The sequence below is a fragment of the Raphanus sativus genome, chromosome 5 (genome assembly GCF_000801105.2).
Source record: "Raphanus sativus cultivar WK10039 chromosome 5, ASM80110v3, whole genome shotgun sequence".
Lineage (NCBI taxonomy): Eukaryota > Viridiplantae > Streptophyta > Magnoliopsida > Brassicales > Brassicaceae > Raphanus > Raphanus sativus.
Genome location: NC_079515.1, coordinates 25,831,172 through 26,047,813, shown reverse-complemented (window position 1 = coordinate 26,047,813; position 216,642 = coordinate 25,831,172). Strand labels below are relative to the sequence as shown.

Below are 216,642 nucleotides of genomic sequence, written 5' to 3'. Positions count from 1 at the left end.
TTGTTAATTTTATTAAGGATTTTTTTTTAGTTTTCTATTTACTTTAGTTAATTTTTGTTTGATGTTTATAATTTGTTAAAGTTTTTGTTTCAGTTTTACATTATATTTAGTTTACATAGTTTATTTTGTAGAGGTATTATTAACGATGTTTTTTTAATTTTCTATTTATTATAGTTAACTTTGATTTGATTGTGCTTTTATAAATGTTTTGTGTTTCTAAAAGTTTTTTTCGGTTTTATATTGAATTTAGTCAAGATAATTTATTTTTTTTATAATCGTCAACACGATGATTTTATGACCATGCGTTTGTGTTTTAAAACCGAACCGAATTCAATACGAACTGAGTTCAAACTGAACCGAAACCGATCCAAACCGAACTAACTATGGTTTACTTTGGTTGGATAAATCATTGAATCGAATTAATCAAACCGAACCGAATCCGAACCGAACCGATAAAATAACCGAAGTGCCCACCCCTAATCAGTACCATGATGTTGTATAAGAAACATGTATTCATGGGGTTCATGCGTTACCTAATGCTAATAAAATGAGGATTTTCGATGCAAGATAAGAAGATTTTTAGAAAATGCCAAATAATATAATGGCGTTCAAAGTATGGTTTACAGCTATATAAATTAATAATACCATTTTAGATCAGCAATATAATAGTCTTTTGTAGTGACAAAAGATTCTCATCATTTTCCTTCAAAAAATATATCACAAACTATGTATATCCGTGTTTGGAATGTTAAAGATGATGTTTACTCGTTTGCAATTTCTGCGTCGTTTGATCGAAAAGAGAGTAAGCTAATCGATTCTTAGGTTAATCTCCTTTTTTAATCTAAGTAGTACCATTAGCTCGTATTCATACGCATCTGAGTCTAAACTTATAGTTTCATAAGTATTTTGTCTGGTGTCTTGTATAAAGAAATTCAACACAATTTTTTTTTGTAAACTAAAGCATGCTAGGAGGAAACCGTAAAGCAAGACTACAAAATGACATATATAATTTTCCTTTCAGATCGTTGATTGATATGTAACAAAGTAGAACTAATTTCAATAGGTTTTCAAAGTTACTAGTTTGCATTTAGTATACACGGTGATGCAGCCAAAATATTTAAGAACAAAACTTAGCTTCACCCCCTAAAATAAATCTCTACATTCATTCACCAATAGAAATTAGTTAATTGAGATTTGATATCTCTTAAAAAAAAAACCAAATAATAATAATTTAATGAAATAAAATTATGTTTTTAGATAAATAAAAAATAGTAACAATTATAAAAAAATATAACTTTTTAATATTGATAAATCCGTCAGAAAATACTAAACCCTAAACCCTAAATTCTAAACCATAAACTTTAAATTCTAAATACTAAACCCTAAACCCTTGGAAAAAATCTGAACCTTTGGGCAAATCTTATACCCTAAACCCTCAAATTTAAACCAAACCTTAAATCATAAACTAAATCCTAATCCCTAAATCCTAAATCATAACCCCTAATACTAAACCTTAAATCCTAAATTCTAAAATGGTTTATGGTTTAGGATTAAGGGTTTATGATTTAATATTTGTCAAAGAGTTTAGGGTTTAGGGTTTCGTGTTTAGAATTTAGGGTTTAATATTATGGTTTATGATTAAGGGTTTAAGGTTTAGGGTTTAAGATTAACAATTTAGGGTATAGGATTTGTCCAAGGGTTTAGGGTTTAGTATTTAGAATTTAGGGTTTAGGGTTTAGTATTTTCTGACGGGTTTATCAATATTTAAAAAATATTTTTTTTTATAATTACTACTAGTTTTTATTTATCTAAAAATATAATTGTATTTCATTAAATTTTTATTACTTGGTTTCCTTTTTTAAGAGATATCAAATATCAATTAACTATTTTTTATTGGTGGGTGAATGTAGAGGTTCATCTTAAGGGGTGAAGCTAAGTTTTGTTCAATATTTAAATAGTGAACCAAAATGGAAAAAAATTAGCAAATTGATTTCAAATACTCCTTTTTAGACATTAAAAGCGATATAGTTACATGGATCTCTATAAACGACACGCCTATGAAACTTGTTTGTTTTAAAGCATTCACCACATTAATCGCAGAAAAAACAGACCAACCACGATCACTACTGGAAACCATATGCATGCGTGTGAAATTGTTTTTTTTGTCACGAAACATGCGTGTGAAATTGTTAATATGAAAAAACGGTAAGTTGGACAGGACGGTGATAGATAAGAACATTGGCCTAATTCGTTAAGGCAAGACCACTAAAAGTCTCGACTGTACTTAGTAAAAATGTGATTTGATGGTTTGGCGTTTGACCACTCTCTATCCTACGTTAAAAGAAAATAAAACAAGTATCCTTTTCTACGTGATTCATAATAAGTTATCAACGATGGAGAAAACGTAAGTGATAAGGTTCTGTTTTGGAAGTACTTGGATTTAAAATAAATGATTCAAATTTTGATTCATTAGACTACAACTGTTTGTAACCAAAACAAAAATAAACAAAAACCTTCATTGATTATAATGTTCAATCAAAATCAAGGACAGAAAAAATAATCTAAATATGATCATTAATCAAATAATTTCATAGGTTGGAGTTTCAGAACACTGATTTATTATGCCAAGCTACAAGATTAGTGTCAAATACCAAAATTTTTTTTTTTTTTTTTTTTTTTTTTTGAAAAGGCTTTCATTATATTTAAAATGCATGAGAAACAAAATACATAACCCGTGGGCTAGTTAACAGGCAAGGCCCAGTAGAAAATGTGAAACCCAGTGAATAAACCCAACAGTAATTGTAACCCATAACAAAGAAACCCAAAAGTAATTGAAACCCAAGTGAAATAGAGAAAAGGAAAGGACGCGAGAAGCAGTCGATGAAACCAAAGCCAGGAAGATCAAGCGATACGATCACGAGCACCAAACCAGGCTTGAAGCAGAGATGAGGATAGCGTAGGATTTCTTTCTCGATAGCTACTGATCTTGTCTTTAACTTGCCGGTCAATCAATGTCATCAGCAGCGCAGCAGGGCGAGAGCAGTTACGGTGAAGTCGAGAGTTCCGCTCTGCCCATATCCAGTAGATGACTGCTTGCCAAGCAAGAAGCAGTAGACGTTTCCTGATTTTGTCCCCACCAAGGACTTGCATCTGCAGCAAGCCATCATTCCAGTTCCTCTGCGGCAGTAGTCTAAATCGGGATGCCATTGAAGTCCAAATTTCCCAAGAGTAGATACATTCAAAGTAGATATGGTTTCTGCTCTCATCACAATCTCCACATAGCATGCATTTCGGATCAGTCTGAAGACCCCAAGAAAGTAACCTGTCTCGCGTTGGGCAGCGGTTTAAGGTCACGAGCCAAACAAAGAACGAGTGTTTTGGCACTCCCCCAGTGATCCAGACTGCCTTAGTCCACGGTAAAGTGTCGGAGTCTCCCTTAAGTTTCTTGTAGACCATACCAGTTGAGTATTTGGTTGATGATTTTCCATCAATGACCCATTCATAAGTATCTTCTTCGTCTGTGAAATTGATACTCATCAGGAACGCCAGTACAAGAACTTGATTTTCAGAGCGAGCTTGCGGGAGAAACCATTGGCCATCCGTACACAAACTGGCAAGAGTTGCATCCTTCCGGATACCAAGACGTGTATTCCTCCCCTGCAGCATGAAATCAGTGACACGTCCATGCGGAAACCAGTTATCAGTCCAGAATCTACAGCTCCTTCCATCCCCAATCTTTTGCTTGATCCAGGTGAACATTGTATCCCTCATCTTGAGAATCTTGTTAGTCAGCCACGAGAACTTAGAGCTCGGTTTGACAGTCCAAAAATTGCTTAGGTTATCGGCTAGGACAGTAGATTTAAACCATGCCACCCAAACTGAACCTGCCTGAAAAAACAGAAGCCAAATAAGTCTCAAAATGCATGCTTTGTTCCAAACAAATAGATCTTTTATTCCCAGTCCACCATGCTTCTTTTCCTTCACAACAACATCCCATGCCACTCTAGCAGAATGGTGACTCTCTATGTCTCCTTTCCATAAGAAAACTCCACATAGAGAGTTTATTCTTTTGATGACAGCCTTAGGCAGAATAAATGTAGAGCACCAAAAAGTGTTTATCCCCGCTATCACAGTTTTGATCAACAGCAGTCTGCCTGCAAAAGAGAGCGCTTTCGCACTCCAGGAAGACAGTCTTGTTTTTATTTGCTGGATCATGCCTTCACAGTTCGAGAGCGAAGGCTTTGATGAGTTGAGAGGGACTCCAAGATATCGCACAGGAAGAGTGGCAAGAGGCATACCCATCGACGCTTGGATAGTATCAATTTCAGCCTGCGATAATCCTGAAGCAAAAAAAGATGATTTCTGCATACTCACCGCCAGACCTGAGCGTGTTTCAAACTCCTTTAGTATTTGCAAGACAGCTTGAAGCGAAGAGAGAGAGCCATCTATGAAAATCAGTAGATCATCTGCGAAGCTAAGGTGGGTGAGTTTGGCCTTGTTGCATTGGTGGTGGTAGTTAATCTTGAAATCTGTAGCCGCCTTGTTTAGTAGATGGGAGAGAGTGTTCATGGCTATCACAAAGAGATAGGGAGACAAGGGGTCACCTTGCCTGAGTCCTCTCCTACCCTTGAAGTAGCCATGCACAGTACCATTATAGCCTAGAGTGAAGTTGGGGGTACAAACACAAGATTTCAACCAGCGAATTAACCGGGGAGGAAGGTTAATGCCCTGCAGACAGTTAAACAAGAAATCCCAAGACAAAGTGTCGAAAGCTTTCGCAATGTCCACTTTTATAGTGATGCGCCTGGGCCCCTGAGCTTTATGATACCCATTCACAAGCTCTCCCGCCAAGACTGTGTTTTCAAGAAGTAGTCTATTCTGAACAAAAGCAGTCTGAGATGGTAGGATAAGCTTAGGAAGGATAGGCTTTAATTTTTTCACCAAGAGTCTCGATATCACCTTGTAGATAGTGTTTAGGCATGCAATAGGGCGAAAGTCAGAGATGAGAGAGGCACCTATTCTTTTCGGGACCAGAGACAGGATCGTTGCGTTAACAGAGGAGGGGAGGAAGGATGTGAGGAAGAAACCCCTGATAGCAGTAACAACTTCCGTTCCAACTACGCTCCAGGCTGCCTTGTAGAAACCCGATGTCAACCCGTCCGGCCCAGGTGCCTTGTTCGGATTTAAGCGAAACAGCAGGCGAGTGATTTCTTCTTCCGATGGGATAGAGCACATAGGTTGATGAAGTTCAAGTGGGACAGTGTAACCAGTTAAAGCGCAGAACCAGACAGGGGGAGATGGCAAGAGCGGAAACTGCAGGTTGTCAGGCCCCAGAATGTTCTTGAAGTGATTCAATGCAATTAAACTCATGGCAAGCGGGTCCGTGATCAGCACTCCATTTTGAAGTTGAAAACACCTGATTGAGTTGAAGCTTATCCGCGTCTGGAATACCCTGAAGAAATATGCCGTGTTGAGATCACCCTCTCCCAACCAGTTAACTCGTGATTTTTGTTTGAAATAGCTTTCCTCTATGAGTCTCAGGAAAGTCCACTTCTCACACATCTCTTTCTCTTTCTCAAAGTTTGCAGTAGTGGGTGATTCAAGAGCTAGTACCTGCGCAGCCAGAAACAAACGATTAGCCTCACAAACTCTCATTTGTATTTGTGAAAAGTTCTCTCGATTTAGTTGGATCAAGTCCTTTTTTATGCATTTTTGCTTCCAATAGAGATCTTTTAGGCATAGCACCGCGCTTCCGGCTTGGTTCCAGGCTTCCGACACGACAAGGAAAAAAGCAGGGTGTTTAGTGAGATAGTTGAAGAATTTGAAGGGCTTGGTTCCGGTGATAGGTAGGGGATGGGCAAGGTCCAAGAGACAAGGGCTGTGATCTGAAAAGAGAGGGGGAAGGAAGGTAGCTGAGCTGTTAGGGAACAAGTTTAGGGCGTGGTTGTTTAGAAGAAGGCGATCAAGTTTCTTTGCAAAGGGAGACTGCGGAGTTTTATTTAACCAGGTGAAGAGTGGCCCATGATACCTCAGGTCAGAGACTTCGAGTTGAATGAGACAGTCTTGAAGTTCAATCATAGCGGCATCTAGAGAGCATACATGGGAGAGAGAATGCTCAGAGTGATGCACAATTTGATTGAAATCACCTCCAATATACCAAGGCAGATTGTAGAGTGACAGACTTTGCTGAAGATCAATCAGCTCAACCCATAGGTCAACACGTTCCTCCCTCAAATTAGATGCATAGATTGCAGTGTAGTAGAAAGGACAGGCGTTTGGGAGCACAACTTCACAAGTCATTGACTGCTTTGATTTATGGAGAACTCGCACAGTTGCCGGGTTCTTCCAAATTATGATGATCCGTCCATCCTCATCCTCAGAGTGATTAGAAACGAATTTCCAGTTGGAGCAGAGAATGGCCATCAGTCGTTGAAGGTTTGGTTCTTTGATGTGGGTTTCAAGTAGTGCACCAAAAACGGGTTTTTTACTACTAAGCCATTGACAAAAAGGTCTATGTTTAACCGGGTCGTTAATGCCACGGACATTCCAAAAAAATAGTTTACTACACATCAGGAAGAAAAAGGAGACTCCCCTAAAGAGAGGGAGCCATCAGAAGCCAAAAGAGAGAAAGAGTTTGAGGTAGAGAGATTAATGTTGGCTGAAGAAAAAGTGCCAACATCAACAGAAGAAGAAGGGAGAGGAACATCAACAGAGGAAGAATGGACAGGAACATCAACAGGTAGAGATTTTGGTGGGGAGTACAAAAGGAGAGGGTGAGAACGGGATCGCTTAAGGGATGGTTTTGGATGAGGAGCAGGAAGGGCGACTATGAAGGGGAAGGGGGAGGGACAAAAGGCGGGGAGTTCTCAAGAGAGTCAATAAGGGGGAGGAGGGGGTGAGGAGGGGAGGAGGGTGGAAGGGGGGAATAGGAGGATCAGAAGGAGGGTCAACAGACATGGGATCAAAGGCGGGTGAAGGAGATGATGCAACAGGAGGTTCTGGGACAACAGGAGGTTCGGGGGTGACAGTAGGAGGAGGATCAGAGATGATAGTAGGTGGAGGGTCAGAGGAAGAGACAGAAGGTTTTGAATTTAAGTTATCTTTCTTGGCAGTTTGGGGATGGAGGGTTTTAGAGGAAGAGGCCTTTGGAGCAGGAGTTTGAGGAGGTAACTGCAGACAGTTTTTGGAGATGTGACCAAGCTCCTTGCAATGCGCACAGGTAGGAGGAAGCCAAGGATAAGTAACCATAACTTCGACTACTTCACCACTCTGCCTTGTGAATTCCACCACATCAGGAACAGGTTTCGTGAGGTCGACAGCCACTTTTACGTGAGAGATAGTGAGGCTAACAAGATTCTTTGTAAAGTCGTCAGTCTCCTTAGGTTCCCCCACAAGACCTGCAACTAAACTCAAACCCTCATTGTGGCGAAGATCCAAAGGCACACCAATCAGATGAGCCCATATCTGGATACAGTCTAGAGGAGGCGTTGCCGAAGAGTGGGCAGACGTCCATTGAGCTGTATGGAACATAGAGTCGCCAATGTACCATATACCTTTCTCCAAAATTTTTTTCTTCAAGTAGTCACTAGGGATACGGACAAGGAAAGATCGGGTGCGAGGATTGTTGTGGATCTCCACTCGATTGCCTTTACCCCACATATGATTCAAAACATTTTGAATCTGTTTGATAGGCGGGGGTCTGCCATTGAAGTAACAAGCAATGAAATCCTTGTGTAGTTCTGCACCCTTTTCAAAAACTGCATCAGGGATTAGAACCGTTGGTCTTCCTGAATCAGATATATTAATAGGAGCCAGTCTTTTTAGAGTTTTATCTTCTGACTTTCTGATTCTTTCCACCAATTTTTGAGCAGGGGGAATAGTAGGTTGACGTTGCAGGAAAGGCGGCATAGGACCATCCTGAACAGAGACAGGGATGTTTGAGCCTTCCTGAGCAGGAGCAAGGGCAGCAGGTTCAGCATCAGTTACAACAGGACTAGGAAAAGGATTAGTAGAGGCGGCAGGATCAGCTAAGGGTTCTTGGGGAGGAGGAGGGGGGACGGGGGGGAGAGGTCTGGAAGAGGTAAGAGAGCTTGAAGCTTTGTTAGTTCGGGTTGGGGAAGTATTTTTTGGTGATAAAATTCGGTACTGTTCATGAACAGTAGAAGTAGATCTAGGGTTTCTGGGATTGGGATTTGAAACACCAGAGAAAGAAGGAGAGGACTGTTGCAAAGCAGAGCCAGTTTGAGTGTTTGAAGCTTTAGAAGCAGGGCACAGATGAGATTGGCCCAGTTTAGATTGTTTCTGAGATTTGGGGGGAGAGGTGGAAAGTGGGGGAAAGAGGGCAAGGGGGAAGGATGAGGCAGGATTAGGAGGGTCTGGGGGGTCAGGGGGGTCAGGGATGGGCTTGATTCCAGTCGGAGGAGGCACCGGGAGCAAGGCGGAAGCGCGAGCTGCAGAGAGCCAGGGATTCTCCATCAGAGCGTTTTTTTGTCTTTGACTAATTTGCAAGATCTACTACCAAATCTTAAAAAGATGAAATATTATTATTCACTATGATATTTTATTTTTTTGCAAAAGGATTCACTGTGTTATTCCAATTCATACAGTTCTTTTGTTTATTTTCATTCCATAAAGTTATTGATTAGAGCCAATATAAAACAGAAAAATATAAATAAATGTCTGCTTAGAATTCGAATAGTAATCAATCGTTCCACACCGTACTGCTGTCAACAGTTACAAAATTTTATATATATATATATATATATATATATATATATATTTATTTATACATTTTTGTTACTATTTGAACCGCATTGCACTTGTTCGGAAGTTATCTCGTGCTTTACTATTCTGAGAAATAAATAGCGTGGTAAAATATCAATTAGTCAGTTTATTTTGTAGGAGAAATAATAATAATAATGCAAATGAAAACACAAAAGTAACACTAACAATAAATTAACAAATTTGGTGGTGGAGACTTGAAGTGCATGGAGTTGCGTGTCGGCCGGGTGGAACGAGTACTTCTGTCGGACCACTACAATATATTTGCTCTATTTCACAAAAATATTATTTTGACATTTTTGTTATAAAAATTATATCATTTTCGTATTATAATATACTCCATCTGTTTTTAAATAATACATGTTTTGAGATTTTCACACTTTTTAATAAAACATATTAAAATTTACTAATTAGTGCATAGTTTTTTGTTATTTTATATTTCCTATATTTCTAAACCAATAAAATTTCAAGAAATGCAACTAATGTTTTTGAGATTCACAATTATTCATAATTAGTTGACAAAAATTACATTGAAAATATGAAAAATACGTCTTTTTGAAACAAAAAAAATTCCTAAAACACATCTTTAAAAACAGAGGGAGTATAAATTATCTTTATTTTTAGTTTGGATATATTAGTATCAAACTCCACTTATAATTGTTTCTAAAAACTATTATTGGTAAAATAAATGTAAATAATAAAATATAAATATATTTCAATGAAGAGTATATATATTTATTTAGGATGCAAAACATTATCCAATATTATAAAAAATCTTTTTATGAACCATATCTATACTATTAAAGCAGATGACTGTTTATGAATATGCCCTGAAATTTTTAAGTAATTACAAAAATTGTATGTACTTTTTTCTCAGCATTATTTGCAACCAATCAAAATCATTATTTTGAAATTACATTAAAGAGTATTTAATATAATTCAGTTCTTAGCCTTTTAAAAAAAATTATTTCCTAAATATTTACACCATATTTTTCCAAAAAATCTTTCACATTATTAATTATTTGAAAGCATTTATTAAATGAAAACTGAAAATAAAATCAAGTTGAAATAAAAAATGATTAAATCAACAAAATCATAATACATGTCTGAATTATCTCAACTTTTTAAAAGTATTTTCATTTAAATAAAAACTAAATCACATATACTAAATTTAATAAAATTATATAAAATATTTTGAAACGCACAAATAAATTTTTCAATACAAGAGTGTTGAAGATATAAAATATTCTATTTAAATTAAAAATAATCAGTGTAAAATAAGTTTAACTTCGGTTGAAATAAATAAAATCATATTACGGGTTAGAATTATTTAGAGTCTTCTAAAATTTAGTCATATTGAAAATAAAATAAAATATATAATTTATCAAAAATATATAAGTGAATTTAAGATAAATTTCATAAAAAGTTAAAATATATAAGTGAATTTAAAATAAATTTCATAAAAAGCCCTTTTTAAGGGCGGGTCAAAATATAGTATACTATTAAAATAGAATCACTAAAATATCTACTTATAAAATATCAGAACTAGAATATTATATTTACAAGATTTTCTATTATTTTGGTTTACACATTTATAATTTGCTAAGTAATTAACTAAAAGTATTTATGAAATCCAATTTTAGATTAAATTTTGTGAATCAGAATTACTGATGAAAATATTATAATTTATAATTTGTTGCTTTCGTTCTTAAATATATGCAATATATGTTTTTATAAACCAAACCAATAATAAAGTCTTAGATTGATTAAAATATTTAAAATTACAATAGGGTTGGTGTTTGATTTTAATCCACAGGCTTCCCATTTAATACTTTTCTCGCATACAACGTTTACTATTTGTAAGCAAATATAAAAAATAGCAACAAAAGTTCATTTATTAAAAAAAAAATGTTTTGGAAGATATAAAATTTACTAGTCATATGTATGTGTTTTTAAATTTTTACAATTTATTTTATATACTATACAATAAAATTAACATACAGTTAAAAGGTAGAAGGCTATATATATTCTACTTTTATGCTACTTTTATGCTACTTTTATACTAGAGTTCTTTTAAACGATCAACCAAAAGGAAATATAATCCCATAGAGAGGGCTTAGGCAAGGGGATCCTTTATCCCTTATTTGTTCATCATGTGCACAGAGGTTCTCGTAGCAAATATTGTCAAAGCGGAAAGGGAGAAGTTATTGACAGGAATAAAGGTTGCACGGGCATGCCCACCAATTTCTCATTTGCTCTTTGCAGACGATAGTTTTTTTTCTGTAGAGCATAAAAGGAGGAGTGTCAGACAATTTTAAGAATTCTAAAGGAATATGAAGTGGTGTCAGGGCAGCAGATTAATTTTGATAAATCGTCAATTCAGTTTGGGCATAAGATTGACGAGACTATTCGTCAGGAACTTCGGGATTGTTTGGGAATACAAAATCTGGGAGGAATGAGATCATATTTGGGAATTCCGGAGAATTGGGAGGTCCCAAAACACAGGTGTTTGGTTTTGTCCAAGAGCGTATCAATAACAGAATAAATGGGTGGACTTTTAAATTTTTTACTAAGGGAAGAAAAGAGGTGATCATAAAATCAGTGGTAACGGCCTTACCGAATCACGTAATGTCCTGCTTTCGTATTCCGAAAACGATTATCAAGAAGCTAACAAGTGCAGTTGCTCAATTTTAGTGGAGTCCATCGGGCAATACGAGGGGAATGCACTGGCAATCATGGGACAAAGTGTGTAAACCCAAAGAGGATGGAGGATTGGGATTCAAGGATTTCTCGGACTTTAATACGGCTATGTTGGGGAAACAACTATGGCGTTTAATCGAGAAACCAACTTCTTTGTTTTCTCGAGTTTTCAAGGGGAGGTATTTTAGGAATGCATCGCCTTTGGAACCAATTAGATCATACTCGGCGTCCTATGGATGGCGTAGTATTATCTCTACTAGATTTCTGGTTAGCAAAGGACTAATCAAAATGGTGGGAACAGGATCATCTATCTCTGTATGGAACGACCATTGGCTCCCATCCACCCGCCCGAGACCAGCAAATAAAAACAATCATACTCTTTATCCAGATCTCACGGTGGATGCTCTTATTGATGCAACATCTAGAACCTGGAATCTGCAGGCTATAAGGACACTGGTGGACCCACTGGATGCAAAACTTATCGAAAGTTTGCCACTGAGCCAATCTGGGCAAAATGATCAGGATGGTTGGCATTTTACATTGAATGGGAAGTACACAGTTAAATCAGGATATCAAGTAGAGCGGGTTTATCCGGACAGAGGTCAAATCATTCAGGAGTATGGCCCTTCGGTGAATTCTTTGAAGGCTCACTGCTGGAAGATAAGGTGCCCACCAAAAATGAAACATTTCTTATGGCAATTAGTCTCGGGATGTATATCGGTCAAGAAGAATCTAATGGGAAGAGGTTTGATAGGGGATACCGTTTGTGACAGATGTGGGGAACCGGAGGAATCAATAAACCATGTGTTTTTTGAGTGTCCACCGGCAGTTCAGATTTGGGCTTTGTCAAAAATCCCTTCAAATCTGAATATTTTCCCGACACAGTCGCTGTTTACAAACATAGATTATTTATTTTGGAGGATCCCACCAGGATGGAATGACCATCATTTTGCGTGGATCTTATGGTACATATGGAAAGCACGAAATAATAAAGTGTTTAGTAATTTGGATATTGATCCTTTAGAGACCCTTAAACTGGCAGAGAAGGAGGCATTATTATGGGACGAGGCACAAGCGAGTGTGACTCAGGAGTTAGACCGTACTAGCCTGTCAGATCCGGTGATACCCAATATACCCGGACGATGGTGCTTTACGGATGGCTCATGGAAAGAACATGACAGATTTTCAGCCCAAGGATGGTATAGCACACTGGAAGATTTTGATGGACTTATGGGAGCAAGGAATACAAGAGCGGCTAGTTCGGCCCTACACTCAGAAATAGAATCCCTTATTTGGGCAATGGAATGTATGCGGAATCTAAGGCAGTTTTCAGTTACGTTTGCAACGGATTGTTCTCAGTTGGTGAAGATGGTTTCGGAACCAGAAGAGTGGCCAGCCTTTGCAAGTTACCTAGATGATATCTTTAGGGTTCGTCATGAAGAGAAGTTTTAACAGTTTAGAGCTCGTTCATATACCACGAACACAAAATAACAAGGCGGACAGTCTAGCACGCAGTGTAAGGAAACAACCGTCTTTTGTCGTTCATATGGATGCAGAGCTACCAGTTTGGATAACAGAGTCTATATGAGTCTGTTTGTTGCTGTCAAAAAAAATGCTACTTTTATACTTCTTTTAAGTTTAAAATGATTTTATATTTTAACTATCCAAAATAGACTGACAAATACCTTTAATCATATTTATAATGTTTTCATATATTGTAAATTAAATTAATTAGAAAACACACAAAGACTCATATACACACTTAAATATTGTATATTATTATTATATTATTTAGGTAAATATACTACTAATTTGTGGAACTAATATAGTAATTAATTCATAAATTGAAAACTATAATATAAATAATTCAAAATTTAAAAGTTTATAATATAATTAAATTTCTTAAAGTTATTGAAAATGAGATATTTATGGTAACTATAATTATTTTTTATTTATATAATATTTAAAATAATTGATATAGTTGATATTGTACAAGTGCATTTTTGAAATGTTTTTAGCAAACATGAAAAATATTATCAAGTATAAGATGAATTAAACAATGTAAAATGTGCTAATAAACGAATACTTATTTTTAAATATATTAAATATTAAAAATAGATTAATATATATATATATATATATATAAATAAAAGAATTGAAATTATATAGATCATGTATAAAATTATAATTTTAATTCAATAAAATTTTGCCAGCAAAATAATTATTATGCATTTTCAAATCGGGACTTTTCTAATAAATTTTAATAATTTTCCTAGAAAACATCTATAGGAAACGTCAAATCGTAATCTTCGTTTAATTATACGTGGATGTCTCATCACTTAAGTTTCTTGTTGTCTCTTCTTGTTGAAACTCAATTACATTAATGTTACGATGATTTTATCATAGCAAGGACCTTTAATAGAGTTCTTCTCGAATGAAAATATTCTATGAGATCAGTCAGGAACACACGTGCGGGCGACATGATATATATTTGTTCTGACAGTAAAAGTAAAGAAAAAAATAAACTGTTTATTTTTCATTGCGTTATGGTTGAGAAAAAGTGGAAAATATTAGTGAAAAAATGGTGACAACACAAGAAGGCACTGGCAGTCGTATGATGAGATAGAGATCCGATTTGACGTTTGTCTTGTCTTTTCAGACTGTCTCTCTCTCTCTTAAAAAAAATATAGCTAGCAAATTTTCTTATTTTGTTTATTTCTTCGACTCACCGTTGGGATCCATGTTACAAATACGACAGGAATATTCACACTCAAATATATAATATAGTCAAGCTTTCTTTTATTATGATAGGGATTTTACTTTCGGTAGGTCCTCCCATAACCGGATCCTAGGGTTTTGCTTTCTTTGCGGTTTGTATGTTTCTTTTCCCTCTATGATGCATAACTTTCTGAGTTTTGTGTCGAGTTATCTCGAAGTACTGTCATTCGTAACGGGTTAGGTGTATGGTCTTCAGATATAAGTGAAGTGACCTTTGAAATAAATATTGACACTTTAGATGATTTTTTTCTTTCAGTTCGATCAATCAATACTGAAAACTATAGATAAAATACAGATATACATTAAATCAATGATAGATCTTACATTAAAAAAAATCAATAGAACATTCTAATTAAACACTGACTGCCAGATATTAGATTATGAGTTACGGACATGATACTTTTATTGCTATTCAAAATGTTTTTATTGCTATTCAAAATGTTAACCGAAGTTATTTGAAAACTTATGCTTGTTACTACAATTTTAACCGAATGGTCTATGAAACATCACACAAAATTATTGAACTTTTTATTAGCTTGGTCATACAGACTAATATATTCTTCTTTTAAATAATTCTGTAATAAATGAAAAATGTCGCACTATTCAGTTAGCCAATGTAGTTAATAAGACTACGCGTTGTGTAAACCTTACTGTTCTTAAACAGTTAAGAACTAACGAATGAATATGAGCAAATAAAGAATATGAACATATCCTTCTTTGAATTTATTACTTCATAGACACAGGCCTAACATGGTCAAATTTATCCATAATTTTTTATATGGAGAGCCGTATAGGTCAAAGACCGCAAAATAATAATGAAAACGTAGTTTAACGTATAAATGTAAATTATCTAATAGAGGTCTGACAAATTACACGTTGGAAGCATGTCAGTACACGTACATTCTTCAAAAGATTGGCCTCGCCATAAAAAAGGTATACAGGTATACGAATCCAAAACTTTAGAATCATTCAAAATAAAAGAATCTCATAAATCATTTTTTTTTAAATCGCATTGCTTTCTTAGAAACGACTTGAATACCGTAGCTTATACTACCAACTTATTGCTTGCCAACTATATCTCATAAGTAATGTTAAATTATTACCCCAACATCTTCGTAGACATGTAGCTAACGTCAGTACATATTTTCTTCCACTTGGATGACAGCTTTGAAAGAAGAAAATTACGTGAATTCAAACCAAGATAAGTTCCACTGGTCAAACTCAAAGGTATCTTCAAGTGAAACTCCTGAAACTGAATTAATATAGCATAGTATATAACCAAAACGCAAATTAGTGTATTAAGTGTGTATTCGTGTGCAATATATGTCTGGCTAGCTTGATTGACCAATATATATATATATATATATATATATATATTTTTTTTTTTTTTTTCCTAGCTTGATCTTCAGTGCATTGGCCAAAGTTGTCTGATAATTTAACCCAGCTTGTCTAGAATAAAGTCCGAACACTGCGTGTGAAATCAGCTTAACAAACAAAAGAAGTTATAAGCTTTTAACTTTGAAACAATTTGTCATCTGCGGTATTTAATGCTATTATAGGACAAATCCCTTATACTCCCTCCGTTTCATATTATTTGTCGTTCTAAGTATTTCCAAACAGATTAAGAAAACATTTAATTTTACATATTTCCGAAATAAAAATACTATTACCAATACACATCGACCAATATAAAAATAGAATAGAGAATATTTTCAATAAATTTTGCATTGAAAACCGAAAACGACACTTATTTTGAAACAAAAATTTTGTTCTAGAACGACATATAATTTGAAACGAAGGGAGTATACTATTTTAGGAGCATTAGAAATAAATAACCTTTAACTCATGTGTGATTTATATTAGTGTCATTTCCTATGTGTCATTACCACATGTTCTCTCAAAATTTATATTTAAAAACCCTTAGTTTACTAGATTAATTACACTAACTGTCATTGGTCATTACATTATAACTTTATTCCTTATTAACTAACCAAAAATACAATGTCTATAATTAATGGTTTGTCTTTATTATTTTTCATATATTATTACACGGATTATTAATCATGATGCATTTGATTTACTCACATATGGTTTCATACGTATTTAAAATACAAGACATGAATGATATGTTGACATGTTTTAATGTAAAATCATTATCAAAGCTAATGGCTCGATATCATCAAATGATCCAGCATCATTATTTTTCATGTAATATTTTCATGTATTATTTATAATATAGCATTCGATATATTACATGAAGCATGTACGTAATGTGGTGATGACTACCTAATACACATACATGAGCTATTTTTCATGTAATATTTTTTCATATAATTTATATTTTTCCATGTAATATTTTTCATATATTTTTTTCATATACGTTAAGAACTTAATGTGATAGGGTCACAGAAGAATATTATGGGTTTTCATTATTATAAGAAGCTGATTCAAATTATAATGAAAAAATATCTTTGTACGTTAAGTTGACATTTATTCGCTTGATGTATGTTCATAGAGATCAAAAACGAAATCTCAATCACGATTTATTTGCGTGTCAAAACCACATGATTTTCGTAATCTGTCAACGTTAATTATGCCATTTATAAGCTTGATAATTATGCCTTTAATTCGTTTATTTTAAATAAAAGATCTTCAATCCTCCGTCAATCATGCATTACTGGTAGTTTTTAATTGTATTTCCTCAATTTATCACAAATTAGGAATATAAATACGCTTTTTATAGTATTAGAGATTCAAAGTAAAAGTTGACTCATACAAAAATATAGAAACTTAACGATTATATCAAGTCAAATTTAGAAAGTACGGGTGATCATCACTGATTGCTTTTTAAAATTAATTTGCGAATACGTGTTCCTCGGTTTGTTTCCTTTAATATTACAAACAAATCGTGTAAACGTAGGAACAAGGAAATTAATCTGTATATGAAGATTCTGATTTCGAATAAAAAAATATTATTGTGGCTATTAATTGCGTCGAGTTTAGTTTTAAACCTAGGTGTTTTTCTCATATAAATACACGCCCTTAGAGATACATCTCCTCACCATTGTCTTCTTCTAAAAAACTACTTTATCACTACATCTGAGCAATCACAACACTCATGGCATTGTTTAACTCATTTGCCGATTTAAATCGTATATATATATAGTCATATTTGCCATATATATTAATATTCTATCAGTATGAATCGTATATATAGTCATATTTGCCATATTTTTTGAAATATTATAACAAAGGAAACTGTGATGAACCCAATTGTGTTCCAGAAATGATGATGCATATGGTGACTAACATTTATGGTTTTCCAAATTTATTTTGAACCCAATAATTTTTCAAAAATCAATGCTTTCAGAAAAAGATATATCATTCATTTAGTGATTTGGTAAATAAGTATGTTTAGTTTGGAAAATCGATTCTTGGCTATTTCTTTTTATAATATTGTAAATTAGGAGTTCTAAAAACATTTTTTCACATCATTTGTGGTTTTATCAGTTTTTTGTTTCCATATAATTTGTTTCTTTCGTGTTCTTTATTACCTATTTTTCTTTTAATATTATAATCATAATTTTTATTATGAAAGCAATAATTATATTGTTTATGTTTTATTTTATCTTAAATTAATAATAAATTTGTACCAGTCTTTGCATACTCTTATATATTTTTTTCCTTTGATCAAAAAACAAAAATATATATATAAATATATTTCATTTACATTTAACAAATTACACAAATTTTTTAAAAAGAAACAAATAAGCTTACAATATATATACCTGCACAATTTTGTCAGCTATATATATTATTATATATTATATTTGTGACTATAACTTTTAACTTTTTAATATCTATAGATTAAAAGTAAATCTGATGTTTAAATTGCTCACTCCGCGTAGGGCGCGGGTATCACCTAGTGAAGGTTATTTGTTTTCTTTTTGTTATTTGGTCAGCGATTTGGGCCACATAATTAAATAGCTGAAAATAAATGTAAAACTAGCTAGCAGTAATTATATGAAATATACACAAACTATACTCACATTTACAGAAGTCTATGGTGAAGTAAAGAAAGAGACAAGAAAAGCTGGAACTTCCAGTTCTGCTGCTAATTGTGGCAAAAAACAGAAGAAGTGGTTGATAAGGATTGCAATTTGCAAATGAAAGAAATAATAAGAAGACAGGTGGTGAAACAATAAATCTGCTGTTTTTTTGCTTGGATAAATAAGATTTCATTTTTTTTTGTTTTACTTTGTGGGTATTTAGATCGATAGAAAATTTCAAAACTAAACTCTAAAGAGATAAGTACGGTCCAGGGATGAATTCTCACCTCAGGTATTCAAATGGACTACAAGATAATCTCACATCCGGGTGACCACAGGATAAAAATGTAGTGTAATGTCTTTGATCCAAAATTCACGTGTCACTAGATCAGCACTTTGTAATCAAAGAAGATTTATTTCAACAGCTAAAAGCTTAACTAGATTAGTCCAATTAACTAATTGGCTTCTTGGTGTACTTTGGATTCCAAGTTTCATCACCTGTAATCGTTGTTTCATTATTGGTTATATAAGCAAAAAAACAGTTAGAAAAAAGTTAAACAAGATCTTTTGGCGTGGTCATATATAATAATAATGTTCTTGTTTCCAAAGGCTGTTATCTGCGGCTACTCGACCAAAGCTTCTCAGCCTTAAAAAAAGCTTCTCAGCTTTCTAATCAATTGCATGCAAAGAATTTTTTTTTGTTAACATAAATTACTGAATATATATTATAACAAGTGTTAAAAAAATAATAGTTAAAAAAACGGTTTAGAATATCTGCATCTAAACCGTTTTATTGTTTGTTCATAACCTACAAACAATAATACATTCTGAAGGTATAAAATAAGAGATTTTTTTTTGTTAAAAAAAATTAGAAATAGTTGTAGTTAATCAGTTTTTAGAATTAAGGTCATAAGTTGTGGCTGTAGAAAAAAAAATATTACTAGTAATTTGGATTTAAGTTTAAAAAACTTAGAAAATAGTTATCAATAAACCATACAAAATAAAGTTTCTAAAACATGCCCTATATGTAAATTTGAATAAAATGATGCCCTAGGCTAATGCTTCAAATTTTCTTTACTAGTCATGGCTCTGTTTATATGATGTACTAGGGTCGGCCCGCCCTACGGGCGGGATATACTTTACTCGTGATTTAGATTATTATTTTTTGTATGACTTTGTGGTTTGTGTTTTAGGTTTGCATTTGTAAGTGATGTAAATGATAATGATTTTTGTCTTTTGAATTTTTTTGGTGAGAAGTGATCATATGTGGTAAGATATATTTTGCTTATTTACCGTAGTTGTTTCTATATGAAAGAGTTATAGTATTGATATGCTGTAAGGGTTTCAAATAGTCTCTTTGTTGTTTCCTTTTACAAAAATCTGATTCTATATTCACTGCATTATTTGTTGTTTGTAATATTATGGGTTCAGAAAGATTGGACTGTGGGTATTTTTGTGTATGCTATAAGAGTAATTGCTGTAAATATTGAAATCATAGTCTTTCGACAGCAATTGGAGTGGAAGCGGTGAATATTTGAAATTGCATTTCTTATTAAGTAGAATATTATTTTGAATGCAAAGAAGATAGTGGCAAATATTATGTTGATCTTGGTGGCATTATAAAGATCATATCAGTTCCAAACACCTCTTTTTCAATATAAAGATGTCATGTACGGTACATTTGATCTATCTCTAGCATTTTCCAGCTCTACACATATCGGTTTGCCTTTTGTGAAGATCCATAAATTTCATGCATTCTTCATGTTTTCATGTGCATATCAAAATTAGTAATTTCATACAGAGATGTTTTAGTCCTTGTTGCTGCGACCTTGTTTCAATGTCAAAATTGTTTTTTTCCCTAATATTAATTTTGAATAGATTTAAGTAAAAAAATTTTTACTCAATCTCATACACTTACTTTCACGGTTAGTATACCTAAATATTAGTGAAATTAAGCAAAAAAGATTAGTATAGTTAAATGTAAAATTTATTCTAGGAATTTTCATTTGTTTGGTTCATATGATAAGTTTGTTAACTATTTAGTTATTGATTCATGTTTTGTTAAGATTAGTGGAGAATGATAATTGTTATGAGATAATTATGTGGGTTGAGACTTGAGATTTCTATTTTAGTTGCTTTTATGATTTTTTTTTGTTTGTTGAATGAGAATGAAAGATGTTTATGTGAAATAAATTTATATATTTAATTTTGTTTCAATAAAATTTTAAATAATCACTAATCTCAATGTTAATACATATTTTAGTATTATTAAAAATATACATATTTTAGTATTATTAAAAATATATATATTTTTAGAGAAAATTATATATTTTATCATTAAAAATACACAAAAATATATTTGTCCACTTTCTAGGAGATGTGGCTGGACTTTCTTTTCAAATGTGATTCCAATTTATGACCCACCTTAAATTTGTTAAGCTTTCTTTCCTTAAGTTCAGCTACATGGTTTACAATTTTAAAATTCTTTTATGAAGTGTTTTCTGCCTAGTGAAATTCAAATGTTAGAATTTTAGTTTGTTGTGTGTTTTATTATTTCAAGTTTTATTTTAAATTATGAAATGATAGTTTGAGTTAGAAATTAATTATACGTATACAATCTTGTGGAGAGCCCCTGTATAAACCAATTTTCTACTTGGTTTATTTCAAATTAAATATATTGGTCTAGCTAAATTTATATAGCATGCAATCTTGGGTTGATATAAATATTAATCTTTTTATCAGTTTGACCCATAAAAATTTCCTAGCTAGATTATTACGTAGAAAAATTGTTAACATGATTTTAGTTAAACCTATAATTAAAAATTATAAACTCGACACTCGTGACGAATCTCTTGACTCTTTCTATTTTCACTTTTGGCTTCCCTTCATCTGCCGGACTCCATCTTATCTTTTTCTCACACTGAACCTGTTTTATCAGTACCCAAAAATTTTAATTTGCATTTAAAAGAAATATATATGCCATGACCAGAGAATGTATGTATTTACCATATTTTTTTGATCAAGTATGTATATATCATATTAGATACAATAGTTAAGGATCAATACCACAAGAGACAGAAACAGCAAATTCGTAAGTGGCTATTTTGTTTTCCTAAAGTAATATTATCGAAGTTTCGTTTAACTGTACCTATTATGCAATATGGAATGAAACCATAAGCAACGTCTGGTTATACATTCTGTGATTGGTGTGTGATATCCTTAAAAATACTGAAAATGCCAAAAGAAACTTAGAAACGGTAAGGATACGGTGGTGGAAGGAGGAGTTTCACATTAACTGTATTAAAAAAGCCAGAGCGGATGCAAGATTAAAGCAACAAAACCGAATATGCAAAATATTTGAAATATTCTAACTTCATTGTCTTTGAGAAATATATTTAAAACCTAATGCAACAGACCTGTAATCATATCCCTTAAATTAACGTCCCCTTGTTCTTTTTTATTAGTCAGACCGTGCCCTTTTTAAAAGGACACAACTTCCTTCTGTGGTGCAACCTCGCTTTTGTTCTTTTTATCATCAGAGCTGTTACTTGGTTCAATGGCCTCACCTCTTGCACCTTCCACAACACTATTAGCATCACACATACCAAGGTTGATGACACTGCTCTTAGGGCCATCATTGTCGCTTCGTTTTGACTGCTCCAGCACCGTGCATAGCATATATCCCCAAGGTTGTTATTCCCACACTGTCAATGTGTCAGTTATCACTAAATATGAAAGCCAGTTCGAAAAAAAGTTATCACTAAACATCAACGAATTCAAGTTGCAAAGAACTTAAATTTTCTTTAAGCAAAAAAAAAAAAAAAGAACTTAAATTTTCACGGCACTCACCTGAAGCCCAAAATGAAGCTGTGGTGAGCGTTGGTTGCTGAAAAAAATGTAGGAAACGGTGAAGGTCTAATGTTATGCAGAGAGTTGAGCTCAAATAGCTTCAGTTGAAAGGTTAAAGTGGTCCCAACAATCTCCTGTAAGCATTTAGGCATTGTGAGAGTTATTCTAACCGTTGGAGTCTTGTGCAACACCAGCCTTGATACGCAAAAGAATGTCATAAATTTTAGTGGGATTTTCTAACCTAATAGAATCGTAAGAGTCATGTAATAGCATGTTGGCAATCACTAAAGCCGAAGCTGGGGTTGCTTCTAGTCACATCGAAAACGCTGAGATCATAAACATCCCTTCACTCAATAAGTGATTGAATGTGTTTAGCCGGTGGAAATTAATCGATGCTTGAATCAATGTTGCCTGAGAAGAAGGGAACAATCAAATCGAAAGGAAAAACAATCACAACAAAAATATAAAGGGTGTTGAACTATTATCAAAACAGAGATCAAGGTCTGGTAGTTGATCTTACCCGAAGGTGGAGAGTTGCGCAGAGAAAGAATGAGACTGTTTGAGTGGAACCAGCGCAAGCTTGTACATCTTGAGTCTTGCCTATCGTCATATCCGCCACAGTTTTGCACGTAAGGTCAAGGAACTCTGATGATGTTCAGATAGTTAGCAGCCTGCAAAACAAATCATCAAAAAAACTCAATCATTACTCAAAATCAATCATATCCTAAACCGTATTCCACTAACACCCAAAATTTGATACCATCAAAAGACTCTATTTTTACTCAAATTAACTTTGACGGACTCGGCGTCCTAATTCTTGAGCTCAGTGACCTTGGTGTTGCCATAGATATCCTTTTCACTGGCGTTAGCTTTGCCCCACTTTCCATTAGTGATCTCTTCTCTCTATCCTCATCACCATCAACAATGGCTTTTTGCTTTATTCTTCACCGCTTTCATCCTCATCCTTTCCTCCGTAGGCACTTTCCTCCTCCTACTGTGCGCACTCCGGACGATTGTCTTTCCTCCGGGACGTCTTAGGCTTCCTCTCAAAGGTGAGAGCTCATAGTGAGAGGAGTTTGCCATTGTAGTCTGCAAAATGTTTTACAGTTAATATGATTGTGAGGAATAAAAAGATGAGATTTTCAGAACCATGACTCACCTATTTATATTTGTAGCTTCACTGACTAAAAGCAAGGTGGGAGCATTGAGTGAAGAATCGTGGAAACCGGAAGGAGTGGGGGTGGGGAGATGGAGTTAAGAAAAACTTTAATGACACTGATTGAATCTGGTTGAGTTTCCGTAACGTTTTTGATTTCCATTGCAGGAGAGAAGAAATCATGTATGTTGATCATGGTGACGATTGAAAGACGCAATCGAAACTCATCGAGTCGATTCCTTACGTCGACTGCAACATCTCAATCTTTTGAACAGCGGAGAACAAAGAACGGGATGAAACATGTTCAGAGGCTTAGGTGTCAGGTTATCGGGCTGATCTCCATGAGAAAGACATAAAGCCCACACGTATAACACAGCCCACTTCGGTTGATTGAATTGTGAAACGCATCGTATAATTTTAAAGGGACAGCTGTCGCGCTCTCCTTCCTCTATTTGTTGTGCTGGCAAGAGGAGAAGAGAGTCCCCTTTTCTTTATAATAATAGATCTCAATATATATTGGCTGTTTACTATCATTGCACGATTTAGACCACCGATCATATCTGTATTCACTTTCATATGTTTAATCTGACATGAATGAAGTAGTTAATATTTTGGTTTAAAAAAAAGTAGTTAATATTTTGTTCCATCGTTCCTTTACCACCTTCCTCTTCACATCAGATAACGCTATACGTCCCTTTCGCCCTTTCTCTCCAGTACTGGTTACTCATCAATGCATCAACTAGAGTATTGGCCCCAAATCCGCGCGCCAAAAGGTTGCCGTTTCTTTAGACCACCGATCAAGTACTCGTTCTCCCGTTGTCCGACCAAAAGAATTAAATTCGTATTTACATATGAGTTGGAAAAAAGAGTTATTTGCTCCCTCCCTTTCAAAAAAATCCATATTCTAAAAAAAAACATTGTTTCAAAAAATACATTTTTTTACTTTTTAATGTATTATTTAATAAAAGTTGTAATTTTTTAAAAAGAAATAATAATATTTATTGGATTTATATTGGATATATAAAGATTATATAAATTTTTATTCACAAAAAAAACAATACATTTATGATCAGATTTTAATGTGTTTTATTAATATATATATATATATATATATAAAGTTTAAAATATGTATCTTTTTGAAATGGAAAAAATACTATTTTTTAGTTAAGAAGATTATTTGCTTAATCTGCACCAAGACATGTCATCTACGTAGAAAACGTTAGGTAAAAAATATTATCTATGAAATACCTCTAAAGTTCATAGCTTTAACATTTACACCAAAAAGTAAAAGTTTTTTTTTGAGAATAATTTTTGAGTTAAGAGAGTTATTTACTATTTTAAAAAAATTAAGAAGGCTATTTGCTTAATCTACACCCAAAAATGTCATCCACGTTAGAAAGGACCTTGGGCAAAAAAAGCTCTAAAGTTTATAGCTTTATAAAGGGAGAATTTGTGAGATGTACATAAGGGAGAAAAAACTCAAGAATATAGCCATTCTACAGTTACAAACGGTGGATGAGACAATTACAACACAATCTTGACCAAAATCTCCTTTTAGGCGCGTGCGTTTGATGTTGACGCACTAAAACTGAATTTGTGATACTATACTATATAACATATAGTATAGTCTAAAGATTGTGACAATTAAGAATATAGCAATACATGGAAAAGTGTTTGTCTGTGTATTATCAAACGCTCGAAATATATACTATTCTATATATAACATAGATGTAGAATAGATTATTCCGAACATAAACCCTAAACCCTAAACCGAAATCCTAAATATTAAACCCAAACCTAAACCCTAAACCCAAACCATATAATCTAAACCTTAAACCCAAATCCTAAACCCTAAACCCAAACCTAAACCCTAAACCCAAACCATATACCCTAAACCCAAACATTAAACTATAAACCCTAAACCCAAATTATGAATCCTAAACCCAAACCAAAACCCTAAACCCAAACCATATACCCAGACCATATACACTAAACTCAAACCCTAAACCCAAACCCTAATCCTAAACCCTAAACCCTAAACTTAAACCATTATTCATTACATGACTATGTTATACATATTATGGTATGGAAAACTCGACATACCCACAAACTTTGTATATATGAAATTCTCTAAAATTTCTTTAGAGAGAGAGCTGACGAGTGGCGACGGTGTTGGAAAACAAAACAATATAACTGATCAAGTAGTGAGTAAGAAAAATCAGAAGGCAGAGAAGGAGATACAAAGTGCAAAAGAAGAGAAAAAGAAACGTATCATACTATACTGTAATTTAAAATACAGTATAGTATGATAAATTGAGAGAGAGAGAGAGAGAGAGAAACCCTAAACCCTAAACTGAAACCATATAGTTTAGGCAAAGACAAATAAACAAACACAAATTCATATACCCTAAACCCAAATCTAAAAATTCTAAACCCAAATCATATACCCTAAACCTAAACCCTAAACTATAAACCCTAAACCCAAACCCAAACCATATACCCTAAACCTAAACCGTATACCCTAAACCCAAACCCTAATCCTAAACCCTAAACCCTAAACCTAAACTTTTATTCAATACGTGACTAGGCTATACATATTGAGGTATGGAATACTCGACACACCCACAAAATTTGTATATATGAAATTCTTTAAAATTTCTTTAGAGAGAGATGATGAGTGGCAACAATGTTAGAAAACAATACAGTGTAACTGATCAAGTAGTGAGTAAGAAGCATTAAGAGACAGAGAAGAAGATATAAATTACAAAAGAAGAGAAAAATAAATTTATCACACTATACTGTAATTTAAAATAGTATAGAACATATGACGTATGATATGGGGATAGGGATTATGAAGAAAATTAGAGCAATTTAACCGATTGGGAGGATCAAAGTTAATATGATAGGTTGAATATGGAATACTCGACACAACCACATTATCTAACCAATTGGGAGGGTCAAAGTTAACATAACAGCTTGAGAATGTCAACATAAATGTAACACAAAGGAAAGCTTCTGTGAGAGTTGCGTGCACGTGGAGGAGGAGTAGTGGAGATGATGTAAGAGGAAGAGGAAAAAGAGGAGGAGGAAGATGATGAGGAGGAGGAGGAGGAGGAGTGGAGATGATGTAATAGTACATTGTGTTGTACTATTCTATATTTATCAAATGGAATAGTACAACACAACATTTACTGTTTATCTTCTCCATTAATTCTTACGCATCCTCTGTTTTTAATCCACATATATCGAAGTATCAAAATTGTAAACCCAAACAAATATATGAAGAAACGTGATCAAACATAGTTGTTGGATCAGATAATTACACAACATGCGAATTATCACTTTCCAAAAAAATTGTAAAACTTATAAATGATCATGAGACAAAAGAAAGAGAATAAAGATCAAACATAAATTCTGGAAAAAAAAACAATTTCAAAAGAGTGAAAATGAAATAGTAGAATAAAGGGTATTTTTTGTCTTTATACATATTATACAAAGAATATCATAGCCAAAAGTTCTTATGGGTATAGAGTTTTTTTGTTGTTTTGCTATGGTCATGGCCTGCAATTTCCCTTAACTTTTACACTCAATTTTTTTTCTAAAGCTAATAGTAGCAAAGGACCACGTATGTGCATGTCTATGTTTTTGTATTAGTGTATGTATATGTATGGGAGTAAGATTTTGTCTGGATGCAAATGATTTGACTAGACAAGACATTGTTATGCCTTGTGTAAACTGATGTGATGTTTTGACTTGACCCCTCATTCTCTCTCCTCCTTTTACATTCAACAATTATTTTCTATCCAATAAGGTTATATAATCTGCTTAATTGCTAGTTACCATCTGACCGTTAATCCAATATCCTTTAAGGCTCTTTTACATGCTGTTTAAATGTTGAATCAGTGGATGCGTATCAGCGTATGGTCTTTTAGAATACATATTGTCACATGTGAATATTTTTGTTCGTAAGAAACATAATCTATACGTTATATAACGTTTATGGTCTTATGAGAAATTTTTGCCTGTATGTCATTGTTTGCAGGAGACCAACAAGAAGCTAAAGATTTAGGCAAATGAACATAACATGCGAGAGCCAGTAAAAGTATAATCCTACCTTGTGGAATGCAATGTTGGATTTACTAATTTTGGCCTAATCCTTCAGTGAGAGAAACGTAAATGCAATGTTGGAGTACAATAAATATGTGCTGCTTATTTATTTTGTTCTTCGTTAGACTTTGTTTTTTTTTTACAGATAAAGCCTCGTATTGAGTCGAGCAGCTAAACAATGAAAAAACTATTGGGCTATGGAGTAAGCTAAGCCCTATATTAAGATCTATACAAAAGCCCATATATCGTGAAAGCAACCTCAAATGTTTCATATAGTAGAACTGAAGAAGAAAAGCTTCACGATTATTAACATACAAAAGTATCCGAACATAACTAACTGCATAGGAAAACTCGATTCTGAAAATTATGTAGTTTAGATACGAGATAACACATTTTACACTTGAATTAGACCACTGGTCAAACATTTCTTAATTCAACCTAGCATTAATGTAAAGATTGGTCCCTCATATGTATTGACTTAAAACCACATCCACACGACTCAAAAACAGATTTCATTACTAGCTTTTACTACTTCCCCTTTACTTGTCTCAACTTCATCATTTTGACTTTCGAATACTATTGCAAATCCTTAAACACCAAAGACATTAAACTCTGACCTAACTGAAGCATCGAAACAACGTTTGAAAACAGATATGAATTAAATTAAGTTCTTAGCATTCCTCATATCATATAGTTTTCATGTCCCACATGACCAAATCAAATCTTCAATTGTCTGAAACTATGAATGTACAAATTACGAAAGAAAACGATAAATAAATAAAATAAAATAAAGAATTGAGATTTCATTTCATTTCCTCATCTGGGAGCGTAGGAGACGGTTATATCCGTTGGCCGTTTCATGTTCGTCGCCCACTTCTCCGATTCTAAATACAGCTGCGATATCTTCCCGGCGACTCTTCCCATCTCCGGCCGATTCACCGGATCCTCCACCACGCATTCCAACGCCAGCCGCGTCAGCTTCTCCACCACCGTCACCGGAAACGAATCCCCTAGTCTCCGATCAATCCATCTCCTCAACCTCCCCTCCGTATCTCCTCCGTCGATCACCACCGCTTTCGCGGTTTCGATCACCGAAGTCCGCTCAAAATCTCCGGTGGCTTTATCGTACCGATACTTCAGCGGCTCCTCCCCGGAGAGAAGCTCGAGCATCACGACACCGAACGCGAACACGTCGGATTCCCGAGTGGCGACCCCGGTGGCCTGAAACTCCGGCGACATGTATCCTCTCACTCCTTCGAACCTCATCGATCCGACTCTCTCCGTCGTCGTCTCCGTTTCGTTCGTCTCCCCGCACAGCTGCGCGGTCCCGAAGTGGCAGATCCTTGCGTTGTAGTCCGGCTCCGTAACGATCATCGCCGAGCTCTTGATGTGGTTATGAACGAGATTCTCCATCTTTAATCCCGTCTTGTTGTGGATGTAGTCAAGCCCGTGGGCCAGATCAGTCGCGATTTGGATCCTCGAGGCCCAACTCGACAGCACGGTGAAATTAGGGTTTTTTTGGTTTCTCAAACAATCAGCGAGGGAGGCTCCGTTGACGTACTCGTAGACTAGGTAGATGTGATCGCTTCCTCCGGAGACGGAAGCGCCGAGCAGGTTGACGATGCTCCCGTGGTGGCTCCGGCAGATATCGGAGAGGCGATCTCTGAGCTCGTCTTTGGCGATTCTCCGCCTGAACTTTCTCTGGAAGACGACCACCTCTTTCCCGCGCAAATTGCATCGCCACGAGGCTTTGGAGGAAGAGGAGGAGGAGGAGGAGGATAAGCGGTTTGCGAGGAAGTTGTTGGTGGCGGCGCGAATCTCGGAGACGTCGTAGATGTGGGGGTTCTCCGGTAAGGATTCGCGGAGACTAGCGAGGGATGTTCGACTCGCGGCTGAGGAGGAGGAGGAAGCGGCGGTTTTGTTAGAGTTAGAGCTCGAGCTAGTTCCTGTTGTGCTTGTTGTTGACGGAGATCTTCTTGACGAGTGGTGGTGACTTCCCTGAGATTGGCTTGGGCGTGATCGTGATCGGGTTGGCTCGGAAGCATTGACGCCCATTTTGGATTTGCACATAGAGACGAGGTCTTGTTTAAACGTGTGAAGGAGACGTACAAAATCGGACATTAGATTTAGACGGCGAAGCGATCGCCAAGACAGAGATAGGCGCAATATAGTAGGTATGGACACAGAGACATGCGCAGTATAGTAAGTGTGGAAACGGCGACAGGCGCACTATAGCGACGAAAAGAAGGAAAGTCTTCGCTCTTTCTGTCGTTTTTCCCCTCTCTTTTTCATCTCTGTGTGTTAGCAATTTATAGAGAGTAGGTCCCTTCTTCCTCGTAATTGAAGTTTAATTCAGACTTAAAACAATTGTAAAAGTTGCCAGGTCGAATCTATTCAAAAAAAGGCGTTTACTAACTACTAGATACATAAAATTGTAATAAATAATCTTAACTTATTATAAATATATCTGTGTGTGGCCGTTGAACAAAAAAAAAAAAAAAAAAAAAAATCTGTGTGTGGCCAATGTATGTACTTAATGTGTGTTTAAATTAATAATTAACCTTTCTTTTACAAAAAAAAAGCTGTCCTTGTCGAAGTTAGGCGACTTTTTGAGCTGGCCTAGGGTAGGTTGAGAGGTAAAGAACTTGATTGGTTGGTAAATAAAGATCTCCACATTGTTTATAAAGTAATGTCTAGGAATATCATTATTAGTTTGTTATGAAGGTCAGCAAGTGAGATCCTAAATTTATTCACTACTAGTTACTTATTTTAAGAGATCAATTTCACACATTTCACCAAGCTTTTCCATTAGTCTATATGTCCAAAACCACCAACAATCACCCATCAAAATAATTTTATATTTTCATCTAATTAATCTACCTTTACTCATGGACCAATTAGTTTGGAGTTACAACATTTTTTCACTTCAGTATATAATGTTTAAACCATTATAACTAAATTTAGTACCAATAAACTAACTTTTGTTGTAAAACTAAGTGGGGAAACTTGTTTTTATTATTAATCTCGACCAGGGTCTTACTTATATATATACATCAGGTCGTGTTTATCCTAAGTGGATAAGTACAACAGTCGATAAGCATTATCTCCTGCGGTCGGTACGGTCCTGGTCGGTCCGGTTATGTCGATCATAATCTGGTACATAACACTCCCCTTTGATCGACACATCCGGTACTGGTTCGTTGCATGCTTAATGTTGCCTCATTAAAACCTCTCCTGGAAAACCCCAAAACCAATGTGGCAAAATGGGAAACCATGGACAGGAAAAAGAGTACAACACATGAACTCCCCCTGATGAATGCATCACTGTAGTAGAGGCATTCCATCTGGTATCCGAGTCTTCCTGAACGTTGAAGCTGCATGTGACTTGGTGAAGATGATCAACTGGATTCTCCTTGAATGAACTAGTGAATGTTGGACGTCTTGATGTCTTTGGAACTCCATAAAGATGTGGTCAGGATGTACATCTTTGCTGCTGATCACTCCATGTCATGGTCGGACTGATGGCACTTCGAACGATGCTCGAATGGACTTTATAGTCTGCAATAAAACTTTACTTGCAGGTCCTTTTCATGTCCAACGGATATACTTTGGTTATATGGCTTTATCAAAACGTGGACATTCAATATATATTGAGTCTTCTGACCCAAACACATACGAACCACTTCTCTTTATATCTTTTGCCCATTTGGACTTATTTCTCTTCGTATGTGCCAATTGTTTTATCCATTGTAGCCAGTCTTTCTTTATTTCCTTTTGTCGATCAATGTTATGTTATAGACTTTGTCTATACACGTCCATTACCATGAGTGTCTAAGGTAAAACCATAAATAATTATTTGCTGCAATGGAACTCATCAAACTATGAATTCGCAGTCAAATGCACTCATGTCTTTTATACATAGCTATCGATCTTTTCTTGCCTTTAGCAATACTATACTTATTAAGCCACGACCAGGTATGCTTCTGGTCACTATCTTAGATTATGGTTCTCACTTTAGGCGTGCTGACTTAATCATTCACACACTCACACGACTATGATTTTTCTGCAGTTTTACCATATGTAAGACATAGCCTGTTTAATCAATTGATAACTTGTATCATTGAAATCATTGAACCTCTCTTTAGGTTGGTTTGTTATAAACATAACACAAGGAATTATAATATCCTCTATAGGGATATATGGACTGGTTGTACTAATTATTTTCTTAGTCTATCATTCGCAGCTGCCTTGTTTCAGTCCATGAATAGCTTAGGAACAAAACTATTCTATGAGAATTTCTTCTCATCTTTTTGATACTTTTATCATTTCTTTATCCAGTGATCAATATGCTACTTACTACATTTCTTTCTACTTATATCCAGACCTTTTCGAATTTGTAGTAGCATCCACCACATAGGAGTATATCTCCTTATAATCTGTTCTTTTGGTCTCTGTGAGTATCCTTGTGTAATCAAGCCATTCCTTGAATACTTTAAATAGGAATATGAACACCTTAGTCCATGTCTCACGATTTCTTTTCCTTTCCCACACAAGACCTATTTTTCACTGGTTTTATCTTATCAGATGGTGTTTCTATATATGGCCAATACACCCATCTCTTTTATAGATTCTTTGAATCTTTCTTTGAACCCCCACGGTTTCCTTTAGTCTATGAATGCATTCTTGTATTCTCGTGGGTTCTGATCCTCGCTTATATCTTTTAAACTCAAGTGCTATTTCCTTATGCATCTTTATCTTTTATGTGTCGACACTTCTTTTATAGTGTTCCATTGTGTTCCAGACATGAACTAATCGATTAGAGATTTCACTCTTACTAAGAACCTTCATTTACCTTGCAGTTTGGCGTCCCAAACTACATGGTCTGGTATCTTAGATGTTTAGCTGCGCAGCCTTATCTCAATGTCTGGTCTGGTTTCTCTTATGACCTCAGATATGTCATTTCTATGCACCTTTCTTTTCATTTCTGAGGTTCCTTATCTTATGGAACATATTGGTCTATCTTTAGACTCTATAGCAACTTGATTATGTCTCTTCTAGGACATTAATTTCGTGGTGCTTAAGCTGGTATGACTTAGTCATTCTTTTTCTTTTCTTTTCGGGTCTAATCTGTCTGGCATTCTTTTAGCTAGCTTTGTATGATCTTTCTTTGGACGTCTTAAATCATATTCTCTGGTCCGAGGATCTTGCCAAGACAAGGATGGTTAATATCATTCCATTTCTTTATACTTGTACCAGCTTATTTCTTTCTCCCCCTGATGTTGGATAGTCGGATTTAATTCATACAATCCGTGAACCTTGCCTTAATCTGATCACCCATATTTGGCTCAAGGTTTCTTATAAAATCGTGGGAGAAAGCTTTCTCATATCCAACATATATTCCCAATCTTATCTCATCTTCTTATGAGGTTCCATCCTAGACGGCACATATTATTGTGGTGGTCTAAACATAATCTCTTAGGATGGTCTATGTCTGGATCATGACCCTTTATCATCTTTAGATGGGAATATCTATGCTCACTTTATATGGCCTGATGCATATTATCATTACATGTAAATCTATGTGTTCCCAAGCATTAGCTAGTGATCTTTGTATCACAAAGAATTCGGCCAAGTTCTATCATGGTCATAGACCATGTCACTCGGATTTTTAGTGTTGTTCATGGACCACGGGAGTGTCATTTCTCCCCCTCATGAACATGCTATAAATCTTTTAGATGCTTGGAACATTATAGCCTATTGAGTTTCCCTTGTGTACATGTTACACAACGTGAGATTCTATGGGATAACTCTTTTGTGCCTTTTCTCGATATCAATCTTTGCATCAATTTTAAAGACCTGGATGGCTAGTCCAGTCATGCCATAAAGTGTATAAAATTTCGTGGTCAATCTATCTGGTTACCTAGGCCTTTTGCCTTTATCATACAGATATTTTAGCATAGTTTAGATCAGTTGGGAGTACAGTCTCGACCATTTTTATGCCTTGGGCAATTTTTACTTTCTTTATAATCTTAAGGAACTTATATTTCCTTTACCCATTGGTTCAATGTGGAAACCATTCACTTTTCAAAATTTTATAACTCAAATGGGACTTTTATTTGGGTGAATAATTCATGTCCCTTTTAGGCAATGCCTTTGGTCGGATGATTTTTAATTACTATACTCATTTTCTAAATTTTCATTTGTCATTTATCAATCAAGGAATTATCAAGCCAATCAAGCAAGATAATATAAGACCAGAATCAACTTTTATTATTGCTATAAATTTTATAAATGACAAGCAAATCAAATCAAAACATAAAATATGAAATCAGAATGTCTGAATCTTTGATTCTTTAATCAATGTGTAAGCCAACCTCACAATTTATATTTTCCATACGGCTTCCTCAGATTTTTCTTATATATCATTTTCATCCTCAATGTTTTCAGGAGGTTTCATATCATTGTCTTGTTTCTCAATGTATGTTTACTAAATTTTATCAATCAGTTGATGGTATCTCGAATTTTCTGCTTTCTTTGCTCGGCTGCCAATAGGCATGATAATAAGTCTTTATAGGTCGTGAAACCTTTTAGACTTATGTGATAACAACATATCCTTTGAATGAAATGTGGAATAGTTCATATAAAATAAGTCCTCTTCTGTTACCACTTCAGCACATAGTTTAAAAACTATAGGTGATTCTCATTTGAGCAGAATGATATTTGTCCACGGATTCAAAATCCTAGAACCTGAGAATCTTTCATTCATCTATGGCCTTTTGCCATAATACCATTGAGAATCTGAAATTTTGTTTTGACCAGAGGTCATAAGGATCCCTAGTATTTTCATACTGCTCTCTCAGATCCTTAGTGAGATGATAGCACATAATTGTTATGGCTTTATTTTTTATTTTTTTTTCACTTTCAGTTACATAATTACCTTGATTAATACACTGTCCGAGTCCTCTTGACATCAGGACTACTGAAGTGTTCATTTGCCATTTTCAATCAATTATCTCCATAAAGATTTTAGGGTAGTATAATCTGAAGTTTCGAAATTCGACATCTGAAATAACATTATCCAAAACAGGTCTTAATTTATGTTAAGTATCTTTTTAGAAAATTTTATTATTCATATCAATACTTCTTATCACACGCACCAAAGAAAGAAAACTTTTTTTTTTTTAATAAGTATTGATGCAAGCAAAATAATCGAAGTTATGATGCAATCTTAGAAAACATTTCTAGATGATCAATGAATCAGAGAAGTTTCCCATAAAATTCTATAAAAGAAAATTTCAGAAAAAGAAATTTCTATAAAAGAAAACTTTCTAAAAATGGAAACTTTATATTTTTGAAACTTTCTATAAATGGAAACTTTCTATTTTCGAAACTTTCTATAAATGGAAATTTTATATTTTCGAAATTTTCTATCAAACAATCAAGTAGACAATCGAATTTCAAGTTAATCAAAAAATATGGTTTTTTTTTTTTTTTTTTGATGACATCGATCAGATTTAGATTTTAAAGGGGATTGATCGATTTCTAGGTTTTATCGATTTGATCATTAAGATCAAAGAGGTTTTGAGATTCAGAAACCATTGTGGTTTTGATTTTAATTGTAAAACAATCTCATATCGAACTTTTGGTTTAAGAGTTTCGATTTACTCATGGAAGGGTTTGGACCTATTAATCTTTGCTAGGGTTTGATTTGGGGTTTTGCAAAATTTTAATGGTCATTCATTTATCAATCAACCATGTTCGATTATGAGTTCTTTTAGGTTTCAAAGTTTACCTTTAGAACTTTGAAGTGTAGATTTGGACCACCGAGAGCTGGAACAAGTCGGATCGCGAACTGCATGACCGGAACGGATCAGGAGCTGGTCGCGTGTCTTAGGTTGAGCAAAAACCTCTTGTATCTTTAGAAACCTTAATCAAAAATGAATCAAAATAAGTTAGTATAGATAGATGAAGTAAATCGCAGAAAATAACAAAGTATAAAGAGAGGCTGCGGTTTAGGCTTTTGATTAGGGTTTTAGGGTAGTTGACGGCGCGGGTTGGAACGGAGCTTGAGGGCGCGTTTGATATCGGATTGATACGAGGTTTGCGGCGATGGATTCTTCACGTCAAGAGCTTCAATTTGATATATTACACGTCGTCTGGATCCTTACGGTTTGAGAGAACGAACGGTTTGAAGTCGTCGAATGAGTTTTAGAATTTCAGGGTTTTAGGTCACTTGACGGCGCGTCTTAAAATAGAGCGTGAGGGCGTGTCCGGAGTCAGATAGAGGCGAGGCCGACGGCGTTAGATTCGCCTCGTCAAGAGCTTTAATTTGATATATTACTCGTCGTCTGGTTCCTCATGGTTGAAGAGATCGATCGATTTGAAATTGTGCCGAAATTAGGGTTTTTAGGGTTACTGGCGGCGCGTATTGAAACAGAGAGTGAGGGAGCGTCTTAGATCAGATTGACACGAGGTTTACGGCGTTGGTTTGGTTTCGTCGAGAGCTTCGATTTGATATGTGGCTCGTCGTCTGGATCCTTACGGTTGGAGAGATAGAGCGATTTTAAGATGCGCCGTTTTTAGGGGTTTTAGGTAGCTCGGGTTTTAGAGAACGTATCGTGCTGATAACGTGTTGTAAAACTAAGTGGGGAAACTTGTTTTTATTATTAATCTCGACCAGGGTCTTACTTATATATATACATCAGGTCGTGTTTATCCTAAGTGGATAAGTACAACAGTCGATAAGCATTATCTCCTGCGGTCGGTACGGTCCTGGTCGGTCCGGTTATGTCGATCACAATCTGGTACATAACAACTTTGACATAACATCACAACAGGTCCATGGTTAATCACAATTCCAACTCATCAACGGCTTCCTAATCTTACCAGCATATTTTCCGAAGTTAATGCTACTTTGTGGTAAGCTAGACAGAGTTGATTTGAATTAAGGCTGGATTCAAGTTTTGATAGAAACTGCATAGTGTTATACAGGCCTCATTAAAAGAATATGTACATAATCATCAATTTTTTCTCACGGGACGGGAGAATAGTTGGAACTCGGTCCACACATCCTACTATCATTAAAGAAAAAAACGGCGACAAACAATAACGAGATCAAATTATCAAATCCATTAGCACTAGCTCTCAGAGACAAAAACTACGAATAATCCATTAGCTCACGAAGATACCATTAACACAGGTCCCAGGATACACTTCCACGCAAACTGATTGGATAACATAGGAAAATTTTTCAACATGTTTCTACAGTAATTAAGTGACGTGAGTGAGTACATCATTCTATGACGATTTTACCTTTTATGCAACAAATACATTCTCGGATTCTCCGTTCAAGCGATCACGGTGATTGTGATGGTCTAACTGGATTATTTTGACTTTTTTTTTTCTTTTTTGGGTCTAGCTTTTTTTTTTATTTCTATCATTGAAGTGATCACGGTAATTGTGATGTCTAATAAATGAAATCTTTTGACTTTTTCTCCTTAAACATTCACAGCTGCGACCAGTGTAGTAGTAAACTAGTAATATTTCTCTACTGTAACCTTACAATTTCAGAAACATACAAATATACAATTGTGATTCGAATTGTGTAACTATAATTAATGTGGAGACATTACGGACCAGATGTGTGTGTATATGCAAGTATGCTGTACATGAAACGACAAAGTCTGATCAACCATAATTGAAAACTACTATAATCAAGTACGCCCATTCGTGATAGGTGTTCGTGTTACCTTAGTTTCAATAAACAAAATAGAAAACTTAAATTTTGCAAGTATGTTCTATGTATCATTTTTCTAATCACTCGATCATTCCTCTAGTTATTTATTTCAGGTACATGCGGTGTTTTGGGATGTGTAGTTGGACTAAAGATCTACGTTACGTTATATGAACATTTTGGCCAGTCAAAATAACAACTTCATTTCTCCATTTACCATCCATCACTGCCCTTCTTTTTATTGAACCGTTTTTCTTTTTAAATTGCAAAAGTATCACTGCCCTTGTTAAATTCAACAAATTGAGAAGAACTACGCACGAAGATCATAAAACTTCTCTCTAGAATTCGAGCTCCGTCTTCTCTCTAGAATACAAAGCGGTGATTTGTGTTTACGGCCGACGGCGGGGCTTCCTTAGCCACCGTCGGTCCGGCTTCCTCTTTTCTTTCTTGACTGTTTGGTCTTTTTCTCTTTTGTTTTTATGTTTGTGTTGTTCTCGGCTTCCGGCGTCGCATCTTCTCTTGGTGGTCGGCCGGCCTTGACTCCGGCGTTGTGCCTTGTCTACTCAGGTGAACGGTCGGCTTCTGACTCTGTGTCATACGGTCCATGCGTGATGACGGCGGCTCTGTTTTGGGACTCTCAATGTTTTCGATTGGTTTTGGTGAGTGTGGTGGCTTCGCTTACGGATGAGATCTCGGTCTCCGTGGGATGCTCTCTGGTGAAGGAAGCTCCAGCGATGAAGATGGGACTGAAGTGGCTTGGACGAGATTTCGAGACTGTCTCGGTGAATCTCTCCGTTTCAATTGAGCCATGGTAAAGTCAATGGGTGCGGCGGCAGTGGATCCCGGAGTGGCCTGGCGAAACCAACGGTGGTTCTTCGTTTTCTCCGGTGATGCATGTCGGCTGGGTCACAATGAAGTGACAAGGTGACGCGTGTCCTTGTGAGTCTCAACGTGGGCGTCGTTTCGTGTGATCGTGACGCGTGGCGAGAGGAGAGGTTTAGTGACTTAATGGTTGGGTTTCTGTCCCACCGATTTTCCTGTTAGACTGGTCTTTTAGTAGTTGGGCCTTGCTTTGTATATGGTTTTAATGGGCTTTGTTCCCTTAATAAAATTTATAAGACGGCAAAAAAAAAAAAAAAAATTCAACAGTGTGTCAGAGTAATATGAATCACATGCATGCCTCTATCAGTTGTATTTGTGATCAATTAGTCTCACCTAGTATGATTTTCGAATCTGAACAACGAGTGACTTCAGAACCGGTGTTGGATATAGGTAAATGAAACATAAAATCCTTAGGCTTTAATAGCTTACTTATCAACATGGATGAAACAGCGTAGATTTTCATGGGTGAAGCAAATCACCTATTAGATTACTAAACTGTTAACTTAACCTTTTACTAAATTATCTATAATCTCTAAAATTTCAAACCCAATTCTAATGATCTTAAATAAACATATCATTGTTACCACAATATAAGTACTATATAAATACATAAACATATAATGCTCACCTCTGGCGGTTTAGTACGATGGCTGAAAGAAAACAAAACACACACATGTGTTCATATTCATGGAACAAGCGGAGAAAAACGCGTTTCCATTAAAATACAAGCGACACAAACAACTCATAAAGACGCCAAACGCTATATAGAGACAAACATAAGCTTGATGAATATATATTATATATATTGAATCTACAAACGAATGTCTTATAATCTATAAAACTTGTCTATGTTCAGCCAACAAACAAGGTCATATATATATGAAGTCAACCCCAAATAGTTGTGCTTCATTACAAAGACTTTATTCTATCGTTAGTCTAGACCATGTTGATACTATTTTTAGATAACCACATTAGCAAGAAGATATTTTAGTAAAAAGTCAACCGAGAGAATCTAGTGAGTGTGAAATGCAATTCATAAAACAAGTTTATGTACTTTTCCTCACAATTTTTATTATACTTTCATTAAATTTGTCTCGTTTAGACAATTAATAATCTTAACATCTTTCATTATCTATAAAAATTTAGGATATTTTAAAATAAATTTTGAGGCATATGCCTATATATTTTTTCCAAAAAAAATTAAAGGTCCTATGCAAATGTTTCATCCAGCTTTGCTTTGTATATAAATCACATGTTTTCAACAAGAATATTGTGATTGGTTAATTCGATCAATTTTGTTTCACTGATTCAGACCACGGTTAGCTTTGAAACTAGATTACCAGATGAAGGATATAATGATTTTGCAAAGCTGACTGGTCAGTTTTGCCCAATATAAGACCGTGTCGAGTATGAGGTTTCGGTATTATTTCAAAGCTTAGTCAGTTTCGGTCATGATAAAGCTGAGGTAGATCAACATGTAGGTTTCTAACCGACCACAACAGCTATTTGATGTTTCTTTTTATTATAAGTAGACGCCATAATATACTTTATGATTATGTTATACAATACAGAAGAATTTTTTTTTCTTTTCAAAAAGCTTGAACTGTATAAGGTAAGAAAAGCACGAATGTTTGGTGTCTCTGTATAAATTATAATGACCATCCAGTAAACACGGACGGTCATATGAGGTCAACGCCAAGCATGTGTCTGACAAGTACTAGTTTCCAACTTTCTAGTCTACGCCATGTTATCTATTTCTCCAATTGGGTCGGTCAATATGCAGACAAGCACTGGTCTCTGAGATCTAGCTAGCAAGAAAATAAAGTACAAACTCGACATAGACGATCCAGCGAATGCAATACACAAATAATACTAAAAACAATGATGTTCTATTCTGACCATTATAACTTTCGATCATTTATTATTATTTAGACAAATGTTGCGAAAGAGCCTAAACAAACTCAGCAACTTTGTGAAATAACAATGTCTCCAAGTTGTTCATGGGGTTCATTGTTCAAGTGTTGTCGTTAGTGCTAGATGCTTTATTTGTAGGTTTAAATCCATCCACGGTCGTCTTTTCGAACGGACAATCTATGGTTCACTATCCTCCTAGGGTTCGCCATCTTTCAACTCTCAGCTTTGTGTAGTGGTTAATTTTATAAAACAATTATTTATGGATTAATTGAACTTAATTATGATATTAAAGTTATAACTGTTAATTTGGTGGGTTGAGCCAGCCCTTGCAATAGTGCAAAGCATGAGAGACTCATGAAAGCCCAGATAGCAAGCTATCTTGATGGGCTTTTTCCCTTAAAAAATACAATTAATATCGAGCGGACCGATGGCGCACATATCAGATATTAAACTGATAAGAACAGATACTACACTTGATCTTAGCAAAAAGGCCGAGAAAGGTATGATTTGTAGAACGGGCTTCGCTTCTCTTTTATACTGCTATGGTTCTACTAACGTTTCTATATCTTACCGATGTGGGACTTTTAGAAGGAATTCAAGAACCGCCTACGTGAGCGATAGTCAATACGACGTCGGGTTTCAATACTGTCTTCATCCGTTGGTTTGTTCGATACTTTGTGTTGGGGTGGGGTCCATAAGATGTTTGTGAGCTTGCGATACTTCAAGTCCAAGCTAATTGATCAGTTATATTCATAAAAGATAAGTGGGAGAGAATCAATGATTATATTAAACGTATCCATCTGCAACTATGCAACCAAACACATACAAGGCTACACAGACAAGACTCTAGCACTGTATGCTGGTGATCTTTGAGTAGATCGGAGGGTTTGATGATCCCATGTGTTCGTATCAGGCATAAAAGGAGACGGCTTGTCAAATTTTGCTGGTCACTACTCACTGTCCATTCTTGAGCCAGGTTTCTGTTGTGTTTCGCCTTCCAAGGTCTTGAGCTAAAACCTGAGCCAAGAGTGTTTTTTTCATTCACTGGAATAATCAAAAGAGCTTAAAGATGAATGTTTTGTCTAACTAACTTACTTGAACGAGTCTAGGAAAGTCCAAGGGCGAGTTCGATCTTGAGCTAAAATCCTGAGGATTTTACTACTGGGTGGATAAATCTTTGGTCGGGAATGCGACTGTGAATACTTTATCCACTGTCTTGTAAATACCATACTTATAACTTTAAGATTAGGGATAATAAACTCAACTATGGCCAAAAAATGTCAATAATATTATTAGACTATTCATATGAAAATGATACATATTCAGAAGCTCATAGCTTCTTTTTGGGGTGTTACTATTTTTAATATTAGTGTGATGAAGTTGAGTCAAACATGGAGGCATCTAGCGTTGCTGGGTTTCTTGAAGCGAGAAACGCAGCAATGAGAAGGTACTTTGCTGAAGTAGACATATAGAAGTTCAACATCTCAAGCTCTTCACCGTTCTCAGAACTGTAGCTGGCTTTCTGTCTCCTCTCCCCATCATGAGAATGACTAGACACCCTGAATATATACCTCATTTAAACAGGAAGCAATATGCGGTTTAAGATGCCTACACAGCCTTCTCTTCAGATCTTCATTAGGTGAAACCCCTAAATCATCAAGCGGTTCACAATACTTTCTGAACGGTAATGAGAAGGTAGTGGAAAGTTCTTCAACTCTCCTGGTAACCCTGCAGAATGGTCTCAGTACAAGACTGTTTGACACACGGAAAAAGTGGATTAGTGAAACCATATGAGTGATGGTTAGAGAAAGCATCACACTATAACTATTAGCCTTACTCGAGAAATGCAGAGTATAATTTCTTGTTAACTTCAGAATACTCAGGGAAGTAAACCAAAACGGTAGAGGATCAGTGTATCCCATGTTAGCGTAATACACATCCGGTGGCAATCCACTGATAAAGTATCAAACCAAGTTGACTATCTTCAAAACAGAACACAAACTGAAAAGAAAACTGCAGAATCATTGCACCTTCGATAAGATCCAAATGATCAAACTATCAAGTACACCATCTCCCCCCCATGTGTTTAACTGATCTTGCCACCACATCAGTAAGGGCTTGTCGAAGTTAAGTTTGAAAAAATCAGATGGCTTGTCACACCGCTTTGCACTAGCATACTCGTTGGATGAACACTTGCTATGCAGCAGAAGCTGATTCAGAATGGACTCAGACAAGATACGAGGGGTTGCAACATGTGCGGCAGCTTGAATAAACGAAAGGGCGGTTGAGATGCTTGAACACCTGAAGAACAACGCTTGTTTTGCAGTAGAGGCGTCTCCGTAGACCATTATTGGAAGAGTAAGGGGAATCCAAGGGGCCATTGAGACGGATCAGGTCGAGAATCTGAGAGCGTCTGCCAGGGAAATTTGAGAGAAGAGCATCCAGAGTGATTGATTCTTTCCCAAATGTGAGATTATGAATGGTTGGTGGTGGGTGGGATTCATTGCGTTCTGGGTTGGTAACACTGTCACCGTAACAGTTACAGAAGATGATGAAGATCTAGTGCTTCTTCTAGTGACTCTCTACTTTCGTTGTCATGTGTGTTTTGCAACTGTGTCCAAACGTCAGAATGAAACATGTCATTATTTTAAAGTTTATAGTTTACAAGAGCAATTGGTGAGAATGTTTGCTAATTGTGGTAAAAAGTGCCAATATATGAAAGCAGGGAAAGATTCAGATGATAAGTTTAAAAAAGAAAGAAAAAAGAGGAATTAGCCCGCTCGGGTAAAGATGAAAAATCCAACTCAAACCTTTTTTTTAATGCATCACAAAACTTGGTTATTCAAAATGTCAAGCAGGCAGAGGGAAACAAAGTTTTCTCAAAGAGAAACTAAAAGAGAGCATCTTGCTGCTATTGTATGCACAAACAAGCTTAACAAGTTAAAAGGATCATCGTGTTCATTTCTTGCGAGCCAGCGCCGCTACAATACCACCGGCTATGAGACCTACGGCTCCTACTGCTGAAGCAGTGATGCCTATCCCAATAACTCCATCTGCCATTAGAAACTTGTTACTAACATTTCTGTAGTCACTAGAACTTTCGTTACTTGAGAGAGAGAGAGAGAGAGAGTGGCTTACCCTTAGTGATTTTGTCTTCGATGCACTTCTTTAGTACCAAAGCTTGCCTCCAATCGGGTTGCATCTACCAAACAATACAACAAAGAACATATATATATACAATCATACATTTGATAATAGAGCGGATTGATTCTGTGTGTGTATTAAATAAAGAAGTGGATGAAACCTGGATGCAGCGGTCGACAAGCTGCCTGCTCTTGGAGCAATCCCCACTCCTGTAGTAACCAACAGCAAGAAGATAGAGCTTCTCTCTGTCATCCAAAGGAGGAGCACTGTTCGCAAGAGATGCTGCAACAACAACAAGTACAACAAACAAACAAACAAACAAAACAAGTTTTTATCATTTATCTCATGATGCATAACAAAAAAAAAAAAAAAGAAAGGTTTATCTTTTGGTGTTGCTAAGCTAGCTACCTTCAAGCATGTCTATTCCACGTTGAACATCATCCTGTTGATGGGAATGAACAAGAGCCCACGAGAGTCGCATAAGACACTCTTTCTTCAGTTCTTCAGATCCAGAGTTTGTGGCCTCTCGAACCTCTCTTTCACATCCCTGCCATCATATCAAAATCAACAACAACACCGTATATACCTTCAAGTTCAACCTCCTCAAGATAGAACAAATCCACACAATTTTTAAAAAAGTGATGAAGATGTGACGTTTTAGTAAAATCTCTGCAGTTAAAAAGGATTCTCACTGCATCAAGCAATCAGCAATCACCCTCACTTAAACATGACTTTTTTCACAACTCGTGAACTTCTAGGGTATGCGAACTCGATTTCACATAAATATCATCAGAAATTGCCAAAAACAGCACGAGAACAGTTCTAGTTTCCGTAAAATCAAAGCTCGAGATTAGTTATCTGAAACTTACAGCGATGACATCTCCCTCGGACCAAGGGATCTTATCGCCGCCGCTGAAGAAAGAACCGACGGAGTCAAAGAATTTTCCGATCTTAGCATCCATTATTAGCCTTTTTGACTTCTCGCTATCTGCTGCTCCTTTTGTTGTTCGTGAGAGAGAGTGGACTTGCTCCCCAAGGTCAGGCCGAAGGAAGATATTTATCCCCTTGACGGTTTTGCAACAAAACCCTCCATCTTTTACATCTTCCCACATTTATCTCACAAGTTCAATAAAGTTACTGTAATCCCCCCCCCCCCTCTATTTTCTAAATCTACCTACATTTATCCACTATCTTCTATTTAGTCAATTATTATACACCCCTATTGAATAAAAAGGTCAAACATGGAGAGTTTTTCTTCACTCAATGACATATATAGATACATTCTGAAAAATATTGGGGTTAATACTAATTTTGTAAAACAATTAAGCTACACAAAAGATGATGCTCCAAACGAATTCAGCATAATTGTATGTAAAAACAATCACACTTTTGTCTTCACGCAACTTTTTTTACATAACACACTAACACACACAAGATGTTTCCAGCTTTGACATTTATCTCTCTTACAAGGCAGGTGGATATGCAATGTTATTAAAGGCTGTTTCACTCCTCTGCACTGCCCTCTGAACCGCTCTTCTCAAGCTCCACTCGTAGCAGAACTCCAATGTCAGCCTTAGTGCTGTTCCTAGCCCTAGCACCACTATCACTCCTGCAACCCCACACCCACCACCATGTATAAGTGTTTTCAAATGATTATAACTTTAGCTTACACTGATAAAAACAAAACGTACCAATGATTATGTTAACCGGGAGTGCAGACACACCAAGTGTGATTGATATTAACACATCCAGCATTAGACCGCCTATCAGAATCGAGAATGCTACCCATAGAGGATTGAAACATCCCTGTGATGATGACACAAGCAAGCACACTTACTTAACTGAAATGCAAATGGCTACTCTCTATATATGTGAAGACAACTTACTCTCTCACGCTGCTCTTGTCTATAGCTGGGATCAATCCTCCAAACCCAGTAATTTGTCTGTTCAAAAGGGTAAAAAAGCACTGTCATGTCATGACCCACTTATTTTCTTTGTTAAAAATAAAGAGAGATGTACTCACAGTTGGATGGGTCTCTGGAGGTGGCACGTTGACAGCCACTGCCCTGCAGAAACAAAGAAAAAATGGAAGAACCAAATTAAGCTTAGTGTCCTCCTCCTCCCATTTGAATCAAGTAAAAGCGTTGGAATGAATGTCTACTCACTGGCAGATCTCGCACTGATTAGAGCCTTTTGTGCGAAACCAAGCATCTATGCATGACCTATGGGATTTAGCAAGGCCACCACGACATAGGCACCCCAGTTCTATCAACGCCTCTTCTTTCTCTTGCTGACAAACCCTACTTACCATTAAAAAGACAGATGAGCCAGATTCATTTACTTGATTGTAACACATCAATTTAAATTCATGGAACCGTCTTAATAAGAAAAAGGGACAGGAGCTGACCTACACTGCTCGTGAGAGCTGGAGTTTCTGGACAAACAAACCTTTTTGGGGGACTCTTCCCTCTCAGCTGCTGGCCCATAGATCTGAGCCAATTCTACGGTTTCACGTGCCCCACTTGAATCTCCATTGCAGACAACAATGGTGAGGTGGTTCACTTCCTTGGCAGATTCATTTACTAACTCGCTCTGCTTCTCCGGAGTCTTGTCCTGCTGCTGCTTCTCAAGGTCACCAGCGGGGTTGGAGCTAATACTATGCATCTGATCCTTGCCTTCCACAACAAAAAGTTCCTTCTTCTCCTAGGTACCCATACAGACTACCAAGTTGAAAAAGGAAGAAGCACACACGCATAAGCAAGTGAATGAATCCAAAGTTCATAAAATTGCGTACTTGACGAGTTGAAGAAACTAAGGAAAGTAAACGCTGACTCAATCAGAGTAGCCAAAAAAAAAAAGATCTCTGAATCAGAGCAAATAACAACAATAGCCACAACACGAGAAAGTTCCAAAGCTGTTCCACCAAGTGGCATAAAAGATGTTAAATTGTTACTGCAAAAAGAAAAGTATTTTTATAATTGTACCCTTCAACAACAAAGTCGTTTCCTTTAACTCTCTCTCTCTCTCTCCCTTCCAGTTAACTGAAGCTAGAACAAAACTAAAGCTTTGAACATAGAAGCGCTTCCGTTTCAGATTCTAGGGAGAAGAAAAACAAAAAGTGATGTGATCTCAGTCCTGATTTGAAAACAAGTTTTGGGCTTTCGACTTTATTCAACAAGATTTGGGGATGAGAGAATTACCAATACGTATGAAATCGGAGGAGGAGGAGTAGAGCAGAGCACACAGATGTTGTGAATCGAAAAAAACAAAAAACAAAAGGTGTTTTTTTTTGTTCAGCCTCTCTGTCGCTAAGGTTGTAGGCAGTCAAAAAGTCTCTCTGCTTTTGCTGCTTTGCCGAGTTTAATGGCAAGAGACCACAACCCTTGGATTAATACCAGAACTAATCTCAACCGTTGGATTAGATTTCTTTTCTTTTCGTTTCTTACCAAAGAAAAAAAAAACAAGTGCTCGTTTCGGCATCCACTAGAAGCAAAACAGGTACATGTTATGTTGTAGTTTTGTACTGTCATTAGAAAGATAACTAACTAATATACTCAGAATAATCAGACATTATTTTGCTCAAAGAGTACCTTATTCACACCTAATCCTCTTGGGACTTGCTGGCATGCATGTGTCATCTAGGTAGAGTAATTACAATGCAAGACCACTAAAAAACCTCATGTCGACACATATGGTCCTTCTTTGCATCAAAAGCATTCTCAAACGTCTTTTTTTTTCTATTTTTGATTTTATTTAAAAATATATAAACTTATGGAATATTTCGAACTAATTATAAGGAGAGGTACAAAGCATGGCTCAATATCTGTATGGCTATATAAATTTAGTAAAGTGGAATTGCTTCAAATTTAGATTACTTATCTTTTCAAATATGTATGATATTACATTTAATCATTTATGTGATTCGTTCAAATTGTGACATGAAGAGTTTAGTTGCTATGTAAAGTATGTGTTTACATCTCTTTTCTTTTTACAAACGAAAAACAAATGCTAAACTTCAGCATCCCCTAAACACAAGTATGTCTCTGTAGTTAATACCGTCGTTAGTAAAAAAAGATAAACTAGCACAAATAAACTCAAAACAATCGGACAGATTTGCTGAAAGTTTGCCACTTTTTAATGTTCCTTGCATCTAAATCGTACGCTTCCTGTTTCTTTCCTCTGCTGATTCTTCTGCCACAGTATCTAATCGGTTTCATCAGGTTCTTTAACATCTTATTCAAACGTAACCCTCTCCGGACTTTGCGGCAGTCCTGATTATTCTCCACATGTACTGGTGCGGGATCATCATCGAGGACAGCATTGTACATGGAAGAGAAACCTGACTCGGATAAGCTCCGACCAAGCAGAGCATTGTTGAGGTGAGCCTCGAAAGATAACCGCTCGAACCGGTCCATCAAGGAGCTTTGATTGTCCCCGGAACTTCGAATAAATGGTGGAGTCTCCATGTCTTTGTGTTTCGACCAAAACGGGTAGAAACTGTTCTTTTTAAGGGAAGCACATAATGGGAAATGTTTTCAAGAACAAGCAAAGGATCTTTAATACATTTTTTACTTGAAAAAAGAAAAAACTGAAGTCTTATGTTTAAAGCAAAGGATCTTGTCCAAAGCATCTTCAGAAGTTTTTTTATGCCGAAAATAAGTACACAGAATTATTTTTCTTTTTATTGGTTGCATTTCACCACACACATCTGTAGGCAACATAGGACTCAGTGAGTTCTCCTCTGTAATTCACTTTCAGAACTTGTCCTTTCTCTAATCCATAGTACCGCACAACCGCATCCTTCTTTGAGATCCGAGGAAGCTACCAAATTTATATTCGAAAGAAGAGTTATAAAGTTGAGTTTTAAAAGATCCAAGAAATGAATAAATGTACCTGTTTTTCCTCGATATTGTACTGCTTGAGAAGTGCTTTCTTCTCTCCATCATTCAGAACACGATGACGCAGGCTCAGTACATGCTCGGTTAGGTTGACTAGCAAGTCGGTTATCTTAACGAGACAGCAAGAAGGAAAAGATATAGGTGTTACAGCTTTGAAGTTGTCCCAACAAAAAAAAAGAAAAGAAAATAAATATATGTATGCATGTACCTGGAATATCTCGACCTTGAAAGTGAAAAGCTCAATGGCTTTCAAGGCTCTATCGGTTACTTGGTTTTGCAGAACCAGTATCAGCCCGGTTATGGTCTCTTGGCTAAGTATCTCTGCTGCAACACTGCGGATTGTGTTGACTTTAACCTTACCAGTACCAAAAAAGACAACCTTCACCTGCAAAACCAACATCACAAAACTTGTTGAACCAGACCCTTTAAACTTCAGATCATAAGTGTTATGACATAAAGACTTGAAATGATGTAAGAAGCATCACAAGTTGAGAATAGTATATACATTTTCATAGGTAACTAAGAATTTGTAAGACTATATATATGCAGTCTGGTGTTACTAAAGAAACCAAAAGACGTAAGCAAACCACCTGCCAATATTGTTTCATAAAAGAATGACAGTTCGTTCCTACTAACAGCAAAACATATCAACTTTATCCGTTCTTTTTGCAGTATTATATCACACTAACAATCAAAAACGTAAACTTCTAGCTCTCAGAAGTCAGAACTAACGCATTAAGAACATGCTCTAATTAAAGAGAGGATAGATCATTCAAGTCACCATATGTAGTCTAGAGATCTAATAATCATTGCCACTTCTGAAGTCTTTACCAGAAAAAAAAAACATCACAATACAAAGTTTTCAAAAGGAGAAACAAATGAGTCTAGCTGATAAGGCACATATAGTAATAGTTTTATCAACCAGAGACAATGACATGCATTACCGTTACTATCATCACTTCCAAAAACCTAAGATTTGGTCATTCGAATCCACAAAAGTAGCACATATATAGCTTCAATTCGAAGACAAGTTCACATCTTTTGCAAACCCTTTCAACATGCAAAAAGAGAAACAAAACCGCTAGAAATGGAAAAATAAAATAAAAGGGGAAATGATTTTATAATTTTACCTTATTGGAAGAATCGGAGCGATGGTGAGCGGAGATACGGAGACGGTCAACGTCGGGACGCTCGCCGTAAACAGTTCGAAAATCCTTGAGGGAGAGATTGATGTCTTCGAGGGAGACTTCGTAGCCTCTGTCTCTGAGCATCTCCAAGGCGTTCCGCCGCGCTAGATAGTATCTGTGAGACTCTTCGCTTGATGGATCCACGTATTTGCTTAGACAAGGACCCGGGCCTGAACTCGAACTCGAACTCTTGTCGTTCCCTATCCCCTCCATCTTATTATTGCTATACTAACCACTGTCTGAGTCAACTAGAGAAGTACGGTGGTGGAACTTTGTAAGCGAATTAAAACGATGTCGTATTCGGTTGTGAAGAGACGGAAACCGTGACGTCTTTACAGTACACCAAACTAAACTCTTTTTTTGTCAACTCCAAACTAAACTTTTTTTTTTTTTAACAACTCCAAACCAAACTAAACTTTGGCCCTTTTTTTTTTTTTTGTGAATAGAGATTTCTATTTATTTTATATTTATATTGGGGAAGTTCCCAAGAAATGAAACTTTGGGCTTTTCTCTTTGACCAAAGATCCCTCCTGATTGAATTTGAATTTTTTTGTAAACATTCAACTATTCTTCTGATGGACAATTTGATATAAAGGACTAATGAGCTATGGTAAGCAAGTAAGTGTTTCAAAAAAGAGCTATGGTAAGTATTTTTTTTAATGTTACAAACAAATAAAAAATGTTATTTAAAATAAAGAAATTCGTGCTATTTTTTCAGAGTTCAATATATATATATTATTTTTTCACTGTGTATATGTTTGTATTGATATGTAGTGAATCAAATGGTGAGATTATTATCGGTATTTGTGTATACTTACTTGATGTGGATAGAATGACAATTTCTTAAATCAAATTTATTAGTGAGTAAAAAACTCTTCATTGCAATAATAATTAAGTATTCCCTCCGTTTCATTTTATTTGTCGTTCTAGGTTTATGCACACATATTAATAAAACATATGATTTTGTATATTTCCAAAATAAAAACACAATTACCTATACTACTAACCGTATTTCAACCAATAGAAAAATAAATTGAAGAATATTGTTAATAAATTTTGCATTGAAATCTTAAAACGACACTTATTTTGAAACGAAAATTTTGTTCCAGAACGACAATTAAATCAAAACGGAGGGAGTATCTGAATAGCATTCACACTTTTGTTTGTATCAACCATTGTTGTCATTATGGTAAGCATTTCTCTATGTATTGCAAACAAATCCTAAAAGTAAAACATGTTGTTTTCAGTGTGACTTCCACGTGATTTTGTTTGGATCCAATTCCTGATATCTATAGTGAATACAAGTAAATGAGAGACATAAACAAATAAAATTATTGGTTGAATAACTTTTCATAAAAAAAAAATCTAGTTTGTAATAAAAATATAAATTTGTATTAGAAGTGTATATATTAAGTTAAATGGTGAAAAATTATCAAACACATTTTCTTATTTGGTCAGGGAAGAATGACAATTTCATATGTTAAATTTATGAATGAACAAAAGTCTCCTTTGCGCATAAACTTTTCACTAATAGAACTCTGCAAAAAAACGTCTCACTGATTTATGCCATCATGCCAATTACCAGTCAGCGTCTAATAGGGGTGGGCAAAAACCCAAACCGAACCGAACTGAACCAACCAAACCGAAGTTAAACCGAACCAAACCAAACCGTGCTCTTTATGTAACCCAATTGGTTCATGTTTTACTCAACCCGAACAATTTGATTTGGTCAGGGTAAAACTGAACCAAACCGATAGTCCAATTTATATATAGTAAAAATATATATGATATATATATATATTAACATATTGTAAATTTTAATTAAAGTTTCGTTTTTAATTTTCTCATAACTTCCATATCTTTAAAAAAAATTACAAATATGATTCTATTATATATAAAATCATGTAGCATAATTTTTTATATTTTCATTCTATCGTTTATGAGTTGATTATTTTTTAATAAAAGTATAAAACTGATGCCTTCATATTTTATAACCAACCCGAACTACACCAAACTAAACTAAACCATAATAATGTAAACCAAACTAAATCTAAACCAAACCGAACCGAACCGAATTAAACCCAAATCTAACCCAAACCAAAGATACTTTGGTTTTAATTGGTTTAAGTCTTATAAAACTCAAATTACACAAACCAAACCGAACCCGAAACTAAACCGAAATGCCCACCCTAGCGTCTAACAAGTTATTATGTACTTAAAAATAAAGTAGTAATAATCATTTAGCTTGAAATGTTAAAAAAGTGTCTAGGCCAAAAAACAAATATGATACAAACAAAAAAACACCACCACAAGAGAGTAACAGTAGTTAGTCTTGAGCCTCTTATTCAAATATACCATACTAACCCAATACCTTACGTAAAAATCATCATCTCTCTCTTAATCTTCTTCACTTTTACAATTCAATTCACACATTCAACCTAAGCGCCTTTGAACCACACAAACTCCTGATCCAACAAACCCACTTAGACGCAACACTGACGACAACGCACCAGTCCATTCTCATTGCATTTTGAACATCTCTTGAACCGTTCTTCTTCCTCTTCAAACACCTTAGTGCTACCATCACAGTTAGTACAAGGCACAAACCTTGCATCACCACAGCTCCGGCATGTCCCCAAGCATTCACTAGGAGGGAAATCTTTCAACATCTCAGCTAACTCACCGCTATCATTTAGCTTCATAATCTCCTCGACGCCACCAATGTGGCTTCCTCTGATAAACACCTGAGGCAAACAAACCGGTTTTGGTTTCTCCGCAGCACCGAGCAAGCTTTGAAGCTCTTTCCTGTATTTAGAATCCATCGAGATATCACGCTCGTCTACCGCAACTTGAAGGCCTCTCAATATCATCCTTACGCAACAGCAATCCTCGTATGTCTTCCTAATTCCTCGGAGAGTTGTGAAGTATAACACAATCTTGTCTTCTGCTCCTCCTTGTAATCTCGGTTTGGTTTGTGAACTCAGTGGAGTAGAGCAAACAGATTTTGGCTCGCTGGTTATGAAAGAGAGGGACTTTGTGGTTGTGAGAGGGTTTTTGTTCTCGACATTGGTTAACTGTTTAGAGGACAAGGCTTTCTTGTAAGAAGAGACAATGCTGGGATCTAAACCAGACAAGAAAGATTCTTCAGACAGATGCTTCCAAAGAGGTTGCTTTGGTTTATAAGACAACGGGACCCAATCTTCTTCGTCACGTTCGATCTTCACCAATTCGTAGGATCCGTCCAGTTTCAAAGCAGACCCATTACGACCTACATTCCGATTCGGGTCGGGTTTAGGGCAAACATCCGGATCTTGACCGGAGCTAGGTTTACCGGTTTCGGGGGTTTCGAATTCGAATTCGTCGTCCAAGCCGTCCATGAGCTCCCACGTGTTGATAACCGAGTCGGGAGAGAGCGAGTCGCGTGAGACCGGATCTGTTGCGTTCTTGTCGGAGATTGAGATACGAGGAGGCGTGTGCTGGTCGGAGGAGGAGCTTTTGAGGAGGAGAGAGCCGTACGAGGTGGAAGTGAGGGAAACGAGGTGGTGAGTGTCGCCCTTTCTAGCGGGAGGATGGTGAACCAACGGCGTCGGAAAAGAGAAAGCTTTGTGGATCGCCGGAGAAGGAGAGTCGGAGGCGAGCTTCGTCGTCGCCGCCGGGGAAGAAGAGACGGAAGTAGAAGAAGCTGAAGATGAGGCTTTTGAAGTAGAAGAGCCCATTTTTAACAAACACTTAACTTTGAAAGATTTGGTTTTTAGTTTTGTTTCTCTTTCTGGTGTTCTTCTGAGATTCTCTCTGGGGGGGTTTGATAGAGGAAACAGAAGAGGAAAGCTAGAGAGGGTGGAGAATAGCTGTCTTGGACAGTTGGAGGTGGAAGAAAAGATGGTGAACAAATTTAATGGCAGGAGGAACGATGGTGATGTTTATTTTTCCCGACACCCAACTAGTCGATTTGATTTTGATTTTGTAACGAATGCTATAAATCGGGATAGCATGTAATTAAATTAAAGACGACAACAACAGCAAAAAGAAAAATTAAATAAAAAAATGTCGTTATCTGCATTCTGCATAACTTCGATCTTTATTTTTCGTACTAAAACTAGATATATAGGAGGGAAAAAAAGAAAATTTATTAAATATTGACATGTCATTTTCAATTCACAATATAACTTTTTGACAAAAAATCACAATATAATCAAAATGTATCTAATATATTATAATTAATAATTTAGCATTTAATTTTAGCAATATAGTATTTTCTAAACTATTTTATATTAAATCATAGGAAAATACATTTAACTTTTTTATGGGCAAATCTCTAAAATATCACTTTTTAAGTTTTTGTCACAAAAATAGCACTCAAAAAATAAAATGACCAAAATAGCACTTTTTTGTTTTGAAAATTTTAATTTTAATTTTTTATTTTTAAAAATTTGAATACATTCCTAAAACCCCACCCCTTAACTCTAAGCCCTAAATCTTAAATTAATTAATCCAAGGATTATAAATGCATATTTACCTTTTAAAAAACCTTATTTTGGTCATTTTCCTCCTTGTGATGCTATTTTGCGATAAAAACTTGGTTTGTTGCTATTTTTGTATTTTTCTCTTTTTCTTTTCTTTGATCAGATATGAAACAAAATTAAATATATTTACATATATATATATATATATTAAATTTGATGTAAAAACTAAAAATATTAAATGTTTTATAAAATGGTTTTAATATATTTGAAAATAGTACTACTATATACAATGAATGACTCAGATAATAAATTTCGAGATACGACTTGGGCAGAGCATTCATGTGAATGATTTATTATTAATGAATGACTTTATGCAAAGTTTCTAGTCCATATCTGATCTGTTATCGAGACCTTGTTTAGTTGATTTTGAGTGAAACTACATTTAATTTTTCATTTTTTTTGTCTGACATAACTTCTAGTTACTTGAGCTGGTGTGTTTGATGACTGGTGTGCAATTAATTGACATAGCTGTAGATTCAAACTCCCACGAGAAAGTATTGTGCTTTGCTGGTGTTACCTTTATTTTTCTTGTTTGGGGTCAAATGCTTTGCTGTTACATGTTACACTATGATTGATAACATATATGGAATATGATACTTCAGAATGGTTTGGTTGATGAATCAAACAAAACCGTGTTGGAAAAAAATGGTAAAACTATGGAATCTATTCTCGGTAGCCATGCTTTGCTCTGCTCTTGGCTGAGGAGATTTGACATCAAATCAAGATGACATAACTTCTTTTGTTCTCTGCAGATTGGTTGCAGTTATATACCCTCCCTGAAAATCAGAAAGGCCTGAGTGCAAAACGTGTTTGCCAACTAGCAAGCAAGCTAGGGAGGAAAAAAAACAGAAGATAATGTTGAGATAAATAAATACATAATCTCAAAGAAAGCTTTGTTACAGAACTTAAAAAGAGTTCATCACTTATGTCTTGAAACTCATCCAATAACTGTTGAAGCTTATGGTGATCATATCACCAGAGAATCATAGAAATTATCTGAATATAAAATGATCACGGTCCTGAACATACTTCTATAAACACAAGAACACAAAAAAGCATCATCAAGTCTCGTATAGGAAGCAAACTACTGGTCACACCTAGACACAGATAGCGGCTGAGACATATAACACATCCACAAACTTGATCTAAATCTTAACCATCTATTAACATTAACTATTATCAAATTATCAGTCTCAAAAGAGACTCTGATCGAAAACAACAACGGATCAAACAAAAAAGGAAACTTAAAATTGAGAAAGTAAGAACATATACGCATCTAACAGAAGGAGAGTTAAAGATATGGATTCATCCGACATGGAAAGGACCAATATCTCCGTTTCTAAGAGAACCAGCGATCTCGTCGGCGATAGACAAACAAGTGAACACCCAACCGCTCAGAGAAAACCAAACCATTCTCATCAGATACGTCGCCATGCCCAGCGGCATCGCCATCTCCCAAGTTTCTTCTTCTTCTTCGCTCTCAAATGATTGATTGGTCGGAGAAGCCCTGTTAAAAAAAGAGAACCAAAGCTTCGAAAAGTAGTAATCAAGGATCTTCCGACCACTCAGATCTCGCCACGTGTTTTATTTTCATTGAACTGATTCACCAGCTACTCCCTATCTGGGCCCGCCACGCCGCCGTGAAACGCATCGTCATCAATGCCTTCAATAATTTAATATCTCTACACTTTAGTCTTTAGTAGTCATTTTTAATAGTAATAAAAAAATCAGAGATCCGACCCTGATTCAGATTCCGAACCCGACCCGGTAATGTGGTCCATCTCTTCACTTATTTCCGCTCCTTTGCCATTTTGAATTTCGTTTTGAAATTGCATCTCCCTCTCTCTCTCTCTCCCCCTCAACTTCTCTCTCTAAGAAAATGGCTCCTCCCTTTGTTTTCCCCCAAATCCTACGAGCCCTAGAAGAAGATCCAGAAGACAATCACCGACTCTTCGCTCAGAATCCCGTCGACGTCACCTCTCTTCGCCCTTCCGATCTCGAAGAGTTCGTCAAAGGTAAAAAAACACTCTTCACTCTATTAATCTTCCGTCTAATTGTCCAGAAAAACTCGAATTAGATCGCAGAAATCGAAACTAGGGTTTGTGTGTATAAGTTTAGAGCGCGAAGAGATTAGTCACTAAAGTGAAGCTGTGAACGATGTGATACTTATGATGAATTGAAATTTGAATTGACAGGTGTATCATTCGACCTATCTGATAGAGAACTCTTCTGTATCGAATACCAAGACGTTTTCGACCGTGTCTACTCTCTAGTCAGGAGCTTTTATAGCCTTCCTCCGCCTTGCAAGTGTAATCTCGTTGAAAGCCTTCGCTCTAACCTAAGCGTTCTTCTTCCCAACGTCGATTCCATCTCACGGTCTGCACAACAAGGTCAGGAGGAGGAGGATGAAGTTCCGATCATCGATAGGATCACGTCTCATCGCAATGCCTTGAAGATCTACACTTTCTTTCTAATGACTATTGTTGTGACTGAAGAGTCGCATGTTAGCTCTGTTGACAGCACAAAGGTGAGTTCTTTTCTTTTCTTTTCTTTTTTCAAGATTTCAGAGTAGAGTTTATCTGATGTTGTGGATGAACAGGTGGTGGGACGAGGGAGGAAGAAGCAGATTATTCAGTCATGGAACTGGGAGCCTCAGAGGGGTAGGATGCTTAATTTGATTGCAAACTCTCTTGAGATCAACTTATCCTTGCTCTTTGGATCTTCAGAGCTAGATGAAAACTACCTCTCTTTCGTTGTCAAGTAAGTTCTGTAACCTTACTCATACTCCATTTTAAGTGTACATTCTCATGGCTCTTTTTTTTCCTTGTAGAAACTCGTTCTCTCTCTTTGAGAATGCGGCGATCTTAAAAGACCCTGAGGCAAAAGATGCCCTGTGCCGCATCATAGGAGCATCTGCTACAAAGTACCGTTACATAGTGCAGTCATGTGCCTCGGTCATGCATTTGATACACAAGTATGATTTTTCTGTTGTACACGTTGCTGATGCAGTTGCTAGAGCTGAAACTAAGTATTCAGATGGTACCTTGGCGGTGACAATCATTAGAGATATTGGGAGGACTGATCCGAAAGCCTATGTTAAAGATACGGTTGGGGCTGATAATGTGGGGCGTTTTCTGGTCGAGCTTGCTGATCGTTTGCCAAAAGTAATGTCTACAAATGTTGGAGTTTTGGTTCCTCATTTTGGTGGTGAATCATATAAGATCAGAAACGCACTAGTTGGTGTTCTCGGGAAATTAGTTGCAAAAGCATTTAATGATGTTGAGGGAGATGTGAGTTCCAAGTCCCTTCGTCTGCGAACTAAGCAAGCTATGTTGGAAATTTTGCTCGAACGTTGTAGAGATGTTTCTGCCTACACAAGGAGCCGAGTTCTTCAGGTTTGGGCTGAGTTATGTGAAGGGCATTCTGTTTCGATTGGCCTATGGAACGAGGTTGCATCAATAACTGCTGGAAGACTGGAAGACAAGAGTGCAATTGTAAGAAAATCCGCTTTAAGTTTACTGATCACGATGTTGCAGCATAACCCCTTTGGGCCACAGCTTCGGATAGCTTCATTTGAAGCAACCCTGGAGCAGTACAAAAGGAAACTGAACGAGCTTGAACCAAACCGCCCTACTGAGGACTCATCAAAAGAGCCAACTTCAGATGTTGAGTCCTGTAATGGAGATGGTGAAATCGATGACTTGCAACCTGAAGTTACAAGTAATACGCATCTAGATAGTCTACCTGATAGCTGTCAGCCAGAGAATGGAGAAGAAATCCGTGAGAAGGATGTTTCTGTTCCAGATATTGGTAACCTCGAGCAGACCAAGGCCTTGATTGCTTCCCTTGAGTCTGGATTGAGCTTCTCAAAGTGCATGTCAGCTAGTATGCCGATCCTCGTTCAACTGATGGCTTCATCTTCTGCCAGTGATGTCGAGAATGCAATTCTCTTGTTGATGAGGTGTAAGCAGTTCCAAATTGATGGTGCAGAAGCTTGTCTCCGTAAAATTCTGCCTCTGGTATGGTCTCTTATCACGTATTGTAACTCCTAAAAATCCTCTCATCTGCTGTTTTATGAGTTAACAACATCCCCTACATACATGGTGCTAAATACATGTTGTTTTCTCTGCAGGCCTTTTCTCAGGATAAGTCCATATATGAGGCAGTGGAGAATGCCTTCATTTCAATCTACATTAGGAAAAATCCAGTTGAAACGGCCAAACAGCTTCTGAACCTTGCCGTAGATTCGAATATAGGAGATCAAGCAGCGCTAGAGTTTATTGTTAATGCTTTAGTGTCCAAAGGTGAAATATCTAGCAGCACGGTAGGTTCCTTCTATGACTCCAGCAATACATATAGTATGCATGGTCAAGAATAACGAAAACCAATAAGCTTGTTATTTATTATCGGTTCATCATTTCTCGAGTTAAAGAATTCCACCTCAAGAGGTTAACTAGTGCTTTTATTGTTTCTGTCTTTGTAGACTTCGGCTCTGTGGGACTTCTTTTGCTTTAACATCAATGGGACAACTGCTGAGCAAAGTCGTGGGGCTCTATCTATCCTTTGCATGGCTGCAAAGTCGTCCTCTAGGATTCTTGGATCGCACATACAGGATATCATTGATATTGGGTTTGGCCGTTGGGCAAAAGTAGAACCTCTACTTGCGAGAACGGCATGCACTGCTATTCAGCGGCTTTCAGAGGAAGATAAGAAGAAGTTATTGCTCAGCAGTGGCAGCCGATTGTTTAGTATTCTTGAAAGCTTGATCACTGGTAACTGGCTTCCAGAAAACATATATTATGCTACTGCTGATAAAGCCATAAGTGCCATATACATGATCCACCCAACTCCAGAAGCGTTAGCTTCTACAATTATTAAAAAGTCCCTGAGCACTGTGTTTGACGTAGTTGGACAAGATCAAGCACAGAATGATACCGACGACAATGTCGTTGATTTTCTGACCACAGTTCAAGTAGCAAAACTCAGTAGATTCTTGTTTGTTGTCAGTCACATTGCCATGAACCAGTTGGTCTATATAGAATCCTGCATCCAGAAGATCCGTAGACAGAAGACTAAAAAGGACAAAGCGGCTGCTGAAAATCAGAATACAGAAGAAAACCCTGGGGCGATGCAAGAGGTACAAATCAATACCCTAAACTGCAACTGATGGCACAAACGTTGCAAACCCATTGGGTTACTTTTGCGTGCTAATGCTATCTCATCCGATGTTTTATTTGTATTACAGAACCATAGCATAAATGCTGAGCTAGGACTTGCTGCCTCTGATGACGCACTGCTGGACACACTCGCTGAAAGAGCAGAGAGAGAGATTGTTTCTGGTGGTTCTGGCGAGAAGAATCTGATTGGGGACTGTGCAATTTTTCTCTCAAAGCTTTGCAGAAATTTTTCTGCGCTGCAAAAGGTAGTTAGTTTTTCATTCCTTTTACTGCTCCATGGTGTGTGATGATGTTGTAGGCTTGTGTTTTTAGCTTTCTCTTCTTTCCCTTTCGCATTTACTTTCTGATATACAAAAATTTGAATTCCTTTTCACAGCATCCAGAACTACAAGCTTCCGCAATGCTTGCATTATGCAGGTGTATGATTATTGATGCAAGTTTCTGGTAAGTTCAAATCTTTATTTCAGATTCTATTTATCCTTTACAAAACTGAACTTATAGTTAAAATTAATGAGTAAACCTCAATGTATGCCAGCGAATCCAACCTCCAGCTTCTCTTCACAGTTGTTGAAAATGCACCTTCTGAAGTTGTCCGGTCAAACTGCACCCTTTCCCTCGGAGACTTGGCAGTTCGTTTTCCAAATCTTTTGGAACCTTGGACAGAAAACATGTATGCCAGGTTACGGGATGCTTCAGTTTCGGTCAGGAAAAATGCTGTCCTGGTCCTTTCACATCTGATATTGAACGACATGATGAAGGTATGGTTCCTTGCCACTCTCATTCCTCAATTTAAACATCTGCAACAATAGTTTGAGGTTTCATTTTGTGGATCCTGTTTTCAGGTGAAAGGGCATATTAATGAAATGGCTATATGTATTGAAGACGATGTGGAAAGGATCTCTAGTCTCGCAAAACTATTTTTCCATGAACTGTCTAAGAAAGGTCAGGGTTATGCAATATCTACTGTACATGAACATAGCATGTTCAACTTTTGAATGAAATTTAAAGCTTGAACATGAATTCTGCCGAACAAATCCAGGATCGAATCCCATATACAATCTACTTCCTGATATACTTGGGCAATTATCCAACCGGAATTTGAAGAGAGAGTCATTCTGTAATGTCATGCAATTCTTGATCGGCTCCATCAAAAAGGTATTATAGCTTTTCGACATTGAAGTTAGAATGACTTTGTATTCCCTCTTATCTAATCACTCATCTTTATCCTTAACTATCTTCAGGACAAACAGATGGAGGCTCTGGTTGAGAAGCTTTGCAATAGGTTTAGTGGAGTCACAGGTATGCTTGGAGTGATGATACATTCTTACACCAGTTATGTGTTTAATAGAAAGTATTCCGTTGTAAATTTATGCCGACACTTGCAGATACAAAACAGTGGGAATACATTTCGTATTCTCTTTCGTTGCTGACGTTCACAGAAAAGGGAATCAAAAAGCTTATCGAGTCATTCAAGTCCTACGAGCATGCTTTAGCAGAGGACCTAGTGACGGAAAACTTTAGAAGCATAATCAATAAGGTACGTTTCTGTAGTTTTACTGTACCCATGCTATTCTCTTCATTCTTCTCGTGCTGTTTGTGAGTTTGGCATCTGGTTGTGAATCTGAGCAGGGAAAGAAGTTTGCGAAACCAGAACTTAAAGCGTGCATTGAAGAGTTTGAGGAGAAGGTCAATAAGTTCCACATGGAAAAGAAAGAACAAGAAGAAACCGCAAGAAACGCTCAGGTTCATATAGAGAAAACCAAGAACATGGAATCTCTTGTTGTCCCCAGCAAAGTGAAAGACGAACCTGTAGAAGAATATGATGAAGATGAAGGTTAGTGCTTTTCTCAGACCCTGAGCTAAAACAAAGTTCACTGTAGCAGATTTTAGATAACCAGATGCCATTTAACGAAACCTTTCTAAAACATTGGATACTCTCTCTCTCTCTCTCTCTCTCTCTCTCTCTCTCTCTTTAGATAAACCATTTGTGTGTTTCCTCAGATGTTTCAGACAGTGAAATCGTGGATCCATCAATGGAAGAACAAGGGGATAGTTTGAAAGCGTCTGACACCGAGGAAGAACTATCTAACACCGAGGAAGGGCCATCAATGGAAGAACAAGGGGATAGTTTGAAAGCATCTGACACCGAGGAAGAACTATCTAACACCGAGGAAGGGCCATCAATGGAAGAACAAGGGGATAGTTTGAAAGCATCTGACACCGAGGAAGAACTATCTAACACCGAGGAAGAGCCATCTGACTCCGAGGAAGTACCAGATTCTGAGCAAAACACCAGTGGTGGTATGTAAAAACTTCCATAAGTATCTATTAAACAATCTCACACATGTTTAGTTGCATGAATATATTTTAGAAACAGTCAAGTAAAGTTGTTCGGTTTACAGGAGAAGAAGAAGAAGAAGGCGAATCAGAAAGCAGGAACGTCAAGAAGGTAAACCGTAGAGAGTCATCGAGCAGCATCAGGAGAAACCTGAGGTCAGGAAGTAGAAAGTAAAGAAACCGTGTAGAGGCAGAGAGTGTCGTCAATTTGCTCAACATCTCGAGAGCTAACTTATAACTATGTCTGTTTTGCTCACTGCATTGTTTTTTTAATCTATGATGCTTAGATATTGAAGAATCGACTACCATACCTATTCGTCTATGGAATCACATAACTTTGTATTTCTTAAATCTTTATATTGTGAAACTTATATGTTCCAAAAGGACCACAATGCAACACTGCACTAACGAGTAAGTGAATTGATCGAGTAAAGGACAACAGCGTTCATTTTGGTTTTTAACCGAGTGAATTGATCAAACCGAAACGGACCAGGGGATTGACAGAAGATCTTGTCACATGCAAGCATTCCTGCAGAAGTACTTGAGGCCAGGGGATTGGCGGAAGATATTGTCCAAATCTCCGCAGGCATTGAAGATGCTGATGATTTGATCTCTGATCTTAATATTGCTTTTAAAACCGGTCCGATCTAGCTTCAGTTTGAAGAATCTCTGTTTTTTCTAGTCTTTTATAGGTTCTTGAAGTAAGAATCTACGTAAGTAAAACCATAAAACATATTTGGTTCTGTTATGTTTGCTAATGTGGAGTTAAATCTGTGTTCAAGCTTGTAATAGACTTCAAAGCCAACATAAGCAGTAAAAACATTATTATCAAAGTGTGTCTTTCATGAAAGTAAAACACAAGTCTCTCAACAAGGTTCTTGATCTGTGGAGAGAGGATAGAGAGGACCCAGTGCGCAACTTGTCCTTAAAAGTCTATTTCAGGTTAGGTAAGAACAAGAACATGGAACAAACCGTGTCACATCTGCACCAGAATATACCAGCTCTGTACCTTTTTTGTTCAGTAGGACAGGTTCTTGATAGTGAATTGAATTGAAAACTATAGTTTCCAGATAAAGTGACAGATCTACTGATCCTTTATATACCATTTTCAGATAATTGAGTTTAAGCAAAAACTTAAAAAAAAGGAGTGAAACAAAATTGGGAAATGGGTTATTTACCATGTATGATTTACTGATGTATTTATAAACATTATCCCCATACATCATTATCATTCAGCCACATTATCATCCATCTATATTTACTTACTGCATTCCCTGGTGAAAACATGTGTTTTACCATCAGCAGAAGCATTCCTACAACAATCTACAGAACTCCAAAATCAGACAGCGGTTGCGATGCCCTCTAACCTAGGACGTGGTCTATCTGTTGACAGCCCTTCTTCCATCGACTTCCTCTTGTTGTTACTCGGTGTTTGCTCCTCTTGTTGTACCACGTGCAGAAGCACTTGTTTTGGTTCTGGTTCTGACTGTATAGGCAAGATTTTGATTCCCATTTCTACCGAGTCTTTAATCTCTGGTTCACCTGCTGCCGCGGTTCCATTTTCGTCATTTGAAGGGTTTTCAATCGCTTCAAACTTCTGGTTCTTCAACTTTGTTTTCATCATATGAGGTTTCAGCTTGTTGAGATCAGCCAATCTTACTGGTTTCAGGAAAAACTCTTCAGCTCCTTCTTCCAAACATCTGTTTTCATGATTAATAAACATAAAGAGTCTTCCTTCCATATGATTAAACACAACCTAAAAGGGCACAACACAAGCTCATCAAACTTCAAAGATTCAATCTTTCATTGTTCTTTTACCTGCTGATCCTCGCAGGAACGTTCTCAGAGGACATGATCACTACTGGTATGTTCTTAAAAGCTGATGATTCCTGCAAAAGATGTTATACACATCAAAATAGCATACAAGAGAGAAGATAAATGACAAAAAGAGAAATTTATTCCAAAGATATATCTCACTTTCTTGATTATATTTGAGAAAAAAACACACAAACAAGTACCTTGACTCTCTTGAGCAAATCATAACCAGTCATGCCTGGCATACAATAATCTGTAATGATAAGATTCACTTCCACTTCCTGTCCAAAGCCAAAAAAAACCAGTCGATAAAACTTAGCATTGAAGTAGTGACTTCTTTCAAAAAAAGGAGCAAACAATCTTTCGAACCTGAGGAGATGGAGAAAGAGCAGTTGGGTCGTTACTCTCGATACCTTGTCTTAAACCCAGAAACTCTAAAGCCTTATAGCCTGACTCCACAGTTGTTACTACAAACACCAATAAAAAAAGACATAAAAAGGCTTAGATCTTATTTTCGTTTATTTCTTACAACCTACAAAAGACTTGTTCATGTCGTTGACACTAGTTTTTTGATACCTTGACAAGAAGACTTTTGAAGTAATCTCTCTATGAGTTTCCGATCGAATAAACTATCATCAACGGCTAATACATGAAACTGTGATTCCGCTGCTGCCATACCCATTGCAGAAAGAAAAAAGAAACTGAAGATTTAATCTTTAAACGATGAACCCAGATATAAAGTCTCTGACTTTCTCTGGTTCTTCACTAGAAAAATTCAATCTTTGCTGCTATTTTAAGCTCAGTAGATGATGCAAGGAAGTGAGATAAAAGGGTTTGTGCTAAAAACAAGATCTGATTTATATGTTTTATTTTTCTTCTTTCACCAAATCTTTGCAAAAGGAGAGAGAGGGAAAATGAATAAAAGTAATTAGCTTTGAATTGTGGAGAAAGCAAGTTCTGATAGAAAAGTTAATATTTTGTTTTTAAGAAGACAACGCAGAGGGAGAAAGAACACAAAAGTTGTAGATTAATACTCCCTCCGTTTCATAATACTTGATGTTTTAGAAAGATAATTTTGTTTCAAATTAGTTGAAGTTTTGAGATTTTAAGGTTACTTTAACTTTATTGGAAACTATTCAACAAATTAGATTTCACAGTCTTTTTTATTATTGGTCAATTGATTTTAAAATTATATCTTTAAAATATTTTTTATTAAAAAATACAATTTTCTTAATTTTTGTGCACTATGGTAAAACATCAAGTATTATGAAAGGAGAGAGTAAAATAATTAGAACAAATCTTTTATGAGGATTTCTAAGGATTAGAAAAAGAGGAGAGATTTTGAACAAAAAGGAAAAAAAAGAGAAGAGCTTTGCTATTATATACTACTACAACGCTGCCTGAATATTTTGGATTTTGGATATCAGTTAAGGTAGGTTTGAATTGGATATTTGGAGTATTGAATAGTTCAGATAAAATGATAAATTACCAATATAGGAACTCACGAATTTTCAGTTCAGATGGGTTCAAAGAGATTTTTGATTCGAGTCAGCTTAAATAGTTAAACTAAAAACAATAAATACTTGTAAATTTTTGATTTCCGTTTGGTTTTAGTTCGATTATTTCTGGTAATTCAGCTAACTCGGATAAAATATTCATATGTTAGGTAAAACATAGAATAGCTAAGATACTTTTGATAATTCTTTTGCATAGTTCATATTATTTTGATATTTCAGATAAAAATAGTATGATACTTTTTGATATTTTTGGTGGTAGTTAATATCTTTTTGATAATTTGATATTTTCAAATACTTTCAAATTGTTTTAATAAAAATTTAAATTATATTTATTCATTTAGTTATATTATATATAAATAAAAATTATATATCCAGGTATGGCTATTGGTTCGATTCCAATTCAGTTTTGTTATTTTAGATACGTAAATATAAAATAGTTAGGATATTTGAAAGTTTCTATCTGATTATAGTCTCAATTATTTCAGTTCGATTCTGATTCCAGTTTTTCTTTTCATACCTAATTTAAACCACAACCTTTTTACTCTTACACCAAATCTTAAAAACAAACGTTAATGAAACCATAAGTTAAGAAGATATTGGGATTTCAATGATAATCTATTTCTAATACAACAGAAGTTAATTGGTTGATCAGTTGATAGACATTTATTTGTTTTTATAAATTTATAGAATAATATTTCAAGTGACTGTTACATAATTACATCTGTATTTTTTTAAAAAAATTAATAATTCTATTGCTGGTTTTTGTTGGTGTTTTTTTGAGAAAAAGGTTTAAATCCGGATTAATGATAACACAGACCTAACCTCCGGATTGAGGTACAACCCATGGATAGACATTTTTTTGAACATTTTTGCTGGCATTTTTTGCATGTGATTTTTTTATAGTGATACTTTTTATTGTTTTACTGGCTGTTATTTTAGAATTTACATAGCTTGTTTTAGGAACAGTCAGGTAAAAAACTATATTTTCATAATCAGACAAAATATTTGTCTTTGACCTCCAAATTAAAATATATATGGATAATCCGACTTTCGAACTATTCAAAACAACACATATATACATATAGATCATCCAACTTTTATATCATAAACATTAGTTTTATTAATTAATCCAAAGCCGAGATTGATAACTTGTTTTTTTTTTGCTTAAAATAACTTGTTGTTTTATCCATCATAATCGCCTTCTTACCTCTTAATTATCGCGAATTTTAGTGGGTATCTTTTTTTTCCCCCAAATTGTTATTTATTTCATTGCAAATACTAGTAATCATATAAAGCTGGCGGCCAAACAGAATTGACCCAGAACCAAGAGCCTATAGGAAAGGCAACTAGAGCTCACACAAGAGCGACTTAAAAAACAAACAAAAAGGTCCATAAGAAGCGACCACTTAAACCCATATAGGACAACTATAACCCACATCGGGGTCGCTTAAAACAAACCATAAACACACCAAAGAAACATCAACAAAATTACCAGAAACGAATAATATATGCGCAAGAGCCACATTATAAAACTAGCAGTCTTTGGAGAGGAGAAAACATCATTGATTGAGAGATACCGCTGCTGCCTATAGCCCGACACCCGGAATCTTCCACTTCTGCACCGAAACCACCCTTATCGTTGCTGCCTCGCCCGCTAAACGATAAGTCCAAGAACCAGAGACTTCAAACCTCAAGTAGGGGAACACACAACTCGGTCCACACGCTACAATCTAAGAGAGAATCTCACCCAAAAGAAGCCTTGCCACATGACAAGCAACCAAATGACAAAATACCCTAATCAAGAGACTGCTAAGCCACAACCATCAACACACTTACTACCATGGCTCAAACCGAACCAGACCCACGAATCCAAAGAAACAAGATCTAAAACAGCACGCAAAATACAGTTATCGGAGATAAAAAAAATGAATCCTGTGCTCAACCAAGCTTACACCAACTCGTCGGAACACCAGAATGTTCAAACAATCGGCAAGGAAACACACACCGACGAAGAAAATTCCAGAGCTCCAAAACATATCGAAGATGGATCTTGATAGAACAAGAGAACAAAGATAAAACTAATTTTGGGGAAAAAAACTAGCTTCCGACGCTGGAGAGACCAACGCCGGAGTAAACGCTCAAGAACACCAAGGAAAAACCAAGAACAGAAGAGAGAAGAAGGAGAGAGGAAAAAGAGGAGAGAGGAAGATAGCTTAGTTTTGGGCATTTTAGTGGGTATCTTATTTTGATAACTTGTGAAAAATATATTTCTCCACTTGAAGAAACAATATTTAATTTTCTCCACTTGTTTTTCGTCTTACGTCCAGTGTTTTTCTCCTAGTTTTATTTTAAAGTGTCGTCAATATAAACGGGACCCGGCAAAATCTTCAGAGATATATATAGGTGACGTCGGAGGGCCCTTTGTGTTTATCATCATTAACTATTACTTGTGTTTTTCCTCCAATTAACGCAATGCATAATAACAGATATCATAAGAAAAATTTTATATATTAAGGAAGCACAACGTACAAAAATGGTGGCGTTTACCGAGAAGTTGGGGGTTTGTGATAGTGTTGGATTGGTGGCAACGATATGGCGAAAATTAAAAAAGTTTGGTGTGGATTCTCTTCCAAAGATTTGTTTCCCATGGTCATGCCTTGTGCCCCATTATCATCATCATGATTGCCATTATCATCGGCCATGTGTCGAAGTCTCGGGGCCACGTGATAAAGGCCCTCCAGTGAAAGGTAACCTCTCTTTCGTCCAGTGGGTTCTTGTTTGTCACTCGCTCTTTCGACATTTCTTTTCATTTTTTGTTAAATAAATTAAGTTTTTCCATCTGAAAATAACGAAATTTAAGAAACATTTTAGTACAAAATTGAATAACAAATAATAAATCTTTTAAATTTTTATGCCATTTAAAAAAAAAAATCAAATTTATCCTTTTTTTTTCATAAACGAATGTTTGTGAAACAGCATCTTAGCTTCTTGCACGTTCTATAAAATTCAGTTTATATTTCAATACTCAAATCATCACAATCCCATGATCCCATTGTTTTTCACAAGTTCGATACTTCTAGGGCTTTTGCGTCGCTGGTCAGTCATATCCAAGTCAAACTGATGAGTTTCATGTAGGCAGTGACAATCACAATATGAAATTCCGTTGATAAAATATTTTACTTTGTTTTGATTTTACCACACGCTCATATATAGATAAATTTAACACAAATGGACCAAATAGTAGACATGAAAGAGTAAGGCACTCAAGTAATTAAATTCAAAGGTGTAGAAGTTTCTACTCTTACATGAGACATCCTATCTTTTTTTGTTCTCTATTAATCCACACACACTTGACACTTCATCATCACAATAGTTTGACACTAAAACATTGTATATATAATGTATTAGTTGAATTAAGGATATGGCCAACTCAGTCTGTGCTCTTCCCTTGCGGTTGCGACATCGATGCTCAGGAAAAAGTTTGGTTAGTAGATGTTATCGGCTTCTCTGTTGGCTCGTTTCTGTATCGTTGGCAGTTGGTTTTCTTGTTGATTAACTTTGCCAGTGGTAGAGAACACTTCGTTTCTTCTCCTTGTTTGTAAATTTTCCTTCTATTCAAATTAATGAAAACCCTTTCTACAAAAAAAAGAAGAAAAAAGAATTAAGGATATGGATCAACATTTACTGAAAAATCCCAAAGAAGAACCAAAGTTATAGTATTTCTATCTGTAAAACCGTGTTTTGGTTTTGTTTGTGTGTGCGTTTGAATATACTATTCAAATGTTATGTTTATATATAATATAATACAAAATTGAAATAATTTTTTAATAAAATTAAAAATGAAATTTTAATATTTTCTTTGAAATGTTACCAAAACTGCATAAACAAAATATTAACACATGTTAACGTAAGCAGGATAATTAACCACAAAGAGATGATACTCTGAATTTACATAAATGAGTTTTATGTACAGATTGAGAATGTTGTGTAGTGGACGCGTGTCAAAGTGACGACATGTGAATTGGACACGCTGCACATGTCATGGAGTCGATAAGTTTTCGTGTTGAAGTTAGGACCACCATTCACAGTTACAAGTATCTCTAACTTTGACAGTGTCTGAGAGCTAAAGGTTCATGGGTCCGTTTTAATCTTTAGCTCCCAATCAGACAGTGTCATAGCTGATAATTTACATATTTTAAAATTGGCTGGAAGCATGTCTATTGGGTTTGTACTCAGGATCGCTACTGGTTAGCGACTTACGGTATATGAAGTACACCAAGGGGTGAGCACTCAGGGCTGGAGTGATAGGGACGAGCAGTGCAACCGTCTCGGGACCTATGATAATAAGGGTCTACTTTTTTTGTAAAAAAAAATTTGTACAGAAAAATTACTCTTTTGAAAACAAAAAATAAATAAATATTTATGTATTTTAAATAATATTTTAATATACTCTATTTTCAAAAATCATGCAAAAATAATTTTCTTTTAGTAATTAAAAGGCCTAAAAAACAATTTCGTCCAAGGGCCTCGGAAAACCATGAGCCGGCCCTGTGAGCACTGAGTGGTCGTACAAAACTAGTCTTGTAAATGACAAAAAAAAAAATAGTTTCAATGTAGAGACGTTCGAATTATATAGTCGTTGGTGTATTATATACCGAAGGTCACACACACGGTTACATTAAGTCAGCATTACTTTTTTGTTGAGGTCAGTATTACTATTAATGATAAACTCACACCTAAGCTAAATGAGCGTTATAGTCTTAATACAGTGAAGCAAACCTCATGCATTATTGTAAAAGATACGATACCCGCCAGACCACCATTGTTTGTTTTCGTATGGTTTTTGAGCTATTTAATTATTTTTGTACTTATGAAAAATGAATTGAATTAATGAATGAAAAGGAAGATACAGGAGTGGTTAAAAGGCTATGATTCTTAAAAGAAAAAGAAATTATCGAGTTCGATCCTTATCTTATACTTTTGAATTTCCATTATTCGTTTTATAAAATAAAAATCATTATCGATGGAGTTTTTAAAAGGCTATGCTTCTAGCTGTAGCCTTTTCCTCATAATATCAGGCAATAGGTTCCCTATATGATTATTCTTTTTCATTCTTCCTGTTTTTCCTGTCGCGATGACCATTCCTGACTTATTAGACGAATAATAAGTAATTAACATAGATTGGTAAATATTTAGATACTATAATCCATTAAATGTAAATGTGTGATAAAAATATATTTCCATAATTTACAAATGATAGTAATATGTAATTCTATTTCTTGTACTATACGTAACGTATAGTCGTATATACATTTTGTAATTACGATATTGCATATCTTTATCAACGTTACAAGTTTAAAGTTTCAGAAACCAGATAACGTTCTTAGGTGTACAATTATTGGAAGAAACTATTGCATATCTTAGTGTATGTGGACTGAAGACAAAATCTTGCACAATACTACCTACTTCGCTAGCTTGAAAATGCAACGATGCGTTCACTTTTCTGCTAAGAGACTTTGCTAATAATATCGAGATTTATTAAATCAGTATAATATAATAATAATGTAAACTCAAAACTTAAAATGCCCTTACAATAGCTGCTCGGGCACATTCAATACAAGGGGTGTGTCCCTCCGATGGAACACAGAGCCAGAGCCACATTGTTGTACACCAAATCCCTTTTGCCTTAAAAAGAAATCTCTTTTGCCTTATTTTTTGTTCTTTGCATATTTGCCAGCAAATTCTTATATTATTTTATCGATCGCGTGTGTTTTATTGCAAATCACCTATCGTTTAATATGCAAAGTTTGTATGATTGTGTTCATATAATAAGCTCGTTTAATAACTAAGGCAAAAAAGCTCGTTTAATAATATTAAAGCTCTGGAACTCATTTTAGTGATATTTATCTCGCTCTTCCGAAACATCAATTATGATATACTATTGATATATGAAAAATGCATTTGTTCAACTGTTCTCCCACTTTCTAAAAACAATTTGTTAAGACCTCACACAATGACACAAGTAATTTTACGTTAAAACTATTGGACTGATTCCTTTTTGCTAAAAGTACTTAATAAAACTAACGACATTGAATATTTTTAGTAACTCTTGCTATATTCATTAGTGCCACACGGCACACCATGCATCAAGTAATAAAAAAAAAATTATTCTCAACTCAAGTTGATAATTTTGTATTTTAGTATTGTTTTTTTTGTCTTTCCGGTACTATTCTTGAATCTTGTTGAGCCACTTTTTGAATTTATCATAAATGGGCTGGTTATTACAATTCTGTTATAAAATGGGCCGAGTAATGGGCTTACTCAAAATCCATTAACATGTAGTCCCGTACTCATCAACTAAACCGAGGCTAAATCCGAATGAAATCAAAACTACAATTACGAGATTCTCTTAACCGTTCCGACAAATAAAACTTCTTCAAATAACAGTGATTGTAGTGATATCTATCTCTCACACTCATCACCCGTCATGACGATGCTCACCGTATTCTTCTCAGCAGCGATTGTAACGACCATCGCAGTCCTTGCCTCCTTAAGCAGCCAAAAAGGTTCGGGAATCTTCGCACCGCCTAAAATCGCCGGCTCGCGTGATGTTTTCCCGTCGGCGAAGGTTGTTAACCTCACCGGAGCCTCCGGTCCGGAGAGCGTAGCTTTCGATCCGTCGGGCGAAGGTCCGTACGTTGGCATCTCCGACGGTCGTGTCTTGAAATGGCGCGGGGAATCGTCTGGATGGGCAGATTTCGCCTACACATCGGCTAATAGGTAATCAAAACGTTGTCGTTTTGTTACGAGTTGCGGGGAGTTTCGTTATGTTTGGTTTCTAAGCAAATTAGATAATTCAGTATGTGACATGGATACAATGTTTAAGCATCTCATTCCGTTAGCAATGTGGTTTTTATCATGTCTTATAAATAGGTTCAGAGGTTGTTTGTGTTAGTCATGTTTGAATTTAAACAATCATAAAGACTCTTTTTTTTTTGGAAAAAAAAACTCTCAAACAGTTTTAGTATCTTGTGAAATTGAGTATATTAACATGGATAAGCATTTCATTCCTCTTCTCTTTTACTCATCTTTTGTGAATATATGTATGTTGGTTTTAGGCAGATGTGTGTACGCCCGTTTGCACCAGAGTTGGAGCATGTGTGTGGAAGGCCATTGGGATTGCGTTTCGATCAGAAAACCGGTGACCTTTACATCGCGGATGCATACTTCGGCCTAATGATTGTTGGTCCTTCTGGTGGTTTAGCCAAACCCTTGGCTATTGAAGCTGAAGGGAAACCGTTTCGTTTCACCAATGATCTGGACATCGATGAGCATGAAGATGTGATTTACTTCACAGACACCAGCACCACATTCCAGAGAAGGTAAGTGCAGAGAAAAAAAAACATCTTGAAAAAAGTCTCTTCTTTGATGCATGAAGCGTTGTCGTGTTTCAGGCAATTCTTGGCTGCTGTTTTGAACGTGGATAAGACAGGGAGGCTGATGAAGTACGACAGATCGAGCAAGAAAGTGACGGTTTTAGTACAAGGCATTGCGTTTGCGAACGGCGTTGCGCTGAGCAAAGACCGGTCTTTTGTACTGGTAGCCGAGACAACCACTTGCAAGATCCTAAGGCTTTGGCTCTCTGGTCCAAACGCGGGAACACAAGACGTCTTTGCTGAGCTTCCAGGTTTCCCTGACAACATCAGAAGAAACTCAAATGGAGAGTTCTGGGTCGCTCTTCACTCGAAGAAAGGTCTTTTCGCTAGGCTCTCGCTCTCTCAGGCCTGGTTCAGAGACTTGTTGCTGAGACTTCCGATAAGTGGGCCGCGTCTGCACTCGCTGTTCACTGGAGGAAGACCTCATGCGACGGCCTTGAAGCTGAGTGAATCAGGAGAAGTTTTGGAGGTGCTTGAGGATAAAGAAGGGAAGAGGTTGAGGTTTATAAGCGAAGTGGAGGAGAAAGATGGGAAGCTTTGGATTGGTTCTGTTCTTATGCCTTTTCTTGGTGTTTATGATTTGTAGTTTTCTACACTGTAAACCGACACGTTGTTAAGTATGTCTATGTGACTTAGCTGTGATAATAATATTTGAGTTGATAAAGAGTTGGCTTTTAGTTCTAGAGCTTAAACAATATGTTTTGTTTGTAAATTCTGACAAAAAATTAACTTGAAACTCGATAGTAGATTGAAAAATGTTCATAACACACAAACTTAAAGTGGTTCCACCATTAGACCAGTATAAGAGAATAACAAGAGGACCTTCTTGTTGGGTGGTTCTTTTTGAGACGATGTAGTGCTTTAGATGAATGTTCGGAGAAGGTGGTCATTCACAATGGCTTATTTGCTCCAGATACAATGGAACCGTTATTCATCTTATCGTGGAGGATTGCTGTCATATAAATTTATTTGAAGTAACCAAGAATGCTAATGTTAACGTCTATGTATTTGGTATGGACAGATGCTTTAGGTCGTATGTACCTATGCATTTGGGTAACCTGTTCATGCTGTGCTATCATTGGTCCTTCCAAGTGGTTTATTTGGTGATAGTGCCGTGTTGTGTTCTTGTATTTTGACCTTTAAGTCTCCACTTCTGCTTTGTGGTAGGGCTGTTCTATTTTGTCTATTAGAACATAGTCATCCGTCCGTGTTTCAACAGTAATTTTTCTTCTATATGCTATTCTTCCCTATCACAATACATATTATTCTCATTCGGAGGAGCACATGAGTGAGGTAGGGGGTTGAGCCAATTATCAACAAATGGGACAAACCATTGGCATTGGGAGCAGTGGATCCACATGATTCACTCTCACATCCCGCAGGCGTTGCTGATGCACAGGCTGAATCAGCTGCTTGTGTAGACCCTGACCAGTTCATTAACTTTTTGGTACACTTCGTTTTTGTTAGCCTCATTTGACTTCAATAACTGGTGAATGCTATTCACGAAACAATCTAATCATTTGCGTACCTGTGGTATCAATGCCTATGTGAAGATCCCAAACAGGTTTAGTGGCGAGGAGATTGGCTCGACCAAAGAAAAATCCATTTCCACTGCCAGATGCTTTATATGGCAGCTCAGCAGAGAAACCTATGTTATTATGCTCTTTTCTATAATAAGAAACGAATCACTTGTGCGCATCTTCTTTTAACTCTCCTACTTTTGGTTTTCATCAGCTTAAGAACCTGGAAGAAACAAGACGATCGCTAAGAGAAACGCCTCTTGAAGAAAACCGGAAAAAGGAGCTGTCAACTGCACTTCATGTGTATTTTCAAAAACTGGCTTGGCTCTATGGTAAGAACTTTCGAAATCAATCCCCACCTAAAAAGTGTATGTGCATTATACATCATTAGGTTTTGACTTGTCTAATAAATTATTGTTGATCAGCAAGCGGAAATATAAGGCAACTCTACTGCCTACAAGGTGACTAATAAATTAATAATGAACAAATAAACCAAGTGGAAGATGTCCAGTTTCTGTAGAGAGCTCTCTCGATCATTTTGGTATATTTTGCTGGTAATGAAGAAACCCAAGACCCCGTCCAGCCTGATTTGTAGTTTGGAATCTATACGCACCACCACGTTAACTTATCTGCACAGAACATTCCACTAAAGCTTTTCCTTTAGATTATTATTTTCTTTATTTCTGCTTTGGTCATGTTCAATCTTTGTTCCTTTCGACTTTTCAATCCCTCGTTTTTGTCCTCTTTTCGCTTTTAAAACCTCATCTTCGGGATGTTTTGCTTGAACTAATGAACTGTTTGCAGTTGTATAAGCAGATAGGTGATGAATTACTCACTAAAGAGTTTTTAAGGACTTGCTAATTGCCATTTTATTCATAAGTTGATAGATAGCATATATTAATGATGATGGTGTTGATGTTAATGTTTTAACCTCAAACTCTTGATGATGATGATGTTTTAGTCTGATTCTCAAACTAAGTAAACATGAGTTGTTTGCTGGATGTGAACAAAACAAAGAGCTTTCCACTAACACGGAAAGCAATTAAGACATATCCCAAGTTAGCATGTTTACATTTATCTAGTTGGGTATTTAAATTCTCCGGTTTAGTTTTGAATCTTTTGATTAATAGCTGACCAACGAGTCAATATTTGACCATGAGGAAGGACTAGAAGATACAACTAAGTAGTTACCAAAAATCGTAAAAGAATTTTTGTTTTATTGATGGGATGAAATAAACAAAAATGTCATAAATTAATTTTCTCTCTGGTTTAGTTTTGATTAATAGCTGACTAACGAGTCAATATGACTGTGGGAAGGACTAAAAGTTACAACAACTAGGTAGCTAGCAACAACCATGGAAGAATAAACATATAACAAAATTAGAAAAGGTAAAAGACTTGCAGCTATATATATTGAGAATCTACAAGACTCAGTTCCAATTATTATAAGATCAGAGCAACAAAGCCAGAGAGAGAAAAACAAAGCCATACAATTTTTTTTCTTTGAGGTAATGTGTATTTGGCTATTTGCATGTATGTTTATATTTGCCAATATTTGGTCTGGTTAATGTCTCGTAGTTATATATTTTTCTTTCTTCTATTCATGTCCTCAATCTCTATGGCTACTTCATGTTCTTATTTGCTTCAGGTTTCTTCTAAATCATGTTTCGTTTCTATATTCTCTCTCATTTTTAATGTATTTTATTTATGGATATTTTGTTGGTTAAAGCAAAAGCAGAACCTTGAGAAGATGTCTTCATCGCATAACAACAAAAAATCATCATCCTCCTCCACTCAGTCTTCCCTCCCCGACGGTGCCACCACGGAAGCAAACAACGTTAAGCCTGAAGAGAAGGCGATTACGTCGACCCAAAAACCCAACTCCGTTGTTGATAGGACGTTCATATCAGAGACGGACAGATACATATGTGAAATGTGCTGCAAAATATTTGAAAGATATGATGATCTACAAGGTCACAAGAGAGATGGCTGTCCACATAGGCTAGGCTGGCCATATAGGGGACGAAACTGAGGAGTAATGGTATAAGCGTTACCAGATGTTCAATCTGTCTGCAAAAGCTATCTATAATAAGACTTGTGATAGAGACCATCTTTTCTTTATAAAACTAATGTACCGTCTTTCTTGGTTTCTATAATATATGTTTCCGTTTGATAATTTCTGTTTTCAATGATGTTAATATTACCGATCATATCAAATGAGAATACATTATATAAAACTATAGTGTGAAAAGTAATTTCAAGTCCAGAAAAAATAACTTTGCTAACTACCATATTACTCATGTTGATTGATGGGTATTAATGATGATGATGTTGATGTTTAGTCTCAAACTAAGCAACCGTGTGTTTCTGTTGGATGTGTGAATAAGAGCTTTTATCACTAAAGACAAACGTTAAAAATCAAGAGCCAAAACCATTAAAGTACTACCCAAGTCAAAGGCCATGAACTGGCATCAGTGTCTGGTTTTAAGTAGCATTGAACATATAATTTGATAAGATCTTTAGACTATCAAGTTCTCGGTAAATTCTGACAAAAAGTTTTCTAAAAATCCGATAATAGATAGAACAATGTGCATAAACACAAACTTAAAGTGGTTCCATCATTAGAACAGTAGGGAGTAAAACAAAAGGGACCTTCTTGCTAATACATGTTTATATAATATTCCAATTTGTCGATAAAGCCTCGCAGATTCTTGAGATACAGTAGGCTGCGCTAAGAGGATACCCTGAAACTGAAGAAACCAAGAAACCTCTTTCAGATCATATGCTATCTTTAAATTTCTTTCTACAAAGGATGATGAGTTAAGGAAGGACAACTTACTGGCCACAAAATCATCGATATAATCGCACTCTATTTTCCCGTGTGACATCGCACCGAGCTGAAATCAGAAGGCAAAAGAAGACACATGATTGAATATGATTTGGTTTATACGTAAGCTGGAAGCTAAAGCCTACCACTAACTAAGCAAATGAATTTAGACTCTGTTCTGAAGTACTAACCACAAAAACAGTGTCGGTCTCATTACAGACAGTAGATAGGTGCTTCTGCATGTTGACCAGCTTCTCAGAGCTATACGAGAACCCTAATAAAAGAAAGAAAAAAAAGTTATCACACTTTACCTCATCCTAATGGGAGATACAATAACGAAACGTGGGAGGAAAGTATAGGCTTTTCTTTTACCTATTTTTCTACAGTTAGGCGGAAGGTGGCTTGTAACAGGGTTCTTGATCACCCTCATAAGTTTCTCACGCTTCCCAGATGCACTAATGCTAAGCTTCTGTAGCAATTGCACTGCAACAAACACTCAACAATGTTGCTGGATTAAGAAACAAAAGGTACATGAGAGAAGTTAAAGTAACAAAACCAAAGGAGAACAACTCACACATGATTCCAGCGAAACGCTTGAAAGTTCTTGGTATACGAACATGTGGCTTAACTTCAAAAAGAACACCTTGCTCTGTTCTAACATACACCGCTTTCAACCTCCCAGCCTTGTTGACCGGACTATCCAAAATCATCAAAAGAGCCTGAATAAAGAGAAAGATGAGTCACAATCCCTTATAACACATCAACTGGAAAGAAAATATAAAAATCCGAACCTGATGAGTGATGTCTGGCCTGTAATGAGCAGGATCTCTGCCATTCTTCCTCAAGAAATTAGCATGATCATCAGAGTTCAGTAGCTGGTAAGTCTGCAAATAAAGAACCAACAAATACATTAGCACACAAGAGACTGCTCAGAAACCATTTCTTCACACAAAGGTAAACACTTTGTGCAAAAAATTACCTTTCCAACTTTGGCAACTTCGAGAGAAGCCTTCTCAAGCACAAAAATAACACCAGTCTGGTCCTTCTTATTACCAGACACGACAATAGGTATTCCCACATCAAGCTCATCTGCTGCTTCCTCAGCTATCTCGTTCTCTTCATCATCTTCCTCCTCTGCATTTGAGGTGGCTTCTTCTCTCTTAGCTTTCTTCACTTCTTTTCGTTTCTGCTCAAACTTAGGCTGCTCATCTTCTTCATCTTCTTCCTTATCGTACCTCTCTCTTCTCTCCTTCCTCTTGTTCACCTTAATCCCGTACGGCCTCACCATCTTTCCTTCAAAAATCAAAAACTAACCCAACACCAAAAATAAGTAAATTGCAGCGAATCAGAAGCTAAAAGGCGTAATCTTTTCTCATAACACACAGAAAGTAATCAAATTTCAAAACTACAGCGACCCCAATGCATACAAACACATCCACATCGCAATTTTTAAAAAAATTATAATTGTTGTGTTGGTGTTAGTAATATAAAGTTATACATTCGATTTTCTTATTGTGTTCAGTCAAATCCAGGTGGAAAGATTGCAAAATTTGGATTAATCTTGACCAACTAAAGAACAGGACACGTTTCACTGACCATGGCAAATTTATAACTTTTAATTCACAGGTAAGCTTGTCTCTTTTTTTTATTCTGCTGCTTTTTTTTTTTGAAACACCAACTGCTTATAATATAAAATAAAAAAAAAACACTGCTAGCTCTTCAAAATAGCTTGCCAGGCTTTACCTAAGGACTCCAAACAAGATCAGAATCGTGGACCACAAGAAAAAAGAAGACAATCGTGGTACGCTAGGAAGGAGAAGCTGATTCAGGTAATGATTTACATTTTCTTATTGAACATATGGACATAGAAACATATTGTTCATATATAATGCTAAATACCCTTCGATGATTAACAGCTAAACTAAATAGATAAGAAAAAGAAGAAACTATAGCTTACTTGAGCTTGAGAAGATGATTCAGGTGAGCAGGCGACTGATTTGAATCTGTGCGGGGGAGGTTCCACTAGATAAACCCTAGTTTACAAGGTTTAAGTTTCAGCCACTTACTGAGAGAATATAACGAGAGTTGCTTACAGGCCATATTAAGAATTTAGTGTTTCCAAAAAGGCCCATCGTGATTTACTTGAGCCATTTAAATTTAGGGTTTTAGAAAAGCCCAATAAAGAAACGACAAAACCCAACGAGTGGCGGTTCCTTCCGTTTTTATTACATTGGTTGTTCTTCTTCTCTGCAACTCGCCGTCAAGGGAAGAAGCGTAGAAGAGTAAACGTGGTCTGAAGATGGCGACATACGGAGATAGACTGAAGTCGACCTCCATTAACGGAGTTAAGCTATACCATGTTTCATCTGCACCTAACGTTGCGACTTGGCTTAACCCTAAGAAGCAACGAGCTCTCCGCAAAAACCCTCGTAAGTCTTCCTGCTCCGTCTCTGCTCAAAGTCTTCTCCTTTTTGTTCTCTGTGATGTGGGTTTAGCTTTAGGTTTGCTCTCTTTGTTGCCAGCTTTAAAATATCTTCTCAAAAGTTAAGTCTCTGCTCAAAGACTCCTCCTTTTTGTTCTCTGTGATGTGGGTTGTTTAGCTTTAGGGTTGCCCTGTTATATGTCAGCTAATGATATCTTTGTAAAGTTTCCCAAATTCAAAAGTTCCTTTTTTGTTTTGTTTTGTGGGTATTAGAGTATATGCAGAGAGTGGAGCTTATTCAGGATTTGAAGTTTGAGACTGCCACTACTAGAATCAAAGCTACTCCTGACGGAGAGTATCTGATTGCTTCAGGTAATTTTTTCTTTTTCATTTTTTATTTTGTTTTCTTGGTGAAGAATGCTTTTTTTTTTTGTCTTGTGCGTTTTCACTGATTCGTTGTGGAATGTATCAGGTATATACCCACCACAGGTCAAAGTTTATGAGCTAGGACAGCTTGCTTTGAAGTTTGAGAGACATTTGGACTCTGAGATTGTTGATTTCGAGGTAACTTCTTTGCTCCATTTTTGAGCTTCTCTTAAGCCTTTTTTTTTCTGGTTGAATAATGTGTTATGGGCTCTACAGGTATTGGATGATGACTACTCAAAGCTTGCCTTCTTATGTGCTGACCGCTCTATTCATCTACACGCCAAATACGGCAAACACCACACTTTACGAATCCCAAGGTACTTTTATCTTTGTTGTTCTGTACTTCTGTGAGATATTGATGTCCCATTGGTCTAAATGCTCATTTTCTTTTTGGCAGGATGGGGAGAGACATGACATATGATAACTGGTCTTGTGATCTTCTTTGTGCTGCTTCTTCACCAGATCTATACAGAATCAATTTGGAGCAGGTACGTTTCCATGAATGTAATTGTTAAGGCTGTGTTGGTCTTTTGATCTTCCCCCATGTTAATGATTTGTGAGATGTGCTTTCTCTCCTTAGGGAAGATTTCTCTCTCCTCTTAGCACTCAATCCCCAGCGCTGAATGTTGTTTCTCGAAGGTTTGTGTTGTCCTGTCCATTTGCATTTTCTTACTTCGTCACTATATGAGCTTATGAGATTACTGTTGTTTACGTTTGAGCACTATGTTTCTTTTGTCATCCAGCAATCTCCATGGACTGGTTGCTTGTGGTGGTGAGGATGGTGCTGTGGAATGTTTCGATATGAGAATGAAATCATCTGCTGCTAGGATCAATGCGGTTACACATGGTGGTGATGCTGCTTCGGTACTTCTTCTTCTAACACATGTTCCATGTTCAAATGAAAATTTCATAAATCTTTCTGATAATCATGTGTTTATTGGCTTGATAGGAGGTTACTGCTATAGAGTTTGATGATAGTGAAGGTCTTCAAGTAGCTGTTGGGAGTAGTGCGGGAAAGGTTTGATTTTTTGGAAACCATTATGTCAATTTGACTATTTTCGCTATGTTTTGTTGATTGTGCTGTGTGCTATATATATCTGCAGGTATTCATATACGACTTGAGAACTTCAGCTCCCATACATGTGAAGGATCACATGTAAGTAGTATTACCAACTCAGAATCCATCATATATGCTATACCGTAAGCGTTTGTTTCATTGTCTTTTCTGCAAAATTTTGCAGGTACGAGAGCCCAATTTTGAGTATTAAGTGGCAACGAACTCTTAATACTCAACAACCTAAGCTGATTACTACTGACAAGCAGATTGTTAGAGTCTGGGATCCGAATACTGTAAGTTTCTCTCGGTTTCTTCAACTCATGGACTGTGTAATTGACATGCAACGAATCTCGGTGTTAGATACATCTTTTGATAATCCTCTATATTTTTTTTCTTCTTACAGGGAGAAGGTATGACCAGCATTCAACCGAGTGGAGGAGGAATAAACGACATTTGTGTGTTCCCTGGAAGTGGACTGATGCTTCTGGCTTTGGACTCTAGCCTAATCCCTTCTTACTTCATACCTGAACTTGGTCCTGCCCCTAAGTGGTGTTCTCCTCTTGAAAACCTAACGGTATTTATCTCATTCTAAAACGATTTCCAACGTTTTGAGTGTATTGACCGTTGTTGCTAATACCTTTTTGTATTTATCTTATATTCACAGGAAGAGATGGAGGAAACTGGACAAACAACTATATACGATAATTACAAGTTTTTGACAAAGGAAGATCTGGAGAAGTTGGGGATGACTAATTTGATTGGCACAGATCTTTTGAAAGCTCAAATGCATGGGTATTTTGTGAATCACATTCTATACAAAAAGGTGAGTCAGATTTGACATTTTTGTAAACTTCAAGAGTAGTAGCCTCCAAGGTGTTTCTGCCTTTGTAACTTTGTTTTTTTTCCTCTTCTACAGGCTTTGGCGGAGGCTCAACCTTTTGCTTATGTTGATTACTTGGCAGACAAGAAGCGAGAGAAACTAGAAGAGCAACGTAGCAAGAGAATCACAGTTAGTATCTCTAATACAATACATCATCTGCATGTTCGTTCACTATTTTTCCTGAGTTGGCTACTTACATACACATCTCTGTGTGCTTCTTGCAGAAGAAGAGAAGGTTGCCAAATGTTAACCGTGATCTCGCAGCCACCCTCCTCAAGGAGGAGGATGGAGAAGAGGAAAAGAAGAGTGCTGAGGATGAGGAAGCTGCAAAGAAAGCTTCGAAGAAGAAGAAACTTGGACTTAGTGATGAGAACTTCACAGATGGTCGGTTTAGTGCCATGTTCGAAAATCAGGTATTAACAATAATCCTTTTGAGGCTTTTGTCTGTTTTTTTTCGATGTTCAAGACATCATTAAACGGTAACTAGGCTCTTTATATAGGATTATTGATTAGACGGACGCCGTTTCGTTGCTCTATTTCACTTTGGATTGAGCTGATTCTTGTGAGTTTCCTTTTCAGGACTACCAAATCGATCCGGAATCATATGAATATGGTGTCCTGCACCCTGTTGCTTCTTCTAAGAAGCAACCTTCTTTGGTAGATGAACACTTTGAAGCTGTAACAGATGACGACGAGAACAGCGACTCTGATGCATCGCAAGGTTCAGACGACGACGGATCAGAAGATGGAAGGCCAAGCAAGAAATCAAAAACTCCAAAGTTAGTGTCCTTATGATGAGAGTATTTTAGACATCATAGTATGTTTCTCTGTTGTTCTTTCCTAATGTGGAAGCTTTTTTTTTGGTGTCAGGTTGTTTGAAGTGAAAGACGAGCGGCACGCTGAAGCTTTCCACCACCGTAGATCACTGGCTAAAGAAGACAGTCTTCCTATGGGCGAGCGTGTGAAGGCCCTAGAGAACCGGCGTGGCAACTTTGGAGCGTCTAAAGATGTCAAGTTCGGTCCTGGAGGCTCAAGGGAGCTTTCTTTCAACGCTAGACGGTCGTCCACTTACAAAGAAGATAGAGAAGATAGAGACGATGAGGATGGAGACGGGCAAAGAAACAAGAGGAGAGGAGTTCAGTCTCTTGGACTGAAACAGGATGTTGTTAGAGGCGGTTTTAGAGGTAGGGGTGGTGGCAGTTTTAGAGGGAGAGGAGGTGGTGGTTCCCGGGGAAGAGGAGGTGGACGTGGTGGTGGTGGTTCCAGAGGAAGAGGTGGCCGTGGTGGTGGACGTGGTGGCGGAGGAAGAGGCAGGCGATAAATGTAGCTTTCGAAGGATTTTTCTATATTAGTTTTTGGAAAATGTATTACTTTTGAGAATCTTTGAAACTTCATTGATTCACACAAATACAATTTTGGATATTTTTGACCTGTTCTTGAAATGTATTAGGGCTGGCTGATGTCTGAAGCAGACCAATATAATTTGTTTACTTGAATACATGAATTAAAGGTAATGATTAGGAGCCAGGGATGACAATGATGAACCCTAGATCGATAGTGCATATATCACCGACCGTTGTTTAGTTGAAGTAACATAGAGTAAGATACCACCTTCTAAAATGAGATGCCTTTCTACTAAACAGTTATCCTAACAACATGAAGTTGGGTATAAATATTTGGATAAATGATTTTGAACCATATTACGTGAAAGCATTAGTGTGTGTGCATTGGTATCACTGATTGGTCAATTGCTTGTAAATGTGGAGGGAGCAAGCTATCTTAAATTAACATAATATATTATTTGAATAGGTCGATTAGTTATTACCTTCTTTTGAATAAGATCACATTTTCCTTTAATATATAGTTGAAAGTCTTCAAAATTAATATATGCATAAAAATAAGTTGAATCTTAACTCAGACTAAAAAATAATAATATAGTCGATACGGAGCCACGTATAGTTTCGATTTTGACGGTAATATGTTATTTTTGGTAAACATGTCATATGTATGTTAACAACAAAAAATACAAATAAATTACATGATTTCAGATTTACTTAAGGTAGAGTTCTTGACAAGAACTTCTTGTTTTATGTGAAGTTGGTGTGTCCACATTGTTCTAGTTCGGCAATAGATCTCGAACGAAAAAAAAAATGGTCCAATTAACTTGAAATGTCCATAGACAAAATCAAAATACCAACTATTTTTTAGAGAATTCTAATTTTACAACAAGTTTGATACTATTTTTTAAATCTACCTTTAAAAATGTCAATTTTCATAATTTTCTGAATTTGTGACTACTTTTTCTAAAACCATTTATAAATATTTAAGAATTATTTATAAATTTTATAAAACTAATAAATCCATGAAAATTAAATCCTAAAAAATAATCACTAAACCTTAAACCCAAGTGTTATGGTATTTTTGATTGAATGTATTTTAAAAAAGTGTTATCTAATTTGTGGTATTTCAATCATTTTTTTCATAAAACTAAACAAATAGAGATAACTTGATGAAATAACTTAGTTTTGTTATAAACTTGACACTATTTTTGAAAAATAAATGTACCTTCTTTTTTTTTAAAAAAAGAGTCCTTATCATTTAAAATATAAATTTCCTAAATATTACATACGAAATGCATTTAGTATACATTTTAAATGTACATTTATATTAATAACTAATAAACTTTTCTATAAAATATTGCGTAAATGGATATAACAACAAAAATAGATGATAAATAAATCAGAAAACAAAATAATACTCTTTGACTTAATTGAACAATTATAATAAATTGACTATACAAAGATCAACTACAGATATGTAAATAAACCATATTTTAAACATGAGTGGCCTATATAAAATTTAGCGAACTGACATAAAATTCAGGTTGACAGTTAAAAAAGTTTATATTAAAAAAAAATGACATATGCTTACCAAAAGTAAATAAGTCAATAAAATTAAAATATAAGTTGATGAACACACAACAACATAAATTTACAATAAGTCAATTTATAAAGGAACTATCTAGCCAAAATATATCTATTATAAATAATCAAACATAAAAGTAAATTGATTGACCTGAAATATAAGTCAATAATTAAGCAAGGTAATTTAATTAAAATTCAAGAGAAAGCGATACAGATCTAAAAATAATTAGTGAAAACAACATATAAATCCATGAACATTAATAAATAACCACACAATTAAAATGTCAACTTTATAAGAAAGCTTATTAACCAAAATATTAGTCAACTTTTTAAACATATATTAAGTATTTTTGTGATGGTAAAGTGATTATTCCTAGATCTTTTTATAACACTTCATTTGATGATGAAGTGAGTATGAACTCTAAGTCAGGATCAAAAGATTTAAAAGGTCATCTGGTGACATTAGTTACAAACATTGTTGGTTTTTGTAATATATTTATACAACACTCTTCTACCTGAAAATAATCTGCAAATTTGTGGAATACATCTCTAAGTGATATAGTAGCAAAGCTGTTAATACCTTTGAGTTTTAAAAATTTTCTTTTATGAAAAATAATAAATATAAACCTAATTGTAAATTTACGAAATTGTTTTAATGTAAAATATAACGGTATTTATTGTTTTTTTTCTTCTGATTTCAGCGATTTCTATATAATTGCTGAAAAACTATAAAAATAAGGAATACATAATTTCTATACATATCACTGATGAATTGTTTGACTATTTATAATTGAATTGTAAGTTTAAAGTCAAGAAAAATGGTGTTGACAAAAAAATGTGCGAATGGTAGTGATGTAGTTCAAAAAATGTAATAACAGCACTAAGAAAGATTAAAACTTTGTGCTCAAATTGATAAAATTTCATTATTTTATTTTAGATGAAATATAATTTATTAGCTACATAAGAGTTATTGAACCAATTGTAGCACATACTGCAGAATATAAATTAAATGTCATAAGGATTGAATATATAAATATTGTATTTAATATTTTTTAGTCTAAAATGAAATTAAAAAAATGGCAAAACATCACTTATTATGAATCAGAATGAATGTCTATTCCTAATGAATTATTTGGCTTAGAAAATTCAACTCGTTTTTGGGTACTTTTTCAAACTGGCTCAGGAAATCAACAACCTGCCACAGATATCACCTTACCAAATGATATGTTTTATTGGGTATATGCTTTGCTTACAAACATGAGATTGTTCCCTATAGTACGTATTACGTTGTATAGCACTTCAAAAAGACTTATAATATGCATAGTTTGTTAATGATTTGACAACATAGATTGATTTGTTTATTTAGTCAGTCCATCCTACTATCTATATATATGTCGCAGGTCAATAATATTACACCTATGGTTCAGGATAATCCCAACCAAAACAGCTTTAAGAGAAAAATTATCTAAACATTTGTCTTTAATCAAGCAAAAATGCATGCATTGCGCCATACATTTTCCCCAAACTTTGGGCGGGAGTCGACGGGAGAGTACGAGAGCTATAACATTGTCAGAGATAACCATAACAACGGCACGTTTCTTGATTTTCCGGTACCGAATATGTATGGAGTGGTTCATCATCAGACCAGCTTAGTGGATTCTGTTTCGTCGGAGGGAAACGGAATAGGCAACAATTCGGTCGTGATCAAGAAGCTTAATCACAATGCTAATGAGCGTAACCGTCGCAAGAAAATCAACTCTCTGTTCTCATCTCTTCGTTCATGTCTTCCAGACTCTGATGAGCTGGTAAGTAGCTTACTCTGCAGAGCCGTGACAAGAATTTTTAATGCCCTAGACTAAATAAAAATAGTATCTCTTTATATTTTACAAAAAGTTATAATAAAATAATACAAAGTTGTGAAATAAATATTTGAAAATTTTGCAAATTTTATTTTAATGTTTTTCTAATAAAATAAAATGTTACAAATTTAGTTTTTGATATAAATTTATTCTGATTTTATAACAAAGTTTACTTTCATTTTAAGATAAATAGAATAATAGACAACGGTGAAATTAATTCCGAAGATATGAATGATGATATATGTTCAAATATATATATTTTTTATCACACTACATAAATTATAAAACTAATAAACAATAATATACAAAGAAAAAAATGCAAGAATTTAGATCTTGTCATAGAAGTAGATATAGTTGTAAATAACTTATTTTAAAATTGAATATTATAATAAGAAGAAGTTCCAAAGTATTTATTGTAATTTAGTTTCAAATCAGAGTAACGTATCAAATAAAATTACCAATTAATTGATATTTTAATATATATAGGCCCTTTAATTTAAGTCTTACAAATAAAACTAAGCCAATGTTTAAATTTTCCTTTTGTAGGCAAGGATCTGTTGCTCTCATATGTCATCTGATTACTACGTTTCATTTCAAAACGAACTAACAATATGATTAGGCTGTATATTTGGCATCATTTAGAACAATAATATATTAATATCTTATCAACCTTTTTTCTTTTATTTTTGCCTTCTTGCAGAAGAAGCTAAGTATTCCTAAGACGGTTTCTCGGAGCGTGCAGTACATAACGGAGCTGAAAGAGCAAGTGAATAAGCTAATACAAAAGAAGGAAGACATCTTGGTGCGACTGTCGTGTCAAAAAGAACGTTACGTTAAGGCGCAACCAAAGGTGATTACTAGTTATGTTTCCACCGTTTTTGCGACTAAGCTTAGAGACAACGAAGTGATGGTACAAATCTCATCGTCCAAGATTCATAAATTTTCCATATACAATGTGTTGAGTGGACTAGATGAAGATGGGTTTGTTATCTTGGATGTTTCATCTTTGAGTTCTCGAGGAGAACGACTCTTCTACACTTTGCATCTCCAAGTGGACAAGATTGATAATTACAAGCTAGTTTGCGAAGAGCTAAGTCTAAGGATCCTGTACTTGTATGAGGAATGTGGATACTCATCTAAATGATAATTTGTTATTGTGTCGTTCTTTTCTATAGATATATCATTCTTGGCTAAAGCGTTGTAGAATTGTAGTCGAGTTGTTTCTGTTTTTGGTCGAAGCTAGTGATCGATAATTACTAATAAATTTCAGGCTTCATCTAGACTTCGATTTTAATTGATGTAAAATATTTTTTGATAACAGAAGATTGAGTTTTGGTGTAATAAAAACATTTTCATTGGTAGATACCCAATAAAAATTTGAAAAATTGCTTGAAAGACATTAAGTTGGATACCAGTTTTAAAAATACAGTATATCAAAAATACATTAACATTGGGATTTATAGAGTTTAGTGATTATTAATACTACTAAATTTCTAATACTACCAAAACTGAAATATAAAGAATATTTAAATAAGTATGTGTTACATAAATCTAATTAAACATTATAAAATATTAATAATAATTAGTTTAGAATTCCAAGTTAAGAAATTTAGGGATATATATATAGAAACTCTAAGAAAATGAAAAAGATAAAAGAGTGTGTTTAGAAGAGTCAAGTGAGCAATTGACATTTGTATATTTATTAGATGGTTCTACCATTTAAAACTTAACTAGATTTTGATTCTTACTTTAAAAGTGCTAATTTTTTTTTTGAAAATAAATATAATTACGAATCATTAAATACATGATTGATGAGAATTCGTTGGTTATCGGTTGATCGTGAAGATATCAATACTATATTAAAAGGCAAATAATCTCAAAGGAGAGAGTATCCACGTTGGATGATTAAATTAGCCAATCAGAGAGAAGTTATTTATCCATGTCAGCATTGCTCTGTCGACAACAAATTTGGTCATTCATATGGGCTTCTAAATTTCGAAATGGCCCATGTTAAGCCTTTTCCTTCCAAGCTTGATCGTCCATGACCTTTACACTTCGTCTTCATTGTTTAACTCTCAGAAATTCGCCGTTACCACGATCACTCAAATCGATTCAATATGTTCTTTACTACTTTCTTCATGATTTCGTTTCACCTCCTTTGTTTTTCTTCCTATATAAAGCCTTTTACATCAACCTAAACCTGCAGCCTCCACAGAAGAAGATAGAGCTGGATTCAGATTTCATTCGATGAAATAGTTCAATGAGAACTGCAACAGGAGAGCCGATCTATAAGGTAAATCTAATATATAGTTTGTTGGTAATGTATTATTCTCTCTCCCTGTAGGTGTTAGATTCAATTATCCGACTTATAGCTGAGACAAACATTAACACCGTCCAAATACGCAGATTAGCTAATCGATGGACAAAATCTACAGGAGCTCCAACTACTACTCATACTTGACAGCAACAGAAGTCGCTTGCGTACATCTCCTCCTTTACGTTGTTCCGATACAAATTCCCTACGGCTTGGGAATCTCGAGGTTTCGTAATATGTATTATCTTCCTCGGGTCGTTCACAGGTAAGGAAATAGTCTCACTGTTTGTAAGAATTTTGATCTGATCACTTCCTTTCAGATTTTGAATTACTCCGCTTTTTGAGGACGACAGAGTTTCGAATTGAAATGTGATGGCTCGCATGAACCTCTCTCTTACCGAACATAACCGCGGGAGAGATCCACGTCATCATGAAGTAGACTTCGCAATCTTCTCTCAGAAACTCTGTTACTCTCTGCTGAAACTTCCCCGACACGTCTCTGCCTCCAAAAACGTCGAGAACGTGAAGATTGTTATCCTCCTTGACTGTGAACGTATAGTTACTTTGCTCTCTCTCTGACCTCAGAGGTAAGCAAGGAACAACTGTCTTGATCTCTATCGTCACAACCTCTGTGAAGTCTCTAACCAGTACATGAGAGACGATGAAGATCGTGAAAACGATGAGAGATATGACTGAGGCTGCAGATTCTGTGAAGAGTGATGATCATGAGTGGTTTAACCGCCGGTGATTGAACATCGCCGTGAATTTCTTGGTGATGACGTTATCCATTTTGGTTAAGAATTAAAGGTAGGAGGAGAACTCAGTTTTGTGAAGTCTGTGTTTTGTTGTTTTTTTTATAGTTTGTTTTTTGCTTGGGGTTGAAGCTGTCGTGTTCTGAAAAGTTCTTAAGCCGCCAGAGAACGTAGACTTCATTTTATTATTATTATTAACGAGTGGTTCTCAACTAAGCCTATAGTCTGATTACAATGCAAGGGAGAGAACAAAACGGTGTTCATTATGTGAAAATAATGAATGTGTCTAACGATTTCAAAGGCCAAGAATCTTGGCAGGTTCCTGTTTTTCTTTCAAAATGTAAATCAATCGTGAGGGTGAGACAGCTGGTTCTCGCTGATTTTCGCTTCTAACTATGCTGTTGAATATCATAACTTTAGTTAGCAAGACTTTCCGACATATTTAATGTTTAGTTTAATCTTGAACCAGTGTAAAATAGTTACCTCTTCTTAGATATTGTCTAATGTCTTTAGGATTGATGTTTTCTTACTGCATTGATACTTTGTAAAAGGCGACTAGAAAGAACAGTGTGGCTTATTTCTAAATGTTATGATCATTATCATTACTGTCTTTTAGATATCTGTTTTTGCTTTGATATTTTCAGCCACTAATCCAACGTGACGGACCAAAGTGCAAAAGATGTGGAATCTACGAGGAAGACAACTTTTATATATGATTCATTTGACCCTTCTCATTCACCGCTGAGAGTAAATACACACATGCAAGGACAACAAATTTATTGCTACTTTTCTCTGTCGTGGATGCTCACAAGTAGGGGCTGGTGAGTTTCCAAGAACAGTATATCTTGAGTTTTACATTCATTTCTGTTCCTTCTAACTTTACAGTTTAATTATGGTGTCGGGGTGAATGTGATCATTAAAGATATCACATGCTTATTTTTTGTAGCTGAATGCATCCATACATGGAATTGTCAAAGCTCTCTTTGAATCTTAGCGTGGGTTCCAGAAGGTAAATCAGTTTTTACTAGACAGTTTTTTTTTTGAAGTTTTTGTTTCCACATTGAAGACTCTCCTGCTTATATAAGGTGGCAGACCAAACTATAGTGTTTAAGTTATATCTCCCTCAAGGTTTTTGTAGTCTTCTACCTAAACCCATGTGGAATCATGCATTCATGCCTATGGGTTTGTTTTCCTCTGAGTTTATAAAATTTTACACATTAATCTTATAGAGAAGAAATTCCTGGCAATAAGTTGGTAAGTGTTATAGAGAAATTTTAGAATCTCAAATGTTACTTTAGATTAGAAATACTGCGTCATGTGTTAGCATTTGTTTAAATTATTTTTAAAAGTAAATAAATGATACAAGGTTCTAGCGACAACTTGCTAAACCCTTATTTTTGTTTTAACCCAGTCGTTGCTAAACCCTTATCTGATTAGCGGAGACATGGTCAGCAGGAACAAGGTTGGTAGATTCACACCTTTGATCTCAGTTTCCTTAGTTGCCCATAATTTCACAGAAAAATCCAGATTTTCTGATTATGGATTATACAGGAGTGTGGCAAAATTCCTGGAGAAAGCGTTTCTGGAGCAAAGGGAGAAAGGTGAAGAAGAAAATGCGAGTTTGTTACAGATTTGCAGAGGAACAACTCAGACGGAAAGCGCAAGACTCTTCTACGAGACTTTGGATGTCACACCTGGTTTCTCTGTCCGGTTCAACTTTGTTGGATTTATCGGTTTTCAAGTATTGGAAACTCTCTTAATTGATTTGAGATGGGCACTAACGTGTTCTAGGTAAAAATCTTTGCCAAGACTGATGACTTTCAGAATCAGGCTCACTTTCTGAATCTTGCCAGAGCAAGTTGTAGTTCTTTGATTTCGTTTTAATGAATATATTTTTAAGTGCAGCTCAACATATAAAATGTCATATTTGTCGGATGTTGAGCATTAGATCCATATAGATTTTCTAAAATCATACTTCATTTGTTTTATTTTATATGTCGTTTAAAGTTATCTCACACATATTAAAAACTACATTTTTGTTATAACCCTAACTAATATACTATTTTGTCTGTATTTGATAAGTAATGAAGTAAGAGAATATGAAAAAGAAAAGAATATGAATAAACTGAATAAGTATCTATATTGAAGATATAAAAGACACCTAAAATGACACAAAATTTGAAGTTTAGAGTGATAATAATTAATACTCCTACTGTATCACTATAATGTGTTTAAGGATTTCAATTTTATTCCAAAGTAAGTGATGTTCTTTTAGTTCTAGATAAATGTAGTTTGAAATTTGTGATCAATTATAAAATACTATTTTTTATTGGTTAAATTAATTTAATTTAATATTATTTTATATAACCAAAATAAAATACATAAACTTTTGTGTTTTCTTAATCTTGGTGCAAAAACCATAAAAACCTTTTAAAATGATACAAAGGAAGTATAAAACAGAGGGTATAATGAAAATTCAGACATAAAAAAAAATACAATTTATAAAACCGCATATAAGAAATGGAAACTCATAATTGAACAGAAAACCAAAAACTATTTAAATAATTTATGAATCTAACAGTTTTTATAGTGACAACTCAAATAGGTAGAGTGAGAAATCAAATTATATTTAAGACTTAATTATTTTTTGTTATTTCTATTTGACATATATTTTATATATTAAAACAATAAAGTTTAGTTTTAAATAAATCAAAAATCATATTATTTTATTTTGCAATGCAGTAATATTATACATGTATATATATATACTTACATAGAATAATATATTAATTAATATTTACTTAAAACTTATGGAAATAACCCGGGCGTAGCCCGGGAAAGGTTCTAGTATTAGTAAAGAAGCAGGCATTAGGTTGCAAAACTAACCAATATTGTTGGTTCTGTAATCATTACCCCCTCCTGAACACTATAATTTATAAATAAAACTTGCAACAAAGAGATTATTGATAATGTTACTGTAATTTTATCTATATGTAATATAATTATCGTTTCTTCCTTGAAACAAATTCACTTGCTGGGTTGAGTCTTGTCCTAGTTGAATACTTGATGGACTAAGCTTTCTAGTCGGATTTACTCTTAGATCGATAGTGCCTTTACATGATAGATCAACAACTGTTGTTAATTGAATTAAAACCTAAGAGTTAATATATTAATCCAGTGAATGTACTTTTATTGTTTCGAGGTCAACAAATAAATAAAATGCGTGTATGTACCTGCAACATGAAACTTGCTTTCTAGCAAAAAAAAAAAAACATGAAACTTGCTGAAGTACAGTATATGCTTACAACATTGGAAGTATTTACCCGAAGCTTCTTCCACCTGATTTCCACGAGCCTACAACTTTTTTTTTGGAGCAAAACCTACACCAATTGCTTGAGGCTGAGTCCCATTCAGTATCTGAATTCTAATTATTTATTCCCTCCGTTTCATATTAAGTGTCGTTTTAGAGAATTTTTTTCGTTGCAAAATAAGTGTCGTTTTAGAGTTTCAATGCAAAATTTATTAACTTTATTTTCTATTCTATTTTTCTATTGGTTGAATTGTATCGGTAATGATATTTTTATATTGAAAATATGCAAAGTTAAATGCTTTCTTAATCCGTGTGCATAAATTTAAAACGACACTTATAATGAAACAGAGGGAGTATTATAAAGTGTATTTTTAATGCATGGTTCTTTACCATTGTGGTCCATAGACTCTGCCTGTCTGGCATGTGTCGAGTTACGTTGCCAAAATATCTCTTTTACCTTATGTCGTACAAAACAAAAAGTCGTACAACACGCAACTTTTTAATAATAAAAATTCTCAAAAACATTTTTTGTTTGTAAACTAAAGAAGTTAAACCCGGATCAATGACGATACAAGTCTAATTCTCGGTTGGAGGTACAGCCCACAGATAGACCCTCTCCTGGGCATTCAAATGAGTCGAAAGCAATAACTCATATCCGTGTGGCCGGTGGAGTTTGAACTCGAATTCACTTTATTGGATTTCTTAATTCCCTCAAGCGCCACTAGGCTACCACCACTTGTTTAAATTCTCAGAAACATCTTTTAAACAATAGTGATAGTTATATAAAAAAAGTCGTACAGCACGTCAGAGTTCAGAAACACTTAAAATATATGTTTTTGTTTATGTTCAACATGTTCTTTTATATATACAGAACTCAAAGCAAACAGTCTACAAACGTTGTAGAAGAGTTCACAGATTTTGAGAATATTCTCCTATGCTTTGATATTGATAACAGGCTTTGTTTTACAAATGGTAAATAAAATCAGCACCTTTTGCATTCAAGGCTGTTTGGGAAGGATTTAATCATATGCTAGAGAGATATAGAGACATGAGAACTCGTCGAATTCTCTTTAGTCGGGGGGAAAAGTAAGCAAATTCTGAGAAGTTTGTTGTCTTGCATCGGAACAGCCGAACAGACAAATGGACATCAATATTGATTATTTTATGTAGGTTTTATATATTTTCTTTGAAAGTGAATAAGATATAGCTTGTCAAAGGTTAAAAGAAGAGGGAATATACGTATAATGTGGCGGATGAGGAAGAAAATGTGGATGAACAAATATTGGAAAATGTGGGTAAATTTTGGACTTGAAATATTAGTCTGATATATATCTGAATCAGAGCAACATAATTTGCTTACTTGTGTTAAGGGTAATGATTGGATAGAGATTACATAAAGTTGACCCTAGATCGATAGTGCATATACATGATAGATCACCCACCGTTGTTGATATAAGAACTAACGAGCTGACATTTTTCTGAAATACTATTTCAGTGAGATGCTTTTATTGTTCAGTGGGTCAACAAATAAATAAATAGACTCAATTCTAATATTTAAACTTTAAATAATAAAATAATGTATATTTTAATATATTTGTTAATGTTTAGGTTTTCAATATTAAATTTGTGAATAAAAACTAATTAAGTTTATTTTGTGACGTTAAATTCGATGTTTGGACAATCCGTAAAACAATATTTGATATATCAGTGATATATTCACTGGTCTGTAAGGTTTGAGCCCAAACTATGTTCATAACTTCTAAAATATATATCTTAAAAATAGATAAATTAGAAGTTGCAAAAGTGATATAATATAATTAAAATTAATATGAGAGATTCTATACTAATTGTTTATCATAAATATAGCACACAATGGTCAAAATGACTTAAATATTTCATAAAAAGGTAAAAATACATTTATACATCTAGGACTAACTAATATAATTTAGAGTTTATATTTGAGGGGTGAGGTTTTAGGGGTGGGATTTAATATTTATTAAAAAAATATTTAAAATAATAATTTTAAAAATAGTTTTGATTTTTTTTCAGATTTAAAATAAACTGAAAACAAATTCGAAAATAAAATAAAAATGGTTGGAAATAAGAAACATATTTTCAAAAATAATTATATATTTTTATTTATTTACATAATTATTTATATTTATGCATCTAATAAAGTAAGGGTAATAAGTTTTTTTTTAACGAAATATGCTTGGGTTATGAGATTTGCCCTATTAATATATACTTTATTAATTTAGAATATTTCTATTTCTACAGAATAATATATATCTATATATATATGTGTGTGTGTGTTTCTAATATTTGTACGATTAAATTGAAATCCTAAAAATATAATTATGTAAAAGGTTACTCAAATTGATTTTGAAATATTAAGTTTTTATAAATAAAATAGTTTAATCTATTTTTAAAATCGTCTCTATTGGTCTAAGTTTGAATCTTATATTTTATAATCAAAAAGATATAACCCTTCCCATAATAATCTAAATATTTTTATGTTTGATAGAATGAATAAATAACCAAAAATTATAATTCCGTTATTATATACATAACCTACCATGCGATTAAATAATTTAAATATTAACTAATTAGTTTCTAGTAAGTTAAAATACATTGATTATAATTTATAATATGCTAATATTAATATAAATATTTACATTTTATATTTTATTTTAAAATAAACTATATTAAAATATATGTGAATTTTCGTATTAATATTGATAACTTATAATTAAAGAGTAAAGTTTTATCAAATAAGATAATACAAGTAGTATTCGGTTATTTATAAGGAAAACTATTAGTTTTTACAAAATTCAATTAGTTTTATCGATAAATAAAATACGAGCCTCAGATACCAACTTAATTATCTTATCAAATGAGATTCGCGTGTGGTATATGCTTGAAGTATATGCTTACAATTACAAACATAAGATTCCTCATCATAATTTTCGTATTAAATGTTTGTTAATATATATATGTCGCAGGTCTCGCAGGTCATTAATACTCCATCAGTAGTTCCGTACCATCCCAACTAAAATAGCATCAAGAGAAAAAGCTAAAAATTTGTCTTTAATCAACAAAATGCATGCATTGGACACTTCATTATTCCCAAACTTTCAGTTGGCGTCGATGGGAGAGTACGAGAGCTACAACATTATCGGAGATAACCATAGCAACGGCACGTTTCTTGATTTTCCAGTGCCGAAGACGTATGAAGTGGTTCATCACCAGACCAGCTTAGGGGTTTCTGTTCCGTCGGAGGGAAATGGAACAGACAACGATTTGGTCATGATCAAGAAGCTTAATCACAATGCTAATGAGCGTAACCGTCGCAAGAAAATCAACTATTTGTTCGAATCTCTTAGTTCATGTCTTCCTGGCTCTGATGAGTCGGTACGTACACGTTTCCTATCAAAGCCAATTAGCAATACTTAGTTTAGTACTATTGAGAAGAAGAATATGTTTCTTTTTGAAAAAGAGAAGAAGAATATGTTATTAACCCTTTTTTATTTTCTTTTGGCTTTCTTTTATTGCAGAAGAAGCTAAGTATTCCTCAGACGATTTCACGGAGCGTGCAGTACATACCGGAGCTGCAAGGGCAAGTGAAGATGCTAAACCAAAAGAAGGAAGACCTCTTGGCACGAGTATCGGGTCAAAGAGAACGTTACGTTAAGTCGCAACCAAAGGTGGTTGCTAGTTATGTCTCCACCGTTTTTGCAACTATGCTTAGAGACAACGAAGTGATGGTCCAAATCTCATCGTCCAAGATTATGAATCTTTCGATATGTAATGTGCTGAATGGATTAGAAGATGATGGGTTTGTTCTCGTGGATATTTCATCTTCAAGTTCTCGGGGAGAACGAGTCTTTTATACTTTGCATCTTCAAGTGGACAAGATTGATAATTACAAGCTAATTTCCGAAGAGTTAAGTCAAAGGGTTTTGTACTTGTATGAGAAATGTGGGAAGTCGTTTAAATGATAATTTGTTATTGTTTCGTTTAAATTGTGTCATCCTTTCAATACAATAACTTTCACTTTGTTTATAAATTTCACTTTTATTAGTTTACAACTTTACAGGAATATATTAGTTGATTTTGATGTTTTAGTAAGAAAATGAGAAAAGATAAAAGAGTGTGTTTAGAAGATTCGGTGTGTTGACAAAAAGAAGAAGAAGTACGCATTAGATTGCAAAAGTAACCAAAAAATAATGTTGGATATTTATTACCGCCCTTGGGAATATTATAAGGGAAATTGGTCTTATAAAGTATTGCGGCAGATAATTATTTTAGAAGAAAGTTATTGTATATAAACATAATTATCACACTGTCAATAATATCTTTTTTTTCTTAAACTGATTTTTTTCATTTATCGTTCTTTCAGTAATATCTAAAACTGATTTCTGTCAATAATATGTTTCTTTGTCAAAAATAATAATATAGTGCCTAATTGAATATCGATAAAAAAAATTTACATCCTATTATCAAAGTAGTATAGAAATAGAAAGATGCAAATACAATCCTAAATTATTTTAAAATAATGAGAATGAAAACTAATACTTAATCTAAATGCTATCAAGTTAGTGAAATAATGCGAATCAAATAACTAAAATAAGATAAGAATAATAACTAAAAATCTCAATTAATAAGAAAAAAATGATTCATGGGTTAGACATTTAATTTCAAATGAGTAAATTAAATCTAGAATGGTAAGCTTTCAATCAAATTGACTTCCTTAAACTTAGATCAATAATTTAAACAAGTTGTTTTCCAAAATAAGAATTCATTTGCAATCAATCATCAAACATCAATTTCTATTGGTTTAATTCAATCAAGCAACCATTTAAAAAGGTCCAATAACTATCTAATAACTTTAACATCAATTCTCATTGGTAAGATAAGCAGAGAAAAAATTGAGCTGATTTAAATATTTCATCAAATACTTTCTGGACATAAAATGTCTAATAATCTATTAAGGAGATCAAGACTATCTATCATTAATCACACTCAATAAACGAGAAAAAAATATATCTAACACTAAATATTCTAGATCTTCACTTAATAACTCTAATCATCATAACCTATGAATCCAAAAAAGTATACTCATTAATGACAATATTTAACCTTAAAGCCATGATAGATTCAAGACTAATCATATTAAAAAAATGAAATAAACTCAGATTCTTAAGAAAGAAAGATTAGATCACTAAAGACTCAAGTTTTTACCAAAGTAGCAATGTATTTTAAAGAAAATCAGAAAGTGACAACTTTTAAGTATAAAATATTTTTATAGTACTCCTAAAATGAGTGGACCAATTAAACAAATCTGGATATGCCCCCATACATGATACAAAAATCGATCAAGAAAAAGTGTGGGAGCGGCATCGTCATCCAGCTTGCTCCGGACACCCGATCCAAATTGCAATGCGATCACAACGACCTCACTAGCCCGCTTTATTCGACCGCTGTGATTCTTGACGTCCGAGTTCCATCCTACTAAGTCTTGAAGCAGCTTCTTCATCTCTGTGCATACCGCTCCAAGGTGCGTCCCGATTTCAGCTATGTATTCAACCCTCACGGTATAGTCGCTTTGGCACTTGCTTCGTGAACTAAATCTAAGTGATATTTTCCTATGTAGAGGGAGTACAACTGACCACTCTGAACACTCGGTCTATGGTGCTTCCGAGTTATAGTGACGACACCCCGCTCCCATGAACTCGCTCCACTACTTGTAACCCTATCATGCTTGGATGATGATGTCTTTTGTAGAGTGGGTTTAGTAAGATGCTCAATACACCCACTACATTGCTTGCCCATGGTGCAACGACACCTCTTCCTCGATGTATAATGCTCACTCTACGACTTGGGTCCTTCGATGGAGTTTGGACGTACATGTCATATATGCTGCAGCTTTGCCTTGTCGCAAGATGACCTCGCTTTTGGACTAGTCCGGTTTACAGCAGCCACATCGACATGCTTTGGTCTACTCGCTACAATACTCAGTTCGTTCGATGATCATTTTTTTATTTATCAAAATGACTCCAAACATCTCCAAAACGCCATAAGAATACTCCGATGCCTAATAAAGACATATACAATATAAATGCAATCTAATAATGCCTATAAACTAATCTATATGATCGAAATGCATGCTAAATGGATGACTAAATCTATGAAAACACACAAGATATCAAATATATGATGAACTAAGCTTTTCTATTCTGAATTGCCCTAAAGCGATAGTACCTTTGCATTTTAGATCATCGACCGTTGTTAATTGAATTTATGTTTACCAACCTGACATTTATGTAATATACAGTAAAACCTCTATAAATTAATAATAGTAAGACTACACCAATACTATATTTTTATTAGTTTATAGAAATTATTAATTTATCGATATACTAATTGAACCAAAAACTCAGTTTGGAACTATAAAATTATATTATTTTATAGAAGTTTTTAATGTATATTAATTTATAGAATATTAATTTATAGAGGTTATACTATATTAAATCAATATGATATTTTTATTGTTTTGGGGTCAACAAATAATATTTTGGGCCGTAAGCTCGATCTTCTAATGCTTGGTGTCACGGTTGACACTGATGCTAACAACATGAGTTTTTTTAAAAATAGTTTATTTTGTAAGCATATACATACGCATTGTGTTTACTTCTTGTCCCCTAAACAACAAAAGTATGTAGTTGTTTTTTTTTTTTTTTGGTAAAACAAAAGTATGTTGTTGCTTGCTTTCCCGTACCAACAGTGGAATTATCTGTGATACAAAGGTATAATATACTATGCACAACGTTTTTTCTTGTAACTAAACTAAAAACTATTGGAACTCTCACCTCAGCAGTAAGCTCCACAATCTCATTAGGAAATAATCAACGATAGCGTCGTAGCGAACATCATCGATAATGACATAATGTCCATACGCGTAGAACCAGCAACGTTTGTTAATTTTTAGACTCTCTTATGCATTACTTTGAAATTCTGATGGTGGATTAAATTTAACAATTTGTTTAATTTGATGTTTACCAAGAAGAGAAAAGGATGAAATTGCTTATGTATATGCATGCTTACACCATTGGAAATGTTTACCTGAAGCTTCTTCCATATGATTTTCTTTGGTAAAAAAAAAAGAATTCCACGAGCCTCCAACAGTGTCTCGAGGCTATAATTTTATTACAATCATATGACTCATATCATGAGTGTATTGCTAATGCATTCGATATTTTTAATCTCGGACTCAATTACTGGTTGCTGGCCATAATTTACGCGTTGGTCCATAGACTCTGCCATGTGTTGAATCATTACTATTGAATGTTTTTTGCTTAAATTACTATGAATTTTTTTTTTTGATAATCCTGGGATTCTCCACTTCGTGGGTATTACTATGAAATATTGAAAAATCAAAATAGATTATGTAAATTATTTGGCGTAGAAAATTAATATCTATATAAATAAAATGTTACTTCTTTTCTCGTGAAACTATCTCATTAAGTGAAGTTGTCTAAAAACTTGATGATACGTAATCATAATTATAATTATTTTAAAATTATTAGGTATTCTACATTTCCATCCTCTTCATTTTAAAAGAATATATTAATATAACCTATGAAAACTAATCAATAATTTATTTTCAATTTAATAAAAAATTGACATCAATCTATTTTTTTAGTTACAATACATAATCTAATCTAAAATATATATACTTTAAAAACAAAAAGGAAAAATGCATAAGAACAAAAGAGGATATTCTATTTATTATATTTTATTTTCGTTTCATTGACCTAAACGAACGGAAATTTTTTCACATAATTGGTTTTAATTTCTGGTCACCAAACTCAAATTTAGAAGAAGAAAACAATAATAAAGACTTTTAAGAATTTATAAGAGGCAATAATGGCATGGCTTTATCTTTCCTAGGGAGTTGAGTTGCAAACCACAATGGCAGTGGAAGTTTTCCTACAACATTCAAAACAAAGGTCTACTTTGTGCGGAAGTCTTCAAAGATTTTTGAGTCATGCTAAGACATAAACACCAAAGATTTTTTAAATGTGTGCTACAGAGTATAAAACTTCAGCAATCTTTGAAAATATTTCTGTCTTGCTTCAAAATAGACATCATATTCCCATGTGTATCATACATTTGTTCCAAATTTTTGGTTATACATTATTCAAATTTTTCCTTAAAAATAATCTTGTTGTTTTATCTGTTTATCTAAATATTTGTTTTAGAAAAAAACGAATGTTAAAGCATAGACTGATGATATGGTCACAAAATGTTATAGCAGGAAGACGATACAATTAGGAAGGCATCAAAGAGAAACAAAAAAAAAACTTAAGAGTTTTGGTTATCTTTGAATTTGGTTTATTTGGTGAAGTGAAAAAAATGAAAAAGTGATTTGGAGAGGTTTGATCTCTTTGGCTTGGTTAAAAACATATATGACATCAAATAATAATAATATGTAACTTACAAAGTATTATATAGTTAGGAAATGTGGGTAACTATATATAAGATTAATTTATGAAACATCATTGGTCCACATTTACAAATTGGGAATATTTGTTTCTTGGAAGAATCACTAAACCAGAACATATTTTAGGGTAAACCTAAATGACATCAAGCTGACCAAAATATTATAATGGCCTTGTTGTGTTAAATAATGAGGCTGCATTGATTTCTTAAGACTAAGATAATTAAAATTCAAATGCTTATGTATAGGCTGACACCATGAAGATGCTTATGTATAGGTTTTTCACTCAGAGTCGGTCCCTGATATTGAGGGGTCTAAAGGCGACTTTAGCCTTAAGGATCTGTTAGGGTATTTTGAAATTTTGGTTCAGTTATTTTGGTGCAGTTTGGATAACAAAGCGAAGAACCGACTTATATCCGAGATAATTTCGCATTCGGTTCCGATTTGGTTCTGGTTGTTCAGTTAAATTTAAACTATTTTGATCAAAATTTGACTAAATTTGAATCAAAAAAGTAAATACCCATGATTTTTAAATTAAATATCAGTTTTTGGGATTTGAGATAAAAATTCGGATAATTCAGTTAATTTTAAATATTTTGGATAAAAATTATTCTAAAATTTCGTTTTTGGAATTTGACTTATAAATAATATATTTGAATTATTTACTATCTTAAAACTAGATATATTTAATATTTATAAATATATAAACTATATTATAGAAATTTGGATATCCATTTGGTTCTTAGTTCGATTTCGGTTTGATTTCAATTTTTTTATTCTAGAGATATGGGATACACTAATATAATTGATAAGATCCAAATCCGAACCAAACCTCATTTTTTGTCCAGGCAAAAACAATTTATTAAAGATTTTAGTTATTATTATTTTTTACAAATTTGAGAGTTTAAAATATTTTGTTGAAACTAATATCTATGTAATTTTTTCAAAATTTTGAGAATATAAGATCAATATTTCATCCACCTTTGCCTAAAACCGGCCCTGCTTCTACCATCGAAAATGTTTAGGACGAAAGCATATTCCACCTGATTCCACTAGCTTGCAACACGGTTTCGTAAAGCTGAGTCATCTTCCAGTATATAAATAATAATCTTATAGTTTTATACATGTATTATCCGTTTTGTATCTTTCATAATATCTTTTATAGTGACTGGACCAGGTTCATGCGTTGAAAATAGGATGTGGCTCGTATCTTTGACAAAAAAAATAGTATGATAAGTCGTATAACACTTATTATTTATTAGGCAGTCTAAACGAATGAAACATATATAATATAATTTTCTTAGGCTTTCATATATAAATGCAAAAGAATAAAAAAGTTTTAAGTCAAAAAGCTATAGTTGCTGGGTTTAGTCCATTACATAACCCACATAGTTAAAATAAACTTTTTTTTTAACGCTGGATTTTATCATTAAGCATTTAAGACAAATAGTTCTAAACATTGAGAACTATCAAAACAAAAATAGAAAAAGATATACCAGTAGAGATTCAAAATAAGATAAAACACATATTATGTATGGATGACTAAAGATTTTCACATAAAAATTCAATATTTGCTTTTGGAATAGCTGAATTTCAAGGAAGATTATCTTCGTATTAATCCAACACTTTAGACTGAATTGAGAACGATTTTCATTCTCTTTTTAATACTCCGGTAAGAGCCACTGAGACAAGACAACTCTTTATATTGTTCTATTGCTGATAATAGAGTCAAAGAGATTACCGTTTCATAGAATTTGATACTGCTTTTTGAAGTACCATAGTTTGCAGCAAGAACTCGATCACCATCACATGAGGAACCATCAACGATTGAAACTGGTAAGACCTGTCGCCACCATCCACAGTAGATCTATCAATTACTTTTTCTAAACGGTTCAATTGAACTGAAACTTTTGTCTTTCCAAATCTATTGGAAGAAATATACAAAAGAACAATAAAAAACTTTGCCAGATTTAAAATAAATTGGAGATCGAATAAAATAAATAACCAAAAGTAAATCAGATCAAAGAAAGAGAAGCAAAACGAATCAACAAGCCGATGACAGAGCTATAAAAGCCTCCTGCCATCGGCTTGAAACTATAAAAAAAAAAATCTCTCTTGAAGGCTAGGGTTTTGGTATTTGAGTCGTTGATATGAGATATTGCAGCGATTTAATAATAAATTACTAATATAAATATATTATAACATTATAAAAAATATAAAAACATACTATTGTGATAAAAATATAATAATTATTAATATAATATGATTAGTAATAATATAATGTTTATTTATTTAATTTTTTATTAGTTGAAAATTATAATTTAATATATATTTTGAAGGCTAGGGTTTTGGTTAAAACTATAGTTAAAAGAAACTATAATTTTAACTTTTTGCATTTATATAGGTTGGGAAAGTCATTTCTCCTATGGACACGCTCTAACATGTCTCCCTTGAGGCGGAATGCTGGAGAAAGGCAAATGAGAGAGAGGACGAGACCGAGGATCTTGACACCTCCTCTACTATAGAGAATGAGGTAGGGTCCCTGAGGATACCCCAAATCCCAATCTGCCAAATTGATGCTTCATGGATCAATAATGGCAGAGTTAGTAGCCTAGAGTGGAGTCTAAAGGACCATATGGACTATGAAGTATTTGGCTTACAGGCATGTAACAGGAGCCTCTCGGCCCTGCATGCTGAAATGGAAAGCTTACTTTGGACAGCTGCATGTCTGCGAGAAAGGAGAGTAATCTCCATACGTTTCGAGACGGACTGTTCGGACCTAGTCGATATGACTTTGAACCCGATGGACTGGCCATCTTTTGCAACAGAGATAGAGGACTTTCAGAGACTACAAGGAGATTTTGTGGTTGTGAGCCTGACTCATATAGGAATCGGAATGGTCGAGCAGACGCACTAGCAAAAGAGGCACGTAACGGAGGATACACGTTTTCCCATATAGATCAGACCTGGTCAGACGAAGAAGCTCCCCGGAGAATCGGCACGTCTGACACCACTTGATCTAGTATAGATGGATAGCCGATAAAAAAAAATATGAAAGCTATAGCTGTTGGGCTTAATACATTGTTCACCTTTATTTTCTTGATGAGGGGTTCACAGTTTGCTAGGTTCATCTTCCTTGAATTGAGAAGTACACCTAGGTATCTAAAAGGTAAAATCCCCATCATTATTCTTGTTGCTTGTATTGTTTGTAGCTCATGCATGATCTGTCTAATCTGAAGCAAAAAAAACTTTTTTTTCCATGCTCACTTTTAGACCTGATCACAGTTCGAATTCCTTTAGCACTAAGAGGATCTGCTGGACTGATTCAATAGAGAAATCTATAAAGATCAATAGGTCATTTGCGAAGGAAAGGTAAGTGAGCTTTGTTGATTTGCATTTTGAGTAGAAGTTAGACTTTATTTTGCGGCCACCTTGTTTAAAGTTTAAACTTTAAAGTAAGGATAAAAAAATTATTGCTATCATATACTAACATATGGGTTTATGCTTTATTAATTATTGTTTATGGTTTATTATTAAAGGGTTGAGATTAAGTTTATAAATGTTCTATAAATATTTTAAAAAGTTAGCTTATAGTGTTGTTTTATCATAAATTTAGAGCATTTATGAAAGTAGTCATTCATTAGAGGTAAATTTGAAAAATGCTATCAAACTTGTGTTAGAATTGAAATTTCCCCAATATGGTAAAAAAATTAAATGAACTCTCTTAAATTATTTATAAAGGTTTAAGAATAATTTATAAAATATTTATAGAAGTTTATAAACTCAATTCACCTCTAAATACTAAACTCTAAATAATAATCACTAAATCCTAAAAAGTTTAAATGTTAATGTATTTTGGAAAAGTGATAGTCACATTAAGATATTTCAAATATTTTTTATGGTTTAATATTTAGGAGGTGGAGGTGGGATCATGGTTTAGGAGTTAGAATAATTTTATTTTCATGTCAAATGATTGTTATTTTAGAAAATTTAGTCAATGAGTGCTATTTTTACAAAAAAAAAAATAGATTTGCTTATTAGTAGAAGGGAGTTAGCTTGGTGAGATGAGTTGGAGTTTGTTTTTTTTCTTTTAGGAATGTTTTGTAGTTCCAAATATGTTGCACTTGTTGTACAAAGTTTTTGTTTGAATAAATTTTACATTCATTCAAAAAAAGTGCTATTTTAAAATAAATTTTTAGAATAGCATCTTTTAAAATTTATTTAATAGATGCTCCTGTCAACTTAATTTCAAATCATGTATTTATTTTGATATTTCTTATGTATCAAAATAAGTGGTTTTAAGATTTTTGCACACCGATGAAAAAATTACAAATTTTTATTTATTTTTCTCGTTCTCCTAAACACAACAATAGTTACTCATAATTTAACCATAGAAAATTACTCAACATAATATAAATGGTTAAATATCAAATTAAATTTATTTTGTACATAAAATTCTAAAAACATCACTTATAAAACTTGAAAAATCATTTAAAATGAAACAAAAAGTTCTTAAAACACATTATATGGAGGTCTAGGGACATGGGAACTCCTAGGATTCACTTTAATCGGAAAAAAAAACAGCAAGCTTTGGGAAGTTTGCTGTGTTTAATTTCCTCGCAAGACAGACGTCAAAAAATCAGGTAGGTTTTATATACCGGAACCACTATTAACGTTTTTAGCAATTTAAAAAAATTATCGGAGCCACCATCCACAACGAGAAAGATGCAGAAGAGGAAGCAAATGTGTTAAGGGTAAAGATTGAATAGAGACTACAAGTTGACCCTAAATCGATTGTGCTTAGTAAAATTGAATTGTTTTTATATTAAGATATTCTGATGTACTAGAAGTCTTCTCATGGAGCCATGACTAAATATTAAATTGTTTTCAGCATATTGCTTATAAGTAAATATTGAATTGTTTCTAACATAGCACTAAATATTGAATTATTTTCAATATAACACTAAATATTGAATTAAGATCTAGTAAAATTGATTCAATATAAATGAGCGAATGTATATTTAGTCATAATCTTTTTTCTTTAGGGTTTGGTAACATATGTTATAGTATTGTTTGTATTTTTAGAATTTGATTTTGGAATCTTAACTCTTTTCTTTTTGAAAAAATTGAAATTGAATTATATGCATTTAGTTTTGTGTATACTAAACACATTAAAAGTTGATCTTAAATTTAGTGAAATGTTTGTTTATGTTTAGTTAGTTATTTGATTTTAGGGTTTAAGTGACTTAAATGTTTTAACAAATAATGCACTAGAAAAAATTTGGGGAAGTCTTTCTAGGCGAATAGTAAATTTAGGGTTTAGAAAAATTTCAATAAAGTTTTTTGAATAAAAAATATTTAACTTAATTAGAATTTTTGTATCCCTATATAAAAAATAACAATTTTTTATTTTCCTTTTAAATGGCTGCAACAAAAATATAATATTTTTTCGCTCTAAAACTCTCCAACATTTCTCTAATTTTTTACTTTTTCAACAGATTATTTTATTTTTGGAGGTTTTTTTTTAATGAATGTTAAATTTTATTCATCAAAAAGCCTTTTTGGAGGTTTTTTATTGCATGGTTCTCATCTTCTACTTCTTTAAATGTAGATTTATAAGATTTGAATATGTATTTTGGGTGTTTTATATGCTAATGTAATAAGACTGTTTTATTTATTATTTAATCATAAGAAATATTATTAAAGCTTTTCTCTTTTGAAGTCATTTGAACGTTTTTTGATATGCAATTTTTCATATATGAGTTAAATTTTGGAAAACTTTTGGAAATTCTTATCGTAAGTCTTCTAATATATAACGCACTAGAAGTCTTCTAATAGAATCTTCTTTGATCTCTCATATTTCTTAACATGTCTGAATGTTTTGGTGAATCTCTATATCTGATTTTTCTACATTTGGAAACTTTTTGTTGATTAATTAAAGTTTTTATTTTTTTCTAAACTATGTTTTGAATCTCTGGTTTAACTTCAGTTCTGAAACTGTCAAAGTGGAAGAGTTGTCTGAACTAGAAGAAGAAGTCTCGTAGGTTGTTGTCGGAGGTGTCAAAGTGGAGGAGAGGATCTTGTATATTGAAGTTAATGGTGGAGTCAAAACAGATCTGATCGTTTTTGGTAAATCTTTATGTTTGGATTTTCTTCATCTGGTAATTATCTTATTCCTTAAAGCTCTTATTTTTTTATTTTTTTTTTTGAAACTTCTTATTTTTTATTTATCTGATAAACAGATCTGAATATGTTGAAACTGATGGAACTTTCAGATTTAGTTTTCTAAGACTTCATGAAAAACTTTACAGAGGTCCCAAGTTTAACTTTAGCAGAGGTGAAAAAGAAATTATGAAAAAAGCATAACGTGTGCATGTTTGTAGGGATGATCATTGATCTTTCAAGTTTCCACAAATAATATATATTGTACTAGGGTCGGCCCGTCCTGCGGGCGGGATGTAAATTAAAATTTAATTGAAACGGTTATAGTGTATATAATATATATTTGTATTATGTAAAATTATATATATTAGTTAGATTTTTACATGTTATTGTAACAGCAGACTAATAAGTCATGCTTTATGGAACATTTTTTATTTTATAGGTGGATTTATATCTTATCTTTGTTATGATTTGATTGATCATTAGCGTTATTAGCGTTTTCATGTTCAAAACCTGAGGTTTATGTGGTTGGTTAATATTTATTTAGGTAGTTGTTAGTATGTAAATAAAAAAAAGTGTAAGGAAAAGATATAAAATTTGGTTTTAAAAAATTAACAATTTGTACGAACAATAAATTAAATTATTTTTTTTTATTTTACCGAAAATTAATTTCATAAATATATAATTGTAATAGATTGTTTAAAGAATAATTCTAGAAATTTATAAAATTATATAGTTATAAATTATTTATTTTTTGGAGCTTTTACAGGACTTTATTAAAAATGATTTGCGGTGGACAGAAAATTCTGAAATAGATCGACTAAAAATTAGAATTTAGTATAGTGTATGGTCCAATTTAATGATTAAACAAAAACTGGGTTTTAAAATGTTTTGTTTCAAAAGAACTTGCTCAGTGTCAAATAAAATCATTTACTCACCCTTGGACCAAATGGTTTTTCATTATCAGCATATGTATAGATTTAAGATGTCTCAGTGTTTTTGAAATTTAGACCAAAAACAAAATTTCTCGGTATTGCACATGATAATTTACAATATGTAACATATTGTCACAATGCTATCACATAAGGACGAACCAGCTCTTAATCTTGGTCCAGCTCTAAGTAGTGTGGAACACTTACCACCTATTCTCAGGAAGATAAGAGCTCAAGGACCTATTTTAATCTTTGGAAACTGAGTAATAATGTATTTCACAACCAGCAGTACATCACCCATGAAGCTTTGTTTAAAAAGATAGATCAAGACATCCACAACATCATCTCGTCACTATCCACATGAAGAATTTTTGAACATTCTGGACCTTTGGCTTCCATAAGGAAAATAGATGCTTTATCTTTGCCAGAGGCTTATAAGCTGTCTTCAGGAAATAGTTTGTAAGTCAAACCTTCTTTTTTAAATGACTAAAACAGTTTCAGAAAATAATAAGAACTAACGTTTACCAACGTCTTGTGCTGTATTACTTTTAACTTTTGAAGGTATTACTTTCATTTAGTTATTTACTCAGACAACCGAATCTTTTTTTCAGAAAACCCCATCTGAATGATGTAATTCCATTACGGCGAACTACTTTCAACTGTCACCAAAAAGAAAAGAAAAAGTATGAGAAATGATTAGTACATTTTCAAAATGCATAGTTTACAAATATGTTCACTTAGTGTGATGTTTTAGATATAGGATCAAGCAGCATGAAAGAATTACATAAAACATAATGTACATAGAAAACTTTAAACAAAAACCGTTAACATTGAAAATGAAACTTGTGATTGTGCGGTCACATGCACGTCGGATCGCCCGGGTAATGGCTTTGACAGCTTCGTCTTGGCCAATAACTTGTGAGGAGGCTCTGCTCAATATTGGGAAAGACAGCTCAATTTATCAGACAATACTTTTCTGCCAGTATTACTGTCTAGGTGGTGATCATGCGTTTGACGTTGGATTCAGTGACATTACGTCTCCTTCCCCAGCTTTAGTCTCAGCTTTGCTCACTTCTTTGCCTTTGGATGAAATAGCAGCTATCCCATGCCTAAGTTCTAACCTGGTCATAGTGAGATTCATCTTGTTGGAGAAGAACTCATGGAATAGTAAACACTTATCTTGGGTTTATAGACAGTAAGAGAAACTCAAAGACAACACCTTCCCAGAGTCTTGGCCTCCCAAAGCTTCATTCTTCTCCTTAGTCGTATGTCTGAGTTGCTTTTCAAGCTGTCTAGCTTCCTCAGGGATCAAAACAAACTAAACTTCCTCTCTAAATTAACCCAAATAGAAAGAAAAATACATTTTCTGATAAGAACAGAGGAAAACATAAAACAAAAGAAACATAGAAAACATAGAACATTAAGATATACGTCGAAATAACAATAAAAGATAGGAATAAACTCACATTATAGTTTCTGTTGGCGTCTTACATGTGAGAGCTCTATATTCTTCATCTTTCGTGACGGCAAAACTTTATGAACTACCACTCTCATAATAATACTCGATACTTCTCCTTTAAGCTGCATAATAAAAATAGACATATGCCCATTATATATCTTCACCGTTTAATTCATAACACAACATTTTTCTGAGATTAATTTAAATGGAAAGGAAGCGACTCTAGTTTAAAACCATTTACATCAATGTCGTGATCAATACCATGATAGATTTCCGTCAAACCCTTATAAGAAGAATATTCATATTTGAATCTATGTTTATTTATCTGCAGTGTTTTAATTATTACAAAAAACCTAAGTTAATGTGCCAGGCCTTGACCACGAAACACATATTAGTTAAATCTATGGATTGGCAACAGCTCCAGAACACCATGAACTCTAATCTTAAAGTTATATATAAATGATAAATCCTGAAGGGAAAGGGAGGCGTTTGTTTTTCAACATCAAAAGAGGTACCTGATCGTCAAGAAGAGTGGATTTCGACCTCCATAAGCTCTCCGCTTCTATTCACATTCTTGGCATCCCAAAATCTGAGCAGACAGCGGTGGTGCTACAGCGACCATTGAAGTCATCAAGGAGGAGAGATAAGCTAGCCACTCTGCTCAAAAAAAGTTTTTACTGTTGTGAGAAAAATCAAAACAATTGTGTTTACGGGATTAAGGCAATAAGGCATATCTTTTTATACATGGAGATTGACCGACTGGAAGGAAGGGTCGATACATGGAATGAGGAATCGTGGTAAAAGTGGGATTAAGCACTTAAGATGATCACTACTGACGACGATTGATTGCATCATGAAACGCTTCGAATTTCTCTTCTCAGGCGTAATCCACTCTAAAGAAGACGAACAGATTATGCCACGGAGATCAGCCGTAAAGCTCGTCTCCCATCACTTTCAACAAAGTACATGCTCGGTCTGCAAAAGATGAAGATGGCCGTGTCGGCATGTCGAAGAAGAGGAGAGACGAACTCCCGTCATTAGGATTAGGTTACGGACGAACTTTGTTTATTTGGGCCGCATTGGTCAAAGCCCAACAGCTCACAGGATTAATGAAGTGCTGCATTTAAACGAATGGGACACGTGTCACAATGCCATGACTCGAATTAATGACGTGTCATCCTAGGTGGAGGGTCCAGGAATGAGAGAACTGTACTTTATATATAAAGATATGTATAGGATGATGTTCTTACTTTGAGGCTGGAAGGAATCTGATTTAATGTGTGAGAAAAATAGGGTCCGCATAGTAATTACGGATTTGATAAAATAAGCGGTCAGGAATTCAAATACGGTGTAATGCAACAGTTGTTCATGCATTTTGTGGAATAAGTACGATTTTGATAGGAAAAATAATGCGGTTTTGATAATAAAACAGTGTGGTTTAGATAAAAAAAAATGTAAAGTAAATTTTATTATATAATTGTAATTAATTTTGTTTGTTTACTGGTTGTGTGTGTTATAATATTTTTAATCAATTTTTCTGAAATGAGTTTTGATATTAAAATATTGTAAAATACTTTTTAAAAAATTGTTTTAAATTTATATTTTAAATTTATTTTTAGTTCAAACTTGAAAAAAAAAATTAACATAATCAATAACTAGATAAAAGTGACATCTCAATTACTTCATTTGACTGGAAATCACTCTAACTTCTATGGATTTTGTTAATCAAATTCTGCCATTACTAAGGGACTGACTGATGTAAGCGCAACGATAACAGAGTAGTTGTGGACGTTCGAAGATGAGTTGGTTGCGGTTTTAAACATCATTAAAAGATTTGTATGATTGATATAACAGTTAAAAGTTAGTTCATTTGCCAAATACTTACGATTACGACTGATTAACTATCAAATACATCAGTGGTTAAATAATAAATTGACAATATTTTTATCTGTATAATTATAAAATATTAAAATCATATTATTCTAATAAATATAAAATTGTACTATTAAATTCTTTAGAAAATTATAGAAATTTTTGTTTAAGTTTTATAATGGAAATATAATATATATATAGTATTTCTATTATTTCAATTTAAATTTTAATTGTATATTTATATGTATTTAGTTTTCTCAGAAAAAAAATTTTGTTTACTCTCCTGCAACCGTCCGTAACTGTAAACGTTAGATGGAATAATCTTTTGAATTTAAGAAATTTAAAATGGTTTAAAGTGATTTATAGTGTTTTCTGTAATTGTTGCAAAATGCTAACAACCACAATAATTACGTTTGTGGATGATAGCGGAGAAACTATTTCAGTTTAGTCACTTTTTTCTTTTTTTCTGTATTATGTTGAAAAAGTATACAATCGTTGTTCATTAATTTCCATTAATTATGTGTTCTGGTAAATGATAATTCCTAAATCTTTATATAACATTTCTCTGATGCAGTGAGTGTGAACATTTCTGATTTTTAATATCTTTTTTTTTGGGCAACTCGTTTTTAATATCTTTACATGATATTCTTCACCTGAAGACAATATGCCACTTTTTCGAATACATGTCTTTCGAAATAAAGTAGCTGAGTTTACTTTTATGTAATAATAATATATTTAGACCCTAATTTTCAATTTACTATTTTTCATGTAAAACATATCAGTTGATATTTATTAATTTTTGATAAATTCATGGACTTATATATAAATTTCTGAACCATTATATATAAAATAATTTACCATTATGAATATTGTTAATGAATTGTTTTACCAAATAAAATCTAATGTTAAGTTTTTGAAACATAATTAAAATGTTAATTCTATAAGAAACTTTACTAACAAAAAAATATAAATGTACTGCTTCAAAAATCTTTAAATTAATTAGTTTCAAATAAATCTACTATTTTCTAAGAATTAAATATGAAAACAAATTATGTTTTTGTTGTATCTAGACTCCCCGAACATATATTTAAATTATTTAATAGATGATTACAAATTAAATTACAGATGTATATAATCTTTTTTTTTTTCTAAAATTTACCTTTATTCCAAAATTTAAAAGAAACGGGCCAATCCCACAGACGGGCTTAACCAAATCTACGAAGCCCAAAGACTTTACAAAGAATTCAGACCAAACCAAAGACAATTTTTTTAGAAAGAGGAAAGCCAAATGGCCAAAACCGAACTCTGTCCTGGATGAAGTAACTGTCGACGAGCCAAAGGGTCTAGTCTGAGTTTTATCAACTGCTGAATCTCTGCTATAACCGTGCCTGCAGGTTTCTCCACCGAGGAATGTATTCTGCTGTTTCTCTCCTTCCATACCAAATATACCACTGCTTGGAATACTAGTCTGGCAATCAGAGTTACATTCTTATCTCTCGACGGATTAAGCAGCCACCTCAACACATTCTCAAAGCCTTGAGGAGGAGACAAATGTAGCTGAGAGGTAAAGAACGTCCATACCCGAGTACTAAAGCTGCAATCGAAGAACAGGTGCTGTCGGGATTCATTATGACCAGAGCACAAGACACACGTTGCTGGCACAACTAAACCCCAACGAAGCAATCTGTCTCTTGTCACCATTCTATCCCTCGCTGCCACCCAGGTGATGAAGGCGTGTTTTGGTATTCTACCTGAGAACCAGACAACCTTATGCCAGAAAACTACTTCAGAAATAGGATGCAAGGCTCTCCACGTATCTCCTGCCGAAAACTGACCTGTGCCCCTATTCTGTTGGGGATACCACACATACTTATCATCCTCTTCTTCTGAAGCAATGATCTCTTGAGCATTAGGTAGACGCTCTTTCAATAAGGAGATAATATGGCTTCTACTTCGACTCCGGTCCCACCTCCACCCTTCTCCCTCCAAAGCATCCGCCACAACTGCATTGATATTCAAACCCGAACTAGTGGACCTCTAGCGCCTGTCAGCTCGATAAGGGGACCAGAGGTGGTCCAATTATCATGCCAAAAACTTGCTGTACACCCCGACCCCACTTCGCAAAAAACCATTGGTCTTGCTAATGGTCTGAGCTTACAGATGGACTTCCATATCCAGCTACCTCTTCTCGACGGATCCAACAACCAAAAGTTTTCCTCTCCAATCAGATTGCGACGCACCCAAGATACCCACAAGGAACCTCCTGCTGTAAAGATTAACCAAATTAACTTCAAACCAAGGACTTTGTTCCAATCTGCTAGACGCCTCAACCCCAATCCACCTGCTTCTTTTGGAGTACAAACAGAGTCCCAAGCTATCTTAGCACCTCTAGCAGAATTAGGAGCACCATTCCAGAGAAAAGCACCGCACATACGTTCTAACATACCAATACACTCAGAGGGAATGATAAACATCGAAGCCCAAAAGGAGATAGTTGAGTATATCACCGCTTGGATCAGCTGAAACCTGCCTGCAAAGGAGAGGTGTTTCACTGTCCAGGAGCTAAACCGCGCTGCAATTTTATCCAGTAAGGGCTGAAAGTCTGTACTTGTCATCTTCTTTGGAGAAAGAGTCACACCCAAGTATCGAAGAGGCAGTGCCCCTTGAGCAATACCCAGCGCATTAGCCAACTCTCTGCATCTACTGGTGCTACCTCCATCCAAAAGAAGCTCAGACTTCTGTTTATTAATCTTCAAACCTGAGACCATCCTGAACTCTTCCAATATCTGCATAATTCCCCGAAGAGACTGCTCAGAACCATCGAAGAAAATTAAGACGTCATCCGCAAAGCTGAGGTGAGTAATTAGAGGAGCTTCACACTCTGGATGTATGCCAAACCTGCCCTCAACCGCTCCCTGATCCAGCATTTTCGACAAAACATCCATAGCAATCACAAAGAGCAGGGAGGAGATAGGGTCTCCTTGTCTCAACCCTTTCTTCCCGGGAAAGAAACCTTGGAGTTCTCCATTTAGTGCAACACTATAAGCTGGAGTTGTAACACACTCTTTGATCCATCCCACCAGCTTATCAGGAAGTTCGATCGCTTGCAGAACCTTAAGAAGAAAATCCCAACTCAGGTTATCATAAGCTTTCGAAATATCTATCTTGAGACACCCTCTGGTAACTGCGCCGTGATCATTAAAATCCTTAACTAACTCTGAGGCAAGGAGCACGTTTTCACAAAGCAGTCTATCCTGAACGAACCCAACCTGATTCCTCTGGACAATATCAGACACACAAAGCTTCAACTTCTTCTTAATTAACCGAGCCATAACTTTGTAGATTGTTGAGCATAAGGAGATGGGTCGGAACTGAGACAAATGATCTGCTCCAACTACCTTAGGGATGAGAGAGATCGCTGTAGTATTGAACTGCCTCAACATACGACCTGATACAAAGAACTCCTTTACAGCCTCTATTGAATCCTTTCCAACTACCTCCCAAGCTTCCCAAAAAAACTCAGCTGCGTATCCATCTGGACCGGGGGCTTTGTTTTTTGGCATAGCGAAGATGGTTGTTTTGATGGCTTCCTCAGAGGGAATCGAGATCAGCTGTTCAACCAGGCTTTGGGGACAGCGATAGGACAGTAGCTCCTTCAAACTCGAGATGGAAATATCAACCAGAGAATTGTCTACCGAACCCAGCAGATTTTGAAAATATATCACCACCATCTGCTTTATCTGATCTTGATTAAAGATCCTATTCCCACCTCCATCTGTCAAATAACTGATGTAGTTCCTCAATTGATAAGCCAATACTGCCTTGTAGAAGAACTTAGTATTTGCATCTCCGCAGTCTAACCACCGGATCCTGGCTTTCCTGCTGAAAAAAATCTCTTGAGCTTCTTCTAATAGCTGCCACTTTTTCCGAGCTATGAATTCCTGTCGAAATAAGGAGTCACATGGCGAAGCTAGCATCTGCATCTGGATCTCTTTTAAGGCACTTAAAGCTTCGCTCGCTCTTTGTTGAATGTTCCCAAACTCTTCCTTATTTAGCCCTCTACAGATAGCTTTAGCTTTCTTCAACTTCTGACCCAAGGAAAACAGTTTGGATCCTACCGGAATGGGATCATCCCACGCCTGCTTCAACTCTTCCTGAAACCTGGGATGAGACGAGATGAAAGAGAAGTACTTGAAGCTGCACTTTCTTACTTGAGCAACCGAAGAGAAGTTCACTATAGCAGGGCAATGATCAGAGTCCCCCGGGGGTTCAAATATGCTCACTGCATCTGGGAAACTGTCTCTCCAACTCTCATTACAAAGCACCCTGTCCAGCTTCCTGAGTATTGGATCTTCTGGTCTTCTATTAGACCAAGAGAAAAAGGTACCTCTAATATCCATATCTGATAAGTTGCTATCTTCCAAGCACAGCCGCAGGTCCTCCATACCGCTTAAAGGTAGATCATAGGGAAAGAGGGAGAAATGCTCAGCTGCTGTAAGAATTTGATTAAAATCTCCTAGCACCACCAAAGGGGACGCTGCCACCAAAGAGTTTCTAGCAATTCGAACTAAATCCCGCCACAAACTCTTCCTCTCCACTTCCGTGTTGAACGCGTAAACAAAGGCCACCGTGCACTCAGCACCTGAAGCAGGATCCCTGACTCCACATAAGATTAACTGATCTGTTCTCATATAAACTACCACTGACAGAGAAGAATCCCACAACACCCAAATTCTTCCTCCAGCCACCTCCGAATAATTATTATCAAACCTCCAACCCGGAGCAATCGCTCCCATTATTCTTGAGGAATTCACCTCCTGTACATGAGTTTCAAGTAATACTCCTACTGACGAACCCATATTCTGTAACCAACTACGAACTATTCTTTGACGACCTGAACCATTTAAACCTCTAACATTCCAGCTGAAAATCTTCATATATACAAGATTGGGGGGGGGGGGGGGGGGGGTTGTTGATCAAGAATCTTGCTGCTTACCCGAGGGACTACCCCGTGTAAGAAGCTTCGCTGACTTAGGAGGCGAGCCGATAGCACCAGAAGCTTTCCAATTCGCCATTTGCCTTAGAGCTCGTCTGTAACTTTTCGAATGTTTCGTAAACCACAGAGGATTGTCAGCCTGCTGCTCTGTTACAATGTTCTGAGACTTCTCCAAGCACTCTGCTCGCTCGGCTCCTGGATCAATACTTATCTCCCCTTCCTCCAACTGAGACACCGCAACATCGGAATCTTCCTTGCTGAAATTGGAACCCCTCTTCCTACTGACCTCTTTCTCTCCAACTAAATTGCCCTTCTGAGGTACCTCATCGTGCTCAACTTCCACAAGGGGAGCAATAGAGGAAACACCTTTTGACTCAGGGGGTGAGCTTAGTGCCCTCACTCTGTTCCTAGCTCGGGACCGAGACCTTCTGCGTGATCTGGAGCGAGCTTTCCTCTGCTTCACTTTCTCATTCTCTGTAGCACCTGAGCTATCCCCCTGACTCTTCTCGACTAGCGACATCTCCTCTCCCGACTTAACCACACTGATCACTTTTTCTTTCTTCTGTGGCTGAGGTCTTTTCATTAGAGGTTTGTGGCAGCGATTCATCAGATGACCATACTTACCACAATTAATACACTTCGGCGGAAGGCTAGGATACTCAACAACAACCCTCACGGAGTTTCCTTGAGTGTCTCGCACTTCTACCACTTCAGGCGGCGTCTTGGAGAGATCAATCTCCACCTTAACTTTGGTATCACCGAAATGGTAAGGGTCCAGACGCGATTTCTCAGTGTGTAGTGGCTCACCAATACCACTAGCCACCACACTAATTCCATCTAGAGAATACAACTGAGGAGGAACATTCTTCAAAACCGCCCATGTCGGAGCAAAGAGCAACTCTTGAGCGGCTAAGTTTCCATCTGCTGTCTAGGGGTACACCGAGAAAGCGCATCGATCCGCTTGCCAGTAGCCGACCTGCAGGACCCACTCTCTGGTTTGAACTGACGGGATGAATATCAAAACACAAGTATCGGAGACCGTACGGACCGTTATATTCCCAAACTTTCCCCAAACCGGGTTCAAATCTGCAAGAATCTTTGTCGCCGACGGTCTACGCCCATGGAAGTGCGCCACTACATGGTCCTTCCAAAGTTCTGAGGTTTGTAGCAGTACTGATTCCGGAGCCTGGACCACTGGAGTTCCATCCTCGAGAAAGGAAGGATTGGAGATCTTACGGAGGTTCCTCAGAGATGACTTGAACCTTTCTGCGTAAGATGGGACCTTAGCAGCTGGAATCGCCGCAGGAATCGGCGGAGACTGGAGCTTTATCTCTAACTCACGATTGAGGGATTGGCTATCGTGATTAGAGATCTTAGACGGTGTCTCTCCTCCTGGGTCTATCGACGCGCTGGAGGACGGAGAAGACGAGGGGGGAGCCATCGGACAGGAAGAGCGAGCGGAATGACTTCTCACTAGTCAGCGAGAGGCCAACTAGCGGCGGCTTGACACCGGAAACCTAGATCGACGAGAATCGCCCTTTTCGCCCTTTTCGCCCTTTTCGCCCTTATTACAGATGTATATAATCATTTCTCAGAAAGGTTAACTGAAATTTAATCTACCAACTCACAAATGATTAACTGAAATTTCTGAGAAATGAGATGTATATAATCATTTCTCAGAAATTTCAGTTAATCATTTGTGAGTTGGTAGATTATCCCCAAATCCGTTCATATCATTTCTTTGATGTAGTGAGTATCATTACGAATGTTAATTTTAAAACATGGAAATGGTAGTGATGTAATTCAAAAATGTAATAACGGCATATCAAAAACAAGATTTTTGTACGAAGATTAAAATTGTTATTTCCTAAATTAAACATCATTTATTAGCTAGAAAATATTATTTGAAGCAATTGTAAAACTTACTGAAGAATATAAATTGTAATAAAAACTGAAAACCTGTTAATTTTATATTAAGAATTTGAAAATATTATCTAAAACAAAACATAAAAAAAGTCGGCCAAACATCACTTTTATGAATCATAGAGAATAGGTATTTCTCCTGATGAAGAATACATTTTTTGGTAAAATGTTAATATAATGCAGAATCTATACTATTAAAGTAGCTGACACTTTTAGAATTTGCCCCTGAATTTTTTTAGTAAATGCAAAACAGTTCTAATTATTTACAAAACTTCACATTTCATTAACTTTTTAATTAAAATAAAATGGGCTACTGAATTTGTTTCAATGGACTTCAAATGTCTACCTAAACCATTTTCGATTTTTAAACTAACCCCTTTAAATTCTAACCCTATACCCTAAACTCTTTTCTAACCCTAAACCCTATATACATATTTAAAATAACAAAAATAAGTCATATAAATAAATTTAAGATAAATTTCATAAAAATTTAAAATATATAAATTATCAAAAATCATAATTTTTATTACGTAAAATATTTTTTCCAACAAAAAATATACCCACCATATCTTTCTGAAAAATCTTTCACATTATTAATTATTTGAAAGCATTTATTAAATTAAACCTCAAAATAAAATCAAGTTGAAATAACAAATAATTAAATCAACGAAATCATAATACGGGTCTGAATTATCTCAAATCCTTAAAAAATAGTTTCATTTAAAATAAAAACTAAATCATATAAACTAAATTTAATAAAATTATAGAAAATGTTTGAAATGCACAAATGAATTTTTCAATACAAGAGTGTTGAAAATATATAAAATATTTTATTTAAATTAAAAAATCAGTGTAAAATAATTTTAACTTTGGTTTAAATAAATAAAATCATATTACGGGTTAGAATTATTCAGTTCTTAGCATTTTTGAAAATTTTGTTTCCTAAATGTTTATACCATATCTTTCCAAAAAATATTTCATGTTATTAATTATTTGAAAGCATTTATTAAATGAAACCTAAAAATAAAATTAAGTTAAAATAACAAATGATTAAATCAACAAAATCATAATACGGGTCTAAATTCTCTCAACTCATTAAAAAAAGTTTCATTTAAAATAAAAACTAAATCACATAAACTAAATTTAATAAAATTATAGAAAATATTTTGAAACGTACAAATGAATTTTTTAATACAGAGAGTGTTGAAGGTATAAAATATTTTGTTTAAACTACAAAATCAGTGTAAAATAAGTTTAACTTCGGGCTAAATAAATAAAATCATATTACAGGTTAGAATTATTTAGAATCTTCTAAAATTTAGTCATATTTAAAATAACAAAAATAAGTCATATAAGTAAATTTAAGATAAATTTCATAAAAAATAAAATAAAATATATAACTTATCAAAAATAATAATTTTTATTACGTAAAATAAATTTTCCAAATTTTTATGTCAAAACAAATTTTATGTCAAAAGTCTAATAACATGATAGGAACAAATTTGTTTTGACATAAAATTACGATTCATTTAGAGTTTTGTAGAAATTAATTTTAAAAGTAATTGTACAAATTATTTTTCTGCAACTAATTGTAAGTTTAATTAGTATAGATGTAGTCCCTAATAAAAAAATTAAATTTTACAATACAAACATTTTGTATAGATTAAATCGTGTTAGACACCTAAAAAAACTTCTAATAACAAAAAAAATCAATACACTTGATATATATATTATGTCAAAACAAATTTGTTACAAAAAAAATATTACGTAAAAGGAAACATACCCTCAGACTCTAGTTTGTTATAAAAACTAATACAGGGTGTATTTTACAAACTTCAACTATTTATATAAACGCGCGTGGTATATGCTTGTGGTATATGCTTATAAATATGAGATTCCTTGTTATAGTATATATTTACAAACATGAGATTCCTCTTTACAAAAATGAGTTTCCTCGTCGTATGCTTGTTGTTAATGCGTACAGTTCACAAATACTTATAGTATAGTTTGTTAATTTGATTGAACAATAGAGATTTATTTGTTTATTTGGTTAATACTATCTATATATTTAGGTGTGGCACTGGAAGGTCAGTAATATCCCGACCAAAAGAGCTTCAAGCGAAGAAAAAGCTAAAAAAGTTGTCTTCAGTCAAGAAAAATGCATGCATTGGGCCCTCTATTGTTCCCAAACTCTGGGTGGGCGCCAACGGGAGAGTGCGAGAGCTACAAACTCGTCGGAGATAGCCATAACAACGACACATTTCTTGATTTTCCGGTACCGAAGACGTATGGAGTGGTCCATCATCAGACCAGCTTAGGGGTTCCTGTTTTGTCGGAGGGAAATGGATTAAACAACAATTCTGTCGTGATCAAGAAGCTTAACCACAATGCCAAAGAGCGTAACCGTCGCCAGAAAGCTAACTCTTTGTTCTCATCTCTTCGTTCATGCCTTCCGAGATCAGATCAGTCGGTAAGTAACCTACATTGATATGTCATCTGAATATGTTTCATTATCAACACAAATCAGCAATAGCTAGTCTGCTTATTCGATTAATTATTACCATTTAGAAGAAGAGTAACTTATAAACCCTTTTTTCTTTTCTTTTGGCTTTATTGTATTGCAGAAGAAGCTAAGTAATCCTGAGACCGTTTCTCGGAGCGTGCAGTACATACCAGATCTGCAAGAGGAAGTGAAGAAGCTAATACAAAAGAAGGAAGACCTCTTAGTGCGAGTATCGGATCAAAGAGAACGTTACGTTAAGCCGCAACCAAAGATGGCTGCTAGTTATTTCTCCACCGTTTTTGCGACTAACCTTATAGAAAACGAAGTGACGATCCAAATCTCATCGTCCAAGATTCATAATTTTTCGATATGTAATGTGTTGAGTGGTCTAGAAGAAGATGGGTTTGTTATCTTGGATGTTTCATCTTCGAGTTCTCAAGGAGAACGACTCTTCTACACTTTGCATCTTCAAATAGAGAAGATTGATAATTACAAGCTAATTTGCGAAGATTTAAGTCAAAGGGTTTTGTACTTGTATGAGAAATGTGGAAATTTGTTTAAATGATCATTTGTTCTTGTTTCGTTTTATGTGTCGTCCTTTTCTGTAGATACGCTGTCATTCTTGATTACTGTTTTCTAACGCATGAGACCGTATATGGTAATCTTCTTTATATCATTTCTATATTACCGGATGTTGACTTGATTAATGTTTGTGTGTTTTCAAAAAGAAAAGAGAAAGAAGATTGATGTACAACTTGTACGTAGTTGAGTTGGTTCTGTTTTTGGTCAAAGCTAATTATCGATTACTAGTAAACTACCACTACGTTCGTATTACAGCAATAAATTTCAGTTTTCAACCACACTTCGATTTCAGAGTAGCAGTTATAATTTATGTAAATACTTTTCTGGTTGCAAAACCAGGGCCGGCTCAAAGGTTTTATAGGCCCCGGGGCAAAACAAAAAAAAAAGAGACCCTTAACTTCGACCAAAGAAAAAAGTGATCTTTACAATGTGAAATTTTCGATATTGTAGTTACCAAGTAATATTATAAAACAGTTTTCGTCTGAAAAAGCAAACATAACCATAAAATTAAAACAGTCTTGATTCTTTTATAGCCTTTTTTGAGAATGAGATGACTTGCTTCCACAAAAACTTTCACAATATAACATGTTCTCCCGAAACTGAAAAAGAAAAAAAAACCAACAGTCGTCCTAAAAAGAAATGCAATCACAAGAAACGGTTTTTTCGAACTTTACTCAAAACAAAATCATGGATAACAGTTTCAAAATCAATGCTTTCTAGGATATTCTTTTCAATGCAATCTGGAAATCTGGAAATATGAAATTGTATAACATGAAGAGTTTTTAGAAGAGAGATAATTTTTTTGATAAATATTTTTTTTTTTTGATAAATATAAGTATGCCTAAAATGGCTAACTACTATTTAATGCTAACTATATTATTTTATTACTTAATTATAATTTGGTGAAAATTTATACAGATTAACCTAAATAAGATTCTGTTTTCATAAATTTAGAACTGTAAAAAAAATCATTAGTTTCGTTTTAGCAAAACTAACATTTATATATAGTTTACAAAAATAAGTTACTACTATTACATAGAAAAATATGGACCCCACCAGCAGTGGGCTCTAGGGCAGTCGAATTGCTGGTATTTGGTCTTCAGCCGGCACCGTGCAAAACCCTTGATTATTCCTTCTACTCTTATTGCTTAAAACCCTATATTTTATAGCAAAAATTATGTAAAAAGAGTTAGTTGGTTTTGATGTTCTAATATAAGAAAATATGAGAAAAGACAAAAGAGTATATTTAGAAAATACCAGCAATTGCACTTGAGATATGTTTTTTTATCTGAGACAGGCCCGTCTCAAGTATTATAAGGACCCTGAGCAAAAAAAAAATTCTCATACAAAAAAGAATTTTTAAAATATTAGACCATAATTTAGACTAGAAAAAAAATCAAAACTTATAATGGGTCCTGTGCTAGTGCACCCCTAGCACATACCTAGAGCCAGGCCTGATCTGAGATATTCGGCGGATCGAAATTCGACCATTTAATCTTTGAGAACTTATTTACTGACGTAAGATATATTCGATTAATTATAAGGAGAGATGGATATTTATGTCGTCTGACGACATAGATGAATAGTCTGAATATAAGATTTTGAACTCAGTTTTTTTAAAAGATTTTTAGAGCCGTCTTTGTAATTCGACCATACCTATGTGGTTGAGACTTATTTCTTTAACAGATGGTTCCTACCATTTAAATTCTTATTTAAAATCATTATATACATGATTAATGAGAAGCCGTTTGGTTGGCTATCCATTGATGGAGATAATGCAGTACGGGGTCAACAAATAAACAAAATGCTTATGTATATTTACCACATGAAATTGCCTATTATTTATAAGCAAATTCATGATGTAAGATATACATACAAGGTTGGAAAAAATCTCCATAAACTCTAATTCAATTTGTTATTCATTTTGATTCAAAACAAAACACTCGAATATCTGTAATTTACAAAAAAAAACAAATATTAATATACAAAATCTGTAAAAACGAAACAAATCACGAATGTTACTATATATATATATATATATATATATATATTTTAACAATAAAAGTATATCCTTGCTTGCACGAACAGTGGAATTATCTTCGCCGTCACGATATATTTTTTTTTTGCAAACAAAAGGGTTAAACCCGGGTCAAATGATGACACAAGTCTAACCCCGGATGGAGGTACAGCCCACGGATAGATCCTCTCCTGGGCATTCAAATGAGCCGAAAGCAATCCTCTCCTGGGCATTCAAATGAGCCGAAAGCAATAGATCATATCTGTGTGGCCGGTGGGGTTTGAATCGGATTCATCTTATTGGATTTTTTAAATCCCTCAAGCGCCACTAGGCCACCATCACCGGTTTAAATGCACGATATATACAAAGGTATACACACAACGTTTGCTAAAATTTTTAACTTCTTTTTTGGTAAAATATTTTTTTTAACTTCTCTTATGCATTACTTTGAGATTATGATGGTGGGTTTAAACTTAACAGTGTTTAATTTGATATTTAAAAAATATAAAGAAAAACATGAAAGCTTATGTATATGCTTACAACATTAGAAATCTTTACCCAAAGCTTCTTCCACATGATTTTCACGAGCTTCCAACAGTTTCTTGAGAATGAATCATCATTTAATATGTAAAGTAGTATTTCGTCCATTTAAAAATATCTACTTTTATAAAAAAAAAATACTTTTTTACAAAAATACATTTTATTTTAATGCATTTTATTATATATAATAGTAATAAATGATAAATTTTGAAAAACTTAATTTTGTTTATTGAATTTTGATTTGATAAAATTAGTGGTAAATAGTTAATCACAAAATAATGTATTTATAGTTAAAACCTAATATATTTTTAATATGTATCCAATATATTAAAATTGAAGTACAAAATAATATTTGCTTATTTTAAGTGTTTCTTACATATTTGCATTCTTTTTAAAACTAATTCTAATTATTCCATTTATTGTTTTTTCTAATTAGTTCGAAAATATTTATTACAAAGTATAAAACATAATTTACTTATTTTAAGCTTTTTTATAACATCTTTTACGTTTCTTTTTCAGTTTTCCAAACTATTTTATTAATTGTATATACCAGAATAATTCGACACTATTTATTTTATGTGTTAACCATAGTAATTTAACATGTTTGAATTAAATTGTTCTATTAGTAGCAAGAATTCAAGACAATTAACAAAAGGAAAATTATATTTTTACATAAAATCAGTTAGATATGTGCATTCATGTATACATTCATGAATGCACTTGAATTTTGATAATATTTAACATGTTTGAATTAAATCAGATAAATATATGGTCCCATTAAAATCATAAATTAATAATATATATATATATATATATATATATTTCATATAAGTACAAATTAAATATTATATTGTTGGTTTATATTCACAATGAAATTACCTCTATTTTTTTTAAGATTTCGATATATTTTGATAATATTTTGTAAAATTATATCGAAAAACCATATATAAGTTATATGAAACATAAAATATAAACCAAGTAATATAATTAAATAATATGAAAGTCAAAATTTCTAAAATTTTTATAATTGTATATATGATAAAATTAAATATATATTTATTTTATAAATAAAAATAGAAAAGTAGAAAAATTTTAAAAAATATTTTTTTAAAATTAATATTTTTATAAATTAATAAAATTTCAAAGTCCTAATATTATTAATTTATAGAGGTTCTACTGTATTATTAATTAAGTTGATGCTTTTGTATATTAATAGAGTACAACCGTACGACTAATATCAACAATTAGTGAGAAGCATAATATTAGTTTTAAATGTTTTTGTACATGTATTTAATTGTGAGTTGTAATTGTGCAAGTGAGCACGTTACACTAATTAATTAATAGGCGGTCCTGGCATCGTTAGAATAAATGAGAAGGCATGGTAGTCCATTGATCTTGGAAATAGAATATATACGTATACTATTAGAGAATATACGGGGCAGCTTTCCAAAATTTACATAAAATTGAATCAGAATAATAGCATTCTCGTAAAATGTTTTTTTGAAAAAGGAAATCCTTTTTTTAAAACATATAATAAGTATTTTACTGTAATCCGATGGATTATTAGCGAATCTTTGATCTATTAGGTAAAGAAGTCAAACCGCAGCCGGAGACACGAATTAGCCTATGCATTTGAGAGAAGAATCAGACCCAATAAATGAGTGTTCGTGTCTCCACTCAAAAGTAAAACCATTCAAAACAAACTTACAAATTCAAAAGAAAGATCGTCTAGTTTGTAATGTGTGGAAGTTTTCAAAGATTTTTGAGTCATGCTTTGAAATAATAACCGAAGTTTTTAAATTTGAGAATACTTTTGTCTTGTTTTGAAATAGACCATATTCCCATATCATTCATATGTTCATAATTTCGGTTATACTATCCAAATATATATGTCCAAATATTTCTTAAAGAAATAAGCTTGTTGTTTTGTATGTTTGTCAAATATTTGTTTTAGAAAATAAATTTGAATTTATATCTAATGTTAAGGTGGTTTATTAGTTGAGAGAAGATTGACGACACACAACGAATGATGTCAATGTAGGATAGACTGATAACGCAGTCACAAAAAATTTCACAGCAAGAGAAGCGAATAATAATGGAAGCGTCAAAGAGAGGAAAAAAAAACTTAAAGGTTTTGATTTTGGAAACATTGATAAATCTTTGAATTTGGTTTATCTCAGTGAAGTAAAAGTGAAAAATGTCTATAGGGCGGATATATTTTTTATTTTAGTTTTTTTTTTAAATTAAATTTTATATTTTAGTTTTTCTTAATTATATTGTGTTTAATATTAATTTAATTTGATAAAATAGTTCTTTAAAAAATAAAATACATATTTAAACATAACATTTATCAATGAGTCATGTACATATTTTAATAGAATAAATGAGTAAACAAGAATAATTTACAGGATGATGGCTGTAGCTTTCAAAGTATCATATGAGTTTGGAGATGGGGAACAATATAAGAATCTATGAAACCTCATTGGTTCACATTTACAATTAGAGAACTCTTTTACCAGTTATTAGAGAATAGCTAATTTAGAGTCTAGACATAAACTTTGATTGGTAGAGCATTAGCATTATGTTCTATTATCCTATCAACATTTGTTAGTAAAACATTTATTAAATGCTAATGTTCTCCAAATGTTCTCTTGGCAAATGTTTTCATATGAAGCTTTTGGAAGAATATTTGCATTTATAATTTATAAATTTAAGAAAAATATATAATTAGTTCATTTATTTTATTTAATAATATCATAAAATTATATTTCAAAAGTGAAATTTTGATTTTTAAAATAAATTTACAATATAAATATTATTTTTTGAAAAATAATATTTCATATTTAAAATATAATTTAATTAATATAACTAAATTATATTTTAAAGGGAAAATATTATTTTTAAAATAGACATTTTAATTGTAAAATTTATTTTTAAAATAATATTTTTCGATATAAACATAATTTTGAAACTAGTAAATAAAAAATAATTATATATCTTTTGTTATTATATATATATATTCATTATAAATTAATATATTATATAATAATTTTAAATAGCATGTTCATATTGTTTTACCAATCAATTATTAAATAGTTTAACAAAAATATATAACTTTTATAGCATACTGCTATTGATCTATCATCTGTTTTGCTTAATAAAATTTTATTAGATGGCAAAAAAAAAAAATCATCTGTTTTGCTAATCAAAGCCATAGATGGCATCAAGTTGACTTAAATATTATAATGGCTTTTGTGTTAAATAACGAGGCTGCTAAATTCCAAAAAAGCTTATGTATAGGCTTACATCATGTAGTCATATATAGGCTTACACCACTGAAAATGATTGGGACGAGGAAAACGCTCAAAGCATCTTCTACCTGATTTCCACGAGTCATCATTATGTAAATAATAATTTTCTTATAGTTTTGATACATGTAATATTCGTGTTTAGATTCTTATACACTACCTCGTTGATGGGTGTACCTTTCAAAATATCATATTGGAAATGTGGGTCACTAGAAGAATCTATGTTACCTTATTGGCTCTCATTTACGATTTGGGAATATTTTTGACTAGTTCTTGGAAGAATAACATATTTTAGTGTTGACATATAGATTAGATGGGCATCAAGTTGACCAAAATATTGTAATGGCTTTATTATTCTTAAAAATGAGGCTGCATGTATTTAAGAATTACACTAAATTCCAAAAATGCTTATGTATAGGCTTACATCATGTGCAGAGCCGTGACAACCATTTTTAATGCCCTAAGCTAAATAAAAATAATGAAAATAATGTTTCTTTTTTTTGTCAAATGAAAATAATGTTTCTATTTTACAAAAGTGTTGTAAAAGAAGTTTACCAATTTTATATTTATTTTTCTTAATTTTAAAATAAAAAATGTAACACTGTAGTTTTATTATTATTACTTTTATATTATTATCCCAAAGTTTAGTTTCCATTTAAGAATAAATAATACAATAGACAAATAGAATTAATTTCAAAATATTAATAGTGATCTATGTTCAAGAGTATATTTTTATTACAGTACTTAAACTATAAAATACCTAAAAAGTAAAAAATAACTAGAAATAATTTAAATCTTCTTATAGTTGTATATATGTGTGAGTATATATATAACTGTAAGAACTGATTTTAATATGTAAGTTGTGATTATAGAAAGATGTGCTAGAAGTGTTAGTAGTAATCTAGGTTAAGTTAGAAAACTATCAAATAAAATTGTCAACAAACCATATATAACTATAACTGCGCCTTTCAAATTTTACACATAATTAAGATGCCCAAAGCCAATGTCTAAATTTTTCTTTTAAGTCGCATGGCGCTGATCATGTAGATGCTCATGTATAAGCTGAGTCATCACTCAATATGTAAATAATAATATTCTTATAGTTCTGATACATATAGTATTCGTGTTTGGATTCAGGGCCTGTTCGTTTTTCCATCAGTCTATCTCCATTCAAATGATCTATTTATATGGCCCATCCACATGATCTATTCAGATTTTATGGGATGTTTGTTTGTTCATTCAAGTGACTCATCTAGATGAATCATCTAAATGGATCTTATGTTTGTTTGTTCATCCAAATAATTCATCTAGATGAATCATCTAAACAAATTACCAAAATATTCTTGTTTTTATTTAACCATTACTTGATATTAATTTCAACTATAATAATTTTAATTATTTTATCTGATATATTATTTAAAATTAGCATTTTGGCAGGAAAAGGTGTTTTGGCGAGAAACTGCATTTTGCAGTTTTATGATTTTAGCGGAAACACACATTTTTGGAGTTTTAGCGGGAAAATGCGTTTTGAGGTTTTAGCGGGAAAATGCGTTTTTACAGGAGACTACGGTTTTGCGTTTTTTGTGGAAAACCGCAGTTTTGCCGTTTTTGCAGTTTTTCGGTTTTTGCGGGAAACCGCGTTTTAAAGGTTTTTTCTGGAAACCACATTTTTTGCGATTTTTGCGGGAAATCACATTTTTCGATTTTGGCGGGAAACTGCGTTTTTGCGGTTTTGGCAGAAAACGTGTTTTTACGGAAAACCGCAGTTTTGTGGTTTTGGCGGGAAACTGCGTTTTTGCGGTTTTTGCGGGAAACCGCATTTTGCGGTTTTTGCGGGAAACCGCATTTTGCGGTTTTTGCGGGAAACCGCATTTTGCTGTTTTTGCGGGAAACCGCATTTTGCGGTTTTTGCGGGAAATCAAATTTTGTGGTTTTGGTGGAAAATTGTATTTTGTGGTTTTGGCGGAGAACGCATTTTTACGGTTTTGGCGAGAAACTACGTTTTTGCGGTTTTGGCGGGAAATCATGTTTTTGCGGTTTTGGCGGAAAACCACATTTTTGCGGTTTATAAGGAAAACACACTTTTGTTGTTTTGGCAGGAAAACACGTTTTGGCGGGAAAACACATTTTTGCGATTTTGACGGAAAAACACGTTTTTGGTTTTGGTGAGAAAATATGTTTTTGCGGTTTTGGCGAGAAAACGCGCTTTGGTGAAAAAACACATTTTGCGGTTTTGGCGAGAAAATGCATTTTTTGGGTTTTGGCGGAAAAAAATATTCGTAGTTTTGGTGAGAAAATATGTCTTGTGGTTTTCTCATTTTTCGTGAGTGAAAATAATGTTAAGTTAAATTTTAATTTTGTAAATTATATAAGGGGTATAATAGACATTATGTTATTTTGAATGGATCATCTCCATTCAAATGGTCCAATTTGGATCATTTGAATGGACCATCTCCATTCTAAAAATTAAGCCTAGATTTTTAAAACTCATTCAAATGAACCATTCAAATGACTTGTACTTTTAATGTCTAAACGAACAAAACTCTCATCTCCATCCAGATAACTCATTCAGATGGAGAAACGAACAGACCTTATACAACTACTCCAATAGTGACTGGACCTGGTTCACACGTAGAACATAGCCGCTGGCTCGTGTCAAGCTATAGTGATACCCTCTTTTTTTTTTAACGTCTGAATCGATCGATTATTATCAATTAATTATGCTATTACAACGATGAGAATATTACAAAGACGATTTTACAGCCGACAATTCTACCACCATGTGAGAATACACGCTTGACTGCACCACTCTGAGCCGTCCTATGAGATCTATGTTCGATGGTACGCCCTGCACCAAGCTGAAGATCTCCTGTAACATATTTCTCCATAATCTGCATAATTTTGTATTTTCTGGAGTTTGAATCCAAGACCTCCGGGTGTAGAAGCAATTGAACCCTTAGTCAAACCACTGGACTAAATGGGCTTCCACAGTGATACCCTCTTTAGAGAACCAAATATTGATTTTATGGTCTGATAGAGTTGTATAACAATCAATACTATTAATTCTTCAACATGTCCAATTAATATGGGTTAGGTCCAATTTAAAAAAGTGGCATCCAAATATAACTAACTAAAGTAACCGTATAATAATAATAAGAAAACTGTCTAACTTAATATATAGTCAACCTCCATAACCACTAAGTCCTATTTTTAAGGGCTACAAATATTGCAACATAAATGTACAAATATATATATTTTTGTTTCATTTTCCTTACTCTTTTACTTCACCTATTAATTATCCTATATCTAATTCCAAAATCATAGTATCTATTTAACAACCAAAAATATTCAGGAATCAAAATATAACCGTCTTCTACATATACGATATGGACTAATATACTGTATTTATGTATTTTTCCTTACTCCTATTTTATAAAATATAGAAAGTGGATATGTATGTATACGGGTAGGTTTTCTATGAAAGGCTCTTGTGCTTGAACTAAATTTTACAAAATATTAATAACTTTTTAAGTATTTAAATGTCTATTGTAAATAATAAAATTAAATTTTAAATCTAAAATAATCTAAAAGTAAAACATAAAATTATAATTGATAATTGATAACAAAAATAAACTAATACCAAATCACAACAATTAGATTTGTTAATAGATTCATAATCCACAAGATCATATATATTTTTTTATATAAAAACCAAAAATTTAATTTCCTAATTAGAATACAAACATATTCTAATAATATAATTAAAAATCCAAATAGTTAATAATTAAAAATTACGTATTGGTTTAACCAGTGGTTCAACTGGTAACCGAGTTTTGAGTTTTAGCGGATTTTCATGGGTTTTACCGGGTTTCCATGGGTTTTACCGGGTTTCGTGGGTTTTACCAGATTATTAAACAATGATGTTTTTCCTAAAACTCAAACAGAATTACATACCAGATCCACGGGTTTGCCGGTTTAATCGCGAATCCGGATCGGTTTCAAAATATTGTGTACAAGTGTATAGTTATATAACATCACAAATTCAATATAATTATCAAAACTTTTAACTAATAATTTTTTAAATATAATAAATATGATTACAAATGAAACACAAATAAAAAATTAAAAACAAAACATATACCCGCCCTTTGAAAGGCGGGTCAGAATCTAGTTATTATTAAATATACAGTTTCTTGATATACTAAAAACATAGTTTCTTGATTAGTAATCAACAACATGGATTTATTTCTTTGTTCTCTAGAAGCTTAATCACAATGCTAGTCAGTGTGACCGTCGTAAGAAGATCAACCCTTTGTTCTCATCTCCAGTGCCGTCCCGAAAAATTCAGTGGCCTAAAGCATATTTTAAAATAGTGGCTAACTTTTGTTTAAAAAATATATGTATAAATTTTTAATTCTATATAATTTCTTATGTAAAAAACTTATGTTAATTTAGGTCAGAAATATTTTATAAAAATAAAGGATAAAAAACTATACAGCTATCAAAACTATATATGAAAGATGAAAATTTATTGTGATAAACATCTATATAATCAAATAAAAAAGATAATATTGTAAAAAAAACTACTAACACAAACAATAAGAAAAAATACTCAAAAGAAAACCGCGTTAACTAACTAAAATTGGAACATAAGTCCAAAACAAAACACATCACTAAAATACAGAAAAGTAAAAAGAGGTTGCATCAGACATGTTACAATCATTATATTGCAATGTGGCCTTAGAAGCTGTGATTAATATGTGGCCTAAAACACAAGCTTTATCTGCATTATGGCTGGGACGGCACTGCTCATCTCTCTGCTATGTCTTCCAACCTTCGATCAATCGGTAAGTAACAATTCTGATGTCCTTTATATTTTGGAAGATTTAAAAGAATGTGTGTGGAATCTAGCAGTGAGATAAGACCTAAAGTGATATACAAAGGATATCTATCGAACATACCAATAATTACACATCAATTAATTTTAAGTTGTAACTCTATGAAATTTAACAGATTAAAATAGTTTGTGTATACATCTATACCATTTAAAAGAACAACTAAATTTGGATCCACCATTCAAAAGGCGAATATATTTTCTGTTTTGCATATTGTTTAAGAAATTTAATTTTTATATATGTGTGTTTAATTTATATTTGTGTTTTTCTTTATAATCATATTTGTATAAAATATTTTTCTTAAATAACTAGTAAGAGATATTAATAATTGTATGAAAATAATTAACTAAACGTATATTAATAGGTCATGTTCTTAATTTAATAGAATAGATGCTGAGAAACTTTTTTTTTTTTAATTCTTGCAGAGTAAGCTAAATATTCTTGAAACCATTTTACGGAGTTTAAAATCAGAACTGTACTTACTATGTAACTGAAAAGGCATTTGCCATAGACCCCCGAATATAGTTATAACTTTAGGGCCCCCAAAATTTCAAATGTGCAGTATATCATAGTGGTTTCAGCGTGAAGGTTTTTTATGTTTAGCCACCCAAATTCGAATATTTGCATTTGGTTTTCTAGAAAGACAACTTATATAGAAAGAAAATATAGATTCTAAACAAAAAGTAAATCACAAACCGAAAAAGAAGATCTGAATTCCAAATCAAAAAGGAATCCGACATATTTTTGAATCTAAAATTGAACTCTGTGAAATTTTTCCAAAAGACAGAAAACATCTGATTTTCTTTCAGTGGCTACACAATGATAAATCTTCTTCTCCTTTGTTATTAATTTATTATATAGTGATATTTGGTCGACAAAAAGAACATATTATACAGTGATTCTTCTTCTTCTCCTTCGTTAGTATAGTCTTTATAGACTATGGTTTTATTTTCATTACTTTACCTCTTTCAGAACTATACTAACTACACTAAAGGGGTCCATTTTTAAAATGTGCTTCGGGTCTCTGTAGTCCCTCGCACGGCACTGCTTAAAGTACATACCATAGTTGCATGAGCAAGCGAAGAAGTTATTACAGAAGAAAGAACTCTTGATTGGGTATCGGGTCAAAGAGACATTGGACATTACGCTAAACTACAACTAAAGGCAGTCTCAAGTTATGTCTCCACTGTTTCTGTGACTAGGCTTGGACTTGGAGACAACGAAGCGATGGTCCAAATTTCATCGTCCAGGATTCATAACTTCTCAATATCCAATGTGTTAACTGGATAAGAAGAAGATGGGTTTGTTCTTGTGGATGTTCCATCTTCAAGGTCTCAAGAGGAAAGGCTTTTCTACACTTTTCATCTTCAAACGGAAAACATGGATGGTTATTACAAAATGGATTGCGAAGCGTTACGTAAAAAGATGTTGTACTTGTAAGAGAAATGTGAAAACACGGTTAGGTGATTAATTCATAGTGTAATTTATCCTAACAAAACAACAGAAAAGAAATAAAAAAATATTCACCGCTAAAGATGTCAACTTTTGTTACATTATTTATTGTAGAATTAATACAGTTTATGAAATAAAATAAAGTAGTGGCTGCATGACCCTTGCCAAAGTGTGAGTATATAAACCTAAGCCTTCATTTCTTGGTGCACAAGAAACATGAAAAGGCCAGAAACAAAGGAAACTTGTTTCAATCGTCCTCAGTGAAGACCTTGAAGATGAAATCACGGAAGCGTCTCGAGTACAACCTCGGATCAACGGCTGAGATTGAAGTAGGATCGTACTGGATACTCTTGTAAGCATGTTCAAGTTTCTTGCTAATGTCGTAGTCTTGAAGAATGTCTATGATTCCAAAGATCATTACAACTTCATAATACTCTCCTGTTGGTTCCCCGATTAGCTGAAACTCACAGCCGCTTCTTCTCATTGTCCTCTCTGCTCGAGCTGGCATGTTTCCACCAAGTCTGATACTAGCCCACCTGTAACAGTTAACAAATTTATTGGGACTTCAGAACCACAGAAGTACGAGTTCTAACTTTTGTTGTGTGTTTATGTACCTTGTGGGATCAGATAGAAGCTGATCTACGTCTACTCTAGAGAGACGAGGGGCGGAGTCATCCTCAGACTCACCTACAGTTGATAAAGAAACATAGTTTGATTGACACATTCTTATGGAGAGAGACATGTTTTTTTTCTTTTTCAAGAATACGAACCAATAGGTGTGCGTGCTCCAGAAGGTATCAGCTCTCCAGCGACTGATGCTTCTCTGAAATGAATCCCAACCAGAAGACTGTAGTCCATGATCCTCTCCTGTTCTAGAAACTCGCAGTCTTTGTCGACTTGTCTGAAAAGGAAAAAAAAATGGTTATAATAATGTTAGTGTGATAGGTAATCCACTATGTGGTACTACTGCGTTTCTCCAGGATCAGCTGATAGGACATATAAAAAATAATGTAACGGTGAAGTAAAGAGACTGATTGATGGTTACTAACCTAATGAATTCTTGAAACCAAGCTTTCTGTAGTCTGAAAATGAAATTCAAATCGAGATCTTTCAAGATTGTGTTTGAGTTGATTTCTGATTCAGGTTTATCGGTTGTACGGCCAAGAGAAGATCCTTTAAGATCAAAGCGTCTGTGGATAGAGAATTCTGAACAAAATAGATTCCCCATAATGACAAACCGCACCTGCAAAAAAGAGATGAACTCAATCAAGATCCAAGCTGCACCCAAGGTAGCACTGTTCTCACTTCTTACCTTCTTTTGGATTGTTCCTGTACTCAACTTCACACAGTGGAGACCGTAGAATCTAATCACCAAAGTGTTCTCAAATGCTCTAACATGGTTGTAATATGCAGCAAGCATTCTCAGAAACACCTGCATCATATTAATTCAAGAAAGCAGTTAATATGTGTAGCATCCACACATTTTTTTATGGTAACTTAAACTCACTTTAGTTTCAGACTTTTTCATTGTCTTTATCATGTAACGATCATCGTTTGTCAAGTAGAAAAAACTTCCACTTTTACCAGGGGATGATAGCTCCCTAAGGGCATCATTACCGCAGATCGATAACATGTAATCAGCTGGGTCTACCTTGAATAGCTTCCTCAGGCTCCTGAAAGATAGGTACATTAGTATAACATGTTGTAAGAATAAGTACCAATGAGAGCTAAGTAGAGAGGTTAGTGTAATGGTTTCTCACCTAAAAACTAATGGGCAATAGTCTTTCCATTTGAATTCACTTGATTGGTGAGGAGGTGTGTGTTTGGTTCCTTCTGGTGGAAATCTTGTCCACACCTTCTCCTTTGGATCAAAAGCTGAATGCTTAAGATCAAGAGACACAACCTGAGCTTGTTTCCCAACAGCATGTCTGCATAACCAAATCATCAACAAAGATTTAACATATAGTATAACTAAATGGTGAAGAAATCACTAAGTGGTAATTATGGGGTTTCTAGGTTACTAGTGGTTAGGCGGTGCCTATAAGGACTTTTAGAACATTGATATAACTGGTGAGGAGGTAAAGTGAAATAGTTACCTGATTCCAAGCTGTAGATTAAGCATAAGCTCGTAGTTACGGTGACCTTTGGATATTGTCTCGCCTTGCTTCTTCCCTGCCTTGGGCAGTCTCATAGGCACAGGACAAGGTCTCAAGCTCTGTATGAGTCCTTCAGCCTCAAGTCTCATGATCTCAGCGTCCAAATCTCTCCTTGTGGTTGAATCAATATCAGCAGCACCTTCGCCGCTCTCACTCCCCCACATATTCATCTTCTCAAACGCTCTATCCAAACCTACACTTACCCTCCCATCAACAGATATCCTCCTTGGCTTCTCTACACGCTTGGAAGAGTTCCAAACAGAGAGCTTCTTCTGTGAAGGCAACACAGGAACCCTCTCTCCACTGCATATCTTGTACTCACTCAGATTATCAAACACCTCTATAGGGTCCCATTCAAGAGCCCCTTCGTTCCCTGATGGATAGTAAGTACCGTTCATTTCCTCAGGATCTTTAGACCAATGACCAACGTAGAAACTCCCATCGTCCCATTTGAATGTCCCGTTACCACTAGGGAAACCATCATCCCAGAACCCGTCGTATCTACTACCATCCGTCGACCAAACAAAAGTACCTTTGCCACAGATAGTACCGTTCTTCCATTCACCAATGTAATAACTCCCATCTCTCCAACGATACTTCCCTTGAGCTTCTTGCAACCCTCTCCTCCACTCACCATCATACACATCTCCGTTTGCAAAACTCTTGATCCCATGTCCATGTTTCAGGTTCATCACCCACTGACCTTTATAAGTATCTCCACTAGGACCTGTGTAAGTGCCATTCCCATCCATGTACCCGCTTTTGAACTCGCCTTCATACGTGGCACCAGAAGGCCAACCGAACCTGCCTTTCCCCATGGTCTTCCCGTTGTACCACTCACCAATGTACATGCAACCATCCGTCCATAGATACTTACCGTGCCCGTGGGGGAAACTATCGTACCATTGACCTGTGTAATAGTCTCCATTGGGAAGCACTCTCTCTTCATGGTACAATTCACCTACGCTGCTTGTGTTAGTGCTGCTCTCATCATCATTCTCCTCGGTTGTTGTTGTAGCATCATCATCTGTCTGTAGAGCTACCGGTACCGTCCCAAAAATGCTGTTTGCCCGCTTCTTCGCTTGTTGGGTCTTTCTCATCGTTACCTCCCATGCTTTTAGAACACAGCTTTGTTCCTTGCTCATTTTTGCTTCTTTTTTATTTTTTTTCTAGAGACCTATATATAACCTAGAACAATTAAATCCCTAGGAAAACATACGTTTTCTTGTCTAAACAACAAATCCTATAGATGTACACATAAACCAGAGAAGATCATGAACTCTGTGCTGTAAACCTAAAACAATTTCATCAAAAGCAGCATGAAGAAATCTGCAATGCTTTTTACTCTGTAACTTCCTGTCTCCATTGTCATTGCATCATATGAAAGAAGAGTCTGTTTTGTCTTTTTGGATTGATAAAAACCTAACAAAGATGTCAACAAGAGAGGAAAACTAACTAATGGCCAAAAGAGTTTAAGGGATCAAAACATCTCTCCGACATTTCATCTTTTCTTTTCAATTCCTCTTTCAACTAATTCTATCATTCAAAGAAAGAAGCAAACCGTTCAGCTCCTCAAACCACTGAAAGCCTTCAGATTTTAGACTCGTTTTCTTTCTATTCTTAGCATTTCCGAGTTTTCCTCTCACAAAACATACTTCTTTTTTAAAATCAATTTAAGCCTACACTGTCTCCAGAGACCATAAGCATAGGCAACTGAAATATTGGTATATGGCTTGCAAATTTAATAAATATTTTTACATAGGCATAAAACCTTAAATTTATTTATTTTTCAAAATTATAAAAATCCACAAATAAATTGTCTATGGCCTCTAAAATTTCAGGGCATATCTCCAACACGAGATGCATTATGTCAAACATCTTATATAAAATAGAGGGAGCATCTCAAAAACACTCCACACGGAGCACTATACAATACAGAGAACTCAGGGCTTGAAAAAAGAGTAAAACAGTAAAGGTCTTATCTTTTTTTTTCTTGGCGAGGAGGAAGACGCAACGGTTAGAAGTCTTTGTAAACAGCTATGGGGGAGATTCTGACCGTGGTAGGAAGACAGCAATCTCCGGATATTACAAGGATCATTTCTCTTGCTTTAAACTTTTAATATGTGTGTTAGTGTATTGCCCAGATCTCCAGACTAATTTTTTTCTCTTAAATAACACATAATGTGGACTTTTCTTGAAGAACACATAATCGAGGATTAACATTTCCAAAACATATATTTAAAGTTTAAAAAATAACAATTTGTCTGAATATTTCCTTTTTTCTAAACAAGTCGGAATCTTTCCTAATGTATATTCTTGGTAGCATTAATATTACTTGACTCGCACTAACATTTCCTTTTTCACTTTTTCCTTTTTCACGTTAAACTTAAGTCATCTTATTACAAAATTTAACAAATATACATAAAAGGAAATGTTTCTTTACCTTTTCTTTCTAAACCAGTTCTCTATATAAACGTAGATACGTACACCATTCATAATTCACAAACGTTCACAAACACACAACACACTCTCATCTTCTCTCTCCAAACTTGTTAGGGTTTTTCTTATTTTCTTTCACAATGGAGAAACTACTTGGTGGACAAACAAGGAATGGAGCGTCAAAGACCAAGATCGTCTGCACACTTGGACCATCGTCTAGGTCTGTCGAGATGATTGAGAAGCTTCTTAGAGCCGGTATGAACGTAGCCCGGTTCAATTTCTCCCATGGTTCTCACGAGTACCATCAAGAAACCCTAGATAATCTTAGAACCGCCGTACTAAACACCGGTATCCTCTGCGCCGTCATGCTCGACACAAAGGTATATATACTACACACAACGTTTGTTAAATTTGAAATATCATTATGCATGGTGGGTTTAATTTTAGCAATTGGTTTAATTCGGTTTTATAGGGTCCTGAGATACGAACCGGGTTTCTTAAAGAAGGCAAACCGATAGAACTAATCCAAGGTCAAGAGATAACAATCTCAATCGACTACACTATAAAAGGAGACTCAAACGTTATCTCGATGAGCTACAAGAGACTTGCGGAGGATGTCAAGCCTGGTCACGAGATCCTCTGTTCTGACGGCTCGATCTCTCTAAAGGTCTTGTCATGTGACACGAATCTCGGTCTTGTCCGCTGCCGGTGCGAGAACTCTGCCGTTCTTGGAGAAAGAAAGAACGTTAACCTCCCTGGGATTGTAGTTGATCTCCCGACACTCACAGAGAAAGACAAAGAGGATATACTTCAATGGGGAGTTCCTAACAAGATCAACATCATTGCTCTTTCCTTTGTTCGTAAAGGATCTGACCTAGATGAGGTCAGAGAGTTGCTTGGAGTGCACGCAAAGAGCATCATGCTTATGTCAAAGGTGAGTGGGAGAAAAAATATATAACAAATTTGATTTTCTTGTTTATATATTACTCCCTCCTTTTAAAATTTCAAAATAGGATCGTTTAAATTTTTTGAAAAAAAATTAAGAAAAATAGTTAAATATCTAGTTTTAACTTGACTTTACTATTAAAACTTTATTGCATATATTTTTAAATTTAATTAGGAGTAAAAAATAAATTAGTAGAAAAATTACATTAAAATCATAAAATAAATTTTGTTTTGATTTTAATATGAAACTGATGGATTGATGTTTAACTTACAGGTTGAGAATCAAGAAGGAGTGGCTAATGTAGATGAGATTATGGAGAAGACTGATGCGTTCATGGTGGCTAGAGGAGACTTAGGGATGGAGATTCCGACGTGGAAGATATTTAGAGCTCAGAAGAAGATGATCGAGAAGGCAAATGCACTCGGGAAACCAATCGTCACAGCGACACAGATGCTCGAGTCGATGACCAAAGCTCCTCGTCCGACAAGAGCCGAAGCCACCGACGTGGCCAACGCTGTCCTAGACGGCACAGACTGCGTCATGCTCAGCGGCGAAACAGCCGCGGGAGCTCACCCCGAGGCTGCCGTGAAGACCATGTCGATGATCTGCAAAGAGGCGGAGGAGTATCTAGATTACGAAGCTGTGCAGAAGAAGATCGAAGAAGCCGTTCCCTTACCGCTGTCCACGATAGAGTGCGAAGCTGCTTCGGTTGTTTCCACGGCGAGGAAGCTGAGCGCGAAGGCGATCGTGGTGGTCACTAAGGGTGGATACACGGCGGGGCTTGTGGCGAAGTACAGGCCGAGAGTTCCTATTCTGACGGTGGTTGACCAGGAGTGTTCTGAGGCGGCGGCTAGTGTGGCGAGTCGTGGTTTGGTTTACCGTGGGATCGTTCCGGTGATAGCGACGGGAGCTTCCACGGAGGAGAAGATTAGATTCGCGGTGGAATTTGCAAAGAAGAAGGAAATGTGTAACGCTGGAGACTTGGTGGTCACGTTTCGCATGATCGATGGTTCCTCTGTCGTGGAGACTCGATTGGTTGAATGAGCGCCTTTTGCGACTATATGTAATAATTTTAAAGTTTTAGGTTTTTGCGGGGTTAAAATTAATTTCGACATTTTTGGATTTAGACAATACTTCTGAATAATTGATAATATCTACACTATTTCGAATTCGCTGTGTTCTTGATTTTCTGCGTTCCGTTGTTGCCGTCTTTCACACGCTAACGCTTTATAATCGTTTCTTAAAATCAAGAATCTTTTATACAAAGCCAAAAGACCAAAAGAGAAGAAAACCTTTTACTGTCGGAAGCTGACTCACACCAATATTATTACTAACCTAATTCACAAACCGCTAACAGCCAATCATAATCGTGATTCTTTACTCTTGAATGGTTTTACTTCTCTGACACGTCATCCTTAATCTCTAATATATAAAAAGAAAGGCTTGCTTCTCTGTTTCTTTCTTAGGTTTTTTTGGTTTGTTTCTCATCTTTGAGAATCAAAGATGGGTCTAATAAGTTTAGTGGTTTCTGATCTGGCACTCTCGTTCATGTGGATATGGTCAGGAGTTCTTGTCAACATCTTAGTCTTCGGTGTACTTGGATTTAGCCGCAAGGATACGACCGGCGAGATCGTCGGATATATATTCTCTGCCATCTCCATGTTCGTCTTCGCTTTTCTTCAGAAACTCACTAGAGGCGGACATTATAATCCTGTGGCCGCTTTGGCTTCTGGATTCTCTGGTGGCTTCCGCAGTTTCATCTTCACCGTCGTGGTTCGAATCCCCACTGAGGTTTGATCTCATTGACTTTTAAGTAAACTAAAAGTAGAAAAAATTGATTTTTGCTCTGTTTTTTCTCTGTTCTTTCTTTGCTCTGTTTTACAATGTTTTAACATTTTTTTTCAGGTGATAGGATCAATCCTTGCGGTTAAGAATATCATTCACATTTTCCCTGAGATTGGGGAAGGACCAAAACTAAACGTAGTAATACATCACGGCGCTTTAACCGAGGGGATACTAACATTTTTCATACTACTGATCTCACTGGGACTAGCAAGAAAGATCCCTGGAAGTTTCTTCATGAAGACTTGGATTAGTAGTATTGCCAAGTTAACTCTCCATGTTCTTGGAGCTGATCTAACCGGAGGCTGCATGAATCCAGCAGCGGTAACAAATAGGATCTTTTTGTGGAGTCTTTGTGATTGCCATTATTAAACAAAGTATTTATCTCTTTGTTTATTTGATTGTATGAAATCTTTGTAGGTTATGGGATGGGCTTATGCACGCGGTGAACATATAACAAAAGAGCATTTACTTGTGTATTGGCTTGGACCTGTTGTGGCTACGTTGCTAGCTGTTTGGTTCTTCAATATTGTGTTTAAGCCTCTGACCCAAGAACAAGAGAAACCCAAGGCTAAATCTGAATGAGTAATGAGTTTTAGCTCTCATATTTATTCAGCGGATTAATTCTTATTAAATTTCATTATGTATTTTTTAATGTAGCATACTCAACTGGCGAATCCATTGTGCATTGTGATTGATACATGCAGGGTAATACTGTAAAAGTATTTGGTTTATTACAAATAAAAAGAGGTTTCTCAGTTTTGATCATTCAACTACAAGAAATCAAGAACCGTCCATAAACTCACAAGACTTGACAATGCAGCTACTAATAGACAAGATTAGGCTCAAACTCAGCGAAATCAACAGATCCAGACTCAACAGGAGGCATGAGATAAGCAGCCAAGATCTCAGAGACTAGACCAGCAATGAGAGGAATCCTCTTGAGGTTCTTGACAAAGGAAGGATCATCAGTTTGTCCTACAGCCATCAGCTTCTCATTGATCACAACCATTCTATCTAGCTTCCTCTTGAACTCAGGGTTCTCAACATCCAACACAGCTGGGAATATCCTTGCCGTGGTCCGGTTTGTCTGAAACAAAAGTCCAACATTTTCAGACACATAGCTTACTACTATTAATCTTACGGTTTCAAGTTACTTTACCTCAATGATAACGTGCATGTCAAACTCCTTGGTGTTTAACCCAATACCCTCGTAGAAATCAGTTCTTTGACAATCGTTGAGGTACATGGTCACATAAACCTGCAAAAATCAATCCTCTTACCGGTTAGGCCACACATTTGGAAGTAAAGAATCAAAGAGAACTAAAGTGTTTACTAACCGAGAGGCAGAAGAAACGAGACCAGAGCTTGGCTTGCCAGTCATTGAGGAACTGAGGCTGAGCTTTCATCAAAGCAGAGAAGAAATCTCCATGACGGTTCTCGTCTTGGCACCAGTTCTCGAAGTACTTGAAGATAGGGTAACACTGGAACTCAGGGTTTTGCTTGAGGTGTCTGTAGATTGTGATGTATCTCCAGTACCCAATTTTCTCGGACAAGTAAGTGGCGTAGAAGATGAACTTGGGTTTGAAGAAAGTGTATTTCCTTGCCTTTGTCAAGAAACCCAAGTCAAGAGCCAAGTTGAAATCAGACAAACCCTTGTTCAAGAACCTGCAAGAAAAAAGTTCGTTTACTAATTCAAGAACAAACCGATAAAATAAAATTAGAGAGGTTACTTTGTTGGGAGATCTTACCCGGCATGTCTTGCTTCATCTCTGGACATAAGAGAGAATATCTCAGCCACAACAGGGTTTGTTTTCTGCAATGCCATCATATCAAAAGATTAAGACCAATCCAATGAAACGCCATTCACTTCTCATCTATCCTTAACTCCAGCTAATGAGAAGCTTCAAGCATTGAAGCATTATTTAGACAAGAAACAATAAACCAAGAACAACTCTAGAAACTATGCATGTGACACATTTATCCAGAACCGAAGAACCAAACCGAATTACATAGATATCCGGACGAATCCCATATTTCTTGAATCAGAAAACGAAATTCAAACCGGAATCGAAACCAAATGGATATCCAAATTTTTAAAATAATATTATATACCTTATATTTAGTTTTCAAGTAACCAAATATCCTAAAAATGCTATTTATAAACTGAATTACCCGAAAATCCAAACTATCCAATTTTTTAAAATCTGAAATACTTAAAACTACCAAATTACTTTATATTTTTATCTGAACAACCAGAATTACACGATATTTAACCTGGAAAGCGTGAATTATTTAAATTTTTATCCATATTATCTGAAATAACCCGAAATACCAAGGACTGAATAGACCCGGATTGTTTTTGGACACTAGATGGTTTTCAGGTTTGTTACATGAACAGAACCGAAAATGAACCACGAATTTTGTAAATGGTTATTTAATCTCTAGAAACCAAAATATCGAAACCGAACATCCATGCCTACTAGAAACACACAGAACTGAAACTAGAAGCTACTTACTGTTCTAAACAGTCAAATTTTGAATTAGTAACATTCTCAAAAAGATACCTTGAGCCTTCTACCAAGCTCCTTGTAGAGAAGGAAACCAGAGAACTCAGCAGTACAAGACCGCTCAAGAAACTCAACGAAGATCTGTCTTAGAGGACCCTGCAACTTGTCCGCTGCTTCTTTGAACTCCTTGTTCCTCACGAAATGTGTCTGATTGTAATCAGTCTTAAACTCTTGAAGCAGAGCAATGAACTCTTCCTCGTTAAGGTTCTTGTTGATCTCCGTGTTGAAAAGCTGCTCCATCTCCTCGAAGTCCGTAGTGTAGAACCTCGGTGTCAGAAGCGACTCGTTAATCTCCTTCTTCGTGCCCTTCTTGGACTTAGAGGTTGCGGTGGCCGGAGGCGGCGGCGTGGAGGTGGCTGACATTCTGATCACGGTGGAGAAACGTCGGCTGGTGAGGCATGTCCTCGAGTTGGTGAGCTTTGGAGATGCGAATTGGGAGATTGGCTTCACTAACATCATTTCAGCTGCCATTGTTAGATTTGCAGAAGCAATAGAGAGAGAGGAAGGAGCTAGAGGAAGAAGATGAGGCTGTTACGAGTTTTGTAATGAAAAAATCTCATCCAGTGAAAATCTGAGCTTTTGATGTGGGGGCTTGATACTGACGCGTGGCTAAATTTTATTGGTTACTCTTGATTGCATTGCCTTCTTGATAATATGTGTGATATTTGAAAAAAAAAAAAAATAGAAAATGAAACTCGACCAACCAATTACCAATATATAAATAAATAAAAGAAAATAATTCGGAAATACAATTTGTATCATTATAAATTACAAACTTTTGATCCAAACCATTTTAATAACAAACATGTGAGAAAATATGTGGAGCTGGTGATATCCAGACGAGTCATTGTAGTAATATAAATACAACTAAAAATGAAAAAGAAAAAAAGAATCTAAGGCTCAAGCTCACAAAACCTACAATGTTTATTTATTTCTCTGGATTTTTTTTTCCCACAATTATATAAAACACAGTTAAAAGAATGATAAAGAACAATCTCCACTTCTCCAGCTTCAAGCCCTTGTCTAGCAAGTTAACAAAAAAGAGTCATTAGGGCTTAGAAAACTGGTTTCTTCAAGAGCAAGCAACAAAGAGACAGAGAGATAAGGCTTGATTTTATTACCTCTATCTACGAAGCATAGGTGAAGTAGATTGAGGAAAGCTTGTTCCATCTTCAGATTTTGCGTTTGTATTCATACTCCCGGGACTCCATTTTTGGTCATACCCTTCAACCTTTTCTTGACTATCAATAGAGACCCGAGCGTGTTTCCCTGCATCTCCATCATCATAATCACTTGAAGATCCTCTTAATTTTTGTCCATTTTCCTCATCCTTGTTAACGCCACTCTCACTGGTTAAAAAAGGGTCAAAAGAAGGGAGGATTCCCTCATTCTGATGATGATCTTTAGCCTTCAAGTCATCTTCTTCGCAATCATCTTCAAGGTCTTCATAGTTTAGATTCCGGAGAAGCTCAGGGAGTGAGTAACTTTTTCTATCTTCTTCAACAACCCTTCCACCTCCCATTTCAATATCTGTCTTCTCTTTTGAAGTAACTAGATTTTGGCCTGGATTTGAAGTAGGAGTTTCAACCATCATATAGTCTCCTTCCTTCACAAATGACCTAAACTTGTTCATAGATGGAGGAATCTTAGAGAGAAATATCTCCCATATGTTCCCCAAAACTCCTCTGTTGTATGGATTCTCCTTCTTATCATATCGGTATCGAAAATTCTCATAAGTAGTCTGCACAAAACAGATTTACATTAAAACAAAACAACAAAAGAGAGAGAGAGAAAACATTAAAAGATCATTCTAATCACCTGGTTAGTGCAGATGAGATAGGAATGAAATATAGTGAGTCCACCAACAAACCACACTGTAATGAAGCAGTAAACTATGAGAATATCCGATAAAACATCTTTAGATATAGCTTTCCAGATGCTAATCCTTTCATCCATATGTCTTTGAAATATGTTCAACCAAGAAAACACAAACACGTATATGCAAAGAGTGGTTGACGTTGATATAAACATGAAGAAGAACCGGTAGTTTCTCTGCAAAAGGAGTTGGAACATATTCAAAACACATTCTCTGGAACATCTAGAAACAAACACATTTTTGTTAAGTTCTCATTTATCATGGACTTCCAATTTAACAAAAATAAAATTAGCAGTAAGAAAATTGATTCTAACCTTTTATATATTATTTTTTTAACTTCTGATTTATCCTACATAACCCTCTTCGAGATGACAGTTCTTATCGGCCAGAAATCTAGAAATTTAGGATTATTTATATCCAAGAAGTTTATATCATTTAGAGTGTTCATTATCTTATCATGGACTCTAATACCATGTAAAATCAGATGAGATTCTAAACTAAAACTAATCTCAGTAAATTGATTGACTCTAATCCTTTACATATTACTTGAGGTTTCACTTTAACACCAGAATTTAAAACATATACTAACTCACCAATCCAATGCACTGACCAACCCAAGGGCAATGATGATCAAATCTCTGAACACAGTTGTTGCAGATGGAACAATGAGAAGCACGAGGTGGACGGTAAAGCAAACAAGTGTCACAGAACTTGACTTTTACCGTATGGCCATTAACTTCAACATCTTTGACTCTTGGTAGCCTTATATTTGGTGTTCTACCGCTAACCCATTCCATGGAAGGAGTGGTTGAATCAGGTGCATCATCTGATTCAGGAGGCTTTAGACTTCTAGGCACGATCCCGGGGTCTCGACCAGATGTCATGAAGAGGAAAAATATGTCCTGAAAGAAAACTATTGAAGCTTTAGTTTCGTTAAGACAATAAAAAAACGTCATATACAGAGTTGGGGGAAAGGGGAAGACATACCAAAAGGGTGAGTATCCAACACACGGCGAGAATTGGAATAGAGAGTTTTGGATGCCTGGTGCGATGATCTTCCATTTTTAAGTACATTTTTACAAGGAACGTCACGGAGGGAGCAAGGATCAAGATGGTTGTTAGGTATAGAGATGATGCATCTGGACCAAAGATTAACCTCCCACCACATAGAAATTTCTGGAAAAAAAAATCAAAGTCAATCACAAAATCAAGACTCAAAGATACTAACTAACAACTGAAACTAGTAGCCAAAGACTTGAATAAGAGATGACTTGGACTCAAAGGAAACCAAATGCAAAGTGCGAGTGTCGTGCCCAAATATTTGTGTGATTCAATAGAGAAGATTAAACGTGAAGCGAAAGCAAAAACAATCAAAAGTGAAAAGTTGAGAGAAACTTACATTGCTTCCCCTCCAAACTTGATAGAGCCTCTTGAGTTTGGTCTCATTCCTAGCCATAGCTAAAGGGGAGAAGAGATGATTCACAAAGAACAAACACCAAAGTGAAGAACTTTCGAAGAACCCAGAATCAGAAACCCATCGGAGAATCCAAGCTGATCGGAGAAAGGATCAAATCTCTTTGTTTGGAGTTCGAGAGGGGGAGAGACAGGAAAACTGAAGCTGTCCTCTCTCTCTCTTACACTCGAAATCACAAGAAGGATTATTTTCAGATATTCGCAATTTTCGATCCCTTTTTTGCCTTTGCAAAGAAAAAAGGTTTTACTTTTTATTTTATTCGCTTTGTCATTGACGAATAATTAGATTGGAGTTCATGTCTTAACGGGAACATGGTAATGTATTTTGTAGTTTAGGAAAAGTGGATTATGCGAATAGGATGTTTGTAAGTTTCTTGTTTAGTTTTTAGATTTCTTTAATTAATTGTTTATTTCATGGTCGGCCAGCTATATATAATCTAAAAATGATAAATTTGGTGCGCTGTGAAAGGTAGGTCAAATCATGCCCCTCCATCAAACGTGCTTCACACATAGATCTCTTCCTATCTCTCTTGTTTATATTAGTCTCCTTATATAATGCTTAGCCTCTCCAAGATTAAAAGGTTTATTTGTTGATTTTGTTTTATCAAGGTTTTCAAAGAAGTTGTAAGAAATGTATTTTATTAATTTATTATATAGGAGGAGTCTACATCTGAAACCTTTTTAACATTCATAGCCAAAAAGAAAAGAAGTCAACTTGATTTAAAGATTACATAAAATAAAATAAGATGATGATAGTGACTAGTGAGATATTACTTATACAGGATTTTATCAATTGGTAAAAGTACGTTGACCAAAAAAAGTATTTACGATTATTGAAAATATTTTAACTTATTTTTAAAATCTTTTAAAGTATTTTGGTGAAATTTGTTAATTGAAAAAAAAACGAATATTAAAATTTTATAGTTTGGATGAGATTAGAAAGTGGTTTTAAAAAATTCATAATAAATTTTGAATTTTACCTGTATCTAAATTTTAACTAAAAAACATGTTAGTTATGTTATAATTATGACAATTTTCTCAAATAATTCTTTTTTTTATTTATCACAAAAATAACCTTCAAATGATCAAAATAGGTTCTTCTTATTTTGAAACTTTTAATATTTAACTTTTAGTTTTTCAAATTTTGAAACTTCATCATTTAATTCTAAACTGTAAATCCAGATTAATTAACTTTAGAGATATAAATGCATATTTAATTTTTAATAAAAAAATAATCATTCTTAGTAATTATTTTTGTGAAAATAAACAAAAAATATCTATTCAAAGGTATTTCTCTTATATTTTTACTGTAAGACAATATTTCTGCGTTGTATTCACAGTTTTTCTTCTCTTTTTATTGTAAAAAACATTGACCGTAGGACCCAAAAAACACCGCATATTATAATAATACACTAACCAATGAAATACACCAAATTGAATTACCACGCAGGAAAGCAACTATATACACTAAACTCTTGTTATAAATGTGAAAAGGTTTAAATGTCAATTTTGACGAGAAAAGACAAAGGTACATGGCTTTGAATTACAACTCTTTGTTTTGTTTTGCTCTATCTTGATCTCACATCCATGCTCGAGTTTCTCTTTAAATTCCCTGGTCCTTGTTAAACCGTGTCAATCCATGCAGCGCCTTCATCTACACTTATCTTCTTGACACTTGCATCAATGTTACTTTTGTACTCCAGCTTCTGAAGGCGTAAACTGCAGCTACCATTATCTGGTTTGCTACTGCTCATTTCCATGTCTCGGAGACCCAAAGGCTCTGACCACCTCTGCGGCAATAGAACCCACCTCCACATCATCTTCTTGCGCCCAATCTCTAAAATTGATTAAAGGTGGTGGGATTTCAGCCAAGAACACCTCCTTGAAGCTCTTTAAGACGCCCTTTCGGTAAGGGTTCTCCTTTTTATCATAATGGCACCGGAAACTCTCACTTGTCGTCTACAAAAAAAAAAAAAAAACATAACAAAAAGAATCAGACCAACGTAATAAGTGTTGCTTGCTAAAGAAGCTAAAGAATCTTGCCTGGTTAGTACAGATTAGGTAGAAGTGGAAGACAGTGAGTCCACCAACAAACCAGACGGCAACAAAGCAGTAAAGAGCAAGAACACCTAATATCAAGTCATCAGCGATGAGGACATAGAATTGGCCATGGACTTCAAGCATGCTGACCAATGAGAAGACTAATACGTAGATGCAGAGGAGTGTTGAACATGACAAGAAACACACGTAGAACGGATAGTTACGCTGCAATAAAAATAAAAATAAAAATCAAGAAGATCCTACTCAGTTCTTTGCTTTGGTTACAAGAAACGAATTTTTTTCAGGGAAGAAGAAGACTTACCAAGGCGATGCACTGACCAACCCATGGACAATGATGATCAAACTTTTGGACACAGTTGTTACAGATTGAGCAGTGAGAGGCGCGAGGAGGACGGTACAGCTTACAGGTACCGCAGAACTTAACCTTGACGGTGAAGCCATTCACCATTACATCTTTCGTTTGAGGTAGTTTTACTTTGTTTCTCGCCCATTCAAGTGATTGTGGGATAACCTCAGAGGGAGCTTCTCTGTTCCTTGGGATGATACCAGGGTCTCTGGTTGATGTCAAGAAGAGAAATGCGAAGTCCTACATAACAAGAAAGAAGAAGTAAGAGAAGCTTGAAGTTGGTTCGCTAAGTATGTTTGCTTGGATTGCAAGGTAAGAGATTTATACCATGATTGTGAGAAGAAGTGCAGGAATCATAACCAGAGAATGGAATAAAGGGCGGCGATCTCCGATCAAGAAAGCTATTCTGATGCAGAAAGTGATAGCTGGGCCTCCTATCATGCATGTAGTCAGAAGAAGTGAAGATGCGTCTCGACCAAACACTAGTCTTCCCCCGCATAAGAATTTCTGAACTCAGAACAATAGAGATAATTATTAAGTCCACTTCAGCCCAATATATAGACAGCAATTAAGATCTTGATTTTGCTCTAATCACGTGTGACACAAGAAATAATCCAAACACACAGGGATTTTAAGGCTATTTGCCAAACTAAAAGCCTTAAATCTCTTTTAAAGTAACACAAACTCTAGAACAAAGAAACCATAATGAGTTTTTTTTTTTTTTTAAACCATAATGAGTTAATAGCTAGAAACCCAGGGTAATTCTTAATTAGCTTTCATTGCCATTCAAAACCACAGTGTGGTTCACAGGATGAATCATGTAGGTATGTGTTTACATTTTTTCCGGGCCAGATTTGATAGATCATCCTTTTACGTTCATGATTCTGACAAGACATGTCGTGGTTCTTGGTCGGGGAATGAAACTGACAGATTGTTGTTCTTCGCTGTTCAAGTCATCAAGTGTCAAGGTCCGCGTTCAAAACAGTCACATGTTCATCTCCGATGTCTTACTTTCCCGTGTTTCTTGCTCTTTTCTCGCCGCCTGCTAATGAAACCGGCGATTGTCTGGTTTTTTTCCCTCGGATCCTTCCCTTCCTTCTTCTGATAAATTGGTTTTTTTCCCTCGGATCCTTCCCTTCCTTCTTCTGATAAATTGGTTTTCTGTTTGAGAGATATATGATCTGTTTCTCTGTCTCTCTCTCACCCTCCATAGATATGTCCTCCGCCATTGGAAGTTCCTCGACACCACTATCCTCCTCTGGAACAACCTTAACATAGCTTTCTCGCCATCTCACAACCTTAACATCATGAGTCAACCATTCTGTAAAAACGTAACCGAACAGCAACACACAAAGTCGGTTCGGTTTATAACTTCTGTAACTGAATTTTATTAAACCGGAACTAACAAATAAAATAAATAGCGAAATTCGAATCCATACCAAAGAGAAAACCGGATTGGTTCGGATCAAATCCAATCCGTTCATTAAAGCTTATCCAGAAACTAAACTCGAACTTCAAATGAATGTCTGAAGGCGAAGTTGTTCCTTCCATTCGAAGAAGAAGATGGCTCTTCTCTGTTTCAATTCTCTCGCTCCTCTCTCTTCTCCAAGGCTTCAACTTTCGTCTTTCGCTTCACCAGGTACGCAGCTTCTAGTCATTACGTATTGCTTTTAGCTTCGTTTCTCTACGGAATCATATTGGGAAAATCTCCATTACAAACCCAAGAAACCAAAACTCCAGTTTCTTAGCACTGAATCTCTCATCTTTAGGTTTCACTTAATCAAAGCTCTAATCTTTTGGTTTCTTCATTGTCTGAATTTTCAGTTTTCAGCCTTAAACCCAACACTGTCGAGTCAAAGAACAGAGTCTCTCTCAGTGCTTACAACTTCAGTAAAAGTCATGGAAGAAGAGCAGTGATTGTGAAAGCAGCTGCTTCTGGAGTCGATGGAGCTGAGCCCGAGAGCAATGAGGAACCACCTAAGACTGTTGTCGCTGCTGTTCCAGTTGACAAACTACCATTGGAATCAAAAGAAGCTAAAGAGAAGTTACTGCTTGAACAGAGGATGAAGATGAAGCTGGCCAAGAAGATAAGGCTACGCAGGAAACGTCTGGTTCGTAAGCGTAAGCTGAGGAAGAAGGGTCGTTGGCCACCTTCCAAGATGAAGAAGCTCAAGAATGTTTAGAGCTAATGCTGATCCCTTTGCTCCCCCTCTCATTTGATTTTTTTTTCTTTGTAATGGTGTTTGTAAACTTTCTGGAACCATTATTTTTTGGATTAATCTCAAGCTGAGTTATTTAAAAGGATTCATTACAAAGAGTGAACAGTATTAGATAGAATAGAACCATTACAAAGGAGAGAATAGTTTATAGATGGAGGCAAAAAGTTTGGAGCTTGCACTCATCAAGGGAGAGCATGTCAGCGGAAGATGAGAGGATAGGTGCAACAGAATCCAGTGCTCCAACACTACAACAGTGAAAGACTGATTAAGAAAAACATATACTTTGCAATGTAAAGAGACTTTAATTTAAAGCATTTGGCTTACCACGGAGAGGAGTGGACCTTGCTTGAACTTGTCATGGAATGAAAGGGAAAGAGCTTCAGGGTTTTCTCCGGGTCCTCTGATGAAACCACTATAAACATAAAAAAGTATTAGACTATGCACAAAAGAAGTGTTGCTTTAGTTGTAGAAGTTACTTACACAAGTGATGCTGATACAATAGGGGTCCTTCGAGTGTCGTATATGGCAATCAATCCTTTGTAATTTTCATCACCTCCTTTGAATGACACAGCCAATCGCTCCCCAGATGCATCCCATGCCATCTTCTTGATTCCCTCGCTGGTTGAAAACCACAAAATGAGAAGAAAACAATCAAATAAAGACATCTCTGTGGATTTAGTTTAACAGAAGATCATCTACCTGCCAGTCAAAGAAGCTAACTCTGGCAATTCAACTGGTAACAGATGGGCATCTGAAATGTATCAATGCAAGAGGATCAGTATGCTAAGTAGTATGTATTTCTAGTAGTATAACACAAACTTCAACATTTATGCATACCCAAGGATGGTGGCTTGGATGAGAAATGAACAGAGCCCAGTGTTAAAGATTTTGAAAACGAAATCAAGATGAAACGTCCTTCCGGATCCCATAATGCTCCCTGTTAGAAAAGTATCAGTAAGTAATCATAGTTTAGTCCATTAAACAGAAAATGAAACACAGTTGTAATGAAATTTCATACAAGCGAAGAAGGGACATATACCGTAACAGATCCAGATCCAGTAGACAAAGACCATGGCTCTGATGTCCATGTGTTTGTTTCCCAAAGGCAAAATGTCCCATCACTGTTATAAGAAAGGAACACATAGAAACACATCAAACATGAAACTTAATTTCGACATCTGCGTATAAGAAATAGAGTCGATGTCTTACAATCTTGATGCAAAGAAGTAGTCCCCTGTGGGTGACCACTTAAGCATCGAGATGCCACCTAGTCCCCGTCGAATAGGTGTCCCTGCCCCTGCAATATATAATATTAATCAGAAAACTAAATCGAGTTATGCAGGAAGTATTTTCTCATCCAAGATAGAAAGTATTATACAAGAGCATGACAGCGAGTTACTTCCAGAGCTAAGTGGAGGTGAAACATTAATAAAAAGTGTTACTAGGGGTCCTTCTATTACCTTGAGAAACATCCCATATGGTGAAAGATGAGCTGTCATATGAAGCTGATGCCAAATATGTGAAAATACGTCAAGAGATAACATGATGGATAAAAGTTAGCAGAAAAAAAAAACAATATAGCATAAACAGTTTCAGGATATCTTCCACATGGGCTCCATGAGAGAGCACTGATCTGCTCATCATTTTGACACCGGAGAAAGTCCACCAAGATCCAGCGAGCTCCAGAGCCACGAGAGAGACTTCCCCTCAACGAAGAACCACCACTTCTAACCAAAGCCATGTTACCTGGATAGGAAGCAGTCCATATGCATATCCCTCCCCTATTTCAATAGAAGCAGTTGTTACTTAGTCATCTAATGAAGCTACCTAATAATTAAAAGTAGATTGTATTCAGCGGAGGCCATAAAACCCCACCGACAGGCTACGGAGATGGATTTTCCACCATTTGGCCTCCACTCAAGGGCTTTAACACTTGTCTGAGAATCACTTGTAAGTAAGCAAGGTTCTTTCTCATCTGCACAAAAAGGAGAAATATCAAACCGCATGTGTGCAGTACTAGAAGCATGGACATATAAATAGATTTTAAAAACAGACCTTTGTCATCATAGTCACGAATTGATACTTGATTGGCACCAGATACAAAGGCAATAATATGCTTCCCTTGATGCCAACTCACTCCCTGAAGATCAATCTCTGACAGAAGACTTACCTAGAAACACGTTGTGCATAAAAGAGAAGATGATTCATACCAAAAACATCTACAGAAAATAACACCAAGTAGATGACAATCTCAAACTACTGTAATCATCATCCATCACAAGAATGACACATTTACCAACCAACAGAACTAACACACAGAAATCAAACAGGGTTCTTACATCGATGGGTCGTAGAATCTGTTTAAGAGAGTCAGCGACCATCCCTTGCAGTGTGGCCACCAGCCCTTTCCTCTCAACAACTCCCTTATCACCACCACTCTCTTGTCCTTCGTTTTCATCAACAGAGCCAGGTACAGCCTCGAACGGAACAGGGCTAAACACCATCCCCTGTGACGACGACGACGACGACGGGAAAGCATGAAACTTTGTCAAAAAGGCGAGCCCTTTTTTTTAGAGTTAACATGTAATACGAAACATGGAATAAGGAAGAGGGAAACGTACGAGGATCTTTCCGTAAGTCTCCTGAGCTCGATCATCGGATAAGCTCTGAGCCGTAACTGCATCCGGTTTAAAGAAAAACGAATAAAGCTCCGAAAGTTTTAAGAGTAAAATTGAGAGAAAAGGAGAAAGCTTTTGCTTACTCAAGTCTCTGTTGATCTCGCAGACGGTGACGGAACCGGGATGGGGAAACGATGCCATTGTCGCTTTGCTTTGGTTTTGTATTAATCCAGACTCCGAATCAGAAACAGTGGATTCGAAAACGGGGAATGGCGACGGATTCTCGCCGGAGAGACGAAAGGAGTGTGATATTGCTGTAGCCCTTTGATTTAGGGGTTTTGTAATTGATTTAGGGGTTTTGATTATTTTTTTTTCCAAACAATTTCTCGCATATTCGGCTGGTAGATAATTTTTCTTTTTTGAGTGTAGATAATTAAATTAAAAAAATATTGTTGGTTTTTCTTTGAAACTGACTTTCTATTAAAAAAAATTGTTGTTTAAATATATTTCTTTTCCACTATGAAAAAAATAAAGTGATTTGACAAAAAAAAAATAATAATAGCATCAAACCAAGTTTTTGTCACAAAAATAACATCACAAAAAGGAAAATGATCAAAAAAAATTTATTGAAGGATAAATATAACCATTGAGTTAATTAATCTAAGACTTAGGGTTTAGAATTAAGGGGTAGAGTTTTAGAAATTTGTTCAAATTTTTAAAAATAAAAAATAAATATTAAAATTTTGAAAACAAAAAGTGCTATTTTAGTCATTTTATTTTTTGAGTACTATTTTTATGATAAAACTTTTTTTTGTAAATTAATTGGCAAAAAACTTAAAAGTGCTATTTGAAATAGTTGGCTTATATTTTTTTCACACAAAAAGAAAAAAAAAGGTGATATATTTCTCTTGAAATATGAATTATAATCCACAAAAACACAGAGCTTACTAAAAGTAATAATTAAGATATTTCTGATAATATAATTAAAATCATATATGATAGTTCTTATACGGTGGTGGTAGAATTGTCGGCTGCGGAATCGTCTATATAATATTTCTAATAACATAATTAATAAGACGCTGAAAAAATTATATTGAAGAAGAGGCTGTAAAGCAAATAAATCACTCCAATATTAATCAAACCAAGGATGGATTAAATTGGGTCCGGGTCGGACCGGACTAGGTGGCCACCAACTTTCATAATATTTTGTATTCTCTGGTAACAAAACTAACCAAAGCTAGTTTATGTTCATGAAATGATTTCGTTTTTATATGTGTGATGGTGACTTATATTGTGCACATCTTGCATTGTTGTTTTGCCCATTTGGTTTTGGTTTTGTTTTCGTAAGTGTTAAAGCGAGTTATTATGATTCTGTTAATTACAAGATTCTGTTAATTACAAGATTCTTGCAGACGGCAAATCCATCGACATTGTACATTTTTTTAGCTATTCACACTTAACATTTCTATAAACATCAGCTCATATTTAACTGTAATTTGTGTGTATATATATCACCGTTTAGTTGGCAGGAAATAGACTTTTTGAAGATGATTGCCACTGCGGTTCTGGACCTTCTGGTTGTCCCAACAAAAAAAACAAAGACTATTTTCGAAATTCTTTACCCTAGAACACATATGTTATATGCAAAAAATGTTAATAAGATATTGACACAAGTCACGTGCTTCCACGTCATGTTAAGTTTTAAATTATTTTCTTAATTCTCTTTTAATATCAATAAATTTAAGTTTTTTTGGTATAAATAAATTTAAGTTTTTGGATGGAGTTACTAAATTTACCTTTTTTGTCAACACTAAATTTACCTTTTATGATGCAACAAAAATAAAACATAGAGATTTCTTCTATCATATTTCAAGTTTATATAATTTAATAATATAATTTAACTTGTAAAAATCATAATTAAATTTCTAAAACATCAAATGGTCAAGGATACGCTTATATAAATATAAAAAGTCTTGATGAAACAAACTAATATGTATCTAACCGCATCTTATGTTTTCTTAGCTGGAATATACCTAAAATTGGAAATGAAATGGTGAAACCCTTACGCTGACTATAAGAAACAATAATTAAAATGAAATAAAATAATAAGAAGACAAAGAAAAACCCTGGCAACACCGAAACCCAAGGTAATGTTAAGACTTAGGACATAAGCTTTTTGCATCTCACAATACGCAAACGCGGTTACTTGGAATCACACACCAAGTGTTCCCAACACGCGCAGACATTTCTCCCTATATATATGTCTATGAACTCATAAGTTATATACAACCAAAGATCTTACAGAAAGCAAAAACAATAAAATCATCTTAAGAGAAAACGTACAAGGCTCCGAAAGATATCTAAAGACAATGCGTGATTGGATACATGGAAACTCTCGGTTACCACTCGCTTTATCTGTACGTTGATGATCTTTGCTCGACATGTTCTTCAACTAGCCGTTTATGTATCTTACAATCTTCTAATGTATATTTTTCTTCTGTTGTCTAAAGGTTGTGGAGCTTTTGGTAGATATGGATTGCCAAGGATGTGAAAAGAAAGTTCGAAGAGCTATCTCCAAACTCGATGGTAAGGAAACATATAAAAAACATGGATTTAAGTAGTATACAAATCTTATAACGTTGTATATACGAGATTGTTGATAACTACGGCAAAACCAGTTATAAGATTCGAGAGATCATAAATATTTTAAGTCGAATTTTAATACAACTTTTTTGAAGTTAAGAGATCATTTAATTTATATGTGATAGTTTTTAAAAATTAGAATGTCAAGACGAATGTTTAATCGTACTTGGCCATGACCGGCCATGATTAACGGTCTAGTAATCACCAATCTATACGTGTAGGAGTGGATACGGTGGAGATAGACGTGGATCAACAAAAAGTGACGGTCACAGGGTACATTGATCGGGAAGATGTTCTTAGAATGGTGAAACGAACGGGACGAGCAGCAGAGTTCTGGCCATTTCCTTACAATGGATATTTTGGCGACTCTTATACGAATCCTACTCAATACATGGAACAACCGATTCAGAAGATAAACCATGCAGAGAATACTATTTCATACAATGGGAAATATGATTCGTATGATGACTCTACTATCAACGGTTTTTACTATCCTCGTCCGCCACAAAAAGTTGATGAAAATGCTCTTCATCTTTTTAGTGATGATAATGTACATGCTTGTGCTGTCATGTGATATTTTTGTATTATTATTTTTTTCGTTCGTTCATTCATTAATTCATTTTGTCATCACACAAAATAAATATTGTATTATTTTTTGTCCCTCTAAAATGTAAGTTGTTTGATATATGTACTTATATTTAAACTATTATTGTTACATTTTATAGCAAATACACAAATCCTTTGAGAGTTCAGGTTCACCAACCAATAGGATCGTATCATAAAGATTCAGTATCTTTTAAAAAAGAAAACAAAATATTATTGAATTATATTATACTTTCAAAATAAAAATTATATTAATTACAAAAACAAAACTTTTTAATCTAAAAAAAAATATTTTCAAAAAATATTTTTAATGCTTCCAGCAAACATTAAATCTTAGACTTTTGAATTTACCCAAGGGTTTAGGATTTACCCAAGTGTTTATGATTAGGATTTAGGGTATAGTTTTTTGTTGATTGTGTTATAAATATTTTTTTAAAAATAAAAGTTTTATAATTTATCCAAAGGTTTACTAAAAAATTTAGGGTTTAACACTTAGAGATTAGTATTTTTTTGTGGTATTAATTTTTTTCTGAAAAAATACGTATTTTTTGTATTTAGTACTATTTTATTTATTTTTACTTTATTTTTTATTTTTATAACGTAATATAATTTGACAATATTTTGTTTCTTTTTTTAAAAGATTTCAAATTTGTAATAATAAATTCTATTGGTTGGTGAATCTATTTGGGCCATACACAAAATATCAAACACAAAATATCTATACGGGCCATACGGCTTGACTTTAGGCGATAATTAGTTGGGCCTAATGCTAAAGTATAAGCCCGATATAAGCCTCTCTGTGACTTTAGGCCCGATATTAACTCATGTTGTTCTTCTGGAGGAACTTTTGTAGCTGCTTTGCTAGTGGTATACATGCTAGCAAGAATATCAACGGATAATTTTATTGCTAAATAAATATCATTCATGGAATGAAATTTTGAGTTACAAAAAAATTGAAATCAGAATATGCTTAAACCCCATTATGTTTTCAGAGGCCACAAAAAGTTTTTGAAAAATCCTTAGAGAACACAACTACACAAGAAACTGAATCCAAAACAACCACAATTGGTGTTGATGGAGATAATAGAGTTCAGAACAACAGAAAACATGTTATTCTCATCTCAAAACATTACTTTAACTCACGGCAAAAATCAGGAGGAACAAGAGTAAAGCCAAGAGCAGATCTTACGAACACTCACTAGTCAGTGACTCCTAGCGGCTTTTACGGAGGCTGCTGGCAATGTTCCCGGAACACCAGAGGAGGAGGACGCCGATTAAAAAAACAAACCCAAAGCTTTCTTGACAGAAATACCAAACTGATGATTTTAACTTGATAAGTTAAAAAAAAAAAAAAGATCAAGTGTGGATGATGTGATAGATACACAAGTATGAGTATATTATCTCGTTCATTTACGCTTTGTATTTTTTTTTCAGAAATCATTTAAAGATGTATGTAATATAACTCATCACAAAAGCAAAGCCACGTGAAGATGTAGGTGTTATGACAAAAATGAAGTTCCAAAGGTGTATGCTCACTCTGTAGCACTTTCTTATAAGGTTTCTTTATATCACACCCGATTCAATAAGCATTCATTTATGTCGTTCCTCATTCGTATGTTAAGAAGTCCAAAGACCCAACCACATGAGGTGCTACATAAGTTTCTGAATCTGATTTCAGACAAAGAAGAGGATGTTTCCCTCATAAACCCCCTTCTCAGGTGCAACCAACAACCACCTATATTTGTAGCCGTTGCATTAGTCTTTGTTCTGTCCATATCTAAATTATATGATCGCTTGGTCAAACCTATGGTCCCTCCTTATATTTATTGCTGGAGTTTCCACCGTCCAGTTTTTGTTTTGTTTCTAAAAAAAGATTCTCATACCAAATTCATTGCGCACATATCCAACAAAACGATTAAGTTCATCCAAATCTAGTAATGTCCACGTTTCAGAATTTTTAAGCTGGCGTTGTCTTCAGTTTACGTTTTCTTTCTAATAGGAAAGTTTAATCTCAACGGGACAATGGTGTCGTGTAATTGAGGAGTCAAGGATTCAACGCAAGTGACGTTTTACTTTCAAAACTAAGAACATGAGTGCTGATGAGATTGATCACTGCCTCCTCTTTTGTGGCATTGACGTTGACTCAGCTTTTAATAAAGCTAAAAAATTGAAAACTTGAACAACTTTAAATTTCCTGCGACTTTTCTCATTCTTTGTAGATAAATCAATTAAGAATTCACCTTTTGTTTCTTTCTGATCACCAAACCCTCATGAGAGTTTTTTTTTTTTAACTTTTCTTTTTACGATGTAATCTTTTTGACTTGGGTTCTAGCACTATCGTTTACTTTGACATGCTCTTATAGGTGTAGTTGTTGGAAGACAAACTTTTATTTTGCATAATCTGTTCTTGTCGCCATTACATTATCTGCTTCATCGTGTGAGTACCAGTTTCTACCATTATATTGGGAAAACAGATAAATTTCGAAAATTAGGATGTGACTGGTAAGAACTGGAGTGATTATGTGAAAGTTGCATAACATCTCTCTCTCTCTATCTAACTAGAGAAACAATTTACCTCGCTTGCTGAAAATCTTTTACTCTGCTTTATTGTTGCTACACATGTCATCCAGTCACACTTAAAGAAAAATATATGGATTTTGTATCAGTAATGGAGACATTTAATTATGGTGGTGGTAACGTATATGATTGATTGTCCTACTGTGTGATATTGACAACATATGTCAATGGGACCATCAAGAAAGATATTCTTTAGCATCCCAGTAATCAAATCTATACTCCATTCTCCTCACCGGCGGTTAAAATGTAAAGAGCTATTCTTATTATCTTGAGCTGCACAAATCTCCAAGAAAGTAAAGATGACCACTTATGATATATTTGTCTTAGTTACATGACAGGAGACAACCACTTGTAACTCCAAATGCAAATTCTTAAAAGGTAGTTTTTTTTTTGTAAAATCCGCATTTCATCAATAGGAAGCTCTAAACACTCCATGTTCATCAAAATTAACAAAATTTATATGAAAAAAAGAGTCAAAGCAGCAGAGTATGAACAAGAGACTCCATAGACAAATCTAGGGACGATAACAAAGATATTCATTAACCAGATTAAAAAAAGGGAAAAAAACACACATACAAGACATTCTAAAGGGTAAAGAGTTAAATAAAAAAAAAAGAAAAAGACAGGATTACATCTACAAAACACTAAAATTAAATCCGATTAGATTACATAACTTTCCACGATTCAAGCGTCGGGAAACTCGGGTAACTATCCAACTCCACGGCGGATCCTCCACCAACACCCGCCGAACTCACCGGCGCTGAAACAGAGCCTAACTCTGTTACCATATTCTCCTGTTGATGGTCAGACAAAAACGACGACGTATCAAGCGTCGGAACCACAGAGGACCGATCAAAAGCACCGGACGGCGGTAGCCTGGTCGCGAGCCTATGCGGCTCCGGCTTCACGACCGGAGCAAAAATGCTGTGGGGAGAAGAACCGACGAACTTCGCGCCGGTGACTTGCTGAACCATCTGCCGGAAGTTGGCCGCGTCCGCCGTTATAAAAGTAGTCTGAGACTTCTTGGTGGAAACACGAGATCGGCGTTTCGCCGGTTTACCTCCGGAAACACCGGGACCACGCTTCCGCTTGGCACCACCGCCACCGAAGCCGACGGCGATCTCCGGATCTGAGCCGAAGGAGACGTTGGAGACGGTCTGAGGAGGAGAAAGATCGGAGACGGCGGCGGCGGAATCGAAGAAAGCCGAAGGAGAGAGAGGATCGGAGCTGGATTTGTAAAGAGCTTTAGCGAGTACATCGCTGTCGTGAGAGAAAGGATCGGGAAGTAACCACGAGTCGATGTTGAAGCTCTGTCGGAATGACCAAGGGTCAACGCTTGCTAATCCATCGGACGACGCCATGTTTTTGTTTTAACCACCGCGAAAAAAATATTCGAAATCGAATTAGATGATTTTGGAGCACTCTCGTTTTTTCTTTATAGGAGTGGAGAAGAAGTTATAGATAGAGAGAGAGTGAAGGAATGAAGGCCGAGGAGAGCTAATAAATAGGACGGCGGAGAGAGAGAGAGAGAAAACGCGTTAGGACACGCGTCAGCAGAGTTGTACGGAAGTCTGACTCAGCTCTGCCTCGTCTATGGTCTGAATTAATTAAACCCATGAGTCCATTACCCAACTTATCCCGCATTGATTAAGAATAATGACGTTGTTAGTCTCTTCTTATTGACCAACGAAAGAAAAAATACACTCTTCACAACAATGGGCGGCTTAAAACCAGTCCTGCTTATTAAAACACAGAGTTCTTGAATCGTAATTTGTTCACTTCTGCATGTAGAGAGGTTCTTTAGCCCGTGTTAATTGTATCATTACTATTGTCTATTCGTTTTTGAAGTTTTTGAATTTGAAATGTAATATTTTGGTTTCGTCTGTTAAATACATCTTTGTCATGCACCGACAATAATATTGTATATATGTTCGTTCGAAACGGTTATTAGATTCAAACTTTTGAAACAAAATACTCGTAAGAGAAACTCTGCGTTACGTAAATGCAGGTAAAAAACTCTATGACATATACAAGTGCCAAGTGGAATTATATATAGCTAAGCTAGCTAATGTGCCTTTACATATACATGAAGAGTTATATTATGTATCTGATTTTTAAACGGTTACTAGATTTTGACCCGCGCTTTTGAAGCGCGGAATATTTTACGATGAAAAATTTCACTAATAATTTAACAAATATTTTGGTAATTTTTTAAGAGTGTGTTTTTAAAATATTTTTTAATTAAATCAGTATTTTTAAATTCAACCCGATTGTGATTATACCGGTTAATCCGGAAATCTAACAATTCAATTTATGTTTTTAAAATATTCATATTAAAAAATCACTAAAACCCGAGACTAACCGATTGAACTGATGGATGACCGATATGTAATCTAATTGGATTTAAATTGTAATAGTTTCATAATTTGTAATCTTATAATCGAAATTTTAAAGTTCACTATTTTGCAATTTATGAAATTATGACGTTTCTACAAAATTTTAAAGAGAAAATGATAGATATAAAATAAATAAGATTAATTATTGTATTATTTGGAAATATTGATGGTAGTATAAAAATATATTGTTTGAAAACATTGATAGTAGTATATAGAAATAAGTATATGGTTTGGAAACACTGATAGTAGTATAAAGAAATAAGTATATTGTTTGGAAACATGGATAGTAGTATAAAGAAAGGAACATTAGTGATTAAATGTATGTTTAACTATAAAGTATAAAGATGTATTAAATTTAAAAACTTACAAAATAAATGTTAGGTCTAATAGAATGTTTATGTTTTAATAAGATAGATGTGTTTATGTTAGTTCAAATATATAGGCAAATTTTTATTTCTTTGATAGGGGGAGAATATCCACTTTTATTTTTTTTTGTCTGACTAAATCCATAGCAACCTACAAACAACGAAATATAAACATATAAATATCGTAGATTACAAGGAAGAACATTAAAATGAATTAAGGATAGCTGATGATAATAAGTCCAACCATCCATGGTTTGACCGATTCAACAACTATAGTATGCGATCATTTTTCATTAATACTTTTTTCCTGTATAAATTTATATCAACAGTTTGACTTATTGAACGATTCTTGTCATTTCCTTCATTTTTATTGTAAGTTTCATATATTTTTTGATATAGATATGACTTTTTTGTTTGTCAATTACTTCATTTTAAATTGTAAAGTTTATTTTAGTCAGTGGGTAAATAAAAAACTAGTTAATGTTGGATAATTTAATATATACAATGGTTTTAACTATTTCAGATAGATGACTAATGAACAACAAATCCTTAAATTAATGATAAACACAGTGTTTATAGTATTTTGTCTTTCAGTATTTTTAAAGCCTAGTTAAATTTTAGTTCTCTCAAAATGATCATGTCTATAACTTAACTAGATTCAGACTTCCTTACAATGTATATGTATTAACTTATACAGATTTATCTATTGTGTATTCCTAACTTGCCTACTAGCTATAACAAGGGCGAATGTCTTGAAATCAGTATTGGTGTACAATGAAGTCAGATAGTTATGTATGTGTATTAGAAAAATTAATCAGAGCTCTATATAGCTTTAAATGCAAGACTTTAAGATCCTTAATTAAGCAGAATTACGTATTGTTACAAGACATTTGATCTAGGATCAAGTAGGTTCTGAATAAATATATTAAAGGATTGGACTTTTATAATTAACATTGTCCCCCAATTTGAATGCTATTTGATATCATATGAAATATATATTTTTTGTTGAAAAGAAACCATATGAAATATTACTACGTAAGTGTGTCTCTTTTACACACTTACTCTCGGTTACATTCTAGTACGAATTAGCTTAATTTTCATGTATGTGCTCAAGATAGTGCATGCATGTATTTTATGTAATCAAAGTATTATAGTTTGTATTATCCGTAATCAAATTGATAATTATTAAAAATGAAACTGTAACGTGGGAACTGTAAGTGACTGTGACGCTCTTGCATGAATCATGCATGGGCAATCTGAAATTATTAGTAGCCACGTCATTGCCACCTTTTTTTTAACGCGTTTTCACGTCTCCCAATGTCTCTTCCTTACACTGTCTGACTGTCCCCTCCCACCATTCTTATTTTTCTCCTTTTTCTTTTCAATACGAAAACTATTTCATTTGCACATGTCTTTGCTCTTTTTTAACACATCAAAGTATTCTTTTTTGTTGTTGTTGAGTGTATATATTGCAGAGAAATCCACCAATTCATACATCAACCGAGGGTTGTGGTCCCGATCAGTACATCTACTCGGACTATGTGCTAAAACATACGTCAACATATCAAATATTTAAATTTCATACACTAACTAACAAAATTCGGCTTTTACATACATTGACAAATTTTCTGTTAATCAAAAGTAACTGTCCGTTATATATCAATCGGAAATATTACATGGCTTTTAATATTTTAATTAATTAATAACTAATAAAATTAAAATTCTATAAAAGAGGTGGGGGAGATTCGAACCCGGGTATGGACTAAAATTCACCAGACCCATTAACCACTGCGCCATATGCAGTTTACTGACTAAATTCTATATTGCTTTTTAATTTATATCAGTGCAAATTTCATGAATATTTCTATCTTTTTCTTTTTGCTTAAAATGAATATTTCTATCTTCTTCTCTTGTCTCCCATTATCCAAACAAAACAAAATAATCAAAAAGCAATTTCTTCAAATAACAGTTTTTAAGTTTTTGTCACCAAAAAATAAAAAAAATATAATGATTTTTTCGATTTTCCAATTTTAAAGCATTTTAGAATTACAAAAACCAATTTAAAAATTTGGAAAAATGAAAAGAAATTGATAAATTATTATGAAATTTTTAATTTAAAAACATATAATTAAAAATTATTTTAATTTTTATTATTTATTTAAAGAATTATTTATGATTATATATGCCTATAAATAAAGGAGTAGAATGGTCTTTTGTCTTTTTAATATAATAATTTTGATCATTTTTTTTCTTAAAGATTTTTTGACAAAACCTTAGAATGTTATCTGAAAGAATTTCTTTTTGATTATTTAGGTTTGTTTGGATAATGAGAGACAATTGAAGTAGATGAAAATATTCATGAAATATTCATTAGAACAAATAGGAAACAATAGGGAATGTAAAAAATAAACTGCATTTGGGGCAGTTGTTAAAGTTCCAGTGAAATCTTGTCCACTCCCTGGTTCGAACCTCCCCACCTCTTTTATGGAAATTATTTTTTTATTAGTTATTAATCATTTAAAATAAATAATTCTTTCTAAAATAATCCTTTATTTATAGGCATATATATAATCATAAATAATTCTTTGAATAAATAATAAAAATTAAAATAATTTTTAGTTATATATTTTTAAATTAATTTTTTATAATAATTTATTTACAATTTGTTTTCATTTTTTACATTTTTAAATTGTTTTTTAAAAATTGGAAAATTGGAAAAATTATTATAAAGTTTTTATTTTTTGGTGACAAAAATTTAAAAAATGTTATTTGAAGGAATTGCTTTTTGATTATTTTATTTTGTTTGGATAATGAGAGACAAGAGAAGAAGATAGATATATTCATGAAATCTGAATTGATATAAATAGAAAGCAATATAGAATATAATCAATTAACTGCGGTGGCTCAGTAGTTAATGGTCCGATGAATTATTGTCCATACCCGGGTTCGAAAGTCCTCCCATCTCTTTCATTGAAATTAATTTTTATTAGTTATTAATTATTTAAAATATTTCCGATTGATATATAACGGCAGTTCAGATTCTGTTATTTTTGACTAACAGAAAATTGGTCAATGTATGTAAAAGCCGAATTTTATTAGTTGATGTATGAAATTTGAATATTTGATGTGTTGATATATGTTTTAGCACATGATCTGAGTATATGTACTGATCGGGACCGCAACCCTCTGTTGATGTATGAATTGGCCGATTTCCCATATATTGCACGTACGTATATGCCATTTTGTTTGTAAAATATTGCATGTATATATATATATATGTAGGTAGTCTTCTGACTAAAATAGATCGGTTGTATTTTATTAATCAACCTCTTCTCAGTATTAAATTAACAAATAGAAACCTAACGGACGAACATGAAGTATAATGTAACTTAAGTTTCTGTATTATCTTAAGTTCTTAACTAATGTATCAGCTTGTTGTTTTCACCTACGAATGGTTTTAGCACACATATTAAAAGCATATACAAGTGTGGTTTTCAATATTGTCCCTTACCATTTGTCACATGCCTCTTTCAACGCAAGTTCCTAGTATTATCAAGCGCAGAATTAATCTTGGTCTTTTGATGTCAAATTCAAATTATATTAGTATACTATATCTGTTTTAGGATATCAATTAATTGTCATCTATTTCGTCTGGTATGTAAATGAAAAAAAGTAAATGGTATAATGAAACTTACCGCTTGAATACCTCAACTGAAATGAATACAAGACATGTAGAGATTGCGTGAAGAAAGCTACGTTCATTTGGTTTTATTAATACACATATCCGAAAACATGGGTTAGAAAATTCAACAGAGAAGAAAAAACAAACAAATGAGTTATGATCAAAAAGAGAATAAGTGGACCATAAGAAAATAGAAAACAGATCGACCAAACTTCTACATAAGTCTCATCATTTTGCCTTTGATTTTAGTGGTCAATTATTGGAGTCATCAAGTTTTGGATGACATTGGCATTGATCAATCAACATGCAAATATGCTTTTGATTAATTAGGTTTAGTAGCCTTTATTTACAAAATGAATAACTTATAAAAATAAGTTACTTATATATCACTTCTTGATTTTTCTCATGGAAACGTATGTATTAAAAATAATTGTTTGTTAACTTTTTTTTTTGGCAATAAAACTGTTTGATAATATTTGATGGTGAAGAGTGAAAATGATGCTATTTTGATTCTATCTAAGAAAATGACATTTGTAGAATTTTTAGAATAGTTTGGATGGGCATCATATTAGTTGTACGACACTTATATTGTCCCGATCATTGACGATTAACAGTCATGAGAAGCCGCGACCATATCAAATCAACATCACCAATTGAATATGTAACTCATCTATTTGACCTTCAATTAGCTAGGTTGGTGCCAAGTAGATAATGCTACTATAGTATTATGGGTTCGTATATATTCATATTCGTAGCATATAGCAGATCGAGCACTGAGCCGTCTCACGTGCGTTCAAGAGGTCCAAAGTTCAGACCTAAATATCTAAGTGTAAGTGCACATATGGTACCCAACAGTATTGTCATTCCACAATGGTTCAGTCCTTAGAGCACCTCCATTAGTTACATACTTTATGTAGTATCTAAACAAATATAATACTCTTATATGTATAATAATTTAATTATTCAATTGTTTTTTAAAAAATAAAAGAAAAGCTATTAATTATCATGTGACAAATGTCAAAAGGGTTCAAAAAAAAATTGTTGGAAATCTTTAAAAAGAATTATTACCTCACACATAAATTATATCTCTTTCTTATTTTGTTACACTTGGACTTCTTTTTCAGATGCAATTTGGGACCCAATCACAGACAACTGCGGGATGGGATGGCAGCTTCGTGATGCAAACAACCTCATCGCGGAAAACAGTTATTCACACCGTCGCTCTGTTCCTTCGGCCCTTGTAGCTGAAGCTCTGGCGGTTAAGGCTGCGCTTTTGGCCACAGTCTCCTCTCATATTCGAAGCCTCACCGTGTTCTCTGACTCTAAGAATCTTGTGGCAATTCTCAAGAAGCAGGGACAGGATGTGGCATTACAAGGAGTGCTTCATGACATCCGAGTCTTGGCTGGCTCCTTGGACTTTATCTCGTTTCGTTTTATTCCCCGTTTGTCTAATATTGATGCTGATACTCTAGCAAAGTCTGCTTTGTTTAATTTTTCTGCTTTTGTACCTGCTGTAGAATGACAGTCTCCTTTTAAATTTTAATGGAATAGTTTGCTCAAAAAAAAAAGCTATTAATTATCATGTGACAAATGTCAAAGGGGTTCAAAAAAAAATTGTTGGAAATCTTTAAAAAGAATTATTACCTCACACATAAATTATATCTCTTTCTTATTTTATTAATATTTTTTTTTTAAAGTTGTTAGATATCCCTTCTAAATATTATGAATAAAATTTTCCTTAGAACACTTCCAGTAGTCAGAAACCATGAAGGTTTTTAAAACAAAAAGATATTAGTATTATAAAGTCCACTAGAAAAATAATATGAGTCACAAATCGTAATAACATAAAACAAATCACATTAAATATGAATTATCATTAGACGAAATAGTTAAATTGCAACAAAAATCAAAAATTAAATAATGCAGAAAGTCCACTAGAAAAATGCAGCTTCTGAATCTTGCGAGAATTTTGGTCAAAAAAAAAAAGAATCTTGCGAGAAGAGCGAAGTTAAGAGACGCCAGCGATGGCGTCACCTTTTAAAACGATGTAATCATGACAGTATCATGACGAGACGCGTCTAGATTATTAACAATAATAATCTATTCTAGTTAAAAGCATTCCACTTAAATTATAGTGATAAAATATAGAAAAAATTGCCAAAACGGAACAAAAAAACAACCACATTGTCCCCTTGCCATAAATTTCTTTTTGGTCCGTTTTTGACTCATATACCCCTGATCAACTTTAAAAATTCATATCAATTATTTTAAGAGTCAGAAAAATATGGAAAAATATTCAAAATGTACATAAACAAGAAACAATCATATGAAAATATGTTGGTTAACTAAATATTAGTATTTCACAATTTTATTTTTTGATCTACGGATGGTAGAAAACATAATCTACTATCTACGGCTGGTAGATTGTATAATCGGTTAACAACATAGATATCTACAGCTCGTAGAACATAATACTTACCGAAAAATACAATTCTACCTTCGTAGAATAAATCAGCTGCCATTTTCCTAATTTCTGAATTACGGTAGATTTCATTAACTTTATTTTCTAATATATCTACGGACACATAATCACGAAATCTGCCTATTTACCTATACTCTACGAAAGTATGATTGCTTTATCTACCAAGATACTTTATTCTACCGCAACTGGATTACATAATCTACAGTTTTTCTAACTTCTACCGACATTAGAATGTGTATTCTGCCAAATTCGAATTGTATTTTTTCCATAAATCTCTCCAAAATCTGTTGAGAATATATTGTAAATCTATAATTTCTATAACTTTTGTATTTCCTAAATTATTTTTTTAAATAGTGTTCTTTCATCACACACGATTTCTACAATTTTTTTTTTAAACTACCCCAAAAACTTGAATTTCTTGGGAAGAAGATGCGTACGTGTCAGATATGTGTCTGGTACACTCAAAATATATACCCAAAATACAGATATTATATCTACTGTTTACTTGACCTCTGTACCATTTTCTTCTCACAGTTACAATGTGTACAAAAGAACAGAAAATAAAATAAAATAAAATAAACGAATAAATGGTTGATTGTTTTTTTCTTGATCTGATGAATGTTTCTGATAATTAACAAAAGTCCAAACCAAGTTAAATAGGCTAGTCTAAGGTTGGCTCGTGTCAAGACTGTTACTAATTTCCTGTTTGGTCAGAAAAAAGGTTCATACGGTCGCGGTTGTTTGAAAGAAGAGACAAAAAAAAATGAACAAAAAGTTTGGGGGGAAGAAGACGACCGGTTACAAAACTCGTTTTAGGTTTAGATTAGGGGTTTAATTGGGATTACTGAAAAAATTATACTAATTGGACAACTTATGTTTCATATTATGGCATAGGGACAATATACTAGTTTTTTTTTCTAAATTTACAATTTTCCCAAAAATATAAAGGTAAAGTAATGCTTAAAAGAAAAAAAAAGAGGGACACGTGAGAATGTTGACTTTGAAGAAGCGGCCATACAATGCAGTGGCGCCCAAGGTTTCTTCACCATTACCTAGATACTGCCCACTTTTGTTCCCCAAGCTTAAACAATTTAAGATTCCTTTTGTGTTTTGTTTTGTTTTTTTCTTAACACTGATTGAAACTTTATTAAGAAGGACCATGAAGGTCTTCAAACGTACATCCAAAAGGGTTGAAGGGAATACCATCCCAACAGCAAAGAAATAAAGATAAAAGAAGGTTCAAACGAAAATAAAAAATGATGCCAGTAGACATCTGAGAATAGCAATTTCAGCAGACCAGCCATTAAACTCTAGGCCATTGATTCGAGCTCAACCTAACGTGACACCCAACTTGGTGCTCCTGCAGTTATATAGGATTGATATCTACGCTCCGACATAACACTCACGTGTTTTGTTTTGTTATTATAAAGATAATAACTAGATCTTGACCCGCCCAATCGGGCGGGTATTTATTTTATGTTTTTAGTTTTTTATTTATAAATGATATATTTATAATATTTAAACATAAATTTAGATTGAAAATTAACATTTGTAGTTATAATAAAAATTAAAAGTTTAAAAAAATGTTTTGATATAAATTTTAAATTCCTAATTAAAATAATATAGAAATGGGTCATAACTTTTTTCTAATTCCAAAATCTTAGTATTCTTAATAACAAATAAAATAATTTATAAATACATAAAATATATAAACATATTTGAAATTAAAATAAATTTGTTAAAAAAAAATCTTACGCCATTTTTGTTTATTTCTATAGTTTTACCCGTGGCCGTATAAATATTTGCTTTCACTTCAATTTTTTTCTTTGTTCTAATGATAATATATATATATATATATGTGTGTGTGTAAATTAATATGTATTACATAATTGTTGGTATAACATTTTAAAACAAAAAAAAATATATATTACTTTAAATAATTATATTATGTGATTTTAATCGTCTATTATATCACAGTGTATCATATAAAATCTAATATTTATAACTAATTGGACTTATATTATAAAAGTGTTATACTAACAATTTATTAATAAAATATTTTATATTTTATCTATATGATATATAATTTGATTTTTTCTTTATACAATAACAGCTTGCAGCGCAGCTAAATATATTCTTGTACAACTTAGGCAGGGAGTCATTCTTATAAAAGAGAAAATATCCATCCAGATAACACACACAAAACATGTAAAGAGAGAGAAATTAAATCAAACCATCAATGCACAGACAGAGACCCCACAGGGCATTACCGCTTCTCCTTCTCCTTCTTCCTTATTCCTTAGAAACGTGAAACCGGTACTTGTTTGCCTTGTCGTTGCATCTTGTTTCTCTGAAAAGAGCCAACCGATAGTGGAGCTCTCTTCCTGCTGCTCTCAGCCAGCTTCCGAATATGTCCTTCACTTTGGTTATGGAGGAGCATGTTATAAGAGTTGTAGCCGGGATAATTGCAAACTCGACAAAAATGTCTAGGCTCATCGGAATCGCAGTCTCTGGGCACCATCTCAGACAACTGCTCTATGTGTTCTTCACTCTTGAGATGAGTGATGAATTCGCCACATATTTTGAAAAGATCATTGCATATCTCGCAGATGAAGAGAGGATCATCATCATCATTCATCATCTCACATGCGTTGTTCATGTTGTCATTCAATAAATTTTCCCAGACAAACTCTCTGACAAAGGTTTTCTTATGGTATGGCACATTGTCAAGGGTAACTGGCCGACGATCTTTTGGATATACACAAAAGAAATTGAATCCAGTAAGCGAGATAAAACAAGGATTAGCCATGGTATAACAACGGGATATCAGCATGACGGTAGCCGGAGTTGGGTTATCCTCCGACCATTCGTCCAATAAACCTGATAAACTGTTCCCACCGCAGGGGGCGTGAGAAACAACGATTCCAGAGGAAGAGATCTCTTCCAAGAGGGCACTAGGCATGTATTCCAGGTTGCCGAAGGCATAGATGTGGACTTGAGAACGATAACCCATCTCCTTGTACAACGCAGATTCTATACACTCACGGACACGACGAGGCTCAACACCAGCGGGAACCGGACATGTGTTGAGGTCCCACCACACTCCCGTCTGCTTTTGCAACAACGCATCACCACCTCCTGCCATATCGAATCGATACCAGCCGCGACGAATTTGATTCGATTTAGGGTTTCCTCCAAATTTTATCCGAGAGTGAGGAGGAGATAGATGTATGTTTTCCATAATTTGATTTTGATGTGTGATTTTTATTTTATTATTTTTATTAATAAATATGGAAAACTATTAAATGTTAACAAAAAATTTATTAGGAAATTTATTTTGGTCAAGATTCATTCTATTAGAAAATCTATTATTTAAATTAGGAAAAGACATTAAATACTTAAATCTATCATTTAAATAAGAAAAAGACAAAATTCTCTACTATCTTTGTTACCAAACAAAATTTAATTTTTTTAAAGACTACTATCCATGTTACCAAACAAAAACTTAAATTACTTTTACTTTAATAAGATAGACTAGGTGTTTTCCTGCACCATGTGCAGTAAAAGAATTTTAAAATATTTTTTAATAGATAAATATAAATTATATTTAAATTTTATTAATATTATGAATTTTCTTTTTTATCAATATTTTAATATAAATTTGATTTAACTGAACATTATAATTAAGATAAAAAAAATTTGGTTTATTTTGAATTATATTTAAGAATGTACATGTATATATTTAAAATTATAATCTGAGGTAGATTTTTTATCTATTTGTTTTAATTAAATATATTAAATAAATATGTAAAATTGCATAATTGTCAAAAATTAAAATTAAACAATATTTATAAAATCTGTAGATATATATAAGAAACTAATAATTTTACGATTTAATCTGATTTTATGATTTAATTTTTATAATTTTCATATATTTGAAATATGTTTAATTTAAATGATATTTCGAAACTTGAAATGCTTATGAATATATTTATTTTAATGATGATTTATGAGTTATTACCATATTTTAAAAAAGTCCAAAAATATAAATCGACAATAAATGTAATATATGAGTTACTACCATATTTTAAAAAGTATACCAAAAATATAGATTAACATTAAATATAATTGTCCATGTCATATTAATCTATAAGACATGTCATCAATTTTAGTAGTCATGTCACAATTATTAATCTAGGTGTTTTCCTGCACCATGTGTAGTGATGAATTTTTTAAAAGTAAAATTTTATATTTTAAAATCTAACTTATTAATATTATATATTTTATTTTGACCAATAATTAATATAAATATCATTAATTAAGCATAAAATTAAGAGAAAATATATTTTTTTTTATTTTAAATTATATTTAAGAATATATATATATATATATATATATATATATAAAGTTAAAATCTTAAATTTAAAAAATATTTATTTCATTTGGTTAAGTATTAAATCAACTTGTACAAAATTACTAAAAATCATATAAAATTGTATAGTTATCAAAAATTTAAACTAAATAATATTTACATAATTTGTAGATATCTAAAAGAAACTAATGATATTACAATTTAAATTTTTTAAAATTCAGAAAATTTAGAAAATTTTAGATAATAAAAATTTTATAATTATAAAAATAAATTATATAATATTTCGAAATTCAAAATGTCATATTTGAATATATTTATTTTAGTGATGATTTATGACTTATTACCATATTTCCCAAAGTTTACTAAAAATATAAATCAATATTAAATCTAATATATGAGTTATTGCCATATTCTAAAAAGATTTTCAAAAAAATATATCAGCATTAAATGTAATTGTCCATGTCATATTTAACCATATGACATGTCATCAATCTTAATAGCCACGCCATATTTTTTTGTGAAAACGATTGTAGAGAAGACATGTGGCAAATCACTTCTCAAATATATACTAGGGGATTTTAGCAATAATTTAGTTTACTGATTACGAATCTTTATTTGAGTGAGCATCCTTCAAAATTATGGGCCAAATAAAATTTGGGCCCAATTGGAAACTCTCCTTTTGGGTTTTGTCTCAATGGTCGGTTTCAGTCGGTAAAAGGGTTAATACTTTAATTTTGTTTATTGCTTATTATCAGATCAATCTGAGAGGTTGTAGTTGCTGTAATGTGGGAATAATCCTTATATCAAGTGAAATACAAAACATGAATATACAAATAATGAGAGTTTACACTTAGTCTACACACTGTTGTTTATGATTCAGATTCTAAATCAACTTCAAAAACCTTGACATGGCAAAGATCTCCTCCTGCATCATCTGCGAACTTAATCTTCTTTTCCTTCTGAACAACAATATTTTCAGTATCTGGAGAATCTTCTTTGACCATACCCTGTGAAAAAAGTAGAGAATGCAGAAAAGTTATGAGCTCAAGGAAGATGAATACAAGAAAAGTTTTGTGTCAGTGAATGTAATGAGTGTAAGAAACAAACCATGAGTTTGCAAAACCGATTACAGTCACGTTCAATCATCGAAAGCCATTTCTTGCTACTCTCTTCAGTTTTTTCTGCTTTTCCAATCAAAGTTTTCACCTGACAAGAGATATCCAGTAATAAGAAAATTATTTTGAGAAAACAACAGTGAAGTTAAGACATTGAAAACGAGAACTTCATTTGGTTTAAAAGTACCTCATCTAAGTTACACTCAGGCATGTTGGAGGGGTTGCTTTCAGCTAGGAGACATCTCTTTGTGATCTGTCTCATCGATTTGAGCTCTTTCGTGAGCTTAGCTGCAACATATTGGAAATCACGTATTTGCCCTTGTGAGAAGGCAATAGCTTTCTGTGTACATCCTTGTAACGAGGTGCGTCCAGTGCTAAAAGGCTGTTGCTTTGCTGCTTGGGTAACTCGACGGGAAAACTTGTTTGTGGCTCTTTGATACTGCGTTTGCCGAGTGTTATTGTTTGCTTTTCGAATGGGTTGCTTTGGATTTGGAACCACTTCCACTCGGTCGATGCTGTCCAGCCCATGCGCCTTAAGGATCCTATGTGAGTTGTGGCTACTGAAGTAGAGTTTTCCTTTGGATTCTGGATTTTGTAAAAAAAAAAAAATAGATAAGAATCTAAAGAGAAAATGTGAAAAAATACATTTAACGATTGTGTCAATTCACTTACTTTTACACATCTTCTCAGGTGAATCGGTGTGCTCCATTGCCTTGCAAAGTTTTGCTTGAGAGTTGGGAGATAAAGTCTGGAAACCAAATGTATGTAGTGAGTAAGTGCTTTAAGAAACAGAATGTAATACGAGAAAATTACACACAGGACATACCTTTCTCCCTGAGAGTAGTTTTCCAGGTCGAGAGTGTAGCTCTTGTTGTTGGATACTGTCACTCTCTTCAGCGGTTTTAACCTCATCAGGTGGTGCCTGAAAGAGTTGTGATGATTTTTGGTCTCCTGCCTCATCTACTACATTCCCTGAGGATGAAGATTGTTGCAATCTTTCTGGTAGATGATCTTTTTCTCCTGAAATTGTGCTGTCATCAGGAACTGATTGCAAATTATCCACTGAATCACAGCAGACGTGCAACTGGAGAATATCAGTTGCTTCAGGAAGCTCATCTTTAGCAATGTCTTCGTTTCCCCACACAAGCTCGGCGTTCCCATAATCCATGGTGAGCGAATCTGAGGTATCAGTAGCAAGCATTTCTGGAGCATCAACCTTCACAATCTCCAAACCAGTTACGGTCATGTCTAAGCCAGCAAGTATTTCTGGAGCGTTTATCTTCATAATCTCTAAACCAGTTGTGATCATGTCCAAGTTAGTCTTTGAATCATTGCTTTCCTCATCTTCTTTAACTTCTTCGCTCCCCAAGCATGTATTAGTATAACTGAGGTGCTTGACACAGGCAATGGTCTCAGATTCTGAATTTTGCGTCACCTCTAATACATCCTCCTCTCTAGACGCACTACTGCACAAAACGTTGTGAAGAGCAAGAGTATCAACAAGATAACATGGAGCTTTCCTTGCATCGATGAACACTTCTGATGCATGTTCAACAGTTTTGTCAACCGGCTTTGTAGTTATGGGCTCTTCAGTGGCTACCATTCCAGGAGCATTTGCCTCTGGACCGCAATATAGAATCACTCTTGTGTCCTTGGCCAAGTCATGCATAACCTCTTCCACCAGCTCCTTATTTGAAGTAGATTCTGTCTCTTTGTCAAAATCTAGTAGAGGATCAGTGGCAATGATATTCATGGCTTCAGGAACCAAATAGCTATCATCCCAAGAAGCCTCAGTCTTGACATCACATAACACAGGATAATCACCTTTCTTTGCAGATAGAGTTGATGTAGAACCACACTTTGTTTTAAGCTCTTGCTTTTTCTTACTTCTCTTCGTATTCCAATTGCTAAGAGGCTCTTCAACGTCACATCCTTCATCTTCAGTTTGATTCTCCAGATTCACGTCGATAGTCACAGGGCAACTTACAACAAGTTCATCCCAGAAAGCCTCGGGCTTGACATCACACAACACAGGCAAATCAACTTTCTTCGCAGATGGAGAGGAAGTAGAACCACACTTTGTTTTACGCTCTTTCTTCTTCTTCTTTCTTCTCTTCGTACTCCAACTGCTAAGAGGCTCCTCAACTTCACATCCTTCCTCTTCCGTTTCAAGAGTCAAGGAGGACTCTTGTTTAACTTTAACCAGCGAAACTGTCTCAGTATCACCTCTACGTTTCCTTTTATTTTCTCTGCATTGTTTCCGAACCTTCTCCAGTGTCATATCAAAATCTTCTGTATCATTTTCCGCATCCACCTCAGCACCATGTGTCATCTCACAATCCTTCTCCAACTCCCTGACCACTCTCGACATCACCATCGGCACTTCACCTTCAGTGTTTCCCCGATTGTATACATCAACCAAAGGTTTAAACTTGAGCTTCGACTTCCCACTAGCAACCACATTCGCCACTATTTCGATCGATCCGTCTTTAATGGCACGGATACAATGCAACTGGGAACTCAAACGGGTGCTGCTCCTGACCTCCACCATTGTAATCTTAAACACAATCACTTCGTAGAGCTACAGATTAAGCTAGGAATAACCTGAAATCCACACCAACTGAACTGTTTGATATAAGGACATAGCTAACAATCAAATAACCTAAAATTTCATCCAAGCCAAAGCATAGAAACGAACTTCAACGAGCTTACTAACGCAAGTAAGTCAACAAACAATCTTCTACAGTTACACAAATCTGAGTTCGAGGATGCAACGATTAGGTTTTTAGGGGTTTTAACAATTAACAAGGCGAAACTCATTTCATGGAATATCAATTGCATAGATCCGACTTCAAATGGATCTAATTGAAAATAATTAATTAGATTCACTAAGGAGCATGCGAAAAACCCTAATTCGCTACAACGACACCTTAGCTGCAGTAAAATAGAAAAGATAATAGCAGATCCGGGTGAAATCAGATGAATGTAATCAAACAGAAACCGAATCTAGACCCGAGAGATGAGATGAATCTACCTTAAATCGTAATCGAACGCTTAATTAGATTCAGATGGAAGGAAACTGAAGGCTGAATACTGGGCTTTGAGCTCGAAACTAATCAATCTAGGGTTTAAACAAGAGGGAGAAAATGATATAAAACAAAGACGAAGAAGAAGAGAGGGAGTGAGTATCTGGGAGGCTCGTTGGAATAAAGGAAGGGCGGAAGAAGCGAGAGAGGGAGAATGACCACTTTATTATTAGCCGTGGAGGCTCTCGCGGGAAACACTTGGCGGGATCTTTGACCATTTTTGGAGCTTTTTGTAAATGGGCCTTTAAGCCCAATGAAAATGTAATAGGCCTTTAAGCTCGATTGAAGGGGTAAAAATGTAATTGTATTCAGATAAGAACATGAGGTTCATATAGCAAGTTGAGCAGCACGGCGGCGTAGATAAGGAGAGATCAATCAATCAGCAACCAAAGAACATTTCGAAACCCTAAATCTCCAATAAAGAGTTCGGAACCTTAACGCCGCCATGGCTAAGAAGAGAAAGCTCGAAGCGCAACTCACCGCCGAGGCTTCTTCTGAGCCGTCGTCGCAGAAGAAGATTGCAACCAACAACAATCAGCTTAATCAGAAAGAAGTCCAATACGAGGAAGTAGAGGAAGAGCACGAGGAGGAAGTCGAAGATGACGACAACGATGATGACGAAGAAGAAGAAGAAGATGACAATCGTATGGTGGTGGCGGCGGCGGCGTCGGGATCTGGGAATCATCAAGGAGATGACGACGACGACGACGAGCCGATTCAAGATCTGTTGGAACCGTTTTCGAAGGAACAGCTTCTGAGTCTTCTCAAAGAAGCTGCGGAGAAGCATCGCGATGTGGCAAGTCGAATCCGCGAAGTGGCTGATGAGGATCCTGTTCATAGGAAGATCTTCGTGCACGGGCTTGGATGGGATACTAAAACCGAGACGCTCATCGAAGCTTTCAAGCAGTACGGAGAGATCGAAGATTGCAAGGCTGTGTTTGATAAGGTCTCGGGGAAATCTAAAGGATATGGATTTATTCTGTTTAAGTCTAGATCAGGTGCTCGTCACGCGCTTAAGCAGCCTCAGAAGAAGATCGGGAGTCGTATGACTGCGTGTCAGTTAGCTTCTAAAGGACCAGTCTTTGGAGGAAACAACCCTGTAGCTGCTTCCTCAGGTGCCTCTATTGCTCCTGCTCAGCATTCGAACTCCGAGCATACTCAGAAGAAGATCTATGTCAGTAACGTTGGAGCAGAGCTCGATCCTCAGAAGCTGCTTGCGTTTTTCTCGAAGTTCGGTGAGATTGAGGAAGGTCCTTTGGGTCTTGATAAGTATACGGGGAGACCTAAAGGCTTCTGTCTCTTTGTTTATAAGTCAGCTGAGAGCGCCAAGAGGGCTTTAGAAGAGCCGCACAAGACCTTCGAGGGCCACGTCTTGCATTGCCAGAAGGCCATAGATGGTCCTAAACCTGGCAAGCAGCAACAGTTTAACAACAATCCTCGTTTCCCGAGGAATGATAACAGTGGTGGTTACGGTACCCCTACTGGTCATGGACATCTCATGGCTGGTAACCAAGCCGGGATGGGTACTCCAGTTCAAGCGATGAACCCAGCCTTTGGACAGGCCTTGACAGCTTTGTTAGCAACGCAGGGAGGTTTGGCGTTTAACCCAGCTCTTGGGCAGGCTTTGTTGGGTTCGCTGGGGACAGCTGCAGGTGTAAACCCAGGGGCTGGAGTTGGGATGCCAACTGGTTATGGAACTCAACCTATGACACCTGGGAGTATTCCTGGGTACGGTGGACAACCTGGGTTGCAAGGTGGATATCAGACCCCTCCACCTGGTCAGGGTGGTACAGGAAGAGGGCAACATGGTGTCGGGCATTATCCTTACATGGGCCAGTAGACGTATCATGTAGCAACTCAGGTAGAGCAATGAATATCCTCTCTTAACTTTTTATTATTTATAACTTAATATGCTTTACATTGAACTGACTTCTAAAGACAAAACTTTCTGTGTCTTAATCCATACGGTTTGCCTCTTGTCGGTTTTGTTTTGCATCACGTGATAAGAAGACGTTACTTTTGCAATTCCTATGCAACACTTTGTTACTTTTAACTGTTTTCTGAAGGGTTTTGTGTGTTTGCAGAGATTGAGATTGTGAAAACCCATTTCTTAATTTCTGAAATTGATTGTGCAGATATCAGAAATCAGTCTTTTAATATTGGCCTGGTGATTCTTCTGAAGTTTATAAGGAGCCTGATGCAAATGAAGTCTTTATGAAATGTTTACTCTTTGGTCGCTCATAAGGCCAAACTCATAAAACCTTTTAAGGAGTTTTAGTTTTCATCTACTTGTTTTTTTTTCTCTCTCTTTTCACCAACTACTCTCTTTATGCTATTCCTTAAAAAACAATGTACTATTTTCAGAGTTATGTCTATGTTTTCAGTTTTCTGAAACATGTTAAGAACTTTCGTTTGTAAAACTCAGATTCTAAGTTTTTTCAAGTTTTATAAAGTTTGATTCGATCTCTCTGCTTCGTGGTTTCATTCATGTATTTTTTTTTCTGCCTGCAGTATATCATTCTCGAATTATATTTGTAGTATATGAGTTATTTTATTTTACCTAGTAGCAAGATTCTGGAATATTTGTAATATGTTTGGCTTCTTATGGATAACACAGTACAGTCAGATGGTTCGGAGCGAAGACTTATCCGTCTCTCCTGTCCAGTTTGGAAGCTGAAGCTGCTGCCCTGTACGGGCATTGACCGTCTCAGATAGTCTTGGTTTTGGAGAGATCTGGCTCGGAGAGTGATTCCAAGGTTTTGTGATGTATGCTGTTAAACATCCATCAACCACTTGGCCAAGACTACAAAAGCTTCACAAGAGATACTCGGGAGTTATGGCAAAACTTTGAAACCTCATTTTAGGCATGCTGCTGATCTTACTGACAGAACAGGACTGCCTTATTAGGTTGTTGTACCCATTTTGCTGAGTCCAGTGAAAGAAAGGGAAAGAAACTAATGTTTGTTCTCAGCTTTGAACGCAGCTAAGGATTTGTAATATACTTCAAAACTGTCTTGAGAGGCAAATGCAAAAAAGGGGCAAAACTTTTGAGCTGTGTTTCTCCGACAACATGTGAAGATGTTTATTTCCTGCAGTTACGTTTTTGGAGATCTGTAATGTGCTACTTCCAGTTCGAGGTTATGTAATCAAATTTAAGTGTATGGAAGGATGAATTAAAAGCCCTAATTGATTAGAAGGCTTGCTGAGAGCACATGTTGTGTTAATTATTCCAAGGGAATAAACTCGATATCCCACCTTCATTAAAGTAATCGCTAGACACTAACCACAGTTACCATTTAAAAAAAAATTAAAGCTATCTTTAGCACTCAGGCACCATCGTTTTTATCTTTCGACTACTCAAAAGAAATGCATTGAAAATTCATCCACAGTATCAGAGTGTCACTTTCTCAATCAAAAGGTTTCTCTCTCTCTTCTCCTTTTTCTCTCATCCTGCGCGAAAACAAAAGAGAAAAATAACAAGAGAGAGAGAGACTCTCTCACACAGACACAGAGTCTAGGTCTGCTTTGTAAATCTCTCTCTCTCTCTATCACTCTGCACCAGTTTTCGTTCCTCTTTCCATCACTTCGAGAAAGCAAAAAAAAAAAAACTCCAAATCTCCCTCGCTTAGATCTGATCCTTTCGAAGCTCAAATTCGTTTACCCTTTTTTCCCAAAAGATCGTACCTTTTTAGTATCTTCCTCGCAAGCGTCTCTGTATCGCCGACCTTCTCTTCCGATCTCCATGTTTAGCATCTGCATTCCATAGCCCCACCCGATGCTGCATGCAATCCCCAACACCCTTTTAGATTGCTACAACAACGCGTTGATTTCTTCCTCTTCGATGTTCTGTCTCTCTGCTCTTGCATGTTTGTCGAGTCAACCTTAGGAAAACAAAAAGGTGTTACCTTTGCCTCCGATTTGATGAACTCTTTCGTGTAGAGAGCATTTCCGCGTTACTGTTAAGATTAGGGTTTCTCTGATTTTGTGGGGTCAGGATTGTTTTAGTGTTTTTTTTTCCCTTTCTATAAAAAAAAGCTTATGGATTCTCAGAGGGGTGTTGTTGAAGAAGCTAGATCTCAGTCTTTGAATAGGCAAGGCTCTCTTTATAGCTTAACACTCGACGAGGTCCAAACCCATTTGGGGAGTTCTGGCAAAGCGCTTGGAAGTATGAATCTTGACGAGCTTCTCAAGAGTGTTTGCTCTGTTGAAGCTAATCAGCCATCTTCCATGGCTATGAACGGTGCTGCAACTCAGGAGGGTCTCTCTCGTCAGGGAAGCTTGACTTTGCCGCGGGATCTTAGCAAAAAGACTGTCGAGGAGGTCTGGAAAGACATTCAGCAGGACAAGAATGGAGGTGGTAGTGGTCGTCATGAGAGGAGAGATAAGCAGCCTACTTTAGGCGAAATGACGCTTGAGGACTTGTTGTTGAAAGCAGGAGTGGTCACCGAGACTGTTCCTGGTGGAAGTGCTGGTATGGAGCAAAACATAACTCCGGTTGCGCCATGGGTTCAGTATCATCAGCTTCCGTCAATGCCGCAGCCTCAGTCATTCATGCCGTATCCGGTTGCAGACATGCAAGTAATGGTATCTCAGTCTTCTTTGATGGGTGGTTTATCAGATACGCAAACTCCAGGGAGGAAGAGGTTAGCTTCAGGGGAAGTTGTGGAGAAGACTGTGGAGAGGAAACAGAAGAGAATGATAAAGAACAGAGAGTCTGCTGCTCGTTCTCGTGCTAGGAAACAGGTGTGACAACAACTTTCTGTAATTGCAAATGTTGTGTTTTTTTCTCTCTTTCTGGTGACTAACACTGGGTGTTGATGGGCAGGCTTATACTCATGAGTTAGAGATCAAAGTTTCACGGTTAGAAGAAGAAAATGAAAGACTCAAGAGGCAAAAGGTAATGTTCTGCAGCCTTAGCCCTTATACATGCATTGATTGTGTCTTCCATTCCAACTAGAGGCAATGGTAGATGATAGAAGAATTAGCTAAGTACGGAGTTAGGCACAAGCATAGTAGACAGTAGATGATAGGAAATGAAACTATGAACGAGAGAAAGGATAAATAGGTTGCATCATCTCTTGTAAGAGTCGTTTGGCTCAAACATAACACATTACAACACTTTTTTTTACTCTTATGACAAACTTGTGATTGATAGTTTACGTTACATTGTTTGAGCTTTTGTTTATTTACTTTGCAGGAAGTAGAGAAGATCCTCCCAAGTGCACCACCACCTGATCCCAAGCGGCAGCTGAGGAGGACAAGCTCAGCTCCTTTCTGATCCGATTTCAATACTCTTTTTTTTCTGCATCTGTATCGGTTTGCTTATAAAACGAAGAGAGTGGAAAACAGTTTGTTTCTTTGTACATTCTTGACTTGGAGCAATTCTGTTAAGTTTGTTACAAACATTCGGAGTTATTTTAGTAGCAACAGCAATCTTTTTCTTTGAGTATAAAAATTGAAGACAACGTCACTTTGTAGACAGTCTGAAAAATGAATCACAAAGAGAGGAAAACTGTTTGAATTTGACAAGTCATTTACTCATGAGCCAGAGTTGTTCTCAAATATAGACATTATCTTAACTTCCATCACAAGAACTTGTTTGCTATATGTTCTGCAATAGCCAAGCTTGAAGTTAAACCAGGCGACTCGATGCCAAAGAGATTCACGAGACCAGGAACTCCATGAGTCTCCTCTCCCTGTATCAACAACACATGAGACAACAAATGCTTTCATAACAAAACCAAAGATGCCATAGAGAACAATGTTAAAGAGTTATATGTCTGATGCTTTCGAGAACAAAAGATTACCTGTATGACAAAATCTGCTGGAGGCTGTTTAGGTCCGGAAAGTTTGGGACGGATGCCTGAATAACCAGGTTCTAACGATCCATCTTTGAGACCAGGATAGTACTTTCTGATCTCTGGGTAGAATTTCTCAGCTCGTTGTGGGTTTACACCATAATCAAATCTGGATTCAAACAGCATGAAGAATAAAGATCTTGAGTAACTTCTAAACAAACAAGAAAGAGAGACATGAGAGTTTTCATGACAGATGCAATCATTACTTGTTGAGGAAGCTTGATGTGTCGTCTGTGCATTCAATCCATTCAACATCAGGACCAAACTTCACAAGTCCATTCAAATCAACAGTGACATGAACACCAAGACCTCCTTCCTCAGGTATAGGATACACAAGCTTATCAAAAGGCGGAGACTTTGCACCCGACAGCGTGAAGTAGCATCCACGAGCATAGTGAGACGAAGGAACGAACCGGTGACTTAACCCATGGAATCTCTTAGCTAGAGCTTGAGCACCTAACCCCGCAGAGTTAACAACGAGGTTAGGTATCAGCTCAAGCTCCGCTACTCCCTCACACCGAGACTCAAACGATCCAGTTCCCGCAACAAACAAATGCATCTTCCCTTCCTCAACACGACCGCTTAAAACCACTGTATTGTACGAGAACGTTGCGTGACTGTTCTCTGCTTGTCCCTGTCTGCAAACCATGAAGTCAAAACTCTTCTTCCCCAACTCCATAAACCCTAAAGATCCTAACATATCAAAAAGAAGAGATGACATAGTAGTAGTACCACTAAAGATAGCATGAAGGAATGTGTATCCACTATCCCAGACTCAGGAGAGAGCAACGCTTTAACACATCGAAGCCCCGGCTCCATCCTCATCGCCTCAAAACCTTCCAACATCCTCAAACCCGAAACTCCATTCTGAGTTCCGAGATGCATCAACAGATCCAGCTTCGGTATCTCAGAGGATCCTGTAGCAACCACAAGCTTACCAATCTTCCTATGAGAGATTCCATGTTCAGAGCAATACCTATACAGCAACTCTCTTCCTCTTACACAAAACTTGGCCTGATCAAAAGTCCACAAGATTGTTCCTTTAGAGGAGTCCATAGGACTTTGAATCTACCCTTAAATAGAAAGGTTGTATCTTTAAAGAGTTCAGAAGGACTTCGATTGCGAGACCCTTAAATAGAAAGGTTGTACCTTTAGAGAGTTTGGAGGATAATAGATTCCGGCGTGGATGACCTCGCTGTTGCGGGAACTCGTGACTGTGCCGAACGATGAGGCGGCGTCGAGGATAAGCACTTCTCTTCCGCGGAGACTGAGCTCACGCGCCACCGCTAAACCCACGACTCCGGCACCGATCACGACGGCGTCTACTCTCTCTTTAGCTATCGATTTCGCTCCGGAGCTTACTCCTCTTCCGTTGACCAGTTTCCATGTCGGTTTTGGGTTCCTCGTTGACAATCTCGTCCATCTTCTACCAAGAGAAGCTAGCATCTTCTTCCTTCTTTGAATCTTCTTGTCCTGAAGCAAATGTGGTCGTGACGATTAGACAGCATAAATACTGATGGGCTTTTGTTATTGGGCTTTACTTACATGTTGCAGCCCAGACGATACCTGCCGAAACACTGCCGTTTCAGTTCAGCGGTGAGACACTTCTTCTTCCTCTAATTTTCATTTTTGTACTTTTCTCCTTCACCCATAGCTATGGCTAGCTGGTAACATTTTTTTATCTAGTTTCTTTCTGCTGTTTTTAAATCGTAATCTGGTTTTGAAATTTAGTTTTTTTCAATCAGTAGGATGTGTAAATGATTGATTTTGGGATTGATTTTAGAGTAATAGGGGTTGATGAACTTAGGAAACTGGACAAAGTTTATATGTAATTGTGCACAAGGTGTTTGTGTAAATGCCTAGCTGAATTGTATATGGTGGCACCTTTTGATATATTGACTTGAGCCTATTGAAATGTTCTTGAATCCACTTTGGGGTCTCTTTGTTTATCAGCTGCTATTTGCTGTTTGGTTGGATTGTGGAATTGATATGCTGAGAGTTTGTGGTCTAGGAAGTAGCTGCGTGTGGGGTCAGATAGACCAACGTTTCTTCTAGCTGTTTCATGGGATTTGCCATCACCGTGGCATTACCTAGCTGTGGAAGTAAGTTCTTGCCAAGGAGGAGTTTTGGAGACAAGGGTGCTTTCTATCTTGCCGCTTGCTTCGAGTTTTGTTCTGTTTGTCGTTTCCTTCGTCCTACACGGCCTTTGTTGGGCAGACATCAAAGGTCAGTTCTTAACTTAAGAGACCATAACTAAAGCCATGGTTTGTTACTTTATTGTGCTAAGGAGTAGTGTAAGGTCCTTAAGTTTCCAAGCCTATTGCTTGTATCAAACTGAACTATATATCTAACCATGGTTTGTTGCTTTATTGTACTAAGGAGTAGTAACGTCCTTAAGTTTTTGCTTGTGTCAAAATTTCATTTAGAAGCATTCCCTTTTGCACACTTCAGCTTGTTGTTTCATGTGTCTTAAAGAAGATCTGATGATGACTTTAGCTTTCTAATGTCCTATTTTAACTGTGTGTCTTTTGGATTTTTCCAGGAGAATGTCATGGACAACAGTCAGGAGCTCGGTTGGTGGGAGCCGAACAGATCCGCCATCCGGTTCTTCAAGTAATAAAAGCTCCACACGTCCAAGACTACTCAAAGCCATACAAGATCTCAGAGCAAAGCTTCTGGTGAAAATTCAGGAGATAAAGAAAGATCTTCCCAAGAAACTGCTCTTTCTCTTGGTGGGATTCTACTCTGCAACTGCATTCTCTACGTTTATAGGACAAACAGGAGACTGGGATGTTTTATCCGCTGCATTGGCTGTAATCATAGTCGAATGCATCGGAGCTTTAATGTACAGAGCATCCGTTCCATTAATCAACAAGATGCGGAGCATAATCACCATGTTTAACTATTGGAAGACCGGACTCGCCCTTGGACTTTTCCTAGACTCATTCAAGTATGTAGTTAGACACAGTTTTGGGCAAATCTTTAAAGCTCTAGTGATGATTCCAATGAATGAAAAAACTCTTGGTTGCGTTTACAGGTTTTAGCTCAAGACCTTGAAAGCGACAAACACAACCGAAACCTGGCTCAAGAATGGACAGGGACCAGCAAAATTTGACAAGCTGTGTCTCCTTGTATGCCATGAAAGTTGTGAAAGACTTAAACTCAGGTCACTGCAAGACGTGGAAAGATCAAACCCTCTGATCTACACAAAGCAAGTCACCAGCAAACAGTGCTAGAGAGTCTGTATAGCCTTGTATGTATTTGGTTGCATCGTTGCAGATGGATACGTTTAATATAAGCATTGATGCCCTGAGTTATTTTCTCCCACTTCTCCTTTTTTCAAAGATATCACAAGCTCACAAACATCTTATGGATTTACATAGCTATGCAAGCATTTGAGATCTTCAGACTATGCTTTAAAAATGACAAGAACCAGATAGCCAAACCTCAGACTAAAAGTAGAAGAAGATAGTGCTGGTTCGACGTCGTATTGATTATCCTTAGCATAGGCGGTTCTTTTGACTCCTTTTAAAAGCTCCCACATCGGTGAAAGATAAATACGTTAGTAAAACCTCAGCAGTATAAAAGAGAAGCGAAGCCCACATTACAACTCATACCTTTCTCGGCCTTTTGGCTAAGATCAAGTGTAGTATCTGTTCTTATCAGTTTGATATCTGATATGTGGGCCATCGGCCTGCTTGATATTAAATGTATTTATTAAGGGAGAAATTCCAAAAAGATAGCTTGCTATCTGGGCTTTCATGAGTCGCCCATGCGTTGCACTATTGCACGGGCTGGCCCAACCCACCAAATCAACAGTTATAACTTTAATCTTAAAATTAAGTTCAACTAAGAGAAAATTCCTTAAAAATACACAGACTGAATTTCTTTTGCTGAAAAAATACACGAACTTTTTTGGCTTCCCAAAAAATACACAAACTAATTTTGATTGTCCATAAAATACACGAACTTTTGAATTTTGAAGGTTTCACACCTCGATTTTAACGGTGTAAACAGTGACTAACAGAATAGTAAGACGCCGTTAGACGCCGTTAATTCTGATTAAAAAGTTTATGTATTTTATGGACAACCAAAATTAGTTCGTGTATTTTTCGGGAAGCCTAAAAAGTTCATGTATTTTTTCAGCAAAGGAAATTTAGTATGTGTATTTTTAAAGAATTTTCAAATGGAGTTTGGATATTTCATATACTATTCAGAGGCTACATATCTGGACCCAATACATATCCAAAATTTTATATTTGTAAACTTTCGGTTTGGTTTTGGACCAGATATTTTCGATCTGAAAAATCCAGATCCGAAAAAAAACGGCCCAAACCCGACCCAAAGACCTGAAAAAACACATTCTCTACCACATGATGCAGGTCCGAAATTTTATATTTGTAAACTTTCGGTTTGATTTTGGACCGAATTAATGTCTAGCCGGATTCAAAAACTTGAATCGGAACTGACCCGAAAATATTCTGTCCAAAACCAAACCAAAAGTTCACAAATATTTGTTGAGTCCAATTTAGTCGAAATCTATCATATATATCTAAAAATTCACAAACAACTCTAAATTTTACATTGAAAGTTTCATATTAATTAAAAATGTTTCTGTTACAAAAACAAAACTAAAAAATATTGCAAAAATAATAACAAAATTGTTAGCAGAAAGATCTTGTCGGATTGAATATTTGTGTCGATTTTATTAGGCCCGGGTCTATTCAGATCAGTTCTTTTTGGTTTCAATTCTTTCAAGTAGAAGAGTTTTGGATCCAACAAATATTTGTAAACTTTCGGTTTGGTTTTGGACCGAATATTTTCGGGTCAGTTCCAATCCAAGTTTTTGAATCCGGCTAAAATGTCAAGATTAGGTCTAGATATTTTAGCCGGATTCAAAAACTTGGATCGGAACTGATCCGAAAATATTCGGTCCAAAACCAAACCGAAAGTTTACAAATATAAAATTTTGGATCTGTATTGGGTCCAGATATTTAGCATCTGAATAGGATATAAAATATCCAAACTCCATTTGAAAATTCCTTAAAAATACACATACTAAATTTCCTTTGCTGAAAAAATACACGAACTTTTTAGGCTTCTCAAAAAATACACGAACTAATTTTGGTTGTCCATAAAATACATGAACTTTTTATTCAGAGTTAACGGCGTCTAACGGCGTCTTACTATTCTGTTAGTCACTGTTTACACCGTTAAAATCGAGGTGTGAAACCTTCAAAATTCAAAAGTTCGTGTATTTTATGGACAATCAAAATTAATTTGTGTATTTTTTGGGAAGCCAAAAAAGTTCGTGTATTTTTTCAGCAAAAGAAATTCAGTTTGTGTATTTTTAAGGAATTTTCCCGTTCAACTAATCCATAATTTATGATAATTGTTTAATATAAAATTAACCACTCCTCAGAGCTCAGAGAGTTGAAGATGGCGAACCCTAGGAGGACATTGACGGAGAACCACAGATTGTCGCCGTTGATCAACCTACTGAAGAAGCCTCAAGCGATTCCTCTGCTTCTCTCCTTCTTCCTCTTCCTCACATGGATCAGTCTCAGGTTACAGCACTCTTCTCACCTCTCCTCGTCTACTTCCCACACGAAATCATCGGCGGTGAAGAGTCATCATCATCCGGATTCCGAGGTCCTAGACGAAGACGACAAGGCTAGTCTGGTCCGGTTCGATACGGCGTCGATTTCGCCAATTAGAAAAGACGACCGTGGATGGTTGCTTGATCCGGTCACCCTTGCACGTGACTCTCGGCTCCACGGTTAGTCTCTCTCTACTGATTCCGATTACGGTTTCGGTTTCGTTGCAATTGAAGTAACTCTCGGATAGTGTTGTTGAGTTTATTGAGACTGAGACTGAGAAAACCATAAGCTTAATTAAGATAAAGAGTTCTTAGTATTTCACCAATGTGCCTTACTAAGTGAGTGGAGAGAGTTTTTAATTTATAGATAGGAATGCATAAGAAGTGTTTGATTATTTTGTAATCAAAGGTTTCTCTTTTCTCGGTGGATGGAGATTTTAGATTCTTTGGTTTTTTTCTCTCCTTTTTGGGTTTGTGTTGCAGGTGGAGCAGCCACGTGTGTTTCCATTCATGTTGGTGAGATCAAGCCTGGTGGATTGAGGGGAAACCACAGACACCATACTTGTAACGAGACCTTCGTCTTATGGGGAGCCAAGACGAGGTTCAGGGTAAGTCTCCGTCATCCATGTCATTGATAGAGAGCATAGTTTGGGAGAACTATAGACTGTTGAAACCTTTGGTAGGAAGGAATATCTGTTTGTTTTTTTTTTGTTTATCTGAGTATGCAAATGCTTCGGTGGATGGTGAAGTGATATGTCTTGTTAAATAAGATCGAAGAGAGGGAGTTCATAGATTGCATATTGCCATGCTTGAGTATAAGTAGGGATTGAACATATGCAAGAGCACACTGGTATTTTGGGAGTTTGTAGGGTCTCTAGAACTAACCTTAGAATAGACTTTCTATGATTCGGGTTCGCCTATTTGGTCCTTGATCCTGCAGTTTATTAGAAGATGATCACTCTGAATCATAAAGATGTTGTGACTATTGGAATCATCATTCATCGGTGATCACTGGACCTCTAGTCACCGTCTTAGTTTGAAAAAAAAACAACGATTAATAACATAAGTAGATGTTCAGTGATGTGGTAAAATGAGCTCGTTTTACATAGTCTAATCCTCTGTCTCTGACGGTTGCGCCTTGGTTTTCCATTTACTTACTACCTTCGGGTCAAAATGAGCCAAACTCATTGACATTATTAATGAATCCGTGCAGCTGGAGAATCACAATGTCGAAAAAGGTTATGCGGAAGTGTTAATTGGAGAGGATGAAGTGGCTGTAGCGGTTAGTCCGAGTGGCACAGCACATGCTATAGTAAATGTTGATCCTGTACGTTCTACTTTCTTGATTGGCTGCCAAGACAGTAATCTGCACAACAGCTCAACTAGCGACTACAAAGTATGGAAAGATCTTTAATCCATGTTTGTTTTTCTTTTGGCTTTTAAACCAGATTACTTCTTCCTATGTAATCTGGTTTCTTTCTTTCTTTCTAGCTCTTATTTGTATAGAATAGGCTTTGTTTCTTTTGTCAATTGTTACTGTGATTATAACCCTGAAACTTCTAATGTTTAGGTTTCATTTACGTATATGTTTCACGATCCTACAGGACTTGCAGATTTGATTATACGCGTGGATTAATATTTAGATCAGTTAGAAACATAAATTGTCACCTACAAATATGCAAATTGATCTAAGGTCTCAAACCAGAAGGCCACTAAAGATATCACAACTTAGTCCTCACAACAATAAAAAAATATATATCTACTCTGACCAGCATGCTGCACGCACAAGGACATGAATCCTAAAGAACACTCATAATCATTCCCTTTGTTTCTCATGGTGCGTCGTGCTAAGCTCCTGATGCCAACTCGATTAACTTCAAACTGATTGTCTCGTTCATTTGTTAACTACTTCACTGTTCCTGGACTGTTTTATATGTTTCAATATTTAGAGCAACAGGGATTATTTACAGAAACTGAATTTAGAAGCTAGGGCCACTATTTATTACCACTTTAATGAACTTTGTTGGATACTTGGATGTAAACAAAGAGTAACTTAGTAAACCACTAAATAAACTGAAAAGAATGAAGATAAAAGACATTATGAAGTTGCCCAAAAAAAAAGACATTATGATGTCTATAGCTCATGATATTTCGCATTGTAAAAGCATCAGTATTTGCCATGTGCCAATGGACCAACCAAAGTTGAAAAACGTAAAATAAAAGTGAAAAGAAAAAATAATAAAGAAAGCAGAACCTAAATCACAGAATGGAATAATGTTTTATTTTACCGTTGAGATGTATAAAAAACAATATCGAGTAAATGGGAATTTAAGGTTTCCAGCTACATTATAAAGAAAAATAAAGAGGTCAGAAAAAAAAAAACACAAAGAAGGGACTATGAAGAAGAAGAGTAAACGAGAGAACTTGCTTTCTCCTTCATCCTCATGGCGGGAGAATCATAACCCTCCTCGGAGAAACTCAAACTCATCAGCCGTATCCACCGGCTGCCTCCCCGGATTCTTCAACTTCTTCCTCTGCACCTTCAACTTCTCCTCCAACCGCCGCAAATCTATCACCTTAGGACCTAAGAAGCAAGAGAAAATAACCGTCGTCTACGCCTCTCCTCCAGAAGATACATTAAACGGTTTAGGAACCGTCGAGCCGCCGCTTCCAAGCAACGAAGGAGTGGAGGAAGAAGCTGCGAGGGTGAGCCTTGTCGGAGCGTTAGAGAAATGCGACCGGGACTTAGAGGAGCTCAGGAGAACCATCGACGTCCTCAAAACAACTTACCTTCTTCAAAAGAAGGTTTCACCGAAGACGGCGCGTGATAATTACAAATTCTCCGGCACTGGTATGATCACACTTTACTAATCACAAAAAGAAAACTCAACCTATTTTCAAATGTGAGATTATTTAATCACAAACTCTAGTTAGTAAACATTAAGAGAACATTGTGTAAGTTAAAGCAGTAACAAATAGTGAAGATAAGAGTAGAAAGACCCAAAGAGTTTTTTGTCTCTTTGGTTGGTGGTGAGATCATGAGTATGTCCAGTAGTGGAAAACAGTCTCGTCGTATTATCTTATTTATTAATAAAGGATAGAGATAGATAAATGTAAGTTTATGTAACAAATTCATGCATGCATGTAATGTTTTATTTGATTTGAGGTCACATTTGTCATTAGTTGAGTTCACTTCAGAGTTTGTTGGCAATTTGGCATTAAGGATAATGTTTAAATTGGTAGTAAGTCAAAAAAGGTGGGGGAATAATCAATGGTGAAGTTTAGTCTCAGTCTAATCTAGCATCAATTTATGCCTAATTAAAGTGCAAAAGAGAGTAGAGAAAGAGGCATGTTAGACAAATGATGAAGGAAGGAATTAGCAGCTTTTAGCAAAAGACGCATCTTTATTCATGAAGCCCACTTTTCCTTTCTAATTAGGCCCCCACCCATTATTTTTATTTATTACTGATTCTGACCCACAAACTGTTTTTGATGGTACCAAATCAAGTATCACTTTTAAGCAAAATGATTATACATAGCATGAATTATATATACCTATGTTGTTAGAATAAAACAATTTTGTATAATATTTTTACAGAATATGTGGTATTTTAAAACAAAAGGGTTTACTAATATTTTTTTTAAAAAATTATGGATGAAATCCAACTTTATAATATAGGTATATGCTTGGTATTATTTTCATTTAAAATAAGAAAAATTAATAAGACCCTAGGTGTATACAAGAATGGTGTTTTTTTTTTGACGACTATAGATGATTTACAATAATATTTTTTTTCGTTCTGATAACTCTAATGATAAAATGGATAATATACAGTACTTATAAACACAGGTTGTCGTATAAAATTATTTTATTTGCCTAATTAACAGTGGTAGGAGATGCCGTCGTGAGGACGCAAACCAATAAGAACACGAAGACGACATTACACGAAACGGACACTGACACAACAAAGTTGTCGACGACGATGAACGATCACGAGTACAAAGACAACGCAACCTACAAAGTCAACCACATTAATCTAATCACTAGACCCGACGGCGACCATTTCGGCATGCACGACGTCATTTCCAGTAAAGCAGCGACAGAGTCACGTGACACGATGCCAACTATGGTGCAGAAGGTAAGACACAGCTTGATGGAGAGCGTGAACCAGGTTTGTGAGGACGTAGCATCTGGTCAACGAAGAGAACTGGCTAAGATCGGTTTGGCACTTCATGACCATATCTGTCGGGATTTGATTTCAGAGACCGTTCGCGAGCTATCCTCATTCTCCGACTACGACGACGACGAGTGTCATAAGTTGACGGTGGATTCTGCTAACTGTTACGGACGAGGAAATGGACGTGGACACATCAGACGTGGAAGTACCAACTCACTGCCGCTCGACGCATGTAGAAGAAGATTAGTGTTCTGATGTGATCAATCTTTGAGGTTCTTTGTATGTCTTAGTCACGACAGTTTTCACCGATACCATATTTTCAATTTTTCTTGGAATAACCTTCTATATATAAACGGATAAACATAAGAAAAATGTAACGTTGATTTTGTAAATTATTTACACCCCAATTTGTTGATGTGCCATATAATCGTTCGGATTGTGTTTAGCATTGATCAATAGTTTATGTCATATTTAGCACCCCGACTCAAATTGTTTATGTCGGAATAGGAATAGGCCATCTTCTTCCCCGACTCAAATTGTTTATGTCGGAATAAGAAAATCATTGTCAATTGGCATTAACGTAAATCACTAGAAAAGTGAGGGTATAATAGTGATTTCAATTTCGGTTAATAAAACAAGACCCGACTCCCACCCGGGTCGGAGTAAAAGTCGTTAATAGCTTAAAGCTATCCGATAAATACGGTTTCTCTCTCGTTTCCTCGCTGTGACTCTCTTCTTCTTCTTCTTCTTCCTCCTCTCGATTTCTCCATTTTGAGATTAAACACACCCAGAAAAAGGAATATACAGGTTAACGAAGAGAAAATCGACAATGGCGGACCAGCTCACCGACGATCAGATCTCCGAATTCAAGGAAGCCTTCAGCTTATTCGACAAGGATGGCGACGGTACGTTTTCGGTGAAACGCATAGGACTTTGCTAACATGTGATCATCATCTGCCTTCAACTGATTCTGGTTATTGATCTTATATCAATGTACATGTTACGGATCTGTGATTCATGAATCTCTCTAGTTTGTATCCTTTAGATTCGGTTTCTGGATTCAATCGTGTTTTTGAATCCGTTAAAAAAAAAAAGATAAAGAGAATGTTTCGATCCAGATAAGTCTCGTGTTGTCTGCTTTATAGAGCGACGACGTCGTTTAGTAAAAAATGATAACCTTGTTTTTTATGATGAACGATCACTTTGGTTGCCTTGCAGGTTGCATTACCACCAAGGAGCTGGGGACTGTGATGCGTTCTCTTGGACAGAACCCAACCGAAGCAGAGCTCCAAGACATGATCAACGAGGTTGACGCTGACGGTAACGGCACCATTGATTTCCCCGAGTTCTTGAACCTCATGGCTCGTAAGATGAAGGACACCGACTCCGAGGAAGAGCTCAAGGAAGCTTTCCGTGTCTTCGACAAGGACCAGAACGGTTTCATCTCGGCTGCTGAGCTCCGTCACGTGATGACAAACTTAGGCGAGAAGCTCACGGATGAAGAGGTCGATGAGATGATCAAGGAAGCTGATGTTGATGGTGATGGTCAGATCAACTATGAGGAGTTTGTTAAGGTCATGATGGCTAAGTGATGTGCTTTTGGTTTTGGTTTGCCTCTCTCTCTCTCTTACTAAAAACTCTTTTATGTAATTCTTATATTTACTTATGTATGTTGTTAAATTTTTATTCATGGGACTCGGTTCTGTTTTCTGGTTGTTTTAAGACCAAATGCCATCTATTTTATGCTTTGTGTCTGAAGTCTTGTCTTTTGTTTTGTTTTGTAATTGTGTAACTTCGTCTAGTTTGGTGGTTTCTTGTTAATTCTAGTAATGTATAAGAAGTTGAATTCTACGCACATTCACTATGCTCAGCTCCAAATGTAGGAATTCGACATAAGATACTTGGATCCTAAGAAGAATGTAATGATTCAGACATGGTATTGTAACACGAAAGAGAATGGATATGGAATGAAGAAGCTTACCACTAGATAGATCAATCATCCATCTTGGCTTATCAGCTTTTACAAGGTTAGTCCCAAAAAACGAATTTCAGTTCGGTTTGGTTTGATGAACCGGTTTGCTCAGGCGTTGTTGTGCGGCAAACTTTACGTGTCGAGAGCTCGAGGGGCAGTCTTTTAATGGCCGGCAAACCCGGAAAGCATTATCTGAGCCATCTCTTCTTGTTCACTCTTTCAACACTTAACATGGCGACAATGAGCAAAGCTCAGAGAACCAAACCCACTTCTAGATCTCAGCGTCTTGTTCTGTTATGCATAGTTATCTTCGCATGTCTCCTCCTCCTCTCTTCAGTGATCTCTACCGGAAAAATGGGTTTGCCGTATCAACAAACTCTAATCGATTATTTCGTGAGATCTCCTCGGGGAAAGAGAGAGCACACGCTTTCAGAGAAGTACTTGTACTGGGGAAATAGAATCGATTGTCCTGGAAAAAACTGTGAGACTTGTGCAGGGTTGGGTCATCAAGAATCTAGCCTGAGGTGTGCACTTGAAGAAGCCATGTTTCTTAACAGGTAATTCAATTTGATCTTTGTAATGCTTTTTATAGAATCTTTTCATACTATTTTTTTCATTTGTCTGTGCTGCAGGACCTTTGTAATGCCTTCTGGGATGTGCATCAATCCAATACATAACAAGAAAGGTATACTCGATAGAGCTGATAACAAAACTACAGAGGAAGGGTGAGTTCTCTGAATGCATTTTCTTTTTCTTTTTAGCTTCTGTATCTTTTAATGCAAAATGTCACATTTGGAATATATTTTTTTGTCTTAGTTGGGTAGGGAGCTCTTGTGCAATGGACTCCTTGTATGATATTGATCTCATATCTGAGAAGATACCTGTAATATTGGACGACTCTAAAACATGGCATCTTGTTCTATCCACAAGTATGAAGTTGGAAGAAAGAGGGATTGCGCATGTTTATGGAGTCAGTCGCCAGAGGCTAACAGAGAGTCACTACTCAAATCTCTTGATCATTAACCGGACCGCAAGTCCTCTTGCATGGTAGTAATCACTTCCTCTAAACTCTATTTGTAGTCCCCTTTTAACTCCCTTTGAGATTGGTGATAACTTGGGTTCAGGTTCGTTGAGTGCAAAGATAGAGGCAATCGTAGCGCCGTCATGCTTCCTTATTCGTTTCTCCCTAATATGGCAGCTGCAAATTTCAGAAGTGCTGCAGAAAAGGTATTGTGGCTTACTACTCTGCATCTTGAGGTTGAAACCTTTTAAGGTTGAGTAAGTAATTGGTGTTTGTTGCAGATAAAAACACAACTCGGTGATTATGATGCAATCCATGTTCGCCGTGGGGATACACTGAAAACAAGAAAAGACAGGTTTGGAGTTGAAAGGATTCAGTTTCCTCATCTAGACAGAGATACACGACCCGAGTTTATCCTTCACAGAGTAGAGAAGCTGATCCCACCGGGGAGGACTCTTTTCATTGGTTCTAATGAGAGAACGCCTGGATTCTTCTCTCCTCTCGCCGTCAGGTAAGGATGAATACTCTTTTCCTTACATCCTTGGAAAGTCTTCTTCAACGACATCAAACATTCACTTGTGTAATGATGTTGGATTGGCTTATATTGCAGGTACAAACTGGCTTACTCATCGAATTTTAGTGATATTCTGGATCCTGTAATCAAGAATAATTACCAGTTGTTCATGGTGGAGAGACTGGTAATGATGGGAGCCAAAACATTCTTCAAAACGTTTAGAGAGTACGAAACAGATCTCACCTTGACTGATGATCCCAAAAAGAACAAGAACTGGGAGATACCTGTGTATACCATGGACGAAAAGAAAGAAACAGCAAGCTAAAGTGCGTTGTGCCCCAAACACTCACTGTAGTTTCCAGGTGGTTATTGTATAGAATGTGTTCTGTGAGAACAGATGTAATAAGATTTGTAATGTTTTCGAAGTTTCAAATAGGTAAATTTTTCAGTGTTTCTCTTAACCCGCAAATCTGTGCTACATAACCTATGCAAATCATCCTAAGACTAGAAATGGAAAGAGAGAAAGTTGGTAAGGTCTTTAGTCTGATCATATACAGTGAGACATGTTGGCTCCAAGGTTGATCCAACAGCAACAAAGGTACTCCCCTGTTTTCTGATACAGATTGAATTAGTGAGACTGTGCTTCGAGAAGGATGTTTGTGGCGGCGTTGACATCATTTCTGGCGTGCACGAGTGCCTGTGTTGCAGCATTTCTGTCGAAACCCATTGATACCAATGTAGCTATGGCTTCTTCAGATGGCTCCACACTTGACGCCATTGGAGCTGGCTGAGATCTCTGTAAACCAAAGCGAGTTTCAGATAACACTTAAAAGAGTTTGGCTAACAAAACTGATGTTACTAAGAAAAGAATGGAGTTTTGCCTCTACTCGGCGAACTGTATTGGGTGATGTAGTCCCAAATATGTTTCTGCTTGGTGCTGGAAGAGAAGCGCTACTGAAGGACGGTAAAGAAAGCCTTGAAAAGAACGAAGCAACAATCTCGGGGAACTGTAATGCGTTCAAATAAAGTAAATGTTAAAGAAGCCACCGATTCGACAGAGAGATAGACAATGATGTGTTCAAACCTTGGCCTTTCGGATGCCGAGGATGTTCAAACGATACAGGGAACCAGCAATTATGCCGCAAACTCCAGGAAAGATGGATCTTTTCCAAGAGGATAGTAGAAGCTATAAAATAAAAGAAAAACGAGAAGATTATCATCTAAGACTAAGGACACTACAAGAATCATACAGTGAAACCTATAGCGTTGTTTACCTGGACTCCTGCAAGATATATGAATGACTTATCGGAGAAGTTGACACCGAATACACGAAACCTTGTTGAAACTGGGATGTCCAAGTAGAAGGGTATAAACGAAGCAAATATCAAGCCGTATGGTCCAGAGGTAAGTAAATTTGCTGTGGTATCTGCGAAAAGAAACAACAGATAGTTACCATAACACATGATACCACATCATGGAACAGAAGAGTATCCAATAAAAGATGTTCATGATAGTTAGAGCGAAGAAATAAAATGGATGGATATTGAAACCAATAAAGATCATCACAGTATCTTAATGTAATAATAAGTCATATGCTCTCATACAGAGAGCCACAACTTCCTCGTGCATTTTCTCTCCATAATTTTTGTACAAATGGTAACAAAGCTAATGTAAGCGAACCAACAGCTACACTCCTTATAGTAGCCAGCACAGTTGCAAATCCTAACAAAAAAGTAAAAGAGGGAGACTAAGGCTGTCTTGAAACAGAATGATGAGTACCTTTAAGCAGTGATAACAAAACGATCTCTAGTAGTAGCGATAAAGTCCCTGAGAACAAGATAAACACCTGCAGCAGGAATGACAATCTAATTAACCTTTCGTAACCCTCAAACCAATTATCACCAGTACCTATTTAGTTATCAATTTGCCAAGCGGAACAAGAAACAGAAAAAGGCACGAGGATATAAATCTACCAGAAGAGCCTAGAAACAAGATTTTCACTTACCGAGTACTTATTTGAGCCAATCTGTCTCTCAAAAACACGAAAGTAGTAGAGCAAATACAATCCGAACATCAATTCTGGTGTGGAGGAGAAGGCAAAAGTCGACATGATTAGCTTCCATATTCGAAACTTCTCAAAAACATCCTGGAAATAGAAAAAGATTTGTAAAAAGAAAACACCCACATTGTACTTTTGAGATATTAGATTTGCATAGCAATTTGTGTAAAGCTAGAATCAAGCATTTTTTTTTTCAGGTGCAAGGTCACTGGCAACACACAAACAGATGATCAGATTGCCAGCTATTGAACTACTTAAAACACTTGAGCACCATACAGCTTACCAGATTCAAAGTAGATGGCACGATTCCAAGATTGTATTGTACAGATGAATGAATGCGATTACAAACTACAAATTGGCTAAACCTAGTCTACTTTTGATACTTCTAAAAGTAAAAATCCATACAAAAGACCTATAAACGAGTGAGAAGTTCACAATACAAGAAAGCAAAATGTGATATACCTGGTAAGACAAACCGAGCTTGGAGGAACGGCCCTGGATCCCGAAGAAGACGGTGAAAAGAGCGCTCGTGATGACGAAGGCTTTCGTTACCGGAGCATTATCTGCAAAGTCAGATGAAAAGTTTAATTACTCAAACAGAAAATCAGGAAACGGCACGAATCGCTGAGAAGAAACTGAGCAAGCGAGAGAGAGTTCGGGTGGTTGTGATACGTACGGAAACCAGAGGGACCGCCGTTCATCTTCGCCTGGGTGAAGAAGAGAAGGCGACGAAGAAACAATCGGTGAGCAGGCTCGTCACAGATCAATCCCGATTCCGAGATCGGGTTAACAACAACAAACTTTTGATCTACTCTTCTAAGAAGGATGTGTGTTTGCAGAAAATTCAATTCAATTATTTCGAATTCAGAAATTTTATATAATTATTTTGAGAACAACAAAATGACCAAAAAGTTCAAAGCAAAAATAATATCAAGAGAATGGTCCAGAAGCTTTCCTATAGGGTTGGGCCAATCTGGCCCGGTGCTATAAATTAATAATTTAAATCCCAAATTGTAGCGCTAATGATTGTTGTATTACAAATAAGCTTGAATTTCTTTCTTTTCTTTTTTTTTTTCTGAGCAAAAGTTCGAATTTCTTACATTTATATTTGTCTTCTGGCCGACAAAAAGAAATAGATATTTGTCTTCTTGATTAAAATATTATTTTACAGAACACTGGAGGATATTCAAATGTTCAAATATTATTTCAATTTAAACTTCATTAATCAAATCGTATATCTCGTAACTTATTAATGTACCTCGAACTCACGACTCTCGAGTCCTATGTAGCAAAGACTCATCTCAACTAAAGATAGCTCGAGAGCTTTCACCCTAACAAAGATAACTACGCTCTACTCTCTACATAAGTCGGAATCAAACTCAAATGGTCTCAAACATGGTTTTCTTACACACATGGAGTTCACCGTTATTAAGAGCTTTGACATGTGCAGTAGTAGAGTGAGTACAAAAAGGAGATGGCACAAGAGTCCTTAGATAGACAAGGAGACAACAGTATGAGGATAATTTATCAAACAGGTTCAAAGACCTAACCCTACCGTACGTCCGTCTCTCCTCCTTAATCCTGCGGTATACTGCTTCTCTAGATCCTTCTGCAACTCGTTCTGCTTCTCGACTTGGACTTCGTTCGGGTTCTGGTCTTGGTTTACTACACTTCCTTTAACACCCTACAATGATGCACCAACGCAACCTCAGACTCTGAAAAATGTGTTAGTATTCCTTTATACACAACTAACTTTTTATAATATGAGAACTAAGCTTTGCTATTCTGGATGATGATCATTAGCGATGTAGAAAATAATTTATTGAGGAAGGATGGATGAGATTTACCATAAGTTTGTTGAACTTTTCTTGTCGTTCCCGGTCACCAACTAGTGCACTATCCCAACGATGAGCTGCCTGGTTCGAAGGAAAATATACAATAAAAAAGGGGTCTATATCTCACTATAAGTAGATTTATGTATCCAAGAGTCAATAGAATACCTCTTCTGCAGCCGTGCTTTTCTTCTTTCCCCACAGTAACTTCTTCTTTTGATCTGTGGTCAGATAACCCGTTCCAACAAGGTTTTTATTCACTGGATTCACCACAAAAGGAAACAGTTAGGTATGAACTAAGCAAAGCAGACGCGACTAGACTATCAACAGGAACAATATACTCCATGATAAAAGCGCGAGTCCATTCAAATCTTTCAGATGGTAAGATCATATGTATACAAAAAAAAGCGAGAAATCATTAGCTGCAGAGAGATCAAGAGAAAAGACTTGAGTTTCAAAGAGTACCTAATTCAGCAGCCTGCATAGCTGCAACTTTTGCAGCATCGACATCACCAGAAACCTCAGCATCTTTCGACTGAGATTGCAATGACAAACCCTGATTCCCAGCACCAAGGGCTGGCTTAAACCTCGACGTGTGTTTCTCTTCTGCTGCATTTACTATAACTTAGAGTATGGAGCTACAAAACACAGATACGAAAGTACTTGAAAACAAGAGAAACAAAAAAGTCTTACCATTAGTATTTCCATGGGTAAACTTCTCTGCAACGAACCCCTTCAGTTTCTTGGAATGAGTATCTCGGTTCTCAGTTGCACCATCAGGACGGTCTCTTGGGGATTTGGCATGATGAACATCCTTCTCCTTGTTAATCTCACGGTCCTCAAGTTCCTTCTCATCACGGGATTCACCAAAAGTCCAGCGCGAACCTCTTTTCACATAATCCTTCTCTTTATCCTCCGCCCTGGAGTCTGCGTGTCTCCTACCAGACGCCGCTCTATCACGGGAATGTCTGTCTGAATCATTTCTCAACCTGCTATGTTCAGTCTCCGCTCTCCTATGGTCACCCCTTGAATCACGGCTCGATCTAGGTGCATCCCTCTCATGTCTATAATACTCATCGCGCTTAGATCTGTAGTGATCATCATCCCTAGAGTGCCTATCATGTCTATGTGAATCAACACCACCTCTACCATAACGACCGCGATCATCTGATTCCCGCCTACTTTCTCTCCTGGCATGAACTGGCTCAGAAACTTTCCTAACATCTTCCCTAGAATGCTTTGGATTAGGGATATGATCACGTTCAGGACTTCCTATAACACAAAAAGAATCAACAGTTCTAAACTCAACTATGGATAGGACTAAGCCACACTCTTCAATGACTAGAGAAATTAAATCCCTAGCTCTAAAACAGGCCACCACTAACGTGCACAATACACAACCAATCAGAAAAAAATAATGATATAACCAATCAGATACGATAATGAGAGGTGAGACGGTAAGTGGACTAACCATCGGATGAAGATGAGCCATCTCCAGCTAAAGCTCGGCGTCGATACTTTCTGCCAGAACCGTCGTTGGAAGGCTTTTTAAAAGCGGCTGCGGAATCACCACCATCATGCGGCGGTGAGTTCAGTTCGGTGTCCATGGCACTTGACAGCTACAAAAAAAAAAAAAACTGAATGGATTTGAGAAAGCAACGCAAGAAAATGTAATCATAATCGTATATAGTGTGGAAGATAGGTGATTGTAAATGAAGCTAGAATCGAAACTCGAAAGTTCGCGAAATTCTACCACTCGTGGAGTTCTCCAGTAAATCGCACGATGAAGAGATCGAATCGAGAAACGAAGAAGATGAGCTGATCAAATGATTGAGGGATGATTGGACAAATCTTCAATTATCTCTACGAAGTATCTAATTCATTTTCCTGGGAAAAGGGAAAAAGTTAGGGTTCGATGAAGGAAAAGATATTTCTCTCTCGATGGTTAGACGGTGAGGCTTAATGGACCAAGAAAAGCCCATTTAGTAGTATAATGCTTTTGATTTTCCGGTCCAATGGGCTGACTTCTAGAGACGAAAGTTTTATTATCAAACGACGAAGCTTTTTCTTGCTTATCAACTAGGGGGTGGGCAAAAAACCCAAACAGAACCAACCAAACCGAAGTTAAACCGAACCAAACCAAACCGTGCTTTTTATATAATCTAATTGGTTCATGTTTTACTCAACCCGAATGGTTTGGTTTGGTTTGGGTTTAAACCGAACCAAACCGAACCAAACCGATAATCCAATATACATATAGTAATATGATATATATATATGTATTAACATATTGTAAATTTTAGTTAAAGTTCGTATTTCATTTTTTTATAAGTGGCCATATCTTTAAAAAAAATTATAAATATGATTCAAATAATATTATTATATATAAAATCATGTAGCATAAGTTTTTATATTCTCACTCTATCGTTTATGAGTTGATTATTTTTAATAAAAATATAAAACTGATGCCTTCATATTTTATAACCAATCCGAACTACACTAGACCATAATAATGTAAACCGAACTAAATCTAAACCAAACCGAACTGAACTGAACCGAATTGAACCCAAACCGAATCCAAACCAAAGCTACTTTGGTTTTAATTGGTTTGAGTTTTATAAAATCCAAATTACCCATACCAAACCGAACCCAAACCGAACTCGAAACTAAACCGAAATGCCCACCCCTATAAAATCGTCTTTTCACATTTTCAGCTTTAGACAGAGCTGCATGGTTCGTGTCCAGTCCTAAGCATATGCTGGTGATGCATTATTTTATAACTTCCAAAAATTGAAGAAAAAGTTTCATATATAACCCCAATTTTGTAAAAGAAAAGCTATATAAACTTTCTTTTGGTAAAATAAAATTTAGCTAAACTATTTAGAACTTTTCCCCAAAATTTCGGGACCGGTTCTGCAAAATTATCAAACAAGAGATCAATAGTAATCATAGAAGAAATCTTTGGCCATCTTTCGATTTGAAGTGTGGGGGGTAATCTAGATTTTGTACTGGTTAAATTGCGGTCAGAGGTGCTTTTCATAGCATAGCCTTGTGTAGCAGAGGGATGGAGTAATAATCAGTTTTAGATACATCCCCTAGACTATATTTGCGAAGTGATTTTGTCACATGTCTTCTTCAGAATCAGTTTTGCAAAAATGTGATATGTCTACTAAATTTGATGACATGGCATATGAAAAATATAATATGGACAACTATGTTTAATGTAAATTTATATTTTTGATAATTTTTTTAGAATATAGTAATAACTCATATATTACATTTATGTTGATTTATATTTTTGGTAAACTTTTTAGAATATGGTAATAATTCATAGATCCTCCTTAAAATAAAATATTCAAATATGAACATTACTAATTTGAAATCTTATTTAATTATATTTTTATAACTATAAAATTTTATTACTTTAAATTTTCGTAATTTTATAGAATTTTTAAAAATTTATAAAAAAATAAACCTAAAATCATTAATTTCTTATATTTTTACAAATTTTATAAATATTGTTTAGCTATACTTTTTCAAAATTATCAGTATTATATCATTTTTATTAATTATGTAGTAATAACTCATATATTACATTTATGTTGATTTATATTTTTGGTAAAAAAATTAGAATATGGTAATAACTCAAAGATCTTCATTGAAATAAAAATATTCAAATATGAACATTGTTAATTTCGAAATATTATTTAATTATATTTTTTATAACTATACAAATTTTATTACTTTAAATTTTCGAAATTTTATACAATTTTAAAAAATTTATAAAAAGTAAACGTAAAATAATTAATTTTTTTATATATTTAGAAATTTTATAAATATTGTTTAGCTATAATTTTTCAAAATTATCAGTTTTATTAAGTTGATCTCTATAATATTATTTGAAAAGTCAGTTTCCTACGTGTCGCGCTCACGTTAACTCTCACGGTGGTTGATTATGATGATACCATTAACGAATCAAATATATCTAATTATCATTATTAAACATTTATTTTTTTTCTTTTCTATTTAGGTTTCCTTTTTTTCTTCAAATAACCTATATATAAAGAAAATATATTAATTTAAAAACGAAAATATCTTTTATATATAGTGTAATTCATAATAAAAATTTCACAAAATAATCTTAATTTTAAAGTAAAAAATATAATATTCCCTTTTAAAAATAATCTTCACAATATAATATATATTTTTAAAAGTATTAAGCATGTTATTTAAATTAATATATTTCTCATATTATTACAAAATAATTTAAATAGCATAAACTAAGATATCTTTAATGAATAAAATTTAATTTAATCTATTTATGTTCCCTTTTATATTTTTTCAAATAACATGTATGATAAAGAAAATATTTATAAACTTAAACCGAAAATAATTTTTATATATAATTTGATTTCATAAGTAGGAATTTAGAAAAATAATCTTGATATTAATATAAAAACTAATATTCTTTTTTCGAATGTATCAATTATATTTTCATGCAATTTCATACCTATCATCATTATATTTTTATAATTTTATTTGTGATAATTATCATATTCCAAATTACCAAGTACTATAAAATTAACATAGACATAGGCTATTTACAAATAGTCAATTCATAAATATATATACACATCTAATATGAAAACCAAACTAATGCAATGAATACAATGAATATGATTTGGTTGAATAAGATTAGAAATAGTTATACTTGAATTTAACGGAAATATATAACACAATATACCCACAAATGAGTAACTAGACCAATTCAAATTATTTTATACAAAGTCAAACAATAAATAAAAATAATATATTATCATTTATTCTCAACATTTTACTAAATAAATATAAAATTCTCAAATTATACTACAAATATATTAACCAACTATTACAATTAAGATATAATTTTGAACTGATCAACACTTTAGTTTACTTTTACTATTTAATTTTCAAAACAACATATATTAAATTATACATAATCCGACCAAATATATATATACAAATTTAAGGCAAGAATCAAACTATATAAAAATAACAAAATTAATCAAAATTTTAATCTCTATAACAAAATATCTTAGTTGAATCGTAAAAAGCAAATGTTATATAATATATCCAAATAATAACCAAACAGTCGAGATATTATATATCCAAAATTATAATCTAATTAAAATAACGCAAAGTTATTTAAAACAAACCATGCATATTGATTACAATATAAATAACAGAATAAATAAAAAATTAAAAAATATTAATAAACTATCATAGTGTAAATAAAATATTATAATGTATTTACTATATAAATATTTATACCCGTGTTCATGCACCGGAAAATCACCTAGTTTACTGTAAAACTCTTGATTCTCTCTTTCATTGGCATTTTAGTACTCGACATGCTTGCATTTGGACCGACACGATAAATCTTTCAACAATGAATTGTCGTCCATCCATCTACCATTGGCATTTATCCAATGTCACTGGCAAATAACTATGAGCTAATACACAACTATAAAAAATGTTTCTTGGAAGATGTATAAAATGGATAGATATTATTTTGGTAACGTGATTTTGGTAAAAGAAAATAAAATTGAGGGATGTGAGATAACATCATAACAATCGGTATTTTTATATTATATGGTCAAAGACTAGTTGTTCTGGGATATATATTTGTAAAACCCCTCCGTACCCGAAATTTTAACAGTTCTAAATTACGTCATAACAATCGCGTATGCATGGTTGTAATAATGCTGCTAATATAGTACGATGTTGATTTTTAGAAATTCAACTTTGTTCCACCAGTTTCTGCAACTTTCTCTTAAAAGAAATCTACGTCGAATGTGGACACTTTTATCTCATCATTTTGTAGTTTGATATAATCCAACTTTTTTTTTGCCATCATAATGTATTATATTAAAACCCAAAAGGCCGAAAGAAACAACATTACAACGAGGCCCGAAAGAACAGAGCCCAAACCAAAATAATAACACACAGGCCCACTGACCATCGAAAATCCAAACCCAAGTGAAAAATGAGTGATCCACGCATCACCATCATCGCCTCCACGTGTCGATACCGACCACCAGAAAGACGCGTGTTGCAACATGCAGAATCACCATCTCTACCGACTGGAAAACGCCGCCGGGACCGCTGCCCAAAACTCCGCCGGAAACACGAGCCACCGATTTCAAATCCAAATGAAGTTCATCGTTGATTCATCAAGACCAATAAACTCCGGATTCAACCGGGACACCACCAGGATCACCGAAAGCCATTCCCAACGACTGTATTGGAAATATTGGGATTCAGGATCAATACATAACCGCCGCAGCTTCGGATAGCATCAGCCGAAGAAATTGACAACCACCCGAACTCGGCCACCAACTCAGCTTGAGCACTTCCATGGAAACGAAAGCCGGCAACCACCACCGAAAAGGAATCGGCGCGGCTCCAGAGTCTAAACGCCAGATATCCATCGGACCAAAGATGCGATACTGGAAGCTAAAGATCGAACAAAGCGGCTCAACGGAAACCACTATGCCGGGAAAAAAGAAAAACAAAGCGGAAATAAAAGAAAGAAACAGAGCCGGACCGACGGTGGCCGTGGTGGCCCACGCCATCGGCCGGAATCGATATTCACGGCAGTGTACTTCTAGAGAGAGGTCAGAGCCTTTTCTAGAGAGAGAATATGTGTTTGATATAATCCAACTTATTACACCTAGCGGAAAAGAAAAAGAACCAACACCATTTTTCCACAAGGAACACAAAAGTCTTTTGGGACGTTTACTTTGAAGTCAATACACGTGCTCACTGCCCTCTTAGAATCCACCATGTATAATATCAAGGAGACGTTTTATTACAAGTTATAGGACCCATGAATTAATGCCTTTTAAAAAAATAAAAGACCCATGAATTAATGTTAGTTCAACACTTCAAAGGTAGTATTTGAGTCTTCTCTAGATTAGGCTATAACTAAAATTATGTATGTCAAACTTTTATAAGACTGAAAAAACTTATCAGATTGAGCTCCTATATGTTCAAATTTCTTATTTGTCATGAATATATATAAATACTTACTTTATATTATGAAGAACTATGAATACCTTGAAAGAATAAACAATATGGAGTTGGATTATGCAATTAAGTAATTGTAAAAAAAAATACGGTGAAGAAGATATATATATATATATATATATATTTCGTGATACTCTTTTTTCTGGGCAAACATATTTCGTGACTCTCATTACAACTTTATTCGACAAAGAGATAAGTAGGTAATTAATAAAATTTGTCAGGGGAACTGGAAAGAGGGGTCTATGTACACGTGACTTGACTTTCTTTTCAAGATCTATCAAAGATGCTTATCATATCCTCTTGAAGCCCACTAATAGGTAAGCTTCTGATAACTTTTCTTGTTCGGAAGTGACGTAATTTGACTTTTGAAAACTTAATTGATTTGTTTTCTCTTATCATAAAGATTTCCACCGTAATTTATACGTTAACTAAAGATTAATCACTCATGTATGGAGATTAAGGACCCCACACTAATTAAACATTTTGTTTTTTTAATTAAGACAGATTGATAGTGAGACCACACTGCTGCTACTTGCTTTCTTCCCACTTGCCCACCTGGACCCCTCGCACCTCTTCTTCTTCATTTTCTTTGAACAACCACCTCTTCTTTTATTAATTCGTTCGTACCATAGCTAGATTTTGAATTGAATGATAAAAACAGTTTAGACGGTGCAATCAAACAGATAATCCATATCAAATATAACAAATACAGATTAAACGGATCAGGGCATCTCAAACTTTATTGGGACCCTATTCAGATTTTTTTTAGTACATTTTAATCATCAGACATAATTTATATTCCTTTGAAATATTATTACTGTATAAAATAAATACAAAACTTTAGTTATTTAAACTTTCTTAAAAAATCTAAATAATGATATTCTTCGAATTTTTGATGCAAAATTATCAATCGAATCAACTTGATCATTTGAATCGACTAAATCACTAAGTTTGATATTATTTTTAGCCACTCTTCTAGTTTTTTCAGTTTTTCTTCTGATGTTTATTATATTCATAATCAGAAGTTATAATCTATAAATGTAATATAGTATAAAATATGGATAATGGTTAGACCAAAAGTTGTAGACTCTAGCCTTTTTCCAAAAAAAGTTGTATTTTTTTTTCCGACAGAAAATGTAAGCTAGTTTTCTTTTTTTCTGTGTTTGCAATTTATTTTGTAAAACAAATTGGTGCAAAAATATATCTTGTTTTTTCTATTTATAATTGACTAAATAATAATATTTTCCTAGACATAATAAAATTAGAATATTAACTTTCTATAAGATACACCAACATTTTACTTTCCATAATATAGAATTGATATAAATGCTAATTACTACCTAATTTATTGTATTTTAGTTGGTTATGTATTAAAAAGTGTAATTTATATTTATTGGTTAATAAAAACGGGAATTAAATTTAAAATATAGTTATTCTATTTTTTATAAATATAGGATTTTTAATTTATAAATATTACTAAAATAAAAACAAAAAATTATGGATCCTCTAAAATTTTAGACCATGTTCGACCACTCCAGTTGCACGTGCTAAAAACGGTCCTGAAACGGATCATATAGAAAAGACTTAGATCAAGTATAACCAATACTTTTATAAATTACAAATGATGAAAACATTGTTGTTATTTCGCATGTTGTCGTTCAAAACCTAATTTATCTTGGTTTAAATATTCTCCACCTGGAAATGATAGATATTTATTTGTAAAAATAAATTGATAGGTGGCAAAATCTAATTCAGTGTGATATAGTTTCATGTGTTATCTAAATATAAATTAATAATTTAGTGTTTTTTGTCAACAAATAATTTAGTGTTATTTGTTTAATTTAAATACATACTAGATTTTGATCCGCACATCCGTGCGGATAATCTTTCATTTATAAATATAACTTTTTCTAGTATTTTGTATATAATCATTTTAGATAGTATATTTCTGTCATTTTATAAATAAATAAATAGATAATATATAGTTTTAAAAATAAAAAATTCAGATGTTAACAATTTTTTTTTTTTGTAAAAAATTATTACAGAATTTACGAATTTTTATCATTTTAAATTGTGAATGGTATTTTTGTCACTTTAAACGATGAATGATATTTTATTTATTTATCTAAATGAAAGTATTTTTCAAAATATATTGGTTTACCAATTTAATGTAATTTTAATATGTAATTTATTTATTACTTTTATTTTAATATAATTTAGACTATATTTATAAAATTAGCATATTATTTTATTATTTTATGGTAAAATTTCAATTAAATGAATTTATAATGATATTATACTACTAATTACGAAATTAACCAGTGTATTAATTAAAATATTTATTTTAAAAAAATGTTAGATTTTTTCTCAACAAATTTTGTTATTGCTAAAACTAAAATTTAAATTTATAGTTAAAATAGGTTTGTTATTAATATCTTCATAATTATTTAGAAATGTTATACATTAAATAAACTAGTGTAAATAATCAAAAAATATAACTAAATACAGTGAAACCTCTATAAATTAATAATGCTGGGACTACACCAAAACTATATTTTTTATTAATTTATAGAAATTATTAATTTATCGAGATACTAATTGAATCAAAAACTCAATTTGGGCTATGAAATTATATTAATTTATAGAGATATTAATTTATAGATTATTAATTTAAAGAGGTTATACTGTATATAGACCTAGTATGACTATTTTGTAGTAGATAAAAAATAGTACTTTTTAATAGATAAGATGTGTTTCATGTTCAAATTGTCACACTAAACTTGTTTACAAATGTTTTAGTTGCATCATCTGTATTTAATATAGTCAGCATATATAGTGGTTAGAACTTAGAGCAAGAGTACTATCTATACTATAGCTAGCTGTATGCTATATAGTTGAAAGCGCAGAGCTTTTACATTTAAAACATTTAAACAATAATAGGTGGGGCGGTTCCAAGTACAACAAAAGAAACTATTACGTGAAAAACGACCAATGCAATGTATCAAACAACCACCTGTCAAAAACTTAGAAATAATGGTGTCTCCTATTGACGAATCTGTTTGACTATTGAAGGGCAAATGAACCTGTGCAAAATGAAAAAAAAAAGGTTTAATCGAATCACGGATGAGGTGCTTTTTCCCCCCAAAAAAAATTATCAAATTTTCCACTATAATGACTGGTCGCGTGACGTCATCTCGAATGATATACGGTGATGTCATAAAAGACGTCATTTTTCTTGTGAAAGCGGTAAACACGTGGAGGACCTTCGACGATAGCTCCATGAGCCGCCTCCTGATCGCCTTGGTCACCACTCAATGTCCCTTCCCGTGGGATTATCACATTAACTATCCAAGTGGAGATATTTCGAACGCTCCACCTATCTGAATCCACGTGAGGTACACGCGCCGTCACTAATTTTGTTTGTTTCCTTTTTCCTCCACAACCCCTTGTGCTTCGTTTCTCCTTCCTATTAATTTCCACCCTCCTTCCAAAAGGCAAAAAGCAAAAAAAAACGTAAAAAAAAAAAACGAAAAAAATAAAATGTTTATTATATATATGAAGCTAGAGATTAACTAAAAGGATAAACAAAAGAGACAAACTCATCTGTCTGTCCAAAAGAAAGACACAAACTCATCTAGATTCTCTAACCGGAAACACAACATGGATTCATCGACGTTTCTCGCCGCCGCAAGCTTAGACCAGGTAAACCCATCTCCTATTTCGAGAAAGCCATCAAAGCAAAAGAAGAAGACGGCTTCAGCAAACAAAGCCATCAAAGTGCGTTACATATCAAACCCCATGAAAGTCAAAACCTGTGCTTCCAAGTTTAGAGAGCTCGTACAAGAGCTCACTGGCCAAGACGCCGTCGATCAACCGGAGCCCGTGTTCTCCCCCTCCACCGTCTCCGACCTCAGCCCTTCTCCTCCCCTGTCGGAAAATCTTGCGCCACGTGTTCTTCAGCAGGAGCCGTTCGATGATCGGGTGGGTCATGAGTACTATGAGCCGTTGGATGGTGAAGATATGTTTTTGCCTCAGATGTCGGCAGGTTTTTCTGGGTTTTTTTCTAATGGGTTTTACAATGTGAATGACTTTGGAAGAATCGATTCTGTGTGAAGATCTTCCGAGTTTTTAGGGTTTTCATCAAAGTATATATAAAAAAATTATGAAATCCATACATGATTTTAACCAAAAAATAAGCTGATACATACATGGGTATATTAATTAGCACGGTTTGTGAACCAAATTATAAGAGTTAAGTCACTTGTGAAAGGATATTTTTATATGTTGTTTTTTTTTCATTGCCTTTTCATCAAACTTTGTATGTACGAACTAATCATGTATATTTTCTATTTAGTTATGAAACTATTGTAAATGATCCAAATTTTAGCAAAAAAAAAACTATTGTAAATGATCCATGATATAAAAAAATAAGAATGATGTAAAAAATAATAATAATTAAGAACATAACCCTCCACTAATCTCTATATTGTAAACATCCACAAGATCAGTCGAATACTTTATATCACACTTTCACATTCATCGTGGATACACAGCTCCATGCCTCCATCACCAGTTAAAGGTTTGAAGATAACTTCTCTAGTGTGTTCCTTCATCAGTGTCAGCTAATCTTAATGAATCTTTCAAAATTCATCAACATTTTAATCACCTAGAATCCATCCAAAACAAAATGTGAATATATTGGATGCTACATTCCATGGTCATTTCGTCCTGGCCTGAATTATACTTTCTTGTGTAAATTGTGATGTACGTTAGAACTTAAAACTTTTATACCATTTTCGTGTACGAAGTATAGCGAAAGTGACTTTGGTTATAACCAGAATAAGTTTTTTTTTATGTATGATCTAATTAATTATTACTTTGTCAAGTATACTTGGACGACAGAATAACAGAGTAAACAATCTGAAACTTATTTATGTTACTTGCATTAAGACAACACTCGAAAGTTATCTTACCTAACATAAGTACATAACCGAGAGTAATCGTTTATATCTTCCAAAAACTACCATATATATCCCATTGACTCTATACACTTAGACATAATCATTATTAGATACTACCAAACTCAACTATAAACGCATAACTATATCACAATTACTTTTGCGTCTTTTCTGGAACTCACTTGACATAACTCCAAAATACTGTAACCTTTTCCTTCCTTGCTTATGATCCCTCCCTTTCGCCACTAGTTTTTATATGTGTAGTATAATGAACGTTTCAAGGATAAATAAACTATAGAGAGTCTTCAAGGTGTCGAAGGTGATGATGAGGTGTGTCAAAGGAGTGGTGAGGTGTAGAAGTTTTCAATAAAAGTGATTTTACGAGGAAATGTGCTATTTATATTATATATTCCCACACAAAGCCCTTCAGTGGTTGATGCATGGGTGCTCTTACGAAGATTTCATGAAAAGCAAGTTGATTCCAGTGGTTGGAGATTTTGGAGAAGACAATCTTGGCATCGAATCTCAAATAGCATGCAAGATTAGTGACGAGATTGATGTCATTATAAGTTGTGATGGTCGTACAACATTTAACAATAAATTTTCTTTTTCTTTCCAACAAAGTTTTATTTTCTTAATTTTGCTTTTAATCCAAACAAACGAACACAGATATGACTTTGCCTTAAGCGTCAACGCTCTTGGACCTGGTAGACTCTCAAGCTTCGGAAAGGGATGCAAGAAAACTGACCACTTTTTCTCCATATTTCAACTGGTAAGGGGAAGTCTCACAAAGCTTGTTTACAAAAAAAGTCTCACAAAGCTGACTTCCTTTTTATAGCTTACGTGACTGGTAAGAAAGAAGGAACAATACTAGAGACTCCTCTCTCCATTGGAGAAAACATAACTTCTCACTTAAACATTGAAACCGAACTAGTATCAGAAGCTTTAAGGAAGCTCCATAGTAGAGATGAAATCAAGAATCTGAAAGAACTTGGCATGGAAAGGTGATGACCAATAAGAAAAAATTCACATTCTTATGTAATAATATCTTAATTTAAAAGAGAATCTTTTGACTAACCAGAGCTCAACACTATGGCTGGGAAAACACTTACACATTCACAATAGCGATGGGTGAGTCTGTAATTCACAACCAAAGAGGAGATCTGCCTGTAGTGATTTTAAGGCCTAGTATCATAGAAAGCTCCTGCAAGGTGCCTTTTCCAGTTTTCCTGGCTGGCTCCTAAGAATAAGGTTAAATATTTTGTTTCTCAAACACAAAAAGACATGATTAACTTCTTTCTTTTCTTTTTGACATTTTTATTTGGTTTTAAAAAATAAAACAACTGGATGAGTGCTCCATTAATATTGGCCTACGGAAAAGACCAGATTGCTGAAATGTGGGGAGATTATCAATCTTCTCGCGACATTATACCCAGGGGCGATACTACGTTAGGTAAGGGTGGGGTATCAATCTCAGTATACTTTTGTACTGATATTTAATAAGCCCTTGTTAATAATCGAAATTTGTAAATGTATTTAACCGTTCTCTATATCTTTGGCCCAGATGAAAATTATTGCTAAATCCGCCACTGATTATACCTGTTGATATGGTTGCCAACGCGACAATAGCAGCCATGGCAAAAGCATGGTTGTGGTGTTTCGGAGCTGAAAGCTTATAATGTTACTTCTTCTTCTCATGTGAACCTCTTGCGACTTGGGGAGTTGATGGACTTCTCTTTCTTTCATCAAGATCTGCGTGACTCTCCACTGATAGAAACAGAGATGGAGTTAGAGCGTAAAATATTCCACAATTCTTTAGAGTTATTCACTTCCTCTGTATCCAACAAAATAGCATAACAAAAAGGAGAGATGAGAACCAGAAGAGGTGAGTCATACCAAGCTGAATTTTAAGGGACTTGCGCTCTCTAATTAGTGTATATCACCTGTTTCATTTTGAATTTTATAGTTTATCAACAAAGATTTATCAACATTTTACTCCAGGATGTGAATCACCTAAATGTAGCAGAATAAGTATAGATATTGGGGTTGCGCAAAAAAAAAGTATAGATATTGGGTATTGCATTTCGAGTTTCATTTCTTGTATAGCCAGAACAATAAATATACTAGGATTATTAATAATATTATTCCAAAGAAATAGATGACATGAGAGGATATCTTTGTCCTCATAATATACTAGGTTTAAATGTAAAAGAAGTAACCGAAAACAATTTCTTTATTTCTATCTAGGCTAAATTTCTAATTTTACCACAAATTTGATATAATTTTTCAAATTTATGACAATTTTCATAAATATGTTAAATTTATGATTAAAAAGCTAAACTAATCTTTAAATCATTTATAAATATGTTTTTAAAACATTTATAAAAACTTACAAATTCGACCCATTCTCTAAATAATAAACCACAAACGATAATCAATAAAGTATTTGTATACTTTTGAAAGTTGTATCCAATTAATAATTAAGCAATTTATCTTTTTTTTGTTAAATAAGCAATTTCTGTTTTATCTCTTGGTTTTGATATATAGCTTATGTCACTGGTAAGAAAGAGGGAACAATACTGGAGACACCTCTATGCATTGGAGTAAACATAAATTCTGACTTGAACATCGAATCTGAGCTGAAACTAGCTTCAGAAGCGGTTAGAAAGTTACATGGCGGTGAAGAAATCAAGAAGCTGAAAGAACTTGGTATTCAAAGGTGAGGAAGAAAAATGAACTTAATTACTCTTTTTGCATATTCTTATGTTACTGAGATATGAATCAATATGTTATTTATCTTAGAGCCCAACACTATGGCTGGGAAAACACTTACACATTCACAAAAGCAATGGGTGAGTCTGTAATTCACAACCAAAAAGGAGATCTGCCTGTAGTGATTGTAAGGCCTAGTGTTATAGAAGGAGTTTTCCCCTGGCTGGATCCAAGGAATACAGTTAATTATATTTTCTTTCTTAAAGAAAAAAAATAGATTAGATTTTGGCTTCTTAATTCATATTTTTCATTTGGTTTTGACAGGATGAGTGATCCAATTATCTTGGCCTATGGAAAATGCCAAATTTCTGACTTCTGGACAGATTATCAATCTCTAATGGACTTTATACTTGTTGATATGGTTGTTAACGCCACAATAGCAGCCATGGCCAAGCACAGTCGTTTTGGTGTTTCCGTGCTCAAAGTGTACAATGTCACTTCTTCATCTCATGCGAATTCCCTGCGAGTCGGCGAGTTGATGGACCTCGCTCATCATCAACATCTATGTGACTTTCCATTGACTGTGACAAAAAATCTAGAGAACATGAAACTCCACAGCTCCTTAGAAGGTTTCACTTTATCTGTATTCAACACAATAACAAAACATGAGAGAGGAGATGCAGACTCACATACCGGATTAAGCATGAAAGGAAAGAGGATGCTAAACTATTTTGTGTCCTTGGCAAGAACATATGAGCCTTACACATTCTTTCAAGTTCGGTAAATAACATCACTTGGACTTTTTTTCTTTTATAACAACAAAAATGCTATCAGATTACTGACTCTTATTTAATATCCTTAGGTTTGACGATACCAATACAAAGAGACTTATGCAGGAGATGTCAATGGAAGAGGGAAAAATGTTCGAGTTCGATATCACTGGTATTGACTGGGAGCATACATTGTGAATGTTCATCTTCCAGGTCTCAAGAGGGAACTATTTAAGGAAAGATCCCGTTAAAGAGAGTGATTAAATATTACAAGTGCTTGTTGAATGCACCTATTTTTTATGAAGTTAAGGACCTACTAGTGCAGTAGTGATTATAGAGAATCAGTTAAATTCCTTGTTTTTTTCTTTTGTGGACACGTCCATGGATTTCTATAACACACAAGTCATGGTTGATGACCAAGCTTTCAAAATAAATTCACTATATATTTTATTAATCCTTCACGCATTTTTTTTGTCAACTTCGTTTCATTAGAAACAGGCCTAATGGACATTACTATCTAGTATTAAAATATTACAAAAAGGCCTAGATAAAACATTAAAATAAGCCCAAAATCTGAAGAGGTGATTGCTACATCATCTTCCACGCGTCCAAAGAAGAAGTTTCTTGAAACACTACGTGTTCTTCACAGAGAAAGCGGCAACTCTAGCCTCCGGTAAGTTTCTCCGACATGAAAACTTCCTCTTCTCCGACTCCGATCCTCTTTAGCCACCACCGTTGTTGTACCTAAGACCACCTCGCAATCCCAATACCAGATTCATGTGCTTTCCACTTCAACCGCAAATACTTGAGCAAAGAGGC

The 216,642-nt window shown here is 34.9% G+C and overlaps 40 protein-coding genes, 4 long non-coding RNA genes, 2 other non-coding genes and 2 pseudogenes across 58 annotated transcripts; 24 read left to right on the top strand and 24 right to left on the bottom strand.

Moving 5' to 3' along the window:
- Positions 1-21,634: 21,634 nt before the first annotated feature.
- Positions 21,635-23,737, bottom strand: LOC130512368 (uncharacterized). 2 transcript variants are annotated; one of them, XR_008945884.1, is made up of 6 exons: positions 23,317-23,737; positions 22,918-23,246; positions 22,678-22,828; positions 22,399-22,568; positions 22,158-22,291; positions 21,635-22,033 (listed from the first exon to the last, which is right to left on the bottom strand). It is a non-coding gene; the product is annotated as an uncharacterized LOC130512368 (long non-coding RNA). The 2 variants fall into 2 exon arrangements; XR_008945883.1 differs by having other exon boundaries at positions 21,635-22,012; positions 23,317-23,726.
- A 4,332-nt stretch (positions 23,738-28,069) lies between these two features.
- Positions 28,070-29,734, bottom strand: LOC108856771 (lysM domain receptor-like kinase 3). The gene has a single exon (XM_018630652.2). It carries the CDS (start codon positions 29,539-29,541, stop codon positions 28,237-28,239), a length of 1,305 nt encoding a protein of 434 aa, XP_018486154.2. The 5' UTR covers positions 29,542-29,734; the 3' UTR covers positions 28,070-28,236.
- Positions 29,735-40,258: 10,524 nt separating this feature from the next.
- Positions 40,259-40,453, bottom strand: LOC130495394 (U2 spliceosomal RNA). Its single transcript, XR_008934665.1, has one exon. It is a non-coding gene; the product is annotated as a U2 spliceosomal RNA (small nuclear RNA).
- A 750-nt stretch (positions 40,454-41,203) lies between these two features.
- Positions 41,204-42,587, bottom strand: LOC108858616 (origin of replication complex subunit 5-like; annotated as a pseudogene).
- Positions 42,588-42,747: 160 nt separating this feature from the next.
- LOC108805423 (mitochondrial fission 1 protein A) lies at positions 42,748-44,122 on the bottom strand. Its single transcript, XM_018577468.2, has 5 exons — positions 43,963-44,122; positions 43,502-43,640; positions 43,254-43,375; positions 43,088-43,151; positions 42,748-43,002 (listed from the first exon to the last, which is right to left on the bottom strand). The coding sequence occupies exons 1-5, from the start codon at positions 44,053-44,055 to the stop codon at positions 42,908-42,910; spliced, it is 513 nt and encodes a 170-aa protein (XP_018432970.1). The 5' UTR covers positions 44,056-44,122; the 3' UTR covers positions 42,748-42,907.
- A 257-nt stretch (positions 44,123-44,379) lies between these two features.
- Positions 44,380-46,453, bottom strand: LOC108805421 (uncharacterized). Of its 2 annotated transcripts, XM_018577467.2 has the most exons (8): positions 46,294-46,361; positions 46,078-46,189; positions 45,501-45,813; positions 45,259-45,393; positions 45,117-45,159; positions 44,980-45,036; positions 44,785-44,899; positions 44,380-44,702 (listed from the first exon to the last, which is right to left on the bottom strand). In XM_018577467.2, the coding sequence occupies exons 3-8, from the start codon at positions 45,755-45,757 to the stop codon at positions 44,557-44,559; spliced, it is 753 nt and encodes a 250-aa protein (XP_018432969.2). In that variant the 5' UTR covers positions 45,758-45,813; positions 46,078-46,189; positions 46,294-46,361; the 3' UTR covers positions 44,380-44,556. The 2 variants fall into 2 exon arrangements, with proteins under 2 accessions (XP_018432969.2, XP_018432968.2); XM_018577466.2 differs by lacking the exon at positions 46,078-46,189 and having other exon boundaries at positions 46,294-46,453.
- Positions 46,454-47,644: 1,191 nt separating this feature from the next.
- On the bottom strand, positions 47,645-49,474 carry LOC108857658 (DNA-directed RNA polymerase V subunit 5A). The gene is made up of 4 exons (XM_018631667.2): positions 49,122-49,474; positions 48,200-48,376; positions 47,987-48,100; positions 47,645-47,914 (listed from the first exon to the last, which is right to left on the bottom strand). Exons 1-4 carry the CDS (start codon positions 49,389-49,391, stop codon positions 47,789-47,791), a joined length of 687 nt encoding a protein of 228 aa, XP_018487169.2. The 5' UTR covers positions 49,392-49,474; the 3' UTR covers positions 47,645-47,788.
- Positions 49,475-51,393: 1,919 nt separating this feature from the next.
- On the bottom strand, positions 51,394-53,167 carry LOC108856999 (uncharacterized protein At5g39865). The gene has a single exon (XM_018630915.2). It carries the CDS (start codon positions 52,892-52,894, stop codon positions 51,662-51,664), a length of 1,233 nt encoding a protein of 410 aa, XP_018486417.1. The 5' UTR covers positions 52,895-53,167; the 3' UTR covers positions 51,394-51,661.
- A 1,517-nt stretch (positions 53,168-54,684) lies between these two features.
- LOC108859013 (uncharacterized) lies at positions 54,685-55,218 on the bottom strand. The gene has a single exon (XM_018632848.2). The coding sequence runs from the start codon at positions 55,151-55,153 to the stop codon at positions 55,007-55,009; it is 147 nt and encodes a 48-aa protein (XP_018488350.1). The 5' UTR covers positions 55,154-55,218; the 3' UTR covers positions 54,685-55,006.
- Positions 55,219-55,523: 305 nt separating this feature from the next.
- LOC108863474 (condensin-1 complex subunit CAP-D2) lies at positions 55,524-61,566 on the top strand. Its single transcript, XM_018637908.2, has 16 exons — positions 55,524-55,716; positions 55,897-56,228; positions 56,301-56,461; positions 56,532-57,720; positions 57,834-58,025; positions 58,185-58,838; positions 58,947-59,123; positions 59,255-59,322; positions 59,414-59,636; positions 59,721-59,820; positions 59,918-60,033; positions 60,120-60,177; positions 60,264-60,415; positions 60,508-60,712; positions 60,880-61,179; positions 61,281-61,566. The coding sequence occupies exons 1-16, from the start codon at positions 55,581-55,583 to the stop codon at positions 61,388-61,390; spliced, it is 4,173 nt and encodes a 1,390-aa protein (XP_018493410.1). The 5' UTR covers positions 55,524-55,580; the 3' UTR covers positions 61,391-61,566.
- An 807-nt stretch (positions 61,567-62,373) lies between these two features.
- Positions 62,374-64,082, bottom strand: LOC108861725 (two-component response regulator ARR9). The gene is made up of 5 exons (XM_018635659.2): positions 63,607-64,082; positions 63,400-63,497; positions 63,234-63,311; positions 63,034-63,104; positions 62,374-62,915 (listed from the first exon to the last, which is right to left on the bottom strand). Exons 1-5 carry the CDS (start codon positions 63,710-63,712, stop codon positions 62,555-62,557), a joined length of 714 nt encoding a protein of 237 aa, XP_018491161.1. The 5' UTR covers positions 63,713-64,082; the 3' UTR covers positions 62,374-62,554.
- A 2,908-nt stretch (positions 64,083-66,990) lies between these two features.
- On the top strand, positions 66,991-68,229 carry LOC108861724 (uncharacterized). Its single transcript, XM_056985984.1, has 2 exons — positions 66,991-67,294; positions 67,956-68,229. Exons 1-2 carry the CDS (start codon positions 67,081-67,083, stop codon positions 68,147-68,149), a joined length of 408 nt encoding a protein of 135 aa, XP_056841964.1. The 5' UTR covers positions 66,991-67,080; the 3' UTR covers positions 68,150-68,229.
- A 2,723-nt stretch (positions 68,230-70,952) lies between these two features.
- Positions 70,953-72,647, top strand: LOC108861723 (protein STRICTOSIDINE SYNTHASE-LIKE 10). The gene is made up of 3 exons (XM_018635658.2): positions 70,953-71,327; positions 71,666-71,929; positions 72,002-72,647. Exons 1-3 carry the CDS (start codon positions 71,035-71,037, stop codon positions 72,567-72,569), a joined length of 1,125 nt encoding a protein of 374 aa, XP_018491160.1. The 5' UTR covers positions 70,953-71,034; the 3' UTR covers positions 72,570-72,647.
- Positions 72,648-73,231: 584 nt separating this feature from the next.
- LOC108861722 (uncharacterized) lies at positions 73,232-75,679 on the top strand. Its single transcript, XR_001950892.2, has 4 exons — positions 73,232-73,430; positions 73,537-73,835; positions 73,929-75,011; positions 75,233-75,679. It is a non-coding gene; the product is annotated as an uncharacterized LOC108861722 (long non-coding RNA).
- A 380-nt stretch (positions 75,680-76,059) lies between these two features.
- On the bottom strand, positions 76,060-78,423 carry LOC108861721 (uncharacterized). The gene is made up of 8 exons (XM_018635656.2): positions 78,288-78,423; positions 77,310-77,639; positions 77,122-77,214; positions 76,905-77,049; positions 76,703-76,813; positions 76,522-76,604; positions 76,343-76,400; positions 76,060-76,253 (listed from the first exon to the last, which is right to left on the bottom strand). The coding sequence occupies exons 2-8, from the start codon at positions 77,616-77,618 to the stop codon at positions 76,174-76,176; spliced, it is 879 nt and encodes a 292-aa protein (XP_018491158.1). The 5' UTR covers positions 77,619-77,639; positions 78,288-78,423; the 3' UTR covers positions 76,060-76,173.
- A 135-nt stretch (positions 78,424-78,558) lies between these two features.
- LOC108861720 (uncharacterized) lies at positions 78,559-82,629 on the top strand. Its single transcript, XM_018635655.2, has 16 exons — positions 78,559-78,759; positions 79,026-79,124; positions 79,225-79,316; positions 79,395-79,495; positions 79,576-79,666; positions 79,759-79,817; positions 79,922-80,042; positions 80,128-80,196; positions 80,282-80,334; positions 80,420-80,528; positions 80,639-80,809; positions 80,900-81,058; positions 81,152-81,244; positions 81,340-81,528; positions 81,695-81,894; positions 81,986-82,629. The coding sequence occupies exons 1-16, from the start codon at positions 78,630-78,632 to the stop codon at positions 82,434-82,436; spliced, it is 2,187 nt and encodes a 728-aa protein (XP_018491157.1). The 5' UTR covers positions 78,559-78,629; the 3' UTR covers positions 82,437-82,629.
- Positions 82,630-85,507: 2,878 nt separating this feature from the next.
- LOC108861719 (transcription factor ORG2-like) lies at positions 85,508-87,042 on the top strand. Its single transcript, XM_018635654.2, has 2 exons — positions 85,508-85,844; positions 86,599-87,042. Exons 1-2 carry the CDS (start codon positions 85,533-85,535, stop codon positions 87,040-87,042), a joined length of 756 nt encoding a protein of 251 aa, XP_018491156.2. The 5' UTR covers positions 85,508-85,532.
- Positions 87,043-87,934: 892 nt separating this feature from the next.
- On the top strand, positions 87,935-90,997 carry LOC108861717 (uncharacterized). Of its 3 annotated transcripts, none has more exons than XR_001950890.2 (7): positions 87,935-88,191; positions 88,305-88,438; positions 88,533-89,019; positions 89,609-89,785; positions 89,911-89,973; positions 90,376-90,426; positions 90,516-90,997. It is a non-coding gene; the product is annotated as an uncharacterized LOC108861717 (long non-coding RNA). The 3 variants fall into 3 exon arrangements; XR_001950889.2 differs by having other exon boundaries at positions 87,936-88,191; positions 88,305-88,477; positions 88,566-89,019; XR_001950888.2 differs by having other exon boundaries at positions 88,305-89,019.
- Positions 90,998-95,317: 4,320 nt separating this feature from the next.
- On the top strand, positions 95,318-96,272 carry LOC108838388 (transcription factor ORG2-like). The gene is made up of 2 exons (XM_018611336.2): positions 95,318-95,685; positions 95,829-96,272. Exons 1-2 carry the CDS (start codon positions 95,374-95,376, stop codon positions 96,270-96,272), a joined length of 756 nt encoding a protein of 251 aa, XP_018466838.2. The 5' UTR covers positions 95,318-95,373.
- Positions 96,273-108,515: 12,243 nt separating this feature from the next.
- On the bottom strand, positions 108,516-110,416 carry LOC108860446 (uncharacterized). Of its 2 annotated transcripts, XR_001950690.2 has the most exons (5): positions 110,072-110,416; positions 109,843-109,984; positions 109,335-109,449; positions 109,088-109,199; positions 108,517-108,989 (listed from the first exon to the last, which is right to left on the bottom strand). It is a non-coding gene; the product is annotated as an uncharacterized LOC108860446 (long non-coding RNA). The 2 variants fall into 2 exon arrangements; XR_008945868.1 differs by having other exon boundaries at positions 108,516-109,199.
- A 5,759-nt stretch (positions 110,417-116,175) lies between these two features.
- Positions 116,176-117,636, bottom strand: LOC108858615 (uncharacterized). Its single transcript, XM_018632514.2, has 2 exons — positions 117,244-117,636; positions 116,176-117,123 (listed from the first exon to the last, which is right to left on the bottom strand). Exons 1-2 carry the CDS (start codon positions 117,634-117,636, stop codon positions 116,176-116,178), a joined length of 1,341 nt encoding a protein of 446 aa, XP_018488016.2.
- A 2,445-nt stretch (positions 117,637-120,081) lies between these two features.
- Positions 120,082-121,186, top strand: LOC108860444 (transcription factor ORG3-like). The gene is made up of 2 exons (XM_018634325.2): positions 120,082-120,588; positions 120,743-121,186. The coding sequence occupies exons 1-2, from the start codon at positions 120,277-120,279 to the stop codon at positions 121,184-121,186; spliced, it is 756 nt and encodes a 251-aa protein (XP_018489827.1). The 5' UTR covers positions 120,082-120,276.
- Positions 121,187-128,588: 7,402 nt separating this feature from the next.
- Positions 128,589-133,492, top strand: LOC108858614 (transcription factor ORG2-like; annotated as a pseudogene).
- A 2-nt stretch (positions 133,493-133,494) lies between these two features.
- On the bottom strand, positions 133,495-136,725 carry LOC108860130 (phosphatidylinositol 4-phosphate 5-kinase 4). Its single transcript, XM_018634035.2, has 8 exons — positions 135,512-136,725; positions 135,176-135,343; positions 134,923-135,088; positions 134,728-134,847; positions 134,465-134,658; positions 134,186-134,316; positions 134,030-134,102; positions 133,495-133,951 (listed from the first exon to the last, which is right to left on the bottom strand). The coding sequence occupies exons 1-8, from the start codon at positions 136,714-136,716 to the stop codon at positions 133,663-133,665; spliced, it is 2,346 nt and encodes a 781-aa protein (XP_018489537.1). The 5' UTR covers positions 136,717-136,725; the 3' UTR covers positions 133,495-133,662.
- A 1,362-nt stretch (positions 136,726-138,087) lies between these two features.
- LOC108857861 (pyruvate kinase, cytosolic isozyme-like) lies at positions 138,088-140,127 on the top strand. Its single transcript, XM_057011027.1, has 3 exons — positions 138,088-138,390; positions 138,483-138,944; positions 139,230-140,127. Exons 1-3 carry the CDS (start codon positions 138,151-138,153, stop codon positions 139,998-140,000), a joined length of 1,473 nt encoding a protein of 490 aa, XP_056867007.1. The 5' UTR covers positions 138,088-138,150; the 3' UTR covers positions 140,001-140,127.
- A 257-nt stretch (positions 140,128-140,384) lies between these two features.
- LOC108862744 (probable aquaporin SIP2-1) lies at positions 140,385-141,513 on the top strand. The gene is made up of 3 exons (XM_018636979.2): positions 140,385-140,747; positions 140,862-141,122; positions 141,219-141,513. The coding sequence occupies exons 1-3, from the start codon at positions 140,460-140,462 to the stop codon at positions 141,381-141,383; spliced, it is 714 nt and encodes a 237-aa protein (XP_018492481.2). The 5' UTR covers positions 140,385-140,459; the 3' UTR covers positions 141,384-141,513.
- Positions 141,508-143,912, bottom strand: LOC108862743 (magnesium-protoporphyrin IX monomethyl ester [oxidative] cyclase, chloroplastic). Its single transcript, XM_018636978.2, has 5 exons — positions 143,366-143,912; positions 142,550-142,614; positions 142,139-142,466; positions 141,961-142,059; positions 141,508-141,888 (listed from the first exon to the last, which is right to left on the bottom strand). The coding sequence occupies exons 1-5, from the start codon at positions 143,837-143,839 to the stop codon at positions 141,625-141,627; spliced, it is 1,230 nt and encodes a 409-aa protein (XP_018492480.1). The 5' UTR covers positions 143,840-143,912; the 3' UTR covers positions 141,508-141,624.
- A 201-nt stretch (positions 143,913-144,113) lies between these two features.
- Positions 144,114-147,007, bottom strand: LOC108862742 (probable protein S-acyltransferase 4). The gene is made up of 6 exons (XM_018636976.2): positions 146,644-147,007; positions 146,232-146,420; positions 145,838-146,146; positions 145,187-145,420; positions 144,490-145,109; positions 144,114-144,391 (listed from the first exon to the last, which is right to left on the bottom strand). The coding sequence occupies exons 1-5, from the start codon at positions 146,698-146,700 to the stop codon at positions 144,492-144,494; spliced, it is 1,407 nt and encodes a 468-aa protein (XP_018492478.2). The 5' UTR covers positions 146,701-147,007; the 3' UTR covers positions 144,114-144,391; positions 144,490-144,491.
- A 1,121-nt stretch (positions 147,008-148,128) lies between these two features.
- Positions 148,129-150,052, bottom strand: LOC130494614 (probable protein S-acyltransferase 1). The gene is given in 6 exon segments (XM_056986535.1): positions 148,129-148,483; positions 148,485-148,676; positions 148,761-148,982; positions 149,080-149,364; positions 149,452-149,631; positions 149,961-150,052. Coding segments are annotated over 6 exon segments (1,083 nt in total). The 5' UTR covers positions 150,021-150,052; the 3' UTR covers positions 148,129-148,339.
- Positions 150,053-150,131: 79 nt separating this feature from the next.
- LOC130495208 (uncharacterized) lies at positions 150,132-150,680 on the bottom strand. Its single transcript, XM_056986534.1, has 2 exons — positions 150,564-150,680; positions 150,132-150,445 (listed from the first exon to the last, which is right to left on the bottom strand). The coding sequence occupies exons 1-2, from the start codon at positions 150,673-150,675 to the stop codon at positions 150,132-150,134; spliced, it is 426 nt and encodes a 141-aa protein (XP_056842514.1). The 5' UTR covers positions 150,676-150,680.
- Positions 150,604-151,432, top strand: LOC108835044 (50S ribosomal protein 5, chloroplastic). The gene is made up of 2 exons (XM_018608351.2): positions 150,604-150,763; positions 150,949-151,432. Exons 1-2 carry the CDS (start codon positions 150,688-150,690, stop codon positions 151,305-151,307), a joined length of 435 nt encoding a protein of 144 aa, XP_018463853.1. The 5' UTR covers positions 150,604-150,687; the 3' UTR covers positions 151,308-151,432.
- On the bottom strand, positions 151,401-154,306 carry LOC108859690 (aladin). The gene is made up of 14 exons (XM_018633598.2): positions 154,105-154,306; positions 153,965-154,020; positions 153,683-153,850; positions 153,399-153,513; positions 153,219-153,318; positions 152,945-153,124; positions 152,804-152,862; positions 152,553-152,640; positions 152,383-152,464; positions 152,181-152,280; positions 152,043-152,094; positions 151,824-151,961; positions 151,668-151,755; positions 151,401-151,588 (listed from the first exon to the last, which is right to left on the bottom strand). Exons 1-14 carry the CDS (start codon positions 154,160-154,162, stop codon positions 151,541-151,543), a joined length of 1,332 nt encoding a protein of 443 aa, XP_018489100.2. The 5' UTR covers positions 154,163-154,306; the 3' UTR covers positions 151,401-151,540.
- Positions 154,307-156,257: 1,951 nt separating this feature from the next.
- LOC108861024 (heavy metal-associated isoprenylated plant protein 45) lies at positions 156,258-157,319 on the top strand. Its single transcript, XM_057010422.1, has 3 exons — positions 156,258-156,378; positions 156,472-156,547; positions 156,826-157,319. The coding sequence occupies exons 1-3, from the start codon at positions 156,331-156,333 to the stop codon at positions 157,176-157,178; spliced, it is 477 nt and encodes a 158-aa protein (XP_056866402.1). The 5' UTR covers positions 156,258-156,330; the 3' UTR covers positions 157,179-157,319.
- A 2,983-nt stretch (positions 157,320-160,302) lies between these two features.
- LOC108835045 (calmodulin-binding protein 25) lies at positions 160,303-161,268 on the bottom strand. Its single transcript, XM_018608352.2, has one exon. It carries the CDS (start codon positions 161,143-161,145, stop codon positions 160,450-160,452), a length of 696 nt encoding a protein of 231 aa, XP_018463854.2. The 5' UTR covers positions 161,146-161,268; the 3' UTR covers positions 160,303-160,449.
- A 12,588-nt stretch (positions 161,269-173,856) lies between these two features.
- Positions 173,857-177,425, bottom strand: LOC108859024 (uncharacterized). 3 transcript variants are annotated; one of them, XM_018632862.2, is made up of 6 exons: positions 177,231-177,425; positions 175,023-176,821; positions 174,869-174,944; positions 174,384-174,781; positions 174,189-174,287; positions 173,857-174,088 (listed from the first exon to the last, which is right to left on the bottom strand). In XM_018632862.2, the coding sequence occupies exons 2-6, from the start codon at positions 176,745-176,747 to the stop codon at positions 173,951-173,953; spliced, it is 2,436 nt and encodes an 811-aa protein (XP_018488364.1). In that variant the 5' UTR covers positions 176,748-176,821; positions 177,231-177,425; the 3' UTR covers positions 173,857-173,950. The 3 variants fall into 3 exon arrangements, with proteins under 3 accessions (XP_018488364.1, XP_018488362.1, XP_018488363.1); XM_018632860.2 differs by having other exon boundaries at positions 175,023-176,816; XM_018632861.2 differs by having other exon boundaries at positions 175,023-176,800.
- A 201-nt stretch (positions 177,426-177,626) lies between these two features.
- Positions 177,627-180,478, top strand: LOC108859026 (UBP1-associated protein 2A). Of its 4 annotated transcripts, XR_008946524.1 has the most exons (3): positions 177,627-179,143; positions 179,900-180,189; positions 180,266-180,478. XR_008946524.1 is itself a non-coding variant. In XM_018632865.2 (2 exons), exon 1 carries the CDS (start codon positions 177,728-177,730, stop codon positions 179,120-179,122), a length of 1,395 nt encoding a protein of 464 aa, XP_018488367.2. In that variant the 5' UTR covers positions 177,627-177,727; the 3' UTR covers positions 179,123-179,143; positions 179,900-180,478. The 4 variants fall into 4 exon arrangements, 3 of the variants coding, with proteins under 3 accessions (XP_018488367.2, XP_018488365.2, XP_018488366.2); XM_018632865.2 differs by having other exon boundaries at positions 179,900-180,478; XM_018632863.2 differs by lacking the exons at positions 179,900-180,189; positions 180,266-180,478 and adding an exon at positions 179,418-179,747.
- A 186-nt stretch (positions 180,479-180,664) lies between these two features.
- On the top strand, positions 180,665-182,737 carry LOC108859036 (ABSCISIC ACID-INSENSITIVE 5-like protein 2). The gene is made up of 3 exons (XM_018632881.2): positions 180,665-182,025; positions 182,108-182,179; positions 182,480-182,737. The coding sequence occupies exons 1-3, from the start codon at positions 181,321-181,323 to the stop codon at positions 182,558-182,560; spliced, it is 858 nt and encodes a 285-aa protein (XP_018488383.1). The 5' UTR covers positions 180,665-181,320; the 3' UTR covers positions 182,561-182,737.
- LOC108856716 (L-2-hydroxyglutarate dehydrogenase, mitochondrial) lies at positions 182,695-184,792 on the bottom strand. Its single transcript, XM_018630584.2, is given in 7 exon segments — positions 182,695-182,978; positions 183,090-183,249; positions 183,347-183,774; positions 183,873-184,154; positions 184,290-184,592; positions 184,594-184,675; positions 184,776-184,792. Coding segments are annotated over 7 exon segments (1,383 nt in total). The 3' UTR covers positions 182,695-182,867.
- LOC108859763 (uncharacterized) lies at positions 184,766-186,463 on the top strand. Its single transcript, XM_018633669.2, has 4 exons — positions 184,766-184,807; positions 185,152-185,366; positions 185,683-186,090; positions 186,178-186,463. Exons 2-4 carry the CDS (start codon positions 185,203-185,205, stop codon positions 186,182-186,184), a joined length of 579 nt encoding a protein of 192 aa, XP_018489171.2. The 5' UTR covers positions 184,766-184,807; positions 185,152-185,202; the 3' UTR covers positions 186,185-186,463.
- Positions 186,464-186,753: 290 nt separating this feature from the next.
- LOC130495373 (U2 spliceosomal RNA) lies at positions 186,754-186,948 on the top strand. The gene has a single exon (XR_008934644.1). It is a non-coding gene; the product is annotated as a U2 spliceosomal RNA (small nuclear RNA).
- Positions 186,949-188,525: 1,577 nt separating this feature from the next.
- LOC108859037 (uncharacterized) lies at positions 188,526-190,337 on the top strand. Its single transcript, XM_057010901.1, has 3 exons — positions 188,526-188,919; positions 189,223-189,347; positions 189,953-190,337. The coding sequence occupies exons 1-3, from the start codon at positions 188,580-188,582 to the stop codon at positions 190,151-190,153; spliced, it is 666 nt and encodes a 221-aa protein (XP_056866881.1). The 5' UTR covers positions 188,526-188,579; the 3' UTR covers positions 190,154-190,337.
- A 671-nt stretch (positions 190,338-191,008) lies between these two features.
- Positions 191,009-193,348, top strand: LOC108859032 (uncharacterized). The gene is made up of 2 exons (XM_018632878.2): positions 191,009-191,590; positions 192,628-193,348. Exons 1-2 carry the CDS (start codon positions 191,137-191,139, stop codon positions 193,170-193,172), a joined length of 999 nt encoding a protein of 332 aa, XP_018488380.1. The 5' UTR covers positions 191,009-191,136; the 3' UTR covers positions 193,173-193,348.
- Positions 193,349-193,617: 269 nt separating this feature from the next.
- On the top strand, positions 193,618-194,772 carry LOC108859041 (calmodulin-2). The gene is made up of 2 exons (XM_018632887.2): positions 193,618-193,822; positions 194,136-194,772. The coding sequence occupies exons 1-2, from the start codon at positions 193,747-193,749 to the stop codon at positions 194,507-194,509; spliced, it is 450 nt and encodes a 149-aa protein (XP_018488389.1). The 5' UTR covers positions 193,618-193,746; the 3' UTR covers positions 194,510-194,772.
- Positions 194,773-195,046: 274 nt separating this feature from the next.
- Positions 195,047-196,885, top strand: LOC108859029 (uncharacterized). Its single transcript, XM_018632872.2, has 6 exons — positions 195,047-195,446; positions 195,522-195,614; positions 195,706-195,936; positions 196,014-196,116; positions 196,192-196,421; positions 196,521-196,885. The coding sequence occupies exons 1-6, from the start codon at positions 195,055-195,057 to the stop codon at positions 196,747-196,749; spliced, it is 1,278 nt and encodes a 425-aa protein (XP_018488374.2). The 5' UTR covers positions 195,047-195,054; the 3' UTR covers positions 196,750-196,885.
- On the bottom strand, positions 196,858-199,357 carry LOC108859035 (rhomboid-like protein 20). The gene is made up of 8 exons (XM_018632880.2): positions 199,160-199,357; positions 198,946-199,046; positions 198,430-198,570; positions 198,204-198,270; positions 197,699-197,850; positions 197,509-197,610; positions 197,306-197,431; positions 196,858-197,220 (listed from the first exon to the last, which is right to left on the bottom strand). Exons 1-8 carry the CDS (start codon positions 199,182-199,184, stop codon positions 197,053-197,055), a joined length of 882 nt encoding a protein of 293 aa, XP_018488382.1. The 5' UTR covers positions 199,185-199,357; the 3' UTR covers positions 196,858-197,052.
- A 510-nt stretch (positions 199,358-199,867) lies between these two features.
- On the bottom strand, positions 199,868-202,259 carry LOC108859027 (uncharacterized). Of its 3 annotated transcripts, none has more exons than XM_057010130.1 (7): positions 202,055-202,257; positions 201,787-201,936; positions 201,009-201,587; positions 200,781-200,924; positions 200,484-200,575; positions 200,331-200,399; positions 199,868-200,167 (listed from the first exon to the last, which is right to left on the bottom strand). In XM_057010130.1, the coding sequence occupies exons 2-7, from the start codon at positions 201,920-201,922 to the stop codon at positions 200,021-200,023; spliced, it is 1,167 nt and encodes a 388-aa protein (XP_056866110.1). In that variant the 5' UTR covers positions 201,923-201,936; positions 202,055-202,257; the 3' UTR covers positions 199,868-200,020. The 3 variants fall into 3 exon arrangements, with proteins under 3 accessions (XP_056866110.1, XP_056866111.1, XP_056866112.1); XM_057010131.1 differs by having other exon boundaries at positions 200,781-200,921; XM_057010132.1 differs by having other exon boundaries at positions 200,024-200,198; positions 202,055-202,259.
- An 8,687-nt stretch (positions 202,260-210,946) lies between these two features.
- Positions 210,947-211,557, top strand: LOC108859043 (sigma factor binding protein 1, chloroplastic). Its single transcript, XM_018632889.2, has one exon. It carries the CDS (start codon positions 211,044-211,046, stop codon positions 211,494-211,496), a length of 453 nt encoding a protein of 150 aa, XP_018488391.1. The 5' UTR covers positions 210,947-211,043; the 3' UTR covers positions 211,497-211,557.
- A 1,220-nt stretch (positions 211,558-212,777) lies between these two features.
- On the top strand, positions 212,778-216,074 carry LOC108858609 (fatty acyl-CoA reductase 6, chloroplastic). Its single transcript, XM_056985806.1, is given in 9 exon segments — positions 212,778-212,937; positions 213,007-213,086; positions 213,089-213,113; positions 214,889-215,060; positions 215,144-215,269; positions 215,271-215,294; positions 215,378-215,833; positions 215,916-216,010; positions 216,013-216,074. Coding segments are annotated over 9 exon segments (1,200 nt in total).
- Positions 216,075-216,642: the final 568 nt, after the last annotated feature.

Coding starts and splice junctions, on each gene's coding strand:
- LOC108862743 (XM_018636978.2), bottom strand. CDS start 143,839: ATGGCAGCTGAAATGATGTTAGTGAAGCCAATCTCCCAATTCGCATCT. Junction 142,467..142,549: donor GATGAAGCAAGACATGCCGG/GTAAGATCTCCC, acceptor TTTTTCTTGCAG/GTTCTTGAACAAGGGTTTGT. Junction 142,060..142,138: donor CTCGTTTCTTCTGCCTCTCG/GTTAGTAAACAC, acceptor TGATTTTTGCAG/GTTTATGTGACCATGTACCT.
- LOC108859024 (XM_018632862.2), bottom strand. CDS start 176,747: ATGGTGGAGGTCAGGAGCAGCACCCGTTTGAGTTCCCAGTTGCATTGT. Junction 174,288..174,383: donor CTGAGTGTAACTTAGATGAG/GTACTTTTAAAC, acceptor ATCTCTTGTCAG/GTGAAAACTTTGATTGGAAA. Junction 174,089..174,188: donor ATCGGTTTTGCAAACTCATG/GTTTGTTTCTTA, acceptor CTTTTTTCACAG/GGTATGGTCAAAGAAGATTC.
- LOC108859690 (XM_018633598.2), bottom strand. CDS start 154,162: ATGGCATCGTTTCCCCATCCCGGTTCCGTCACCGTCTGCGAGATCAAC. Junction 152,281..152,382: donor CTGGATCTGGATCTGTTACG/GTATATGTCCCT, acceptor CTTTTCTAACAG/GGAGCATTATGGGATCCGGA. Junction 152,095..152,180: donor ATCCAAGCCACCATCCTTGG/GTATGCATAAAT, acceptor GATACATTTCAG/ATGCCCATCTGTTACCAGTT.
- LOC108859027 (XM_057010130.1), bottom strand. CDS start 201,922: ATGGACACCGAACTGAACTCACCGCCGCATGATGGTGGTGATTCCGCA. Junction 200,400..200,483: donor AAAGCACGGCTGCAGAAGAG/GTATTCTATTGA, acceptor CCTTCGAACCAG/GCAGCTCATCGTTGGGATAG. Junction 200,168..200,330: donor AAAAGTTCAACAAACTTATG/GTAAATCTCATC, acceptor GCATCATTGTAG/GGTGTTAAAGGAAGTGTAGT.
- LOC108838388 (XM_018611336.2), top strand. CDS start 95,374: ATGCATGCATTGGACACTTCATTATTCCCAAACTTTCAGTTGGCGTCG. Junction 95,686..95,828: donor TTCCTGGCTCTGATGAGTCG/GTACGTACACGT, acceptor CTTTTATTGCAG/AAGAAGCTAAGTATTCCTCA.
- LOC108859041 (XM_018632887.2), top strand. CDS start 193,747: ATGGCGGACCAGCTCACCGACGATCAGATCTCCGAATTCAAGGAAGCC. Junction 193,823..194,135: donor ATTCGACAAGGATGGCGACG/GTACGTTTTCGG, acceptor GTTGCCTTGCAG/GTTGCATTACCACCAAGGAG.
- LOC108835044 (XM_018608351.2), top strand. CDS start 150,688: ATGGCTCTTCTCTGTTTCAATTCTCTCGCTCCTCTCTCTTCTCCAAGG. Junction 150,764..150,948: donor TTCGTCTTTCGCTTCACCAG/GTACGCAGCTTC, acceptor CTGAATTTTCAG/TTTTCAGCCTTAAACCCAAC.
- LOC108835045 (XM_018608352.2), bottom strand. CDS start 161,145: ATGGCGTCGTCCGATGGATTAGCAAGCGTTGACCCTTGGTCATTCCGA.
- LOC108861725 (XM_018635659.2), bottom strand. CDS start 63,712: ATGGGTATGGCAGCAGCGGAATCACAGTTTCATGTATTAGCCGTTGAT. Junction 63,498..63,606: donor TCAAAAGTCTTCTTGTCAAG/GTATCAAAAAAC, acceptor TGGTGTTTGTAG/TAACAACTGTGGAGTCAGGC. Junction 63,312..63,399: donor CTCTTTCTCCATCTCCTCAG/GTTCGAAAGATT, acceptor GGCTTTGGACAG/GAAGTGGAAGTGAATCTTAT.
- LOC108859029 (XM_018632872.2), top strand. CDS start 195,055: ATGGCCGGCAAACCCGGAAAGCATTATCTGAGCCATCTCTTCTTGTTC. Junction 196,117..196,191: donor TCAGAAGTGCTGCAGAAAAG/GTATTGTGGCTT, acceptor TGTTTGTTGCAG/ATAAAAACACAACTCGGTGA. Junction 196,422..196,520: donor TTCTCTCCTCTCGCCGTCAG/GTAAGGATGAAT, acceptor CTTATATTGCAG/GTACAAACTGGCTTACTCAT.
- LOC108861721 (XM_018635656.2), bottom strand. CDS start 77,618: ATGGTGAGGCCGTACGGGATTAAGGTGAACAAGAGGAAGGAGAGAAGA. Junction 76,814..76,904: donor GCGTTTCGCTGGAATCATGT/GTGAGTTGTTCT, acceptor TGTTTGTTGCAG/TGCAATTGCTACAGAAGCTT. Junction 76,254..76,342: donor TATCGATGATTTTGTGGCCA/GTAAGTTGTCCT, acceptor TGGTTTCTTCAG/TTTCAGGGTATCCTCTTAGC.
- LOC130495208 (XM_056986534.1), bottom strand. CDS start 150,675: ATGGAAGGAACAACTTCGCCTTCAGACATTCATTTGAAGTTCGAGTTT. Junction 150,446..150,563: donor CCAATCCGGTTTTCTCTTTG/GTATGGATTCGA, acceptor ACGTTTTTACAG/AATGGTTGACTCATGATGTT.
- LOC108862742 (XM_018636976.2), bottom strand. CDS start 146,700: ATGGCTAGGAATGAGACCAAACTCAAGAGGCTCTATCAAGTTTGGAGG. Junction 146,421..146,643: donor AAGTTTGGAGGGGAAGCAAT/GTAAGTTTCTCT, acceptor TTTTTTTTCCAG/AAATTTCTATGTGGTGGGAG. Junction 145,421..145,837: donor TTGGTCAGTGCATTGGATTG/GTGAGTTAGTAT, acceptor CTCCTTTTGCAG/AGAAACTACCGGTTCTTCTT.
- LOC108805423 (XM_018577468.2), bottom strand. CDS start 44,055: ATGGATGCTAAGATCGGAAAATTCTTTGACTCCGTCGGTTCTTTCTTC. Junction 43,641..43,962: donor CCGAGGGAGATGTCATCGCT/GTAAGTTTCAGA, acceptor ATATGATGGCAG/GGATGTGAAAGAGAGGTTCG. Junction 43,003..43,087: donor CGAAGACAAAATCACTAAGG/GTAAGCCACTCT, acceptor TTCTAATGGCAG/ATGGAGTTATTGGGATAGGC.
- LOC108859036 (XM_018632881.2), top strand. CDS start 181,321: ATGGATTCTCAGAGGGGTGTTGTTGAAGAAGCTAGATCTCAGTCTTTG. Junction 182,026..182,107: donor GTTCTCGTGCTAGGAAACAG/GTGTGACAACAA, acceptor GTTGATGGGCAG/GCTTATACTCATGAGTTAGA. Junction 182,180..182,479: donor AAAGACTCAAGAGGCAAAAG/GTAATGTTCTGC, acceptor TTTACTTTGCAG/GAAGTAGAGAAGATCCTCCC.
- LOC108859043 (XM_018632889.2), top strand. CDS start 211,044: ATGGATTCATCGACGTTTCTCGCCGCCGCAAGCTTAGACCAGGTAAAC.
- LOC108861024 (XM_057010422.1), top strand. CDS start 156,331: ATGCGTGATTGGATACATGGAAACTCTCGGTTACCACTCGCTTTATCT. Junction 156,379..156,471: donor GGTTACCACTCGCTTTATCT/GTACGTTGATGA, acceptor TGTTGTCTAAAG/GTTGTGGAGCTTTTGGTAGA. Junction 156,548..156,825: donor AGCTATCTCCAAACTCGATG/GTAAGGAAACAT, acceptor CTATACGTGTAG/GAGTGGATACGGTGGAGATA.
- LOC108862744 (XM_018636979.2), top strand. CDS start 140,460: ATGGGTCTAATAAGTTTAGTGGTTTCTGATCTGGCACTCTCGTTCATG. Junction 140,748..140,861: donor TGGTTCGAATCCCCACTGAG/GTTTGATCTCAT, acceptor ATTTTTTTTCAG/GTGATAGGATCAATCCTTGC. Junction 141,123..141,218: donor GCTGCATGAATCCAGCAGCG/GTAACAAATAGG, acceptor AAATCTTTGTAG/GTTATGGGATGGGCTTATGC.
- LOC108857658 (XM_018631667.2), bottom strand. CDS start 49,391: ATGGAGGGGATAGGGAACGACAAGAGTTCGAGTTCGAGTTCAGGCCCG. Junction 48,101..48,199: donor TCAAGGTCGAGATATTCCAG/GTACATGCATAC, acceptor TGTCTCGTTAAG/ATAACCGACTTGCTAGTCAA. Junction 47,915..47,986: donor ACAATATCGAGGAAAAACAG/GTACATTTATTC, acceptor TAAATTTGGTAG/CTTCCTCGGATCTCAAAGAA.
- LOC108858615 (XM_018632514.2), bottom strand. CDS start 117,636: ATGGCTCCCCCCTCGTCTTCTCCGTCCTCCAGCGCGTCGATAGACCCA. Junction 117,124..117,243: donor GAAAGTTTGGGAATATAACG/GTCCGTACGGTC, acceptor GTGTACCCCTAG/ACAGCAGATGGAAACTTAGC.
- LOC108859026 (XM_018632865.2), top strand. CDS start 177,728: ATGGCTAAGAAGAGAAAGCTCGAAGCGCAACTCACCGCCGAGGCTTCT.
- LOC108861719 (XM_018635654.2), top strand. CDS start 85,533: ATGCATGCATTGCGCCATACATTTTCCCCAAACTTTGGGCGGGAGTCG. Junction 85,845..86,598: donor TTCCAGACTCTGATGAGCTG/GTAAGTAGCTTA, acceptor GCCTTCTTGCAG/AAGAAGCTAAGTATTCCTAA.
- LOC108861723 (XM_018635658.2), top strand. CDS start 71,035: ATGACGATGCTCACCGTATTCTTCTCAGCAGCGATTGTAACGACCATC. Junction 71,328..71,665: donor GCCTACACATCGGCTAATAG/GTAATCAAAACG, acceptor TGTTGGTTTTAG/GCAGATGTGTGTACGCCCGT. Junction 71,930..72,001: donor AGCACCACATTCCAGAGAAG/GTAAGTGCAGAG, acceptor GTCGTGTTTCAG/GCAATTCTTGGCTGCTGTTT.
- LOC108856771 (XM_018630652.2), bottom strand. CDS start 29,541: ATGTCCGATTTTGTACGTCTCCTTCACACGTTTAAACAAGACCTCGTC.
- LOC108805421 (XM_018577466.2), bottom strand. CDS start 45,757: ATGCATAGTATTAGCTCCAACCCCGCTGGTGACCTTGAGAAGCAGCAG. Junction 44,900..44,979: donor GACAAGAGCAGCGTGAGAGA/GTAAGTTGTCTT, acceptor TCATCATCACAG/GGATGTTTCAATCCTCTATG. Junction 44,703..44,784: donor CCCGGTTAACATAATCATTG/GTACGTTTTGTT, acceptor GTGGGGTTGCAG/GAGTGATAGTGGTGCTAGGG.
- LOC108860444 (XM_018634325.2), top strand. CDS start 120,277: ATGCATGCATTGGGCCCTCTATTGTTCCCAAACTCTGGGTGGGCGCCA. Junction 120,589..120,742: donor TTCCGAGATCAGATCAGTCG/GTAAGTAACCTA, acceptor ATTGTATTGCAG/AAGAAGCTAAGTAATCCTGA.
- LOC108861720 (XM_018635655.2), top strand. CDS start 78,630: ATGGCGACATACGGAGATAGACTGAAGTCGACCTCCATTAACGGAGTT. Junction 80,197..80,281: donor TTGGGAGTAGTGCGGGAAAG/GTTTGATTTTTT, acceptor ATATATCTGCAG/GTATTCATATACGACTTGAG. Junction 81,529..81,694: donor GTGCCATGTTCGAAAATCAG/GTATTAACAATA, acceptor TTTCCTTTTCAG/GACTACCAAATCGATCCGGA.
- LOC108860130 (XM_018634035.2), bottom strand. CDS start 136,716: ATGAGCAAGGAACAAAGCTGTGTTCTAAAAGCATGGGAGGTAACGATG. Junction 134,848..134,922: donor TGAAAAAGTCTGAAACTAAA/GTGAGTTTAAGT, acceptor AATATGATGCAG/GTGTTTCTGAGAATGCTTGC. Junction 134,659..134,727: donor CAGGAACAATCCAAAAGAAG/GTAAGAAGTGAG, acceptor TCTTTTTTGCAG/GTGCGGTTTGTCATTATGGG.
- LOC108859037 (XM_057010901.1), top strand. CDS start 188,580: ATGGCGAACCCTAGGAGGACATTGACGGAGAACCACAGATTGTCGCCG. Junction 188,920..189,222: donor ACGTGACTCTCGGCTCCACG/GTTAGTCTCTCT, acceptor TTTGTGTTGCAG/GTGGAGCAGCCACGTGTGTT. Junction 189,348..189,952: donor GAGCCAAGACGAGGTTCAGG/GTAAGTCTCCGT, acceptor GAATCCGTGCAG/CTGGAGAATCACAATGTCGA.
- LOC108859035 (XM_018632880.2), bottom strand. CDS start 199,184: ATGAACGGCGGTCCCTCTGGTTTCC. Junction 198,571..198,945: donor AGCTCGGTTTGTCTTACCAG/GTATATCACATT, acceptor TTCTATTTCCAG/GATGTTTTTGAGAAGTTTCG. Junction 198,271..198,429: donor TTGGCTCAAATAAGTACTCG/GTAAGTGAAAAT, acceptor TTCCTGCTGCAG/GTGTTTATCTTGTTCTCAGG.
- LOC108859032 (XM_018632878.2), top strand. CDS start 191,137: ATGAAGAAGAAGAGTAAACGAGAGAACTTGCTTTCTCCTTCATCCTCA. Junction 191,591..192,627: donor TTACAAATTCTCCGGCACTG/GTATGATCACAC, acceptor CCTAATTAACAG/TGGTAGGAGATGCCGTCGTG.
- LOC108857861 (XM_057011027.1), top strand. CDS start 138,151: ATGGAGAAACTACTTGGTGGACAAACAAGGAATGGAGCGTCAAAGACC. Junction 138,391..138,482: donor CCGTCATGCTCGACACAAAG/GTATATATACTA, acceptor TCGGTTTTATAG/GGTCCTGAGATACGAACCGG. Junction 138,945..139,229: donor GCATCATGCTTATGTCAAAG/GTGAGTGGGAGA, acceptor TTTAACTTACAG/GTTGAGAATCAAGAAGGAGT.
- LOC108861724 (XM_056985984.1), top strand. CDS start 67,081: ATGGTGGCGTTTACCGAGAAGTTGGGGGTTTGTGATAGTGTTGGATTG. Junction 67,295..67,955: donor TAAAGGCCCTCCAGTGAAAG/GTAACCTCTCTT, acceptor ATAATGTATTAG/TTGAATTAAGGATATGGCCA.
- LOC108863474 (XM_018637908.2), top strand. CDS start 55,581: ATGGCTCCTCCCTTTGTTTTCCCCCAAATCCTACGAGCCCTAGAAGAA. Junction 59,821..59,917: donor CCATGAACTGTCTAAGAAAG/GTCAGGGTTATG, acceptor GAACAAATCCAG/GATCGAATCCCATATACAAT. Junction 60,034..60,119: donor TGATCGGCTCCATCAAAAAG/GTATTATAGCTT, acceptor AACTATCTTCAG/GACAAACAGATGGAGGCTCT.
- LOC108856999 (XM_018630915.2), bottom strand. CDS start 52,894: ATGGGCTCTTCTACTTCAAAAGCCTCATCTTCAGCTTCTTCTACTTCC.
- LOC108859763 (XM_018633669.2), top strand. CDS start 185,203: ATGGGATTTGCCATCACCGTGGCATTACCTAGCTGTGGAAGTAAGTTC. Junction 185,367..185,682: donor TTGTTGGGCAGACATCAAAG/GTCAGTTCTTAA, acceptor GGATTTTTCCAG/GAGAATGTCATGGACAACAG.
- LOC108859013 (XM_018632848.2), bottom strand. CDS start 55,153: ATGGCGATGCCGCTGGGCATGGCGACGTATCTGATGAGAATGGTTTGG.